The sequence below is a fragment of the Festucalex cinctus genome, chromosome 6 (assembly GCF_051991245.1).
Source record: "Festucalex cinctus isolate MCC-2025b chromosome 6, RoL_Fcin_1.0, whole genome shotgun sequence".
Classification (NCBI taxonomy): Eukaryota; Metazoa; Chordata; class Actinopteri; order Syngnathiformes; family Syngnathidae; genus Festucalex; species Festucalex cinctus.
This window is the reverse complement of record NC_135416.1, coordinates 16,041,032-16,315,000: the sequence shown is the minus strand read 5'-3', so window position 1 is coordinate 16,315,000 and position 273,969 is coordinate 16,041,032. Positions and strand designations below refer to the sequence as shown.

The 273,969-nt window shown below is 39.2% G+C and overlaps 16 protein-coding genes across 27 annotated transcripts in view; 7 read left to right on the top strand and 9 right to left on the bottom strand.

The window, feature by feature from the left end:
* The window catches only part of colgalt1b (collagen beta(1-O)galactosyltransferase 1b), a 15,745-nt gene extending 7,652 nt beyond the window's left edge, over positions 1-8,093 (bottom strand). Inside the window, exons 1-4 of the mRNA XM_077524048.1 lie at positions 7,656-8,093; positions 2,099-2,209; positions 1,901-2,018; positions 1,249-1,383 (exon numbers count right to left, since the gene is read on the bottom strand). Coding sequence (XP_077380174.1) covers positions 1,249-1,383; positions 1,901-2,018; positions 2,099-2,209; positions 7,656-7,873 — 582 coding nt within the window. The 5' untranslated portion in view covers positions 7,874-8,093. The remainder of the gene's footprint in view (positions 1-1,248; positions 1,384-1,900; positions 2,019-2,098; positions 2,210-7,655) is intronic.
* Positions 8,094-14,006: 5,913 nt separating this feature from the next.
* LOC144020338 (long-chain fatty acid transport protein 1-like) lies at positions 14,007-17,103 on the bottom strand. Its single transcript, XM_077523713.1, has 4 exons — positions 17,094-17,103; positions 15,769-15,963; positions 14,256-14,402; positions 14,007-14,164 (listed from the first exon to the last, which is right to left on the bottom strand). The coding sequence occupies exons 1-4, from the start codon at positions 17,101-17,103 to the stop codon at positions 14,007-14,009; spliced, it is 510 nt and encodes a 169-aa protein (XP_077379839.1).
* On the bottom strand, positions 16,804-34,877 carry LOC144021214 (adhesion G protein-coupled receptor E5-like). Its single transcript, XM_077525319.1, has 17 exons — positions 34,427-34,877; positions 30,908-30,982; positions 29,989-30,135; positions 29,776-29,904; positions 28,049-28,192; positions 27,913-27,956; positions 27,227-27,337; positions 26,994-27,147; positions 26,800-26,919; positions 24,792-24,991; positions 24,463-24,621; positions 22,397-22,591; positions 20,687-20,904; positions 20,439-20,597; positions 18,400-18,568; positions 18,228-18,326; positions 16,804-18,129 (listed from the first exon to the last, which is right to left on the bottom strand). Exons 1-17 carry the CDS (start codon positions 34,458-34,460, stop codon positions 18,088-18,090), a joined length of 2,199 nt encoding a protein of 732 aa, XP_077381445.1. The 5' UTR covers positions 34,461-34,877; the 3' UTR covers positions 16,804-18,087.
* A 10,819-nt stretch (positions 34,878-45,696) lies between these two features.
* Positions 45,697-51,487, bottom strand: sid4 (secreted immunoglobulin domain 4). The gene is made up of 8 exons (XM_077525631.1): positions 51,353-51,487; positions 50,766-50,912; positions 50,541-50,675; positions 48,843-49,015; positions 48,583-48,769; positions 48,010-48,189; positions 46,587-46,853; positions 45,697-46,368 (listed from the first exon to the last, which is right to left on the bottom strand). Exons 1-8 carry the CDS (start codon positions 51,399-51,401, stop codon positions 46,364-46,366), a joined length of 1,143 nt encoding a protein of 380 aa, XP_077381757.1. The 5' UTR covers positions 51,402-51,487; the 3' UTR covers positions 45,697-46,363.
* A 1,060-nt stretch (positions 51,488-52,547) lies between these two features.
* On the top strand, positions 52,548-58,599 carry mvb12a (multivesicular body subunit 12A). Its single transcript, XM_077524255.1, has 10 exons — positions 52,548-52,693; positions 54,016-54,105; positions 54,867-54,950; positions 55,027-55,126; positions 55,572-55,701; positions 55,777-55,917; positions 57,262-57,365; positions 57,447-57,505; positions 57,616-57,681; positions 57,771-58,599. The coding sequence occupies exons 2-10, from the start codon at positions 54,016-54,018 to the stop codon at positions 57,849-57,851; spliced, it is 855 nt and encodes a 284-aa protein (XP_077380381.1). The 5' UTR covers positions 52,548-52,693; the 3' UTR covers positions 57,852-58,599.
* A 432-nt stretch (positions 58,600-59,031) lies between these two features.
* LOC144020598 (transcription factor AP-4-like) lies at positions 59,032-66,482 on the top strand. Of its 3 annotated transcripts, none has more exons than XM_077524227.1 (7): positions 59,032-59,518; positions 61,852-62,017; positions 62,202-62,300; positions 62,442-62,612; positions 62,784-62,918; positions 63,078-63,248; positions 64,313-66,482. In XM_077524227.1, the coding sequence occupies exons 1-7, from the start codon at positions 59,430-59,432 to the stop codon at positions 64,466-64,468; spliced, it is 987 nt and encodes a 328-aa protein (XP_077380353.1). In that variant the 5' UTR covers positions 59,032-59,429; the 3' UTR covers positions 64,469-66,482. The 3 variants fall into 3 exon arrangements, with proteins under 3 accessions (XP_077380353.1, XP_077380354.1, XP_077380355.1); XM_077524228.1 differs by lacking the exon at positions 59,032-59,518 and adding an exon at positions 60,072-60,328; XM_077524229.1 differs by lacking the exon at positions 59,032-59,518 and adding an exon at positions 61,426-61,500.
* wdr19 (WD repeat domain 19) lies at positions 62,272-81,367 on the bottom strand. 3 transcript variants are annotated; one of them, XR_013283925.1, is made up of 39 exons: positions 81,100-81,367; positions 80,608-80,699; positions 80,460-80,525; positions 80,248-80,373; positions 79,994-80,109; positions 79,791-79,906; positions 79,549-79,629; positions 78,272-78,384; positions 77,975-78,148; positions 77,835-77,905; positions 77,578-77,744; positions 77,359-77,479; positions 77,174-77,280; positions 76,966-77,082; positions 76,709-76,864; positions 74,800-74,947; positions 74,129-74,342; positions 73,618-73,777; positions 73,394-73,504; positions 73,201-73,310; positions 72,943-73,000; positions 72,010-72,156; positions 71,857-71,939; positions 71,704-71,787; positions 71,459-71,605; positions 71,168-71,292; positions 70,948-71,057; positions 70,666-70,734; positions 70,510-70,587; positions 69,231-69,327; positions 68,988-69,112; positions 68,551-68,632; positions 67,979-68,129; positions 67,475-67,598; positions 67,297-67,373; positions 67,010-67,126; positions 64,272-64,416; positions 62,769-62,889; positions 62,272-62,665 (listed from the first exon to the last, which is right to left on the bottom strand). XR_013283925.1 is itself a non-coding variant. In XM_077524226.1 (37 exons), exons 1-36 carry the CDS (start codon positions 81,103-81,105, stop codon positions 67,012-67,014), a joined length of 4,044 nt encoding a protein of 1,347 aa, XP_077380352.1. In that variant the 5' UTR covers positions 81,106-81,367; the 3' UTR covers positions 62,972-64,416; positions 67,010-67,011. The 3 variants fall into 3 exon arrangements, 1 of the variants encoding a protein (XP_077380352.1); XR_013283926.1 differs by having other exon boundaries at positions 64,277-64,416; XM_077524226.1 differs by lacking the exons at positions 62,272-62,665; positions 62,769-62,889 and having other exon boundaries at positions 62,972-64,416.
* A 1,516-nt stretch (positions 81,368-82,883) lies between these two features.
* Positions 82,884-93,520, top strand: LOC144020728 (uncharacterized). The gene is made up of 8 exons (XM_077524475.1): positions 82,884-82,941; positions 85,404-86,783; positions 88,522-88,614; positions 88,720-88,815; positions 89,034-89,150; positions 90,156-90,389; positions 91,303-91,652; positions 92,342-93,520. The coding sequence occupies exons 1-8, from the start codon at positions 82,884-82,886 to the stop codon at positions 92,834-92,836; spliced, it is 2,823 nt and encodes a 940-aa protein (XP_077380601.1). The 3' UTR covers positions 92,837-93,520.
* A 4,022-nt stretch (positions 93,521-97,542) lies between these two features.
* Positions 97,543-134,723, top strand: adcy9a (adenylate cyclase 9a). Of its 4 annotated transcripts, none has more exons than XM_077524215.1 (12): positions 97,543-98,651; positions 99,005-101,211; positions 119,777-119,967; positions 121,774-121,881; positions 122,002-122,276; positions 122,613-122,715; positions 123,645-123,862; positions 125,576-125,735; positions 126,214-126,356; positions 126,719-126,748; positions 127,422-127,704; positions 128,747-134,723. In XM_077524215.1, exons 2-12 carry the CDS (start codon positions 99,318-99,320, stop codon positions 129,713-129,715), a joined length of 4,374 nt encoding a protein of 1,457 aa, XP_077380341.1. In that variant the 5' UTR covers positions 97,543-98,651; positions 99,005-99,317; the 3' UTR covers positions 129,716-134,723. The 4 variants fall into 4 exon arrangements, with proteins under 4 accessions (XP_077380341.1, XP_077380340.1, XP_077380342.1 ...); XM_077524214.1 differs by having other exon boundaries at positions 97,543-99,090; positions 99,209-101,211; XM_077524216.1 differs by having other exon boundaries at positions 97,543-100,845; positions 100,924-101,211.
* Positions 134,724-135,738: 1,015 nt separating this feature from the next.
* On the top strand, positions 135,739-167,343 carry crebbpa (CREB binding lysine acetyltransferase a). Of its 3 annotated transcripts, none has more exons than XM_077523539.1 (31): positions 135,739-136,663; positions 144,715-145,403; positions 147,516-147,695; positions 149,039-149,294; positions 150,327-150,440; positions 150,941-151,210; positions 151,364-151,463; positions 151,613-151,750; positions 152,278-152,395; positions 152,512-152,677; positions 153,347-153,409; positions 153,573-153,694; positions 154,456-154,668; positions 155,875-156,192; positions 156,474-156,653; positions 156,783-156,948; positions 157,324-157,442; positions 157,621-157,860; positions 158,016-158,104; positions 158,653-158,733; positions 159,091-159,147; positions 160,738-160,815; positions 160,912-160,979; positions 161,188-161,338; positions 161,780-161,926; positions 162,026-162,139; positions 162,229-162,394; positions 162,505-162,672; positions 163,190-163,351; positions 163,490-163,771; positions 163,881-167,343. In XM_077523539.1, the coding sequence occupies exons 1-31, from the start codon at positions 136,576-136,578 to the stop codon at positions 166,161-166,163; spliced, it is 7,386 nt and encodes a 2,461-aa protein (XP_077379665.1). In that variant the 5' UTR covers positions 135,739-136,575; the 3' UTR covers positions 166,164-167,343. The 3 variants fall into 3 exon arrangements, with proteins under 3 accessions (XP_077379665.1, XP_077379664.1, XP_077379666.1); XM_077523538.1 differs by having other exon boundaries at positions 155,872-156,192; XM_077523540.1 differs by lacking the exon at positions 155,875-156,192.
* Positions 167,344-168,208: 865 nt separating this feature from the next.
* slx4 (SLX4 structure-specific endonuclease subunit homolog (S. cerevisiae)) lies at positions 168,209-179,742 on the top strand. 2 transcript variants are annotated; one of them, XM_077523542.1, is made up of 13 exons: positions 168,215-169,071; positions 169,196-169,403; positions 169,489-169,698; positions 170,804-171,030; positions 171,919-172,214; positions 172,369-172,564; positions 172,729-172,889; positions 172,977-173,123; positions 174,122-174,291; positions 174,366-176,218; positions 176,908-177,007; positions 178,230-178,562; positions 178,695-179,742. In XM_077523542.1, exons 1-13 carry the CDS (start codon positions 168,678-168,680, stop codon positions 179,032-179,034), a joined length of 4,635 nt encoding a protein of 1,544 aa, XP_077379668.1. In that variant the 5' UTR covers positions 168,215-168,677; the 3' UTR covers positions 179,035-179,742. The 2 variants fall into 2 exon arrangements, with proteins under 2 accessions (XP_077379669.1, XP_077379668.1); XM_077523543.1 differs by lacking the exon at positions 178,695-179,742 and having other exon boundaries at positions 168,209-169,071; positions 176,908-177,033; positions 178,230-178,413.
* mcrip2 (MAPK regulated corepressor interacting protein 2) lies at positions 179,467-183,810 on the bottom strand. Its single transcript, XM_077523572.1, has 5 exons — positions 183,272-183,810; positions 183,113-183,182; positions 182,390-182,523; positions 181,132-181,239; positions 179,467-179,898 (listed from the first exon to the last, which is right to left on the bottom strand). The coding sequence occupies exons 1-5, from the start codon at positions 183,327-183,329 to the stop codon at positions 179,828-179,830; spliced, it is 441 nt and encodes a 146-aa protein (XP_077379698.1). The 5' UTR covers positions 183,330-183,810; the 3' UTR covers positions 179,467-179,827.
* A 925-nt stretch (positions 183,811-184,735) lies between these two features.
* Positions 184,736-188,903, bottom strand: gde1 (glycerophosphodiester phosphodiesterase 1). Of its 2 annotated transcripts, none has more exons than XM_077523564.1 (6): positions 188,501-188,903; positions 186,834-187,009; positions 186,608-186,713; positions 186,191-186,286; positions 185,780-185,991; positions 184,736-185,704 (listed from the first exon to the last, which is right to left on the bottom strand). In XM_077523564.1, the coding sequence occupies exons 1-6, from the start codon at positions 188,756-188,758 to the stop codon at positions 185,557-185,559; spliced, it is 996 nt and encodes a 331-aa protein (XP_077379690.1). In that variant the 5' UTR covers positions 188,759-188,903; the 3' UTR covers positions 184,736-185,556. The 2 variants fall into 2 exon arrangements, with proteins under 2 accessions (XP_077379690.1, XP_077379691.1); XM_077523565.1 differs by having other exon boundaries at positions 186,191-186,283; positions 188,501-188,902.
* On the top strand, positions 188,511-191,241 carry tmem186 (transmembrane protein 186). Its single transcript, XM_077523570.1, has 2 exons — positions 188,511-189,151; positions 189,393-191,241. Exons 1-2 carry the CDS (start codon positions 189,140-189,142, stop codon positions 190,059-190,061), a joined length of 681 nt encoding a protein of 226 aa, XP_077379696.1. The 5' UTR covers positions 188,511-189,139; the 3' UTR covers positions 190,062-191,241.
* hmox2a (heme oxygenase 2a) lies at positions 190,409-192,814 on the bottom strand. The gene is given in 8 exon segments (XM_077523566.1): positions 190,409-190,714; positions 190,792-190,924; positions 190,987-191,310; positions 191,394-191,561; positions 191,739-191,821; positions 191,824-191,855; positions 191,962-192,052; positions 192,732-192,814. Coding segments are annotated over 7 exon segments (936 nt in total). The 5' UTR covers positions 192,030-192,052; positions 192,732-192,814; the 3' UTR covers positions 190,409-190,586.
* Positions 192,815-222,681: 29,867 nt separating this feature from the next.
* On the bottom strand, positions 222,682-235,747 carry cxcl12b (chemokine (C-X-C motif) ligand 12b (stromal cell-derived factor 1)). The gene is made up of 4 exons (XM_077523573.1): positions 235,600-235,747; positions 233,880-233,997; positions 227,352-227,435; positions 222,682-224,768 (listed from the first exon to the last, which is right to left on the bottom strand). The coding sequence occupies exons 1-4, from the start codon at positions 235,664-235,666 to the stop codon at positions 224,729-224,731; spliced, it is 309 nt and encodes a 102-aa protein (XP_077379699.1). The 5' UTR covers positions 235,667-235,747; the 3' UTR covers positions 222,682-224,728.
* Positions 235,748-273,969: the final 38,222 nt, after the last annotated feature.

Genomic DNA, 273,969 nt, shown 5'->3' with positions numbered 1-273,969 from the left:
GGCCGTTTGTGTAAAAACTTCCATTTCTTCAACCGTTCTTTTCAGTTGAGAAGCTGTATCAAAGCCTTCTATATGCTCTAGCATTTAAAAAAAAAATAATAAAAAAAAAACAAACAAACATGTGAATAAGTCTTTGGGACACTTAAACATTTAAAATAGAACGTATTTATACGTTATTGGGAGCAACTGAGTTAAAAAAGATTTTCCACCATTAACCTGTTCAACTCAACTTTTTTGTTTAATCCTTTAAAGAGAAGGAAAAAATAATTGAGATAATTAGGTTGCAAAAGTGTGCACATCCTCTTATAACTGACATGTGGGTTTGTTCAGAATTAAGTTTTGTTTTTTTTAAACTCGTGTGAAATGGAGTCACCCATACCAGCCACAATTTAAAGTGCCTCAGATAAAACAAATTTCAGATGCTCTAATAGGCTTTTCCTGACATTTTTGGCTTACTATAGCAGAAGCCTGAATGTTTTCTGCAGCCCTAAAGCAGGATGCTGCCATTACCATGCTTCGGTGTAGTTATGGTGTTTGTTTGCTTGTTTGTTTGTTTGTCTGGGTGATGAGCAATGTTGCGTTTGTGCCAAACAAACCTTCTGGAATTATGGCCAAAATATTTTATCTCGGTTTCACTAGACCACAGCAAAATCTCTCAAACACATATGGAAAAATGTGTTTTTATGTATCATATTTATATGACAAAAATCTGACATTTGAACAGGGGTGTGTAGACTTTTTATGTCTACTGTAAATACTACAGTTAATGTTGAATTTAAACAGACATAACACTAGTAATTTTGTTATATCAAATCCACCCCCCTCCCCCCTAAAAAAAAAAGACAGATAATATCCCAACATAGCATTTTAGTTTAAACTGCATGAAATCAATGGCAATTTTCTATTCATCTAATTGCTCATTTTCATCCTTGATTGTAAAACGGCCACAAGAGGGTAGCCTATACTTGCGTCGGACGCCGTCCCAAGTATCAATACCTTGACATAAGGCAAGATATGAGTCCGATACCGATACCTGGTATCGGTACTTCCCCATCCAATTTTTAAGTACCTGATACAAACCTAGATTACAAAGCATACAAAATTAAATCCAATGTAAGCTTGTTGATTATAAAATGAGAAAAATGATTGCTGATAGCCACCAACGTCATAACTCCCAATACTTTATACATTATTGAATACATAATTGAATCATGTCTAAAATGTACCCAGTGAATATTAATGTATTACCTGTGAAGTCATGCCGCACCAGAAGTTGGAGTATGCCGCTCTGGATTCCAACATTGGGGCAACAATGGTCTTGTTTTCTCTCATCAATTTCCACAACACATCTGGGTTGGTGAGCAGGTTGTCACAATCGGCCACCTGTCAGCAAAGAAAAGAGCTTTGATGAAAAGATCCTGGATCTTCTGTGACTTCTTACACAACAACTGAACTGCCAGCAAACGTGTCTGGCTGGGAACCATGTCAAATATGCAAGGAGCCCAGAAAAATAATGTGCATTTCAATACAGGTAACCATAGCAACAGGATGTAAGCTCTATCAGCCTCTGCCACACACCTCTACTACCTCCACCATTAAAATGTCCCAAAACAAAGCGGGTGAATAAAATATGTCTAAATACACTGTGGCTCATGTTTCACAGGGACAACCCGTGGGTGTCTGACTATTTCCATCAATTTTGCAAATAACAGAAAGCAACACATTTAGTAACTACATTAAAATTTAAACCGCTTCAGTTAGACTGAGTATTTTTCATACAATTTCATATCATCACTTCATCTAAATTGCCTCGTGATGATGTCAGTCCAACTGTTTATCCATAATGCAGATAACAAAATCAGCTCAATCAAAACGGTGATTGATTTGACTGACAACATACCAGGAGGTAGTCAGCCCAGACCTCACGGGCTGTGTCCAACGCTCCCTGACGAAGCTTCATCACGTGTTCGTAACGAAGATTATTCCAGTGTTTGGGCCCCACCTCGTCCTCAAAAGCACTTAGGTGAGCACAGATGACAACGGTGTTTAGAACCTTCAACACACTGCTTGGGTCACACACACATATGCACAAAATTACCTGGATCTATCATCTGGTCTCCACTCCACATAGTGATAGTCATTCTGCACCTTGATGAGCCACTCTCGCAGGACGGCGGTGGTGTTATCGATGTTGTGATCTGTCGCCACCCTGTGGCCAATGGAGGGATGGACACCCTTTTTCAGTGAAGGGCACACAAAACGCTCCAAAGGGATGGATGCACTGATTAAATATATTGGAACAGCAGAGGTGCTGATGCCTAATTAAAATGTCTCCTTATAAAATATGGTCTTCATAAAAAGGATTCTACGGTGATATAATTTGGCTGCACCGGTTCAATGACTGAATCTGGAGCACCGTATCAATCACAGGAGTGTAATATAATCACCTCATTAGTCTGGAAAGCAAAAGCCCGGAGCGCCACTATTGTTTTCTGTCCTGCTCCATCTATTCTAGTGTATATCTCTGCATATTATTTTGATAGCGGAATCCAGGCTTTTAGAAAGACAAAATGGCTCAATAATAAAACAATGCCACCAATTTTAAGGGAATTATTGATTTGTATCGTAATAAGAGGGGCTCTGAAGCTTTTTTTTTTGTTTTTTTACTACAGCATAAGTATGTACCATCAACGTGAGCTGTAGACAAAGACTGAGTGTCGACGAGGCTTGCACGGTGTCTGCGTTATCAAAGCAAATCTTTTGAGCTTGATGGGCAGGGGCAAAGGGTGACACATGGAATGTGTAGGTATGAGGGAAAACGGTTTCACACCCTCCGCCATCATGTAGCCGTTGACGGACGACGTGCCGCAGGTGGTTACTTTGCCATCTGTGTGTGGTGTTCTCACATTCAAGTGCTGTCTCGGCACTTACGTGCGACCGCATCACAGCACAGCCATTCGTGTTCTCATGCTCTCTCTAATGTCTACATACTGTTCCTTGAACCATCCGAACAGCAATGGAACAGATCAAGTATCTGTGCAGTCTAATGAGACCCAATACAAGGGATGTAAAATATTTTTCTTTTTGTTACACGAGATTTGGCACTCAGTTGAGCAAAGGCAAATGTCAGCCTGATTTTTGACTTACAAAAATGCACTACTTTAATTATGTCCAGTGAAAATAAATTTAAAAAAAAAAAAAAAAACTTCTCCTATGTGTCTACTGGATGCTAGGCTAATGTTCATGTTTTCTATTAACTTTGATGGGAAAGTTGGCCTTGCCATGTAGGCACATATGTGAGCGTGCATTATTTTACATATATGTGAAACAACAGCTGTGCAATAAGTATCCACCCACCAAGTTAATTCATTGCTAAAAAACAACAATCTTCTTTTTATTTGTTAAATTTTTATTTTATTTGATCATACTAGTTATTACAATGTTAAGAAATGCTAGTGTCAAGCTATTTATCACTCAGATCTTATAAATGTAAACAAACAATAGCCTGATTTTTATTTTTTTTCCATTGATGGGAATCTAATCTGCAACACTCTATCCCACCACAAAGTAGGTTTGGAGTATGCTTGTGAGTTGGCAATGCCCCTGCTCTGTTTCTCCCTCAAACTGCACCCGCTATAACCATATATATTCATATTTTCTGCAGGGCTGAACGATTTATCGTTATTGTATCAGCTATTTATGGATATTTTTGTGCAGAATTCTTGTAACCCCCCCCCCCCCAAATCATCACTTTTCAGGGGACCCCAAAAACTGCATGTTTGTTCAACCATAAACATCGTATGTTCAATGTAATCCACTGCAACACTCTATAGGTAAATTGGTCAACAAGTTGTCAAAATAACACCCACACGTGTGGACTGACCAATAGAAATAGTTTTGTGAAAAAGTATTAAATATACCAGCGATATAAACATTCACGATACTGATATATGCTTTCCTTGCTCGAAACTACAAAAACCAACACCAAATGTAATGCTTAGGCCAGCCAATCACAAAGCTCATATGTTGGCCGTGTTTCGTCAACCGAAGCCCGCCATTGACAAACAGCCAAGCTTGACTGCTTTACGATCAGCACGAAGTGAGACACACACAGGGAAATTAGGCAGAAGGAACGTAGAGGACTCAATTCAACGGATTCAGTGTCAAAAAATAAATCATTCGTCATTATTTGGAGTCTCACTCACTACTCGTGCTCAGAAGCTAGCCAGCACAATGTAACACCACCTTAAACAAACAGTGTTTTTAGTGCACTGAGCAACATGGTAACTTGTGAGAGATCATTTCAGACACATGATTAGTAATCCCAGTGTCTCTCTCATAGAATCTGTTGATGTTGCACCGTTGCAGGATTTCTCTAGAAAACCTGCTAAAATCATATTCGTCGTTTGTTAATGGGGGAAAGGAGTTGGACAAGCGGCAATTGTTATTATGCACACAAAAATGTGAGTCACAAAACATCAGTGCCTTAAGTGCCCCACTTTAACATTCTTAAATCATTCACTGCCATTGACGTCAAACATTGGTTTTAACTGGACTGGTAGTGAATAAGTTCATTGTCACAAAAATGCTGTAGAATGTGAATATCCCGACTTTCTTTTGGAAAAAGTGTGAACAAAGAAGCTACAAAAAGTGCAAGAAAGTATAAAATTAAAGTAACATTTTTAAAAATGTTTAGAAAAAGCTTTTTCCCCAAAAAATGTAGGATGAATTCAGAATTTGTACTTCTTTAGGGACATTCAAATCTTTGGAAATGAGTAATGTATTGCATCTCAAAATGAAGTTTGTCGCTAGTGTATGTGGCACTGTTTAAATAGCAACAAAAACAGACCTAAACAATTGGAAAAACCTGAGGTGGGTGAAAGCGTAAGCGTTCTGGAAGGTTATTCTCTATCCTGCAAGTCCATACAGAACACACTTCCACCATAAAAATCAACATGCATGTGTTTATGTGAAGCTGCGTGCCAGGGTGCTTCATCTTACATTGTCAGGTTGTGCTGCAGGTATCGACAGGTGGCCAGGGCCACTGAGTTTATGTTTTGAAACTTTCTAGGTATTTTAACGGAGGACACAGAAAAAGAGCTGCCACATGGATATACTAATCCCAAATTTTTGGCCAGAAACCAAGGAAACAGATGAACACATGCCAGTTTTATACTAAATTCAACATTCAAAGGAGACAACCCTCCCACGAGATTGAAAAATATGTTTGCTTATGTCTATATTTAGTTCAAAAGCTCTCAATTATTCTCACCACACTTGAGTCTGCTTGACGCTGTTGACGCACCATTGCTTTACTAAACCACTTGGGTGCCAAAATATAATCTTACCTGTCAAATATGAATGCAGATGCAAAGATTAGTTTAATCTCCAAAATGCAGGTCTACTGGCACATGATCAAAACAAGAGGAAGTAAGCTGCAGGGATAATACAAGTCTGGAAGGCTGGGACTGGATAAAATTGGGGGCAAAAAAAATCATACTGGGATCAGTGGTGAGAAGTAACCAAGTACGGAGGAAGTATTATCTGTACTTTCTAGTCGTTACGTTGCCAAAAAAGGCTCCATAATTTTTTTCAAAATCTGTGGATAACGACATAAGGTAAAAAAGTAAATATGGAGAAGTAAAGTTAACATGGGTGGGATCTTGAGGTTTTATAGACCCCTTTCCTGTTTATAAACAAAAATGACATAATAACGATGTGTGCGCATTGCTGGAGCCGAAAGGACAGCAACGTTCGTAAACATGTACACAAACCGACTATAAACGATCCTGAAATTACTTTCAAAAACTAAAGTTGGATGGAAAGCAACTTTCTGAGAGGACGATGTTATACAAAGTGGCCTGATATTTATCTTTATTTAGTAGAGAAACCCAGTGTTTACACTTGAGAGAAACTGCGAGCCAACATGTGTTCAGATGCTTACAAATATGTGGTGTGTGTGGTCACTGGCCATGTAGAGACCATACAGCATCGAAACAAAAATGCATGATGCTTGGGCCATTTCAACAGAAAGGAGAACTACAGCAAAACATCTTCATGGCTAACTGTACTTTCATGGCAGGATGAGTAAGGTAGCCAACGTGTGTGGTGAATGGGAATTGTATCTTGGGACACAATGTGACAGCCTAAAAGCCACCAGCTTCTGGCATTCAAAAAAAAATCTCTAATCCAAAAAAACACAAGTGAAGTAAAAAAAAAATAAAAATAAAAATTCAATTGACATTATCAGCTAATTTTGCATCTTTTGTTAGCAGTTTATATTGTCAGCAAAGCTAATGATAATTCTGATCTTATGCCTCAAGTAAAAATTGCGGGCTAATGCTGGGAATTCTGACTTTTCGACTTCAAACCAGGAAGTGTGCACAGGAACACTGCATTGAATTTGGAGAGCCGGGGTGCAAACTCATGAAAACAAGGACCCCGACATCACCGACAAGCTTCAATCTGACATAGACAGTTAATGACATAGACAGTTAATGACAAAACCTAATTTACATAATTATAAACATATTTATCTCTTTATCTAGGATGGCATTAATTTTGTATTTCAACGTAAGTAACTTCATATAACAAGACATGATTTGGACTGACTACATTAACCAGAAGTCCAGAACAACCATCTTTGTTGTTAACATTTGCCTCGAATGCTTTGAGGTCATTAGTGGGACAATCCAAGTGGGATAATCTGATTTCCCACCTTCCACAAATGCAGCATTAACTCAGTGAAAGGAAGCTCTCCCCTGATTGAAAAGCATAGGACTTTGGATGGTTGTAATGATTTTTGGGTTTGTTTGTTTGTTTGTTTGTTTTTTCAAAATGTGATGAAATTTTTGACTACTATAGCAATCTACTTGCTGTGTATGCTAGTCACAAGCAGAAAAGCAGAAAGGTCAGATTTTCAAAATTGTCAATAGGAACTTGTATTATATTTTTGTAGAGGTTATCAAAACGAGTTTTGTAGATAATTGGCGGTTAAAAAAAATAAAATAAAAAATAAAGCTTTTTTAAAAAAACAACAACTTTGTTTTAATTACATTTGAGAGTACTGTAGTTCAGTTTTCTACTTTTTTTTAAACTTGCATACAGAAGTGCAACCAATACTACTTTTGCCAAGGACGTTAAACAAGTATCTGTACTTTCACTTGAGTACAGAGTGTGAGAATTCTACCACCTCTGACTGGGATACAAGGAAATCAATCGTGTCATGCTTTTGTGCTAGTGGAGTGCAGAAGAGTGAGGCGGTGTTTCCAGTCGAGTCTAAAGATGTGGCAGGAAAAGAGGGGCAGGGACACGTACGGGGGTGGGTTGACAGAGAATCCCAAACTGAATGGAACTTTTCACAGACAAGACTCGATTAGTGTAACGGGCCCTGACTACTCCTTTCCCATGCATGATGATTCTCTCTTCTTTTTAGCAAATACGTGCGTAATTTAGAGCACCCAAACGATTAACAGGTGCGATATACAGGAAAGATTTAGACTAAAAGAAGGATGTCTACTAACAGAACGTTGGTTAAACACTGCCGGGTTGATAAACTCTTCATCACATTTCACTTTCAACGCCTATAAGATAAGTTTGCTATTCTGCGTAAATGTTATAATAATTGTGACCTTAGTTTCAGCAGCGACACTCACCACAAAGCAATGCGGTCCTTCGGATAGCGGATGCGCTCCAAGGCTCCAAGGAAGAGCGGCAAAGAGTGCGCAGAGTTGCGGCAGATAAGAGCGACAACCACCCGTGGGGCGAGGAGCGGGGACTCGGGGCTCCAGCGCTCTTCGGGGAAGTAGCCCCGGCTCAGGCCCGAAAAGTGGACGAACAGCAGGGCGGATAGCAGCGAGGCGATGCGGGGCATGGCAGGGAAAGGCGCGTTTTGGTGTTGCGGCCGACAGATGAGGAGACACACGTATGGCTCGAGCCTAGAGGTTAGGTGGTGCGTCCTGCTGTTGTGTTATGCCGATAGTAGCGACATGGCGGAGGGGTGGGCTGAGTTAAAGGGGAAGGTTCAAGTTGTCCCACTGGTGCTCCGCCTTCTGAAGAAGTTGTCTTTTTGCATTTGGTAACACAACAGAACCCACATGATACTTTCATTGTTATATTGATAACAATATTTTAGCAAACATTTCCGTCTGTGACGTAGATGGCCATGGCTCATTCTTCAATGTGCCTTCCCCTTTAAGCCTAGCCAACGGGTGTCTGGCAGGAAGTATCGGGACCGTAGTGGGCGTGCCCTGACATAGGGCTCATCCACAGATAGGTTGCTACTGTGGCTTTCTGCTCTTTTTTTTAAATGTTTTTATTTAGCGTATTTGTTTTTGTTTTGTTTTGTTTTTTTGTATCTCAAGTTCTTTGTATAACTTGTTTAAAATTATACAATAAATAAATAAAAAAAAAGGGTTGGTACTTGCTAGTATTACCCTTTTCTTTACAATACTTAAGAAAAAAATAAACAAATCTGTTTTTGCCCCCATTTTCTTTTCTTTACATTACTGGAGCCCAGGGACTGCTGCTAGTTGCATCATCTTAAGTGGCAAATTCACACTGTGGGCTAGGAGTAGCTTTGAAGCCAAATGCTAAAAACTGTTAGCTTTTTTTAATGGCTGATTGGCACGGGGAGGGTTCTAATTGTCGTATAAGCTGTTCTTTAAAAAAAAAAAAGTGCTACAGTGTTTTGTGGATATTTTGTTACTCCCCAGACAATGAAAATTTCTGCATTATGTGCTTCATGGACTTTGCTAACTCATGGCCAAGGGAAGTGTGAATGAAATGTCAGAATTGTACATTTTGGGCCCAAGAAGCCTGCAGGAAAGCTATATTTACCAACGATACCAGGTATCGATGCAGATGCCAGCCTTATGTTGTGGTATCAGTACCCGTGACGGTGGCCAATACCAGTATTGGCCGCCCCCTCGTGGCTGCTTTATGATCAGGAAATAGAAATTAGAGGACTAGAAAATTGCCATTCATTTTAATTATTTTATAGGAAAATTACTACATTGGGATATGGATATATAGGTCTTTCTTTTGGGTGGAATTTTATGTAGTAGTGGTATTGTCATTTGGTATCAGTATCGGTAACTACTCAAGAGCTGAATATCGGTATCGGTCTGGAAAAAAAAAAAAAAAAAAGTGGTATCCGAATCATCTCTAAATTCAACATATGTATTCTGCCTGACTCAGGGAAGTGGACGCTGCTGCCTTGCATAGTCCATTCATGGAGGAGGTGCGTCAGGCTTGGTAGCCCAGCAGGATTACCAGCATTTCTTGTAACAATAACATACCTTATGCCGTTTGTTACTAAGTGATTTTACACCTTAAAAGCAGTATGTTCAAAAGTGTTTTATTATTGTTTAACAGTTCAACTGCATGTTTCAATGCCGTTATAGGGAAAATCCAGCTAGGATGGCACATTTTTCACTCAATGTATTTTTTATCAGGGTCCCATTTTTATAGTCTTTTGGTACAACCAGGAGCGAGGAGCCTGGGATTGAACCCATGATCACCCAGTCACAGGACGGACACTCTACCACAAGGCCAATGAGCTGCTTTGGTTTGTTTGACTAAACAAAACAAAAAAAAACAAAAAAAAAACGTGTGTGTGTGTGTGTGTGTGGGGGGGGGGGGGGGGGGTTGTATATGTGTATGTGTATATATATATATATATATATATATATATATATATATATATATATATATATATATATATATATATATATATATATATATATATATATATATATAATTGTTTATGTCTTGGTCATTCCTGACAATGATGGCACAATGCTGCTGCAGCTCATGTTGTCCTCTCCAGGGATATTTCCTCTGCAGGAAATCTGGGTGGGACTGAGGGGGTCTTCTGAAGTGACTCAACACCCGTAGTAAGTGTATCATTTACAGCAGTCTCAATAAAGTTGCCATGTGACAACATTTCCCACTAACGTTAGTTTAGTTTCTAACAGATGGTTCCATCTCCCGTTTTAAAGATGAACTGATGAACATGAGAGACCCGGGCAATAACACACGATTGCAGTAGCATTCCCTGTGAATAAATTGGAAGAAAGTTGTGATTCTTTCAAAGCAGTGAAAATGTTGGGTAGCCGGGTCAAAGTTAGGTAACTTTCTTCATTTTGTTCCAATTTTCAAAAGTACCACTGCAAAGCATGCCAAACGCAGCAACAGAACTCCAAACCACAATAATGATCAATTCAGAGCACCCAATTAACCTGCTATGCATGTCTTTGGAATGTGGGAGGAGACCTGAGTAGACCCACACAGGCACAGGGAGAACATGCAAACCACCCAGGAAGGCCGGAGCCTGGACTCGAACCCAAGTCCTCAGAACTAGGAGGCAGACATGCTAACCGCTCATCCGCCATCAAGTAAAAACAGAATACAGTATATTAAAACAAAATAAATTATAATCATGCACTCAAACATAGGCTATTGTATGTAAATGCTACTGGCAGTGAGTATAATAAAAATGAACTGCAATTCGAGTTTACACAAACCTTATTCACTTTATGCATGTCCCTACACAATCAGTCGAGTGTCAAGAGAGAGTCACACATCTTGACACCAGCCTGAAGAACAAATCAGCTCAAATGTCAGCCTTCTGACAGAAGAGTGGGAAGACATGATGGACAGATAGGAACATTTTTAAGAAACATCCAAGTAGGCCCAAGGGTGGGAGAGTGTCATCGGATGAGTTGTCATTGGAAATCATTCAATCATCCTTGAATTTCATGTACTGAGACCACTCAGCATGTCTCTCATGCATATAAGAGTTGGGAACAATGCATCTATTAATTTGAATGTAGAAATTGTATGATATATTAAAAATGAGTGCAGCTGTAAGGCATGCATTTAACCTCACACATTCCATGAGATTATTTCTGTCAGTCAAATAATGTTGCCTGAGGCACACTTAAAATAAAGCAACACTTTTTTTTTGGCAGTGAGTTAATAAAAATCCCCTTCCATGAATCTGATGTGCCTCTGGTTGATATGGGCCGAGTGTTATTTATTTCTCAAAATCTTAAAATTTAAGTAAAAGTTTGTGGTTCTGTTGGCAGATGATTTTGTTTTATTTGAAGTAATAATTTTCTTATTTTACTATATTTTTTCTAAAAAAAAATTATTATTTTTTTGCAGTGGAATTGTCACTTATGTTAATACACTAGTAGGGTTTTCATATACATAATGCATCCCAAAGTAAAAATAAATAGTTTAAAGGCTATGTAAATGGTAAATGGTAAATGGACGCAAATTAATATAGAAAACTCTACATGGTTTGACTGACTGATTATCTCGAACATCTATCCATACATCCATCCATTTTCTTAACCGCTTATTCCTCACAAGGGTTGCGGGGGTGCTGGAGTCTATCCCAGCCGGCTTCGGGCAGTAGGCGGGGTACACCCTGAACTGGTTGCCAGCCAACCGTAGCCTATCTTGAACATGTAAACAAAAAAAATATTAAGACTGAAAAACAAGCATAAGTTTAAAATATGTCAATGGCAAAGTAGACACTTGCACATGCTTGAACGGTTATATCAGTCTATTATTCAACCTGTCATATTGTACTGCTCCAACCGCAAAACACATTTGTAGCCATTTGCACACATTACACATTTAATAATCAGCATATTAGTTGAGAATAATGTAATTGATCTCTTTTTTTTTTTTTTTTTTTTATGTTTTTGTCAAGTTATTAGATATTAGATAAATACTGGCCTACTCTTCGACAGTATTGCTGATTCAGCACAATGTGGTCCAAGTCAAGAAGGAGCAGTTTTTGTTTTTTGTTTGCTTTGTTTAACAATTTATTTGAATCTGATTATAGAAGTGGATGCAATACTGCTTGCCAATGTAGAAAGGCAAGTAAGGTTGTAAAACTGACACAGACATCAAATTAGCCTCAGCACAGCCTCATAAATCCGAGGTCATAAAAGTCAACCCACCACTGCAGGGTGAATTGCACTGTGCACACAAAAATTGTTTGAACATCAAACTTTTCGACTTGACATTCGTGACGACCACGCAACTTTCAGTTGGTCTCCTATTAAGATTAATAGTCTACATGTACAGCAGTCCCACCAAATACACACCCCACTGTTCCCTGCTTTCATTTGGTACGTTCCAGCTGAACCAAACCAAAGTGGCTCCATATGTGTATCGCCCACCACCTGCTCCTCCAAAGGTCCCTGTGCAATTTCCTGATGATGAGTCACAGCCTGCATGGTCCCCTGAGCATCAAAGCCAAGTGAAAAGCCTTCATGTAAACAATATGGAGAGACGCGGGACATAGTTTACTTCTGTGGCCGCAGCTGACTGCAACAAGAAATCAGTTATCCTTGTGTGATGTTTGGCCTGTTATGTCTTCGTATATTCTCTGGCATCCAGGTCACGGTAATGCGAGTTTGATAACCTCGGACAATATCCGCAGGAGTTGAACTGAGATAACTGGATTCTTCATGGTCGACGAGGAGAACCAAGAAAAGTTACCTCAAATAAACTTGTGCGGATATTGTTTGCAACGAAAACACATTGTTGTCAAAGAGGAAATGACTTACAAGCAGCATTGAACATGTCCACATCATAAAAAGAGAATTATTTCAGGGGAGGAAAAAAAAAAAGACAAAACAATTGCCCCATTAATAGTAGTGTGCAAAGCCACTCTCAGAAAACGAGTGTACACAATGTGCCTGCCTGTAGCTGTTTCTTTGGGTTCCAAAATTGTCACGAATTAAGTCATACAGTTGTGCAAAGTCATCAAGTGAGAACCGACATCTCAGAGGAGCACACAAAAGGAGCCCTCCCATGGCTTTTGCATGCCATTGCATCAAGAAGCTTTCCACATGACCACATAGCGTGGCCATTTTCTTACCCTGTGCATAACTGTATTGCAAACAGATGCCTTTGCATAAATCAATTCAAACAGTCTTAAGGAGGGGCGAACACACAACACACACATTGTATGAGTACTCCTCTTCAAGAATGTGAACCATTATTGGACTGGATCCTTTGTGCTATTTGGGAGCAGATTGGGGGGGCACTTTTTTTTTTTATTTCAGCATAAGTGTGACCGGCGTACGAAACAAAGTCCTTTGGCATGATTTTTTGAGTTTGTGAGGAAGCGAACCCTAAACCTAATAAACCGCCACATTTAACACCTCGCAAGGTGCTCATTTTAATTTTCTAGGGAAGTTTATTTATTATTATTATTATTTTTTACATTATTAGCATTGTGTACTGTTACTGTACAATACAGATGACCCAAGAACTAAATTGTATACATACATACATACACACATACATACATACATACATACATACATACATGCATACACGCATACGAGGTTTTGATTCTTTCATTTTTAATAATATAATAATATAATACAGTGCCATTGCTGTTTGTAATGGCATTCATCTAACGTCTGCTCATATCGCACTTTTGCCTCTGCAGGCAGATGGTTATAGTAGTCAAATAACATTTCATCACATTTTGAAATCAAAATAATCCTCACAAATCAAATTATAACGTTTCAAATTCCAGTGCTTTTCAATGAGTGTAGATCTTGTTTTCACCGAGTAAGAGCGCTATTTTGACTTGTGACGTAATTGCAACGTGAACAGTCCATGCTTTTGTCCATTATGTCATTCATTGCATCATTTTGCAGTGCTTCTCCTTCTGCCCGCTAGATGGTGCTAAATAGGCAGGATAAAACAATGAATCAGGCACTGCACAGTACATAGCTACAAATAAAATAAAATAAAATAAACGGGTTTTAATGTATGTTTTACCTTTTATTCCCAATTTCACCTTAAAATGTGTAAGCATAGTTCAATATCTTATATAAGGACTGAATTTTGGTAGGTAAATAAAGTTCCTTTCTGCAGTACCACTCATGCAAAATCCCATTTTATTTCCATTTTTATTGCTCTCGTATGAGGACTTGACATGGTTAACAATGTCTGCCTCTTTAGTCTCATAGACGCACACGCCCCTCCGTGATGGATTCATATAGTTCATCAGTGACAGCCTCATAACACTGAGCAGCGCTGTTAAGAAAATAGATCTTTTCTCTGCAGTTTTGTGACTTGTAACCTTCCTTCTGCAGCCGCATCTTCTGAATCTTAAAGGTGCCTAACGGTGAAGCAGAAAAACAATATTGTGAGGTTTTTCCTTCCCGTGTGAGTGTGTGGTTCTACCGTTTAAGTATCCACTGGTGTCTCACCTGTAGTGTCGACAGCCGGCATGAGTCGCAGGAAAACGGGACGAGCATTAGGGGCAAGGGCTTCTTGGACAGAGGACAAGAAGGCATCAAGATCAAAGTGGCCTCCTGCATGTGCGATTGCTGCCATACAGGCTCTTCCCTCCACACCTGTAAACAGTGCTTAATTTATTACTTTAAAGTGAAAGCCAACCCAAAAAAATGTTTTTTTTAAAGTAAGCTTCAGAAAACTGGTGAACCATAATTGGTTGTTACCTGAGGCCTGACCAAATGTGCAACAGTATTAGTCAACAATAAGTGACAAAATGGCTGCCGTGTGAGAAGGAGAAAAACGTCTGGATTTTGCTGTTGAACTTATTCCACAAATGCAATATTAATCACAACACCATATACGAGTGGTAGGCTTTGGGTTGATTCCCCTTTAAAAGTACAATTGGTAAAATAGTGTATACGTTTGGTCAAAAATAACCCAATTTAGGTCTAAAAAAAAAATCATCAAAAACAATAATAAGATAAAATAAATGGAGCATTCCACTAGACCCAACTTGCTGTGGTGTTTTGCACAACACAAAGCATAAATTAGGGTCGTTTTGTACAAAACAATTAAAAAATAAAAAAAAATAAAAAAAATAAAAAAGGATTAAAATTTATGTTAGCATACTATGCTATTGCTAACATTTGGCCACCTAGCATCGTAAAAGTGAGAACGTACTGTATGTGAACAAAACGTGAAATCTCCCGAAGCATTTAGTGCGCCGTTTAACAAGTATTGACACCTGGAAGTTCACTAGTTCATTAAAATGTATGTTAGCATACTAATGCTATTGATAACATTTAGCCACCTAGCATCGTAAAAGTGAGAACGTACTGTATGTGAACCAAACGTGAAATCTCTCTAAGCATTTAGTGCTCCGTTTAACAAGTATTAATTGACACCTGGAAGTTCACTAGTTCATTAAAATGTATGTTAGCATACTAATGCTATTGATAACATTTAGCCACCTAGCATCGTAAAAGTGAGAACGTACTGTATGTGAACAAACGTGAAATCTCCCTAAGCATTTAGTGCTCCGTTTAACAAGTATTGACACCTGGAAGTTCACCATAGCTTCATGTGAATTCAATCTTCCAAAGACCTCAATGGGGTATATGCCACGGAAGAGGCGGGACTGTTTTTGCACATCAGTTTGTTTCATGTTCGGTTTGCGACGTGTGGGCTACGTCAAAAATACTTGTGCTTCCGACTTTGTGCCCCCCGGTTGCGCGTTCGCAAACCGGACCAGAAACAAACTGATGTGCAAAATCACGTCCCGCCTCTTCTGTGGCATATACCCCATAGGGACATAAATTGGCACAAATAAATGGTTTTACAGTAAAGCAGGGACAGCAGTTAGCCTGTATGTTCAATTATTCTTTTTTCAGTTGCATAAATGTTTCGACGTATATATCATTTGGTGGATTTCTTCTAATATATCATCGCACATTGCATTGTGATCATAAAGCCGCGCCACTCGACCTGGCACACAAACTCCATAGACGGCGACGTCAGTGTGTCCCAGCAGGCCACTGAGGACTCCCTCCACCTCTGTAGTGGAAACATTCTCCCCTCGCCAGCGGAAGGTGTCGCCGCAGCGGTCCCTGAGGTACATGTAGCCGTAATCGTCCATCACCAGTACGTCACCTGGGAGAAAACAAGACGACACTTTTTTCCCTACAAATAGTTAATCTAAAAATAGAAAGATTTTCTTTCAGACACAAAAATAAAAGCAAGTATGAGCTTTTTTATGGCCTCATTGCTACATATATTGAAGTGCCAAGTAATTAGTTGTTAGCATGTCATGGCAGGTTGAATCCTCCAGTTGCCATCCACTCATAAACACAGACAGCCTTGTGGCCATGTCTTGATGATGCACACTATAAAATCTAAAGCACTGTAACAAACCACTTCACTAATTCAATAACGTTGTAGGGCTTGGCTCACTGAAAAAAGTGTTTTGTTGGAATAAACTGGTTGGTTGAAAGCATCATTTTCAATTGAATGCAAATCAAACACATTTATTTTTCCCAAGCCAAAAAAACAAATTTACTTTGGAATAAACTAATTAAAGTCACTGCGATTGGCCGGCCACCAGTCCAGGGTGTCCCCCACCTACTGCCCAAAGCCAACTGAGATAGGCTCCAGCATCCCCCGCGACCCTTGTGAGGAATAAGTGGTTAAGAAAATTGATGGATGGATGGATCTGTTATTGTTTTTTTTTGGGGGGGGGGGGAATTTCATGAATCAAAAGTGCCAGTGGTATCAATACTTGGTATCTGTATTGATGACTCAAGAGTTGATGAATACTCAAACTGGTATCGCTCTGGAAAAAAAATGATATCGAACATGCCAAAAAAAAAAAAAATCAATGGTGATGAAGTAAAAAAAACAATCCTCTAACTTGTTTTATTATTATTATTATTATTATTATTATTATTATTATTTTAAAATTAATTATGATTTGGACTTGGGAACCAGAAGGTTACATGTCACAAGAGAGAAAAAAACAACAACTAATTGTTGGAGAAATGATTACTCCAGAAATTTTAATAAAATATCTGGTGTGTATTCTTTTTTTTTAGATAACAGTACCAAACCAACAAAGTAGAAAAATAAGTTTATATACATCATAGTCAATCGCCAAAATCTTACATTCAACAGGTGCCAGAAAACACAAAGCGATACATGAATAAAAAGTGGTCACACAAAAAATGCAGCCAGACATCGAACTCAAGAGTTGTTAAGTTGTCAAAGACCTTGTGAAAGGCGGTCACATGACAACATGTGAATGTAAACAAACATACAGGCCAACATCAGTTACAGGAGAAGATTGTCCAACTCTTATTTGAACTGACATAGTAGGATTCATTTCTATAAATTACAAATAACTTCACATCAAGTAAACTGTTGTAGAAGAAAGAAAGGTTTTCAAGTCATAAAGCATGTTCAATGAAGAAAAAGTGCAATGAAATTATTTACGGTGTACTACTCCCTAGCTTGAATCTTTACAGTAACCGTGAAGCAAAGCAGAGAGCAGCCATAATGACATGACTGTGGAATTTCATTCCACAAACACAATTTCAATAACAGGAAGTTGCACAGTCAGCGTTCTGTAGCTCTCAAGAAATCCTTTTGGAAAAAAAAAAAATGTCCCATCGACCAGTGTCTACAGGCAAATGCAAACCTAAACAGTGTACAAAATAGCCATAAACGATTACGTAGCAAATACCTATTTTGTTTCATAATTGTATCTTTAGACTCTCGTTTTTGTTCTGTATTTTATCACACTGAAGGCCCACATGAAGTTTGTATGAATATGACTGGAGGCACTTCATAAGTTATGTTCGATATTCGCCATTTGTTTTTTCTCGCCAAAAAAAAAAAAAAAGCAAACCCCATACGGTGAATACAGTGGATGGAAACAATTCTTGATAAATGGCCAAAATATCTTGCTTGGAAAATTCTCATCAAACACATCCAAAACTCCATAATGTCTTTTCTAAACATAAATAAATCAAAAAGGGGAATATAGCTTATATCATAATAAAGATTTGTTCAACTTTCTGAGTTGTTCTTCATAACTCCACGGCTCTTCAGGCCATAGTGAAATTATTTAAAAGCACTATCATCTTTTCTTTTCACATGAAACACTCGCTTTGTCAGAAGCACCTGAAAGCAACATCTGGATGCTTTTGGCTCATTCATTGGTTTTAAACAAAGTAATGGTTAATTTTGAGGATTTAAAATCTAATATTAGCTACACGTCTTTCGTGAGGACTACTACAAACAGAGAGCGCTTCATATGTGGGATTCTCCAGTGTTCTGCCCACTCCGAGAACCCTAAAAAAAATGAGAGACAAAATATTTTTACAAACAGATGGTGATGAGTTAGTTGTTAAGAGTGTGTACTTGTACGTGTATGTCGGTATGATCCTTACTTGTGACTGACTATTGGATGGATTTGTACTGCTGAGGTCTGAGTATCTCTTCTTGGGTGCACAGATGCAGGAGAAAAGGTTGTAGTACTCCTCTCTAACCTGCAGAGGGCAGCAGAAAACAATGAGGACTCATCACCGCGATATTTTATGTATTTAACAATCTGAAGCCTACCTGTTTAGATAAGAGGCAGTGCATGATGAAGACCAGTGCTCCCTGCAGGCTGTTTAAGATGGTGAATATGTACTCGACCACTACGCTGCCCTTCTGAAACAGGAAGGCTCCAAACACCCACATAAGTCCAAGAATGCACATCTGGGCAATGGCTGTCACTGTGAAAGCTCTGCAGAGGAAATCAAATCGTTGGTATGGAGGCTTGTTAGTAATTTGCATACAAAAAAAAGAGACCAAATGAAAATAAAAATATATATAAACAAACGCCTTCTTCCAATTAACCATTCAGCAGGACCTTGTTTGAAAAGAAAAACTCTTACATTTATGTTTTCAAAGCTTAATCTCAACACATGCAGAGAGAATGTATGTACAGTGCTATGAAAAAGTATTTGCCCCGTTCATGATTTGTGATTTTTAACACATTATTAAAAGGGAGAGTTTGCAATTTTCTAAAAGAAGGCTTCAAGGGCTTTTTTGAAAGGTGGGAACACCAAAAATGCCCATCCCTCATTTGCCTACAATTGAGTGTAAGACTAGCAAAGAGAAGCAGGGCGAAGGGACCTCAGCCAAGTGAGAGAGAAGACTGAGAAGCAACGTGGAAATAGCGACGTTACTGCTCGATAGGTTAGGTCAAACTGGGTAACATGCACCCTTGAATATGGCATCCATAATTCCCATTCTGACCACTAGATGGAACTAATTTTAATCTCAGAAGTCTTCCCGGACCAAAGCAGTACTTGTTGAACTTTGTTTAGAAATATTTATAGGCTATTGGTCGGCCAGAATCCAAAGAGGTAAGATGATGTCATATTTTTACACTACAAGTCTATGCTTTTTTTTTTTGTTCTTGTTGTTGTAAGGATATGCATAATAAAACTTGGGGAAAAAAATAAATAATAAATACATACATACATAAAATGAGGGTCTTGTAGAGGGTGATCAATCTGGTTTTTTTTTGGGGGGGGGGCTTATTTATTTTTCAATATGTAAAAGTGTAAAGTATGACTTTGTGTGGAAGACACCCCCCCATTCTAAATGATTTAGTTCTATAATGGGGCAAATTCCAAAACTATCTGCACTACAAAAGAAAGCGTAATTGCCCCCTGAACAGCAATAATTCACGCATTTGCGATAAACCGTGATGAGCAGTTCGCATCGTTGTGGAGGAATTTTGGCCCACTCTGATTTGCAAAATTGTTTTAGCACAGTCATATTGAAGGGCTCCAGAGCATGAACTGCATTTATGGTCAAACCACAGCATCCAATGGGATTTTAAAAGGGTGTTTTCAGTTTTGAAATCTCTAGCAAGATTTGAATGTAGCCTCACTTCACTAATCTTTCTCAGCCTCGAGTCTGACCAAAGCCACGCACTGACGTGAACGCGCCTGATTCTTTAATGTGGCCGTTCATAATGGCATACAATTATGAAAGTTGATAGTTATGATAAGCTTCAAAAAAGTTGCTGCGTTAGCAGTACTAAGATAGAATTAGCATTGTGGACCTTGTGAGAGCAAAATTGTTTTGATAATTCAAAATGTTTAAAGTGGAAGTCAACCTTAAACCTTTATATGAGACCTCACTTGATTAAACATGACATTCTGATGAATATTACATTTGTGGAATGTGAGTTATGAAGCGAAATCCAGACGTTTTTAATCCATCTCAGGGGGCGGCCATTTTTCCACTTGCTGTCGACTGAAGGTGACATCACAGTTGCTCAGGGCTCAAGCAATGACGAATCACAGCTCACCTGTTATATGAAGCTGCACTGTGATTGGTTGTTACTGTGATGTCATCTTCAGTCGACAGCATGTGGCCAGATGGATAAAAATGGCTGGATTTTGCCGCTTAACTCATATTCCACTAATACAATATTAAACAGAATAACATATTTAGACTAAAGGGGCTGCATAGAACATATTATTGTCCCAAAAAAAAATCAGAAATCAAGAAGGGTCAACTACTTTTCACTGCACTATGTGGAATACAACACACAAAGGGAAGCATGAAAAAAAAAAGAAGAAGTTGCGCTCACTGACTTTAATTTATTGAGCTTGGACAGATCCGGGTTGAGGCTGCTGAACTTCTGGGCCAGCTTCCAGACGGTGATGATGAAGAAGAAGACGTTGAGGAAGATGATGACGCACACGGGGCCGTAGAAGCTCCAGATGAGGCCGTCTTTGAGGGATAGCCAACAGCTGCAGAGCAGACGTGAGAATCACAGTTTCAAGTAAAAGCAGATCTTCGGTGCTCACTTAACTTCTGATCCTTTCGTAAACACACTTACTGATCCTCAGTTCCGTATCCTTTGGGTCTGATGATGGCAGTTACAATGACGACAACCAAGGGTGCCCCGTAGCCGAAGAGGAATAAGTAGAGGGGCCGAATGGTGGCGTTAAAAACCAGGACCACCATCCGATACAGCTGCACCCCCTCAAGCAGCATCCACGCAAACACTCCCATGAAGAAAAGATGGAGCATGGCAGCAATAAACCTGCAGCCGCCCTGTAATGCAATATAAACACATGAGGAGCGGAAGCAGCATGGAGAGCGGCGGAATGAAATGACTCCTGCTGTGTTTATACGAGCTGCCCTAACCTTATAAAGACACTCCTTTCAATGAGACTTTTTGGTCTGTTGTTTGAAATTTGGTTAAAAGATAACCACGACAGCACAAGACTGAGAGCTTTGAGGATTAAAGCGGTTATAGCAAGTAACTATAGGCTGTGTTTACACTGCACGTTTTTTTCTTTGTGTTCTTAAGAGGTTTCACATACACATTTTCCAAATAAATCACGTCCACATGGACCTTAAAAAAACACTGAAAAGAATGTCATATAAAATTCATGCAACACTACCCCATAACTACACAAACACTTTTCTTCTTTTCATTTAGATTTATTTATTTATTTACTTAGTTTTAAAGTACTGTAAGTGCAGTGTAATTAGCATTTAACTAGTAAGGCAAGCTTCCAATTTAAAAAACAAAAACATTTTTTTTGTCATATATATTTAAATTGTCATTATGATTTTGCAGTAGGACGTTGTTAAATATCATCATCTGTGGAAATATCAGCCCTCTCTGGCCCCATCTTGTGGCTCTAATTTGATATACAACAAACAAATGAGAGACGAAAGGCATGATTTGCATAATTTGTCACCACAGAAAAATATCTTTTATCATAATGGAGTGTTACTATAATAATAGGCTGCCTCATAAGTTATGCTTTCTGTATCTGAATTGTTGTTTTTCCTCGGGCACTGTAGTTTTTTTTGTCTTTTTTTTTGGGGGGGGGGGTACAGTATTCAATTAGAGGCATAAGTTAGGGCTGTTAAAGGCTGATTTTTTTTTTGTCTTTTTTTTAAATACATAATATTTGCCATGTACTACTATCAAGTCATGGCTGCTTTATCATAATGAGATAAAATGTCTTTTTCTTTTCTTTTTTTTTTAGGGGGGCGGGGGGGACAACATAACCAACCCATCCTTTGGAACATTTTTTTAACATTTAAGAATAAATTTAATTTAACTTTTGTGCATTACTTTATGGAATAATAGAATATCACACAATATTACAGTAACCTAGCAATATTCCAGCTCTTTATTAACATGTAACATCTTATGTTACTGAAATGTTGGTCATTATGGTGGTACTTTGAGAGCTGAGTTCTTTTTAAGGTGGTACTTGCTGTCAAAATTAAGGGAATCGTTGCATCATAGCAGCTGCTTTTTTCTTTTTTTCAAAAGAATACCAAAGTTATCCTTCCCTCAATGTTCAAGAATGCAATATTTCTAACATAAGATTTTTTTTGTTTGGAGATCTCTTTTTTAATGTCATGATATCGTGATGAGTTGCCTGTAACGTTAATAATAGCTGAGTTTTGAACTGTTCAGCTATGCAGTACATAAACGATGAGAGCAGCCGCTCAACAAATTCATCAAGCTAAGACCGGCATCACATGCAAACAATGTCACCGTCCACTTGAGCGAACATACCTCAGGCTTTGTTTGTGAAACGCCGGCCAGGAAGATGAGGTCGGCAATGAAGAGGCAGATGCAGAGGTGCAGGTGGATGGTCGTGCGTGTGCCTTGTATGGAGCGGCAGAACTTGAATGTCAGGATGCAAAGACTCAGACACAGCAGGGAGAGGATCAGTCCGATCTTTGTTATCAACCGGATCGCAAAGGATTGCTGGAAGGGAAAAATAAATATTTCAAACCATAATACATATGTGTTTAGTATTTTTAGCAACCGTGACTAATGTAACCTTGTTTTGAAAATAAAGGCAAATGAGACTAAAAAATTGACTGTGAATTTACTAGGGGTGTGAATTGCCTAGTACCAGACGATTCGATGCGTATCACGATTCATAGGTCACGATTCGATTCGATACCGATTAATCCCAATATGAATTTACAAGTCGATTGTTACGATTTCTTTTACTCAATTTAGAAAATACCATTCAGTAAACTTGTACATGTACACTGTAAGATTTGTATGAAAAATTATTATGCATTGATCTCAATGGTAATCTTCAGTGTTATAACTGTGAGCCACTGTATTTAACAAACAGGTTGTAACCTTTTTCATGTTAGAACAGTATTGAAATAAAATATTAAGCCTTAATGTTCCATTAATATAACATTCTTCCATGCTTAAGGTCTGAAAGTTAGACGTTTTGTTGAATATTTTTTAATCAAAAATGGATGTTAAAAAATCGATTCGGTTGCCTATTGAATCGATTCAAGAATTGTGTGCTGTAGTATCGCGATATATTGCCGAATCGATTTTTTTTAACACCCCTAGAATTTACAATTAAGGACTGGCAAAAAAAAAAAAAAAAGTTGCCAGTTAATTATTGTAAAATCGCAATTACTGTAAAAATTATTGCAGCATATTAATGTATTTTTACAGTATATAAATTACAGTCACTTATAGTATTATTTTATACACAGTAAATTAAATAGTAATGTTACTCTTAAAAAAAAAAAAAAAAAAAAAAAAAAAAACTATATTAGGTCCCAGACTAAACAGAGCAAACTTTACACTTGGAAGAGATTAAAATATATATTATAAAAAAAAGAAAAAAAATATCAACAATCACAGAACCTTCAGTTTGGGATACAGCCAATCTACCCACTGAGCCATGCCACTCCTACTGTATTTCAGTATAACGCTGGTGTCAGTTGGAATCTTCGCCTCCAAGACCATTTTTGGTGTCAATTAATTAACCATTATAGGCATGGCATGACTAAAGTGGTAGAGTGACTGTCTCCCATGCTGAAGGTTGTGGGTTTGTTACTCGAACAAGTGATTTTGTGTTTTAATAGTTTACTCTGTTTAGACGGCGACCGAATATAGACTTTTTGAGTGAAATTTACTCTGTGTATAAAAAATACAGTAACTAACATTTATATACAGCAAAACAAAAAACATTTAAAAAAAAATACAGTAATGTGCTGTAATATTTTTTTACAGTAATTAACTGAGTTGAGACAATAATTAGCTGGCAACATTTTCATCAATTATTTACTGTAAATTCTACTACTCCAGCTTTGGAAGCAAACAAAGAGGAGTGATGTATTTTGTTCATTGTTGACATACATCAGCATGATGGCCTTATTTTATTTCCTTAAAAATTAGAGTTTAAAGCAGGGGTGTCCAAACTTTTTTTTTTTTTTTTTTTTAACAGTGTCCTGAACAGCTTTCTATAACCAACAGATTTTGCAAGCTATTGAGATGGCCGATGTAACTCACCAGAAAATTTTTATGTTCATAATTTGGACCTTGATACAGAGCAGAAAGTGGAAGAAACCATTGTTGCATGTAAAAAATAATTATCCTTATTCACTACAGTGTTATGAAGAGAAATACTGTTACTTGTTTGATTGTAAATAGTTAATTTACATCATAGCAAAGTTTTACAGTATAAAAAACAAATGTATGCTACTTAAAAGTGGATGGCGGGCCACAAATAGCCCCCAGGCAATAGTTTGGACACCTCTAGTTTAAAGTACATCGATATGTCTGTATGTATTTGTAGGGTGTTTCTTGTTTCTTACATCTACGTGATAGTGAGCCATCAGAATGGCGAAACTGCTGAGATGTTCACATCGACACACTGTATGCGTGAGGTTGGATTTCTGTTGATGGCAACCATCTGTAGCCCAGGCACCTCTGTCGTTCCAATAAGCGCAGATGTAGCTTGCTTCCGATTTGTTCTAAACCACACAAGCAAAACCACAACATCTCACTTTTCCGCATTGCATAGCTCGTGATTGCAATGATTAAAGCAAGGCGAGTGTGAACTATGATTTGCCAATTTCTGCCACACACTCAGGAGGGTCTGAGTTTGAAGCTCAGTTCAAGTATTGGTGTAAGTAGGACAAACCTGGAGATGTTTGAGTGTGAGGATGACGGGGTGGCTCAGGTTCTGAGTGGATGGGTTGGACACCACGACGGACACAACCCGGGAGAAGATTTTGAAAGTCGGTTCAATGCCGTCTTTTTCAAATCCTTGGAGATTGTCAAAGGAGTGGTTGACAGATCTCTCCAGGTTATGGTAACTCAACAAGGCAGCCATAGCAAAGCCTAGAAGAGGACACCGTGGATATGTTTGTTAATAAGAACAATTACATCCACCAATCACGGACTGTGTAAAAGCCAAAGATACAGTAGCCTACATGATTTTGATTATCATTGTTAGGAAGCATTTTGCAAAAACCACCGTCATGGTCAGTGGTTTTGGAAGTGCCTGAATTTTGTATTTCATTAAATTTTGTAAACTATTAAATAAATTAAAAAATCAATATGAAATGTCTAAAATAGCCGTTTAGGATTTAGTGACTTCATTTATTTTGTAAAATGTTTTTTTCCCATTAAAAAAAATAAAAAATAAAAAATAAAAATGTTTTAATTGGCAAAGTTGTTTTATAAAATAAATGAAGACAAAGTTTTATATATATATATTAGGGGTGTGAATTGCCTAGTACCTGACGATTCGATTCGTATCACGATTCACAGGTCACGATTCGATTCGATACCGATTAATCCCGATACGAATTTATAAGTCGATTGTTGCGATTTTTTTTCATTCAAATTTAGAAAATACTAATCAGTAAGCTTGTAGAGTGTAAGATTTATATGAAAATGTATTATTTATTTATCTGAAATTTCAGTCTTATAGAGGTTGTAATCTGTTTCATGTTTGAACAGCATTAAAATAAAATATTAAGGCTTAATGTTCCGTTCATATAACATTCTTCCATGCTCAAGGTGTGAATCCTAAAAAAAAAAAAAAAAAAAAAAAAAAATCGATTCTGCCGATTATTGAATCGATTCGAGAATCGCGCGATGTAGTATCGCGATATATCGCCGAATCGATTTTTTAACACCCCTAATATATATATATATATATATATATATATATATATATATATATATATATATATATATATATATATATAGATTAATCATGAAAAGACCTCAAAATGCAATTTAAGGCACATTCCCTTCCTTTTGACATGGAGAGTGAATTACAAAGTAGCCTTTGTCCAGAATATTGAAAAAGAATTAAAGTAAGCCCAGGTACCAGCTGTCAAACTCATTTACAGCGACCAGTAACAATTAAGGCACTCGTTGGTAATGCTAACAGCTAGCCGCTAGCCACTTACATCGGAGACGTCTGCAGTATCATACAATGACGGCATAATTAATTAGCAGTTGAACATGAGTTTGGGATAGAGTGTTGATGCTGGTCGCAACTTTCATGTCAATCAAAACTACGAACGTCATAAGGGAAGTCATGCTAACCATCCCGACACGACGTGGGCCACTTTCAAAGTATAAGTCTACTAAGTCTATTTACATTGCTGTCAGTGTATTATTTGGCAAACTTTATTTTGAAGTTACCCTGAGCGTAAGCTGTGTGTTGCATTGAGTATGTTTCAGCTTCCTTGACATGTCTGAATGGTGTCTACTGTGAATGCGCACTTTGTTGTTTTGATAGTACGCGATCCGAACCGTGGGGCCTGATCCGAACTGACCATGGATCAACGCTGATCCGTTGCACCACGACTGTAAACACATCATTTTAGAATCTAAAGGCCCCATATTCATGCCAAGTGCAAGTCTAGTGCAGTGTAACACCAACTGCACCACAACTTAGACCTGGTTTCACCTACCAGTAGTCTAAAGTCTAGTTGACTTTCTGTCACCAAATTGTCAGGTGCACCAGGGCATGTAACACAAAAAGTAATCCGCACAGTGCAATCTGCCAAATTCCCAAAAACTACACTTGCTCGAAAAGGAAGATGCACCCGTTTTTACACCGAGCACACGTGTGATGGCCCTAATTATTATTTGTTTTTGCAGGAAATACTAGGAAAACAGAAGGTTACCAGGATATGCTCCCGTTCCAGTTGCCGTTGTCCAGTCGGTGTCCAGTGCTGAGTTTTCATTCCCTAGATGAATTGGCCCAGTGGGTGGAGACCTTCCCCTCCGTACTGCAATCTCCACAGCTGCTCAAACAAACAAATCAACTTAAAGCGGGCAGCCCTCATATTGTATCATACTGAATAACGGTGAGTGTTACCTGTCTCATTAGAGCCCATCAAGGTGCGGTTGCCTCTGAGCTGTGGGCCAATGAGCCTGATGGAGTTTTCCATTGTGCTTAGCAGCCCATACATGTCTTCACTCGTGTCCATATGGACGGACGATAAGACGGTCTCTGATGCGGTCAAAAATCTCTGTGTGTGTTTAAGCGCAAAGGATGAGCAACTGAGACAGCGATGTTGTCTACATGTGTTTTGTGTTTGCTTTCCTGACCTCCAGTAGTGCGTCGCCATCAGCCTTGCTTCCATTGCTCGTATTTGGGTTAGACAGAGCCATGCAGCTGTTTCTCATCATGGTCTGCAGATCTGCCAAGCCACTGTAATACTGAAAGAGGATATAGGAATAACACTATTCAGCTTTCAAAATACGCACTTGATTTTTGGGGTCCAGTGTGAAAATAAAGAAAGTCCGCCTCCCCCTGAAATATTCCATTTAACTGATTTGTGCTCATAGTGGTAACATGCTACGAAAGATTGTCTTTATATGTAAAGACAAAGTCAGTTGTTGATCAATATTTTCTTCACACGTTATCAAAAATGAATTATACAGTGAATAACATTTTAACCATTCATCAAAAATTTGTGATAACTAAACAAAAGTGTGAATATAGTTAAAGTTGAAGTGAAGTAAAAAAAAAAAAAAAATTTACAATAAAATGTTCCATTGCATTCATGGAATAAGAATTAAGCAGCCAAATCCACCCGTTTTTATCCATCTCAGGGGGCGGCCATTTTGCCACTTGCCGTCAACTGAATATGACATCACAAGGCAGGGGTCACCAATGTGGTGCCCGTGACCAGCAGTCCCCAAGGCATTGTTTAACATTCTTTCCATCAGAAATGGTACAGTACATACCAAAAACTTAACTGAACTGTAATGAAAATGAGCCAAGATTTTACCTGCGAAGGTACACTGCTGCCCTCAAATGTTTCACAATCCAGTTCTAGAGGAAAAATGTCAAATGTTTCAGTGGGAGGATGCAGATTTTAAATAAATAAATAAATAAATAAATAAATAAATAAAGCAAACACTCACTAGTGCATGCAGTGCCTCCATTGCCATAATTGGTGTATCCTTTTGCGCACTTGCACCAATAACTTCCGTTTACATTTTTACAACTTCCTTTACTTCCACAAATGTCTTCTTTTCGATTCTCAGCTTCCTCGCATTCATTGACGTCTGAAGGAACATAAAAACAGACGTGGAGTTGCTTACATGACTTGGCACAGTTGCACAATCAGTAGTGGGTTAGGTTAGCTAAGCTTAGGTACAGTTGAAGCTAAAGTAGATTTTATAAAAGTATTTATTTTTCTTATGACTTTTAATTTTTACTCACGACATTTGAAAACAGGCATTTCCATCTTTCTACTCTTTACTTTCTCAAAATATGCTTGATACTTTTTTTTAATCTCTACAGATGACAACAGGGTGTTAAGGACAAACTGGAGAGAGGGAAAGTCTACGGCTAATTAGCATTAGCTAATGTAGCGTATTTTAAACAGTGAGTTATCCATGTTAGCAAAGCTATGGGAACACATTGCTGTTATAGCCTGATCCAACATTAGCTTGCGCTTGGGCAGACACTGTAATGTTGCTTTTCAGGACTGTCAAAATTAGCTTGTAGTACAGCTGTGTCCGGTGTTTGTTTGTTTTGTTTTTTTCTTCTCAAGTATGAGCACTGGCACTGCAAGTAAATGAGGGAAACTTCTTTGCTAGCTATTGTATATCTTCAACCGTAAACATTTAATTTACTTTTGTGCAATATTTTTTTTTCTTTTTCTTTTTTTAAAGTTTTCACAGATTAAATCAGCATCTCTGCTTTTACCAGAATATTTTCCTCAAGTACGTATCTGTACTGCTACATAGGTATAGATTATAAGTACTTTTGCCACCTATGTGCACAATCAAATAGAAGAATATCAAATGTATCAAACATTCTGCCTTCATAAAGATTGTAGCGTTTTGATCGGCACTCTCAATTAAACATTGACGTGTGCGCAGTGGGATACCACCCACTCTGCTGACCAATCCGTCATGTGCTTCTGTTTGTTTTTCTACTGTTTGAAGGAGATTAAAAAGGTAGTTGGCATAGCTCAGCTAAAAAGCCTCAGCTCCTTCCATCTAGGATTAAAAAAACAAACAAAAAAAAAAACAAAAAAAAAAACATGTTTTTTGTATTTTAAATCATCGTGTGTAATTGAGTAAATTGTGTATTTAACTCTTTCACTCCCAACCATTTTCACTTAAGTGTTTTCCTGGATTTTGACTGATTTTTCAAGGCCCGCGAAATATTATGTTCTATTTGCTGTAAAAATATGGAACATACCAAAAGAGAGATTAGAGTCTCTTCTTTTATCAGGGAAAAAAAAGTACATTCCTATCTGTTTCCGCTGTGCAGCAATTAGCAATATAACATAGCTAAGTTTCATCGTTTTTCACAATTCTGCTTAGAACTGTGGGAAAACTGTGGGAGTTTTAACATGGCCTGGTTGATCTCTTATACTCTGCTGCCACTCAACCATTTTCTGCAGTAGAGAGACTGCATCAAAGCCTTCTCTATGCTCTGGCATAAAAAAATAATAATAATTAAATAAATAAAAAAAGGTATAAATATGTCTTTGGGACACTTAAAACATTTAAAATATGACGTATTTATACGTTTTTGGGAGCTAATGAGTTAAAGCTCTAGAGTCAAAACTGTGTGATCATGAAACCTGATCTAACGCAAAAGGTCAACACTTAAAACGCAACATGGTAATCACCTATGCAGTCTCTGTTTTTGCTGGTATTGGTATACCCATCTGGGCAGCTGCAACTGAAGCTTCCAATCCGGTTGATACACTTAGCCATGTGACCACAGACCTGTACGCCGGTGTCACACTCGTTTTTGTCTAATGGAGGAAAACACAAAAGGACACGTGAGAGAGGTGAGACCGAGAAACGCACAACTGCTCAGCCCAAACGTGTTCGCTCACCTTGACACTGTCCGTCAACCCCAGTGAAGTTAACGCTTCCGTAAATGTTCCTGAAGCCATCCTCGCATTGGCAGTAGTAGCTGCCGTTTGTGTTGATGCACTTTGTGTTTTTGCCACATAGTCCTGCATCGTTACACTCATCCACATCTGGACAATTGGAGGAAAGTTGGAATAGAGTCAATTATGACCATGTGGTGTTGGCATGATCCAATACAGTACTGCAAAAAGCGGCCTGTGGCGTTCTTATTTAATGACCTTTAATAATCTCAAATTTAAAGAGGAAGTCAAACCCCAAAAAAATCTTGAAAATATGTTCTATGTAGCCCCACTAATCTAAATAGGTATTTTTGGTTAATATTGCACGAGTGGAATATGAGTTAAGCAGCAAAATCTAGCTGTTTTTTTTCATCAAGATCAGTAGACGGCCATTTTGCCCCTTGCTGTGGAGTGAAAATAAAATCACAGTTGCTCAGTTCTTATGTAACATCCAATCACAGCTCAACTTCAGAAAACAGGTGAGCTGTGATTGATCGTTGCCTGAGCTCTGAGCAACTGTGATGTCCTCTTCAGTCGACAGCAAGTGGCAAAATGGCCGACCCCTGAGATAAAAACGTCTGGATTTTGCTGCATAACCCATATTCCACAAATGTAATATTAATCAGAATGTCATGTTTAGACTAGTGAGGTCACATATAACATATTATTGTCAAGAAATGTTAAAGGATGACCAGCTTTAATTATGAGCTGGAAATTCACATTTTTACATTTAAAGTGGTTGTATGAGTTAAAGTTGAAAAGTCACTTCAAACATTTTTTTTAAGTAAAGCAGAAGAGCTTTTCCACACCACTCCAATTAGCAACCTTATTAAGTAAAGAGATATGAAGGAATGTTCAAGTTAAGCAGAGTAAGGTTCATTACCGACACATTTGCTTCCTTCCTTTGTCATGCCACTGTAACACTGAGGCATGCATCTCTTCATCATGCACATTAAACCTGCAAGGGGGGGGAAAAAAACATGAGAACCGTTAGATTCTAACTAGAAAACACCCATCCATCAATTTCTACCACCTGACTTTGGGTGAGAGGCATGTGCCAGAAAAAAAAATACAAACACTTTTGACAGTGAGGCAGACATGCAAACCACTATACCCCCATCACCACCACACAACCCCATACCTACCAACGAGGGAAAAAATAAGGAAATAATTCATGTTCACTACAAAGTGGACATTAGTGTCTGAATTCTATTGCTGTTCCTTCCTTTGTTGTCTTAAGTCACTTCAGCTGTGCTGTTTATTTCATTCTGTCATTTTAATTGTTTACTGGTTGTTATGGTGAGCACTGCTTCCATGTGTGAGAGAAGTGCTTTTATTCGTGCTACAAACACAAGAAGTCATGAAGTACCTCACATTACCAGTATTCAGTATTATTGTGTATATTTAAATGCCGGCATACAATAGAAATTGGACTCTATAGAAATTTGAAAAGCTATGTAAACAATAAACTCAATGTAAACAAAACCCCAAAAAAAAAGAAAAGAAAAAAAAGGTATAAAACAGTTGCAACATTTGCTCAGGCCCGATTGCACCAGTTCTTCCACAAGAGATTGTCATGCCACAATATGTGATTTTTGAGGCTGCGGGGTTTTCTTGTTAGTGGAAGTGGCGACATGTTATCTTTCATTGGCATGCACGTGACTGACAGTTACCATGTGTCTTCACCAGTGCGTGGGCGTTTCTTGTGAAAGTATTTGCATACATTATGTAATGTCCTGTTCCTCATACACACTAACAGTTGTGTTAAAGGGGAATTCAAGGAATGAATATTGTGATATGCAATATGAATGATGCAGCAAAATCCACAGCTCAGGGGGGTGGCCATTTTGCCACTTACTGTTAACTAAAATGTCATCACAGCTGCTCAGGGCTCAGGTAACGACCAATCACGGCTCAGCTTGTGAATGTCACATGACCAAATTCAGAAAATAAGTGAGCCATGATTGGTCGTGTTCCCTGAGCATTTGTGATGTCATTTTCAGTCCACGGCAAGTGGCAAAATGGCCTCCCCCTTAGATGTATAAAAACAGGTAGATTTTGCTGCTTCATTCTTATTCCACAAACACAATATCAATCAGATAATTAGATTAGACTAGTGGTGGCGCATATATTGTGTTTAAAAAAAAAAAAGTGTTGACTTCCTCTTTCCAGTTAGTTTCACAATGACATACAATCCGTTTCACAAACAAACTATTTAATAAGGAGAGACCTAATGATGTAATGGTTAAGTTGAGAATTGTAATTATGGTGCATGTTTTTGTGTTATTTAGTATGTTTGCAACCATGACAACTTCCCCCCACCCTCATGCACTCGATTAGCCACACAACAGGCATGTAACACAGAATATGTTTGTTGCACAGCTCCTTGTCCTGTGTCGCCCTCCCCTCATCCACAATGGGCCCCCTGTTTGTGGTGGGGTTGGCGCTCTCAGTGCCCCAGTGAAGATAAAACCAGACAGAATTTGAAAGTAAGTGTGCCAAACTGCCTCCAAGTGTATGACTAAAAAACACAAGATCTGAAAACAAAGTGTGACTTTGTTTAATGTTTGTAGCTGACGTCCATTCAGCAGTCAGAACAGAGGATGGTTTAATATGAACTAGATAGTCCGGACAATTATTATTTACCGGATTTCAGTTCTGTTTCTCTTGCTGCCGCATGCAGTGCCAATAGTTCACGACCTGTCGCCTACTACTCAGCATATGACTGTGACTCATAGACCTAATCCCAAAACTAATTTTCACTTTGATAAGCAGTCTTGTGATAAATCAGTTGCATGCTGACCAAACCGCACCTGTTGTTCCTCCTACACACAAATGAATACTTTTTTTTTTTTTTTTGTCCATAACTTGAATTTGACAAAGTATGATCAATTTAAAACATGAGCAAACTTATGCGTACAGAAATTTGTATGCCTTGCGTCTGGTCCATATAAAAGTATGTGTCTATTCAACTTCTGCTTTTAATAGCAGCTTCTTAAAATGAGAGACAGAGTGAAAGACAATCGCCAAAAGGAAGTGCCACTCATTACCTCATATCTTATAAATAAAAGTAGCTGGGTATGAATAATTTTGCCCTTCACTTTATATACTTGCACATCACATGGAGTTAGTGAGAGACAGAATAGAGAGGCTATTTTTAATATTATAAAAATAAAGCGCCCAAAACGCCACTTGGAAATTATTATAGTGTTTTTGTGGTGGAAATATATATTGAGCAATCAGCAATATGGCTATATGTATGGGTACTTTATCTTTTAATTTTCTGTGCCTTTTACAGTTTTTTTTTTTTTTTTTAATCGGTTTATTATTTATATTGTTGCCTCTTGTGTGCCTTTTAGTTGATTTGCGTCGGTTTTAATTTGTGTACAGCACTTTGGTTGAGTTGTTTTTAAATCGCTTTTTAAATTGGATTAGAGTAGATTGGTTTGAATTTAGACAACATAATACAGGATCGTGCTTGACTGTAGAATATCTTGAATATCTTGCTCTTGAGAAGTGCAGTACATAAATAAGATACAATATTGTATATTAATTTAATCCAATACAAAAAAGTAGATTAGTCTATATGGCAAAATTAAATACTGTAGTAGCATATTTTGTTTTTACAACCACACAAAATAAAAGCTATGTGTTTGTGCATTAATTTAACTGTGTTTAATAAATTATGGTTGACGTTTGCGTTGGAGTTTCTAACATTTGAGGTCATATTAGTTAACACATAATGTAGTTTTGTTTGTTTTGTTTTATTAACTTTTCCCTTTCGGACACATTATTACAGGTTACATCATTATATTTGCAACATTGACATCCAAAAGAAGAGCTGAGGGGTAGAAGCCATGGCTTATTAATAACCCGTTCACATCGATTCTTACTAAACGCATCAGTCATATACGTTGATTAGAAGTAGTGCCAAATAGTAGTTTAGATTGAGTAGTGCTTCCTGCGTCAGCCAAACCACAACAAAATGCTATCTTTATCACGAGTGTTTATAAAGATAACAATTACTTTATAAACTTATAAGCTTTAACAACAAGCAGGGTTTAGAAACAACTCTTGTATTGAATTTCACTGTATTTCGTGGTTGTACTTCAGGTGGTGACAACAATAGCACACAGTCAACATCTACCGTATTGAGGTCGGATTCCATGACCACATCTTCTATAGCCTCAGTCTAACAAGGTGTGACCAGTGTGACACTTTGTCACAGCAGTGAGCGCATGAACATGTGATAAGTCTGGCAATAAATGAACCAACTGCTGATTAGATTAAATGGAAATTCAATCATGAAAATATTGAATAAGCCTGTTTTCATCCTTTTCATTTCTTCACACTGTCAAACAGTCACACACAAACCCAACAGTTAAGCTTATGAATGACTTACCAAGAAAAAGAAAAAGCTCTTTTCCGCCGCCCATGTCCAAACAATCAAGCTGCAAGCTTTGTGATAAGAAATAACTGAAGTCCTCGGAGAAGGTTCACTGGAATTTAGAGTGCTTAGACTCCACAAAGGAGGCAACACAAAGAGAAACTCCGGAGACTAGTGTGTGTGCGGGTTTGTATGTGTGTGTATGAAAACCACCACCAGCTTTTTTTTCCCTCTCAATCTGAGCACGCCTCCTCCGGGCCTCCCGCTTTTCTCCCTCCTTCTCTCTCCTTTCACACACAGTGCTTCCCTCGTCACTCTTTCCTTTTCTCTCCACCTTTTCCACACGAGAGTTTCTCACACTGGCATCGTATCACGTTGCCTACATAAGCCGCCTCTGTGTCTTCCCCGGCCTGCATACAAGTGTGCGTGCTCTATTTCAGGACCTACTGGCCTCTCCCTCAGGAGGCGCATGCAGAGGAGGAGTTGAGTCTGAAGAGGATGATGACTCACGCTCATTCTCAACAGCTGCTTTTTGACTTCCCGTAAGCAATCTTATGTCCCTTTCCAAACTCCTCCATCCTACATCCCCCCCACCCCCCCGCCTCCTTGCCCCTAAACATTTGAGATTTGACCCAGTTCCAATGAAGATCTTGTGTTTTTCCAACCCCCCCACACACAAGCTCGCCAATAAAGCAGACACAAAGACCTCTGATAAAGTCAAACCCCTTGAAAAGGTCACACAAAAACAAGTGTTGGTTTAAATGAAATGGGGTGGAAGTTCTCTTATGAAGCCACTTTAAAATCATAGTGGCGGCTCACCAGTAGTGATTGCTTGGCCGTCGCCCCAACAGCCATGGTGGTCATCACATTACTTTACTTATAAGCCAGAAATTAAATTGAAGTATTGATAAATTTAAACAAATGTTTTGAAATATACTGTCTAAAAACAGGGCAGCGCGGTGGTTGACTGGTAAGCACGTCCGCCTCCCAGTACTGAGGACTCGGGTTCGAGTCCAGGCTCCGGCCTTCCTGGGTGGAGTTTGCATGTTCTCCCCGTGCCCGCGTGGGTCTTCTCCAGGTACTCCGGTCTCCTCCCACATCCAAAGACATGCATGGCAGGTTAATTGAGCGTTCCGAATTGTCCCTAAGTGTGCTTGTGACTGTGGATGGTTGTTTGTCTCTGTGTGCCCTGCGATTGGCTGGCAACCAGTTCAGGGTGTACCCCTGCCTACTGCCCATTAGCCAGCTGGGATAGGCTCCAGCACCCCCCGCGACCCTTGTGAGGAAAAAGCGGTCAAGAAAATGTATGGATGGATGGATGGATGTCTAAAAACAGTTGGGTAAAAAAATACAAAATAAATACAAAATTGGATCAAGAATGGACCGACCCAACTTTGCAATGCTGAAGCATTCCCACATATGGTATTGTGATTTTGATTCTCCACACTTTTTTTGCCGCCTAACAACTCCCACATAATACATCCAATTTACACTGGTCAAATTTCAACTAGCTTAAAAGAATTCACGCCTCCCGGCGTATATATCGTCTGATTCCACATTTCTTACAGTATTTGCACAATTTAACTTGTAATAAATAACACAATTGAATTGGGTCAAAAATGGACTGAACCAACTTTTGATTTACTGAAGCTAAAAAAAATAAAAAGTTGGGTCACATGAAAATAATAACCAACAAAACAACCCAAATTTTAAGGTTGTTTTGTGGGTTATTCATTTGACTCAACTTTACGCTACTTTACAACACTTACGCTCTGGAGCAGGCAAATCTTTGCCCAGTGACTCGGTAAATGTTTGACTCTTCATTGGAATACATAAAAGCAAGGTGGGGGCCCTACATTACAAAAGATGATGTCACCACTGTCACAGCTCAATGTCTAGACACACACCACTTGCGTGTTCCATGCTGGCATGTCAACTTGCGGTTGCCTCAGGCTCATCATCATTGGTTTTTATTTATTTCAACTTTTACATCTCATTGTACCTCTGTAATTTGAAGGTGGGTTGCACGCATTGGTTACTTGCTTGCTATCAAGCAGTTATGCTCTCTTAATACCATTGATGTGCGGTGAGGTTCATGAATGGTGAGGCAGACTCTTCTGGCGTCAGCGGCACGGTACTTTCTGCTCTCCACCATGCACTTTGAGTCACTTTTCTGATCAACAAAAGGATTAAATATTTCACACATATCCATTAAATACATTAGACAGACAGGTACATGTGTGATCAAACATATCCTGGCGATATAAAGGCAAGCAAGCAAGCAATGGTTCTTGTGTGAGGGCTCACAATTGCTGGCGTTGACAATTCATGTGTGTGTAACTTCTGATGGCACATGTGCATGCTTATTTCCCCTTCTCGCCCATGTATTTGAAAAGGAAATGCGCAAATTCAGCTCTTCTATTCATTTTAATGAGGAAGTCATTGACATGTAGCATTGTGTACGAAAGACAAAATCATATTTTGTTGAAAACTTTGGTTAAAATGTGCAATGTTTATGTCTCTTTCATTGTATGTGTCAGATTTACAGTAAACTTCAACTGCAAGTGACTAAAATATGAATGAATGAATGAATGAATGAATGAATGAATGAATGAATGAATGAATGGTAAGAGGAAAGTGCAAACAGGTTCTTGTAATACTTTAAAAAGTCTGCTTTAATACATTTTAATCAGTTTATTTAATGTTTGTTTATTTATGTATTCATTTATTGTCAATATTGTTTATCAATATCATGGATTTTCAAATGTGCACTCTGCCTCGCTCCTGTTTTAAACGGTTCCACGTGCACTACCTCCTGCTTGTTATACTCGCTTGCGTAATTTCTTTGTTGATTTTTCTTTGTTTTGGCGTCTTCCTGGCTTCCCTCCTCGCTCTACTCTTCTCTTGCTTATAAGACAAACATTTTTTTCTAGCCTTCTATTTTTGCTTTCTGTCAATGCTTCTGTTTCATGTTTCCGCCCTTGTACTTAGAATTGTTTACAAATTCCTTACTCATCAGTCAACAAGGGAGGAAGGTGAGAAAGTGTGAGTGAGTTTGGTGGAGAAGTACCGGCAGTCTGGGTGTAATCTGTGTAATAGTGTAGTTTTGTCATTCACTGAAAATATTACTGATAGAGAGAGTGGCATTAACAAGAAGAAGGTTAAGACGGAAAATTTGAAATGCATCATGGGTACCTTAATCTTCTTCATTTTGGTTGGATAGTAACCCAAAATACCTTCACAGTAACATCACATTGTGCACTATTTCCATGTTTTTTGTTTTTTAAGTGTAAACAAATCCAGTTATTGTAAGTTTTAAATTCCTCTCAGTGGTTCGAGCCTGTCATGGTCCTTCACTAAGCCAAAAGAGTCGCATGTATGCTTATAGCTTTGTGTTGCTTCCTGTGTGAAATTCCCTTTTGTCATCTCGTGTTAGTGCTGATTTAGTTTTTCGATGTTCATTCTTGACTGTATATACTTTTGCTTTCATTAACATGTGAAATATTTTCATTCCTGGGTCCAAGTCATGATCCAAAACACTCACACAGAGAGAAATATTTTGGTTTGAATGGACTTAGGGTGACTTTGTGTCACTTTGAACTTTATAGCTTTCCTAGGATAGTTTGCATTTCTGGAGCTTACTGTAGCATTTTTGGAAGTTGTCCACCAGATCTACATTTTACATTCTAAGTCCATACGACCATTCTTCCCACTAACTTAAGACCAAGACTGGATTTCCTTAACATGGTTTAAGTGACACAATGGCGATTCCCAACCTATCCTTGGCTGTTCACAATTCTAGCCAATAGTCTCGTCTGCTTAATTTTACTCTCCATTGTTTAGTCCATCAGATTTTATGTTCACTGTAGTGCTAAGTCTTGCGACTTTACTTGGGCGCTCGACTTCCCTTTATAAATGTTCTTGCGATGTTACTAAAGTATACGCAGTTCCTCTACATGTGATGCAAGACAAATGCATTAACACAAAGATCTGCCAGGGAGAGAACTGAAACCGGAATGTCAGACAAAAAGTGAGGAGAAATGAAGGAGTTGAATTCTTTTGTCGTCCAGTAGCAGTGTCAGCATGTACGTAGAATGATAATAATGAAACAATTTGGATTCTAAGCAATGTGAATCGCTGGTACCTTATCTGTCTTCACTCTCATATTTTGGCTGATAAGACACAAGCATAAATGTGACCAATTTTCATATAAAGCAATTTGAGTGTTCTGAACCTTTCTCTCCATCCGGTGAGAGGAAACAAGCTACGATAACCCATTTTACATCTGTCCATCTCTGCACATGTCCTCATATTAGTTAGCATCATCTAAATCATATTGCTGACAATTGAAGGCCAGACGTGCGGCGACCGGTGGACGGACGAATGAGACAAATAACTCCCTTCAAGTCTGCAGGAAGAGGAGATGATGCCAGATGCGCACAAATACGTGAGCGGGTTTCAGCTTTCTTTTCATCTGTTACATTTGTGCTGATATGAAAACGCACTTTTGTTGCAGACTGAAGTCAGAGGAAAAAAAACATTGTTGAACATTAAAACATTTTAGCGGGACGTCTGCAGCTGACAGCGGATGATTAATTTCTACTTACAAACGATCCCCTGGAGACTTATTCAAACATTCCCGTGACCCTTGCACAGGCTAACGGCCTTTTAGCTTCAGTGAATAAACATTGACTGCAAGCACATTTTTGCTTTGATCATTCCTTTTCGTGTGTTATAATAGCTGAAGGCCCGGGTAGAAGGAGCACGGTTTTGTTTGGACAACGGCCAAAGTTCATTGAATTAGCAAGAAGTGGGGGAGATTGATCTGTTTTCCATGTGGAAGTTTACATTTTGTGACAAGTCACATTGGCGCCCCTAGTGGTCAGGTGGCTGCATAACATAACAACACTGAGAGCACAGCCTGACGGCTCAGATCATGACAAATTTTAAGTCTTGTTACTAACAAGAATATGCTAACAAGTATGCTAACAAGTTGTTAGCATATGTTCTGTTTGTGGCACACAAAATGGTACTATAAGGAATTGAAAATGTTCTAGAAATATACACTTCAAAAGTCTAGCAACCCTAAACCATCAGACTGAGCCCCTAACGAATTACAGTAACTTCACAAGTGTGATTTTGCTTTTTCTTTGTCCCCCACTCCCCCCACTAGTCAGTTATTTGTCTTTTTTAAAACTGTCGTCTGTTATTTGTGGAAAAGGTCGCCTTTAATCACCTTATTGTTTAAGTTATTTTGTTTTGGTAAGTTGTTTTGAACCATCTATGGGGTCGGCCATTTTGCTACTTGCTGTCAACTGAAAATGACATCACACTTGCTCCAGGCTCATGTAACGACCAATCACGGCTGAACTTGTGGATGTCACATGACCAAACACCGAAAGCAGGTGAGTCGTGATTGGCCGTTGCCTGAGTCCTGAGCAACTGTGGTGTCATTTTCAGTTGATAGCCAGTGGAAAAATGGCCGCCCCATGAGTGAAACGGGTGGATTTTGCTGCTTAATTCATATTCCACAAATGCAATATTAATCACAATGCCGTGTTTAGACTAGAGGGGGGCATAGTCAACATATTATTGTAAAGAAAAAAATTGGGTTGACTTCTTCATTAAGTATCGTGGCTGGTATTTGCAGCCTCCACAAGTACCGACTGGTTCCCTCAAAATAAGGCTAGTATCAACCCGATACTGATTGCTGGTATCAGTACTCACACATTATATGTATTTATAAACATGTTCTGGTCCTATTGTTGGTTGACCCAAATGTAGGCAAGCAGGGCGAGGAGGCAAAGAATGAGGTCAAAAAAATGTTTAATAAACAAAAACAAGGAGGCAAAAATGAGCTACAACCTAAGAAACCAAAACAACTAACAAAGTCTAAAGGGGTAAAATGAGATAATGCATGGAACAAAACCGGCAGCATGGCAGGAGGAAAATGACAATGAATCGACACAGACAGAGAGGAGACAAGAGACTAAATACACACACACTAATTGACACAACGAGACACAGCTGGGCAAGACACAAGTGGCAAAGGGTTCTGATAGGTTACACACGAGGAAGTGGGCAGGTGGGCAGGACAATGCTTGACCAGACAATGGGAGGCGCACAAGGAAAGCAGAACATAACAGATCATAAAAGAAACGTAAAGGAACATGTTGACAAACGCAAACAAAACCCACTCAAAACTAGAACTACTTTTTTTTTTTATTGTGTTATAGTGTTTTGCATGGTCAGCCCTCTTATCTGTTCAGTCTGTGTTTTAATGTCTGCCTAACACACATTTGAATGGACGTGTTTAACTTTGTCAATCAGCACTGAAATGAAGAGAAGGAGGTGGTCTCCCGCTCTCTTCCTGCAGTTTCCCCTTTTCATATGACTGATGGTCACACTGGTTTGACGTGCATGTGGGACTGATTTTCACTGGCTCCCGCGGGACCACAAACTCAAATACACATTCACACTAATGCACACAGACACACAGGATATTGCCATATGGAAACAGTGAATGGCTGCTAATCATACAGTTGCAGTTGCTGTTTATATCCTGTCAGTTTTGCAGACAGAGAAACAGATATGAGCAGAGAAAGGAAAAACTAACTTTCCGCTGTTTTTAAACAAAAACAAAAATCTGGAATCTGGTCTTTACATTTTGCCATCTAACAAATACAGTGAGACAGACTACTAAAGGGTGCAGAGTCTGCATTTGGTCAGTTTTTCATCATTAAGATAATTTTTGAGTTATTATTGCATGATATGTAACATCAAAAATGCTCTGAATATTTTATCTCAAGCAAAAATACATTCAAATGTAATTATTTCACAATATAAAGCAGCTGTAATGTGTCTTGATAAACAATCTCTTATTTCTCATGTCAAAAGTCACAAAGGAAAAAACATTACAGTGCACGTAGCTTTCATGCAAGATTTATGATAACCTACTTTTTTTTTTTTTTTAATAGGTTTCATTCATATGGGAGAAAGCAACTTTTAACTGTCAGCTGTAGTGTGACCGCTGTCCCTGAAAGGGTTAATATCTTGTTGCACTCTGGTCTTGGTGGGAGCGGCTCTGTCTCATGCAAATACTGCTTCCGTAGCTATGACAACAAGGGGTGGAGCTACGACATGCATCAAAGGAGGGATACTAAGTGATTTAGTAACTTTGCCGCTACGTTGATTGAAGATTTTGACTATTCTTCTAAAAAGTGAAAACAAAATATAGATATATAAGTACAAGCCTCACACAAGATGGCTGCCCTATTTCTACATAAATGTGCTGTATTATAATGTATTATATACAATACGAATTCTCACACCAATTAAGGGATATACTTCACTTATTTAGCCCATTGTAGCAATAAAAAGTTAATATTTTGTCTCCTGCGATCAGCTGGCAACCAGTCCAGGGTGTACCCTGCCTACTGCCCAAAGCCAGCTGGGATAGGCTCCAGTACCCCCCTGCGATCCTTGTGAGGAATAAGAGGCCAAGAAAATGGATGGATATTTTGTCTATAATTAATTTGATACTTCCATTATTTTTCACGTACAAATAGTACCTTTAAAAACACATTTTGCAACTTGCTGTCGACTGAAAAGGACATCACAAGGGCTCAAGTAACCAATCACAGTTCACCTGTTTTCTAGGTTTGGTCATGTGACATTCACAAGCTGAGCTGTGATTGGTTACCTGAAACCTGATGTCATTTTCAATCGACAGGAAGTTGCAAAATGTGTTTTTAAAGTTACTAATTGTACATGAAAAATATGAATATTTAAAATTTATAATAGGCAAAATAGTAATGTTTGACAGCCAAAAATGGCTAAATAAGTAAAGTATCTCTTTAAGCAAAAGTGGATAGTTTAGTGCAACCCATCAGTTGAACCCTAATTCTTAGGACTCCTTAGAAAATGAGACGTTGCAACTTAAAGAGCAACCCGAAATGAAAATGAATGAATTATTGTGTCACAATGCACAATGACTGTAAATCGCCAGTCCATCATGTGAAGTTGTACTTTGATTTGTGGGCCACGGCCCAAGAACAATTTGCAATGGAGACTTCCAGAGTGATTGAGCTGACTGTGCCTTCATAGCAACCGCAGCTGGGTGAAGACGTGTTATTATGCCATGTCCCCACCTACGACCGCACTACCATTACGTACATCCGTCAAACAAATATAAACAGTAAAGGGAAGAAGAATGTTAAAGTACATTTTCAGCTGCTCGAGTGAATTTCCATATTCACAGTCAGAAGGCTCATATCTATTTTTTTGAACAGCTTTTTGCATTTTTATGTTGTTGTTTTTTGACATCAATTTAAAATGTTATCATAAAAATCTTTTTATGATGGGTCTGTCTAAAGTGCTAATGTTTTATACACCATAGAATTTGATATACCAGTGATGTTTTGTGTAATATTTTTGGGAACAACACAAAGTTTAGCCACCATTTGGCATGACCAATATGGATAAATCATAAAATATTTATTTTAAATAGCTAAGATGAGATAGGAAAATATTGTTGGTTGTTCTTACTGTATTATAAGATTGGTTGAATCTTAATATTTATCCTGTTCAAGCACATTGTCCTGCATGTGGTATAAATGGATTGAAAATTAAGTTCATTATTTAGCCATGATGTAAGTAGGGAGGTAACAATAACGGCAATATTGTGATTTTGCGATAATAAAACTTCCACAATATATCGTTGTTGTCATGTCACGATATTAAAAGCAGCACATCAGTTAAAAAAAAAGTCGGGTTGATTTCCACTTGTGCAGTTCTATTCGAGCACTCTCTGGTGGCTAGTATTTTATGGCAGTTAAATTTTCATAAGGCATGTTTTGGCCCTTCTATGTTTAAAATCCATGCAAATGGTCAGATGAAGGGTAACACAATATGCTTGTGAACAGAGTCAATATATGGAGGAACTCAATTTATTGTATATATTAATTTCTTATTTAATTTAATTATTAATTAATTTATGTTATTAATAATAAAAAGTATCAGTGCCTTAATATATATAAAATATTTATAGTATTTTTATATTTTTCATTGCTGTAATGTACAAAAACAATTATTATTATTATTTATTTATTTTTTACAATATTGCGACCTTTTGTATCGCCAACCTCCCCACAATATCGTGATAATTAGCGTATCGTGACCTTCCTATCGTAATAATATTGTGTTGTGATATTTGGATATCGATACATCCCTAGTTGTAAGTGCACAGTGTACAAACACAGCACACAAGGAATAATAACATTAACATGATACAAAAAAAAAAAAAAAAACTCAGACACAAGCTACATGTTAGTGCTAGTCACCTAATTAGATGCTAGTCACCTGATTACAAACTATGTAATGGGATTATTTGTATTATTTTCTAGGTAAAACCTTTTACACATTAGAACTTTTCAACTTGTCCTCCTCTAGTGTAGTTCAAAATATTTCTGGGAGTGAACCCCAAAAAACACTTCACAGAATGTAGTGGTATGTCACTTATTTATGGTTTATTTATTTTAGCATTTATGACTTATTGCAAGATTTAAAGTCATCTTCTGACGTCAACATAATGTGTCAGATGAGTTCGAGTACATTTGCAGGGCGATGTGAAAGTATGTATTTCATACCAAAGTAGCTCAGTCTGTGCAGTAAATTCTCAATAGTTTGCTGCCAGCACCTTCATAGTGTTTGTAACACTAATCTAGATAGAGAATAATAAACACATGAATGGATTACTATGTTGGCAGATTGTACCCCCCTGATGATGCATTTAGCTCATGTACATTCCCTTTGTCTGATGGAAATTCTATTTTTGCTTTCTGACCTTCTGCAGCATGGTAACGTTGCAGTGAATTGATGTCAAACAAATGGAAAATGAACATGAGACCAAAACAATTGTCTCACGTCTTCTGACCACACGCTAACCTAGTTCATCAGGTGGAAACCACGGCAACAGACTTGACGGACACCCCCCCACCGCTCTCCGCCTATCACTTCCTGTTTGAGGAAGCGCTCGCATAATTTGTTCCTTCCTGAATGATGCTTTTCCCATAAAAATGATTGCACAGTGATTGTTTCACTTTAATGCTTTGATTATTATCAGGAATACTATAAAACATTGTTATACGGCAAAAAGATCAAATCATTTCCTCTCTGCTCACCTATCAGGACTAATGTAAACAGAGCTGTCCTAAATGAATAGTGTAGATTTTTGTCATTGTAATTCATCTGAAGGAATGTGTCTGGTATTGTAAGATTGTTTGGACTGCTAGAACTTTTTTTTTTTTTTTTTTTAAATCAAACTCTATGAGAAAGATTATCTGCATATATTCATGCCATCACTTTGGTAGAGGTTAAAGGTCAGAGTACGGAGAAAGAAAGAATCTGCATATGACCCAAAACACACAAGCTCACCTGTGAAGCATGGTGGAGGTCATGTCATGACTTGGGTTTGCATGGTCACGTCTGGAACGGACTCACTAGTCTTTCGTGATGATGCAACTCATGATGATAGAATTAATTCTGAAGTTTACAAAACTATTTTGTCTGTCAATTTGTTATTGAAAGGTGGGTGGCTTCCTGAGTTTAACACATCTAGATGTAAATACCATAAAATAAAAGCTGGAATTCTCAACTTTTCTCTCATATTCATCTTTTGACCTGTAATCCAAACTGTTGTGTTATTTGATTTTTCAAAAGTTAAATGTTTATCCCACTGGCCTTTTTTGGTGGGCGTCTATAAAGTGAGGGGCCGGTGTTTCTCCCTCAAGCTTTAAATATGCTTGTAAAGATGGAAGGAGGAGAATGGGAAGGACTCCCTCTTTAGCAGACGGAGGTTTTTTTACGAGAGAGGCCCGCTAGAGGCAGGACTCTGGCTGGAGTATTGGAAATGTCAACTTTCTTTCCACTTTACTAGCGCACCCACAAGCCCTAAATGGCAGGCTAACACTTCATTAAGAGCTGATTTGAATCTTATGTAACAGCGCAACTCTCTCGAAGTTCCACAACAATGTGCTCAATCAGAACCTTGGTAGCTAAATGTGTTTAATTGTTCATATTGACACATTGAGTGAAACGATTTGCTGCCCTCATTGCAGCGGATGAAAATCACTTCAATCTCTACTGGTGTCCTCATTGTGGTTGAGCACATGAACGCCTAACATCAAGTGTACATGTCGCCCCTTTGTGGTTGAAAAGCAACATGAAGCATGTGCAGATGATTAAGCGTAACAGTTCAGAATGAAAGTTGACAAAATAAGACACAATTTTATCTATTAGACCACTTTATTGATACTTGTCAATGCATGTGTATGTTTTTAACACAAATCTATGAGCACCAAATAAAAAAAATTGAAAAAAAAAAGTCACCCATCTTTGAAAACCAATTATGAAGCACATTCAAAACTGTCAAAAATTATTGTCATTATTGTAAGTAAATTTACTTATGTGATTTTAAATAAGATATTTAAATTCAATATCTTACAGTACTAACTCGTAACGAGGGATGCACTTTAAACATTTTTTTGAGTTGACCAAATGTGGTTCCTTGCATAATAAATGCTTACTAATAGCAGAAAACAGAAATGAAACAAGGCTTATTCCCAAATTGTCTTACAGTATTTATGGTTGGAAAATTACATGAAGCTGATGGAGTACCCAATTAACTAAATTATACTTGGATATACAAGCAACATTTTCCATTTGTGTTTTGGCATTGCGACTCAAATCTGGAATAAGAAAAACATTCAAATAGAAGTTTGTCATCTCCTCTGCCCGAAAAGTGAAACAAATTTTTCCATAGATCCTCTTAATCCTAATACGCCCACTAATTGAAAGGTTCGAGTTTAGCTCCATACGCACAACAACAACTTGATACTTTCCATTTGATGTCAGAATTCAGGCTTGTGGGAACTCTGCAGACATTTCAGTGGCCTAGGCTGGAAAAGACACAAAGAGAAGAAATTGTTACCAGCCACTCGCAGGCTCAAGGCACATACTTTCAAACAACCAGTCACTGTTTTATAATCCTTCATTACAAAATTTAACTTAAACTAAAAAATTGTGTCACTTGCCACACCACACCACTCCAATTATTAACCACCAGTGATGATCTACCGCCCCTTATTGATATAATATCGCACATTAGTCTTCATACCTTTAACAATAACTTTAGTCAGTGCTTCACTGGAGCCAATGTGGTTGGTTGCCACGCACTTGTACGTTCCACCGTCACTCATTTTAACGTGGGCTACGGCAAGCTGTCCGTCGTTGGTGGCCTGACTCCCAGCTGGCAGGTTGCCTCGGCCCACACGGCTCCAATGGAACTGAATGGGATGGGAGCCATGGGCCAAACAGCGCAGAGTAAGAGCATCACCCGGTTGGAGTCGCACCTGCTCGGGCAAAGTGGTGGCGTAAGGAGGGCCTGAGGCATGAAGAAAAAAATAAGCAGTGATAAGAGAGGAGAATCATCATAAACACTAAACTCTGATCAATATTGAATTTGTGGAATATGAGTTAAGCAGCAAAATACACCCCATTTTCCTCCATATCAGGGGGCGGCCATTTTGCCACTTGCTGCTGACTAAAAATGACATCACAGTTGCTCAGGTAATGACCAATGACGGCTCACCTGTTTTATGAAACTAAGCCGTGATTGGTCACCGGTTTTCTGGAGCTGATGGTTAATGGTTGAACAAACGTACCATTGTTTGGGTCAATTTAAAAGTAAATTTTGGAAGTACAAGATTTTGGCCCAGCTATATACAAATATATGCCTTTGGAAACCAAGCCCATGATCATCGACTATTTTTAACATTTGTTTTTTCTTAATGCACTAGAGACACTAGTATGTAATGCAATTGTTGTGGGTATATTTTCAAAATTGTACTTTGTTACTGTATTGTATGAATAATGAAATTTATTCTCCTAATTTTCTACTCTTTGCTTGCTTCCCTGCCACAGGGATCACAGAGGGAAATTTGCTACACAATAATCTGACCCTGCAGCGCATCTCTACTCTTGTGTAAGTTTAACTCATTCACTCCCAAAAATGTATAAATACGTTATATGTTAAATGTTTGAAGTGTCCCAAAGACGTATTTATACGGTTTTAATGTGTGTGTTTTGTTTTGGTTTTTAAATGCTAAGCATACAGAAGGCTATGATGCAGCCTCTCAACTGCAGCGAACGGATGAAAAATTTGTAGTAATTACAAAAACGGCCAGCAGGTGGCAGCAGAGTATAAGAGATCAACCGGGGCCGTAATGAAAACAAGCTGTTTTCGTTTTAAACAGATGTGTGAATAATGATAAAACTTGGACCTATTCTAACGTTAATTAGTGCAAAACAGAAACAGATAGATGAAAGAAGAGACTCTAATCTTTCTTTTGGTAGGTTCCATGTTTTTATGGCAAAAGGACACAATATTCTGTGGGCCTTGTAAAATCAGTCAAATTCCCCTAAAGGGGTTGCGTCAGTGAAAATGGCTGGGAGTCAGTGTTAATATTTCCTGTACATAACTCTCTGGCAAATAATCATAAATATGTTGTGATATGTTTTGGCATGCTTGGCGCACTCACTCTCCACCTCCATCTGCGTGTATGCCTCGCTGAAGCCGTGTATGTTGGTAGCATTACAGATGTATTGGCCGGAGTCCTGGCGCCCCACACTGTTCAATGTCAGGACACCACCAGCTACTGTGTGTTTCCATGGCAACGGAGCTCTCAGCTTGGACCATGTGATGAGAGGAGCTGGAGAACCTAAGAGAAGTTGAGAAACACAACATGTTATTTACTCTACTTCGGCAAATTAAGATGATTTCACATTAATAATGATTTTTTTTTTCTCTTCATTGCCAGAATGATGTTCTATAATAATTTAAATCAGTATGCGTCTTCCAAGCGGTTTACTTTTATATTTACTTGTATATTAAAGCTAGCAAGATGAAACCAAAATATTAATCTGAATTTAGAATTTAGCCTCTTTCCACACTTAATGCTAGTTAGCTTAAAGCTAGCACGAAGCCAAAAATGCTAACCTGAATTTAGCCTCCCTCCACATATTTTTTTTTCAGTTCGCTTTCATTATTTTTTTGAAGGAGGGTCATTAACATTGCTATGACAAAACAACTAAGTATGTCATCATCGTCTTACCAGTAGCCTGACACACGATAGTGACAGTATGACCCTCCACAACTGTCATTTCCTTATGACTCACTGATGCCACGGGTGCACCAGGTCCCCCTCCCATGACGACCTCCACTTTGGCCTCTGTCACACCCACGTTGTTCTCAGCTTGGCAAATATACACACCTGCGTCCTCTGGACGCACGACAATCCACTAAGAAGGAGGACAAAGTGGTGTTATTTCAAAATGAGCTTAAATAGAAGTATTGTTTTGATGAAGGTATTACTTGTATGGTGTTAACGCCATCTATCTCCTCGGAAAGCAGCTGCAAAGAGGAACCTTGGCGTCTCCAGCTCAGCTTGGGCCGTGGCCTGCCTGTAGCCCGACACTGCACTGATACCCGGTCACCAATTCTCACCTTCAGGGGTCCAGTTGGTGACAAGCGCACTTTGGGAGGGTCTGAAGGAGAGGACACATATATGAGGTCATCCATCCATTTTCTTGACCGCTTACTCTTCACAAGGGTCGCGGGGGGTGGTGGAGCCTATCCCAGCTGGCTTCAGGCAGTAGGCGGGGTACATCCTAAACTGCATGGTTTCCAGCCAATCGCAGGGCACACGGAGACGTACAACCATCCACGCATACAAGCACACCTAGGGACAATTTGGAGCGCCCAATTAACCTGCCATGCATGTCTTTGTAATGTGGGAGGAGACCGGAGTACCTGGAAAAGACCCACGCAGGCACGGGGAGAACATGCAAACTCCACCGAGGAAGGCCGGAGCCTGGACTAGAACCGGAGTCCTCAGTACTGGGAGGCGGACGTGCTAACCATTCCCCTATGAGGTCATCATGAAAGTAACATGCTGGACAGTGTAATCTCCAACATTAAACATCCTACAGGTACAATTTAGAAATTCACATTTAAAAAAAGCTTATTTTTTTAGGAATAAATCAATAAATTAATTAATTAATTAATAAAAATTTATTTATATATATATATATATATATATATATATATATATATATATATATATATATAAATAATAATAGGTATCTAAATCCCTAGCCATATAGCTGGACCCAACCTCAGAAAAATAAATAAATAAATAGATAAATAAATAAATAAATAAATAAATAAATAAATAAATAAATAAATAAATAACAATAAAAAAAATAAATAAAACTTATTAAGAAAGGTAGCGCGATGCCGTCAGTTGTATGACAAACATCTGTCCAGGTTGTTCAGTTCAGTACAATATGGCTGATGAAACAATATCGTGACCTTAATAAATTGAAAACTTTTATAAAACAATTCTTATCACCATATTCCTTATGCATCGGGAGACAAAAAGTCCACACATCCCTTTTCACATGTTTTTTTTTTTTTTTTTTTTTTTTACATGTTTTCATGACCCAAAAAAAATAGAAGAGGCTGAATAATTTTGAAACTATTTTCACAATTAATATAAGTAAAAGTCAATTATAAGCTGTAGTATGTTTGGCGCAAAAACACTGATCATCACCAAAAGAAGACCAAAGAAGACCATGGTGGTGGCAACATCACGCTCAGGGGCCTCAGCTGCAACTGGGGCCTTAGCTAAGTTGCAAACAATTAAGAACAGTTGGGGAGATTTAAAAAAAAAAGACAGGAAAAGCCTACTAGAACAGCTGAACTTGAACTGGGGTCAATCAGAGACACTTTAAATGTCAGCTGGTGTGCGCTGACTTGCATTTAACACGAGTTTGTACGTGAGCGGTTAATTCAGAGATTAGCCATATCCCACTTATGAGGGTGTGTACACTTTTGCAACCTGATCATTTACTGCCCCTCTTGAAATCAGGATATTTCCGGTTGTGATGTTCAGTTTAAAAATTGAAATGCTTTCTGATCGCAAAAATCTGTCCTCTGAACAAGGGTGATCCTTTTGAATGTTTGAAATCATGATTAAAATCTGTTGGTGTACGCAGTAGAGCAGCTCACATTTGATGTTGATCTGTGCTGAAGCTGTGCTGGAACCTGCAGAGCTGGTCGCCACACATTGGTACTCGCCCTGGTTAGTAGGTCGAGCATTAGCAACTGTCAGCACCGCACCATTGGGGCCAATCTTAACATTATCTAATGGAGGGGAAAGTATCATTATGTATTTTAGCACATAGTGAGATTTGATTGATTACAATAACAATCACATGAGCTGACACCCCAGACCTGCTAAGGGTTGATTATTGGCTCTCCTCCACTGCAGCTGGGTGGGATGTGCACCGCTCCCCACTTGGCACCTGAGGCTGACCGACTCCCCTTCGCGCACAGTTGTCGACTGGGGCTCCACTAAGACCACAAGACCTTGACCAGAGGCTGCAGGGGGACACGCACAACACATATATGTGCCATATGCACCTCTGTGAACCTTTCAACAGGCCGGAGCAAAACACAGTGTAAACTAACAGCAGCCCAAAGCAAACAGTCTGAGTAAATACACAGATTCAACACACGTTTTTCTGATGACTAAGCAAAAACAAGAACATTTTAATATGTTATCTAATTAGGCACAGTTGACTAAAATGTTGTTGATTGTCTCTTTATGGCGCTTAATGAAGTATTAAGTGACATAACATAAACTCAGTTTTTTCATTTTAATTATTTCAAATCTACATAATATTTTAAATGTTAGAGCAACCGCTTTCTATTAAAACACACAACTCGAGGTAAAAAACAACAACAACAACAACAAAAAAAACATGTCAACATCTTCTCCTGTGTTACAGATATTGATGAAAAGAAATGATCCCAATTACCTGAACAAAGCAGAGAGAAGAGAAGCACAGCACAGGGGAATGAGTCCATGATGAGTCCAGAAGAGAGTTCAATCACTTTCTGTGCTGCCTGACTGTCTCTTTCTGATACAGTCACGCTCGACCTTTCACCCCTCGCTTGGCATTCACCTCCTCCCTACTCAAATGTGATTAAAAGAGGATTTTAAAGTCTCTCAAAGTGCTCTTTAGATGGAAACAAATAAGAAATGTCTTTGCACATCTTTACTACTTTGTGTTTTAGTTTTGTGTGTGTGCATATTTTACCCGTTAATGTCAAAAATTTTTACACAGCAATGATTTTCATGATCGAGAAGGATTTGGTCTTTTCTCAAATTCTTCTTTTTTGAAGTTTCTTAAAAGGAAAAAACCTTTACAATATGTCCTGTGTCCCCACTATTCCAAACTTTCATTCTGATTAATATTATTTTTTTTCATCTGAGGGGGAAGCCATTTTGTCACTTGCTGTCAATCACGGCTCACCTGTTTTCTGAAGCTGAGCCTTGATCGGTTGTTACTTCAGCACTGAGCAACAGTGATGTAATTTTCAGTCGACAGCAAGTGACAAAATGGCCGCCACATAAGATGGATAAAAAATGGGTAGATTCTGCTCCCAATTCACTGCCACACTCACTTTTTTTGCAGACTACAATAAAGTGTAACTGCACATCCACTACAGTAGGTGGCAATCACTGTAAGCGAATGCACAACCATTATAGCGTTATTCAGCGACCAACTCAAACACCTAAAGTTACTAAGCATTGTACATATTATATATGCTCTATGCATTTGTGTTGTTCTTAGAGGGTGAATTGTGAGCTTTTATAATTCAAAAGTGTGTTGTGTTGACAATTTTATTCTAAGATCGATTACAATGTAATCATTACTTATTAAATGACTATGATGAAGTAACCATGATGAACTTGAATTGCAATGTGACTTCAGTGGCGCTGTTGTTTAATTATTGAGTAAAAGAGAAATCCGACCTCTTGAGAAAAAAAGCCCTATAGCTATTCCAGTCATTGTTACAAACAATGATGATTAATGTTAAGTTTTAAGGCAAGTTTCTGGAAACAATTCTCAAAGAATGAGTTGACTGTCCTGTAAGGGGTTTGAAATGCTGCCATCTAGCGTCAAGAGTCAGCAACTAAACACCGACGTTTTGGCGTGAGGTGTTCTGGGAGTTGTAGTTCAACTAGGACGATGAGGACTTCCTGCTTTTAACAGGAAAATCACCTAAGAACGTAGAAGACGTTTCACTCCAGAGCAGTTTCCTCGCTGGACAGCTGACCTTTAAACTTGAGAAAAGTGAAGACTTCCATCCAGGTAAGTCAGTGTCGGTGAGGTAATGTGTTTAAATTTGTTGAAGAGGAGCCATTGAACTTTTGAGCAAACAAGTTTTGATGAATAATCGCAGCTGCTGTTACTCTTGAGTTGAGACCGGCTAGTCGTGTTTGCATGGAAAACGACACCCAATACATTTTACAGCTTGCCTACTTGTTTGTTTTTAATAACTCGGCCTTGATACAAACCAAACTGTGCCGGAAAACGACTTAAGTGAATGTTTATAGAAGAGATTGTTGATATTTGTTGAACTAGCTGAAAAGCAAATGTACAGTGCTGTAACTGCTGTCTGTTTTATACAAGGTACACGTGTCGATGTCAAACAAATGCCTCTTTCATTGTGATAGTAAACACCGAAAACGTGTTTTAATTAATCTATAATTACTTTAGTTTTACTTGGATTTGCAATCAAATTAGTTTTACTTGGATTATTAGGTCTACCAGTAACAATCAAAGTAACACTAACCAAATAAAGGATACATTTAAAGCACATTTCCTGTCTTTACTGCCACAATGAAAAAGGCTTCTGTTTAACATTCATTATTTACTGTTTTACTACTGTACACACATTGTGAGTTATTTAATACAAATATTAAACCACAACCTAGCAATATATTCCCATACACTGCTGTGGAATTATAAACGTGACTTCATTATAACTGGTCCCGAGTCTGGCTTCATAGAGTCATAACACACCTATTCAGAGTGAATAGGAGCAGTGTCTTGAACAACAGGCTATGTGGCTCGTGAATAACATGCTTTGTCAGCCTTTAAACACACCGGATTTTGCTGCTGATTTTGCACATGGTCAACAACAATATGTTGTCTCAATGCACCACAATACCTTCACTGTCAATGATGATAGAATCCTTCTACGATTTAAAAAATAAAAATAAAAATCTGCTGAGTAATGTGGAATCTTTTGCACTCACTGGCCCCCAATATTATGTACACCTCCATGTGTAATGACATAAATAAATCATCACTAAAATAAAAAAGCATTTTTGGGTGGTAGTTTTCAGTGTAGACCTGTTGTACATCATACTGAGAGTGGTTTCTATATTTTGCTTGCTAAGTCATCAACAATAAAAAGGAGGTAGTTTTGTTTTGTTTTTTAACACAACATTAATCAGAAATAAATACAGTTTAATGTGGTTTAAAAAAATATGCAACAGTACTTTTCTTAAAAAAAAAAAAAAAAGGTAATTTCAAAGAGGTGACCCCAAACTTTTGAGGGTATATGTGGCATCGGCATAATGACATATACCTCCCTCTCTTTTGTTTGTCACACTCCTTTTCCTCAGATGGCCACTGTGGATCATGGGCCAGTCCGGCCACTGACAGCAGTGGCGTGGACATCCAACACTTCTACCTGCCCAAAAGACTACACTATGGTACAGACAGACATGGAAATTACACATTTTTACAGCATGCGGTTGTGTTTTTATTCCTCCGTAGACCCTTAAAATCAAATAGCTTTTAGACTAGACTAATTGCAATTTTTGGAGAAATTGTGTGGGAATGCTGAAAACTGAATGCTAAGATTTGAATGCATGTGGAATGCTTATAAAGTAAATTGAGAGATAAATTATGAAATTATAACCTCCTGGTTATTGGGCAATTCACTTTACCAACTGTGCCACCGACCAGTATCAGACACGATGATTATAAGTTATATGTATTGAAGTGGCCGTGGAAAGTGATACTGAAAATTAAATGTCTGTCCCAATGAAAATGAATGGGGGAAAGTTGATATTAAATGTTAAATTGTGCAAATTCTGTAAGTAATGGGAATCAGACAATATATACCCCGGGAGGCATGAATTTTTTTAAACTAGTTGAAATTTGAACAATATAAATTGGAAGTATTATGTGGGAGTTGTTACACGGCAAAAAAGTGTGGAGAATAAAAATCACAATAACATGCTTCAGCATTCCCACAATTATCAGCTACTTTTTCATTCATTTTCAACACTGAGGTACTACTCTACCATGGTGAAAAAAAATACTCTTCAAATAATGTCTTGGAAAATCTAGCCTTGCACCTAAATAAATATTAAACACTAATATGCACTTTTAGTTGGATTTGAAAATGATGGGTTGTTTTTGTTCTCATGTTCACGGAATGTTATTAATATTCCGTATCTATCTGCAGATCAACATCACTGAAGATGGAGCAAACGCAAACTTCTCACGCAGCTTCCCAATGAGGTTCAGTTATTACCTTTGTTACAGTAAGGTAACTGAGAGACACGTCCACAAATTCAGCAATCATCTTTGCGTCGCCACAATACAACAAGCATGTCTCTCTGTAGGCCACTTCAGGTGGGATGGTCGTGTCGGACATTCAACTCATTTCTGAAAAGGACGCCATTCCTCACGGCTACTGCTTCATTGCGGAGCACTTGGAACCAAGTGAGTGCGCACACATTTATTCATATAATTTGATGTGGAAAGCAATAAAAGAAGCCAGATTTCAAAAGGTTTTCTGTGTTGGGCTTTTTGAGAATGTGATATTCAGTTAGTTGTTGTTGTTGTGTGAAATATTTACCAAATAAGTTCAAAGCACTCCAGAGTGCTACCACTGATGCCCACAAGGTGCTGTCATAGAGTCACTATAGTATATTGTGGTCCACTGACTATCAAACGCTGCAGATTTACATACATTTAAAAGCACAAGAAAGCAATAAACTAAAAGATCATAGAGTAAAGTTGATTTTAAAAAGGGACAGTCCTAAAAAGTAACTGATAGCATCTGGATTTTGCAGCTACAAGTCGCTTTTGCTTACACATCCTTCAAAACCATTTTTTCCCCTAATTTATCCCTCTTTGCTAATCTTTAGTGTGTTTGTGTGTCCAGAGGCCACCGTTTCAAAGAAGAAACGCGTATGTGTGCGTGTCGTCCCAGTCGGTAGTGTGGACACAGCTGTCTTGGATATCAAACTGACGGCCAAAAGCAAAATGATGTTACAGCACTACACATATGTTGGGTAGGCGTTACATTCATCTGCGCTATGACTTCATCCAGCTCCTCATCTTTTAAATGCTGTCCGCGTTGTTCACAGAGACATCCACGGCTATGTGTTGTGGTATAGGAAGGGCCATTTTACCAGCACCACGCCCCAAACCAAACCCCGCAGTGTTAGTCTGGGCCTCCGCAGGCTATCACTGGAGCTCCCATCTACTCCACAGCCTCTAAGACCCAGGTAACAGCTCGTTTGTTGTTGTTTGTGCACACAGAGAGGAATTCACAAGTTCCTGTACTGGACAGACAAACGTTTGTGGACATCTATTTTGGGTTAACAAGATCATTTTTACATCTGTGGTTTAGTTTTTGGATTATTTCCATTATCAATTTTGAAAATAGAACTGTTTTTTTTTTTGGGATAGAAGCTAGTTGGCCTTCTGAGTGTTATCTTTTGAGTTTGGCTTTTAGGTGGAATGCATGCTCATACTGTACAGTATATACAGTGTACTCGTTTGTCAATTAATAGTATGCTCTACTCACACTCTGAAAACAGCCAGGTCAAAAATAACCCAAATGGGGTCAAACAGGGACTGACCCAACTTTTTGGGTTATTCATTTGAATTAATTCAATTAACCCAATTTATTGGGTTATTTAACTAACCCAAAAAGTTTGGTCAAATGAATAACCCAGAAAACATCTCCTCCACAAATTGGGTTGCTTTGTGCGTTATTAATTTAATTTGACCCATCATTTGGGGTTAAAAATAAATAAATCATTGTTGACCCAGTTAAATTAACTCAATTAGATGGGTCAAAGGAATAACCCCAAAAAACAACCCAAATAATTGGGTTTCTTCGTGGGTTATTAATTTAATTTGACCCAATGTTTTGGGTTAAATAACTCGAAAAAAGTTGTTGGTTCATTTTTGACCCAATTTAATTGGGTTATTCAATTGGTTGGGTCTAATGTATACAGTGTTCCCTCGTTTTCTGCCGGGGTTAGGTTCCAAAAAATACTGCAATAAATGAAATCCGCAAAGTGTTTATGTTTTGCATTTATTATAAATGTTTTAAGGCTCTAAAACCACTCACCACACAGTTTATCCACTTTTCTTATTGAGGCATTTACATTTTCTCACATTTCTCTCTGGTTTAAACATCCACAATGTTCAAACTTTTATAGATTTTATCAAATGTGCACATTACTGTAAAAAAAAAAAAAAAAAAAAAAAAAAAGAATGCAAAATTGCACCAAAAAATAATCCACGACACAGAGAGACCACGATAAGTAAACCGGGTTATAGCAAGGGAACACTGTAACCAACAGAACATCCCAAAAATGGGCTGCTTTATGGATTATTAATTCAATTTAACCCACTTTCTTGGATTGAATAACTCAAAGCGTTGGGTCAGTAGATTCTTGACCCAATTTAGGTTATTTCTGACCCAACTGTTTTCCGAGTGCACATTGGTGATAATTGGATAATTTGTTCAGCCTTAGTTTCATCGCAGCCCAGCAGGTTTTCTCACATGCGTCATGGAGATTTCAAGTTGTATTCTTGATGCGTAAATGTTTCTGCAGCAACCTTCAAGTGCCTCAAGGTAAAATCAGCCACAGGCGCCACTCCCTCCATGCCACGGAGTCCCTGGACAAACCAGCTGAGGGCAGCATCCAGGGAATCACAGGTAACCACGTGATTACTGCTAACTTGCAGAAAGTAGCTGCTTTTTGGTTTAATATATGTTCTGTTTTTCAATTATCTGCAGCGCTAGATGGTGTGCCCTTCAGTCTTCACCCAAAATTTGATATCCAACCAAATGCTAAGGTTTTTATTTTATTTATTCTGAAATGATCAAATCTGCACCCAGCAAAATCTTTTTATAGCACACATCTCAGACTACAAAATGTTAAGTTATCCTCTTTGTCTTCTCTCAGACGCCTCAGCTGAACTACCAGCTAAACAACATTCGTATCAAAACCATCCAAGACATAGAAAATGAGGTAAGACCACTTAACTGCCCCACTCTCTTTACGACTTGGTACATTTCCCCTCTACATATAAATGTAATGACTTTGTTTTCATTTTTCAGTATAACTACACATTTGCAGTGGAGGAGATTGTTTCCAAGAGGACCAGACCGCTTGTGGTGACATCCTCATCAGCTCAGTGATTTTTGTTCTTTTCCAAAGCAACATCTGACCATCTCCTTTCGAATGTGATCATGCTACAAATGAAGGAACGTCACATCTTTGTACAGCTTTACAATTTGAAACATCTGAAGGAAAGATGTTTTTAAAAGTTACACATATCTCTTTAAAATGTTACTCATACCATCTTCAAACATTCCAGTTAATGCTTCCATTTGATGAAATATATTATTTGCGGGAATAACAGGGTGAACAATGTAATGAACATGAATATTTAGCTGATCTGCTGTTTGGGATAAATCATCTACAGTGATAATCAATCATGAATGCTTTTACATGCTTCATTTACAATGCAAGGTTCAAGGATGTGCCAATGCTGTTTGCTATCTTACCGTCTAGAATGCTAATGTGCTCCATAACCGTCAAAAATGTCAGATTACAGCAGCAGCAACAACAAAAACAGTGGACACATTTTGATTTTCTTGGTAAATATATGTCAGCATGACAGTACATATCAGATGTCTTATTTTTAGATTAGCAATATGCATTTCATCCGCCACAGAAAAAGGAAGTACTGTACATGTTTTTGGGCCAGTCGTGTTTTTAAAAAATTACATGTATGATATATTGTATATCTTTTGGTGGCAAGGGATCCAACTATTTATCTACACTTGGAAGTGAATGTACAATGTATAAATGATCTTTTTATGCCCTCAAAAGCAACTGTATAATGCTTGAGGAAACACTAATAAATAAATAATAAAAAAAAGAAAAGAATGAAGACTACTGAAGAATTGTTAATTTGCATTATATCGGCCGGCTCGCTCAGGCGATATTGGCAGATGCTTATAGGGTTCTATGGACTCTAGGGGGTGCCAAATTGTCTCAAAATTCACCTTAAAAATAATTACAGTAAATAACTTAAAATTTCGAGGAGTCAATTTAAATCAATATTAGCAAATAAGTAAACGAACTAGGTGGATGTCTTGAATTTATTTAAAACGCATTTAGCCATTTTTAATGGAATCTGAATTAATACCATGAAATAATTGACTTGCATTTCGTTTTAAACGAGAAAGAATTACACATTCACTTTTGTTTTTACGTCATCGATTGATGAACGTTTGCCTCCGCCCCTTGAGTGCTCCAAGGTTAAATCCAGGAGCGGCTCTTGTCCACGTTCCACAAGCACTCGCTGCTCGTCTGCTCTCCTTTACTGGCTTGTTTGTCTTACCGGAAGGAGGCTGATTCCAACCAGCTGTTTCCCGCCTCACGCAGATCAGCTGCGTGCACGCACACAATCACACAGTAGGCGGGGGCAGCAGACATACACACAAACACGTAGTAGGCGGAGGCAAGATACAACACGCGCGCGCGCGCACGCACACACGCATTGGAGGGAACCCCATCAGCTGTGGACAGCTACAACTTTTGTTTTTCGAACCCGTTTCTTCTCATCACCGCGCGTCTTGCGTGTGAGTGACTGCTAGAATATACTACAGCAACTGTGCATTTCGTGGCACATTTTTTTCCCCCCAAAAGAGAGAAGTGGGAGGGAGAGAGAGGGCAAAACACGCGTTTCAGGGGGTGGCTTTGAAAGCATGGAATATTTCATGATGCCGACAGAGAAGATACCGAACCTCCAGCAGTTCAAGAAGACTGAGAAGGATGTTATCGGGGGACTGTGCAGGTACGTTCCGAAGCACGTTGTGGATGTGGCGGTACGCTGCGGTCTCGACTTCACGCAACGCGCTAGCCATTAGCTGCTAGCATGCGATAGTTTGGCAGCAAGGTTGTACAAAGTGGCGGATGACTACCCGAGTTGCAGCCCTTCCGTGCGCGCGGAAGCTACATGGAGTCGCCCGTGTCATGTCATTCGTCAGCGGGAGGGTCAAGCTTTGCCCCGCGGGAGACGTTAAGGGGGCATTCACTCCCAAAATATGTAAATCGACGACATGAAATCGATACAGCGCATTTCCAGTCGAGCACGTGGTGGTTAACGTGTTCGCCACAGTCTCGCTGTTTGGAACTAAATTCGGCTCATCAAACATATTTTGGAACGCGTTTATTATTTCTAATATTTTGCGTTGGAGCTATATGTGTAGACGTAAGAACCATTAAAGCTCGCGCTGCGACTTTCACGTTGACGTCCCCGCGGTTGTGCGGCTAACTGCCAAGCTAACACAGCGTGACAATTTTCCAACCGCGTTCGGTTTTGGTTTAAAAGCCCGAACTGGGGTTTGGGGGGTTCAACGAGCACACACGTCGGGCCACCCGCGCGGCCTTTAATTGTGGTGTTTTGGGGGGTGCAGTGAACGTTGGGAGTTAGCTCGGCGCTAACGATCGAAAGCATTGTTCTCCTCGGTGCCCGGGGGCCTTCAGCTGCATGCCTACCGCCGCTGCTTCTGTGCTCAGCGTGGACTGGAGGAAAAGGAGAGGAGTCACATTTCACTGTGCTGCTACCAGCTGGCCGACGCGCCCTCCGGCGGCCATGTTGTAGGTGCGCAGCTCCTGGCGGCCAAAACAGAAGCCGAAAACAGCCGAGCTCGTTTCTTAGAAATAAATAACTTAGCCACGCCGAAACCCTACAACAGTCATTAAATAAAAGATTTTAAGTAACGGGCAGGTTATGAATAACTGCGTATTCGTAGCAATAGTTTTACTAGTCAACATATAATTTGGAACAACTTGATGCTAGCTGAAGAGCGAGTCGGGACACCTCATTAGGCACACCTGGGCCGGCTGCAGGGGACGGTCTACAGCAAAAATAAAAATAACAAAATAAATACAAACCAGACGAATATCTATGGGCAGTTAAATGTAGCATGACATACCGACACTAAGAAGTACAATATTTTGGAACATTTAAGTTAACCAGATATTTCCCAACACACTTTTTCATATTAACCAAATGAAGAAGCAAAAGTAGAACGAGGAAGGAAAAATGGAGGAAAGAACTAAAGGAAAACAAAACAAACGAAAAAAAACAAAACAGATTGCCCTCACTTGAAACCACGGTTGAAAACCTAACTCCAACCTGTCGTGTTAACCCAGGCTAGAAATCTGAGACTTGAACCCTAAAGTGTCATTCTTTTGTAATGTTTACACTTCTCAGGGTATTATTTTTTTTTTTTTTAGGAACATTCATTTTAAAAATCAATGATTCAGGACTATAATAAACAAAATGCATGTAACCATGTTATATTATCCCCGTCATCACCATTAAAACCTAAGCAATATCATTTTTGTAGATGTCTGTTTTTTTTCTCATGATGGCTTGGAAATCCAGTGAAATAAATTAAGTTCAGAATCGTTTTAGACAGTTTTGTTTTTCCTGCCAGTTAATGGCTTTGTAACAACGTTGAAAATTCCCTTTCACTATCTGTTGGTGTGATTTTCCCACCCACAACAATTGTATCCTATTTAAAACCACACAAGCATTTTGCTGTCTGACCATGAGTGTTTTATAAACATCTCGGATCAAGTTCTACTGGTTTGTTTCCTCGCGTTAGTTGTCCTCTCTGTGCCTTAATCTCGTTTTAATGGTTAACATGTTCAGTGACAACCTTGCAGTTGAGTGTGGGTTATAACTCAGAGTTCATTTCAACTCTGTGACCCAGAAGTGGTTCAAGCTAAGGAATGTGAAGAGGTCAAGATTAAGTCTTAAGTAAAGTTAGGTCAAGTCTACTCCTATTTTTAGTGTCTGTCTGATCCAGTATTATGTTTTATTGTGGTTGTATTTTTGTCCAGCATGGATGCTTTGTGTGAAAGTAATGAGTAAATGGCACATCTAGTCAACTGAAGTATCGCTTCTCACACTTTTGAGCATTTACATTTCCTGTGATGTTACAGGAATCTTTTACTAGACTCATATCTGCACTTTAAAAAAAAAAAAAAAGTTTTTAATTTAGTTTATGTTATACTATGTTCCTTTTAAATTGTGCTCAAAGCTGCTGGAACAAAATCGTGTTTATGCTTCTTGATAAAAACACAATTACCTATGTCTTGTGACTTTTCTTTTAGTCTGGCCAACATCCCCTTCAGTCCAGAGACAGCCCAGGACCAAGAGAGGCGAATCCGACGCGAAATTGCCAACAGCAACGAGCGGCGACGCATGCAGAGCATCAACGCGGGCTTCCAGTCTCTTAAAACTCTCCTGCCTCACACAGATGGAGAGAAACTCAGCAAGGTACATAATCATAGAATTGAACGCCATACCCGGAATAGGTGAAAATTCACAATATAGAGACACCATAAATTTACTATTATTATTATAATTATTATTATTATTTATTATTTTTATTATTATTATACAAATTATGTGTTCTACTTGGTGTAAACGGAGCTTTATTCACTTTTGTGTCTCACTTCAGGCGGCCATCTTGCAACAGACAGCAGACTACATCTTCACCTTGGAGCAGGAAAAGACGCAGCTCCTGTCACAGAACAACCAGCTCAAACGCTTCATACAGGTATGACCAAGTGCTGTTATACTGCCCCAACAGCTTCTCTCAAACCTTTTTGGACCTTTTGTGTTCTTGTTTGAAGCATAATGTTGGTTTATGTCAGTGTAAGGTGTGTGACTCTTTCCTGTTCCCGCAATCTGACGGCAGGAGTTCAGTGGTTCTTCGCCCAAGAGGAGGCGAGCCGAGGAGAAGGATGAAGGCATTGGGTCACCTGACACTCTCGATGAGGAGAAAGTGGAGGAGCTGAGGAGGGAAATGCTGGAGTTGCGTCAGCAACTGGACCGAGAACGCTCTGCACGCATGCAGCTGGAGGAGCAGGTGATCATGCCATTGAAATAAGTCGCCGGATATCTCGGGTCCGGTTAGAAACTCTGAGAAATGTATTGTCTGTTTTTAATAACTGATGTCTTTCACATGTAAAACAAGTTCATGTGAAGTTGATCTGGAACAGTTGGTGGACTAGGGGTTGCTTACGTGTTTTGGATGCAGGTGCGTTCTCTGGACACCCAAGAACTCCCGGATCATCTCAAGTTGGTGGAGGAGGAGCACGCGCAGCTCCAGAGCCAGACGCTGTTACGGCTGCAGCAAATCCAAGCTGCAGACAGACCACCTCATAGTCCCAAGGTTTGGCACAAACATTCATACATGTCAAGTCTACCTGTATAAAAGACTCATGCTGAAAAATACAAATGATTTTATTACGTACCACAAATTACAATTAATACATTGTAGCATATTTACATTGCACATTGAAGTGTTTTTTGTTTGTTTATGTGCCTTCAGGTGGTAGCCCCTCTCACTCCCATGGCCTCAACCCACCACCCAACAGTCATCGTACCAGCACCGACACTAACCCAGCAACCCCATCACCACGTCACCGTGGTAACCATGAGCTCATCTCTCCACAACAGCACCGTGTCCACGTCGAGACAAAACTTGGACACCATTGTGCAAGTATGTTCTTTGCATGTTTTAGATCATACATAACATGCACAATCGAATGGCGTCCAATATGTGAGCTGTATCAAAGTGTCAAAAACCTATATTTATGTAAACGTGGCGGTGTATAACTATACTGCATCATTTTTTTATCAAATCCCCCTTTAGAATAAACAGAATAGTTGAACAAGCTTGTTTCAAAATGGTATGTATATGTAATATGATGTAATTGTACATTATATATAGGGCCCAGGGGGCAATTGGTATTCATCTTGAAGCTTAGCCTGGTAGAGGGAAAGAAAATATTGGTGGACCGCCAGGCCTATAAAGCACTGGTGGAAACCATGGGTTTTGATATTCTTGGTGTACACTATCATACTTCCCCCCAATTCAAAACTTTTATTTCATTCTTTTAAAAAAAAGAAATGAAATGGGACAGAAAGAAGTGAAACATGTCTACCGTTGATAAAAAAAAAAAAGGGGGGGGGGGATAATAATAATTATAATAATCATCATCATCACAAAAAAATGACAAGCAGTCAAGATGCTTTCAAGGTAAACAAAATGATTCAACAGCATGACCTTGTGCTATATATATTTCCAGTAATCGAGCTTTTATATATTTTTTTAAAATATAAATGAATGGACTGAGATGATTGAGTTTTAAAATCTAGATTGTTCCACACACTAACACCTTGAGTTGAAATACATTGTTTTTGTTTTCATGATGGGTTTATACATTATTTTAAGGCAGTTAAACTCCATCAATTCATTGAATTTTAAAGTTTTTAGTTGTATAACTATTGGATTAGTGTGGTCTCTGTATCCACATCCAAACTCGACACAAATAGCACATTTCTGTAAAAGAAAAAATGGGTTCAGTGTAGGTACACCCCCACACTTCAATGCAATACTGCAATCAAAATATTAGAAACAGTATAATGAACTACAAACACAAAAATAAACATGTTTTAAAAAAAAAAAATAAAGGTTTTGACGCAGCTCTCATATCGGATTCATTACATTGTGGAAGTGTACCTCACATTGTGTCTAATTGAATATTTGCTGCATCATCCCAGGCGATCCATCACATCGAGCGCACTCAGGAGAGGAGAGCGAGCGCAGAAGAGGAGCAGAGACGAGCCGTCATAGTAAGCCCCGCCCACGTCGCCATGGACACTGCCTGCTCAGACACAGACACGGACACAGAGGGAGAGGACTGCTCAATGAACTGATCATGCTGTAAACTCTCCAACACTTAACACCATCTCACTGTAAGATTCCATCCAGAAGCTTGACTACTTAAAAGAAAAAAAAAAATCTCCGAGCTCCGGCTTCCTGTAGTGAAGCGCTTTTCTTTGTCGCTCTCGCATTGTAAATTGTCCGACTGAAAACGAGGAGTGGTCAGCGTGCAGAGGAGGCCAAGTGGGTCTTCTTGGGGCTGCTACTCATCGGTCCGTCCTCCCAGTTGTTTTCCATTGCCAGGCGCTGACGATATTATTTGTGCTGCAAATTGACATTTGTACTACAATAGAAAACTGAATGTAATACGGTAGGCAGCAGCTCCTGACTTTTTGATTCAGAACAGGGGACTTTTTTCTAAATTAGAAAAGTCGTAAATTACAGGATCGATACTAAAGGAAAATATTTTTACTTGAATAAATATAATTATCAGCTTAAGCCCTTAAAATAGATTTTGAAGAATATAAGCTATTGAACAATTGACAGTTTTTTAAGTGTTTTTGGAAATACTGTACACCCCATCTTGGTTACTGAACTGCGTTCTCTTGTGAGATTAACTTAAAAATTGGATGTTTATTTGTGTTGATAAGGAGCAGGTTGCCTTGACACCCGAAATTTGAGCCACCCAAAGCGCACCTGCTGACTTAAGGCACGAAGTCAATGTTGGTTCACCAGTGTTCTGGTAACAGCTGGCGAGGTTTCTCAATCAGTCTCAGACAGCTTGACTGATTGAAACAGTCTCTCTTTTTTTTTTTTTTTTTTTTTAAGTTAATAAAAGATGAAAATGTGATGTGCTCTTCAAATACATTAGTCTGCATGACGATTTAATGTTTTCCACCAAAGACTCCCAGTCGCAACTCCTGATCATGGTTTGTTGTTTTCAGTGACTATGCACTTGAAGTGTTTGCTATTTATGCAATTGCATCTTCAGCCCATTTATACACGAGGTGAATATTTCTATGCACCGCTAACAGGTGTGCATGTCACACCAACAGTATAGTTGTGATGCGCTTGTATCAAAGAATATGATTATCGTTCTTACGTGGTGCTGTTTTCCAACATGGTGCTCTGCTGACTAGCACTGAGCGGAATATTTTGAAACGTGGCAAAATTAGTTTTGTGTGGTTGTGCTGGAAAATTACTTAAGTGATCAGTGGTGTTAATTTAAATACACCGTGATCGATCGGTCACTGTTAAATTGAAATACCACAATAGTCCAAAATGAGCACTGGCCAAATGTCATCTCCGAATCGCTTCATGTTGTGATGTTGATCTTGAACGTATTCTTTTTTCTTTTTTTTTAAACTGGAACTCTGTTTTTACTTCCAAACACAACTTGATGCTGTAAACATTCCATTTGTTTGAAGTTGTCTTTTAATCTCGTCATTTCTGTTGCAGACTGAATGCATGTTACTAATGTGTTGTGTATTGTAACAGGCATTTTCTTTTTGTTTTGATACACATGTTGAACGTGAAAAGGGTTTAGTATGTACGTGAACGCTGCAGCTCATAATCTGACATCAGTGTTCCATCTGGTTAGACTAGTTTGTTCCATGCAATATGGGAAGTTAAGGGGTTTGGGGATGGGTAGGAATTATGTCAAACGGGAGGCCGCAACCTAAAGTCAAACTGGACTTTTGGTGGGTAAAACTAAGAAGAACGTTTTTCAACAATAAGATCTGTACAGTACACATTGTATTTCAGCACTCATGCCTTTCAGTGAATTTTGAAATATTTGGTTTAAAGCACTTGCTCTACTCTACTGCCTGAAACAATGATGAGAAAGTTCCATTATTATTTTTTAAGTATGCTCTTTACTGACAATTTTTGTTCAATGTGATCTGTTTTTCTGCCTTTCCATCATTTTACATTTGTTGGTGTTTATTTTTTTGTGTTTTTTTTTTTCAGTCTGCGTCAATGAGAAGCTGTTATATTTTTGTTTAAAAAAAAACTTGGGTAAACAGTCCTTTGTATAAAGAATAAAAAAATAAACTTTGTACTTTTCTATGACAACGAGCTTGATCATTAATTGTACCTGGATTTTTTGTTTTTTTTTGTTTTTGTTTTGTCTAACAGCAAAAGGACGAGACTTAAATGGCAATTTTGTTTTGTCTAACAGCAAAAGGACAACGAGACTTAAATGGCAATCTCATCAAATTTTGTACCCAAGGTGTGGTGTATTATGAACCACCATTACCCCCCCCCCCCCCCCCCCAATACGTACTACATGGAAGATGTTCTGTACTTCATGTCAGTTAGCAAACGTTTAAGTATCGTCATTGATTGTCGGGGTTAGTTACTACAAACTTTAAAATTCATCTCAATTTTGCCCATTCATATAAAATAAATACTACTTTAACAACTCAGCAAAATAAAGTCCCCTAAAGATTGAAGAATGTCAACAGTAGTGACACTTTACATCCAAGTTAAGTGAGCAGAAGATTTAAATTTTACAGTATAGAAGTTAATTAGAATTTTATAAAATTCTGCAGGCTGACCAAAAGCCATTTTACATATGCAACTTTCACAGTCACCTTCACTGATCCACTTGATCTGTCTGCAAGTGATTTGAACAATCCTTGATCCTCTTCACTTGCTGGGCACTCAGAGTCTCTGAGCACATAGGACACACTGTCTCCGTCTCCAGTAACCTGAAATCATTCAAGGACAGATGAGTCACCATTTGAGAAATTCAAAGCACTATTTTTCAGTCAATACTGTAAAACCTGGCATCATTATAAACAATGGATTAATTTTGTCTCACCAAACTGGCTTTTTCAAATTATTTATAGCATCAATGATCGTCCATTGTGTCACTCACAGGATGAACTGCGAGTAGAGTGCAGGAAATTCACAATGCGGACACACAGACCAGTCTTCTTTCAGCATATGACGACCCTATTGTGGCGATAAAGCAAAACAAAATACACATTAAGTTGTGATTTTCGGGGATGGACTTAAGTGTTTCGTCAGCCCAATGAATGATAGCGCACACTCACTGTGGCGATGCAATAGGGCAGGTTGTTCTTGCACGAGATGCACAGCAGTTCGTTCTGAGGAAGCTGGAAGCCACAGTACGGACACGGGGTAGTTTCCTCTTCCAACTCTGATGTATCTGGACGCCTAACCAAATTAAAGTCATGTAGGAATTGAAAGTTAATGATAGGTGACCACATGATGTATGTATGTTAATAAATAAAATATACATAAATTCCTGCATTTTAATCAACCAATTTTAGAAAGAAAAAAGTTAATGAAACAAATAATACAGGCCTCTTGATATGTCAAAAGTATATGGGTCTCTATGGGCCCACTTTTGAGTTACTTGGTAGCTCCGACCTCTAGTGGTGAAGTTAGTAACCTACAGTTTCAACACCCAAAGTAGAGTTGAAATTTTGGCTACCTTGTAATAAAACAGTCACCTTTGTTTTGAGCAGCATGTGCTTGTGTGTGCTATGTGAAGTTAGTTGACATCAGGAGAGTTAGTCATGTTGGTCGCTCACCGGACCATAGCCTCGATCTTCTTCCTGTAGTTCTGGTGTATCTCGTTTCTGTACTCGGGGCGCATGAGCATGGCGGCAAAGCCAAAAGCCGAGTTCTTCAACCCGGCTCGGTGACATTCAATGACCGCTGAAGTCAGAATGGGCACAACATCTGCGGAAACACAACACACAAGTGATAATATTTTTTTTTTGGGGGGGGGGGACAAAAATAAACAAATTACAAATAATTTTATATTAGTAATAATTTCATTTCAGGAGTAGAATTGAATGATCTGTTTAATTAAGGATGTAGCGAGTTTTACCAGAGGTGGCAAGTACCCTGAGGAGATGTTTCAGGCATTTAAAAAAAAAAAAAAAAAGTCAAAATATGACTTGGGCCATTATCTTAGAGGGTGATAATATTAGGTTCACTTAGGTTCACTTTGTGACTGTGAATGGTTGTTTGTATATGTGCCCATTGATTGGCGAGCAATCAAGCCAGGGTGTTCCCTGCCTCTCGCCCCAAGTCAGCTGGGATAGGCTCCAGCCCACCTGAACAGGATAAAACGTTGAAATAGTGTGTCATGACTCACGTGCAGGAAACTTGCTGATATTTTTGCTGACACGAATGAGCATACGTGCCCCTTTAAGGTGGTCTCTTCTCTTGATGTGGATCTGTATGGAAACAACATTTTGTATTTGTATCTATTATATCACAAAAAACATGTATTTGAACAGGGTTGTGTTGACTTCCTATAACCACAAACAAAACAACCGTGTATAACTATTAAGAGGCATATGTGTTCGGAAATTAAAACAAAAGCTATGAATTTAACTACCTTTCTATGAATACCGAATGCTCGCCAGAGGCGATGTTGAAATCACTGTGAAGACTTTTTGCATTTACTGTATACATACATACAATTTGATAACATTCTATTTATTATTTTAATATTCTGATTTCCGCCCCACCCTTCATTACAAAGACAGAACTGTGAGCTGAAAGGAGTCACCAAAGGTATTTGCTCACTTTTCCCACCAGGTAGGAGTGCAGGATCATCAGGTTAGTAGCCATTTCTGCAGGAATCTTTATCTTGTGGGCCTGCAGTTGTGTGTACATGCTGAACAGCACGTTATGAGAGCTACGATAGTTACCTGACAGAGACAAACAAGAAATGTAGCACCAAGTTAATTAGAAGCATAGTTGTGTCACATCATCGTGTATTATGATGCAATGGTAGAGAAAAAGCTTTTGGGGTAGAGGGGATCATACCTGCATTCTGCTCCTCCCGAGCGATGATGATGGCAGTGCGAGCAGCCTCCCTGTACTGCTGCAGTGCCATGTAGAGCCGGAACAGGTACTTGGCATCCTTAAAATGAAAGGGGAAGTCAACATTAAACATTTCTTGACAATAATATGTCAAATGTGACCTCACTAGTCTAAACATAACGTTGTGATTCTAATATTACATTTGTGGAATATGAGTTAAGAAGCAAAATACAGTCGTTTTTATCCATCTCAGGGGGCGGCCATTTTGCCACTTGCTGTCGACTGAAGATGACATCCCAGTTGCTCAGGGCTCAGTTAAGACCAATCACAGCTCAGCTATTTTCTGAAGTTGAGTTGTGATTGGTTGAGCAACTGTGATGTAATTTTCACTAGACAGCAAGTAGCAAAATGGCCGCCTTCTGATATAGATAAAAACTCCTGGATTTTGATGCTTAATTCATAACACCTCTTTAACAACTCTTAAAACTTTCATTATAATCCTACATTCAGACATTGCTGAGGTAGAAAGTATTCTCTAATAGTTGTTTCTAGATGAAAGAGCAGACAACTATACGAGTAGTTTTTGTAATTTTACTATAGTTACCTTTTAATTGGAGTAATTAACTTATTCACTCCAAGCGATTTTAACTGAAGCAAACCCTTCACTCTTGGGTGTTAAACTGGATTTTGACTGATTTTGCAAGGCCCACAGAATATTATGTTCTTTTGCTATAAAAACATGGAACCTAACAAAAGAAAGATTAGTCTCTTCTTTCATCAGGAAAAAAAAAGTATATTACTATCCATTTTGCAGCAATTAACATTAGAATATAGCTAAGTTTCATCACGATTCACAAATCTGTTTAAAATGCAAAATCCAACATGGCCCTGGTTGATCTTTTATACTCTGCTGCCACCTTATGGACGTTTTTGTAATAACTACCATTGTCATTACCATGCTCTTAAATTCAGAGGCTGCATCAAAGCCTTCTGTATGCTCTAGCATTAAAATTTTTTTAAGAAAAACAAATAAACAAACAAAAACAAACAAACGTATAATAAATATGTCTTTGGGAGCATGGTAATATTTAGCATAGTATAGTATAACGTATTTATCCGTTTTTGGGAGCAAACGAGTTAAAACAAAAGCATAATTATCTAGAGCATTTTTGAATCAACCCTTGTGTTGTATCTCACTCAACTCAGGGAGCGTACGTATATAAACAGTTTAGGCTGGAATTGTTACGATAAAATATGAAATAATACGTCATGTAATCATCACCTTCGGGATGCCATCGCTCTCCCCCATGAGGTATTCTATGAGCAAATTAGTCAGGGAGGTGTCTTTGGCTTGGCCCACCTGTTAGTAAACACACATAATGTACATGAATGTTGAATGTTGATGACAGTGATTTTGCACTGCATGGTGATATCTCACCGTTTCAATGGCCATGTCCAGAGCCAGACTGTCTTCCGTATTAGGACACTTTAGGAAGTGTTTCAAAGCCTGGGGGAGAAAACATGAGAGATTGATGCTTTAGCCAAGTGATTACTGTGAGAAATTATCTGGTAATTAACTGTTCAGAAATGATTTTCAAGGTTTATGACAAATGTTCTGTTGGTTTAGTGACACTAAGAACAATTAAACACTCATCCACTAGGTGGCAGAAGGTACACTCAACCAGTCCATTCATGTACAATGATGAACGAGAGCTCTTACTCTGCTGTATTGTCCACACTTTTGAAAGAACTTCCCAGCTTGCAGGTGGTTCTTCTCTGCCTCAAAGTAGAGAGCGATGCTCTGATAATCCTCCAGTGTTGCATCAGAACCTGGTGAACACAGCAGCGGACGTGTGCATGTGTTATTTTGTATTAGTCAACACAAAAAAACGGTGCAAAGCGATGAACAACACGACTTGCAAAAGTTGATAGTCACAGACCGATGATGTCCGCGTAGACCTCCATCTGTCTGTGCTGCTGTGCTAGCTGGAAAGCATCATCGTTGCACTGAGACAGCACCAGGAAGTGGATGGCTGAGCTGTAGTCATTCAACGACAAGAAGAATCTGCAAAGACACAAACCAAAAAATCAGATCTGTGTTTTTTCTATTTTTTTTTTTTAACAAGCTATAAACCTATTGTCTTGGCAGAAATTTTGATCCAACTTTTTTTTATTGAATCTCAGTAGATTATGCAGGTGTGTACTTAACCTACACCCTTTTTTGTTCCCACCTGGCCACCATCTTTGCTCCTTCAATACTCTGCGTCTCTCTGACAATGCGAACGGCACCTTCTGGGTTTTTCAGGTGATCCAGCAGCACGCGAGTCATATTGTCCCAGTCTTTAGCGCTCCCATAGGCTTGTGCTGCCTCCTTATAACTGATGAACACAGAATCATTTACGTTGGTTTTGAGGATTTTTTTTTTTTTTTCCCCCTACAAGTCCTAATTTCAGTCGAGATGTCAAGAAGAACCTACTTGCCATCCGCCTCTTTGGTTTTAGCATACTGCAGGTGGATCTTGGAAGAGGTGACATTAGGCAGCAATTCTCCCACCTTTGCCCTGAAAGCGGAGTTGTTTCGAGGTTGAGAAATGGAGACCACATTTAGGGTCTGAGTGCTGTTGTCTCACCAGTTTTTGCAGCGAATATAAACCGATGCCGCCTTGTCATAGCACTGTCCTTTTTCATAGAGCTGAGCCGCTTCAGAGAATTGCTATGAAATAAAAACAACAATATAATACAGGTGTTTAGACACACAACAGAGACTAAAATCCAACTCTTACCTTCATACTTTCCAGTATGGCTGCACATTCTTTCTTAAGGACTCTACTTTGGTGCTGAATAGCGAATGCTACTCCTCTCCTGATGTCACCCATCCGAATGGCCATCCTGGCTATGCCTGCCTGGCACACCTCGTCATGTTCCTGGAACTGCAACACGAGCGAAAGGATGGTAAGAAAACAGTAGACAAGAAAGTACACAACATTCATTAATAATAATAATTACTACAGTGTCACTGTTTTATCCAAACCAGACAATGTTTCTGCCTCACCAAATTATACTACTGACTTCAGAAATGTAAAACGTTTCCATGTGAGCATATGTCAGTAATGTTCCAAAGAAAATGTGAAGTTTTTGATATACATGTTATAAAGTTATTAATTTCACAATATGTGCATTATTGTGCTTAAACTGTTAAACAATACTGCAACCTGAAAGCTGTACCTCATATTTTTGACTTTCATGGAAAGGCATTCACTTCACACTTCATTGTGACACCAAGCTGCAAACCTCAACCAATAAATTATATTATCTGACAAATTATTCATTTTAAATACTGCTTCAGTGTCACGGGGTGTTGAAGCCAATCCCGGCTCACTTCCTTCAAAAGGCAGACTAAACCCTGAGCACCAGTCAGTCACAGGGCATATATAGACAAACAACACATTCACATTCACATCGAAGGACAATTCATTGTAGTTTATCTTCAGTTTGTGAAAGGTGAGAGGAAATCGGAGTATCCAAAAAATAATTATAATAAATAAACCACACACAGGCATGGGGAGAACATGCTCACTCCACATAGAAAGGCCAGAGCCCGGATTTGAACCCACAACCTCAGTATGTTATGTATGTACATACGGAAAAAAAATGGCAAAAAGTAAAATGTTCTTATCTGATTATTTTGTCATAGAGATTGAATCTAATGCACTTACTTTATTATTCTGAGTCATGCCTTTCTCATAGTGTGCCAGAGCATTCATGTAGTCTCCACTAGAGAGAGAGAGAAGAGAGAGAGAGAGAGAGAGAGAGAAGAGAGAGAGAGAGAGAGAGAGAGAGAGAGAGAGAGAGAGAGAGAGAGAGAGAGAGAGAGAGAGAGAGAGAGAGAGAGAGAGAGAGAGAGAGGCAGATGATGCATCAGACATTTGAGATGAAAACAGGAATAGGATTGGTCTGGGTGTGTGTATATGTACATAAACTCCAGATGAACAGCATATTCTTTGGAAAGGAATGGAATCTGGTCTTCTGCTAACCCCTTGGCTAACTTCAGAGCACTGTCCCAATGCAGCAGGTCTCTCCTCATCTAACAAAATAAAAACAATGGAACTTATAACTTAGCTTAGAATGCTTAACCTCAAAAACAAAAACTGTGTGTCTATATCTGACCTCTAAGGCAGCGATGGGGCAGCTTGAGGCCAGATAGAGGTCCTGAGCAAGACAAAAGTCCTCCAGGAACATGGCCAAATGACCTGCAAGTAAGTTATTATCCTCAATGCCCTATAAAAAAAAAAAAAATTCAATGTTTCTTCATGATTTCACAAATTTCATACTACAGTTGTTCGAAACACCCAAGCTACTCCTCAAGCAACGCCCAAACCTCCACCACTCACCTGGATGGCCTGAAGTGACATCACCATGGCCACATTACCACTCATGCGGTAGAAGTGAATGGCCAGCTCGAGCTCCATGTGAACCAGACAGGCTTTGCCAATCTCTGCCTTGTTGGCCTCATTGCCCCCAGTCAAACACAGATCCCAAGCTTCATAAAACCTTCGGAGAGACGCAAGCGCACAAAAAAGAAGAAAAACTGTAAGAAGAAAAAACTAAAAACACTTGATGACTACACACAAGTTAAATAGAAAAGTTAATCAAGTCCCCATGTAGGATGGTTTGGTTTTAGATATTTAAAATTCATAAGGAACAATTAGGGACCAGTGTCAACAGTAACACTAACTAGAAAATGTATATATAAAAAAAAAAATCAAAAAAAAATCTGGTGAGCAGAGTTGACCGAGAGGTCTTGCTCTGACATGAAACAATGAACATTTGAAAGAAAACGATGAAAACCAGTAGTGCCAAGAAATCAAGACTCTCCAATCAAAAGCAGCGGGCCTAACCAACCTCTTGAGCTGGAGGGCCTGAGTAAGCTGCTTGCCAAGATCTGGCTGCGACCCAGACGGTGTGTTTGTTGAGTGTTCAAGGAAGGAGTGTGTGCTCAGAGCCACTTCACTGATCTTGCCGCTCGCTGTCTGGCACGTCAGCACGCCGTTGTAGAGCAGCAAAGGCTTGTGGGAGGAGAGAAGTGGAGTGCTTCCCACAGACACCACTCGTGGGCCTAGGTGACCAGGAGGAGATATGAAATATGAATTAAAAGGACAGTTCTGTTGATCTGGTGACATGATCACTCTGAATGACATTGACCACTCCATTACACATGCCTACACCTACAACAAAAAACAATACTATGTTATCCGTGACCTCAGTAGTCTAAATATGACATCCTGATTAATATTACATTTGTGGAATATGAGTTATGCAGCAAAATCCAGCCCTATTTATCTATCTCAGGGGGCGTCCATTTTGCCACTTGCTGGCAACTGAAGATGACATAATCAGGCAATGACCAATCACAGCTCACCTGGTTTCTGAAGCTGAGTTGTGATTGGTTGTTACCTGAGCAACTGTGATGTCATTTTCACTCGAAAGCAAATGGCAAAAATGGCTGCCTCTGATATTGATAAAAACTGCTGGATTCTGACTCATATTAAAACTTGTGTTTGACATCACCTTACCATATATAGTGGTTTTATGCACAGCGTAGGTATAGACTTTGTCATCGTCAAAAGCTACAAACACTACTCTGTCAGCGTGCCAGTTGTCCCACAGCACTCCTGTGATGGTCGGTGAGAAGTTTGGAAGCTCAAGGTACACCTCGACCGCCTGGAACGACACATGAATGCTCAATTTTGAGGAGGGCAGAGAGCCTTAACAAACAATTCTACTGATCATCAGAATTTCAAGAAAAGTTACTTTGAAAACCCTCATGCCAAACAACTTGTCTTGAGCTAGCAAAAATGACTTAAATGCACGTCTTTGGAAAGCTTCTGTGGAAAGGCGAAGGACCAAATGACACAGAAGGAAAAGTGCCCGCAAATTCCAAACAAAGAAAGCTACATTTTAGAGACAATATCAGAAGTTGTAGGCCTATTTAAGATATGGGTTTAATAGCTACAGGTGATTCTCATGGACCAAGCCCATTCTGTTTAATATGTGCTTGCAAATGCAGCAATGGCGTCTTGAAAATTGCTCAAAAAGAATACCTTGCTTCCATTTCCAACGCTAAACCTTTGCGAAACAGGATTCTCTGTGAACTCTGAATCTCAGAACTGTGAGACAGACATCCTAACCACTAGACCCACCATGCGGCCAAAACTATAGCTATTCAATGATTTTTATGGGGAAAACAAAACAAAACAAAACAAAACAAAAACTATAGGTAAAAATTGTCATAGTTTTCAAGTCATATTAAAATGGTTCATTATTGGACCACTTTTGGCACCAATGTCTTGATGTACCAACTAGGGCTTAGTATCGATTCTAATTTCCTCAATCGATTCACAACAGTTCAGTTAGATTTTTCCCCCGATTTAATTCACTTCAATTACATTCAATATCAATTAATTGTGGAACATGACATTATATTCCAAATTAAATTTTGTGTAGGCAGTAACTGGTTAAATTATTTAGTTTATCAATAAAAGTAATGTGCCCTGTGATTGGCTGGCAACCAGTCCAGGGTGTACCCCGCCTACTGCCCAAAAGCCAGCTGAGATAGGCTCCAGCACCCCCCGTGACCCTTGTGAGGAATAAGCGGTCAAGAAAATGGATGGATGGATGGATAAAAGTAATATGTTATAATCACGTAAGTATTACACAAACATTGATAACACCAAAGATGAGATGAAAATATTTTCATAATTCTAATTCAATACCTGTGAATATAAATTGAAAAGATTCTGAACTGTCTTAAAGTGATATAAATCAGTTCTTTTATAAATGTAACAAAATACTTTTAAATTCATTTGAACAGAAATTTTCAAGAAAACTAAGATACACACATAAAAAAAATCCATCCTTTAAAATTCAATTTTCTTATGCATTTATGGGGGAAAGATATTAAAATAATCAATTTATGGTTTTATGAATTGATATCAGATTCGAAAAGGAAAATCGATTAAATATCAATTATTGATTTAAAAAAAAAAAAAAAAAAAACAGACCTAGTACCAACAAAGTGTTTGTGGGACAGGACCTAAAAGGTCGGTTGACATCAAACTATTAGTTGTGACAATGGAAATAGAAAAGGAAGAACACGTTTCTAAAATAGACTTTGTCTTCTACTTGTAATCAAGAAAGACTTTCCATAGTTTAATATTTCATCTTACCGACTTTAATTGAATATATTAGTAGTGGGCTTCATTGTGTTGTGATGCAGTTATGTTACACTATTATTTACCGTATACTCACAGAGACAGGCAAAATCGGGGTTTACGGTTCCTGACTCTAAAGTGGCAAATTGAATAGAACTTCATAGTGTACTGGAAATGTGGTTACAGTACAGTATTCATAAACATGTCTTGAATTGGTTGTATTTTCAGCTGGTCATAAGGGTGTCAATCATTGTGTACATTATGTACTCACACTTGAAAGGGTGAGTAGGAAGCCGCCCTTCTTGTCATCAATAAATATCAACCGTGTACCATTTACATCGGGGAAAACTTTACTCACTGCCACAGTGTGGCTATAAGTGTTCACAGTTTCCCAGTCCTCCACCAGGACACACACAACGTTACCTAACTGGAAAAGCAGCAGAAGAATACAGGAATAATACAAATTGTCTTTTCAAAATGCAGATAAATGAAACATGAATGAATGAGCGAGTGCTTTGGCAGTCTTACATCAGTGCCATAGTAAAGGAAGTCAGCGGTGAGAGCGTGGCAAAGGATACGACCTTTTCTGTCATCGTCTGGGAACAACTTCATCTGTTTCCTCTCCTCCTGCTCACTGCCGTCAATCTACAAGACAAAAAAGGTCACATGCATGGATATGATATTTGTAACTGGCTAATGAGCTCATAGTCACAGGATACAAATAGATGTGACTTACCATGTGCAGTTGCACTTTCCCATCAAACAATGCTGCAGCATATTTTGCATTAAGACACATGTTGGTAACCGTCCCAAAGTACTCGATCTCCTTCAGTTTGGTAAAAGCTAAACATAAATAGTCCAGTAAAATGAATTGCATGCAGCGATTTGACTTAATGAACGACTGTTAAATATGACACACACCAGATTCTTGTTCAAGTGGTGCATAGAACCAGGCTTTGTTGTTCATTCCAACAGCAACATGGAAAGGTCCAACAGCAATGAAAGTTGGTTCAACTTCCACTTGAATAGCCACAGGGGGGATCTGCAAAACAACAGAGTTACTAAGGCGCACACTGAGTCTAGTGAGGAGTCTCGTCTCTCGCCCAAAGTCAACTTGAATTGGCTCATGCAAGTCCGTACCCCATAGTTTGACACAGTGACCTCCAGCAGAGATGTAAGGTAAGCCAGTCTGGTTCCGTAGCTGTCCCCCAGAATCGGAAGCTTTGTGAGGAAGACGTGAAGAGTGCCTTTCTGTGTGGATACTGCCAGCAGTTGGCCATCATCCGTCCAACTCAGCTGGTCCAGACCTGAGCAGACAGAGTGGGATGCAAGTAAAAGAGACGTGGTTGGTACAGGTGGTAAATTTCAGTCAACTGTATGTAAGGAAACTTCCTCACCTTTCGTCTCATCCTCCAGCTGAATCACATCGCTAATGTATTTGAAGTCAGACAGATCATGGATCTTTATACTGCAATGTATACAGAGATTAATCTTTCGGCACTTAAGTGTTACCTCTATTATAGCCTACTGTACATACCTGTTGTCCCCACAAGACGCTGCCTTGTTTAATATTGATGAGATAGCTACACTGTTAAGAGTGTCTTTGTGATTCCGGGCCTGGCATAGCTCATGCCCAATCTCTCTGATGTGAGTCGAAATGACCACAAAGTATCCATGCGAGAAGCCAATCAGTATATACCCATCACCAAACCTGATAAAAGAGGAAGAAAATCCCACAGAATATTCATCATGTGTATTTTGCAATAATAATAATAATAATAATAATAATAATAATAATACACTGTGTAAGGTTGTGTGTGTGTCTGTGCTGTACCAGCGATAAGAGACGATGCGCCCGTAACTCGCTTCAAATGCCAGCTCATACCAGTCGTCTGCATTGGTAACACTGAAAAGGACCAGGATTTTCTTTTCCACACAGACACTCACCTAGACAGTAAAAATATCAGTAAATATAATATACAATGCAATTCTATATTAATATATATGGGCCTGGCCGATTATCGACACTGATATTGGGCATTTTGACTAATACCGGTATTGGCCTTTTTTTTTTATATATGTAAAACTGACAGACGATAAAAGGTAAATTTAAAACCATTCTAATCTCAGGGAGCTATTTATTAAAATTTTTAGTTAACTTGATAAGAGATGCTGCTGACACTGGGAACTTTCTGAACCTTTTGATTTTTGTTTGACATTAAAACAAAGAAAAGTGGAAGTTGAAGATTTCAGGTATTTTTTAATTTTTGAGGAAAATATATTGACTGTAGAAAACTATAGAAAGCTATAGTATTTGCTTGTTTAAAGTAGGGGTCACACAAGAAGCTTGTGTGAGTGAGTGAGCGAGTAAAAAAAAAAAGAGAAGCTTGTGTGAGTGAGTGAGTGAGTGAGTGAGTGAGTGAGTGAGTGAGTGAGTGAGTGAGTGAGTGAGTGAGTGAGTGAGTGAGTGAGTGAGTGAGTGAGTGAGTGAGTAAAAAAAAATTGATGTTAGCATAGCACGACTTAAGTCTTGTAAAACCCGTAGGCAGGTAAATCCCCTCAAAATAAAGGTGGAACGTGCATGCAGCCGACAAATTCGCCTGGCCCCGTCTGCAGACAGTGAGTGACACGCCACCCCACACCCCGCTTTGCGAAAGACCCCGTCTTTAAGTTTCCATTTAACTTTTTAAGATGTACTGATAACCTTTGGGAGTTCTCTGAACATTTTGCTAAAAATTAAAATAATAATAATAATAATAATAATAATAATAATAATAATAATAATAATAATAATGAGAAGAAGAAGAAGAAGAAGAAAAATTGTCTCCAATTAAAAAAAAGTCTATATTTTGAAATGTCTGAAAAATTGTTCAATAAACATGCTTTAAGACATTACAAGAAAGTCAAGACTGCCATTTGTAATTTAAAACATTTTGACACCAATATTTTTTCCCCCTTTTTACTGAAAATGATTATCGGCTCCAAATATCAGTTATCGGCATCGATATCAGCCCTGAAAAAAAACACACTACTATAAAACACACAATAAACACTGATGACAACAATGCAAGTAGTGTAAGAAGGTGTGCCTAAATACACACTGAAACTCACAGTGTTCTCTCCTTGGGAAGTCCTTTCACTTGTCTTCATCATAGAAAAGTAAATGTCTGCAGGTGCACCACGCAGTTTTATCTACAACAAAAACATGTCATCTTAGTACAGTGTTTCTACATGTGGTTACTATGATGGTACTTGTTTATAGGTACTTATATTTACCCATACACAGGTAGAGCACCTGTAAATCATGACTATACGTGTATTGCGCGCTTTGTTTTTGTGTTCCATGTGACTACCTCTCGGATGGTGTCCCCTTCTTGGTTGCTGATGCTCAGATTGTTGTCATCGCAGCCAAGGGCCAATAGATTCTGAGCATTCCAGCAGCCACAGGTGATTTTCTTGGTATGTTTGCCTACCATGCATTGAAATAGTATTGAAAGAATATTACAAAAAGTGAGTTGAAAAGCTAAAAAAGGATCATGCTTGTTATGTCATTTACCTAATATTGGGATCTTGTGTGAGGTCTGCTGATTGTAGATTAACAGGTTTCCTTTGGCGGTCCCAGCTGCCAGCAGGGGACCCGTTTTTGACCACACAATAAGAGAAATATGATCTCTGTCAGGGAAAATGTTTTATTTTTATTCATTCCACTGAAATTGGTCTGTTTGTCTGAGCAACTTGGGCAATACTGTTAGTAAATCTTTAATATTAAATATACAGTTTAAAAAAAAATGAATGCAAATATAGTCCGACCTCATTCCACTGTCTATCTTGGATGTTTTATTGACACTGGCATCCCAAAGGTATATGGAGCTGGATTTTGCTGCTATCACTGCCAAAATGTCCCCATCTTTGTCCCAGTCCATCCCCACACAGCGTCTGGGTTAGTAAGAAAAAGAAAATGAACATAATTGTTTCAACAACAACAACATTTTTGCTCTCAATTGTTTATGCCTGACACATACCCAGGAAGGCTGATTTCAGTCAACTTGTATCCATGGCGATCAAATATTTTCACTGAGCTGTCTTGTCTGTTGGGTTGCATACAACGCATTGTGCATGGGGTTAGTCAGGTCACATGTTGGATTTAAAGAAGGCTCAATTTTCACTCACCCTGCAACAGCTATATAATTTCCGAGGGATTTCTGCCACTTGTACAATAACTTCGAGCCCATCCAAGCATTGTCTACGAGGGTGAAAATGCTCTGTGGACACAAAAAGGACATATGACTCCAACAAATTCAATACATTTCAACAAACACAAATCACAAAACATATCAAATGTATTTTCACTCGCTCAAGAAATTGTACGGTAGGCAAACAATAATAAATCATTTTTACATCTTGCTGAGCACAAGCAAATTATATAATTACAAGAAATGTAATAATCCAGTAGCTTTATAATGTAATATACACTTGATTCATTTAACAAGAAGCTGATATGAAAAAGCAGTTTTACATATCAAAATGTTTTATAAAAAGTTTCGTTAGCTAATTAGCACTACCATTAGCAAGTTTCTAGCTAAGTGAAGAAATTCATTCATTTAACTTAATGATGTTTAGCAATTGGAAAATAAAACAAATATATATTTGCGTAATACCAACCTTCATCTTGATGAAATTAGATACTTGAACGATCTGTTCTGTTCGATGCGAGTAGCGAGTAGCGATTTGATGCCACAATGTTTTCACCTCGTTTAAAAATTTCAGTATACGTTTGAAAACAGGTTAATTACAGTACTAGGCAGACACGTGATGAAAGAATAGGTTTGTGGAAGACGTGTATGTGAGAATTCGCAGACGCCAAAGCGTCTGGAACAGAAGTCATAGCAACAGTCCTTAGCCAATCATATCTTCCAAAGATGGCTTCCGGTTTAGTAAACCGGATTTGAGGGAGTTCGCCTGCCTCATGTTCCGACTAGGAACATGAATGGAGGAAAAAAATATATTTAAAGTTGAAGTCAGCTGGGATAGGCTCCAGCACCCCCGCGACCTTTGTGAGGAGTGAGCGGTTAAGAAAATTGATGGATGGATGGACTATTTTACGAGGAGAATTTTTAGTTACAATTTCGCACAAAAGAGCCATTATGTCCTACAGGACTTTTTTATGTATGTCAGGAGGGCATAACGCTACATTTACAGCATAGTGATGATGTGTTCGTTCGTTTAGTTCATAACATATTATTTATAACATATTACTTCATTTGTATGAAGGATGTAAAAATAAAACTTTACTTGAATGTAAGACTAGATTAGCCACCTTACATTCAAAACAATGAAATATGAGAAGTGTCAATAATGAATATACAACTAAATATATTAAATACATATGAATTTGGATAAATAGAAATTAATTTAACCCCAAAATGACATTTTATTTGGAGAAATTAACCGTACAGTTGGTGACCAGGATATTTCATCCAAACAAATGTCAGCTGACAGAAAAAGCAAATACATAATACTTCAATTATAAACAATTATGCATTAAACTGTTAAAAAAAAAAAAAAATAAAAAATAAATAAACTTGAGCTCAACATGCATTTCGGAATACACTCTAAGCATCAATACTTTATGAGCATAAACAGAGGGGAGACAGGCCACGCACAGCACAGAAAAACAAAGAAAGTCTCAACTGGTGATTGTGGTGTCAGGAAACAAAGAATCCTTGAAAAAGGAGGGGCCAACGACACACAGTTTAGAAATGAAACATTAATATTCCAATTTGCTCAATTCTGAGGCTGTTGCGGTAACTGATAGATCAGCATGTGCCAGTCTTTAATGAGCTAAGTCACATTTTACATTTGAAAACTACCTAACAACGATGTCACAAGAAGTATGAATAAGTACTAGTATGATAATGTCACAATTTACTCAATGTGACATACTGTCAGGAAGCCATGACTTCTGTTGTATGAACGACAACAGGTGGATACAAAAGTAGAAAGACGTACATTATTTATAGTAAAACTAAGTGAAACTGGATGATTTCACATAACATCCCTGTTGATCTCTCATGGCACACTCGTGTGCTAGAGGGTCCTGGTTGGGAAACACCAAACTGGGTTACCATGCTGTTGAAACAGTCATGATTGATTACATTTGGGGAAAAAATAATATACAATATTCATGAAAGTACAATGGCTAAAAAGATGACCCTTCCTGTGTATGTTTAAAATAAAATGTTACTTTGAAGTCAACAACTTTTTATAGTACAGTACAGTACAGTACATTATAGTACAGTACAGTATAGTATAGTACTTGCTGAAATAACCCATCGGGGTTAGAAAACAGTTGCTGTGCCCCACCTCTACTGGGCACATGACCCCTAACTCTGCCTGTGGGGTATATATATCTTGGGAAGAGGAGGGGTGGCCCCCTTGCAGCCAAAATGAAGTCTCTGGTCCATGTGTGCTGCGTTCTGGCTCTGCTGGCTCTGTCTGCTGCAGGTATGGCTGGGAGGCTTTGGTGTTTGTGCAGTAACCTGTCAGTGCAGCTGTGCTTGGAGCATGTGAAGTATTATTTGTAGTGTAGATTTTATGAGGATTGGGTGAGGGAAATTGAGAGAGTGCTTATACTGTACATTGTAGCAGAATGACTACACAATAAGTGTATGGTTTTAATGTGGACACAAAATAATTCCTCAGGAAGCATAGTGAACCAGCATTCTGGACCTTTTGAACTATTTACTCCAGTGGCCAAAAGATAATGTGAAAAATATATAGATATGAATCATAGGAATTAATCAATTAACAATATTGTCAGTTCTACAGAAAATGATTGGTGATAGCCTATTGATGATGTTCAGTTAGAATCTTTGAGGATATAAAATGGAAGTGTCAATCTGAGGTGGGACACCAGCTGATGGAAAATGTTCTGCCTGCTGCTCATTCTCATTGCTCTGGAGCGACACCGCTGACAGATTGATTTAAGATCACTACATACACACAACCACCACTCACTTGAAATATCAATTAATCACTATGAAATGAGCTATTTTGCATCTGCTTTCTTCTGTTTTTCATTTATTCTCTTCAGATCTTACAATATGATAATGACATTAATTCTATTATGTACATCAGAACTAGCTACGAAGAGATTTATGTGCAATTAGTTTGTGTTTTCAACTTCATTAGGATATCCTTGTGTGCCCTTCAATAGGTTCATTTTGGACCCAGCAAACAGCTGTAGCCACACGCCAGACATTTGTCAGGCTGAATCGTCACCAGATACTCGGCTCGCTGATCTCTTTGTGGCTTTCCACAATCCATAAATGTCTTTATTAAACGGATATGCACATCGATACATTCACTTTGAGGTTATGTGTCAATTAATAGTATTTGATTCATGTGAAGTTTAGATGAAGCTCAGAGTCTCTATTAATCTGTCATTCCAGCTTCACCATGCCTACAACAGACACACTAAAGCACTTACAGGATGAGAATACACTGTATAGATTTGCTTGCAATAATATGTGTATGAAGTTCCAAGCAAGGATATTGTGTTGAGGTTAGAAATAATCACAAAATTCTAACCGGAATATATGGTTACGTACATCAATTGGAAAAAACAGGGAAACAGGGGGGAAAAACCTTTTGCTGTATACAGTCTATTTATTTTGTAACAAACAAACCAAATATTACTAAGAAAAATAGAACATTTTAAAATACTGTTGGCATCAATTTGCAGGCAACATGGTGGCCTATAGCGGTTTGCCTCGTATTATGGAGAGGTTGTGGGTCCAAATCTCAGCTGTGTGGATTTTGCCTAATCTTTCAGTGCATCGGTGGGGTTTTTCCAGGTACAAAAACATGCATGGTAGACTTCAAATTGTGGAGCAGTGTGAACGGCAGTTTGTCTATGTTTATGTTTGTCACCTGGCACCCTAAAGAGGAAAAACAACATCTAAAATAAAGAAAATAACATCGCATGCACGTCTACTTTTGGCAAAATAAAATGCTGACAATATTCAAATATTTTACATTTTGTAAGTATTACCTAATTTTTCAAGTTATTCCCTTTAACAATCCTATTGATTCACTTGGAAACTGTCTAATGTATTTCCAAAATATTAAACATGGACATTTCGACCATTTTGTAAGTCTATGCATGTAATTAGGTTTATTTAATCATGACTCATCCACGCCCGTATTTTGCTCCTAAGCAGACATCACAACACCTCCCTAAAAAAAAAATAGAAGCACAAACATCACTCCTTTTTACCACATGAGTCATTGTGGGCCTATTTCTGCAACAGAAAGGTGACTTTCAGCACCAAGGCATGTTACCACACTTCATATTCTACCCAGGTTTCCAAACACAACGTAGTGCAGGGGATGACCAAGAAACCCTTAAACAGACTTGCTGACATTTGTGGAACACCGGAGACACACCTCCATGTATCCCGTGCAATAATAAAGACACACAGTGGCAGTACACACTGAACATGCGACATTTGACGCATGAACTTGAATGATGACAATCTCAAAAGAGCGTGATAAGCTCGTAAAGCACATCATCTGCAATAAATAGCTTAATATGTGATTCGGTTTCTGAAAATAGAGGGAGAGAATGGGGGGTTATTGCAAGAGTGAGGATGCTGCTTGCATCATAATACAGATAAACCCAATCTCAAAAACCAAACCCATGCTCTCAAATTAGCATATTCTATAGGTAGCTGTTTTTGTTTTTGCTGTTTTTTTCATCAATTATCTTGGATAGAATATCATGTAAATAAATGAATAGCCAACATTCATCCTATCCAATCTATACATTATTTTGTTGTACGACAATGAGTATGGAAAGCAGCATGTGTTATGTGTTGTTTGCGAAAACTTACACTTCAACATGGTGTAAGCACATACAGATAACATTATCTAATTTCTTCTTTATTTATGTGGTTTGGTGCCAGGGTCATCCATCTCTGATGAAGACCCACTGGTACCTCTACGGCTCCAAGAGCCAGAGAGAAACCTCTTCTCCTGTGGATGTGGCACCGCGGAGGAGAATACCAGCCAAAGTTCGTCCAACGACACCCCGGCCCCAGAGAGGCCCGTGTGTCCACCTTGTACTCCAAAACCGGCTGCGACTGAGGAAGAGTCGGCCTCACTCTCACAGCGAGAAGAAGAACCAGCTGAGATAGCGGAACCGGAACCTTCCACTGTAGAGGAACCAAGAAACGGAGAAGAACAAGAGGAAGCTGTTCTCCCAAACCTAGTAGAGGAGGAGAACCAAGAGGAGGTGGCATCTGTTGAACATGAGGTCTCCATTGTGGAGGAAGTGAACGAGAATGAAGCAGTTGGCGATGTTGTATCTTCTGCAGGAGAGTTTATGGATGAGGATGACAAAAGTGAAGACACAGTAGAAGTGGCAAAAGATGAAGCAGTTATCCCTCACGGTGATGATTTAGAAGAGGAGGAACTTCTCCAGGAAACAGAGGAGGAGATACAAGAGGGAAACGTAGCTGAGGAGAAAATTGAAGGTGCTGAATCAAAGCCAGAAGACATTCTTGAAATGAATGCTGAACCCGCAGAGCCAAAAGTGACATCTGAACCTGAAGCACATTATGTCACTGAAACCGAGGTTATATCAGAATCTGAAACAGATTATAACGGTGAACGAGAAGTTTTGTCAGAAGCTGAAGAAGAACATGACGCTGACCCAGAAATGACATCAGAACCTGATGCAGAATATGAAGCTGAACCAGAAGTTACATCAGAGGATGAAGAAGAATACGAAGCAGAACCAGAGACATTATCAGAATCTGAAATAGAATATGAGGTTGAACTTGAAGTTGTATCAGAACCTGACGAAAAACATGTTACTGAACCAGGAGTGATTTCAGAGCCTGAATCAGAATTTGAAGCTGAACCGGAAGTGATATTAGCACCTGAAACAGAATATGACGTTGAAGCAAAATTGATATCAAAACCCGAAGCTGAACATGAAGCTGAAGCAAAAGTGGTCTCGGAACCTGAATCCCAATTTGAAGCTGAACTGGAAGCACTGTCAGCACCTGAAGCAGAATATGAAATTGAGCCAGAAGTGTTGTCAGAATCCGAGAAAGAAACACCAAATGATGCCCCAGAACTTACACCTGTTTCTGAGCTGGAAGCATTTTCAAAGCCTGAAGCCGAGCCAGAAGTCATTCCTGAAGTACAGGTCGTTGAAGAAGTCACACCAGAGTCTGTTGAGGAAGCAACAGGAGAAGATCTTGGAGAAGAAACAATTGAAATGGCTCATGAGGTGGAGGACACCCTGGCGGAGGTCAACGAGTCTGCACAGACCGAAGGTACTACAAAAAAATCAAAGGGTGTCATATGCTCTTACAACATACTAGTAAACATAACATATATCTTAAAGTCATACAGAAATTGCAAACCTAAATAGACTCAAACTTAAACTGCACTACATTATCTAGAAACCAAGAATAAATGATTATACAAATAAAAATCCAATCAACGCACATCTGTAGTTCCAGCCATACACAATATTTTGTATAGTCACAAACCTATAAATGAGCAACTGAGTTTAGATTTACTCACATTCAAGCACAATGTTCAAGGGGGCTGATGGTGCTATAGCACCCCCCTAGACCCGGTGTGGCGCCATCCCTGCTCTACCCCGCCTCTTGCCCTAAGTCAGCGAGAATAGACCCCAACAAATCTAATGAAAGCTATAGAAAATTGGCTGATTTTCAGTTTCCATGCACAGAACACATCAGACATTTCGAAAACGCTTATTTGCAACTGCAATTAATGAAATGTAAAAGGTCATGACACTTAAAAGATCTTTCTCAGCTTCCCGTCTTTCTTTTCCAACTGAATATGACACTGTCACTGTGGCTAAAGAGGAATTAGCGACAACCTCTGGTACAGAAATAAACAGACCAAAATAGCAAAGGAAGCGAATAGACTGATAGATGTGCTACAGCGTGATATAATAGTCAAGCCTGTTCTGAGCACAGGTGGTCCACTCACTTGGGGATCACATTCATGAAATGAATGTTTTAAGAAAAAAAGGTTTAAAACAGGGATTGGCTGGCAACCAGTCCAGGGTGTCCCCCGCCTACTGCTCAAAGCCAGCTGGGATAGGCTCCAGCACCCCCAGCGACCCTTGTGAGGAATAAGAGGTCAAGAAAATGGATGGATGCATGGATGGATGGATGGATGGAAATTTAAAACCTAACCATTCAAAACATGAATACCCATAATTCATTATAATGTCCAGGTTTTTTTTTTCCTGGCTCAAATTGAGGCAGAGTCCAGAAAGTGAAAATCCTGCCACAGTTTGGCTTTCGCTACAGATGCTTGTACTCAACCGGCAGGAAAACGAGGTCATTACGAAAACCACCTATGGCTAAGGGTCAAATTCTGGCAGGGTTTTTACTTTCTTGACCTCGTTTTCCCATCTCTTTCTGATAGAATTATGGGTCTCCCTCCTGCAGCCATTTTACGATCAGGGACGAGAAATTAGAGATTATATGAATACTGTACAAAGTTGCCATTCATTTTTGCCATTTTTTTTTTAACTACAATCATTAAAAAAAATCATCCACTAGTACCTATTAATTTGTAAATAGTTCAGCATTGTTGTAAAACACGATTATGTGTATTGTATATACTGTGTTTTTATGACTTTGGCAATAGCTGGAGCACGCCGCCTCTGGGTCACAACCAGAAAATGGGCATGCGCAACGGTTGTGTTATGATCTGTTTCTTCTTTGGTACATTAAAGCATAAAAAAATAAAAAAATAAAAAATAAAAGAAGAAAAAAAGAAAGCTGTTTCTTCTTCGGTTGTTGCTTCAGGTCTTTCCAGTGCAACTGCTGTTGATATAGCGCCTCCATAATGGCGCAACACTGCAACTGCAGTTAAAATGTGTTCCTGCCACGCTCAATGAACACAGTTGGAGGTGGCTGCCTCTTGATTTTGTACGCAGGAGAAACCCTGATGTCATAAATTAATGAACAACTTTTCATAATATCGGTGCATCAAGCATTCTGACTGACAGTCTGCTCTGCCAATCAGGAAAATCAAATGAGGCTCCAGCACTGAGGGACCGCGCCCATATTGAGGACACACTGAGATTGGCTGCTGCTGAACCATCAGCCCAGGTGACAGGTAAGGAAGTGAATCAATTTTTCAACCTAATATCAACAGCCCATTCCCCAATCCTTCCCACTTTTGACCTATCATTTTCTCAATCTCAAATCCGTTTCTCTCTAGCTGCAATGAAGAAGCTACTGAACATCTACCACACAGCCATCAAACCAGTGGAGCAAGCCTTCAAGTACAATGAACTCAGGCAGCATGAAGTCACAGGTTAAATCACACAGACTGTGTCATATGACTACTGCGTATCAATTAATATGAGCCAAGCTAGGTAGCGCCTACATCTTGCGTTTGAATGATCAAAGATTGTGGCCACCAGATGGCACAAGAAATCAGGGCAGGGAAGTCCTGAAAACGCGGGACTTAATGAGCCACGTGCTGTCAGTCAATCAAAATTGGGTCTTGTTGTCTTTCCTTCACAAATGTAGATGGGGAAATCGCTTCTAAGCCCATGATTTTGTTCCTTGGACCCTGGAGTGTGGGCAAGTCCTCCATGATCAACTACCTGCTGGGTCTTCAAAACACCTCCCAAGAACTATACACAGGTAAGAGTATTTGGTTCACACTCTTCTTACTTGTGCGCTAGTTTGTGAGAAAGAGCAATTAACTTCCTGGGTCAATTTGACCTGTTATATAATCTGTCTGACTGGAAAAAAAATGAAATCTAAATATGAACTTCATTACTCACCATTTTAAGAATAATTATAGTTGGTTAGACACTACTGAGTTCATAAAAAATGTAATGGGTCAATTTGACCTGCTACAATAACAGGATTAAATGTATTTTCCAAAATGTATAAATAAATACTCATATGTTACTCAAGGAGTTGTTATTTTATGTTGACTATATTGCAGTTAACACATATAACTTATAAGCATTATCTTAGAGGGGAAAATACTCTGCTATGAAAGATATTTACAATAAATAATGAATTTTAACAAAGTAAGTCATATATTAATAGAATATTTTGTAACCTTACTGTTACATTTTACCAAATTATTATGGATGGACAAGTATTGGTATCGAGCCTATACCTGGCCGTATTTCAAGGTATCAATACTTGCGAAGGCGACCTATCTTGTGGCCATTTTATGATCAGGAATTAGAAATTTGAAATGAGAAAAATCGAAAATCACCATTAATTTCTTGCAATTTTAAGGAAAAATGCTATATTGGGATCTATAGATCTTTGTTTGAAATTATCTGTCTTTTTTGTAGCCTACTGGTATTGGTCTGAAAAAAAAAAGTGGTATCGAACATCCCTAAAGTATTAGTTGATAATTTTTTCATTCTTTTTACAGGAAACTAATTCAAAATCACAGTGGTAACAAAGAGGAAGTGAGGGTTAACTGCCTTGCTCATGGGAAGGGAACTATGCTTTCATAAGAAAGCAGTCCCATCATACATTACTTTGGTCCGCAATTGTTTTATTTGTTTACATGTGTTACTTGGAACCCTACAACTGCTACATTTTCATATTGCAAGTAAAATTGTAGAGTTGATATGCCAAAACCCAGAGACATTTATATTCAGTTTACCTTTCCATCAGGTGCTGAACCCACAACCTCTGAGTATACCGTAATAATGCATGGCGAGAAGTATCGCACCATAGAGGGCATCGTCATGGCAGCCGACAGCTCACGTTCCTTCTCGCCCTTGGAGAAGTTTGGCCAGGGCTTCCTCGAAAGGCTGGTGGGCTACGAGATGCCCCACAAGCTTCTGGAGAGGGTCACAATTGTTGATACTCCTGGCATCATTGAGAACCGCAAGCAGCAAGAGAGAGGTAAGTTACTTTAGCGGTTCTCTACTGGTGGCTCACGTACACATTTTGGGTGGAAAGCTTGTAAAAATTTCCAGAAGTTCCTCATTTTTTGGTGCTGAATGGTGCGAACTAGCTTGCGCAGAGCTATACAAAAATATATTGTCATACGGCACAAAAAGGCCAACTGTTATGGCCTACACGTTTCTGTACAATGATTTGCTGAAATCTGCGATTGGCTGGCAACCAGTCCAGGGTGTACCCCACCTACTGCCCAGAGCCAGTTGAGATAGGCTCCAGCACCTCCCGCGACCCTTGTAAGGAATGAGCGGTCAAGAAAATGGATGGATGGATGGATGGATGGACATTTACTGCAATCGAAATCATTATAGGGGAATTCAGTTAAACAATTGAATATTTACAATGATCGTCCCACTTTTGCCATTTTGCCACTTGCGACGGCAAAAATTAGCCGTCATGCTTCTCAACGAGGGGTGCGTGCGGCCAGCGAGCACTTCCGTGTTCATTGCGTGCGGTGAAGCCATCTCCCTGCGCCCTCTCGCAAACACGCTAAAAGAGGCGTTTTCCATACTATATGCAAGCCTGTAGATGAGCGGTGTTCGCCCTTACAGCTTTTGAGAATCAAAAAATGCATTGTCAAGCGTAACGGAACGCTGATAGTACGTTCTTTGCACGTCGAGAAGTACCTGAACGCTCAAGGGTGATCTTTAGAAGTGCCGGAGCTCCGTACCGGTGCGTTCCGGCCCACTTAAAACACTGCACAGACACACACGCAAACCACAATGTGGCGGGGCACAGAAGAATCCTGTGAGGAAAGGCACCCAGGAGGAGTTCATCCACACTGAGAGGGATGACGGTGATGTCATCAAAATACATCTGAGAACTTACAGCATTCGTTTGTCTTCACCCCCTACAGGGTACCCTTACAACGAGGTGTGCCAGTGGTTCATTGACCGAGCTGATCTCATCTTCCTGGTTTTTGACCCCACCAAACTTGATGTGGGAGGCGAGCTGGAAATGCTCTTCCGGCAGATGAAGGGCCGCGAGTCCCAAATCCGCATCATCCTCAACAAGGCCGACAGCGTCACCACCCAGGACCTGATGAGGGTCTACGGAGCCCTGTTCTGGAGCATGGCGCCCCTCATCAATGCCACAGAACCTCCTCGGGTGTACGTGAGCTCTTTCTGGACTCAGGAATACGCAGTAGATACCAGCCGGGAGCTCTTTATGAAGGAAGAGACGTCTCTGTTGGAAGACTTGAACCAGGTATGACGTAATGGTTCGCAACAGTTCAACCTTGTGTTATTCTTGTCATGTTTTGGTTCCATGGGGTTAGGTTTTGTTTGGTTTTAGGTGTTTGTAGTGTTTGTCCTGAGTTCTCCCCATGTCTCGTTATTGTTAACCTTGTCCACCTACGTGTCTCTTCCCTTCCCAGTATGTGTGATGTAATTAGTGCCCTCTGCCTGCTGTGTTTCCCAGGTGTGTCTTGTTATTGTATTGTTAGTGTTGTATTTAGTCAGTGGGGTTTTTCACGCATCGTGGTAGCATTGTTTACGTCTAGTCAAGTTTTTTCACATCTAGTCAAGTTGCAAGTTTTTTTCACGTCTAGTCAAGTTTGTCCACGTCAACTCAAGTTTGTCCACGTCTAGCCAAGTCTGTCCATGTTCTGCCAAGTTCATCCTATCATGCCCAGTCTGTCCTGCCAAGTCTGTTCATGCCATGCCAAGTCTATCCATATCATGCCAAGTCTGTCCACATCATGCCCAGTTTGTCCTTGTTCAGTCTGCTCACGTCCCATGTGGTCTTCTACTTGGTTTCAGTTAATAGTTATTCTCATTCCCGTTTGTCTCCCGGCCTTGCTTTTCCACCATTGGGACCATCTCTCCACATCCACCCAACATGACAATTCTAGTTTAAAAAGCCGGGTTGTTCTTACTCTCGCGCTCTTCTTGCAGGTGATCGAGAACCAGATTGAAAACAAGATTGCCTTCATCCGGCAGCATGGCATCCGAGTGCGCATTCACGCCCTCCTTGTTGACCGTTACCTCCAGACCTACCACGAAAAGCTGGGCTGGTTTAGTGATCCCTATGAGGTGTTTCAAGACATCGTCACTGACCCGGACAAGTACTACATCTTCAAATCCATTCTGGCCAAAACCAATGTCAGCAAGTTTGACCTGCCCAGTAAGGAGACCTATCAAGACTTCTTTGGCGTGAATCCAGTGTCCAACTTTCAGCAGCTGTGCTACCACTGCAGCTGGACGGGCGACTGCTTGCTGGACCGTTTAGAGAAGGCCATTTCGTACGAGCTCCCGGCTTTGCTCATGAGCGTCGGGAAGGAGACCCCCGTTCCGGCAAAGCCTGCCCCGGCACCCGCCAACCTACTTTCTGGCACCTGCGAGGGCCCTGATTGTGAGGAGAAACCCAAAAACCGTTGGAGGAGGCAGTGAGACGGATGATGAATCGCAGCAGCAGATGGCGGGAGCCTTGAGGCTATTCTTCAAGAATCCTCACTAGCTGTGATTCTCAAAACTGAACGTTGGGAGGGAAACGGAATGATAAAGAACATTTGTAAGGATCTACAAATGTCCACTTGGGTCATATAACTCCCCAAAACATAACTTACACTTTATTTATTCTGACTGAAATGACAAGTAAAAGGGATTTTCCCCAATCAAAATACATTAGTCTTAGAATAATGCTACATCATGCTGATAAAGTAGAACTAAAAAGGTGACCACCAACTTCAACAATATTGTCTTGAGATGGAAGAAACGAAATATTAATTTCTAAACATTCACTTATTAAATATGAAGTAAATGAAATGAGTTTGTTGTTCTTGTTTTCTTTTTGCACATCATTTATTCGCATCCTCAGATAATCGCACTGTGATGTGCTGTTTTAATCTAGTATAATAGGGATGCTAGTCTAAACACGCTGACGTGGGTCTGTGAAATATGAATTAAGCAGAAAACGCTATCCAATTTTATCCATCTCAGAGGGGCAGCCATTTTGCCAATGACATGGCAATGACATCACAGTGAGTGCAGCAAGGCTGTCAAACTCATTTTTAGTGTGGGCCTTGTGCAACTTTTTAGTTACGGTTTCTCTCAGTGCGCCATGCTGACATTGATTAATCATCTCATTGTATTATTACAACACACATGTACACAACAAATTGGTGGATAACTAGTTTTGAAATCAGAAGTCACGGCTATTAGCTTGGTCAATTATTGTTTAACTTTATTGTAAGGAAGGGTAATGAAAAAAAATCCTACAAAATCTCAACAATATTATTTATCGCACATGACCATTGACATGTATTATATATATCACTGACTGCATGTCTTTGTTATTAAGAGTGTCACCGAGTTACAATAATTTAATATCAAAAGTAGTAAAACTCTAATCCACAAATAGAAACAATAAACAATATAACAATATATTAAACCTTGTCTGTATAATAACACATAAAGAAGCAAAACACAATCACGTGTTACTAGTAACAGCATCAAACCATGGTGGGAAAGCCTCCTACGATTACGGTAGCGGCAGTCAGCTCCGTGGTGTGCACCAGAAGTGGTGAGAACACATTTTCAAAATAAGTGTACTCACAGAAACTAATCTTGCTGTTTTAATTTCATTTGGTAAGTGTGTCTTGTGAAGTGTAAAATGTCTTATCCCATTTAATGTACACTTGCTTAATGGTTTCTTTTTTCTTTTGCACATTTTATATTCACATAGTTGTTCAAATAAAGACTCTGCTCTTGTAAAAGCATTCAATTGTTAATTACATTTTTGATCAAATGCAATATGAATATTGTTGGAGGGAATGCTCATCTATTTTATTTTATTGATATACAAACTGTAAAATTGTGCTTGTTCATTGAACTAAACTGGGCCGGCCTGAGCCCTGAAACTCAAGGGCTGAAAATGAGATCCCAGTCCGGCGCTGGGTGGGTCAGATCTGAGCCCCGGGCCTTGAGTTTGACACCTGTGGCCTAAGGGCTCGAGTCACGGCCAAAAATCATTTATGTACCATCTTTGCATCCACTGGGAATATTGCTCATTATTGAAAAAGCAAGTCATTTTCTTCACTTGTGAAATTCATCCATATATATTCTATGGTGCTTGTCCGCGCATTAGATTTCGTCAATGTATTCATTTTTGTTTTCTGTGATTTCTTTAAAGTAAAAACTATTAAATCTTCTGCGCCGATTCCTCTATGAGCCAACAAAGACACCACTAAAATCCCCATCGTTGAATAAACATTTTCATATCCAAAACCTTGCATAGTGCATTATTGTTCTGTTTGAATGAGAAATGTTAAGTTCATTAGTAGATGAATACCAGAACACATGCTGATAAATATAAAAACACGTTCGCAAAACAACCATTAGAAGACGCCTTGAATCAATTTGTTAAACTTTAATCTTACAGTCATACAGTGTAAAGTTCAATCGAGACACATCCGCAAAACTTCCAATGATTGCCAGAGGATGGTTTGCATTCATATTTCAAGTAAACCTTTAATAATATTCAATCTTGCATTTCTATCCAAAAAGTTTTAAAATGTAGTACTTTCTGTTCACTCGTTTATGTTATATAATAACCAGAAAAACACACCAACATGTACATATGTGGTCTTGTGTCATTTGCATGTTTCTGTGAATGTGAACTGTATTCGCCAAGCCTTTTGGCCAAAGTGCTAACACAGACTTTATCAGCGTAGCTTTATCAGCTCTATGAAAAGGCCTCTTGTGGAAGCTCTCAAACACAAGCACACACACGCGCGCACACGCCGCCCACATGTCACTGGTAAACACACTTGAACAAGGCACACAGGGTTATGGTTTATTGGAATCATATTTCATTGTTATCACCAGTAAAGGACAAGCTCACACACACAAACACACCCGCAATGAATCAGTGAATTAGCATGTTTATTGTCAAGCTGTGCAAACCTGCTGTTCACAATCTGATCATTTTACCGTCTCCTGGAAGTAAACGCCTTGCTAGACTGAATGAAATGTCTTGGAGATAAATAATATGTTTCTGTTGATGACCATAAACGTGTCACATTCTTATTCTCTTAAACACATAGAAATGTACAGATTTGTACCTGGAAAAGTTTCTAGAAGAAATTAAATCGAATAAAACAACTGTTTTTTGTTTTTGTTTTTTTTAAACGCATTAACTAAAAACTTTTAAATGTTGTGTTTCAGAAATAGTAAAACGTAATAAATGAGCAACGAGTAACGATATATGAACATGAGAAATGTATATTATGCTGTAGGTTCTACAGTATGAACATGCTCTCATACCACATACCACCTCTGGCTAATTCTGAAAAACAAAGTCAGAGAGGAAAAAAAAGTGGACTGGTGGTTGCTCCTTCTTTAAACTCGTTAAGACGATCAGTACATGTGACCCGAACGGACACCTATTGTGGAAACCCACCCATCTCCAGTTGTGTCAATACACGTGTAAGCCAATGGGAACAAAACGGAAACTCGGAGCTTGATTTCCAAAATAAAAGCATCAAGTTTCTTTTCAGTATTGTAGTGAACACTTCCTGCCATGGATGTCTTAATATAAAAATCATCATCATCATTATTATTATTATTATTATTATTATTATTATTATTATTATTATTATTATTATTATTATTATTATTATAGGAAAATAATAGTAGGCTACAGTGAACCCTGTCTATACTTAAGTTAGGGAACAAGCCCTGATGTGATCAGCAAAAATCTGCCAGTCATTCATGCCACCAAAATTTTGTCAAAAGGAAATCGCGGACCATAATGCTAGCTAAATATTATCACTAATTTATCCATCCATCCATTTTCTGAACCACTTATTCCTCACAAGGGTCACAGGGGTGCTGGAGCCTATCCCAGCTGTCTTCAGGCAGTAGGCGGGGTACACCCTCAACTGCCAATCCAGGGCACACACAGAGGAACAACCTTTCACACACACAATCACACATAGGAACAATTTAGAGTGTTCCATTACCAGTAACCTGCCATGCATATCTTTGGAATGTGGGAGGAGACCGGAGTACCCGGAGAAAACCCATGCAGGCACGGGGAGAACATGCAAACCCCATCCAGGAAGGCTGAAGACTGGACTCGATCTCACGTCCTCTGCATTGGGAGGCGGACGTGCTACCAAGTCATCCAACATGTCGGCGTCGCCACTTTAATTAATCAAGCTCACCAAAATCAGTCAATCAAACAAATCCACGTATGTATTACAGTGTTTTTGAATAGCTTTCTATAAGGCCAAGAGTTTAGGATTTTACACGTTTTTTGGGTGGTCTAGGTGTAGCTAAAAAAAATAATATCTGCTCTGTACTGAAAATTAGCGTAATCCCATCTCTGCATTCAGAATCAAAACAGTAACTATTTGGTTGAACTAGTAATTTAGAACCATAACAGGAGTAATCTGTCAGAAGCTGTATCATTTTTAAAGCATTTATACTTGGGAATCAATCATGTGATTTGTTCACAGTTTGGACCTTTGTACAGAGCAGAAAGTGGAGCAAACAATTTTGGTGGTAAAAATTGTCTTTATTCACCAGTGTTGTGAAAAGAAATGTTACTATTTTTTTTTTAAACATTTCATTTGCATCTTTGCATATTTAGAAAACCGCTACAATACACAAAACAAATGTACAGTATTTAGCAGATGTCATTTTAGTATATACTGCGGGCCTCTAAAAGTGGATTGTGGGCCACAAATGGCCCCCCAGCCATAAACTGGATATTTTGATATATTTTAAATGTAAAGGTTTGTGGGTGACATCATTTAAATTTGTAAGGAGTAGGTTAAAGATTGTGACAAAAGCACCTTTATAAAGCATTTTTAGAATAAAGACAAGTTGCAATAGTTGATTAAAATAAAATGCATTATCGTCACAACTGAAGGATGTAATCAGGTTCTCTGTAACAGCGAACACTCAAATGTAAGCAGTTGTACTACAGTTGTAGCAGTACTGTATCACTTAACAGTGATGGAATTTTCAGTGATTACAAGCATTTTAGGTGCCTTGTTTTTACCGGAAGTGGTATTGTTTAGTCATGGCATCCAGCTTGACAGGCTGGTCCCACCATCCCACACCGCCACAACAGCTGGGGGAGGATTTCCGAACCCGTCACAGCGAAGATGGTGGGCAGCTCCAGGCGTGTGGATGTTCAGTTCGCCCGGATAACACGCAAAGCAGCCACGAGAGGATTTTGCCCTCAGTCCGCGAAGCCGCGTTGAGCACCAGCAGCGAGAGGGTTGTAAAAAAAAAAAAAAGAAAAAGAAAAAAAAAGGGAGGCGACAAGCGGTGGACTGAGAGGACACACACAAACACGCACGCTTGAGCGTGCACTCTTGTGTGTGTGTCACACACACGACACACCAACTAGTACCATCCAGACCCTGAGGAGTTGGTTCCGATAAGAGGTCTGCTCTCGCTTGTTGGCTGCCTTTGGATCGTTTTAACACGGATACGCGCGAGGGTTTCCTCTTGTTTGCTCTGGGGATTTTTCACTTCTTCTTCGCCCAGGGGGATGTGAAGGGAGGAAATCGAGCTCCAAATAACCACAGTCCTCACTGGGTCTCCTCTCTAAACGCAGGAAATACGGCCTGGGGAAAAAACTTTTTTTTTTCTTTCACAGACGCGCTCTGAGGCTGACGTTTTGCACGACTTGAATTTAAAGTAGTAGATTTTTTGCCCCAACCACACCTCTCTGGAATCTAACGCCGCTGGATATACGCAGAAAAGTGTTCAAATGTTAAATCCCGCGTTGTGTTCTTACTATTGCAAAGAGCTTTGATCATCACTATTTATAGAGCAGCCTCGACCCAGGCTGTTCCTCGTATCTTGTATGTTTTGCCAACTGCGCGCAACAAGTTGCAGTCACTCCCAGCTGAGGCAAAGCGACGCTAATTTGGGCCAGTGGTTGGTATTTTCTGTGCTTCTCTTTTCGGATTACGCTCTCGGAATAGCACATACCTCTCCCAACCCTCTTTGGAAGGTAGAGGGGGTGGTGATACACGGAGGAGATCCGGAGCGGGAGTTCAGGAAAGGACGGGGCTGGATCTGTGGGAATAGGCCTGTCTGCCAGGCCTCGTATACGAGCTGGATTCTAGTCATGGATTGGGCTCGGAAATCTCGCTGTCAGGAAGATTTATAAGACTAAAGATGGAAGGAATGAATGCACGGAAATCCAATTGTTCAGTATGCTGCTTGAGAAGGAATGCAGAAGGTAAAGTTGCCTGATTCAGAATAAACCATTTTTGCCTGTTAACATTTTGAAGGTTGGACGAAATGTTCTTGAATATATTTTTAAATCTCTGCAACACGTCACATTTTTTGTAACTTTTGTAAAGCTGCAGCAGTGGTGGAATTTTTAAGAGGCTGATGGACAGAGTGAAGGTGCCATTCGTTACAGAGCTACCAGGGACTGTTTAAGTTTTGTACACATCATCAACTGTTGACAGCCCACATCTGGATGTGCTTTTGCAACGCAGCCATGGATGATCAATGTTGGATACGGATTGACTAAGTGACTTGTTTTTGCTGAGGAAACTCATCTTGAAATCCAAATGCTTTTTGCAGAGTGATGCTTATAATGTGAGTAGTGACGTAAATCCAGGGTCTCATCATGAGCAGCTCAATACGCTGGAACAGTGTATCTGGTGAGAGTAAGTATTTTAACTTCTGTGTGAGGAGCAAAGATGTCTGCGCCTCATGCACGGCATTATAAGTGTGATTATTTCAGCGACAACACCTTTGTGCCCCCTTTTCCTTCCCTCCCCGCAGTGCCACATGTGAACGCGCAGCGCCCCCGCAACACATCTAATTGCCTGAGCACCATCCAAAGCTATTAATATTTAACTCCACTCCCACACCCCTCCTTTCCCACATCAACATGGCCACGCTGCAACAACACCGGCAGCTTCTCATGCACGCCACAGAAGTGAGCTGCAACTCCAACAGGGACGGTGATGTGACCGTACGGATTACCAACAGTACGCTGGCGCCACACATGCAACAACAGCATGAGCCGGTTAGGCCTGCCACCAGTGTCGGGGGAGGAGTGCGAGGCCGTGAGGATCGAAGTAAAATGAACCCTAACATCCACAAATACAGCATTTCCTCCAGCTGCAGCTCAGCAGACTCCAGGCTGGCAACGACCTCCACAAGAAGGACGCTTCGGAAGGCACCACCGCTGTTTGAGCGCTCCGCTGCCCAATGCTGGGACCCCAAATTTGACTCCCCCATCTTGGAGGAGGCATGCCAAGAGAGGTGCTTTCCTCAGACTCAGCGGCGTTTTCGATATGTCCTGTTCTACCTGGCGGTGGCAGCCGTGCTCTGGGCTATTTACTTTAGCGCCAATAGTGACCGCTGCAACCCGGTGACCTTCCTAGCCCCCACAGCATCCTTTTTAGTTCTCTTAGCACTCCTCTTCTTGTTCACCTTAACTCATTACTACACGCAACTGTACAACCAAACGTCGTTGCTCCTGATTGCAGTCACCTTCGCCATCACTTTGGCCCCACAGATACAGACTGCGAGCTACACCGAGCTGGAGTGGGCTCACCAAGCAAATGCTACATACCATTTTCCAGACTTAAAGCCTTGTATCTCCCCAGTGGCGACCTTTTCTTTGTGTATAGAGGTCCTCTTATTGTTATACAGTGTTCTCCATGTTCGCCTGTATGCCTCAGTGATGCTGGGTCTCTTATACTCCATTTTATTTGAGGCATTAGGGTGGCTGCCGTTGCTTCACAGAAGCTACGATTCTACTGAATGGGGGACACGTTTGGAGACTTTCAGCTCCGATTGGGAAACGGGCACTCTCCACTGGCTAGGTCCAGCCAAAGCGCTGCTTCACTTGTGCGTCCACGTCATCGGTATCCACTTGTTCATTATGTCAGAGGTGCGCTCTCGCAGTACCTTTCTCAAAGTGGGCCAGGCCATCATGCACGGCAAGGACCTCGGGGTGGAGAAGGCCTTGAAGGAGCGTATGATCCACTCGGTCATGCCGCGACGTGTCGCAGACGAGCTGATGAAGCAGGGCGACGACGAGGGCGGCGGGAGTGAGAACTGTGGCAAGCGTTATTCCTCAGGTACCTGCTCTGCCTCAGCTGTCTCAGTGGGCACCGGAGGAGGCGTTGGTGGAGCTTCACCATCACAAAATTCCACAAGCTCCAAGAACTACCCACATAACAACCACAAGCGCAAGAAGACCTCCATCCCACGGGGACAGATAATATTCCGACCTTTCAACATGAAACGGATGGAACCTGTTAGCATCCTTTTTGCGGACATTGTGGGCTTCACTAAAATGTCTGCCAATAAGTCTGCACCAGCCTTGGTTGGTCTTCTGAATGATCTCTTTGGACGTTTCGACCGTCTCTGTGAACTAACCTGTTGCGAGAAGATCAGCACGCTAGGTGATTGTTATTACTGCGTCGCAGGTTGCCCTGAACCTAGACCTGACCATGCCTACTGTTGTGTGGAGATGGGTCTAGGTATGATCCAGGCCATCGAACAATTTTGCCAGGAGACATGTGAGACTGTCAGCATGCGTGTCGGTGTCCACACCGGCACTGTTCTGTGCGGGATTCTAGGAATGAAGCGCTTCAAGTTTGACGTATGGTCAAATGACGTCAATCTGGCCAACTTGATGGAGCAGCTTGGTGTGGCAGGCAAGGTCCATCTGTCTGAAGCCACCGCTCAGTTCCTGGATGACCGTTACCAGCGGGACGACGGTCGAGTGGTGGAGCGAGCCGGAGATAGTGTGGCGGAGAAGCTGAAGGGTGAGTAAATGTTTACCTCTTATTGAGGATGTGCTTTCAAAGGATGTGGGTTTAAAGTCCAATTGTCTGAGTAATGTGAACCTTAGCCCTTGGTCACCAAGGGTTGAGTCGGGTCACTGCATGCCTCAACAGCATTGAAGTATGTTATCTGACTAGTTTGTCTTGTTGAAACAGTCCACCAGAACAGCAAGAGATCATGGTGATGAGCTCAAGAGATTAGAGCACCCATAACAAGCACATTTTGCATTACGCTGGTGGAATGTGTTTAGGGGATAAAACAGTCAAGATGTTTTTGTACAGTGAGGACAGGACTATATTTGAATGACAAATGCATTTACATTTACAATATTGATTTGTAAATATAAAGACTGGTGATGTTTATATTTGGCAAATACAGATACGCTAGATACTTTTGGCAACACTGCCTTTTTTAAAAAAAAAAATAGTTTCGAAAGTCAAATTTTTTTCTGTGTGTAACCTTTGCCTTAAAGTTATTATAGCTTGGTATTTTAAGCCCTTCCACAGTTAACTATAGGCATATAATGATTAAATATTACCTAAAAGGGGGGAAAAAAAAACCTTAGTGGGGACCTGCTGCTTACAGGGCGAGCACGCTAACCACCACTCCATTCATTCAGTTAGGTTAAATGGCACAAAAGTTTTACTTGTAGTTTACATACGTAACAGCCAGAACACTTTTGTGATTTTAAGACAGCCAATTGTCATTGCACTTTGGCATTACAAATGGAAGGATAATTGACTGCTTTACTGTTTACTGATAAAGGCTACTTTTATCACTGTCCTGCGAACATGGAGGGCTCAGAGAATGTGGGCGTGTGTTTAGTTGGCATAGGCGTTGCAGGGGTGGGTCCGCACCTAATGATGTCATTAAGTGAGCACCGCTCGTTTTCTCAGGTTGGAAGGGGCTGGTGCTTGGAGAGCAGAATGACCTAGAATTTCTCATAGAGGGGAGAATGGAGGAAAACACCTCTTCGGTGAGGTTTTTGGTGAGGAATTAGCATTATAACATGGCTAAAAGTTCTAAAAAGTCGATTTTTCGTGTTACTGTTCCTTTAATTGTATTTGATTGTTGTAATTTAATCAAGGATTACAGGCTATTGTTTCTTCTGCAATGACATCTTACCATAATACTTTGAAGATGAAAAAAGAGTGGTATAAGGCACGAGGCTTGTCAACAGATGAATAATACTGGATAGAAATGAACTTTGGAAAGAAAGTTACATAAGTTTTGGTTTGTTGTCTGCTTGTTAGCGCTTTATGAAGTTTAATTCCTTTCTGAGCTTCTTAAGTTGTCAGCTTGTTGGCCCATGCAAGACCCCAGTTACTTGGACAAAAATATGTTCTAAGAGGCTTGCTGTACCTTAGGGCATGCTGTAGGTCTTTTTTTGTCTAGTCTCCTCTGGGAGAAATTGATTGTTTCCATTTCTGACTATGGTAGTTTTACAATGATACCCTGTTGTTAGTGAATAGTCGTAGCTTTGACTTTTATATATCTTATTATTGAACTATCTCCATAATCTATGTAAAACAGTGTTTGGGCAGCAGAACGGAGAAGTCCAGAGCTGTGAGCTGTCTGATCCTTGGGTCTTGTGTGAACAAAGACCGTGTATCAGTCAGTCAGTATTCACACTTGACTCTAAACTGTGTGATCACTCTGTATTTCGAGAGTGAATAACAGCAACAGACCGATACTGACATGCAGCTTTTGTTGCGGGAGAAGTGTTGAACACCAGCTAATTTCGTTTAGAGACAGAGGCATACTGTTTGCGTAGGGAAAGTGTCTGACTTCTTTCCATTTGTGAGAGGTCAAACTATCTCACTAGCTCTCCGCGGGCCAGAACCAGCCTGCCATGGGGTCGAATCCGGCCCGTGAAGATAGATCACATTATCTGAAATTTTTTAATAAGAGTAACTGTTGTTGCTAATTTTCTCCATCGGCGGGTAAATTGACAGCCATTAAATTACACTGTCAAATTTATTCTTACTCAAGATTTGACGCATTATATTGATGGATGTGTGAGAGCAAAGACCAAAGTAAGCCTGCTTTAATCTAAAATATAAATGCCACCTTTGCCACATTTATTTAATTTTACTTCATTTCAAAAGGGCTCCTTGCTGAAAAATTCTCACTTAAATTTGTATGGCATTAGTTGAGGTGTCAAGCTTTTCAGATGGATGTGTAAATTTAAGTCAATTTAATATGATTTCTATATCATAAGTTGTTTTAGAAAAGTACAGTATCACTGCCCCGTATTGTATTTGCACTAATTTTTGCCAATAATTTTCAAATTACACATAATTTCATGGTCATAATAAAAGTGAATATTTTCCAAATGTATGTGCAAAAAAAGTGGGCAATTTTTGGAATGATTTATGACTTAGCAAAAACATGAATACAGTGGTGTGGCTCCCTTCAGATCAAACTGGGGAGATGTGGCCACTATACTCAAATGAGTTTGAGTTAATGGCACGCATCTGGTTGCGTTCATGAGATGTCACGTTGTCATGCTTTCTTTTTTCACTTCTGTTACAGTTCGATGCAATAGATATGGGCTTTACAAAAAACAAATGTATACTATTCCAAAAATAGCATGTTTGAGAGGTGTGTCGACATATCATGATGAGACAAGAGCGCGCGCTCCATTTAACAGCAGCCATAGATATGAATAGGGAGATAGGACGCGCACCTTTTGAGCTGCATGAACTAAACTAAACTAAACTAATGTCCATTAGGGCTGGGTATTGCCGCCAACCTCGCGATACGTATCACGATACAGGGGCCACGATACGATACGTATCGCGATACATATGTATCCCAAATAAGAAACATTTTATTGAATTTTATTTTTTTTAAACAAAATATAGGAAAATACACTGAGACACGTGCCATGTTAAGTTTATCAATAAATAAATGTTGACATTCTTCCTCTGCTTTCATTTTTCTTAGCAAGACAAAGTGTCCAATCACCGGTGAGCTATTTTTGCATTAATTGAAGGCAATTAACTTCAAAGACGCTGCTGGTTTTTATTTTTTAGGTACAATGCAAGCCGCATAGGCAAATGTGAACTACCGATTTAAAGTTAACGAGCAATATCGATTCTGACGCCTGCGTATCGATACGTGTATTGTGATGAGGCCCGCAACGATATATTGCCGTATCGATTTTTTGAGCACACCCCTAATGTCCATGCTTTCCATCGGCACTGTCTACATCACAGCTACGTATCCAGACATTGCCTTTGATGGAGAAATTCGCCCCTGCCAAAATAGCCCCACATCCGTTGTGGACAATAACACTTGCTTTCAACAAAAGGGTGAGAGAAATGGGTGTCGGGTGTCTACACGTCCGTCCAGGCATTATTACACACAGGTGGAAGGCCACAGGCCACTTTTGATATTATCTTCAGTAGCGTCCAATTGTGGGTGCTTTTACAGGTGCGTCACAAGGGACTTCTGTTTGCTGAATCTTCAACTATTAAAGTATACACAGACTGCATTTTGCATCTATTTCCTTGTGTAAACAGATACATGATGCCTGCATGTGCTTTTGTGTCTCTTTGCCTATACAGGCCCATTCGTCAGTACAATGTGTTACAGTCGGAAGTCCATGCCCTCCGGCTGGTTTATCTGTGCTAAATCAAACGTGTCACCTAAATATGCGAGCGCAAGTGACAAAATGAATTGATTGATGGATGGATAGGGCCTTAACTGTAATCAGGCCAGTTCCCCTCGGCTTTGCTTAGCTTCCAAATCATCTCTTAAAGATGTTAGCTAAAAATTGGGCTAGTGTATTATTAGGATCCAATGTTTTACAAGTCCCTACAGTCACAGAAATTTGACAACAAAAATGGCTTGTAAGAGTTTACTTTAAGTGCTGATGTAGTGATTTTCTATGGATTTTCTTGATAATAACCAAAATCAATTTAGTTATGCATTTATAGCCGTATACTGCCAAAACATTGCGTCTTGGCATTGCATGTTTTCGTTTCTGTTAGTCTTGGGTAAGGCGGGTTACACCTTTAGTGGTACCAGGCATTAAAATGAACAAGTAATTGAAGAAAACAATGTGGTTTAATAATTTTTTCCATGACTATGACTCCGTTTTTAACTTGAAACACATCCATGACACAAAAACCCTCAAGAACCAGATTCTTAGTGGAGTTGTTCCTGTACAGTTTTTCCTCATAACCTAAATTGAAATTATAGCATTTTATGAATTATTCAGTTCGAGGAGCATGGTTATAAACACCGTTTTACAGGAGAAAAAAAAAAAAAAAAAAGCCGCTTCATGTTTCACAAGTAGACAGGCAGTAGCATTCTGGCTAACTGTTAGCTATATAAAAAAATGGAGCCATTGCTGATATTATTACGGTAGTTACACAGTGTAGTGAAAAAGCATTTTTTCATACACGGAGTGTTGAAACTAGCTAAAGTATATGACCGGCTGGAGGTATTCTTGGGGTAATCTTTGTTGCTTTCAAAAACTCCAAAGGCTCCAAATTTTGGGTGCTTGTGCTCCATGTGCAGAAGCAGTTCTGATGGCTTTGCAGAGCATGTTTAATGCACATGTGTGAACTAGCAATATACCTTAAGTAGGAATGCCAATATTGTCTCTGAAAGCTTTCTTTTCCTTCAAGTTTTATGTATAATTGTTCAGCCTATTCCGCTTTTTCGAGAAGTAAATTTTTGCGAGTTTGTTGGCTTCCCCCCCCAGTATCGCATAACTAAGATGGACGTTTTGAACGAGGCACAGACGGATGCGCTTGATTTTCGAATAAAACTTCTTTTAGACTCTGATGATACATAAAATATTTCTTTGCTCACTCTCCATGTGCAGCTTTGTACCAAATGGTCTGTGGCCGGGTACTGGTCCACGTGGTTGGGGACCGGACTTATTTGCGCTTTCTGTGACGTTTTAATGGAGCTCTCATTTTCTCTCCTCTGCATTTGCATAATGTAGAGTTTTCATATATCTGCTCTACACATTTAGCTTGGTTCATCATTCCTCCTGCTCAGGAATGTGTTAAAAGTGTGTGTGTGTGTGTTTGTGTGTGTTGAGTGCTGATAAGCATGCCCATCCCTGTCCCAGCCTGATTATGTCATACACACACATTGGAATTGTAATACTGTGAAACAATGAGTTTTAATATTAAGAAATGTACCTCTCGTCTATGTTTTTCCCCTTGTAACTGTTATGGAATATCGTTATATTAAAAAAAAAAAAAAAAAAAAAGTGATTATATAAGACTGTTATATGCATTCCTTTACTTAAAGTCTTAGCCTGGCTATCACATAGCGTCACTGAGTCAGCATGGACGCCATTTATTTATTAGGAATGGCTGGTATATGCTGCAGACTGAATGCACAAACTACGTTATACTTCAATGGTGACATCTTAAATGTTCATTCTAAATAATATATATGGAGATTCACTAGAGGTTTGCTTATTAATTCCACTGGTTTCTACAGCAGAGGTCCTTTTAAGGTAATATATTTTTTTGTTTTATGTATTAACATCACTCTTTTTTTTTTTTTTCTGCTTTCAATACCACCAAAACTGGTAAAACACAGGATTGATGAGTTTGTGCTCTAAAATAGGCATGCACAACTACAGTCAAATGAAGTTGTACAACCCACTATTTATACATTTCTTTTGGTTTAAATCTCCATGTGACCTTTCACTGAATCCAGACAAGTTGTTGCGCCTCTTGGATGTGATCACAGATGTAAACAGTAGGGCCCGACCGATTAATCGGCCGATTATTGGCCTTCAAATATTGGCCAATAACAATCAGCCATTTGGCCAAATGGCTGATTATTTTCCCCTTAAACCACTGTTATCGAAGAAGACCGACGTTTCCAACGCTGTGAAAGTACCCTGAATGCACCGTTTTGCTTGCGTAGCATCAGTCAGTAGTAGCAACTAGCTGTGAAAGTGCCCTGAATGCACAATTTTGCTTGCTAGCAGTAGCAACTAACAAGTGTGCATGTAGCGTATGTTGTTGTTGTTGTTGTTCTGGTTATTCTTGTGACACTCACAAGACACTGAGGAACAGTTAACACTTTTATTATTGTAAGCCGATAATCTCACTTTCCCACTTTCAAATCGCAGAATGCAGGCAGGTCATTCTTCCTCATCATATACAATCATGGTGTCGCCGCAAAATTAAATCACCACTTAGTAACAAACAAGAAAGCACCACCAATAACCAATACAACAATGGAACCACTAACTAACAGAATAATTAACACAGAACATGCATTTCAAACACCCTTTCAATTCCCAGTGCCACAAAGCATACTGGGAGCGCCTTCAAGCTCCAGCGACGCTACATTCTGTTATCCTTAAGCGTCCTTTAAGCTGTTTAATGACACCGCAGTTGCAGTTAACTGTAAAACTAAATACACAACATTAAGAATTACATTCACTGATTGCTAGCGTAGCGCTAACAGGAAGTTAGCAAATGCTAACAGGAAGTTAGCATGGACTTCGGGAGTGTTTTTCCTTCAAATAACGAATATCCACACGCAAATCTTGTGGGAAAACATATCCACAGATGAGATAACACTACACAAAGGCACAAATTCTTCCCAATGTGTGAAAAACTAGTTATTTTAATAGAATTCAATTGCAACTTTCTTCTGTCCTCATTTTAAGTTTGTAGCCCAATGGATGCATGGCACCACACTGCCCCCAAAAGGGTAAAACGCACCGGAACAGTCAGTATTTTCTCCAGTTGTTCTGCTGGTTTTTCAGTTGCTATTTATCTTAGTTTATTCTATTCTTCTTTCACTTTCTTATTGTTTTTATTTTGTCAATGTCCTTTCAAGCTATATTATATAATAAAGTTGATATTTCAAAGATTCAAAGACTTTGCTTTCTGAAAATTCAAGGATGCAAACATCAACATTTTTTTTTTTTTTGGTCATAACACACATTTCCACATGGCATGGCACGAAATACAATCCCCGAGATCTCAGGTTAGCCCAGTAAGTCCCAAGACTTGTCAAAATAACACAAGATAAAATATATAAAAGAAAATGTCAATGCTTTATAGTAGTTGTAAACACGTAAGAATTGTTTTCTTATTGACAGAAATCTATACAATAACCTTGTCTACTTCATTATTATTTTATTTTTTAAATGGACTTGTCATTCAAAGCAGAGAATCTTAATAGCTAAAGTTTGTGCAGAAGTGGACCCACTGAAAAAGGAATTGGGGAAGGGGTTAATTTTGTGCATTATATATATTTTTAAGTAATCGACAGATTAATTGGTAATTGGTATTTTTCTCTGCCAATAATCGGTATCGGCATCGGCCTAAAAAAATGCATATCGGTTAACTGTGACAGCAGTTAACAATACTTCACATTTGTGAGCTATGGTGCGTTTTATCGGTTATAGATGAGTATGATGGCACAAATCAACTTTATACTCACCCCCACATTGACGGGCAATTTAATGTTTTGAGTGAGTTTTATGAGGTCCTACAGTCGGTAGGGTTTGTCTAAATGCATCTCAAGCTGCCTTGCAATGGCTCAACAGCACTTCTGTCACGGATAGCTTTGGCAGAGATTTTGATTTATTGCGCTTCTAATTTCAATCACTGCCGACTGCCTTGAAACATAGACAAACTTGACTTGACTTGACAAAAGTGAATTGTACTTCACAAAGTGCTTAAATCAGTTTAGAAGTGATTTACCTTTTGAAATAACAGCTTAAATGGTATGTGATGTTGGTGTAAAAAGGAAACACTTGTTTCTTAGTGACCCGATCACCTACTTTAGTGGTCCTTAAAATTGGTCGACCAAAAGATGGCAGTGAACAGATTCTGAAGCGTATTAGACAAAGAGGTGTGCTAGTAAATTGCTGCGGTCTGTAGAAAGACAGACTACTGAGTCATTAGAAAGAAGACGAGAGAGGAAGAAGGGAGAACAAGTCGCACATCTTCTGGTCATGACCTTTTCCCATGGAGTTCCCACAGTCTATCTTAGGGGAGCTCAGGGAGTTGTTTTCATCCTTGTGTTTTAAGAGGACGCTTTATGTCTCATCCGAGACAGTGCATTAAAAGTTCACAAGCAGTTGTCATATTTTCAGAGATTTCTCATGCATATTTGTCGGATTACTAGACGTTTCCTGCAAAGTGCAGAAATACCTCAGGGTTCCTTTTATAGTTGAGGCCAGGTTGGTCATTTCCCGCTCAAGCACTGTCCTTCTATCGCAGAACACGAGAGGCACTTAGTGTGAAGTGCATCACTAACGTGCATTGAACAGCTGTGTGTACGTGTGTGTTTATGAGCCTGACGTAGATGGTACGTGTCAGCACATCTCTGAAGACACTGCACTACGTCCTACTGTTGCTATTCTTTTGACATTTTGATGTATGTTATGAATATCAATAAGTGAGACTGTGACAAATTCTTGTTCTAGGCATTGTGTTGCAATACTCTGTACAAGTTACTGAAGGTACCTTGACAAAGGCCAACCAACATCAGTACTTGTGTTGGGGTGCCAACTTTTTAACACCAATATTTAAGGGATAGCCTATGACACTCAAACAAAAAGTAAACAGTAGGAGGGGCATAGCTCAGGTGGTAGTGTAGCAGTTTCCCAAACTGTAGGTCATGAGTTCATTCCTCAACCCTTGAGTGACTTTTATTATTTTTTTTCCCCCAATTCTTTATTTTACTGTCTTCCAAGTGTAAATATTGGCCTACTCTAAAATTATTATTGGCATTACTCCGCTGGTGTACCTATTTTATTGACTTACTTAATGGTCTAACAAGTGAGACTGTGATGAGTTTTGTAGAATTCTGGTTCTAGGGATTGTTTGCAATACTCTGTACAAGTTACTGAAAGTACCTTGACAAATGCCAAACAACATCAGTACTTGGGGTGCCATTGCAACTTTTTAACAACAATATTTAAGGGATAGCGTATGACACTTCTTAAACAAAAAGCAAACAGTAGGAGGGGCATAGCTCAGGCTCCCTGACGGTCATGAGTTCATTCCTTAACCCTTGAGTGACTTTTATTTTTTTTATTTTCCCCCCCCAATTCTTTAATTTACTCTCTTCCAAGTGTAAATTTTACCCTACTACAAAATTCTTATTGGCATTACTCTGCTGGTGGACATCTGTAATTAATTTATTTACTTACTTAATGGTTTATATACATTTCTTATGATGGCCAAAGCTTTTGCTATTGTTTAGATTTACAACAGATGTGCTTTGAAAAATGGAATCTGTGTATCGTCTGCGCAGGCATGTACACGTAATCCATAAGTGAATTTAGAGCTGTCAAAATTTATTGAATAATAGACAAGTAATCGATTATCAAATAAATCGACAACTATTTTAATAAGAGGTGTTTTTTTTTCACTTAAATAAAAATAAAATACATTTAATACAAAAATAAATACAATTTGAATTTTGTCAATAATATTGGTCATACCTGGTGCTGTCACTATCGAATATATATTTTTTAAATCGATTAATCTATCGATTATTCAATTGATTAATCAGCTAGTCGGATTCATTTTAATTTTGCATTGAAGTGGATTAGAAAAGCGCACCCCCCCCCCCCCCCACACACACACACACGGATTACGGTTTATTAACCTGTGATTGTTGTTTATTTCGTACTTCGTATTCATATAGTGATTTAAAAAAAGAAAGAGGGGGATTGATGTTGTCGGTTCGGTCATTGTTTTCCAAAGTAAAAACAGTTGTTTGCAAATGTTTTATTTGATTTAAATGTCTCATTAAAATTTAAACAGAAGACAATCTGTCTTCTTTCATAAAGAATTACAGAAATTTGTGAACATCTATTGTTGATATGCTGAAATCAGAGGTTTTGGACCATTTAAAAAAAAAAAAATGGCTCTAAACAATTACTCGATTGCTAAAATAGTTGTTGATTAATTTGATAATCGATTACTTGTCGATTAATCAATTTTTACAGCTCTAGTCTAGTCACATCTTACCCAGTCATACCTCAAAGTGCATAAAAACACAAATAACATTTGGTTCTGGTCATATCTGACCTTCTAACGTTACAAAGTGCATTTAAGTGTGTTTAAGCTCCCGTTAATTTTCGCACACAACTTCGTTTGATGCACGCTAACAGTGTAAGGACGTGATCAGGGGTGCAACAGCAGAGCAACGTGCTGCCAGTCCACTTACTTTACCTGCTATGGATGGAATCCCATCTGTCACAAGCATGCACGTACACACTCCATAACCAAACAGAGGAATGTTGATATGTTCTCAAAGACCACTTGCCAGTTGTGTGTCCTTCTAATGGCAGCCAAGCAGATCCTCTCGGAAACATGCCGTCAAGAAAACGGACAAATAAGCACAATTGTGCAGTATCAGTTCTCTCCGTGGCCTACATCTACTACAGCATTTCACTTTCAAACATGTGTAGATAGAATTTCAACCCTGCGAATTTTTGAGGGTTAAATCAATGGTTTTCATCGTCAATTTTACATTTCAAAGTTGAAAGGGACGTGTCCCTCCCAGTTATATCGGCGCTACTCCTGTTAGCATTGCTAGCCACGCTTCAAAACAGCGCGCTGTAATGTAGGTAGACTGTTGCTAGGCTATGATGAGTGTTGCATTCGCTGTGTGAAAAACTGTAGGAATTTCTGAAATCTTGAGAACCGAGATGCCCTCTGCATCTTTTGAATGCAATTCAATTCAGGCGAGCTGGACCATAGACTGGGCCACTTCGGGGTTGGTTCTGGGCCACGTGTGGTGTAGTCCGTTCAACTATTTTTTTGTTTGTTTGTTTTTTTAAGTTGAGAATCCACAACAGAGGCCATACATGTGGAACTGGTAAACACATATAAAATAATGGTCTGCACAACTGATATATTTTTATTTTCTCCCAACTGACTCTTCGTAAATGTGCACATACACATGGTGAACAGGAGGTCCGAAAGAAAGGGAGATCTCATTGAACCATCTGCACTAATAGAAATTCAAAAAGAGGAAAGGGAAGAGGAATGGGAGGGTACTTGAAGGAGTATCATGTGAAAGTCTCATCCCACGGTTCCATCGGCGTGTCCAAATATGGATCTGCTATTGCACAAGAGCCTGTTCTCAAGACCTGCCACCGACTGGGCAGAAAACTGGAGGGTAGGGAGGGGAAGGGAGTAGGAAAAAAAAAAGACCTAAGGGAGAAGGGTTAAGTTTAAAGAAGACATGAAAAATGAGAGTGTAGCTCAGGCACAAATATAAAGATAAGCAGTGTGAGATGGTGACGGATGTAGGCTTGGCAAGACAACAGAGAGGTTTGTGGAGATGAAGGCTGAAGCGATATACAGTAGTGAAGTAAAGTTGGACGATTGTAAGGCCGAGTCCGTGAAGGAATAAAGTGAGTTGAAATCTATTTTTAGTCTTGGAGCTGTTTATTCTCGGTTCCAGGCAGCAAGATGAAAGTGAAGAATGGCAAAAAAAGTTTGGTGAATCGAGTAAGAGTGTTTAGCCATAAATTGTGTGCTGTTAAACGTGCAACAACAGTTGATTTTTAGAACAATTAACGTTTTTTTTTAAATCAGGCTAAACATTGAGAATGAACTGAAGTAAATTATTTTTTAATCCCATATGAGAAAACTGGTCAGTAGGCTACAGGTCAAAGTCCTTTTATTGGACAATGACGTGTTTGTATTATGTTGTATGTAGATGGGCAAAGAGATGTTTTTGCTGTGTAAGTAACCAAACACACACAGATGCTAGGTGGGACAAACACATAATGCACTAGTTGTGCCAGTCCACAGAATAAACGTTACATTGGTTGTTTTTCCATATGTTCACAATTTTTCAGCCACTTTATACTTTTACACACTGGCCATCTCAAACGACCACAAGCGAGAAGCATGGTGGCCTAAAATGATCAAACAAAAGGGGCCTTTTTGACCTTGAACATGTGGCGAGTCACTGACTAGGTTACCGAAGTTGTTGTATCCACTTTCCCATACCCTATGGATTGCAATTGGAGTTTTGACCAAGCTGTGTCTTCCTCAGATACTCAAGCAACGATGCTCCATTTAGCTTGTTGCTACTTGCTAACTCATACAAGCTTATTGGCAGGATTTGGGAATCTAGGTCCGGAAAGTAAAAACCATGAAAAAGTTTGGCATTAGCCACAGGTGCTTCTACTTAACAGGTGGAGACGAGCTCGTCTACATACCAGTTGGGTGTGGCTAAAGCTAATCTGTGGCAGGGTTTTTACTTTTTGGACCAGGATTCCCCAACCAAAGGAGTAACTTTATAGCTCTGTACAACTTGTACTCATGTGGGAACATTTTAATTGTTGCACAAAAGAAATCTGCCTTAACTCTTCTTGTCTTGTGGTTATTTTGGCACACAAAAGCAGAGAGAGAGAGAGAGAGAGAAAAAGCAGCAAATGCTTGTGGTATTTGTTAGCTTTTGACCCTACCACAAAGGTACTCGAAATTAATAGATGCTGGATACGACATGTAGCAAAAATACAGACGATTTGAATGGGAGAAAAAAACTGTTTTGACTTTAAAATATGTTTGACATACAGTATGAGTTTACCCAAATTAGCTGAGTCATGTCAGAGGTGAAAATGGATGTTCTAGTGTGTTGTACGGGTACCCTATTTTAAACAAGTACTTGTTGAATCTAATGTAGCATATTATACTTCTAGATCCAACACCACCCACCATCATATTCTGTTGAGAACAATAGGTTGACCATTTTTCTATTTTGTTTGTCTATGTGAATGAAAATGCACTGACTGAATTCCCAGTAATGGGTTCTGTGTCTGTGTCATTTATATGGTCATTCGAGTCAATCATGAGTAACTTCCTATGTACCACCTATGAAGCTAGCAATAGAGATTTCAGGAATGTAGTGACCAAAATGATCACAGTTATCACAATTACCACAATTTTGGTGATATGAGTGAAAAGTCACTTGTTCTATAAAAGGTTAGGTGGATTGTGTGGGTTGTATAGGACTCAAGAAGATTTGGTAATCCTTTGTAAAAATGATTGATAAATAAAACGTTTTTCATTTCCAGTCTGTTTCAGTGCAAGTGCGATATGTGCCTGCGTGGTAAGTCAGAAGTTAGAGAGTGTGCGATAGAATAGTGTTTTTCTGAGGTGCGTGTCCATGGTGTTTATGATCTTCTGGTGTGCATGTGGAATTTCACGGCACAGTTAAGCTTCCTCTCCATTCATTCTTTTCGTCATTCATTCATTTCATCATTCATTCAAGTAATAGCATTTTATAAACGTCAGTGTGACTTGACGTGTGTGAATGAAAGATCACCATTGGCTTGTTTTCTAATAAGATACGTGAGGCAAATGTAATGGTGCAACGTTGCACTACTGGAGTTTAAATGAGTCATAAAAGGAAATGTCAATTTTGTGTGTGTATGTGCGCGTGCGTGCATGTGGGTTAGCACATGCCATTCATTCAGTGAGACAGGCAGATGATGCATATTTCCTGTAGATGGGTGTCTTTTGCCAAGAGTCGTGTCATCTTGCTGTGTGTGAGATTGCCCAATTTGCATACCACACAACAAAGCATCTTAAGTAATGCTTTTTACAAATACTGCTGTTTTTATGCTTACTACAGAGGATTTTTGCAATAATGTAAGCGATTTGGAAAATGGATGGTTAAATGTTTACAATGTTTTTGAATGCAATTAACATGTAAGCATCTCATTTGATTCAAAATTGCTTTGAAAGAGATCAGATTTGAACTCATTCGTTGCCAGCCATTTTCAGAAAAGGCAACTGCGAAATTGCCAGCTATTTTAGAGTATTTTGACAGATTTTTCAAGACGCGCACAATATTGTGTTGTATTGTTATTCATACATTGAATCTACCAAATGAAAGAATAGACTACTCTTTCTACCTTTTTCAGTACTTTAGTAATTAGCAGTAGAATATAGCTAAGTTATATGAAATTCACTCAATTCTCACATACCCTGAGAAAAATAGCTCTTGTGTAAACAAAAGGAGAACAGTGACTATGTTTACATGTAGTCAATAACCCTAAAAAAAAAAGAGAGACTCAATAAACTTCACAAGGCAACATAAATGCCTGCAAAACCCCAAATGTGCTCATATTCCATTTTTACCCCCCCACCCCCCCCCCACCCCCACTAAGACCGCTTTTCTAACCCGAACGTATGGTCATTTAAACTCATATCGGAATACCTCAATTGAAAGAGAGATTGATTTGTATTCTGCATGTGCTCTATTCACCAATGATGTCTTATTTGCATCATGGCGTTGTCCATGTGTTGCGGTTAAGATGGAGATATTTCAATGTTTCAGAGTTATCATGTGTACGAGAGTATCAGTGAAGGCAAGCAACTTTCGAAAAATTCCAAATTTCCTGCATATTGTTAAAAGCCTATACAAGAATAATCTCTTAAAAAGGCACAATATAGTGGGGGGGGGGGAAGAGACAATTAAATGTGGTATAGAGGAGAAACAAGCATAATATGCAGTATGGTAATATTCATGCCAGGCCAGTAATTGCAAATGCTCATTTGTAAAGAAACACTGTGTGCGCGCACCAACTGCTTGTCCAATCTGTATTTTTCCCTCCCAAACTGTCTTTTGCTAGTGGTGTTGCCCAACAGAAACAAATTTAAAGTCCTTTTTGCAACTATAAACTCTGTTGATATTTAAACCCAAACTAAAATCAAGAAATTTCTAGTCAGTTTTCAGTTATGCAGTGTAAGCTTTTAAATTTTCAGAACCATTCTACCTTAAAATTAGTAAATGTCAAGCATAAAAACAGGTACATAGTATACCAATAGTTATCCATGACTCACAAACCGGACCACAAGTTTCTTTTCATAGTACCTGACCCAGACATCAAGTATGTGTGTACTGAAGTAGTAGTAGTGGTAGTAGTAGTAGTAGTAGTAGTAGTAGTAGCAAAACCCACAACTGTAACAAAACAAACATAAACAACATGGTGTCAAACTGTCACAATTTTCAAGGCCTGTTTCAGAGTTTTCGAGGAGGCTGTTGATTAAGTTTGAAAGCTGAAATGGAAGTGTATGGAATGTAAAGTATGCTCAACTGAGTGACCTTCAGAGTGCTCTTCCTCTCTGTTGCTATCCCTACATTTACTCTTGCAAATACCTATACTTGTTGTCAGCATAAGTCCATCTACAATATTACATAGTCTTCAGATCATTTTTAATTCACATTTCTACTCGAGATTTTTTTAAACATTAATTTGTAACCTAATAAAGTTCTTGAGTAACTAGCTAAACTTGATAAGGTTTATAAGCAAGTCTGTAACTTAAAAGGAAATGTGCACAATTTGCATACTGTATGCCCAGCTGCGTTGGAGAATCATTTAGTAACACTGACCTTACCGTACTGTACATAATGTTGAGGTTAATATGAACATGTAGAACCTCAAACAGCCTCCCTGCCCCATTTAATACTTAAGTCTTTTTCCAAACCGATATCTTTGTCTTAGCTTTGGAGGTTGACACAATTGCTGAAGATTAATTTGTGTTTCTTGCAAGCCTTTCTGCCCCTGGCTTGCAATAAATATCTTGCGCTTTAAGTTAAAGCCTAGACGTTTCGAATTGGTTTGTTTGAATCATTCACGAGTGTGCCTGATCTCTAACTGGTTTTAAGATTGTTGTTTTGATTTAAAATTCTGTACCCCGATTTGAACCACGAAGCTGAGAACTGTGTCCACCAGGGTACTGCGCTGCCCAGTGGGAGTCAGTGAGATTTCCTCAGAGTAGTGAAGATGAAAGACCAAAAGTTGCAGGCTTTTCCCTTTAGTGCACTGTGAATATCTTGGTAGAGGAGCCAAACAATTGTACTCAAGTAAGATTACTGTTACTTTAGAATAATGGGACTTGAGTAAAAGTAAAAAGTAGTCCTCCGAATAAGGACTTGTAAAGTGTTCAGTGAAAAGACTACTTGGCTACAGAGTAACTGATGAGTAACATCTGATGTTTATCTTTTTCATCAGAGCAGAAACATTATTTGAAAAAATGTGCAAATTGTCCAACAATAACTGTAATTAAAACAATAATAAAAAGTATTTTATTATTATATAAAATTATTATTATATAAAAACAAAAGCAAAATAAGAAAGGAATTTTACATTCTAAATTGGAGGTTCATCAGAGGAGTACACTTGCTTTCAGTGGATTTCGCTTAAGTCACTATACGTTTCAGGTTGTTGGGGTGGATCCTCTGTTGACAGAAAAAATATCAGTGGGGCTATTTATTCCTGCATGTTTTCGATGTTTCCCTCCTCCAAATTCCAACACACTTGATTCAATAATCAGTATCGTTTTCAGGCGCAGGGTGGCATCGAAAACAGGCAGGATAATGGCTCTCGAAGACCGGAGTTCAAGTTAGATGTCAAGCTTCTGTTGGCTGAAATTTCCACATTTGAGCACAGATGAGAGCTCATTATGAAACCGATTTTTCGTACACTTACCAGTAAATGTAAACATGGGCTTAATGTGAGGCCAGGGATGTTCGTGAAACAGAGTCGAAAGCTGTACTGTATCTTCCTTTTTTTTTTTTTTTTTTTTTTCCGCCGTTCTTCATGGAAAAAAAAAAGTCATTTTTTTCATGTAGTCATGTAACTGCCAGGCTCTGTTTCATTGGTGAAATGGAGTCAAACATTACTAATGATTACATTTGATTGGTGAACAGCGCCGTAACAGGAAGTCTTGAAGACACACAGAAAAATAGATAAAAAAAGATACTTGAGTAAATAACAAAGTTACTACACACCTCTAAGCATCTGATAACGATCACAACACTTTCATTAATTTATGTGCGTGCCTGTCTTAGGAATGGCCACATTTCAATTGTGAAAAAAGGCCTGTAAGCTAAAGGCCTGCTGGCTAGCATCAAAGACGAGAATGACTGCCAACTCAACTCTATTTGCAGACTAAGATAAATTGATTTCAGTTACGAGTCGTGACTAATTTTATTTCGGGGGGCAAACAAGCAGGACAAAGAACTGTGATAAAAGTCAGTCATGGTCATTGGTTCCGCAATCTACAATTTTGTTGTTTGCGTATTTTGGCAAAATAGCACCAATTACCACACTGTCAATGAGACAATCACACATTGACTCAGTGTAAGATTTGTGTGGTTGAATTGGGTAGCTGAGTGTGTAAACTTGATTTGAAAAGCAGCACGACAAATGACTTTAATGATTTTCTAAAGGGCATTGATGCTATCTAGAAAATGTAGTAGTGGCTGACCACACGCACAAGCACACATTTGCGAACACATTTTGATTCACTTTGTTTGTTTTAGTAAAAATGTAGCAAATATACTCTAGTACACAAACCATTTCAACAGCACACCCACTCAGCATCAGACTGACGCACATGTTACCACATGTGGCTCCACAGAATGTTTCTCACATATAAAACAGGCCGACCCTTAAGCAAATATATTTCATGCGACTAAATTTATTGCATTTACAATGGGGGAATGACTTCATTGTTTTTTGGTAAATTAATTAAGCGAGTGCACTCTACATTGGATATTTTGCAGAAAATACTCAAATGTTTCCCCCTTAGATCTTTATTGCAAGAATTGAAATAATTCATATTCTTTTTTTTAAAACGATAATTTTCTTAACACTACCACATTTTAATGTTTTGTGTTTAGTTAAAATCAGCAATTATCAAGGTAACTTAGCTAGCTTAGCTATGTAGTTCAAACAGCTAGCATATCTGCATCTGACAGACAGGAATACTTTGCCACTTTGTTACTGAAAATTAGGACTGTCCAGCTTAAATCAGGACGCCTGGCCACCCTATAGAAGTACCTAAGTTGATGTGTTAAATCTCCTGTTCTCATTCACTAGCATTTACTTAAAGTTTGCTAGCTGGTTAGTATAGTCAGTTGATAAGGTGCCAGGAAGTGTTGTTGCTGTGTCTGCCGTGTGTGACGAGTAAACACAGTTGTTCCAAAAGAAATCCGTCTCCATCCTGCATTCTCATCTTATAAAGTGTGTTCCATTAACCACCAACGAACTCTCATGTTATATTACCTTAAAATTTTCATAAAATAAAGAAAATCCATTATTTTTCAGCCCATGCCAATGGGCTAAAATTACATGACTCCACACATGCCAACATGTAGCACCTTTAGGTGACGTTTTTGAGCACAAAGGCCATCTCACAGTATTTGGGTTAGCAGTGTGTATTTAGACAGACTGATAGCAGCTGGCTATGGGGCACCGCTCTAATCCAATGTTTGCGCATTTCCTTGTTGGCCCTACAGTGGTGTGAACATGCATGAGCTCTAGCATGATGTGTAAACAGAGTTGAGGAAACAAGCAGTGTTGCATTACCACCTGCTTGCCACGGTTGGTTTGAGTGTTTAAATATACAGTAGTGCCACAAATGTTACATCAAAGGACTCCAATACAGTACCTGTAGTCACATCTGTGTGTTGCTTGTTTTGCTTCTATTTGCATGTCAAATTGCGAAAATCAAAGTTGTGATATTTTTTTTTCTTACTGCATCTCCGCAGGGTTGAAAACCTACCTGATCTCAGGAAGGAAGTTAGGAAATGATGTGCAGTGCGGTCGTTCTCAGCTGGGAAGTGATTTTGTTGGGATGAGCCTGGTCGCCAGTACACAGTACCACACTCCTGAAATCACCCACAGCGGTGTCCAAGCTGCTGAACCTTTGTTGCCCAACCAATCATCAGACAAGACTGGGGTAAGTCACAGAGAAGAAGAACGAGGTTACGATGCAGGACGATGTTGAATAAGTGTAACAATTATGGACCTGTTACTTTGTGCTCACCTTATTTCCCTACTGTTAGGTTGAATTTTTCTCTATGGTATTTGTATGTGAAATTTGGGGGGTAATATGTGAATTTTTTTTTTATTGTAATCAATGAATGAATGTTTTTTTTAATTTTTTTTTTATTGGTGTGCTCAATCGGCCTAATTTTACTGTACCTGTTTCCTGAACTTAAAATACCGCAACATTTTCCTTATGGAAGTAGTTGGTAGGTGGGGGGAGGGCAGGAGGAACCATACTCAAAAATGATTGGACGAGAGGTGCAGCTTGAATGGATGTTCCATGATTCCTCCTGCCCTCCGCCCACCGACCAACTACTTCCGTTAGGAAAAATGTTGCGGTATTTCGTTTTGTGTATCTTCTGTGTTGTTTGTTTTTGTGTGTGTGTTTTTTTTCTTTCTTTCTTTTTTTTATTCAGTTATGTTTTTTGATTTGCTGACGTGTTCACTTTTTGTTGTTTTTGTGCTTTGGACTTCAGGGCCACCATAAATTTTATATGGAAAACAGCAAAGAAACGCGACAGTTTATCAAGAATTGCAAAAGCAAACTCATAAAACGTCATCACACGGCGCAGTCGCTTCCTGTTCTTCTTTTTTTAAATTACTGGTGGGGATCACATGGCGGAGTCCCCTCTCAATATTCGCAAAAGAAGAATAGATGGAAATGGGCATCAGTCACATGTCCGTTTTGCGCATTTTCAGTAAATTCGCTTAAAAAATTTGAAACAATTGGATGGAAACCTGACTAGTATCACAGACAGCTATGTCTGCAACAAGACGAGTCTTATAACCCGCACTGTCCAAAAGTAAATAAATTTCCGAAGTCAATCATTCATGTGTGAAGTTAAAGGGACAGCAACATGAAAAATCAACTTTTTAGAGCTTTTAGCCATGTTAAAATGCTAATTCCTCACCAAAAACATGACGGAAGTGGTGTTTTCCTCCATTCGTCCCTCTCTGAGAAATTCTAGGTTATTCTGTTCTCCAAGCACCCGCCTCTCCCAACCGGAGAAAACGAGCGAGTGCTCACTTTATGACATCATAAAGTGCTGACCCACCCCCGCCCTGCCTCTGCGAACTAAACACACGCCCACTTTCTCTGAGACCTCCATGGGATAGTGACAAAAGTAACCTTTATCAGTAAACTTTCCATCCAAATAAATTCAAAGCAATCAATTATCCTTCACATTTGCAATGCCAAAGTGCAATGACAATTGGCTATCTTAAAATCCCACGCTGGCTGACACTTGTGTAATCTACAAGTAATGGTAATGGTAATGGTTATTGTGCTTGCTTTGTAAGCAGCAAGTCACTGGTTCAAAACCAGCCAAGGCCTTTCCTTTCTCATCTTCTCTCTCCTCTCCTCCTCCTCCACAATTTCTTACGGAAAGCAGCCGTTTTGTTTCAACTGTTTATTGAAGAATTGACTTGCATCAAGTTGTGTATTGTACTCAGAGGAGTGCTCAAACGCAGAGCTACAACAGTAGACTGCAGTCTTCTCGCTGGGGGCACGTCAATCACACGGTGAGAGATGGGATTTTACTGAACTGGGCGTTTTACTTCCGCGTTACAAATCTAACCAGCAAAACAACTATTTCATAAAAAAAATTACATTGCCATGGTGTCAAAGGTAAGATTTAATCATTATATGCCCATAGTTAACTTTTGGAAGGGCTTAAAATACAGTGGTGTAATCCCTTGAACTGCTTCTGTTCTCCAGCATCCGTGTGCTTCCCGCCTTGAGGTCATGTCTTCAGTGGCAGAACAGGGCGATGAAGTGGCTGTACTAAACGGCTGCCAGGAGGAGAGCAAGATCAACAGTGCTAAGGTGCCGCACACGCACAAACGCGCAATATCAGCAACAGTGAAAGTGTCTGTTACTTCTTCAAGGCTTCATCCATCACACCCATCTCCTTGTATCTTCAATTCCTTTGTCGTCTGTCTCCAGTTTCTTCCTGGTAGCAGCCTCAGGACAGCCAACGGCCTCCTTAGCCCCCCTCTGGATGATCCAGTGAGAGCAAGCCAGAGCTCGTTGTGCGACATGCTCCAGGAGAAAGAGAAGAAAACGAGCACAAGCACAATGACCGGCACCAGCGTTGCCATGGCAGTTGGCGCTGGACCACCGGGCACAGGCATGGAGCATTCTGCTCTTATTCAGCTGCGTGCCAAGAACTTTCGAGAAAAGAGCGACGCCCACTTTGTGGATGTTATCAGAGAGGACAGGTGAGCAAGTGGAATTTCTCAACCGGTGATGCTAGTGAGGCATGACATTATTTGCATAGCATTGGTGAAATGTTCTAAATTAATGTCATATTTCTTTGCTTTTAATGTTGTAACTTAGGAAAAATAAGGTCAGGCTTCTTAGGAGTCATCTTTTTCTCAAAGAAGACTGCAAACATACTCCCACTGATTTTAACCTTATACACTATAAGTTACATTGTGATAATTTCCAAAGTTGTCCTAGATTTTAAGTTTTATGTTTTAAATATTGGTGGTGTTTTATTTTCTCTTGGATATACAGTATATATTACATAGTTGGTATTTCTCTCCCTTTTCCAGTCTGATGAAGGATTATTTTTTCAAACCACCCATCAACAAGATCAGCCTCAACTTTTTAGACCGACCCCTGGAGACAGCCTATCGCACCAGTTATAAGGACGAGGTGGAAACACATCACATCACCACATGACTTGCGTATACACACATTCATTTAAAATATATGGAGAAAGGCTGTGCCATAGACTTTTGCAGTTGTTTTCACTTATTTCATAGTAAAATGCTCCTCACACCCTTAAAAAGAGGCCATTATTTTTCAAGTAGCTTGTAAGATGTCACAAGCTTGTGGACCCCTGCCTGTTACACCCAGTGTTACAAAATAATACGCAGTCATTTTCCATGTGCCTTATTGCAAGGAGGAGAGCTGGGAAGTCAAAAATTGTACTCCTTTAATTCAGAAAAAGTACAATGTTGCCATTGTTCTGTGAGTTTCAAATTTAGAACTCAGGGCAATTTTAGTCTGCCTTAACTTCAGAGATGCAGTAGTAGTCTGGCATTGGGCCATTTGACCAAAAAAAAAAAAAAAGAATATATATATATATATATATATATATATATATATATATATATATATATATATATATATATATATATATATATATATATATATATATATATATATATATATATTATTGTTTATACTGATATCTATATACAGTTGATATCTCCACTTACTGTGACACGTAATCCTGTTTAGCATGGTTTGATTGACAGTCAGATTTTCTCTTTATAAACAAAGCAAATGCAAGCATATCATCACAGTTGCCATTTTTTTTTTTTTTTTTTTTTTGCTTGGAACATTTAGAGGTTTGACCTCTTTAGGTGTCCTACTTCCAAGCAGACTCCAAGTAACGTGTACATAATGTACTGTACATGTAATATTCCTGTGAGTGTTTTTCAGTCATTTTGGAAGACCGATTTTATATATTTAATTATTCATAAATGTAATTGATATACAGCAAGGAAGCAAGTTTGATTCAGTGAAATTTTCAGGGAGAGTCAATCCGTTCAACTTCTGTCGTTCTTCTCCTTCAGGTGAAAAATCAAGTCCAAGAACAGACCTTTGCGAGTTGCACATTCAGCTCTTTCCTGGCCGTTCTTCTGAGCTGTTTTGTCTTCTTGGCCCTCACCCTGGCATGTTTCCTCCCCTCACTGGTGAGCTCAGCCACTGTAGGCCCCCCATCTTCTGCATCACTTGCTGTGGCGCCCCTGGCTGGCTTGTTGGAGCTGGCCTCCTTGGTGCTCTCAATACGGTGAGTCTACTTAGATACTGTACATTACTGTATATGTTCTTTCACTTTCTGTTTGATTGTTTTGGCGTCTAGCATTCATATTTAAGGGACTTTGTAAGGTCAGGTTTTGTACATTTATAAGCAGTAATGGAACGTTGAAATAACGAAAATAGTGGATTGCGGGTTCTGAAGTGTGAATGATCACAGTATGTTAAGTCAGCAAAACAAAACATTGAGCAAAATCTTTGCCAGTCTTTACCAAAGTTTGCATTCACACACAAAAAAAAAGTTTTTGTTGTTTTTATAACAAAAGAATGTGATACCTTTTCTGTGAATGAAACTGACTCACTCAACTCAACTTTATTTATAAAGCGCTTTAACTCATTCACTGCCTTTGACAAGTATACTTGTCAATTGTATTTTTTAGAGCGGTGCTAAATGGGGGCGAATCTGAGCATGCTCCACTGGAAATATCAAACTTGGAAACAACTTTACTGATGCCCAACCACCGGTAGATGACATCATTGCCCCATTTTATAGGAAATAAACACAGTTTCAGAGTCCATGGGAGAAATGGCTGTATTTTGGCAAACCTACATTTTTCTGCTGTCAATTATAAAAGAACGGGACGGGACAAAAAGTAGGGAGTCTATTCTGTTATTTGGTAGATTCGGTTTATATATAATTATTGAATGTAATATCACGTGAGTATTGGAAATGTAAAAATTTTCCATAATGACTGGCAGTGAATGAGATAGAACAGGCGTTGCTGTATACAAAGTGCTGTATATAAACATCAGTTTTGAAGTAAACAAGAAAAAAGCAAACATTTTGAAGTGTGAATACAGTTTTTTTAATTTATTTATTATTTTTTTTACAAGTAGATACATTTTACATCAGTGAACAAATAAGAAGTAGTGAATAAAGAGATAAATAAATACATAAATAAGTAGACTAAACATCAAATTCACATTTCCTTTCCCACACAGCAAAAAAAGTCCAGTGATGAATTGGCTCAACACTTTTTCAGAGTTTAGTTCCACACTTTCCTGAGTAAAATCAACACTTGTAAAATAGTGAAAATATTTAACACTGGGAGAGAGTGCATTTTTAACTCGCTAAGCAGAGTTACAGTAATTAACACTACAGGAGTAGACATTTAACTCTTCTCAGACACTCATAAAAGTTGACTTCTGAAAGATCTACCTGTTTTGATTTGATTTTTTATTTTTTTTATAGCGAAGCCTCGAAACAGGTGAAAGCTTCCGTGTTTTTTTTAATTTATTTTTTTTAAGTGAAGCCTCGGAAAAAGTACATGGACAGATTTTTTTTGTTGTTGAGTAAAGTACTTGTCGAAAATAAGAGCGCGCACTTGCCAAAAGGTTGGTTGTCTGTCAATGATGGCCGATGTAGCAATGGTTTTCAACTTTAACCCAACACCTCTTTTGAAGAGAGCATTTGAAGAAGGCTACGTTAATGTTGACCACAGTCAGACTGAAAATAAATTCATGACCCTAAACTCCCAGTGACAAGCAAGGAGGAAAGGTGGCGCTGACTTGAGTCTCTCAAACTGGAGATGAGCAGGTGAAAGGCGGAGCCAATCTAACACCGTAGAGGTGGTCCTGTTAAATAACCCCTTTCTGTACACGCCATTTAACTCTGAAAACATTAAAATTACACTAAAGGAGTTAAAAGGAAAGTTAAATTTAACTCTCTAATTCTTGCTGTGTGTAGCATGGCCTTCTATCTGGAGGAAGTGATGAACTGTACCCGCTCCCTGCTACTGGTGGTATCTGGCTGGGCTGCTCGTCACATGATTGGGGCTGTGCTCGTCTCCCTACCTGCCATCTTGGTCTTGTCCCACCTGACCTGTGGTGTTCAGCTACCTCTTCAGGTAAACCAGGGTACACTGAAGTCCCACCTGTTCAGATCAAGCCCTGAACAGGTGGAACTACAGTGTGTAGTTGAATGGATATATCTTGCTTTTCATGGACGGTACCGTTGTAAAATAATTTTTTTGCGGTTAGATATATATAGATAATTATTTTCTCTACAATTCACATTTATGAGCATATTTAGCTTCAAGTGTCAATATACTTTCCATTATAATGTCAGTTTTTAATGCAGTGCTGCATGACGGATCAAACATCACGGGCCTTTAATATTGGTTTTTGGCCTTGCCACTCGCATGCAGAGATTTCTCCAGATTCTCTGAATCTTTTGATGATATGGACCGTATATGATGAAATCTCTATAGTGCATGCAATTGTACATTGAGCAAGATATTTTCTGAAACTGTTGGGACTATTATTTACAGGGTTTTGAAGTGGTTACGAATAGTTTTAATTCCTTTATCCCCCTCTTTCCTCTAGCTGACAATGTTCTTGTGCTGTGCCACTATCATCGCCATCATCCAGTACTGCAACTTCTGTCAACTCAGTTTTTGGATGCGTTCGGTCTTGGCCACTGTTACTGGTATCGCCATGTTGCTGTTGCTTTATAGCCCTTTGCACAGGTACTGGTGCCTATATCCCACCTACTGTAAAATATAAATTCTGAGAAGTTTAAAGGGGCATTGCACTGACATTCATCCCTAGAAATCAACTTTCCTCCTGTGAATGTAAACTGTAATTACAAAAGTAGTCCCGTTATTTTTTTGTGTGTAAAGCTAGCACTACTGCACAGCTAAAAAAGTGTGAGTTTTGTATGTAAAAGCATGTAATTTTTCTTTCTCAGTCACACCAGTTTTTATCAAAGTCAAAATATTTTTTATTTGCAAAATTGATAATACTGTATAGTCCTACTTTGTTTGGACAAAGTTGTGTATGCATGCGTTACGTGACTGCAGTTCTGATTGACAATACTTTCTTCTTTCAGCTCCAGTAATAACAACTTACCAGTTCATGGGTGAGTGTCTCCATGGGAACAGAAGTGCATGATGGACGAGTGACATTTCCAGGGTCAACAGGCTCAGTCGCTTGCTTTTTATAGTTTTCATAACTACAGCTTTCAGCTGGCTTTTACTCGGTCTTATTATTCCACCCAACCCGTTTGTTCTTATCACATTTTCTGTGCACCTGCAGTAATGGCTGCTAAGTGTCACTTTTGTTGGTAATGACACATACAGCCTGCACTGTTGATCTACCCGACTCATCCTGAATGGTATAATGTGGCACACTTGAGAACAGCTGATGTTCCTGGCCATTCTCAACGATTTTTGTGTTTTTGTGAAACATTTTTCACAATGATGTGACAATCATCTATGATATAAGCTTGTTGTTAAAAATGCACATCAAAATATTTGTCCATAAAATGTATTACAGTTTGCTACAGTATGATTTGGAACAGTAAACCCAGATCTGGGTCTAGCAGGTTGCACGTGTACCATTGTGATAGATGTGTCAATGTGTAAACAAATGGTATGGATTCTTTGTTGTCTGACCAATTTGGGTTTAGCTCCACTGTTGGTACCGCCACGAATGTTCCAAAAAGTTTATTTTTTCAGGGATGTTCAATACCGCTTTTTTCCAGGCAATCATTTATGACTTGATTATGATTCCCGTGTATTTTTGCCCCTCAGATTGAACGTCTCCACATTACAAAATGTTGGGTCAACTTCACAATCAGACCATTCCCCTTCTCTAAGACCTCATGACCTTCTGGTGCCAGAAGCGGTTCTTGCCTTCTTTCTGCTTCTTCTCCTCGTTTGGTTCCTAAACCGTGAGTTTGAGGTCAGCTACCGATTGCATTACCATGGCAACGTGGAGGCTGACAAGCACCGCTTCAACATTCAGACGATGCGGGACCAGGCAGAGTGGTTACTTGGCAACATAATCCCCATCCATGTCGCCGACCAACTCAAGGTTTTTGTCAAAAATGTTACACAAAAATGTTTACACATCAGCTGATAGTCTTTAAAGTATGAAACATTTGAAAGAGATACTTGACTCATTGAGCCACTTTCAGCAGTAAAAAGTCAATATTTTATCCAGAATTCATTTGATAACTTACTTTTCATGTACAATGTACAATTAATACCTTTAAAAAAGAAAAATCCACTTGTTGTCGACTAAAGATGACATCACCTGTGCTGAGGAAGTAGATAACGACCAATCACGGCTCACCTGTTTTCTGGGTTTGGTCAGCAAACTGATCCATGATTGGTTGTTACCCGTTTCCTCAGCACAGGTGATGTCATCTTCAGTTGACAGTAAGTACGAAAAAAAAGTTTTTAAAGGTATTATTTGTACATGAAAATTAATGAAGTTATCAAATTCATTCTGGATCAAATATTGCTTTTTTACTCCGGAAAATGACACATTTTAGATTACAAATTGCTCTTTGCAATGGTTATTAGTTGTACCGGTATTTTAAAATGGAAGTCGAATCCCCCCCCCCCAAAAAAAAATATGTTCTATGCAGCCCCACTGGTCTAATTATGGTGTTGTGGTTAATATTGTGTTCATGGAATATGAATTAAGCAGAAAATCCAGCAGTTTATTTATTTATTTTTTAATCAATATCAGAATGCGGCCATTTTGCCACTTGCTGTTGACTGAAAATGACATCACAGTTGCTCAGGTCTCAGGTAACAACCAATCACAGCTCAGCTTCAGAATACTGATGAGCTGTGATTGGTCGTTTCCTGAGCCATGACCAAACTGTGATGTCATCTTCAGTCGACAGCAAGTGGAAAAATGGCGTCCCCCTGAGATTGATAAAAACGGCTGGATGTTGCTTCATAACTCATATTCTACATATGTAGTATTAATAAGAATGTCATGTTTAGACTAGGTAGGTCACATATAACACATTATTGTCAAGAAATGTTTAAGGTTGACTTCCCCTTTAAGAAATGAAATTTTGATACACTTTTAAATACAAACGTCTGATATTTTGTTCCAGGTAACACAGAGCTACTCCAAAAACCATGACAGCGTGGGCGTGATCTTTGCCAGTATTGTAAACTTCAGTGAGTTCTATGAGGAGAGCTACGAGGGTGGCAAAGAGTGCTACCGCGTCCTCAATGAGCTAATCGGAGATTTCGATGAGCTCCTTCGGAAACCCGAATTCAAGAGTGTGGAAAAAATCAAGACAATCGGCGCCACCTACATGGCGGCATCCGGACTGAATGTCCAGCAAGTGGCGGAGAATGAAGTGGATTCTCCACACGCTCACCTGAGGGCGCTCTTCAACTTTGCCCTGGAAATGATGGGAGTCCTGGATGACTTCAACAAGAACATGCTGGGCTTCGGTTTCAAGCTCCGCATCGGATTCAACCATGGGCCGCTGACGGCGGGGGTGATCGGCACCACTAAGCTGCTGTACGACATCTGGGGAGACACGGTCAACATTGCCAGCCGCATGGACTCCACCGGCGTGGAGTGCCGGGTGCAGGTGAGCGAAGAAAGCCACGCTGTGCTCAGCGCCATGGGCTTGGAGTTTGATTATAGAGGTACTGTGAATGTGAAGGGAAAAGGCCAAATGAGGACCTTTCTGTTCCCTAAAAATGGGGAGTGCATGTGCCAAGACCAGCAGGAGCTCAGTGCCAGGGTAGGACCCTCGCCAGCCGCATCATTGACAAACACTACATCAGCAGTCACCCAGGCTCCTCCCTCTCCGTCCACATTTGCACCAAGACCCAAGACCATCTTGGTTTCGTCCGGAGAAGCGGGGAAGGAAGGATATAGGGACCCTTCGCACCAAGCTGGGGAATCCTCCACCAAAGACAGTCATTTCCTTCGCACCACCCCTGACCCCGTCACCTCAAAAGGTGCACAAGTGCCCTCTCAGGTGCAGGCAAGCGGTGAATATATTGGCGAGGAGGCAGATGAGCTAACAAGACTCAATGAGGAGTTTTATGCCCGCCTCTGACCCTCCTAAACCCCCATCCCGTTTTTTTTTTTTTTTTTGTCCCGCTGCTGCCCCAAGCTGCTATCTATCACTCCAGGGCGAGGATGTCCCTCTTGGCAAGGCATGAAGAAGAGGAAAATGGTTGAGGTAAAAGAGGAAAAAAATCGCTACGTACATTGTTCAATGGAATTTAATGTTTCAGTAGACTGAACCTGTGTTGAGCACAGTAGAGAAGAAGGATGACTGGCAAAAGGGGGAAAACCATATTTTGTTGGTATTTTTTTAAATTCACTTTGTGCCTTCAGGACTACAATAGAACAAATATGAATACCGAACAAAGTTTTAGCAATCTTTACGTGTTTTTTTTTTTGTTTCTTTTTTTAGCCCATAACATGTAGACTGCCAAATACTCTGTGGTTTCTTAAGACTTTTATTTTCAGTGCAAAAAAAATACCAATCGTTGTGCCATATCATTCTAACTTGATCTTACTTAAGGGAAAATCATTTTAGATTCATAATAATAGGTGCCAATGCAGCATTACAGGCTGAGCAGGGAACTTATGGGAAGAATGAGGGAATCACATGAAGCAGTGTTAACTTTTTCTATGTATTCTACTTTGACATGAGGGCTATATACAGTATTCACTTGTGCTCACGTTTTAAGAGAATATGCTACAAAGCAGGCTGCATAGATTTGATTTTGTTGGAAATGCACATTTAAGCACAGGTCTTGCACAATGTTTTTTTCCCCCCTCGACCACTTGTTTTTAGAAGTGAAATAGCTCAAACAAAAATGTTTATTTTCTCACAAAGTAAAACCAAAAGCACAAAATAAAATCTTCTAACATTTAAATTAGGGCAAAAATGGAGATCATCACAAATGGCAGGAAAGCACTTTAACTAGACTTTGATACTGTGACCCAAGATCTTACATATGGGCATGAAACACTTCACTTTTTTGGGCCTGTGAAATGGTTGATTGAAACTTTTAACTCGTTCAAAGGTAACGGTCACACAACAAACGTCAGAATTATAACAAATGACATCAACACATGCGGTTGAACAACTTTAAACCGTCATCTCCACATTCACAGTATATGTTTTTGAAAAGATTTTGAGTGGAGTAGTAATCACATCAAGTGGGACTGTGAGGGACAATCACTATGTAGAACAAAGATTGTTCACATTGGAGAATCAAAGCACAGGAAATTGATTGCCTTAGAAGGGTAAAATAAAACATTGGTCAGTTCGCCTGTTATATTTATTCAATATTTCAATGTTTTCTCCATTATAGTCTGTGTGATTGTTGTTAAACGTGTGGGACACAGCCTCTTAATTGAGGGGGGCCTCTACTGTATCAATCGACTTAATATTGTGCCACTTTAATTGTGTGACCTTTAGATGCGTCGTAGCCTAAATTAGTTGTTTTGTGGTGCCTAAAGGTATGAGTGTATTTGTGAGGAGATTTCTTTTCTGAATGTATTGTAGAATGCTGAGAATAGATGGTTGGATGTTCAGTCGGGAAACCTGCTTTTGTTGCAAATGTATCTACATTTCTTTTTATAAGTGACAGTTTTACAATTTTTCAACCCTGCATTAACTGCCTGCCTCGGTTTTTGTGGTGTCAAATGAAGCACTTGCTTTCTTTTATGTGTGAGAAAGAGTCAATAATGAATGCAGATATAATCGCAGCGACGAAGCACAAAAGGAAATCAGTGTGCCACAGGGCCACTGTTGAATTTATTGCAGCGTATTGGGCAATAGCATGCATTGAGAGGGTAATTACATCCATGGAGACACACTCAAATGTGTTCACTTTTAATTCCACACAATTAAAAACAATACAGAAATTAAGTTTGTATTAAATTTACATAATACGATTGTGCGGAATCAGTTAATCCAAATATATTTATTTAAAGAGAAAGTCAACCCCCAGATTTCCCCCCCCCCAAAAGTATGTTGTATGTAGTGTGTGCCCCCACTACACAACATCGCAATCTGATTAATATTGTGTTTGTGGAATTTGAGTTAAGCAACAAAATCCACCATTCTTTTTTTTTTTTTTTTTTTCCCCCAATCCACTCACTCACACAAGCTTACTTCATGTAAGCCTCCATTCTCATCTTGCCACTTACTGCGTTCTGAAAATTACATCACAGTTGCTCTGGTAACGACCACGGCTCCGCTTCAGAAAACAGGTGAGCCATGATTGGTCATTACCTGAGCAACTGCTATGTCATTTTCAGGACCTGTTTACACGGAAGCAAACAAAACTTGTACAGACAGAACTGTTTCAAGACATGTGAGTGTCCAAAAGAAGACGCCTAGGACGTTTAACGGCTGTAATATAGATGCCAAGTCTAGAGTGGCGCTGTAGCGCTGCCACAGGTAGCTAACGAAAAGCGTAGAAGAAGAATCAGCGAAGACGAACCACTGAAGCCGCCATATAATTAGAGAAAATTTGAGACAGTACTAAGTAGAAATAACAGGGGTCTAGCAACTGAGCGATTAAAAGAAAAGGGGGTCTTCAAAGTAGTTTAAACATCAGTCTGCTCACGAGATGGGAGGACTAAGATGGCTGCCCAGTCATTTTACCGGCTTGCATGGGCCTGTATGGGCTATCGGCTATCTAGTAATATATGCATCCATCCATTTTCTTAACTGTTTGCTCCTCACACGGGAGGCTGGGTAATTCAAGTCAAGTCATCTTTATTTATATAGCGCTTTCAAACAGCCTTAGCTGTCACAAAGCACTTTACAGAAAGACAAAAAAACAAACATAAAACATTAACAGCAATACAATACAATCACAACAATTCAACATTTTGTCACACTACATACGCTTTGATGTTTGAAGCAGTTATAGATGTACAACATCATACAAAACATTTTACTGTCAAAGCATAAACAAGCAAAGGAGGTTGCGCAAAACGAGGAAGACATGGCTAGCCTGGCGGTTCGTGCGCAGTCACGGGAGAAGTAGCTATCCTGCTGTGGTGTCTACTTTGGAGCATATGGGGCGCGTTTTGAAATCTTTCCACTCTGGCGCCTGGTTTCAAAAGTGGTCGGTTTCAAGCTCCGAAACCGAGCTGCCGTGTGGATGAACTGCCCAAACGGTAAGAAACTTGTGCGAATACAATGAAACGGGCTCTGGTGTGAACAGTCGACAGCGAGTAGCAAAATGGCCGCCCATTGATGTGGATAAAAACAGGTGGATTTTGCTGCTCCACTCATATTCCACAACCAGTTTTCATCAGAATACCCTGTTTAGACGAGCGGGACGCATAGAACATGTAAATAATAATGCATCAGATTTATATCAATAAAAGATGCTTCACAATGGATACTTTATTCATGCATTCATACTCTAGTGTCGGTAAACTACATACGTAACTGCCCTCGGAGAGCTTGACGGAAACATGGCTGCCAGTGTGCACCTACTGCCCTTCCGACCACCAAAAATTTGTAGCAGTGTGAGTGGCCTAAAGACACGACAACACGACTTGGGAATTGAACAACAGACCTTACGGTTACTGGACGACTGGCTCTACTTTTTGAGCCATGGCTGCCACAGAAAATAAAGAACATGTTTGGGTTGGCTTCCTCTTTAAGTTAGTGTTAGTATATTTAAAAATGTAAAAGAAACTGTCACATTTTATCATACTAGTGCCTTACTGCCTTCTGAACAAAATACTCTGTAGGCTACAGCAGTATGTAGCAACATATTACACATTACAATGCAAGTACATTTCTCTGCAGTATAAAAACTTTGGAGACGCAATAGTCGGAGTCACACAAAGTGCTTTATGGGTTGGAAGCCTTGTTTACTTTGCTTACTTTCACTTTTTGTCATCTTTTAGCCTCTCAATACAATTGCGACCAAGCAGAATGAGAATATCAGGTTACTGGGTCATCCTGTGTCAGTTTAATTAAAGCTGCAGTGTTGTAGCAAATCTCTTGAATGAACAAATTCCACAGCTAATGTAAAAAAAAAATAAAAAAAAATGTTTTCATCTATTTGCTAAATTTGGTATTACTGCCAGGCTTCTAAAGCAGTGGGTGAAACCATGTAGTATATGAAAAAATATATAATGAACATCACAAAACTTTGCAAAAACAAATATGTTTTTTTTTTTTTATTATTATTATTGTGTCCGCAAAAGTGTGACCTTTAGGTAATGAGCTAATATCGGACTGGGACAAATTGAAATTTTGAACATGGTATGGTGGGTGTTATGCAGACATGACAGCATCTTTCTCGACACCTTCTTAGATACACAATATATTAAATTAGATATTTTTTGCACCACACTATTCATTTCAGCGTCACTCGTTTAACAAATGTATGGAATGAGAAAATGTATTGGATAACTCGGTAACCAAAATTGCAACACAGGATTCTCCAAGTCAATCAATTTTACTCATCTAAAGGACACTATTGATTGATAGTGTGTATTGCAAAAGCTGTTTTGCAGAAGAAGGGAAGTGGCCATTGTTTATTAAGGAAAAAAAACACACTTGTATTGAACACAAAAACTTGTCATCACATTTTGTTGGGCCAGCAAAATAAGGTACAAGCAAAATCAGCATTTTGCCAGTACTTGTTAAATCAACACAACTTAATGCCAATCTGTCAAATGATTCTGGACAGGTTATCAATAATTCTCCCTTAATGTCAGCGTATTTGTATTTGAAGCCCAACTGGGGCAAGAATGAGAGCTGTTTGACAACAATGCTTTTTCCTTCATGCGTTGGTTTGATGCTCATGAGATGTATTACGTATGTTTTGTGCACATTATCCTATATCAACACATGATCATTATCTGTACACATTTTGCACAAAGCACTCAATGTTTGTACATATGCAATCAGTTTGTCACGTAATTGTTTTTATATATGAGCATGTGTTCGATTTTGCCATAAAACTATGAAAACCGATGCAATGCGTGCCTATTTGAGTGGGAATGTTAGAATTGTAATTACTCCTTATTTTTCAGTATGATTGAAATAAACCTGCAAGCAGACTAAATTGTTGTGAACACTATAAAGTTGGTTTCATTTCAATTATGAGCTTTGCTGCATTGTTTTACAAGTGTTTTCATTCAGTATTTTCTGTAATTATGACTTTACTACAGTGCTAGTGTAGGTTTAATAATAAACTGTGGACAACTTAGAAACTGAAGATCTGCATCCCAATCAGAAAGGCCATTTATTTGAAAAATAACATTTTGTTAAGCATGCACCAGAAATATCATTATGATAAATGTATCCAAATTCAGTATGCATATGCCATAGAGTTCCCATGCAGAACATATTGGGCAAAGGACTTTCCTAAAAAGAAGAAAATGTACCAAGATACATAATCCTGAAAGTGAAAATTTGCAGATGTATTTTCTGCAGCTGTAGATACTTAATAGATTTATTTATTTATTTATTTATTTATTTTTTGTACATGGAGTTCTCTGGTTCATAACCAGAAAGGAAATTTAAATATGCAAGCAGCATAAAATAATTCTATCCAAAAATCTGAAATACACAACTCACAAAAAAGTGAAATATATTAATTTTTTGCGTGAAATTTTGGGATGAACCTAAAATTTATTTAATTCTGTACAGGTGAACTTAATTTGACCTCATCTACATCAGTTTAATGTTTCAGTACCTTTTGCACAATTTCCTCATTTCTTAACATTGAGTTGAAAGGCAAAATTCACAACAGTGAAAAGTTGTGATATGCAATGTGCGTTCAAAAGTTTAGAGAAGGTCAAACTAAGTCCTCAAGTAAACGTTATGGTGCAATTTCACCAACATTTGTTTTTTTTAACAATACTTTAACTGAAGCCTAGCTAAAATAGGAAATGGGGGGAACACAGTGGCAAGATTCGAGCACCCGTGTTTTAAATTGCTTTCCAGGTAATGACTTGCATGTAATTTTTTTGATGGACCTGCAGCGCCGCCCGTGTCTAAGCAAGGTAGTGTTTCCACGTAGGGCGTGATTGCACGGCCCCTCCCCCTTCACAGCCGATCTGGAAAAGAAAAAAAAAACTTTTTTGTATCGAAGGAATCAACAGCCGCCATCTTGTTGTGGCTCGGAATAGGGATTTCGGTCCAACACTGGGTTTAACGTTGAAATCGAGCATGCTTTCCGCGCTATGACAGCGTCCTCCCCCCGAAAATGAAATCTTAACATCGACTCGGAGACATTTTGTGCGAAAAAAAAGGAAATTGGATCAGTGGTCGTCGGACAGAAACGCTCGGTATATCCGATTTCCCCTTCAGAGTGCGGCGATTCAGCCCTGTCGCCGTTCGGGAGCAGTATTGTTTACCGTTCGCAAGCTGGGATCGGACCGTGGCTTTGGAAGTGAATTGCAAAATTTCCCCATTTTAGTGCAGTCGTGCATTTTTTGTGGAGCTTCTGCCTTTTTTGCATGAAGAAATTTGACGTCACACAAAATGGGTACTTTGAACATCTAGAATTTACGACCTTTTCATCGGAATGCAGCAGTTCACTTGATTTCGTTGGATCGACGCCTTCAAGTTCGATCTTTTAATGGGGAATATTTTAATTTGGGGTATTTAATGCTAATAATGTGGGTGTTGGGTGTTGGATTATCATGGGGTGAATGGCGGTGGCGGAGCGGGGCGCTATTGCATCTCTTTTGAAGACACCGACTCGCACAGCACGGAGTAGGTAACTAACGCTAGCATTTAACTTAGCTGATAGCTGGCGTCCAAGCTAGCTGTTAGTCGGTTAGCTAACGTTAGCAGGCTGTCGACTCGCTAATGTGCTAGCAGGAAAGCTTCGGGCTTGAGCGACCAACTTGCCTGTCACGTTATAATTGCGGTTCTCGTCGAAACTGACCAGTTGGGAGAAGATAACCATGGCTGAAAACCTGCTGGACGTCGGACCTCCGAGCTCGAAGCGGCCGAAATTGAATTCACCTGCCCTGTCAGCGTCTGATGGACCAGGTAAAAAAGAAAAAGAAAAGAAAAAGGCCTCACGAACGTTACCGTTTGATTGCCATGACCGTTATTAAGTGTTTGGAAGGACTTGTCTTTCCATCACATTGTCAACACGCTTGCGGGTTGGGTTCATGTTGACAGGCCATGCATGTGTACTGGAATGCTTGATAGTAACGATCACGCCTGGCGTTTACGGCATTAACGAATGAATAATACCTGGCGACACTTTAATTGCATGTTTAGTATGGGTGTTGTCCGTGCATAACAACCTGCAGTTTACACAGTGTAACGTCTTGTAGTTGTGAGCATTTTTACTCTGAACAACAAATATAAACGCAACACGTGTTTTTGTTACCAATTTTTTATGAACTGAACTCACAGATGAAACACTTAAAATGTTCATAAATGGCGTGTTTCTCTCAAGTAATGTTCACAAATCTGTCAGGCGCTTCTCCCTTGCTGAGATAAGTTGTATGTATTGTGGAGATCCGGGGGCATTAAAAAAAAATGCCAGCACCTTGAGTGACCATGATTTGCCTCACACAGTGCAACACATTTATTGCACAGGTGTGCCTCACGCTGCCCGTTATAAAAAGCCACGCTAAAAATGCGGGGTGGTTTTGTTTGAGGGAAATAAGCATTTAAGAAGCTCGCAAAATTGTTAGCAAAACAAAAGGTGCAGGTTTATACTGTATCATGGTTTAAAAAAAATAATAAAATAAAGAAGTAGAACCAAGAGTATATTTACCAACTCGCCTCAAAGTCCTAGTTTGTCGCATCAGCACTACAAGTATAAATTCTATGCCAGTGAATGGGTACTAGCTTGTGGAATCATGGTTAAGGCAGTCTCCCCGTTACTGAGAGGTCACTGGTTTGAATCCTGCGCTATGTATGTATTTTTTTTTTTTTTTTTTTTTTTTAAACTACAATTTCTTGACAACAGCCTATATCGGTGGTGTCCAAATTATGGCCCGGGGGCCATTTGTGGCAGTCATTCATTTTTAAGCGGCCCGCGACATATAATAAAAAAATGACAAATGCTACTAATAAATTTGTTTGATGTAGAGCCTTTCAAAAATATGCAAAGGAACTGTTTGTGAAAATGTGAAAAGACACAGGTGTGAATTTAGGCAGGAAACACATCCAGTCTGGTGAGGTTGGGGGAAAAGAAAAAAGAAAAACCTGCCGGTCAATGGCAGAATATCCACTGCCTTGGAAAAAAAAAACAGCCAGTCTCTTGTGTGATCGCCATTTGCCTCACGCAGTGAAACACATTTATTGCACAGGTATGCCTTAGGCTGCCCATTATAAAAGGCCACTATAAAATGTGGCCAGTTTTTGTTTATTTGAGAGAATTAAGCCTTTTGTAACCTAGTGAAAATTGAAGCAAAACAAAGGCTGTGTTGTTTTTTTTTTTTTTTTTAAGTTTTTGGTAAAAAAAAAAAAGGCAGATATTTAGCTGTGACCGGCAACTGTTAGCACTATATTGAACGTGCGCTCGAGTGGTTCCTACCTCGTTTCACCACGTTCTCGTTTCACAGAGTTTTCATTTTGTTTTTCCACTGAAGATAGACTACTATCGACATTAACAGCCTAACCCTAACCCTAATCATAACTGTCAGAGAATAGGCTGTTATTGGCATTATGTTGTCAAGAAAATTGTAGTTTAAAAAAAAAAAAAAAACGTGACGTGGGATTCAAACCCGTGACCCCGATGCTTACAGGGTGACTGTCTAAACCATTTTTCTACAAACTACCATAGTAGTCATTCATTGTTGCAGAATTTGTGCTTGAGGCGAGTTGCTGTTAAAGGTAGTGCTGGGCGATATGGCTCAAAATTCATATCAGAATATCAATTGCATCCCTTCACAATAATGGTATAGAATAGATCACAATATAAAATTAAGGGTAGCAATATTTTTAATTCATTAATGGTCATAAATGAATAATTTCTGAATAGGTTTATACACCATTACAGAAGCTAAATTGATCAGATAAAAAGTGATGAAACACAAACAGTAATTAGGATAAGATATATTGTCAAGTCAGAATAAATTTTTAAGCTCTCCCTTGTGCAAAATAGTGCAAACAAAAATATTACTGCTGAATGCTAATATTTAAATGAAATCAGTGCAACTGGCTTTCATATTAGTTTGCTATAATTCAATCAAATGACTGTTTAAATTAGATTGATCAGATCTCTAATGTCAAATTTAACAATCAGCAATAAAAAATAACTATTTACAAATAGTCAACAGTAGTGATGGGTTCCAAGCCCCCATTACTAAACCCGCCCCGGGGTAGAATTATTACAGACCAGAGTACCAGCTCCACTTTTAACGGTTCTGTTAATGGCCTTGGAAAAATTACTAATTTAATTTTGATTTATTTAGGCTTTAAGAATATTTTGCACATTGTACCTCTCTAATCTCATGTCTAATTTGAAATTAGGGGTGCGGTGCACTGATTATAATTTGTAAGCCGATCACCGATCCTCGATCTTTCAAAAAGTCTAACCTGTCAATCTTGTGTTGTTGTTGTTATTATTATTATTATTATTATTATTATTATTATTTAGTTTTATTATTTTAATAACATGCAGCACAAGGAATGGAATTAAAAATATTTGATTTCCTGATTTATCAGTTAGTTGACAAAATAATGACAGAATAATTCATTATTCTTTTCAACTGGGCCAAGTGGGGAGAATCTGATTATGCTCCACTGTAAATGTCAAACTTGGAAACAACTTTACTGATGCACAACCACCAGTAGATGACATCATTGCCCCATTTAATATGAAATGAACACAGTTTGAGAGTCCATGAGAGTAATGGCTGTATTTTGGAAAACCTACATTTTTCTACTGTTGATCATAAAAGAATGGGAGAAGGCAGAAAGGAGAGAGTCTATTCTGTCATTTGGCAGATTTGGTTTATATATAATTATTGAACATAATATCGTGTGGGTATTAAAATTTTTTTAAATTTTCTACAATGGCTGACAGTGAATGAGTGAAAGCGATCAAGACTTATAACTCATTTTCCAGTATTGGATTAGGCATTGTGTATAAAGAATAAAAATTCAAATATCTCTGGCATCTTATTCCCTGAATTTTCTTTTAAACCACTAAGTATCAAAATAAAAGAATACCGTGGTGAACGCCATTATCCTGGTCACATGATTGTGAGGATGTATCCTGTGCGTAAACGGCAGCTGTCATTATTCACTTGAATGGGAGTTTGCTGACGTACTGGGCAAGAAAAAGACCACCTTCGATACCAAATACTACACCAATTCTGTTCAGAGTAAAATCCTCAGCATGTCTGGTTTCATGTCATTCTGTGTGGGGGTGGGGCAGTGTAGGGTGTCCTCTCTGATGTGGGCTAAAGCGTGCTTAGCACACGGCATGTAGCTGGTCGAGCAGAGTAGAAGTCACCCGGATGTTTACCGTCCAGGTTGGGGACCGTCCATTTCCAGAGTGAACAATGTCAATGGTGACTTGACTGGTAATTTGAGCCTCTGTAACACGCAACTTGTAGACGTTCCCCAACTTCGACTTACCTGCCGGCTCGCTGAATGAGTCCTTCTTATCGGCTAGTTTCATCTCCGCTTTTGGCTGGACACAAATCTTTGGCGAGTCCTCTGTGGCTGTACTGCTTTTGAAGAAGTGCTTAAGGTGTAATTCCATCGCGATAATTCCTCATGAGTCTGTGTTGTCACTGGCGGCCATGTCATTTAATGTCTATTTTACCCACGCGTTACGTCACGATGATCACGTGACTGTCCAAAATGGATGATACTGTACAATGCAAAAATATTAAAAAGTGCTATAAAATCATTATTGCTCAACATAAATTGTCAATTTTTTTTTTAGGAAAGAGTTGAAATTAACCATTTAACACAATAGCTGGTTAGTTTTTCATAAGTCTTGTATTCCTTTAAAATCCGTACATTCACATATTCACCAATGTTTAAAAATACATTTCTTCGCACAAACCTCTGTTTCGGGAATGGACTGCAAAGTGAAGCACAGCGTCCTGTAGGCACCTGGAGATGGTGGTGTTTACTTTTTTCCACAACTGTTGGAAGGTAATATTAGTCAAAGTATTTAGCACGGCCACCGGAATGCCAATGAAAAAGTGGAAGCGCTTGAGGGGCTCAAATCAAAGAAATAAAGGAAGGCACTGCACTGACTGCAGGTGAAAGAATGGCTGACCTGTAGTGCAGTATTCGGCGATGCTCTCTTTTTGTTTATTTATTTATTTATTTATTTTTTATTTTATTTTATTTTATTTTCTCTACCCACTGAAATGTTGTACAGTAGTTTACCAAGCGACGCACTTCTCCTCCGGTGTGCGCAATGAAGCTGCTGTGACCAGTACAGACTCACACGATGAAACGTCAGCAAATAGCAAGGCGGACAGTGGGACACCCACACCCTCGTTTGGTGTTTAATTTGGTGTTTAAACCTCTTGCTTTCAGCGGTTTTTCTTTTTTTTTTTTTTTCTTCGTTTGCTTGCATCACCACAGCATCCAATTTCGGCCATATTCTTTCGGCTTTAACTTTATTTCGGCCGAATGCAGAAAATGCCTATTTTTGCTATTTTTTTGAGCCGAAAGGTGCATCCCTAGTTTATATCGTATATAACATTACAAAAATGTTTTTTTTCCCAAAAGTATTTCTTCCTAGGTAAATCCTTGTTTTTTTTTATTTATTGTACAAAAATGTTTTTGCTGTTGCAAGTCAAGTTTAAAAAAAATATAGCAGTTGTACAGTTATACTGTTTTTTTTTTTCATTTTTTTGTTGTTTTTTGTTGTTTTTTGTTGTTGTTTTTTTTTCATTTTTTTTTTCATTTTTTTTTTCATTTTTTTTTTCATTTTTTTTTTTTTAACTAAAGAATACCAATAAGAAAACTGTTTAAAATACTGGATTGATAAGCACTGTCGCTGCGTCGTCGTATCTGTTGCGTCTTTGCGTCTACCTCTGAATTCCAGTTGACAACATTGTACGACGCTGGCACTGAAAGAGTTTAGAACCCACTTACCTACAGTTTATGAACTGACTAGCATTAACGCAGCTTCTGTAATTCAACTAGGCAATGTGCAGTTGTGTAATATGAAATATTTTGGCCGAAGTAGATCAACACCCTCCTACATCAAGGTGTGCATAAATATTAAGCAGTTTCTTTTCCTCAGGCAAAATGGACAAATAAAGAGATTTAACTGACTTAGAAAAGTCAAAAATGTTAAAAAGTCTCTCAGAGGAATGCAGCATTCTGGAAATTTCTAAGATATTCGGGCATGACCAAAAAAAACATCAAACGTTTTGTTGCACGTAGTAGGTCGCAAGAAACGCGTTGAGATTTAATGATGCATATTAACTGGGAAAGATTTGATAAGAATCAAACGTGACGCTGCCATGAGCCTATTATCCTGTAGTTCTGTTGTATTCCAGAACCGCAACCTGCTGGGCGTGCTGAGAAATATTAAGTGTTCAGTGTAGTTTTTATTCAGTCAAGCCTTTGTTCTGAAAAGAGCAAACATGCAACCCCTGCCCCTCTATTCATGCCATCTGTTGCAATGTCGGTTCTTTCAGACCTTCAGTCCTTTTACTGTTTTCCCAAAATGTCCATTGGGCTGATACACAGGTTTACCAGATGCTCTGTCATTGCATGGACATTATTTAGAAATTTGAATACTCTAGTGGGAAATCAAGCTGACAGGTTGTAAAATTTAATTGATGGCTATAAATAAAATTTGAGGGAAAAGAATTTCAATTCTAAGGAGAGAGGTTAGAGAGGAACAGTATGGCATTATAGAGCTGTTTGCAGCTTAGTCCACTCCTGAGGTCAGGACTCCCTTTTTGAAAGCCATGGTGTCTCTCAGTCTACTGATAGGGCTGGATAATAAGTGAAATTGAACAAAAATAGCAATTTCCTAGAGGATCCTAGTGAGACTGCTGTCCCCTTCTCCTGGACCTACATGTGGTACTACCCAACCAAAACATTGCTTTGCATTTTTGGTTGACAGCCAGAGAGCCTGCAGGCAAGCTTTCAGAGAGCGTGTATCTCTGTTCAGAAATGAATGCTGTGCCAGGCATCCATGTGTCTGCTGGTTTGAAAGGAGAGGCTGAGACGAGTGAGTGAGCAAAAAGATTGATAGTCCCTTAAGCCATAAACAAGCTTCCTCCACAATCAGGAAGACTATTTATTTAGTGAAGTTAGTAGGGTAAGCGTCCTCATTAAATTTTGGACTCTTTTTGAATATCAATGAACACAGGCGGATGTGCCAGATGGGAGGGTCATTTCATCACATAGGTCACTTATGTATGTTAGAAATGATTACATTGAAAAATAACATTTACATTGCCCATATAGTCAGGGGTGAACATAAGTGGTGAGCATGCGCACTGCAAATGCAAAATTGCAATCCAGTTGAAGTCTGTCACTGCACGTTTGCACTCTGACCGTTAAGCATTTTCTTTTAGAGGGGCGGTTGCTTCGAGGTGCTCCTCCTCTGATGACGAAAAAAAAATATATCGCAAGTCAATCTGGTGGCTGGTGGTTGTTACTTTGGCTGCTAAATGCTAATCTCTCAGTTCAGTATCTATAAACACCAGACACTAGGGTGTATTCAGACCAGAAAAGTCCTTTAGTCCGCTTGTTTGGTCGGGAGCAAAAGCGGATTTTTTTTTTTTTTTTTTCTCCCTTTGGTGCAGATCAGCCGTGGTTTCAGACTGCGAAGAGAACCGCACCGAGTGTGTTTGGAAGCGGACCGAGACCACCTCAAAAAGTGGGTCTCGGTCCGCTTGTTTGGTCCTCACCAGGATTCGTTTGTGTGTATTCAGACCTGCATGAAAGATCCGGACCAGCGTGGGAAACGAACTTTGGTCCGTTTAAAGCGGACCAAATAGTGCAGGTCTGAATACACCCTTACTGTCTCGCTCCCCATACTCCAACCCCTTTTTTGCTTGCTCGTGGACTATAGTGGAAACCAGCTATGTTGTGTACCTTTTGGTGCCCATAGACTGAGCGCGATATTGTCCTAGATTGTTTATTTCACCATGCTGTGTGTGTGCTCTGTGTGCGTTGTAACGTAGTAAAGTACATTCTCAACGTCCATTGGTTGTCGATGTGGTGAAAGTTCACATTTTAAACCTTTTTGTTTTTATATACAGTACACAGCAGTCAAAATTACTTGATTAATCAACAAGTAATCGATTATCAATTTAATCGACAAGTATTTTAATAATCGAGACAGTTTTTTAAAATTCAAACTTGTCCAAATTCTCTGATTTCAGCATGTCAACAGTAATTGTTCACTAATTTTCTCTAGTCATGAAAAAAGATGGATTAACTTCCATGTTTAATCAAAATAAGACATTTGGAAACATCTGTTTTTACTTTGGAAAACAATGGCCGAACTGGTAACATCAATCCCCCTTTTTTAGACACGATAGAAATACGAAGTAAAAAGATAAACACCAATGACTAGTGAAATTAATAAACAGTAATCAGGGAATAAATGCTTTTGTCATCCATCCATTTTCTTGACCGCTTATTCCTCACAAGGGTTGTGGGGGGGGTGCTGGAGCCTATCTCAGCTGGCTTTTGGGCAGGAGGCGGGGTACACCCTGGACTGGTTGGCAGTCTGATTAATCGATTGAATTATTGATGAATCGATTCAAAAAATATTCGATAGTGATAGCACCAATACATATCGGTGCTAGAAAATATTGATCCTGAAAGGAAATTTCCAACTTTTGTGTGCTCTCTTATGCTGAGCACTTTAAATGCACCACCTTTTTTTCAGGTCTATTTGATATGTGGTGATTATGAATTGTATTGAAAAATTACTGGTTATCCCTGGTCCTATGTGGGTGGGATTGGCGTTCTCCTAGTCTATGAAATTATTTTAAAACTGCAAAGTTCAAACTATACACAGATTTAGAAGAATGTTGTATTGATTGGTTGGCATGTGTGTTTCTTTTTCAATTGTACAACAAAAATAACACATAATTATAATAAAGTTCTCTCTTTCCATTTCCTTCAAGATCTTGGATCACTGTCTTGGGATGATTTAGAAAATGACCTTCCAGATGAGTTAATTCCCAATGGAGACCTGAGCCTAATGGGCGGGATGCCTACAAACGGAGGAACCGCACCTGGATCTGGTGGGCCTGCTGGTACCACTGTGCTCCCAGATGCCGCCGCAAAACACAAGCAGCTCTCAGAGCTCCTACGTGCTGGTAGCACCTCCACGCTCACGGGTGTAGGGCTGAACTCTGGTAGCCCTCAACCAAACATGGGGCCTCAGCTTGGCACACCTTTGGGTAAGAGCCCCCTGGGCCAAGGCTCCCCCAACAATCATCCATCTCCTCAAGCCCAAAAAGCAGGAACACCAACAGGAGTCACAGGACAGAACAACAACAATGCTTCAACAATGAGTATGAACAACCCAGGCTTCAATCAGGCCATGATGAATAATAGCCAGGGTCATTCTGGGCTGTTGGCGCAGAGTGGGCAGCCCCAACCTGGGCAAGTCGTGAACGGGGGACTTGGGCCCGGTGCTGGAAGAGGACGAGGAGCAGGGGTGGTCGGCATGCAGTACCAGGGACAATCGATGCAAGGAGCTGCATCAGGAGCAAGCAGTGCGTTGGCAGACACTCTAACCCAGGGAGGACAGCAGATGGGTGCACATGCTACGCTCAGTGCCGCACAGCAAGCAAGCAACATTAACAAGGTAAGGTGCACCACTGTCTACTTTACAAGCATCTGAATGGTTTTCTCTGTGTGTTAATGCATTTGCTGCAGAGTTCATCCAGGGTTGCCATTGACTTTGCATTTATTTTACACAGAAACCTTTCATGGCCAACAACATATTGTGGAGCATGCTTTGCAAGGCTCAAAATAACTTTATCAATAACTTCATAAGAGCAGACACTTCCTAATATCTAGGTGCAGTTTTTTTTTTTTTTTTTGCAGGTTAAGGCCAGGACATGAAGTAAGAGCATTATTAAACACTAAAAATATGGCAGTGCAAGGAGGATTTCAATGTTGGACACTTGGACTGCAGCTAATGTTGCACCAAGTACCGGTACCAGTCCCGTATCATAAATTTTAGGTGGCAGCAAACACAATACCATAATTTCCAAATATAATTACTTTCCCATAGTGAAGCACAGCATTAGAACATTGAAATTAGTGTTTCAACTGTGCATAATGTTACAATGTCTTACCATAATAAATAAAGGTATATTTTAAGAATTAAACCTCTTAACTGGCCATCTTGTCTTGTTACATCTTCTGGGCGGCCATGTGACTGTCACGTGACTAATAGAAGCCTACTATTCAATGCTAATTGTTATAGTATTACTCATTTGAAAACACAATTACTAATGTTTTAAGATTATGCTTAATATATTTTTATTTATTTAAATGGAATTATTGATAGTGACACCATTGCTATTTTTAGAGACCCCGGGATACCGTATCACCGTAAAATCGCCCAACCCTAATGTAGGCAGTACCTCCTTTAAAAAGTTTGAGTATCACTGTCTTAGTTAAATATTAATTACATTTGTGCCATTATTTTGTGATAGTTCGATGACTGTATAAGGCTCTCCTTTTTCTTTTAATTTTTTATTTTTCTGCTACTTGTTTATATGTTCAGTAAAAATCAATCAATTAATAAAGATGACATGTGTCACTTGTAAATAAATAAAGTAAATAAATAAATACATAGTAAAACCTCTGTATACAGTTCAGGTAGTTATAAGCTATTATTTGCCACATCAAATTTAATATTATAGATAAAATATAGAACAATGACAGATTATGATTACTGCATTATTACATACTACTGCAGAATACTATACTGCTACCACAAAGACATCAATCACTGTGCGTTGTGGTTTACAGTATGTAGTATGTACATCAGGGCTGAGATTTTCACGGGTTAATATGAGCAGATGAGACATTATTCAAATTAATTTGGGTAGAAATTTTACACATACTTGTCTGTGGTCTTCAGTATTTTCGCGTTTTGGAACATTTTCCCTGTGAGTCCCTGGCCGACTTCTCCCTTGTGGAAGCGTTTGATTATCCTTCTTTTTCATGTGCTTACAATAAAGCAAGCACACTGTTCTCCTCCTTGTTTTGAAGCCAGGGGAAGTTACCAAACCTTTCAGACTTGATATGATGATGTGTCTGGATTATATGGTGGTTTCGCCATGCCACGCTCACTCATCCTGTCTCCCCCCTGCCCCCAGCATGGGAAAGCGGGAATTCAACGATGTTTTGCGCAACTTGGGGTCAATGGAGCTGCGTTTTGGTGCAGAAATCGCAGCAATATTGTTGAGTTATAGGTTTGCAGCAAAGGGGCTATCTTGCTCAACCCTTGTTGCCATGTTGTTACCAGCATATGTAAACAATGCATCATTGGGTTGTCAAGCGCTGTTTTTTGTTTGTATGTTTGTTTGAAACGTTGTTTGACAAGCAATGTTGTGTTTGTACGGTAACCAATCATGCGTCACTGGCCGTGTGGCAATTTGTGCTATTGTTCACATTATTTGCAAATGGTCATTTGGGCTTCATAGCCAAGGATTTTTGAGAAGGGTCAATTTTGAAAGACACATTGGCCCTTCGCCGCAGTAGCCAATATGGGAAATATTTAGGACGCCACTCAACGTTTCAATTCGTTATTAACGAAGTGGAGAACAGGGTAATACGCACCCTGAGTGTATCTATGGTACTTTAAGTAGAGTAATATAGTTTGTAAGGGTTAATCACATTCTTGGTGTTTTCTTGTTGCAGATTTATTTTGTGTTTAATGTCTTGGATTTTGCCTTTTCAGATGGGTCTGGGTAGCAATGGGGGTCCATTTGTGACTCAGTCCTATGGACAGAGCGCTGCAGGCCCTGGCCAGCAGCTCAACCCTCAGCAGCAGCTCCAGAACAAGTCTGCCCTCGCCAACAGTTTACCACCTTTCCCGAATGAGCTCAAGGGGGCAGCTGTCAACAGTGTGCCAAACATGGTTTGTGCCTGTCTCATATTGTGCCATAACTATACTATAATACGTAGTGAGAGAAATAGTTGATTGTTAGCTGCGTTGTGATGTAGAAGTAAACCATTCTGAATCGATTAATGTATTTAATTTAATGTCGTGAGATGGATTATGTTGGAAGTGACCAGTACATATATTCAAATGTGTTTTTTTGTTTTTGTTTTGTTTTTTTTAAACACAGTGTTCCAAATTATGAAGCACATGGCTGGTGTGGGGCCAAAACCTCTTGTAACAATTTGCTAAATTTGATATTTTTCCACAAATATATTCTATTGGTTAATTCACAGAACACACATGTGGGCGCATCTAACGATGGCAGCACATCGGTGTGTGTCACAAATTCTTTGTTTCTGTACAGTTGTGCTTGAAAGTTTAGGGGTATTGATTGTAAACCTATGAGCACACTGAGAAAAAGGATTAATATCCATAAAATCCAAAATACTGCGGCAATTGTTTTGATGTTTTCAGAGGTTGAAATTGACATGAGTAGAGATGCACATGTGAATGTTGGTGACGATACATAATGCGCTGATGCTATTTTCTATAACACGTTAAGATTTTAGGTTACATTTATAACTTAACTTTATTTAAATATAATTATTTATAGTTATATTTAGAAACAAAGTACAGTACATGTAAGGTTTGTACCGTAGCTCTCCTACCAGTATTAACAGTTAAATGCCAGGTCAAAAAAAGACAAATATTTTATAAAAAGAAAATTATGTTAATTGAATGCTAGATTGACCTTTTTTTCTCACAAAAACAAGAACATGTAGCCTATTTATGTTAACTCAAATCAAGAAAGACTGCTTTTAAAATAAATAAATGAAAACTTGTATTTGAGTTAGTCTTTATGTTTCATAAAATCCTTATCAAGCATTACTGTTCAAAATGTACTTCGCATTGGCCAAACCTGTTTTCATTTTTATGTTGTGGCAGTGTTGTCGCCAGCTGCTGAATGTAACTAAAAAAAAGTAACGTAGTTTAACTTAGTTACTGATTAAATTAAGTAATCAGTAAAGTAAATTAATTTAAAAATCTAATTATCAGTAAAGTCGCAGATAAGTTTTCAAAGTAACTGTGGCAGCACTGCTGTTTAAATCCATCAACAGCATCATGATGTGACACAAAACCCAAAGTAGCTGAACTGGAAAGTAGGAGTGTGTTTATCTCAAATTAGGACTTTTTTTATTTTTTTATTTTATTTTTTTATTTTTTTATTTTTTTTTACACTACATGAAGATATCAGAAAATTGATTTTACTCGTCATTCACAGCACTGAAATGTCTATCTTGTCCTTTTAACCCATGCAGCAGCAACAGCAGCAGGCGGCCATGTTGCCACTGGCCGGCAGTGGAGGCGTGGCAGTGCCTTCAGCAGGCCCGACTGCCGATCCAGAGAAGCGCAAGCTGATCCAGCAGCAGCTGGTCCTGCTGCTGCATGCGCACAAGTGCCAGCGAAGGGAGCAGGCCAATGGGGAGGTGCGGGCCTGTGCCCTACCTCACTGTCGCACCATGAAGAACGTCCTCAACCACATGACCCACTGCCAAGCTGGGAAGTCATGCCAGGGTACGGTTGGAGTATTTAGGACTGGCGATCGATTTTAAGCAGTTTTTGTTAAATTTGTGCATAGTTTAGAAAACCAGTTCTTCAGGAGTGAAAGCCCAAATGAAAACATGTTTTGAGTGTTGTGTACTTATTTGTTGCAAGTGAGAAGTTCATTCCAGTAAAAAAAATTCGTCTTAAATGCATTGCACTGCACAGAAAATGAAAGTTGTACATGTTTTGGATAAAATATTTGGAATGAACTCAGACAGGTTCACTCGAAATAACAGAAAAGAGGGAGGGAACAAGCTGAAAGAGACACTGCAAACACTGATGAGTTTTTGCTCTGATTAGTGTGCATTGTCCTAAAAAATGTTTAATGGTGCCAGTGTACTAGTTAGCCCCAAGGACAACATGAGTATTTTAACCCAATGGTCTGTTTTAAAATATAGCTCACCACAGAGGGGGACACTGTGACTTACTAAGAAGAATTTAAACAGAAGAAGGATACAAACATGTATTTATTGAATGAAAACATGCAGTACATGATCTTTTGTACCAAGTATTCTATATTTTGTTTAAAAAAAAGAAGAAAAAAAAAGAAAAAGAAGAAGCTTGTATTCAGGTGTGAAATGTTTTATTCACCAAAGTATTATTTTTAAAAAGGTCATTTTAAGCTGTCATTTTAATACTGTGATACCGTATAATTTTTGCTCACGGTTATCACGTTTTGCTCCATTTCACAATTGGTCAATGCCGGCCGGAGAACCAATCGTAACACGACATAGAACGTCATACTAAGCAGCAAGAAGAAACAAAAAATCTGGCAATTTTTACTTGACACATTTAGTTTGTCCCATCGCTTTCTCTTAATTTTGGTCCTGCTGACTGCATTTGATTATACTTTCAGGCCTAATGGACACTTGCTTATGCTCATTGTATCTCATTACTGAGGAGAACAAAAAAAAAAAAGAAAGGAATTTCTAACAGTTTGAATATATACCCTGGTTTCATCGTTGAGTATGAACCCTGCTCCCTTGTAATGTTTCTTTGCAGTGGCTCACTGTGCATCATCCAGACAGATAATATCCCACTGGAAAAATTGCACACGACATGACTGTCCGGTCTGCCTGCCGCTGAAGAACGCCAGTGACAAGCGAACACAGCAGCGTAAGTATAAGCAAGAGTCTTCTTGAATGTTAAGAATTTTCAGATTGTGAAATGTATTGTATTAGAAGAGACACCATTGATTTGTATGATTGGTCTCAATCTAGTACTTAAAAACAAAAAAAACAAACCTTGAGGCTTTTGCTTGAAACCACAAAAAAAAAAAAAAAAGTTAGGAAAAGCCTACTAGAATTACTGAAATTTGAGTGAATCTGAGATATTTTAAATTGTGAAAGTTCTGAACCTGTGCGTCCACATTACCGTCTTTTTTATTTATTTTGACTTCTCTTGAAAGATTTTTCTCCCAATTGAGTTATAGGTTAATTATGGAAAACTTTGGAAATAATTTGTCTCATTTTTTATGTTTTTTACTTCACAAAAAGTTGACATTTAATGGATTATAGACTTTTTATATTCATTGTCTTTCAAAATAGCCACCATGCACACCGCTTACTACATATGCTGTATTCTTAACTGTTTGCTACTTTGACCTTTCTCTCTAGCCATGCTGAGTTCCCCCAATACCAGTCTCCAGAATCCCATGTCTACGGGTGGTGTGGGCCAGTCCAGTGCACCTACCATCAATACCTCAACCCCCATAGACCCCAGCTCCATGCAGAGAGCATACGCAGCACTTGGGCTGCCTTATGGCAGCCAAGCCACTGGGCAGGCCCAATCCCAGCAGGCCTCAGGTCCTGGGCAGCCGACAGGTGCACCGAATGTTCAGGCCCAGCAACAGCTTTCCCAGCAGATGAGATCCATCAATGCACTTGGTAAAGTCAAGACAGTGTTGTGATTTGTTGCTGGCAGTCTTTCTCACTTGTGTTGAGTTGATAATTTAGCACTAAAATGTGTAGGTACCTAGGTTCAATTTGGATTATGAAATGAACGCACAGACTTGTACTCAAAACATTGCGTCGTTACAGGTAACCAGATGGCCCTAACAGGTGCTGCTATGGGTGTGACCACTTCAGAACAGACCAGCCTACATACGGACTCTCTTCCCAACACACTCAACACTAACAAGTCAGTAGTTTTGCCAGCTGTCTGCAGCGACTTGACATATTTTTGACTTTGCACAATTGTTTAAAAAAAATAAATAAATAAAAAATGTAGCGCTACAATATTACGTACATGTAGTTTCTCACCTGTTTCAACCCCCCCCTAAAATTTAGTCAGCTGTTGTCAGATGGGTCAGCTGTAGGCTCATTGGGCAACCTACCAACAGCAGCACCCATCTCCGCCACGGGCACCAGGAAAGCCTGGCATGAGCATGTCACCCAGGACTTGCGCAATCACCTCGTACACAAACTGTAAGTCAACAGGATACATAAAAATGTTGTTGTTGGCTGCTATGTTGTATGTACAAACCCGAGCTCCAATGAAGTTGTGATGTTGTGTAGAAGATATTTAGTGTTCAAACTGCTGAACATTATTTTTGTAAATATTCTCTCATTTTCAAGAAAGTTGAGACTGTGGCAACAAAAGGCTGGGAAAGTTCAAGAATGCTGAAAAACAAACAACCCCCCCCCCCCCCCCCCCAAAAAGATTTCAAAAAATGTTGATAAACATTCCAGGATACATATTCCGTGAATATTCAAATACGGGCTCCATTGTATTTGATTATTTTTATTAAAACAGTACCTGAGGTTTCACCTTGGATTAAAGTGGTATCTTCATTTTGATGAATTTATCATATAGAGTACTGTAATTGTGTTACCAGCATAGCATGTCATGTCCGGTGGGAAATGGCACAGTTTGCTGTAACCATGCATTTCTTGATTGCTTGCTCAGATGCATTTTGCATTCATTGCTCTCAATTCCCTATGTTCCACTACAGAGTGCAAGCTATATTTCCTACCCCTGACCCGGCAGCATTGAAGGACAGACGGATGGAGAACCTGGTTGCTTATGCTAGAAAGGTGGAGGGGGACATGTATGAGTCAGCGAACAGCCGGGTAGGTGCCTAAATTAACCACCACCTGCCCAAAACCACTTATTGATGTGTTCAAAAAGAACTGCCTCACAATCACCAAAGTTAGGCTAATATATCAATTTATTACCTTCTGTGTAGGATGAATACTATCATTTCCTCGCGGAAAAAATCTATAAGATCCAAAAGGAACTGGAAGAGAAGAGGCGCTCACGGCTCCAGAAGCAGATCATCAATCAGGCACCCCTGGCTGCCCAGGGCGCTCAGCAACCTGGTCTCCCACAGCCCTTGGGCCCCAGGCCACAGAGTGAGTATAAAATTAAAAAACAGGATTCATGTCCAGATGTCATGTGTTCCGATTTGACGGTATTTTGTTACAGAATGTAGCCAATCAAAAAAACAAGAAGGTGGTGGTAAATAAAAATGAAAGTTTTTTTTTTTTTTTTTTTTTTTTTTTTTTTTTCTTTAACAGCATTTTGCCTAGATAGGACATATTGAACTTGTGTGTGAAATTTACAAGTGGTGCTTTCCATGTCGGATACATACAGATGAATAGGAGTGACCCCGTAGTTAAATATATCTGCATTTTTCTCTTAATTTTGCCCATATCCTCTTTCTGTAGCAAACTTGCATCTTGCCCACATTCTTTGACATTCTTGCCCAGTTCACATTGCAGGGCGTCCATAGATTTGTCCATGTTTAAGCTATCAATTTTTTGCCCTCATCTGGTCTTGTCCCAGTCTGGTTCGGATGCATTGCTTGGTGTGTGATGGGTAATATTAAATTACACTTTGGTCTCAAGCCTGTATTATGATGGTACTTGGATCGCGAAGTATTTATTTTTTTTGGTTGTTACTGGTGTAAAAAAATCACAACCATTGCTTGACAAAATTCTGTATCACGTACTATTCTGTGTCACTTGTGTAGTCAGCGATTTAAAAGCACATTCTGATTATGTGATTTTGGTTGTGTTTAGATGGACCTAATCCTCTGCCCAACATGCCAAATCAACTCATGAACCGCATGCAGGTTTCACAAGGTAAGTCTTGCATTTTGGATAAGCACCTGGTGTTGTAACTGCATTTAATTCAAAAGTCTATTAAACTGTTGCCATTTAGAACGATGAACTGTTTCTTAAAGTCAGTGTTTTACACTGCTTCAGGATGCCGATTGCTGAGTATTGTTTGTTCTGTTTCCTACAGGAATCAACCAATTCAATCATATGGCTCTGCCCAACGCTCAGATGTCTCAGCCGACGATGGGAGCTCGTGCTGCCTCTCCAATGAACCACCCACAGCAAATGAACATGAGCTCTGTTCCAGCGGTAAGACCGATGATCAATTAAACCAGTGGCACTTTAAAACAATGTTCTTGTTTGCACTGTCAATATACAAACCATCACCAACAAAAAAAAGATTTAAAGGAATTTCTATTTTCAGTTTTTCTCATTTCAAATGATATATCAAACCAGCCTCCTGTATTTCACACTCTCTTAATTTCATTAGGGCTAATTCAGCAAAACGCTGTGATTTCTTTGCAACCAAACTTTTTAGTGAATCTTGAGCATCATTGTTGCTTTCTGCCTATCATCAGCAACTGACTTGCTTGTTTTTAATTAAAGATGCCACAGTACATACTACTGTCTCATGAGCAAATAAAAAAACAGAACAGGATGTGGAGAAGAGTATGGGGGATTTTATTATCAAAAGTACGAGTGGTATTGGTACTTGGTATCGGAGTATTCGTATTGGTATCGGTCTGAAAAAAGTGGTATAGATCCCTAATTATTACAATCAGCGTTTTAAATATATTTATATTTTCACTTATTTTCATTAAAATAAATAAATAAATAAATGCCGCAGTAACATCATACTAATGACGTTTTGGAAAAGCTAACGCATTTTTCTTGTCAGCAATCACAAAAATAGACTGAATTTGTGAAGGGACTGGGAAACGGTATTCCGTTTTGCATTCCACCTTTATCACTACGTGTTTATTGTTATGCAACTAGTATGTTTGTGATGCAAATGATTGTTCCCTAAAAAAAGAAAATAATTCTTATTGGTGTCTGCTTTTGTGGTCCAGGTGGGAATGTCACCCTCCCGGATGCCTCAAGCCCAGGGTATGATAGCCAGCCACAACAGCGGCAACATGGTGGGCCAGACAGCCAGCCAGGGTCAGTTTATGGCTCAGACTCAGTTTCCTCCAGGATCTACTACTGTCTCTGCGACAGGGGCAATGAATGTCACGTTGGCAGCTGGAATGGGTCAGCCACCAGCGCAAGCTCCTGTTACTCAGGTGAGGCCAAAACAAGAGTTGCACAAATTACGTTCCAATTCCAACAACTTCTCTTCAAAAAGTTGGAATGTCATTTAGCTATTTGATATTGAATGCGATGTTCATGGTTATTGTTCACACGATATCCCCAAAATAGTTGACACAGTTGAGATAGAGCCACTGACCACTTATTACCTCATGAATGTTCCAAGTAGGGCTGAACGATTAATCAAAAGCAAACCGTAGTAGAATGCAGTTTTCGAAATGGCAAAACATGAGATTTGTGGGGGGAGAAAAAAAAAAAAAAGACCATAAGCTTAAAGCACCTAATGTCGCTCACTCAGTCTCTCTCTGTCTAAAAAAATACAGGACAGCTAAAGAAAACAGTAATTTTTTACTGTCACAGTATTAAGGGCACTCAACTCAAGCATTTCTAAAGGTGAACAAGTCCAATGTTTTTGTTCCATCTTGAAGCTGAAAATTAGAGTTGGCCTTCAAATCGTTGCATTTATTTTAGAGTTGGGCATCAGGATTTAGTCTTTAACTCATTCACTCCCAGCCATTTTCACTGAAGCAACCTCCTTCGCTCCCAGCTGTTTTACTGGATTTTGACTGATTTTGCAAGGCCACAGAATATTGTTTTTTTCCTATAAAAACATGGAACCTACCAAAAGAAAGATTAGTCTCTTCTTTCATCAGGAAAAAAAAAGTATATTTCTATCTGTTTCAGTTTTGCAACAATTAGCATTAGAATATAGCTAAGGTTCATCTCATTAGTCACAAATCTGTTTAGAATTGTGGAGAAACGGCTTATTTTCAACATGGCCCTGGTTGATCGCTTATACTCTGCTGCCACCTGCTGACCGTTTTTGTAATTATTAGTTTTTTTTTTATTTCACCTGTTCACTTCAATTGAAAGGCTGCATAAAGCCTTCTGTATGCTCTAGCATAAAAAACAAACATGTATAAATACATCTTTGGGATGCTTAAAACATTTAAAATAAAGAGTATTTATACGTTTTTGGGAGCAAATGAGTTAACCAATCACACTACTCACTAATTCATTAATTAGATTTGATTTGTTCCCATTCCAAGGTGTCCTCTAATCCAACAGCTGGTGCTGGTGTGTGATGTGGCGATTGTCTGATCTGCTAACTTTGTTTGTCTGCTTATGGTGTGTGTGCCTGTCCGCCGTACTTTTGTGCGCGTGTGTGTGTTCTACAGCAGCAACAGCAGCAGCAGAGCGCTAACCTCCCCATGAATGCACTTGGTCCCTCGCTGGGCCCTCAGCTAGCCTCTTCCCAAACCCCCTTGCACTCAACTCCTCCGCCTGCTGCCTCCTCCGCCTCCACGGCTGGGGCGGGCACTCACCTGCCCCTCCCACAGTCCTCCAGCCGTAGTGCCACTCCCACCCTGTCTGGCCTTGCGTCTGCCCAAGGGGCCACCCCACCCTGCCCAACTCAGCCCCAAACACAAGTGGAGATCCCCTCATCCGCACAGACGCAGCCCCCGCCTCCGCCCTTGCCTCAGCCCCCTACCACACCGGTGAGCCTGAGCTCCTCCGCATGCCCTCCACTGACCCCTGCAAACTCGCTGTCATGTGCCAACCGGGCCCATCATCTTCACCTCGTTGTCTGATAATTGCATCTCACCAGTCTCTGTAGCATCCATGACACCTGGATTGTTGCATTTTTAGGGGAACCGTGAAATTCATATGGGAGGCGTTTACCTGTGCCGTACATTCAGCTACGCATGCAGCTACTCACTTGGTCTACTTTACAGTATGTGCATCACAGCTTGAGTTTTTTTCTTTCTTTGCCCTGCAGCTGTCTCAACCAGGGCCTAGTCTGGATAACCGGGTGCCCACGCCGGCCTCAGCTGCTAGTGCTGACCTGCACTCACAGCATGTTGCAGCTGACCTGCCTGTCAAGGAGGTCAAAACGGAGCCACACCATGACAAACTTGAGTTTGAGGCCGCTGGCGGCAAAATTGAACCTAAAATGGAGGTGGGTTTAAGCTATATTTCTGCAAGTGACTTTTAACTTTTCTTTTACTTATGTGTATTTTTCATTAAAGGTTGCGTATAAAAAAAATATATATATTACTTGGATTTTTGACTTTGTTGTCCTATATAGACTGATGATGACTCGAGTTCCACATTGGTGAAGAAGGAGGATCCAGAGGAAAAGCAGGAGCCAATGGAGGTAGAGGAGAAAAAGATGGAACTGAAGACAGATCCCAAAGAAGAGGAAGTTGAAGGAACCAACAGAACAAGCTCCTCGTCGCCCTCTCGGAAGAAAGGTTGGTCAGAGAGGCCAAGCAAGCAAAGACTAGGATGAAGATTGTCACTTCAGAGCAAAAGTTTTTATATAAAAAAAAAAAAAAAAAAACTGAATTGAATGCGACATTGAATCATTTTGTGTAAATCCAGAGAGGGGAACTATAGTACAGTACTGTACCGTAATGTATGATGTGGTGCGCACTTACAAATATTAACTTGCAAGCAAAATACAGAATTTATGGACATCTGCGAGATGTGAATGTTCGGATGTTCGTAAATAGAGGACTACTTGTACTTGAGTATATAGTATTCACTTTTTATGTTAGGATATTCTTTTTCTTGCGCTTGCAAGTACCTGTACTATTCTTTTCCTTTGAAATTTCTCTTCCTTTCAGTCTTCAAGCCTGAGGAGCTGCGCCAGGCCCTGATGCCGACTTTGGAATCCCTCTACAGACAGGATTCAGAATCATTGCCCTTCAGACAGCCAGTAGACCCAATGCTTCTGTGTATTCCAGTAGGTCGCACATGAAACACATGTAACAGTTTATTACAATGTACTTACTATGTTGCGGTGCTAAAAGATCCATTCTACAAATCTTTAAGGACCAACCTTGAACACAAACTGATTAAAAGTGAATGCCTTGCTCTGAGCTGCATTGTAACCCAAGACGTGTCCTTTTTCCTCTCTGTAGGACTACTTTGACATAGTTAAGAACCCAATAGATCTGTCCACAATAAAACGCAAACTGGACACAGGCCAATATCAGGATCCATGGCAATACGTTGACGATGTCTGGCTGATGTTCAACAACGCGTGGCTATACAACCGCAAGACATCCCGTGTGTACAAGTGTTGCTCCAAACTGGCCGAGGTTTTCGAGGCCGAGATTGACCCCGTCATGCAAAGCCTGGGCTACTGCTGCGGGAGGAAGGTATGATATAATTCTGAGACATACTGTGAATGAGACATATACATTACATGTCAGATTAGCATTATTGTATGTTAGTTAAATAAATATTAAATCACAAACTTTTTTTTTTTTCCTTTTGAGATCATTTGACTTTTTCTTTCCAATTTTTTGTGCAGTTTGAGTTTTCCCCCCAAACTCTCTGTTGTTATGGGAAACAGCTTTGCACCATCCCAACTGGAGGCACATACTACAGTTACCAGAACAGGTACTCATCAGACCATTTCTGTGTTGTTATACACTTAAAATAAAAATTAAAAAAACACATTTGAATCACACCTTAAAACCCCTGCAGTCTGTGACCCATTCATTATTTCAAACAAGACAACCACAGTGATCAGAGCATCCTGAAAGGTTGGACATATTTTTCAACTGTCCTCATTGCACAATTGAGAACAACTCTCAGAATGCTGCAACTTCAGTGGCAAATATACCCTTTTGTCTTAGCCACCTCATCCATCCACTGTTTGGTGGTTTGAACCATGCTCCACTGCACCCCCTGCAGTATGAAACCTGTAATGACAGTCATTTTCTCCAATGAGTCCACGTTGATCAGAGAGCAGTAGGAATAAAATGCTGCATTCCAGCAAATGTTCACTCCCATTACATATTAAACAATTTTACATACCCACAAATATTTGTGGGCACGATCTTAAATGATCTTCTTGTTTCTTTAAGAGCTTGTGGCGTTTAGATTATATTTATATAACTATGCTTAAAACAATGCGTTCAATTGTGAAATGTTCATTCATCCAGGTACCATTTTTGTGAAAAGTGCTTCAATGAGATTCAGGGAGAGAGTGTGACATTAGGAGATGATCCTGCACAGCCACAGACGTAAGTAAACTGCAAATAACAAACGTACAGGTGATTGCCCAGTTATGTTCATTATTAAAATACATGTAATACACAGACCTAATTTATTACTCTGGATGTTGACACTATTATGTCCTTCATATTGAGCCTTGTGTTGGCCTTAGAATTGTGTTTTTCTCAAGTGTAAATGCTTCTAATCATGGTACTTGTACTTTTATCGTGCTCCGTCAAAGTTTTCAGAGAGCCTGCAGTGAGGTGAACATGGTGGATGAAGAGCCTAGCTTCACTGTTTCTGAAACAAGAATGTCTATTTCTGTCTGTTATATTCTCATCTCTTTTCATTTCTCTGTTTTCTCTGATTCCTCTGTTTGCCATCAGGATGATCTCAAAAGACCAGTTTGAAAAAAAGAAAAATGATGTACTGGAACCTGAGCCGTAAGTACATACACATCAGCGACGGAACCCTTTTTGTGCTAAAATTGCTGTTTTTACTTTCAGTTTCTTTACCATAGTTGCCTCAGCTCTGTTGCAATACCTTCTAATGGATCTCTCAAAACTGGTCCCCCTTTTTTCATTGAAAAAAAATAAATAAATAAATCAGACTTTTATCGTTTGAAAGTAGGGCTGTGTAATTAATTGAAATTCAATTGCAATTTCAATTATTACACTCCACGATTACAAAATCAGCATAATTGTAAAAAAGAAAAAGAAAAAAAAAAAGAACATTAATACTCATTTTTGAGTTATTTAAATTTATACATTTGAACTCTTTTTATTTTTTTTATTTTAAAATAACTAATTTAATGCATTTTGTTTCATCCAAAAGGAAGTTGCAGAGTTTCAAATATTTTTTTGTCCCAATATTTTATTTTATTATTTTATTTTATTTTTACATTTAAACATTTTCATGTTTTGTAGCAAAAAAATCATCCTACTGCACAGTGCACAAGCTCCACTCCGTCAAGTTTTTTTTTTTTTTTTTTTACAACATTACAACATACAACAACTTTATATATATATATATATATATATATATATATATATATTAGGGGTGTTAAAAATAATCGATTCGGCGATATATCGCGATACTACATCGCGCGATTCTCGAATCGATTCAATAATCGTCAGAATCGATTTTTTTTTTTTTTTTTTTTTTTTTTTTTTAGGATTCACACCTTGGGCATGGAAGAATGTTATATGAACGGCACATTAAGCCTTAATATTTTTATTTTAATGCTGTTCAAATGTGAAACAGATTGCAAACTGTTTGTGTACAGTGGCTCACGGTTATAAGCCTCAAGTTTTAGATAAATATATTCATACAAATCTTACAGTGTACATGTACAAATTTACTGATAGTATTTTCTAAATTTGAATGGAAAAAAATCGCAACAATCGACTTATAAATTCGTATCGGGATTAATCGGTATCGAATCGTGACCATTCGTATCGGGATTAATCGGTATCGAATCGAATCGTGACCTGTGAATCGTGATACGAATCGAATCGTCAGGTACTAGGCAATTCACACCCCTAATATATATATATATATATATATATATATATATATATATATATATATATATATATATATATATATATATATATATATATATATATATAAAATGTATAAATACTATAAGAAATTTTGTTTGGTCCAAAAGGAAGTTCCATAATTATGGTGTTTCTATTTTTTTATTAATTGGTTATTTGTTATTGTATTTTTAAATGCTTAAACATCTTCTTGTTTTGCACCAAAAAAAAATAATCGATTGAATAATCATGATTTCAATTATTTCCAAAAAAAATCATGATTATTATGCTTTCCATAATCAAGCAGCCCTATGTGAAAGGACTTGAGACCTTCTTAAGTTGCATTTGTCTTCTTACAAGTATTTAACGGTGGTGGTGGGGCGGGGATTATTATAATAGTTACCTTAGCAGTTATCATTCGCAAGCCTTGATGGCATGTTGTTGTTGTTGTTGTTGTCGTCGTAAATCTGTCATGTGTTTGCTTGTTTTTAGGTTTGTTGAATGTAAAGATTGTGGACGAAAGATGCACCAGATATGTGTCTTGCACTATGAGGTTATTTGGCCATCTGGGTGAGTAATTAAACATGTCCAAAATTGACATGCAGTAATTGTAAATGTTTTTTCTTCCAAGCAATTTATATTGTATCTAACACTCACAATCAACAGTTTCATCTGTGACAACTGTTTGAAGAAGAGTGGAAAAACACGGAAGGACAACAAGTTCTCAGCAAAAAGTTGGTACCGTTTTCTCATAATCAGCTGTCTTGATGCATTATAGTTTTTAGCAAGGCATGATGGGAACCACTTTCATCGGTATATCTTTGGTCTGAATGAGTTGTGTGCAGAATCCTTTCAACAAATTGTAGAAAACATCAGTTTTCCTTTCACATTTGAAAAATGTTTTGTTTTTTTGTTTTTTTTCCTTGTGCGTTTATACTGTAGGGCTACAGTCAACACGACTGGGAATGTATATAGAGGATCGTGTGAATAAATTCTTGAAGAGACAAAACCACCCGGAAGCCGGAGAAGTATTTGTGAGGGTGGTTGCAAGCTCTGACAAAACGGTGGAGGTTAAACAAGGCATGAAAACGAGGTGAGAACACAACTGACCATGGTACAAATTAGCAATTTGTTGTGGTACAATTTCGACAACCCCTGGCAAAAATTAGAATCACGGCTCCTGGTGGATTATCATTTAAATTTTGAATTCTGAAGAAAAACGGTAAATCACAGATGTTCTACAAAACCTATATATAACCTTTATTTAACCAGATAAAGACATGCTGAGATCAAGATCTCATTAAGGCAACTTCATGCCAAAAAAAATGACATTATCTAAATTTATGAAAACTTATGAAATAAATTATCATGCATTAAAGATTAAAGATTAAAGATTGTGGCAGGGGTTAGTCGTAATCTATTAATACGGCACATGTAAAACATATTACAAAAAAAATGTACATACAGTACACAATACACATTTCCCCACTTTTAATTTAATCTCATACGTATTCCAATAATTGTACGATTTCAGGTTTGTGGATCCAGGTGAGATGTCAGAGACCTTTCCCTACAGAACCAAAGCACTTTTCGCCTTTGAAGAGATTGATGGCGTTGATGTGTGCTTCTTTGGCATGCATGTTCAGGAATACGGCTCCGAATGCCCATTCCCCAACACTAGGTCTGTACATGTAATTGTTCAGTATACATAGTCCATGACGTCTGCAGTGGCAGGGGTGTAGGTTAAATGATTTAAATCTTCATTTCCCTACCTTCACAGACGAGTCTACATATCTTACCTTGACAGTATTCACTTCTTCAAACCTCGAGTTCTAAGAACAGCAGTGTACCATGAGATCCTCATCGGCTATCTAGAATATGCCAAGAAACTTGGGTAATTTATACACAACATGCGTTGCATATATTTAGTTCACATCGCAAACAGTTTTCATATCTAACCTTTTGGTCTGTGCTTGTGTGAAGCTATGCTCAAGGCCACATTTGGGCGTGTCCACCAAGTGAGGGGGATGACTACATCTTCCACTGTCATCCTCCCGAGCAGAAGATCCCCAAACCTAAGAGGCTTCAGGACTGGTATCGGAAGATGCTGGACAAGGCCTTCGGAGAAAGGATCTTGCACGACTACAAGGTGAGAATAACTTCATTCACGTATGAACATTTGCCTTTTTTCTTGTTGCCAGAGTACGTACATTCGAACACAGCATACATAATCAATCATTCCTTTTGTTTTCGGCTCAGGATATTTTCAAACAGGCAACTGAGGACCGCCTAACCAGTGCCAATGAGCTGCCCTACTTTGAAGGAGACTTCTGGCCCAATGTTCTGGAAGAAAGCATCAAGGAGCTGGAGCAGGAGGAGGAGGAGAGAAAGAAGGAGGAGAACACAGCTGCATCTGAAACTCCAGAGGTGTGTCAACACAGTATTGAACTTGTATTATTTTATGATGTAGTAGATGTGATTGTTTTGTAGATTCTCAAATTACATCGCTGGGATTTTGTCTTAAATGTCCAAGTTTTCCACAGCTTTATAAACAAGGATGCACTGAAAATTCAGCCACAAAATTTTTTTGGAAAAGTGGCTTTAAAGTCAAAATTGTCTTTTGGCTGAAAACGTGTGGATTAGTCTTCTAAATTCCTATTCCCCAACTCGCAGTATTAATCAGAATACTGTGTTGACCTTTCTTTTCTTTTCTTTTTTTAAGATTGAGAAGGTACAATATTATAATATGCTTATAATATGCTTTTTTTTTTTTTTTTTTTTTTTTTTCGGCCAATTTTCATTTTGGTGCATCCCTAATTATAAACATCCCTTGTCCTCTCATGCTGTCTATTATAATAACATTTTATGGTAATAATTGAATCTGCTACTGATATGTTATCCTGAGGTAGTAGATATTCATACCCTTGCTGTGTATTACTCTCAGGGTACCCCAAGTGACAGCAAAAATGCTAAGAAGAAAAACAACAAGAAGACCAATAAAAACAAAAGCAGCGTGAGTCGAGCTAACAAGAAGAAGCCTGGAATGCCGAATGTAGCCAACGATTTGTCGCAGAAGCTTTATGCCACCATGGAGAAGCACAAAGAGGTAAGACACATTTCACAGCTAATGTACAAAACCGTTTTTGATCAAGACCTAAGCAGCAATTGATGACCTTATGTGTGTGTGCGTGTGTTTTAACAGAGAAATATATATATTTTTCTTCTGTTTCTTTATCTGCTGTAGGTGTTCTTTGTAATCCATCTCCACTCCGGCCCCATGGTCAACACTTTGCCCCCTATCATCGACCCTGACCCCTTGCTCTCCTGTGACCTGATGGATGGCCGTGACGCTTTCCTGACTTTGGCCAGGGACAAACATTGGGAGTTCAGCTCTCTCAGGAGGTGCAAGTGGAGCACCATGTGCATGCTGGTCGAGCTGCACAACCAGGGACAGGACCGCTTTGTGTACACTTGCAATGAGTGCAAGCATCATGTCGAGACACGGTGGCACTGCACAGTGTGCGAGGTTTGTACTGTTGGTACTATTTTTCCCCCTTTGATTTATCGAAAGTGGATGTCATGTAGGTTTGGGGTAGCTCATGTTATTTACCTTGTCCCGGTTTTCCGTCTTGCAGGACTTTGACCTTTGCATTAATTGTTATAACGCAAAGGGTCATGAGCACCAGATGGTGAAATGGGGTCTCGGCCTGGATGACGACAACAACAGCCAGAGCGGCGAGGCCTCCAAGAGCCCGCAGGAAAGCCGGCGCCTGAGCATCCAGCGCTGCATCCAGTCCCTCGTCCACGCGTGTCAGTGCCGCAACGCCAACTGCTCTCTGCCGTCCTGCCAGAAGATGAAGAGAGTCGTGCAGCACACCAAGTGTTGCAAGCGGAAGACAAACGGCGGCTGTCCCGTGTGCAAGCAGCTTATTGCGTTGTGCTGTTACCACGCAAAGAACTGTCAGGAGAATAAGTGTCCGGTGCCGTTCTGCCTGAATATAAAGCACAAACTCCGCCAGCAGCAGCTGCAACACAGGCTCCAGCAGGCGCACTTGATGAGGAGAAGAATGGCGACCATGCAAGGCAGGACCATGCCGCTACCGTCCCCGCCGGCGTCAGCCACGCCCACAACGCCCACTTCCCACACCCAGCCCAACACGCCCCAGACGCCGCAGCAGCCGCTGCCCAGTCAGCCTCAGACGCCCACCTCTGCAGGTGTCATGTCGCCCTCGTTCCCCGCCGCGCCTCGCAATGGCCAACCTCAAGTAGCTGTGCCCCAAGGTAAGCCCGGGCCCCAAGTCTCACCTCTGCATCAGCAACCGTCCCCTGTTCCGCAGCCACCTCAGCCTCAACCCATGCAGCAGCAGCAGCAGCAGCAGCAGCAGCCGCCTCCCCTCGCCGCTGTGAAGATCGCGCGCCACATTGAGTTGATGGCGCAGGCCCAACAGAACCAGCAGAACTATCTGGTCAACATGAACGGCTTGCCCATGAACCCCCAACAGCCACAGCAGCGTATGACGGGACCAATGCAGCCACCCATGCAGATGGTACCCGGGCCTCGGGGACCCCAGGTCATGCAACCAAACATGGCCCCGGGTCAGTGGCCTGGACCTGCAGGGCCCATGCAGGCTGCACAACCTCAACAGCAAGGCCTTGCCCCAGGCCAGAGCCCCCCACAGGCCATGACCATGCAGCGAGCCATGATGCCGCCGGGCCAACAACCCCCGGGCCAGAGGATGCTCATCCCGCAGCAGCCTGGCACTGCAAGGCCACAGGCACCGCAAAGACCCGGTGCTATAGCCCCCAATGCCCTGCAGGATCTCCTCCGTACCCTCAAGTCTCCCAGCTCACCCCAACAGCAACAGCAAGTCCTCAACATCCTCAAATCCAACCCGCAGCTGATGGCCGCTTTCATCAAACAGCGAACGGCCAAGTACAACGCCAACCACCCGCAGCAGCAGGCGGGCCAGCAACCCGGCTTGCCCACAATGCAGACAATGGCCATGCCAGGAGGTGCTGTGCAGAGGCCAGGGATGCCGTCTCAGCAGCCTTCTGCTCAGGGGATGGCAGCGTTGGGGGCGCAAGGGCAACTGATGAACGCAGCACATAACGCCAATCCGCAAATTCAAGAGTATCGTCGGCAACTCTTAAGACAACAACAGCAGCAGCAGCAACAGGGACTGATGCCTCAGGGACACCCCGGCCAGTTCCCAGCCCAGGCCCAGGCCACAGCAGCAACGTACTCCCAGCTCCGCATGCAGCAACAGCAGATGCAAGCCATGCAAGCAGGCGCAGCAGCTGCTGGGGCGCCAATGGGCCAGCTACCACCCATGGCTCAGATGGCGCAGCCGGGCATCGGAATGGACCCGGCTCAGAAAATAATGCATCAACGGATGCTTCAGCAGCAGCAGCAGCAACAACAACAGCAGCAACAACAGCAGCAGCAGCAGCAACAACAACAACAACAGCAGCAGCAACATCATCCTCAGCAGCAGGCCGTCCTCAAGCAGCAGATGACTTCTCCCGCCCAGCCCAGCCCCATGAGCCCCCAGACCCACCTGCTTGGCGGCCAGCCCACACTCGCCAACAGTCTCAGCAACCAAGTCCGCTCCCCTGCACCCGTTCAGTCCCCATGCCCACCCTCGCAGCCGCCACCACATTCCAGTCCGTCGCCGCAGATCCAGAACCAGCCCCAGCCCTCGCCACAGCACCCGCCTCCACCCCACTCCAGTTCTCCCCACCATGGACTTGGGGGCCCGCTGTCGGGGCCCATGGAACAGGGACACCTGGGGACACCAGAACAAAGCGTCATGCTACCCCAGCTTAACCCTCCGAACAGAGGTGTATTAAATAGCAACTTGAGCATGGAGGGAGATGCTGCAGGAGACAGTCTAGAGAAGTTTGTGGAGGGATTGTAGCATTTCTGCTGGGAAATGAAGAAACACAGTGTCTCAGTACCTGGGACCCCTCCTAAATTCTTCCTAACTTCCCTCAGACTCTTTATCAAAGGGGGCTTTGTTTGTTCTTTCTACTATTGAGATCTTTTTTGTACCTGTATAAAAAAAAGAACTGTTGTTAAAAACAAAAAAGAGAATTTGGTAGAGGAAAAAATAAAAGTCCAGCACCCCGTGGGAATGAAAAATTCCTTAGTTAAGGTTTTTTTTTTCTTCCTGAAAAAACAACGGGGTTTGCAATTCGCTTCTTAAAATGCAATTTAAGTCACAAAGAATATATTTTTTTGGTTGAGACCAAATGTGTTCAATATTCAGTTTATTTTTGCTTGGTTCTTGGTGTGATTTCATACCATCCTCATTTCTTTATTTTGTTTTGTTTTTTTAAGAAAATGTACAATTGCATTATATTATTCATATCTTTTTGTACCATTAGGGAAAAAAAGCAACCTTTTGTGTTTAAGTTTGGGCACTGTGCCAGGTTTTTGTTTTGTTCTCAAGCTGTCGGTCCTGGCATTTGTGGTCGTGTCATACTGAGACCTATCTCTTCTCTGTGTGTATGAAGAGCACTCAGTTGTATTAAAATAGGAAATGGACTGTGGCAGATTGTTTACACAGCCATGTTACAGGTGCACAGGAAGACACCAACGCAAACCTCATGCTCACTAAAAGAATCACAGATCACACTGGTGACACAAACCCCCTAAAAGTAAGATATACATGCTCCATCTCAGATGCCTGGAAGTTGGAATCTCTTGTTTTGCAGGTGTAGAAAATTACTTTAATATTAAAAAAAATGTCATGCATTTTTCCCCCCCATACAAATATTGTAAACTGTAAAGAGAGTGGGATAAAGAGACCAGTGACCCAAGCTGAGGTGCAACGATCATCCACCCTTTAAATTATACACTAAGGTGCGTTTGAAGAATGGAGGCACCATCAACATTCTCTTGGAGTCATCAAGGCGCATTCCTCTTACGCAAAAACTTGAACGGGGGTGGAAAGAGTTTGCTTTTTCTCCTATTGTAAATCCACGTATTAAGCAAAATACTATAAATATAAGAGAGAACGAAAACACTGTACAAACTGGTAAAAGGTTCATTTCTTACTTCTATACCATATTGTTAAATAAACTGCAACAGATGAACTACAGAACTGTTGAGTAAATCACGAAGGATCACTCCTGTTGCTTTTGTAATGGACTCACACGTGGTTAAAGGATGGCACAAGCTTTACTTTGACGAGTAGTAACAGAAGTGAACAAGAGCTGCACATGCACACTGTCGCATGTTCTCGCTCAATGATTTCCCCCCCCCCCCCCTTTACAGCCATTTGAATAAAAGATGGATTAGAAATGTTGAGCGCAATTAGGCTAGCAGTCAGGGCGAGGGACAAGTGGCTCATTTCGTCCCTACAAATCTGATTAACCTTCAAATCTTATAACTTACAGCTCACAAAGATGTTAAATTTGTGTCCATATTCTCATACGCAAAAATGAGAGCCAGATGTAAAAATTACAAGTAAGAGACCAAGATTAACGCAAAGATCAAAGACGAATTGTGTGATATTACCACCAAGATCGAGAATAAGTCACAATAATGTTTTGTTTTCTATCATTACTAATAATTTGTATTATTTTAGCTCACGTAGTCAAAGTGGCGGTCAATTCGATTTAAAAAAATCAGCTCATTGAAAAACATTGGACTTTGGGTCGTTGTAATTTAATTTGTAGGAATATTTTGATTTCAAAATGTGATTAGATGTCGTTGGACTACTATAACAATCTGTGTGGTTTTGGATGATGGTCACAGACAAAAACAATCCGCCGTTTGTTTTCACCGTTTGAAGGAAGCTTTTGCATCGACTTGCATTGGGGAAGAATCAGAAATGTCAAGAGGATGTTGGGAATTGTCAATAAGGGGCGCTGTATTTTATAGCTGCACGAAAGTTAAGGCAGCGTCAAATCAGACGTAAGTTGTTCAAAATCACCAAATTACTACAAACAAATATTTCGTGTATTTGTGTACCGTTGCAAATCTGGTAAATGGGTGGCGTCGTGGTCTTGAAACTATGGTTTTAACGTCAGCAATACGAGTCACCCGGAAGTAAATCATGGCTTTCTTCCCGTCACATGACCAGTTGCTGGGGGGAAAAAAGCGGTATGGTGTTCGCGCTCGGAATGACGAAGTAACTCGGGGTGTTACGTCGTTGTAAACGATTCATAAATAGAAATGATAAACGCGGTCACCAGAGAGACTGTTTATAATTAGTAATAATGAGGCAATTCGTTTACACGACTAGCTAGCACCAAACTAAAAGCTTGGAATGCATACATGTATGTAATATTTTCTTTTCTGCAGCGATCCTTGAATCAAACTGCAAGGTTCTAACACTGGTTATCAGTTATGGATATTTGCCAACCCCAATGACATGCTGGTATAATCTTTTTAAGGTGACCAGCCCAAAAAATGGGTTATAGTCATGAACGACTCGGACCAGGACTTTGTTGACCTGAGCGCAAAGCTATTGAAACGTTCCCGCAAGAAAGGAGTCGAGCCAAAACGTAGGCGAGCAGACCAACAGGCATCTTCTCAGACCAGCGATGGAGACCAGAGAAAAAACAAGGACAGCTCCGCGTCTCAGCTTGTCGGAGCTGAATCACAGTATGCTCGTAGCGAAACACAGGTCATGGGAAACACGGGAAAGGTTGTGCATGATTTAGGAGATGCAGCGTTAGCTTCAGCACGAATAGCTGAACCGGGCTTGGGGGCAAAGGACAAATTGCTTAGCAGGATGCAACAGTTCAAGAGAGCCAATCTGCCGAAGATGGCGCACAATGTGGAGCTTGGCAGGGAGCCTGTTCCTCTACAGCCAGGTGAGCAGACATAATGTTCTTCAAGTATTTTTTTCTTTCCCTCCTTCCACCATGCATAATAGCATATTAGTGTATGATGCTGGCTTTTGAAGTTTTAAATTGATGCACACTGATATGTCCCTAGAAATACTACAAACCTCCACGTCAGAGCACCATCTGAGGCCTCAGGACAGTGATGAGGTTCTGGCCATGCAGCTACAGCAGCAACTTGACCATGAGGCAGCAGAGGTCCACACACTGGACTTGGCGACTGAGGATCTCTTCTTCTGTCACATCTGTCACAGAAGCTTATCTCATATGACACCTGAGGGGCGCACACAGCACATCAACAGGTCGGTCTTCTTTTTTTCTTTTCAGCAACAAGAAGTTACCATTTGGCCCTCATTTGGCTATTCAGGATGATCTTCATGTTGATAGGTGTTTGGATGAGAGTGAGCATCAAATGGCAGCTGTTCCTCCTCCTCCTCCCCCTGGTGTTCCTGACTGTCCAATCTGCGGCAAGAAGTTTAAGTCACACAATAGTCGCGCCACCCACTTGAAGCGTTGCTCGGCGGACATGGGTGTCAATCCTGCCGACCTCCTGCAGGCGCTCCAGAGGCAGGCAGAAGAGACCGCTACCAATACGATGTAGGTCTGCCGCATCCTCACCTCACATCAGCCAAGTATACATACTGTACATTTGTACCTCTGTGGTTAAATGTCATCTATTTCCTTGTCAAGGTCTGACTTTTGAGGATTTTTTAAGAAATCGTATAGAAATAGAAATTCATTCTAAGGTCAAAGTGTTGCCATTGTGCAAACTTTATTCACTGGACATGAAAGGATGGTGCAATGTTTTTCACAATTTCAAACACAATTCTTGGTTAGTGTTCCTAACTTAGTGATTTTTTATTTTTTTTGCTAAATGTAGCAATTTTTTTCTGCCCTCTTCCCCCCCCAAAGAATTGATAAGCAATGAATCACTTACTGGTATGTGTGCCCTCTGAATGAAAAAACAAAAAAAACAAAAACAGACTTAAATGAAGCCACCAATGGCTAATTTAATCATATACTCTACACCCAAATTCCGAATTGTACAACCTCCGACTTCAGAGGTTCTGTTGTCTGTAGATGAAAAGCTTACATTAATTTTCTAATCGACATAATCTAATTATTGTACTGTATTACTTTCAGTGAATGCTTAAATTGCTGTTTGCAGTTGTACAGAAAAAAAAAAATATATATATACCTCAATTGGCTAACAAACCCCTATAGGTTAAAAAAATCCTATAAATAAATACATAAATAAATAAACAAAACTGCATTACTAACTAAAAATTGTTGGCGCCAAATATCCAGTCTTGTCTATCAGCATAACACACCCTGATTTATAATTTTCAACATCTCCTATGACAGATTCTAACAGTGCACAACACTGTTTTAGGCACCCAACATATTTTCAATTGGATTTAGATCTGTACTCTGACTTGTCCACTCATGGGGAAGCCATTCTTTTGCTGCTAGGGGTTGTTTAAATGCAAAATTCCTCTTCAGCTTCAGCTTTCTGGCACACGTTTTGAGATATTAGACCATAATTTACTGGCATTTAACACAGTTTTATACCCTTTCCATTCTTAACTAGTCACAGTTTCCGTTAATGGAAAGAAAAAGCCCCAAATATTCAATGTTTATGTCTTTTAAAATGTCTTCTGAACCCTAATCTGTTTAGCCCCAATGTTTTTATAATGTCCAGCACACAGACTGGAGGCGCCAAAAGAAAAGGTGTCTCTAAGGCAGGCCCAGCAGCAAGAAAGAAGCCCAGGAAAAAGGCGGAACTGCTGGATGAAGACACCATGGTGGCCCTGGCCATGTCGTCTTCCCTGTTGGAACAGGAGAGGAAGCAGCTGAGTGCGGAAAGAGAAGCCATTACCCCTGATTACGCCGTGGCTCCTCTTGTGTTGAAGTGGAGGGCAGATGCCGGTACAGTATCACTTTGTTGACATTGTTACTTTCAGAGATGTTATCTGCGGAGCATTTTGTCTTTGTGGTCGTGGATCCATGTTTTCATACAGTTTTTGCACATTATTTTTAATTAATGTAATTTTATTCAGTTGCTCGGCATCTTGCTAACATGTCTGACACAATTTATCAAAATACCCTTAGTATCATGAATTATTGCTTGCCTGAATGACTCTGTTTGAAAGGGCTGCAAGTGAGGCAGCCTTAATTTCATACTGCTGTTCGAATGGCGAGGATGATAGTTGTTACCATGACGACGAGGGCAGAGGTTGGGATGCCTGCATTTAGTAGTTTAAATGCATACTTGACTCATTGAGCCATAACTTCATTATTTTTCGTGTACAATTAATATCTTTAAAAACAAATTTTTCCACTTGCTGTCAACTGAAGATGACATTACATGTGCTGAGAAAGTATGTAACGACCAATCATGGCTCAGTTTGCTAGCCAAACTCAGAAAACGGGTGAGCCATGATTAGTCGTTAACTACTTCCTCAGCACAGGTGAGGTCATCTTGAGTCGACAGCAAGTGTAAAAATTACTTCTTAATGGTAGGTATTCATTGTAAACGAAAAATAATGTCGTTATCAAGTTAATTCTGGACAAAATATTAACTTTGGTACTGCTGAAAATGGCTCAATGAGTCAAGTATCCCTTTAATTTCATACTTGACTATTTGTTTATTTATAGACTGTTTCCCAAAATGTTCTTTAAGTCAAATGGCATCAGGTTCAGACAAGTCATCATGAACTATTACTTATAAAGCTAAAATGATTAAATGGAAGAGGAATGGAAGCGCTATCGTTGTTTAGTGTTTCTAATTAAACTTTCCAATTGCTTGTGTTGTAGGTAAGGGGCATGGTAAGAGGAAAAAGGTCACCGTCCCTCGACCTCTTCCAATCCTCCTCATCCAGGATGCCGATGCGGCCCTGACGAGGCTGCAGGAACGCGTGTCTGCCCTCCTCCTACGCAGTCGAGCTCCATCTCCACCTACTCCCACCCGCTGCACTAGCACATTGTCAGCCTTGAAAGACGCTGCCCCCCTCTGGCGAAAGAGTGCACTGCTGAATGGAAGTGCTCCTAGTGTATTCGACTTCTTTGTCCCAGAGCTCAAAGACTTCATCACGCCATGGGAATCAGCACAAGTAAGATGATGAATGAATAGGAGATGTTTAATGATCATAGGTATGGTATGTTAACATTGAATCAGATCATATTATTATTGATTAGCTTGTTGGAAATTTAGCTTGTTGGAAAAAAGTTTTCCAATTCTCTCCACTTTTTAACTTCTGTCCACAGACTCTCTGTGCTTCCTCCCAAACAAACGACAAGGCTTCCATCTTGTCCTCCTCCCAGACGGCCACCTGCTCCTCAGCTACCTCCACTCCGACCTCGGTGCATCTCCCAGCAAACAGTCAGGCCCTGCAGGACCTAGTGGAGATGCCCGACGATGAATTTGCACACGGTGACCACACTGCTCTTGTCCCTGGCAAAGGTAAAACATATTTGTTATAAAGCTCTGTATATTATACACTGTATATGAGCATGTTGGTTCATCCAGTCACCTTTTATTATTGTGACTTTTGCTCCCTCTTAAGTTTTCTTATTTTCTATACATTTATTTATTGTTTATATTTGCCATACATTGTTTGTCAACAGACCTTCGATTGAGTGGCTTCTTTATAGAGGAGACAGCTGACCTCTGTGGGAGTGACGCCCCGCCGGCAATGACACACACCGATGCAGTTGACGTCCACAGTCAAGCAGGAAGGTCCTTAAGTCAGCCAGGAGCAACTGAAGAGCACAGCAGCCATTCATCAGTAAGTTCACTCTCCATAGTTTCCACACCAAAATGATGCATGTGCTCATCCTGATAAGAGACATGTACTCCCCTGTTTCTTCTGCAGGTGGCGCTATCCACCTTGACATCAAACCTAAGCAGCATGGTGAACAACCCTCATCTTAGTGACTGGCAACTCCAGGTGGACAGTGGCCAAGTCTTCTTTGCTCACTCCTTCATGATATATGCACGCTGCCCCCTCCTGGCAGAAATGGTAAATGCAGTACAGTGGTAAAAAGCGAAATATGTACCTTTTTTACAATATAAAACAGTTGCCTGAATGTTTATACAAGCAATTAACAAGTAATATTCCATGTTGAGTTACCATAAAAATACTGTAAATTGTCATGTGTTTTTCTAGCAGATAGTGTTCATTTTATCCACCAGTTTTAAATCTAGTTTGTTTTAGTCACGCTTGTTAGTTTTTCTAATAGTTAGTCAACCGCATACTGTTTTTATTTAGTCAACTTTTAGTCGACTATAAATCTAGCATTTTCGTCTTTATTTTAGTCCAAGAAAACATTTTATTCCTCTAATTTTAATCAAAAACTGTCAACGTTTTAGTCTAAAATTTAGTCAGGACAATCATTTTATCCCCATTATATTTGATTTTTTCAGCACATAATGTTGAACATTTTTTTTTTTTTTTTTATCTAAAACTATTATCACATAAAAATGTAATCTTTTTGATGAAAAACAACTAGATACACAATTACAGTATATCAACAAGTGGCTACTATGGCTCCATGCTACTAGCTAGTATGTTAGCAAGTATTAGTTAGTGGTCGGATTAACATTATTGTTGAAACATTATAGACGTCGGATTAATGTTATGGTATAACTATAACTTACTTTTTTTTTTTTTTTTTTTTTTTAATCTTTTACAGTGAATCCACCTATCTGTCCCGTGTGTTGGTGCATGTTGCACTAGCTAGCTGCAGATTTGAAAGGGGGCGTGTCACATGACGTCACGGTGACAGATTAACAGAGACAAATCAGATAATTTTTGTCTCTTCTAAAATGTCCATAGATTTTACTCCAGTTTTTACAAAATGCAGTACATTTTCGTCATTTAGTCGACGAAAATGCATACTGATTTACTCCTAGTTATTGTTTATAATGAGGGTTTTAGTCTAGTCTTCGCCCGATGAAAATGTGTGTTGATGAAAATATTTGTTTAGTTTTCGTTAATGAAACGAACATTACTTCCAGATGCATGAAAGTGGATTTGGGGTGCATGAGGAGGGACTGCCCGCAGCTCAAAGGGTGTTGATCAGTGATGTTTCAGGTCAGGCCGTGTTGGCTCTGCTGCAGTTTCTCTACGCTGCTCACTTTTCTCTCCCAGCATCGTTGCATCATCATGTACTGGAGTTGGCGTCTAGGTAAGTCAGCAGAAGTCGCACTTTTTGATCTGTAGTAGTACCAAACCAACGATTTATCTCCTATTTTTTTTAAGGTTCGATCTAAAGGAGCTGCGGCATCTATGTGAGCTTCACACCGGAGAAACTTCAGCTCGGAATGATGATGAAACCGCCGCAAGCCACGCGGAGGGTCTCAGTCACGGCACAGACACGGACTTAACTGCGCTCTTCAACTCCATGTGGAGCCACGAAGACGACCGACACGATGAGGTCGGCGTCGAAAAAGCCGCTGACGTCACATCAGGCGACAGGGAGCTGCACGAGGAGCAGGTGAACGAGGAAGAGCTGGATGAGATCTACGAGTTTGCCGCCACGCAGAGAAAGAAGGATGAGGAGGACGTGGGGGGAAGTGAGGGAAATGATGGAGAGATGGCAACCGAACCAAGAGAGGGGAACAAAAGCCCTCAGCGTGAATCTGACCCTCAGCCAAGCCACAGCCTGGATAGCAGCTACGATCGCCTCTTCTCAGACTCTGAGGGGCTCGACAAAGAAGATGATCAACCCTCCTTCAGTCCTCCTTCCTCTACTGCACCAAGAGTACACATACATCACACTCCTGCATTTCAGTTATTTGGTAAAGCACCAGACCAGGATGGTAACTGCAGCACTTGTACAGTCAAGGAGGAAATAGCGCCTTTTGGACAGGAAGTTCCAAAACAAGATACGCCTCAAAGCCTTCATGCCCCGCGACCTTCCAATTCAACCCAGAAAAAGGAGCCTGATGTGATAGTTTTGTCAGACTCAAGTGAAGACATGGAGACACCTCTTTCTCAAAGTCCAGTCTTGTCACAGTCCCACACCAAGCAGAGCTTCACTCACTTAAAACCCAGCGAGACCTCCGTGGAGAAGAAAACGTCCATAAATTTAAGTCCGTCTCCCAACCAACTTGATCAAGTAGATTGTTCTCCGGAGCTCTCCTGGCTCATCCCATCCACGCCGGTCAGCACCAGTCCCAGAAGAACAAGCTTGGAGGGTTGCGCTCAACTCATGCGTAGGACAGAGCTGTTCCCAAAAGAGCACAGCTGCTCTCCGTTTAGTAACACATCCAAGACCTCCACATGTATTTCGCCCGGTGTTGGCCCAGTGGAGGGAACTGATACTCGGCTGAATCCGGAAAGAGCAGAAGTGGACTCGCCAGTGTCGGCGCCGCCGAAGTTGTCGTACCGCTCAGCTGTTTACAATCATCTCCATGATTCTTCAAAGCAAGAGCCTTATAGCAGCACTCCTCTGCACTTAGATGTCCGCCAGCGCCACATCCTACTCGACACCTCACCTGACAAACAAAAGTCATTTAATCAAGAACACGAAAGCGCAGAGAAGATGCACTTGGAGAGCTTTCACCTTTCCCCCTTTTCTGACCCTTCCGAGCCACATTCTTCTACCGCTCACAGAAGTCTTGAGAATTCAGAGAGGCTCAGTAAGTGTTCCAGCAGTCACAACAGCAAGCCAACCACAAACGAAGATGATGATGACATGGAAGAAGAAGCAAGTTTTGAACACAGCTTGCCGATCATGGACGAGCCACCGATCGCTTTCAACGATTCGTGGGGCCTCAACGCCTGCGATGACGTCGCGACAAACCCGGGATGCTTTAGTCTCAGACTAGAGGACAGCGGAGGATGCAGCCGACCAGCCTCGCCTCCCACCTCACCATCGCCACCATCTCGTCAAGATGGCTTCCAAAATGCCAAAAACATGACTTCGCGGCCCTCAACTAGCAAAGAGGGTCAGATCTTCATGCCTTCAACACCTGATCTCGTGGCTGATATTCCACCAGAGATAAGTGACAGCCTTCTGGTCGCGCACACGTGGGAAAGCTCCGAGGAGGAAGAGGAGATGCTTCCTCTTTCTCAAAGGCTGAAAGCTTCTGCCAAACTAAAAACTCCATGTAAGTACTCTTCAACAAGAGCATTTCAAAGCCAACTCAGTCATCATGCACTGTATCCATATATATTAACTCATTTGCTCCCAAAAACGTATATGCGTTCTATTTTAAATATTTCCATGCCCCCAAAAACATATTCATACTTTCTTTTATTTTTTTAATTTTTTTTTATTTTTTTATTTAATGCTTAGGCATACAGAAAGCTTTGATTCAGCTTCTGACCTGAAGCGGTTGCTTAAAGCAATGGTAGTTATGACAAAAACGGCCAGCAGGTGGCAGCAGAATATAAGAGATCAGCCAGAGCCATGTTGCAACATGTTTTTAACAGATTTGTGAATAATGATGAAACTTAGCTATATTCTAATGCTAATTACTGCAAAATGGAAAATATGCAAACATACTTTTTTTCATGATGAAAGAAGAGACTCTTAATCTTTCTTTTGGTCGTTCCATGTTTTTATAGCAATAGAACACAACATTCTGTGGGCCTCCCAAAATCCGTCAAATTACAGTAAAACAGCCGGGAGCGATGGGGGTTGGTTGTTTCAGTGAAAATGAATGAGTTAGTCATTTAAATCACAGTGAGTAAATTCAACTAGTGGATAAATCAGTTTAATTTTCGGCAAAAGCCATCTAAAAGATCGAAAGACAAAACATAAAAGCTAAACCAATGCATGTTTTTATGTCTATAGCTCCTCCTCGAAATAAAAAGCATCACACTCTGGTTCCCATCACGCCAATGCCTCACTACTCTGATATGGATACGCCAAAACTCAAAAACAAACTGAACAGGTCAGTCAATCTCCATGGAAAAACAGGTAAGTAAAGGGACTGTTGTTTTTCATCATTCCTATTAACTGGCGGGAATACTATCCACTTAGCATTACTATTGGCCATGTTTAAACTAAGTGGCACTGTTGAATACAAATGTGGTGGAGGACACCAAACAAAAAAGTATTTGAACTGTAGAGGTATGGTACCTAAGGGGTGGAGCTTGAAATATAGCAATATGTTGAACAATAGGATGGGAATGGAATGTTGTTTTTTTTAAAGATCTGGTCACCAGTATTTTTGACTTGTTTGGATAACTGACGATTCTGCTTATTGAAGCACTCTAAAGTTTGGCTATTATCCACGTGAAAAGATGTCACCGGGGCTACTTGCAGTACTTGCAAAGTTATGCAGATGTAAAGTTGTGCATAACCCTCTGTCGTTTACATCGTTATTCTGATGTGTGGTGTATTGTTAGCTTTGGCTAAACCAGTCGCTCTCAAATAGGGGGACACGTTGCAATGCCTTCTCAAGGAACATTTGTTTGTGGGGTTTTTTTTTTTCGTACTTGAATAAATTGTAATTGCACATCCATAAAGTAGGGGGCAGTGGCACTCATTGTCAGCGTATGCAAGAAGTATTAGCTCCTCTACTGAGGTGTACTAGATTTTATCGACAAATTATACTTCTAGTCGCAGTGTAGAGTTGGGGTAGGGGCGGCGATATAGTTTCTCAACAGTCCTTTTTAATTATGTCCACGCTCACTTGTGGTCACTTGTTTTCTATTTATTTTAAATTTTTTAACATACAAAAGTTTTTATTTATCTTGTGTCAATTTCATTGTTTTCCATATAAAACGTGTTTTATAAATAAATGGAGAAAAGATCTGAGAACATCAGGATATACAGTATATCAATCAGACGTAAAATTACCTAAAGTGGTAGTTTAAATGTCCAAATTGCACAGCACTACCTTTTGTATTATCATATGATTAATGATACATCAAAATCACATTTGTATTTTTTCATTCCCTCACCCAGTGAGAAGAAATAAGGAATTGTCTTGCTAAGCATTATCGATAACATTACCAAAAATCTCTTCATTCTTATCAATTTCCATCGTTTCTGTTGATCGGCACTAGAAAGAATGCCCCCCCCCCAAAAAAAAAACAAAAACAAAAAAAAACGGCTTGTATCAAACAGCTCAATGATTATCAAGATAAAGAAATTGAGTTTCCTCACAGCTTTGGTGTTCGGGCATTACCGAAGCGCCAGATGATCCTCAAGTTGAAAGAGATCCACCAATACACCCACCAGCTGGTCAACTCTGACTGTGAAGATGAGGCACCCTGCGCCGGGCCCGCAGCCCAGACAAAGGTCGCCCCCTCCAAGGCTTCGGCTGCTGGCGGCAGGCCCGTCTCCTCGGAACAGAAAGCCCATTTTCATTTTAAAGAGCCCAGAGTGCCTGCTTCCATCTCTCCAGCCAAACACAACCAGGAGGAGGAAGACACGGAGCCGCTGTCCAACTCGCAGGACTCCAACGCCTCTTCAGCTACTTCAAGTGAAGAATCTGAAAGGTACTCAGCGTCTCACCGATGCAAATTCAAACTTTGTAATGGCACGTTTCAGCCATAGGTGGCAGTAGCGAGTCAAAATTCAATTTTAAATTTTGATGATGATCAAGATAAAGATGTGAATCTATTCCGCAGGCACAACCCAGAGCTGTGTCTTTCCTCTGACGGCGACTCGGACAGTGACATCTCAGCCTCCCAAGCGGCCACCCGCCTCCAAGATCGCCTGCAGGCCGTGCGCTCGTTCATCCTGTCCGACTCGGGCCTGTACACTCAGATCTTGCAGTACCAGCCTCTGGTCCTGTCTCAACTGCAGGAGCGGCTGAAAGCGGCTGGCATCCGCCTCGGTGCCGCCAAGCTGGTCAACTTTCTGGACTCCCAGTGCATCACCTTCACCACGGCTAAACCGGGACAGGCCCCACCCACTCGCAGGCGCGTCAGGAAAGCGGGCAAGAAGGCAAAAGCAGCAGGGAAATGAATGAATGAGTGACTCAAGCAGAACCTCCAAAAGCACCGATTGCGGCATCAAGGCAGAAAAATAGGTCAACTAAATTTACAGTTTTCCTTGATGGAAACTCCTTTTAAGACGTATTTCTTCAGAATAGGTTTTGTATTTTAAGTAACATATTTTCCCTCAAAATACATTTAAAAATGTTTATGTACAATGGACCCGTATGTTTATTTCCATTCAGATTTCAACATTAATATTCAGTCTGGAAAATAATCTAATGTGCACCTTTTGTGAGGAATTTGCTTTGGAATGAATGTAAAAAAATACTTTTAATTTTTATATGTTTTTGTGCAATGGGCTCGGACAAATGAATTTTTTTAAACATTTTTGCGCTGATTGAAATGTGCCAAAACATGTTTCCACATCTCTGCATGAAAAAAAGTACACAAATAAAAATGGTTGAATGTTTTGAAAATGATTTTACTTGTGCTCTTCGGTCGATTCAGATCCAAAGATGAGCCAGTGGGTTTATACAGCACCGCACACTTGAGGAACGAGGGAAGCTTTATGAACAAGAAAAGCTTCTATCAAAATGTGTCATTCAAGTATCGAGGGCAGCCTTTATCGCAGCAACACAACATTATATCTCAGCTGTTTGGTGCATGAAGCTTCAGATTTCACATCGAGCTTCAAATGACGAACAATGCTTGACACGGAGCATCCTGAAGCCCGAGCTGACTCTCCTATCGACCTTTGTAGACCCTTCGCTGGTGGATCATCGGCACACCGCATCCCGTCGCGTTTGAAATCCTCCAAGCAATCATGAGAGGTCTGCAATATTTGCAAGGAAGCGCTGAGCCCACCACTCCTCCAGGTCGATGGGTACAAAATCTGTGGAGAAACAAAAGCAAAGATGACTTTTTTTCTTTTTGGACATGATAGTAAAAAAAAAAAATCAGCTAGCATTAGGAGATTATTGATCAGAATGTGAAGTCCCAAATAATAGCTATATTTTTTTATTTTTTTTATTTTTTCCCAATGCCTGTTTTCTGCACCAATGCAAATTGGGGCCTTACATAAACATTGCCTGGTCAGCTGTTAATAAGTAAACAGAACATTCTAAATTGAGCTAGTTCATTGCATGAATGTCAGTATAATGTAAATATTTTAATACTTTTATGACCCTTTAAAGCATTAATATTAATGTATGGGTTCAATTTATTTTAGTGTGAATCATAGCCATTTTATAGTATAAAAATGCTTCTCAGTTGCTCCCAATGACTTATAAATAAGTTTGTTTTAAAAAAAAATACCTTTTACGTTTTAAGTGTCCCAAAGACGTATTTATACGTTTGTTTTTTAAATGCTATAGCATACAGAAGGCTTTGATTCAACGGTTGCAGTAGTTAAAAAAAAAAATAGTAGTTAAAAAAAACAGTTGACGTCATTTAACATTTATGGCGGCATACATCGTGATTTTACTAAACGCTATTAAACGTTTTTGCCGGTCAAAGACTTAAGTACTCTATTTTCCGCACTATAAGGCGCACGGCATTATAAGGCGCACCTTCAATGAATGACACATTTTCAAACTTTTTCCCTATATAAGGCGCTACAGTAGAGGCTGGGGTTACGTTATGCATCCATTAGATGGTGCTGCGCTAAAGGGAATGTCAACAAAACAGTCAGATAGGTCAGTCAAACTTTATGAATAGATTACAAACCAGCTTTCTGACAACCCCATTCACTCCCAAAATGAATAAACAGCTGTTTTATTATTTTCTCTTAGGTAAAGTATCAGTATTAGCTAGCGATCCAAGATGGTGGGATCTTCTGCACATGTGCGTCACCGATCGTGCAAGGTCACCGATAGCGTCTTGACAGCGGACCTGTTGCGGCTCAATATTGATCCATATATAAGGCGCACTGATTATAAGGCACATGGTCAGCTTTTGAAAATATTGAAGGCTTTTAGGTGCGCCTTATAGTGCGGAAAATACGGTACTAAAAAATGTCAAGTTAATGTTTAGACCATAAGTGCAAGTATTATCAGAAAAATTCAGCCTATATGTGTCTGACTCTTGACCTCTGTCGAACCCAGGTAAAGACTTCATGGATGCTTACTCTTCATGACAACGTTGGGGGTCTTCTCTGCGTACTGAACGGGCCCTCGGCTCCCCGTCGATTCCCTGTCGTCGCCGTCTCCCAGCTTCTGCTCCACCTCCCGCCATGCTGGTGGAAACAGAGCACATCATTATGAAAATACACATACTGGTTGGACGGGAAAATTACAATGATGCACTCCTGAATGTGGTCCGTTTCCCAGGTGACGAAAGTGGATTGCTGTCAGCTGCCAGTGAAAGTTTTCGCATGTAGATAAGCTTCAAGGTTTTTGGCTGCATGGGAGCGTTCAACCTTCAGTCAAAGACTAACAACAGCAAGCAGGATGTCTGCCAAGTGCTTTTCATACACTGAGTGGAACGGACATTTTTTTTTAATGAAGACAACAGTCTATTTGATCACACTTGGGACTGTAAAATATTGCTCACCTTTTGACAGTTATTAGTTTGAGAATGTTGCAGTTTACATTAGTGCTGAGATAAACTTTGATTGTGTTCGTGATGAGTTCATGATGGGTCAACTTAAAAAAAAAAATATCAGTAATATATCAGCCTGGTTCTTGGTATCGACTCCATATAGCAGATCATGAAGTATCACACATCCCTTAGCGAGCAACCCAAGTTAGCCAATGGTGGTCTAGTGTTACTCAGTTACTCATTTCTACAAGGCTGTGAAGTATTGGCCCATGCTTGCACACACTGGCTTAGCTTAAATAATAAACTTTTATTTTCTGCCGTCTCTGTTGGCTGACTGCAGAGATTCGCATTCCTTTAATATGTGGCTTCAGATTAATCTGAAATCCAAACCAGTTGTATCGTCTCTCCTTCCTGTTTCTAGTGTCACTTTCACAGTTTGCATAATCTAATAAATTACCGACTCGGTAGTAGGCAGGCTTCCGGCTAGCAGATTGAACTCTTTCCCAGTGAGTATTAGTGATGAGCTGCTTTAGATCAATTGCACCTTGTTTGCCCATGTCGTGTTAACATGCACTGAATGCTATCTCTGCTGTCTTAAGACGTGCAGGAATGTACATACCTTTACTGGAGAGCAAGCCATTTTGAACACTTTAAATTGGTCAAAAATTTGAAATATGACACCACAAGTGAGTGTGGACTTGACCAAAAAAATAAAAAATAAAAAATTTGCCAAATTGTGACTTAATGAGGTTTTGGCCAGATGCCTGTAATATATCAAAAATAAGTTAAAATGTCTAAATCTTTTGTACGTTTGTTGATTTGACCAACAATTCACAGTCTCTCACCTTGATATACAAATTTGACATTCTCCTCATGTGCAGGAGTGAATCCCTCTGCCGGGCTGCCGACCTTGTGCGCGGGCGCAACGTGGAAACGCTTCCCATTGAGGCGGTTGAACACGATCTTTGGAGGCGGAGCGCTGAGGGTTGAGTCGAAACAGGGGACACAGATTTACTAGTACAGCAAAACACGAGTAAATCTGTCACTAGACAGTTATGGTGTCACATCCTGCATGTTGTAGTGCAATTCATTCACTTGGGGATAAAGTTAGAAAGGGTTCACTACACAAACAAAATTGACTATTTTTTCATTGTTAGATTTGAGATCTCAAAAGTGTATCTTCACTTAGTTGATCTTCGGAATATATAGCCGATTTGGGACACATAATGTGATGTCATTTTCAGTCGACAGCAAGTAGCAAAATGGCCGCCCCCCTGAGATCAATTGTGGATTTTACTGCTTAAGTAGAATATGGTTTTATTGTAAAGAAATGTTTTGACTTGACTTCCTGTTTAAACAGATTTTCACGTATATGTTAGCAGGAAAATTGTACACTAGGGTAAGTCATGCAAGTAATAAATAGTAGCCTCCTGACGTAAACATCGTGCTGGCCAGGTACTGGACGTCTCGGGTGACAGACCCTGAACGCACCATCACAACGGCTGCTAACTGCACAATTACAAACAAGTGGCGCAGTTTCTCTCTCACACTTACGACGAAGAACTTACTTTGACGTGAGCCACGTCGTCGGCTTGAGTTTCAGCTCGGCGAATTTACTCTCAATCTGTTGCGCGGGGCCTTCAGTAAATTGGACGAAAGAAGAAGCACAAGTTGCATTGCCGAAGTAACGTGACGCCACATTGCATCACACTTTAGGTAACGCTCACCTGTCGTCCTCCGTTGTGTAACGAGTTTGCTGGGCCCTCTGGTGATGGTGTACATCATGGGACGACACTCGGGTCGAGTGTCCTCTTGGAAAGGTGTCCACTCGGAACTCCACCCGCCACCCCCTGCCCCCCTCCTCTCTGCTCTGATCGCGGTTGAGACGTAACCGGGGTCAGCCGCTCCGCAAGTCTGCGCGAAGTGCGTGGAACTGTGAACAAGGACCCTGCCGCTCCTCCGAACCCGCGGCAAGGTGTTTTGCCCGCGGCGTGTAGGTCATCCAAGGAGAAAGCGGCTCCACGTGCGCTCACACGCAGTCAGACAAACACACACACATATGGGGCACAACGCGCTTCTCGGTGTACGAGGACAGTGACTCACGAAGCGGACACTCGGCTTCCCGTGTTCCGATACAACAGCCGGCTGCGGTACCGCCGCTCGGTCTACTGGACACAAGGACACAACTCAATTTATTTTCCACCACTGCACGACAGAATACGATCGTGTTTCCCCTCGTGTCAAGTCGGTTGGTGTGATATCAATCACTTCCGGTTGGTGATTTCCAAAATAGTTCGACAACGATCCAATTATTAGTCCAAATCATTATTACTGGTTGAAGAGTTGATTTCGTTATATTCTCTTTGTGTGTAGTATGCCTATGTATTTTATTTATTAAATACACATTTAAAAAAAAAAAAAGTCTTATTGGGGGCTGTAAAGAGTAAACTGAGGAGCAAGCTTGGTTATGGAACAAATGAATAAACTAACGCGGTATCACACTAAATATTCTTTATAAAATATAGTTCCATCCCACATACTTTAAAAAAAACATCTATTACATTAAAAAGAACCTCAGCATATTGAAAATATATTTGAACACACAAGCGAAGTATAAGTGTATGCAAAATATTTTAAATATTGTGTTAGCTATGTAGCTGATTTTAATGATGCTATAAATTACAAGCAGTATTTAATATCGATCAATATGTAACTGAACATATAGCCTATCATCCGTGTTGTGAAACTAGCGGTCCATAAATTTAAATCCATTATGTTAATGCTTTAGTCAGTAAGATGTTTTGCTTCATTATTTATTAGTTTACATATGACAAATTATGTATATGCTCTTTTTTTTTTTTTTTTTTTTTAAACTCCAAATGCAAATTAAGCCCTCGTTTGGTGGTAATTTGGGCTTTATTTTGTTAGGTTTTAGGTTAGCTCATTTCCGGCGCAGCGACTCGGCTGGGCAATCCCTCCGTGACGTCACGTCACACCCTCTACTTTGGGGTGTGTGTGTGTGTGTGTGTGGGGTGGAATTTACCTTTCACCCATTAATGCATTGCGCAGAAGACGACTAGATCAGATTGAGTTAAGATGCTCAATCGGAAACAGTTAAATGTACAGTATACAATTTACATCTAAACTATATTTTCATGACCACTGGTCTCATTTAAATGACATCACACGGATGGATATTATACCATTTATTTATATACATGCAATCATTGGTCTCCCACCATGGCATTAATTAAAGTACATTTAATTTCCCTTTGGAAGATTAACTGGAGGAAACAAGGGTCATCTGTGGGTTGATGCTCAAGAGCACCGTGATCAAGAAGCGGCTCAGACAGGCTTATCTGACTGATACCACCACTACGTCTGCTCATCTCTTACTATATGGGTCGCTCACCTGAGTTCACAGACCAAAAGCGAGAGTCCCGGCGTTGCTTAATACTGTGTCAGTTTATCATCGGAGATCATAGAACAATCAACAAATAAACTGTGTAGCTGCGTGATTGATTTGAAAATAACATCCTGAGGTGACGTCCATATTAAACTGACATGTAAACAATGGAAAATGTATTCTCACACATTCAACAATTTTTGTCCTGTGGGTATCAAGAGTAAAAAAAAACAAAAAAACATTGTAGTCATTTTAATAAAACTGGTATGTGTCATGTGATCTGACCAGTTGTGTCGTCGTGTACATTTAGCCACCTTTATTGCTGCTGATGGGAGGTACTGTTGTCTTCAGGAGGGAGAGTTGACATGACAGACCTTCACTCTCATGACACATGATGTCACCCAATTTGGTTGGATAGCCTGCCTATGGTCATAATGCTACATACAAGAAGTTACGGTTATTCGGCTTTCGAGTGAAATTTCAGAATGAAGCATACCGTATCTGTAACTTTTTGTGAGTAGCGCACAAACTACACATTTACACGTGTTCATCGAAAAGAATGGCACCAGAGGAGTTTTGATTTTCTGTCAGTGCATGTTGGGAGTGTCAGTAGTGAGGCTCACAGTCCTCCACAAGACTATCTGTGATGTAACCGACTTTCAGAAGTTCCTGGTAGTGTTGCTTCTCCCCGCCGTTGTTTACCGTCCAGGCAACCACCTCCACCCCCCTCTCGCTCCAGTACCGCACATAGTCACTGAGAAAAAACAATAATTTGTACACTGGAATTACATATATGACTTATGGGTGCGTCTCTGCCAAACAAACTCACTGCGAGACAAAATTCTTTTGCATCAAGAAGGCGGAAATGCCGCAGAGCTTCCACAACAAGTGATGGTGGGCCCAATCCAACACGATGTCCATTAATGTCAGCCAGTGGTGTTTCCACGGCGACGGGTAACGTGGGGAGCCATCGCCAAAGCGGCTCAAGCTCCACGGCCTGTGGGCGAACGCCGTGACCACGTGTGGGTCAGTCTGCCTCATCTGTGCAAAGAGAAATGTAACAAACGTCAAGATAAATCGCATAAAATTGTTATGTATTGTATAACAACATAAAAGAGAATGTAAACTGCTTTTTGACGCACTTTGATGAGAAATAGGATTGAAAATGGAGAGAGGTTTAAAAAAAAATCTAGTCACTAAAACTTGGAGTACCTCAAGGTACGTTTTCATGCCCTCTGACCTTGTAGATGACTTTGGGCTCAAAGGAGCACACAATGCTGCTGTTGTACAGGACTGGATGCTTTTTGTAGAGAGTTGAGAGCGCCACAGCTGCCTGCTAGAGAAGGACGCCACATAGTTACAATACGGCCCATATTTGCAGCGTGCGTGTGTGAATTTGTGATTTTTTTTTTTTTTTTTAAATCTGCCAGTCTAAACTATTGACAATTGATGGTCCTTTTCTTTCTTTCAATTCTTTGTTTTTCTTTTTTTGTGATGTTTATATGTTCAATCAATCTTGCCGTCTACAAAAACAACCACTGCTACTTCACATTCTTACTGATATGGAGGGAAAAAAAGCTGAGTCAAGAAGGACCTTGTGAACGTGCGAAAACGTGTAAACATGACTCAGCAATTGTTCATCATTTTGGGACATCACCTCATCTGGATGCCCTTTCACATCAAAGTATATGGTGAGCTGCAGTTTGATGCATTCCTCCACTGCCTGCTCAAGTGTTGGGATCTTCTCGCCAGCAAACTTGTCCCTGCAAATGGAAGACATTAGCAATGAGAGTGTACTTATTATTTGTGACTTAAGTTTGTTATAGTTGCATATTTAAGGCATTCAGCAAGCACATATTGTTGACTTCATTTCTCAATTTTACCTGAGTCGATGTTTCGCGGCTGCGTCTAGTTTAGCCAAGTCAGCAAATTTTAATTGACTGAGGAGGCCTGATCCGTTTGTTGTCCGATCCACGCTCTCGTCATGCATCAGGATCGGGACCCCGTCTGCAGAGAACTCCAGGTCCAGTTCCACTCCGGAGGCGCCGTTCTTGCTGGCCTGGTGGGTCACAGGATTCATTAAAAAAATAAAAAATAAAAATCAATTCTGCAAAATTTACAACATTACCTGTTATCACAGATTATATAAATTTATTTCAACTAACTGTACTTAATGTTGTGCATATTCTTCGAAACGGGTCCCCAAAATGTGTCCTACATAGGGCCTGACATTAGTTGTGTTTTTAAAGGTATCATTTCCTATTTCATATATTTTGTTATTGTGAAAAGTGTGCTGTGACACCTCACAAAGACAGAAGAAATATTATTATTATTATTATTATTATTATTATTATTATTATGACAATATTACATATTTTCTGCAATATTTCCATGCATTAGTAAAAAAAAAAGCCATAAAAAAAACAATACAAAATGTCCTTTTTTTTTTAAACACACTAAGCTATGGTGGAAAATGTTAGCAAAATATATTTCTTTATACTTTAAAACATACTGTATACTAGGGGTGTTAAAAAAAATCGATTCGGTGATATATCGCGATACTACATCGCGCGATTCTCGAATCGATTCAATAAAAAAAAAAAATCGTTTTTTTTTTTTTTTTTTTTTTTTTTAAAGAGCTCAGAATTGTTCATTCGGGAGTCTTACCGATTCAACGTCTTATCATCATTGCCTTTTTTTTTTTTTTGTGTGTGTGTGAATCGATTTTTAAACTTCCATTTTTAATGGAAAAATATTCAACAAAACGTCTGACTTCGGGTAGGATTCACACCTTGAGCATGGAAGAATGTTATATGAACGGAACATTAAGCCTTAATATTTTATTTTAATGCTGTTCAAACATGAAACAGATTACAACCTCTATAAGACTGGAATTTCAGATAAATAAATAATACATTTTCATATAAATCTTACACTCTACAAGCTTACTGATTAGTATTTTCTAAATTTGAATGAAAAAAAATCGCAACAATCGACTTATAAATTCGTATCGGGATTAATCGGTATTGAATCGAATCGTGACCTGTGAATCGTGATACGAATCGAATCGTCAGGTACTAGGCAATTCACACCCCTACTGTATACTGAATGTAAATGAATTTTGTGTGTATGTTAGTTATAATATCACCTAATACTCTGTGCAAGAAAAATAAAGTAGACCTTGTTCTTCTGTCTCCGATACCTTTTATATGACTCTAAAGTTGCTAGTTGCTCAAGGTAGATGATAAACTCCCTGATCGTGTATGACGAAATCAACACTTGTTAGCAGCCATCCTGGTTGGATGCCATTATTTTCTAAATATCTGATCTATCACTTGCCACCTCAATTTATACCCTTTTTGTTGTTGTCATCAAGTGGATTCGTAAGCATTTAATTATTTAGGACTGGATTGATTGTAAATAAATAAATAAATAAAAAATAAATATTAGAACGTCAGACGATAACAACCTGAACAGTGTCAGTGTTTATAACGCGTACATCAAGGTGACATGTTCCCCATCCGAACCGTATCCCCCTCTCCGCTCTTACCAGTCGGATGGCCGCTATCGTGTTTTCCGGTGCGTCGTGTCCGCCTCCCCGATGAGCCACCACGGACACCTTCTCGGATCCGGACGGATGAAGCACTTGTCGGGCCCGGCCGGGTGGCAGCTGCGGGAAGCGGAACGCGGCCAAGAAGAGGTAAAGGCAACCGGTGAGGACGCCGGACCAAACCGGGCTGCGAGTGGCCAGAAGGACCACCACGAATACGACCGAGTAGAGCGACACGTCATCGCCCAGCTGTAGCATGTCGTCCGCCGGGTCAGCTGGATCGAGAGAAGGCAGCCGAGACGGGTGACGACGGCCCTGATCCGCGGCTCAGCGAATGACTCCGACTCCCGCCCAACTTGCGACCGCAGTATCTGGGCTGCGTCACTTCCGCAACTGGATAGCTGACGTCACACGTCGGTTTTTGTTTTGCCTCCAGGCGGCTGTTCATTTCGGGGGTACACACTAGATGGCGGTAGTTTTGAATTTCTTTGTGAGCTGCTTTCAAGTAAGAAGTACTTCCGGTTCCGGGTGTCTTCTCGTGTCCTGTACCACAAGTTAGCTTGACATCTCAAATAATGACAGTAATGTACTTCTAGTATTCCTTGACAATATTTGTTTATTCTGTTACTGTGGGTCCTGATGTCTGGCTTGGTGAGGAACTTTCTTATTTGCAAAACAAAAAACAAAACAAAAAACTATTTTATCGTAGCATAAGTCTGGAATTATGTAGAACTTAGTGTCTCTTGTATTCAGCTGCTGGCTGATGTCTATAATTTTATTAACATTATTATTTTAGATTACAATGGTTTTTATGTATTACACTACTTGATTATAAAGAGAATAAGTTAATGCATCTAATATTGTGTTGCTAACTTGCTATGTTTCCCACCAGATCTGTTCAGCATTAGCAGGCAGGTTTAGGACCCACCTCCTGTCCTGTGTAAGAGGATCATGCCGGCAGCTCACAGTTCCTTTGTCTTTTGGGGTGAGGCCTTCTGCATCCAAGCATTTAAACCTCCATCAAGCCTGTCGTGGACCCTTTACTCCCCAAATCACAGCCTGCGTCAAGTTCTCAGATTTGTCCACACAGAAATACGACATGGTTTATAAATTCCCACACATGAAGCTCTTCAGAGCCGTGTCCAGGCTAAAATTACTTCAAACTGGAGTCACTGTGATTATCCTCCCGCCCGTGTATATTTTGTACTTTATGGGAGATGCCCCCCTCTTTCTTGTCACCTACTCGACAGGAATGGCTCTATTTGCTGGTGTGATGTTATACACAGCTAGCCACTTTTTCAGAAGGGTTGTGGGAATGATGTACCTGGATTCGTCTCACAACACGCTCAAAGTGTCCCACCTGACGTTCTGGGGTCAGCGCCATGACATTTACATGCCTGTGTCAGATGTTATGACTGTTGCGGACACCGGGGACTCTGCAAATGAGACCATACTGAAACTGAAGCGGTACAGCACTCCTCAGACTTTGTATTTCTCCACACGGTTTGGACAGGTGGTGGACAAACAACGTTTTGAGAAGGTTTTTGGAAGTTTAAAGTAAAGCACTTCAATAACGTCTCTGGTGGACGTTGTAGCTACATATGTTCAAGCTCAGATGTTTCACTGTGCACGTCACACAACAGATGTGTGCACTTTTGTTTTTTTTACATGGAATTTGACCGAAAAACCCGCTCGGCAAGTAACTGAGCAGTGAGAAATGTATTCGAAAGCAACTGAACTGGAGTAGACAACAAGGCTATTAAAAAAATGCAATGCACATGCTGCAGTGGAAAAACTGCGACCCCTGGTGTTCTTATTGGGAAACATTTTGAGACGCGACATTACAGTCGTCCCCCCCCCCCCTTAATTAAATCACAAACAAAATATCACCTTGTCAAGGTAGAGGAGGTTCGCCCCTGCCGGTTGTAGCAATAACACAAATAGAAGAAATGGGTGAGAAATTTGTTCCATTCATTTGATTAACTGTACATATGCATTTATTGTTGTAAAACATCATATTGTATAGAGTGTATTGTTAAGGGTATGGCGGCTGACTGGATGCCCAAAAACCACAGTGTGTCCATATTCACAGAAGATACCAGGCTGTGAAGCCAGCAAGGAGGGCGATCCACGTGGCCAGCGCCACCTGACAGCGGGAGTGTTGTAGGAGCGCCTTGGCTAACTGGCAAGCATATGTGGGATTTCCACTGACGGCTGTAAACAAGACAGGTAGGAATGAGGAGGATTAAGAAAAAGAGCAAGGCTTGCATATGGGCTGTGCGTCACCTTACCCATTTTTGCCGCATAGTATGGGCACTTAGTGATATCACCTCCTTGCATGATTTCAGCATGACTATGCCCAAAAGCTGCCGGTTGTGCTGCATCTGGGATGCTCTTTCCAATCTCTTCAAGCTCTGTGAACACCTGTTTTCACATCAGTGTTAGGACTTTCTCTTCTGAATGGCGTCATCTCATCGCTCCCTCACCATCAAGTTGAAACCAAAAGCCCTGTTGGACTCTGCCACGATCTTCCGCTTGGTGTCCGCGTCCAGCTCGATCTGGTTCATCCTGCTCCTGTAAAGCTGCTTGAAGCCCCTGTGACTGTGGATGCCCTCAAACTGGTAGAAGTTGACCCCCTCGCCAGTTGAGGGGAGCTTAAGTGCCCTCTGGGCCACTTTTTTGAGGATCTGTCCACCCGAAAGATCCCCCATATAGCGGGTGTACAAGTGGGCCACCAACAACACGGGGTCCCGTGCCCCCACCTGGTGGATGCGGTCCACGTATGGTTTGGTACCTGAAGAGAGGCTGATCTATGCCAGATGGACATATTCAGGCAGATTAAGCTCAAATAACGGCGTCAAGTAGCAAAGCTTTGACGGACTTTTCAGCTGACCTGAGTCCGCCAGTCGGCTCCATAGAAATACTGGAGATCCCGCGCCAGGGCCTCGCATCTGTGCAGCTCTGCAGGGAAGTAGATTGGAGCAACCTGAGGATGCTCTTTGTTCTTCTCAATCTCCTCCTCCATGGCCAAATAGACAAAGTACAGAGCTGCAGTGCCTCTCTGAAGAACAACATTTGAGTTGAGTTTACAGTATTGATACTAGTAATAATTTGTGACACTTTGTCAGAGTGATTCAACTGTAATTTGCAAATTCTCCACTCGGTAGCACAACTACACTCCTAATTATGCATTTGTGTATTGTGCAGGTGTGGATAATGTAATATTATCAGCACTGACCTTAAACAGCTCTCTTTGAATGCGTCCTCTGAGGAAGTCTTTGACAAAGTGGCAGTTCTCCGCTCGGTCGTGGGCCTCTTTGGTCCATCAGCCAGCATCTCAGACAGGTCGCTTGGACTAGAAGCAAGAGAAATCAATCAATACGCCATGAAACAAGCACACATACGCCATGGAATGAAATAGACAGTTCATTAATTAGTCTACCACTGATTTCCTATCCTACCTTAGAAGTTCATCCTCGCAGTCACCATCATCAACAATCACTCCATTTATTTTTTGTTGTGTGTTCATCTTTTGCCTCACAATAGGTTCACCTTCATAGGAGATTAAGTTAGACATATGTCATCATATATTTACAATTCATTCCTTTAACATTATTATGGACTACAGCTCATCTCGAAATGTTTTTGGAGATAAAGATTTTCTATATTACAGTAATTTAATTTATCACATGCAAAACTGTACAGGTAGATCTCTATACATTAGAATATTGTGGAGAAATGATAAATTTCAGTAGTTCAGAAGTGAAATATTTCCTGATTTTGCTGATCGTATTTTACAGGTAAAGAAAATCCCAAAATTTACAATCATTAAATTAGAACATTAGCATACAATCAAGTGTGTTCATTTGGGTTATTTTCAGGTCCAGACTTTTGCCCCAAAATCCCTTGCAAGATAACCCCTCCGAATTTTTGTTAACTATTGGAAGGGCAGTCTGTAATAAAATAGCGTGCTATAACACAGATCATATTATTGAAAAACGTTCGTGTTTTATTTGACTGCTGTGAAACCAACCAGTAGAACAGTCACGATGACATTAGTGGACAGTTACAAAAGTGACACACGTCAGGTCGCACCTTGAAACTAGCCAGTAGCCATATTGCGAAGACCTTAAACCACAAAATTCACGGATCACTGTAGTCACACTAGGAGGCTGTGTTTTATTATAACGAACGGGAAAAAAAAGAAATTCAGTGACTGTGACCAGTTTACCTTATGAAACGCTACTTTTGGATTCCACGCTTGCCAAGGGTACAAGTTAACACACAGGAAACCCGCCTCCTGTTTCAAATAGCCAATCAGAATACAGCTTGAGACAAGCGACAAGATTGACTTAGGACCTAAGCCAATCGTGTCAGAAAAGGGTTTCACACTTCTTTGAAACGTGGTTGTTACTTTAATTGTGTGGCCCTTTGGCGAAATTATTATTTTTATTTTGCAATTGTGGCCAAAATAAAATTGGTGTTGTACAGTACGTCAAACATTGCAATACATCAGATAACCCACTAGATGTCACTAGAAGCCTTGTCATGTATTTTACACCGACTGCAAGGTCATCAAGCACCAGAGTGGAAAGTAACGCATATAATTCAGATCTGCCTGCTTTTTACTTATTTCATGTTGCACTTAGGATTACTCTCTAGCCATACATTTCACTGTATAACGACCATTATTGTCATTCTAATATTGTCATTCTTGTAAAGTCCTTTTTGAGTGACTGATTGTTTTATTTGAACATAAAGAAGAAGAAGAAGAAGAAAAATGATACATGTAGGTCTACGTCAGAAAAAGAAAAACAAATTATAACTAAATTACGCCATTCAGCACAGTTTATATGTTCAAAAGGAGTAGAAAAAACTTATCCAGTCATACCCCTTAGGTTGTCACATTAATTATTCATAAAACAATACACTGTGTAGATGTATCCAAATAATTTTCTCTTTTTTTAAATGCATCAAATGCAAAAACAAAAGTGCAAATCAGTACATGATGTATCATTGCAGAGGAACAGACCTCTTGTGACTTGCTATTTATGGTTTTGTTAATTATAAATCCACTCAAACATCCTGGACAAAGCATAAACATTCAGTTATTGTGCATTTGCAATCCCACTCAAAAGTTGTTGACCAGCGTCAGCTCGTCTATGGGCTCCCAGAGCACTTGAAAATAAAAACAAAGAATGATCCTAGGCTCATGTTGTTTTTTCCCCCTCCTGACCAAACCTCCGTGTTTTGAAGTACACTCTGGCATCGCTTTCTCGAAGGACCCAGGAGAGCAGTGTTCCAATGTAGGAAAGCCCCACAGCTCCTTGTTGCAGCCTTGCTCGGAATAAACACTGCGACTGCAGACCCACCTCTGTTTGTTTGCTCATTGTTAATAACTGAGACGAGCTTCCTCCGATCAACAATATTGCATTGAACTTGACTCGATAGCTGCACAGGTGATTTAGCTTTTTATGTTCAGTCCCATTTCCTGTGTTTATGAACAGCATAGCGGCTTTTCTTTGACTCATTAGTCATTAACAATACACTAGGTATATAGGAAGGCACATGAAGAGCTGGTGTGTTTGGCAGCTGCTGGTGTTTTCCCCAAGAAAAACCATCCGAGATGCCATCGTGTTTAGATCACCTCTCAGACAGTAAATGCTTCAGTCAGGCTATGATGGAGTGTACAGTCATGCCAGATCATACAGATCACACATCTGTCAGGAGAATATGTTGTTCCTTTTCATTGTTATAAGGTGCATTCCATATTGTTCTTGTCATTACTTTTTCAGTTTTTACTACACAAAAGCGAAACTTTCCTGTATGCAGAGCATTTCCTCTTGTTTTTATGTTGTCTGTCTTATCCTGTAATAATCCACATTCACTGTGTCATGATTTTAATGTATGACCAAGAGATACGTCTGGATGTCTGTCAGGTGGGCAGCAATAATTGTTGGAATTGTAAAAAATGTCACGAGACTGTGCTGTTAAATGCTGTACATCTGAAAAGGCTGCAAAAGAAGAAAGAACTCCATAAAGAAAAAGAAAAATTATGACTTCTTAATGGTCATGGTTCTGATTATTTGTTGTCAAGTTCTGTACAGTTGTAGCCAAATATTTTGGGTTTCACGCACTGTGATCCAAATGAAAAAAAGTTTTGTGTTTTCCATTACAACTGTATTTTTAGCATGGTTTCATGAGAAGTTATTTGTATAAATTCCAAAACAGTGACATTGCAGAAATTGTAAAAATAAATAAATGAATGAATGAATGAATAAATAAATAAATAAATAAATAAATAAATAAATAAATAAATAAATACAAGGAAAACTGTCAACATTGTAACTATCTTTCTTATTTGCACAACTTTTATTTATCTAGATAAATCTTATCTAGAAAATGTACATTTTTGTTTTCTCATATTTGAATTATTAAAGCTGAAGCAGCAAAGTTTTAGAAGGAAACTGCCACTGTCTTAGAACAACTGAAGTATTCAAACTTCATATGTCCTGTTGGCCATGAAGGCCTGTTTTGAAATCCTATAGGAAGTCATATTTTTTTATTCTTCAGCTCAGCTTATTATCTTTACCAAAGGAGGTTAGGTTTACGCTGGCATAACTTTGTTCATGTGTTTGTTTATAGATGCTTCCTGGATAGATGATTTAAAAAAAAAAAAAAAAAAAAAAAGCTTTACTCCTTTTTTTTTTTAGGCTTGGTAAAATTAGGAAAATCTACCTATGGAATATATATATATATATATATATATATATATATATATATATATATATATATATATATATATATATATATATATATATATATATATGTATTAGGGGTGTGAATTGCCTAGTACCTGACGATTCGATTCGTATTACGATTCACAGGTCACGATTCGATTCGATACCGATTAATCCCGATACGAATTTATAAGTTGATTGTTGCGATTTTTTTCATTCAAATTTAGAAAATACTAATCAGTAAGCTTGTAGAGTGTAAGATTTATATGAAAATGTATTATTTATTTATCTGAAATTTCAGTCATATAGAGGTTGTAATCTGTTTCATGTTTGAACAGCATTAAAATAAAATATTAAGGCTTAATGTTCCGTTCATATAACATTCTTCCATGCTCAAGGTGTGAATCCTAACCCGAAGTCAGACGTTTTGTTGAATATTTTTCCATTAAAAATGGAAGTTTAAAAATCGATTCACACACAAAAAAAAAACAAAAAAGGCAATGATGATAAGACGTTGAATCGGTAAGACTACCGAATGAACAATTCAGAGCTCCTTAAAAAAAAAAAAAAAAAAAATCGATTTTTTTATTGAATCGATTCGAGAATCGCGCGATGTAGTATCGCGATATATCGCCGAATCGATTTTTTTAACACCCCTAATATATATATATATATATATATATATATATATATATATATATATATATATATATATTCTTTGTAACCTATTAATTTGAAATTTGAATATCAGAAACCAGACACCTAATGTTCAGACACATTTGATCAACTAGCCACAGCATTATTACCACTTGTACGGTATATAGGATATAATAATAATAATAATAATAATAATAATAATAATAATAATAATAATAATAATAATAATAATAATAATAATAATGCTATGAGATCATTACAGCTCTGTATCTTTTTCCCTTGTTTTTATTTGACAGTGATTTGGAGATGACAAAATATTTAGGATAAAATTAAAGCATGTGAATTACTCTTACTTTTTTCTTTTTTTAATTTATACTCATAATGAATATGTTATTGAAGTGTCACACCTAAGTTTGAAGAAGGCTCACCTCTTTGTATTGTTTCATGGAAAAGTTGTAGGGGCAGTATGACTAATTGATTTGACATCAATAAAGCTGATGTTTATTTAGATATTTTCTCACTCCTTGTAAGTTTGTACCCTTTCTTAGGTGCTTTTTTTTTTTTTTTTAAGGTCCTAGGATGAAACTTTTATATTGGAAAAAATAAAATGAATTACTGCGCATGAGTATGAATTTCAGGTGACTTGAAGAAGACACAGGAAAATGTCGATTTTCTTTTCCACTCTCATACAGGATCCATCTGAGTGTGAAACAGAAGTGCAGCTACCAGTCATACTGTTTGATTTACGGCCAGTAAAAAGTGGGCAGCTTTGCGTCTCTGGTGGGAGTTTGGAACTTGGTACCATAAATCCTCGTGGCTATGGTGGCCTGCAGAGAGTGTGCTTAACCTCGGGCCCGGCTTATAATTAGAAACACACTTCTCTTCGGATCCATGGCAGGAAGTATGCCGGAGCTCCGTGTTTGAGGCTAACAAAGAGCGGGAAGTGTATACACATGAGCCAGGTATGCCATTTGATCACAGTTTTCTCACTGGGTGTGTTGTCGCAATCGCCTCATTATAAAGTGCAGGTGGATGGGAGGCTGGGATGGAGGAAGGCTAATGACAGTTTAACGTACTGTACGTTCACTCTCGCCTTGACATTAACTCTACTTGACATATTGCGTGGAAAAGAATGCCACAGGTTGAAACCTCATTGTTGCAACCAATTCATAATACTCATTGAAGATTTTTTTTCTCTCTTTCTTATTATCTGAGGTTATATTTTCAGTAGCCCAAAGGCTCTATGTGGAGTCTTTATTTATACTTCGTTATTTTAATTACCCCGCTGCTCACTTTCAAAATTCATCACTGAAAGTTAAAGCTCAACATTGTGACATATTTTTGCTGTTTTTCCACCCCCAACAATCGCCTACCCCTTTATACAGTATCTATGATCCAACTATGTCTCCAAGAAAATCCAAAACACATGCAGCAGAGATGAACCCTAAGCCCGATCACTACCCTAAATGTATTGTTGAGGGGAAATCCTATTTTGCAAGAGAAAATGATTACAAGTGGTGGGCAAGCCACAAAAGACAGGAAATTCTACTGATCTCATTTCATCATTCCAATCTTTCATTGTTTGCTTCAATAATCCCCCAACCACCCAAACTGCTTACAGTAGATTAACAGGGCAGAAATCGGACACATGTTTTTGTGACAACAGGATTGCTATTAAATACAGCAACAAAAATAGTTTAAATTAAACTTGAATGTAATCACACATAAGTGAACATTAAATGTATTATTTTTTTTGGTAGAAATGAAAAAGGAGATGAGGGGAAAAAAGAGGCCATGTTATTGGACATGTTTCACATTTTCAGCCTTCTCAACATGTTTCCTATCACCATAGAAATCTGGGCTTAAGCCAGACAAAGTACTCACCATTGAGATGTATTTGAAAACAAAAGGAGCTCAGGATTCACTTGTCCAATCAATGTTTTTTTTTTTCCAGTAATAGTCAAGGGGACATGTTGTGGGTAACACAGGGTGAGGCAAGGAGGTTCTGACAATGGACAATGAACTGTATGCATCACAACATCCATTGTGTTCTTGGGTGAAATGTCTCTGAGTTTGCTTGACAGAGTCCAAGTAGCCTCACCTTTGAACCCCTTCCAAATGTTTCTTTTTCTTTTTTCATTTCCCCAAGCAGACACATGCACATACTCAACGCTTTGAGTCTCAGCGAAAGCCGGTCAAGTTATTTATTTCTAAAGGGAGAGAGTTGAAGCCGTCTCCTCATTTATATTCCCAAAAATTAAATTCTAAATTGGCTACAGTAGTCTAATACACTTGTCAGGTGCGTGTATGTACTTGTGACATATCAGTGGACACTTCACCAAACACAAATAATAAACCATCCCCACTACATCAACAAATGTGGACTCAAATATGAGGCACTTATCAGAGGCTAACACTGTCAGCTAATGCTCATGCACAGATTAGCATTAGCTGACAGTGTTTACTAATACATTTCAGCTCTGGTTGTGTTTTAGACTTTCATATTGTGATTCAGATCTTGTGGCTTGAAGGTGCTTCGGCGATCTTAGCTGCCATGTCACGGGTAGAGAAAGTTGGTGTGGGTGTGGTTAATACGTAGACTAAATTAGCCCCACTGTTAGCTAACAGTAGTGTATTTTTTCAAGGCTTTGGGTTTGCCGCAAATGTGGCGGGGCCGACGGAGATACGTTAGTGCCCACCTCTAACATATTGCATAATAGCAGAAATTAAGACGTGTTGTATCCAAACAATAAGAAAAATACTCTTTTCATGTCACCTTTTAGCAGGCTTATTAGGCTATTAGATCTGTACACAATATTGTACATATGATTGGTAAGCAAACTTCATGCATTCATATGTAAAACATCTGAAGCGGTTTCAAGTCAACCACTAGCAGTGGTTGCCCTCTCAGTACACTAAATATTTATTACACAAAGAAGCAACAATGAATACAGGTTCTCTCACTGGACCTGCAGAAAAAAAGCCGAATGGCCCTACTTCAAATGTGGATTCTTTGAAAGTGAAGCCTCCCTCACTGGGGGGTTCCTACAGAAAAAAACAGCCTGTGTGGGACCAATACCGGACACAGGGAGGAGAACGTCTTTGCTCCCAACATTCTGTGGCCTGTGTTCTAATGGTGTATGTAGTCGTAAAACTCCACTAACTGTGTGTGTCATGTACATCCGAGCGTGATTTATTGGCCGATTCGTCGTGTTTACTTTGGCAACTCCCGTCAAGACAGACTGACAGGCGCTACGGAGGATTTCCTCAAGGTCAAGCTCATCAATACCGAACAATGCTACAACAGGCAGCAGGAGCTTTATGTGGGTGGTGTGAGGTGCTCGGTGCCCATTGGGTGCCGAGCGATGTAATCTGCTAACTTATTGTAAGTGCTGCAGGCTTTCAGTACTTGGCATTAGTACACAACAATGAACAAGGTGGAAGTCACCGGTTTGTTTTTGCTTTGCTGATTTGCAGGTTTATTGCTCTATTATCAGTGAGTCCATTGTGGAAAATATAATTAATGAGCTGCTACAAAACATGCAGTTAGAATAGAATGAGAGCTGTTGGTCATTGTGGAACTATGGTGACAACAAGCTACTAAAGTTTGAACGGCACTGTTATTTTAAACAGCTAACTCATATCCTAACATTCACTACTCTCCCACCAACTAAGCAAATAAAAGCAGTGATTAATTTTCCTAACTGATACTTAATTAGAATTATTAATAATTTTAAACCAGTGGGGCTGACTTGAGTTTTTGTCTGTCAGCAGTAGTGTCATTGGATCACTAAACACAAACCAGGACACTTTTAAATTGGGTTAGTCTACAGTATTATGTTTGCAAAATGCCTCCCTACACTGATGAGTCAAGTGACATGACGTGTCTGTTTATAGACCACCTGATATCTTCTTAGGGAATCTGGTATGATTTTGCTATTTCTGTCTGTCAAAATTGTGGCCCGGAAGTTTTGTCCAGATGCTACTCACTCCTTGAACTTTTAACTCTGAATTAAAAATAATAAAATAAAATAAAATAAAATAAAATAAAATAAAATAAAATAAAATAAAATAAAATAAAATAAAATAAAATAAAATAAAATAATGGTTGCTGGATGCATTATGGGTAGGGTGGCCAGGCGTCCTGATTTAGGCAGGACAGTCCTAATTTTCAGTGTTGTCCTACGTCCTACGCAACCCTAAGCAGGATGTTGGTTTGTCCTCCGTTTTAAAAGCAAATGAGCCGCAGTTGAATTTATGTGACTCAACATCAGCCCCACCCCACGTTTGTCACAACTGTGATTGGCCAAGAGTAGCCTCAGTTAACAATCTTTTATATCATTGGTTAAATAAATTTAAACAAAGCTCCACGTGTGGTTATCTGACTACGCCATTTCCTCACTGTCTTCTTTGACAGCAGCATGAGCAAGCAAGCAAAAAAAAATAAAGAAAAAACAAAAAGAAAAAGGCAGCGCGAGCAAAAATGCCAAAACGCCGGACACCTTTTTAACTTATTCACTCCCAGCCATTTTCAGTGAAGCAAGCTCCTTCACTCCCCGCTGTTTTACTGGATTTGGACTGATTTTGCAAGGCCCACAGACCATTGTATTGTATTCTATTGCTAACATGGCCCTGGTTGTTCTCTGATATTCTACTGCCACCTTCTTGCCATTTGTGTAATAACTACCATTTATTCAACAGTTCTTTGCAGTTGAGAGGCTGCATCAACGCCTTCTGTATGCTCGAGCATAAAAAACAAACAAACACATAAATAAAGTATAAATACGTCTTTGGGACACTTAAAACATTTAAAACAGGACGTATTTATACGTTTCTGGGAGCAAATGAGTTAAAATTGAATGGACGAAAGAGCACAATTTCCTGGCCAAAAGCAGTCGAGACTCATTTCAGTTTCAGCACACTTTGCCGGTGTGATGTGGACATGAGCAGTCAGGGAAAAGCAGCCATAGAACATCGCGCGGGGACGGAGAGGCATAAAATCAAGAAGCGAGCAGTAGGTGTGTCATCATTGAAGACATTTTTCCTTGTTTGCTTTTCAAAATAAGTTATGTTTTGTGGCAGGTTGCACTTTTACAGAAGCATGTCACTTCTTTGTGGTTTACTTTAAACACATGATATTGTAAACTAAATAAATTGTCAAAAAGAAGTTTGACTTTTTAGTGATATTTTTTTTTTACAATTTAGTTATACAAACATGATCTATAAACCATGCAAAACTTTATTGTTGATGTATTATTTTTTTAAAAATATGTCCTCCTTTTTTACCTTATGGAAATGGCCAACCTAATTATGGGATACCCACGGAAAGTGTTAGTTTAGGCAATGTTAATGCTAGCTAGTGTTACAATTACAATTACTTTATTATTATTATTATTATTATTTACTAGTTCTGCCACCCAGAAGTAGCCTACAGGTGACAACTCAAAAATGATAGAACAGGTGGGCCACAGCTGAGATTTAAATGCGTGACCTTTCACCTGGAGCAGCCGTGCTGAACCCATTTATTATTATTATTATTATTATTATTATTATTATTATTATTATTATTATTATTATCATTTATTAGAATTTGGTAAAATCTAGCTATGCTGATTTCTTGGCTCCAAGCAACCATACATTGTGTCCAAAAATACCTCGGTCCCATTCCCTAAGACTGCATGGCGCTCCGAGCCGCTCCCATAGGGATCCGTTGGCTAATAACAGCACACAATCAGCAAGTGTGTCATTTTTCTCATATTAGGGCATATAAGAGAGAGGGAAAAAGAGAGAGAGAGAGAGAGAGTCCCGCCTCCAGATTCTCAGGGTGGCCTGCCCTCGTGGCAGAATGGCCTGTTCCTGTGTTTGTGCATGTTCCTGTCCCCTGCTGTCACCCCGAGGCACGTCGCCATTGTTTCCGTCACGAGCTCACGGCTGCTCCCTCGATCGCTCGCTCCCCCGACTTGGGAAGGATGAGGAGTGGAGGCTCTGTGGAGGGCGGGTCACACCTACAGTACGTGAGTGGGAGATACGGGGAGACATCGGAGAGGACGTGGCGTCCGCACACTTAAGTGGACACAAATAGACGCGTTCCACTTGCACATGCACGTCCACCTTTTGTTGTTGAGAAGGGGGATTCCATGGTTTTCTGGTAAACAGCCGACAGGTAGACTCCCTGTCTGTGTAAGGAGACTTTTGGACTGAAGTGACTCTGGGAACATAGTAAACAACAAAATAGCTACAAACATCATTGTGACTATAATGTCGCTAAAGCTCCAGAGGGGAGGGTATTTTGTTGTATTTTTGGAAGTCACCGTGGGAAATTTTCTTGGGGAATCTTGGAAAGATTCACTTTCCTCTATTAATGGCGATAAATCTTTAAGGTGATATTTTGGACTTTTGTTTTTTGGACAATGCACAATGATGAACCCTGGTACAATACATGGAGAAGTGGAGAAGTTAGCATACAGCCAATTTACATTCATAGTCGCTTGGCGTAATTTACACCAGAGGTGTCAAATTGAGGCCTGGGGGCTGAATCTGGTCCACCACAGCATTTTATGTGACCCGTGGAAGCAAATCTTGTGCATCAACTTTTATGATTCTTGCTAAAATATACAAACATTTCACATTTTCATATGTCGGTCCGTCCGTCCGTCCGTCCATCCATCCATCCATCCATTATATGAACTGCTTATCCTCACAAGGGTTATAATATATCCAAATCTTCAGATATTGCAGCATTTATTTGCAACCCCTTTTTACATTAACTTGAACCACTATTATCTTTGATTTCTGTTTGTAAAACGAGTTATCCATCAATTTGTTGGTAATTCAACAATTACATGGTTCCACAGTCATAATGGCCCTCAGAGGCAAACTGTAACTACGATGTGACCTGTGACAAAAATGAGTTTGACACCCTGAACTGGTCTCCATTCAATCATATGTCATATACAAAAAAAGACGACCAGTACTGTCACATTTAATGCATCACTGAGTGGGAACTGCACCCAACCTGCCTGCACATAAGTCAGACAAATGAACAATTACATCATCATTTAGCAATTTAGCAAATTCCCAGTTCGTTGGTAATTTCCATACACTTCTGCTTATCCGAATGGAGCTTTTACAAAATAATTGTTCTGCTTGTTAAAAATGACCAACTGATACTGTCCAAGGTACCACTCCTTTTTTTCATTTGACTTAAAATGTAATTTTTCCCTGCAGCACTATGGAAATATAATTATGGTTCCCCGAATGAGGTCAAGTGGTAAATAAAATGGATAGATCATGATTTCCTTATCTTACATCAATCTTTTTGTAATTGTAAATGCATGCAATGACAAGTTTTGATGTCACAGAGCAATGAGCAGCTTATAAGGTTTCAGATGGTGTATTTGCACAGTCTTGTTACCTTACAGAGCAAAATAGGGCAGTAATTTAAGCGTCAGGCTGGTATTTGTATTGGCCTATGCATGCATACCAGTTCCTGCATCCCCCTAAAATAAATCCAGTGGGGTAGCCAATGGGCCACGAGTTCGTCTTTTACAAAGAGATCATCATGACAACTGCGTTAATTGAGCGTTAAGTGCTCTTTGTGATTGGAACACTCATCTCTGTTGTAGATCAACTAGACAGCAGGAAGGCTCACCACTCTTGTCCAATTTCAACCAGCTTGTGATTAATTCATCCTTTTGTTTGTTTAAGGAAGGTCTGCTCACCATGCACACTTTGATGTGAAGGTTCAATCTGGAAACGCTTTTGGTAGTAGCAAAAGAATGTTTATTTTTACCATATTCATTTGCCGCATTTAAACAACTGTTAAAGTATGTATTTATATTTCAAATAAGCAGCCATTCAAAGAAAGTTGAATTGCTATAAACGGGATTTGAAGGAAATACATCACAGAGTGTGGATATTTCTGATTCCAATTCAGGTGGAGAACGTCCCAGTAGACAAATGTATACCATACAATAGATATTCGTTATCTGCGTTAGATCTCCTTTCTTGATTTTGCTATTTTCTCAGTTGGCAAACACCATAAACTTCCACTGGCCTCACACGTTTTGGTGATTGACATCCGAGAAGCTGTTTTTTCTCCTCCACCTCGGCATGTTTGACTATTCATTTTGAACTTTCAACACACTTTAGGCCCATGTCACCTCACCCGATAGAAGACAGTTTGATGTACCTTTGAAAAGTGTCAAGGTTAAGCGCTTCTACTTGTATAAAAGTACCACAAGGTTGATTAAAACCATGACAATAAACACCGTAGGGTATGCCGATTTCCCCTCATGCGGCTACGAGACGTGGATAAAAGAGCATGTGTGATGCATTGACATCAAGTGTAGGTAGCTGAGCCACATACGGAAACAACATTGGCTGTGAAATCCAACATTTTCCAGTGAAGATCAAGTTCTTAACTAATAGCTGATCCCATCTGGACCTGATGAGCAAAGGAAACACTTCTCATGTGTTACGTTATTTCACTGTGCACAGACTTTAAATTGTCCAAACAGAACATGTTAGTAAGAGATTCCAGTCTTGATCAGGTGTGCTTTTTTTCTTGACTCTGATATTGCATATATGTCCTTATTGTTTGAACAGCAGTTGTAAGCTCAAGCATGTTATCCACTGGGAGGAAGGATGAGCTCATCATCAGACTTTTAGAATGTCAGCCCTCTTCTTTTAAGGTCGTGAACTAAAAGCACATTTTGATAATAATCATGTATGGTTTCTTGTCATTGTCACACTGAAAAGTTAATCAAACTGAATCAAGCTTTTACAATTGTCTTCAGCCAATGTGAGGATAAGAATGAAGAAGGCTATTCAAATAAATTTGGAGATGTCACCACCTGATGTGATCAAAATTTCATAGTACGGTAAATGTCTATGATTGTGGTCATCTAACTTTATTTGTCTAATCATATTGGTGGACTGACTATATTATATTGTGCATCATAACAAGCTCTTTCCCTAATTTTTTTTTTTTTTTTTTACTTATGTAACCAATTCAAATAATCAAATTATTTGACAACTGTCATTTTGACGTTCAATTCTACACCAAACTAAACCACAAAAAAACAACAACTGTTAACTGTTAAAATAAACTCTGAAAACCTATTAAATCAGTAACACTATCAATCATAATTGAGCTGACTCACGTTTGCAAAGGCGGAATATTTGACTGAGTTCTTACTTGTATTTATGCAATTCAGTAGTTCTCACTTATTTTATCTTACGACCCTTTCTGACAACAAGAGCGTCACTGCCATCTATGGTAGTGGATGCGCAACTGCGCTTTATTTTAAAAAGACAAAAAAAAAAAAGACCAAAAAAAAAAAACACATACAAAAAAAACATGTTCCCTGGAGTCACATGTGACATGACCCCCTGGCATCGCACCTACGAGGGCGGAAGCCCCCCCCCCCCCCATTTGACTATTTGAGAAGGACTGATTTCATTTCATCACTTGATTAAATGTAAAAAAAAATACAACTTGTATTTTTTTTGGCTTAAAACTGTAATTGAAGGGGAAGTCCAGTATGGACTATGCACCCCAACTAGTCTAAAAACAGCATTCATAAGGCAGCCATTTTTTTTATTTTTATTTATTTTTTATACCCACTCACACAAACTTACGTGGTCTCCCAGGCGGGGAAGCCAACCCAGCACCGAAGGAAAGTGACGGCTCCACTCCTCCACCCAGAGCCCCTAAGGCAGCCATTTTGCCACTTGCTGTTGACTGAAAATTAGACAACATCACAGTTGCTCAGGGCTTAGGTCGCAGCTACTCACGCTCATCAGTTTTCTGGTTTTGGTCATGTGATGCTCGCAAGATAAGCCATGATTGGTTGTTACCTGAGCCCTGAACAACTATGACGTCATTTTCAGTCAACAGCAAGTGGCAAAATGACCGCCCCCTGCTTAATTCATATTCCATAAGTGCAATATTAATCAGCAAACCGTGTTTAGACTAGTGGAGGTGCATAGAACTTAATAGGGATGTCACGATAAGGGCAATATCGTGATATCGTGATATTAAAACTGCCACAATATCGTCGTCGTCATGTTCACAATATTTAAAAGGAACAGATCTGTTAAAAAAGTCAGGTTGATTTCCATTTGTGCAGATCTAGCACCTTCTAGTGGCTATTTTATTAGTGCAATTTAATTTTCATTAGGGATGTTTTGGCCTTCTATGTTTAAAATTTATGCTAATTGTCAGATGAAGGGGAACCAAATTTGCTTGTGAAGTGATCAATGTGTGCTTGCATTAGCAAGTAAGAGCCTCAATCTTTTTTTTCAGAGATTGTAGGTGGTATATATGCATTGCTGTTGTGTACAAACACATAATATATTGCTTTTTTTTTGTATTAGCTCTTTTTTTTTTTTTTTTACAATATTGTGATCTTTTTTAAATATCGGCAACACCCCCACAATATCGTGATAATTATCGTATCGTGATGTTTGGATATCATTACATCCCTAGAACTTAATATTGTAGGGAACATTTCTAATGTTTCCAATTTATTCAGCCCGTCCTATTATTTCCTTTCTCGGTGTGCAGCTCCACTTTCGTCTGTGGGTGTGTGTTTTATGGTTTGGAAGCACAATACGATGTGTGCCGTAGCGACGCCTTGAAGCACTTTGCTGTCTTCGCCCGAGCTGATATTGAACAGGACATTCTCGGGTGACCTTGTATCACCACTTTCAATCAAGAAAACTCACAAATACTGCTGACAGCGGCTTCAAATGATGATTAATGCTGTGTCAGCAAACACAAGAGAGAAGCAAGCGCATCACTTGGCGTTTGTGTGTGCTGGATCCACCTGTACAAATGCAATCATCTCATTTGAAAGACGATAACCTTCAAGTTGGAAATTGTGCCTGGCTGTGTGTGAATAAATGTGGTTATAAGATGGTTGTTAAAGGTTGGCTTTGTATCACTGAGGTTGGCTGTGTGGAACCTAAAGTACGGCTGCTTTTCAACGTTTAGGAGTAAGAACTCAGTAATTCAATAACTTTGCAAATATCTGTTTGCAGTGTGCATTAGGTTTGTTCAGAATTGTACCATTTAGATGGCCAAGTAGGTTCTGATGTTAAAAAAATAAAGTCCTAACCAAGATAAATGTCCTTTTAATGCAGCACCTCACAGTGGATGAATGGTCCTGGATTAGAGCTGCCAACGTTGACAGACACACAGACGCAGATGCACAATAGTGCTGTGACGGTCAACTTTGACCAACGAATTACTTATGCGTGTGATTCCCACAAAGTAGCGAAGAAATCCAAACAGAAATAACACTCTCATGACTGAATTGGATCTTTCAACAAACAAGAACAAGACTGACAGCAGTTTGTCTGTGTTTCTGCATTGTGAGAAAATATTTTTAACAAGGAATTCACATGCTTGTTTTAAAACTATTGCAGGTCAAGACACAATGATGGAAAAGAACAGTACAAGCTTTTCTCACAGAAAGTTGTGCTTTTAGGGAAAAAAAACACATTTATTGGCATCATATAACTGGATGATATTGACCTTGAGTACAATAGGGAATAGTTTTGTAATAATCAATGCAAAGAATCGCATGTAGATGTATCATGTAGATGGTTTTAATTTACATTGTTGAATAAATCATCCGAACAATTTTTGATAGTTTTGGTTCAATTTTCCAGAACATTCTTGCCCCTTGATAGTATCCAGCTTGGCAAACATGCTACCTTTTGATTCACAACTGATGCTTCCCAGATGCAAGCGTCAACGTCTGGCTAGACGATCATTGATGCCTGTGATATCACAGCACAGCAACACAACAGATGGAGGAGACGCATGCTTGTGCAATAGAAGACCGCTTCTTTGGAACGTCTCCATGGAAGTCAAATATTTGTAACCATTTTAACATTTACATTTGTTTGAACAATGTATAAGTGGAATGGCCCTCAGTCGATGGCAGACCTCAGCCAAGGCCAAACTTTGAAGTGATATTTTAGGTTGCAGCACAATGACAACACAATGATAAGTTTCAGTGATATCATCCGTGACACCAAATTTCACCCCAATTTGCTCCAGCCCACTCACACTCCTAATTCTTCTTTGTGTACATGCCTTACATTTGCTGTTTTTACCAGTTGGCTTCAAAATGACTATTGTGCAAAGTGTCGTTAAAAAACACAAACTGTTTATTTTAACAATAAAGAGGCGATTGATCAACTGCTGTCTGTCTTTTCACTGTTACAAAAGGGGTTATGATGAATTTACTGAAGTGAAGATTTAAAGCTGCTTGTCAACTAGTATTAGTGGGTGCTTTTTCAGATGAGCATGCATAGCACATGGGCTGGATAGACGACATACTGTACCTGGCAAGTGACCGTGTGAGTGATCTCATTTCTACCCGGTACGTGCAGTGAGCTCTGGCAGGCAGGCAGTTGCAAATTGAGACGCACACATCTATTACAAATTTGTGTGTCGCAGACGAGTGTACAACGTATCCTAGGGTGACCATATTTTCAAAGAAAAAAATAAAAAGAGGACACGGCCTGACCTTGAGGTATTTCAATGAAAGTCAGTTAACTGCCATATGCAATAATTCAAACTTTTTTAACATATGCCTCTGTATGGATAGAAAATAAAACAAAAAAACATTACTTTCTTTTGAAGTCTTACATTTTTTTGCTCAGCAATCTTTTTTTTTTTCACTTTGAGCAGGGTTCGTACCCATTGTCGCCAGTGCGGCAGGTCAACATTTGGCACTCAGCTATAGTTCTGGGTCACCGTCACAGCCAGTGCGCAGTTTGTCAGTCACGGTAAACACGGTGCAGTGCACACCACCTCCCATTTGCCGCACGACGACAAAACGGACAATTTCATTTAACTTATAAATCCCGCCCGGAAATGATGTAGTAAAGTGGACATCTCCCTAGTAAATATCAATGCCAAACATCATGTAAAGTTAAACAGCAATTTAATTGAAGCACATCCACAAAGCCAAGCTTTCCTTTTGTACCATTCTTTGTGAAAAGTACGAATAATTCTCTGTCCCTTACTTTGCTGAAGGCTAAGGCGTTGGTGTCCCATGAAGGTCACGATACGATAATTATCACAATATTGTGGGGGGATTGGTGATATTTAAAAAAAGAAAAAAAAAGAGCTCATACTAAAAAAAAAACACAACATTGTGCTTTTGTACATAACAACAATGCATATAAACCACCTACAATCTATAATAACAATATTGAGGCACTTACTTGCTAATGCAAGTACACATTGATCGCTTCACAGGCAGATTCGGTTCCCCTTCATCTGACAATTAGCATAGATTTTAAACATAGAAGGCCAAAACATCCCTAATGAAAATTAAGTTGAACTAGCTAGCCAATAGAGGGTGCTAGAACCGCACAAATGGAAATCAACCTGATTTTTTTTTAACAGATGTGTTCCTTTGAAATATTGTGAACATGACGACGACGATATTGTGGCAGTTTTAATATCACAATATCACGATATTGCCCTTAATGTTACATCCCTAGTAAAGGCTGCGTAGTGATCTGCAAATGGTTTCATTTCAGCCTTGGGCAGGCAGTGCCTACCTTGGCTGCCCTGACGGCATGTCACTGATGTCTACAAATATATTACCTCAAATTTAAGGCATTGCTGATAGTTTGCTGCACGAATCCACCACCTGTTGATATTAGTGAGGTGTTGCCAAAACTTGACACGTCAACTCGTCGGTTCAATGCCAAAGTATGGATTTCATCTGTTTATTTATTCTGCTTCCTGCTTTGACGACGAGGGTAAAAACTGTAAGTATGAAGATGTATTTGTATTGACATTTGAAGCGCATATGCTGTGACTCAAATAAAAGTACATGGACCTTGACAAAAAGATGTGATTATTGTTTTTGCCATTGATGTCATTGGTTGTATTTTTAGTGATACTGGTACAATGTTTTGCTTAAGGATATCCCTCTTTTTCTACTTGATGATTTCTTCTGATCATCTTTCTCTCATTTCTCGGGAGGGTTTGAATGCAACACACAGCTGTGCCAGGTGAAATTACTATAGTTACTCATCTGTATCATCTGTTCAGTCTGTCTGATATTTTGGATGAGATGGATATTTTTTATTGTCATGTACCGATTTCCTCACTAAAGCCATAAACCTCAGTTGTCATAAATCTTTGAGTGTCTTTTAATGGACGCCAGACTTACAGTACACGATCTTCATAATTGCACCCAGTGGTTGCAGAAATAACGCATTCAGGTCAGTTCACTGCTCCAAATGTGCACTCATGCTTATTGTAGTCCACAAAATGTTTTTGGATTCAAATACTGTACAAGTGGGCCAGCGTCCTCTGCTTTCCATTTTAAAATCATGTCTGACACAAGAAGTTCATTTCCAAGACTCCACCAGCCGCAATTAAGAAAAACAACCAATTTTTGGGGCGGCTGATGGAGAATTTTTCAACTTTCTGCCCATTAATTCTCAGGCCAATTGTTGATCGTTTATTCCTGATTAGCATGTACGCCTCATATTAAAGTGTTAGAATGTCCAATCATTATGCATGTTCTCCTCGTGCTGGCGTGGGTTTCCTCTGTCAAGATCTGATTGGTTGTTGTTCTATTTCATGACATCCCTACAGATTGTAACAATAACTGAACAAAGATGTGGCAGCGAACGTTGCTCGCGCCATGTTTCCTGTAAGCATTCTGCCAGGAGCATTTGACCTGTTCTGTTTCAAACCTTCTTTATAATATTTGCTTTTGGCAGCAGAAACGCCATTCAGATTTGCAATGTGGCTGCAACAGCTGAATACAGGTTGCCAGGAGCCCCTAGGCTAAAGTTTAGAGCCCCGCCCAAACTGCTTCAACCCCTCGAATGATGTAATGCAAGTGTTCATCAACCTTTATTGAGCCAAGGCACACATTTCACATGGGAAAAAAATCTCACGACATACCACTTAGCAAAACGATTCACAAAAAGTCGAAAAACGAGCTAATTCCGTATCTTCAGTCATCTACTGGAGAAGCATTAGATTGTTTTGTTGTTACTATACGTGGTTGGCATAGATAAACAAAAACGTGTTTTAATGAGAAAATAATGGTCCAAATCTGCCCAATTGACACTGGATAATTACGTCGAATGGTCTCTTAATGCACACTAATGTGCCACGGCACACTGATTAACATCACTAAGCTATCAGATGTTTTAAATGTATTTTTGTGAGCCACTGAGAAGGACGAGGAATGCACGTTTAAATCAAATTGTCTGTTTTTTTTTTTTTAGGGCCTTTTGGGAGGACTGCAGTATTCATGGGACCCTTAAGCTTCAGCCTCTATTTTTTTCCTGGCCTCTCAAATGGCAAGTTATTTCAGGTCAAGCATTAAATCAGTACCTGTTCTAACAATGTTTTCTTTCTGAGCTGGATGAGATAATGCTGCTGCTGAGCAAACTTTAAAAACATATTCAAATTTAGGAACAATTCTCAAGGTAAGAGCCCATATGAAAAAAGGGGGAAGATGCTACATTCATATTTCCATTTTCCATATGTACTGTTGTGACATCACATTACAAATGCAAATATCACCATGATCTGATAAAGATGATCTTATCTTCTGAGGCAACGCTCGTGGCCTTTCTGGCTGCCTCATAATTCTGTATCGGGGTCTCAAATTTATCAGGATAATAATGTACAGCCACCTACTTGAGATCAAAATGTAACTTTTTAGATCACTTATGGGCTACCAATGACGTTTACATGCAGTGAAGTTTAGGGGTAAGGTCAAATTCCGGTTCCTGAAATATTCAGGATAACCCGTATAAAGTGTTCCCTCCCTATATTATGGTTGTTTATCTTGGGTTGTACTTCACTATATGATGGATTTTTGGAGATTATTAACCGCTCCAAACCCCCTGCCTAACCACGCCGTATTTAGTGTATTCTTTATTTATGCTGCTATTTTTCTTCTTGTATTTACAAAGTTAACTAGTGTTTCGAAGGATGGTAAATGTGTGATGTTGGTGTTGTCATTAAGGCTCACTAGAAGTGTAACTCGCCCCCAAAAAACAAACAAAAAAATTAAAAATCAATAAATTTTTACATTATTATTATTATTATTATTATTTTTACATCCTGTAATTCGCAGAAATTCGCGGGTGTGTGTGGAATGTGGGTACAGTATATAGACACTGCGTTCCTATAGTTTGCATATTCTGCGGGTTTTCTCTGGATGCTTCAGCTTCATCCCACATTCCAAAAACAAGTACCGGTATGTATCTTCCATTTTGTTTGTTTATATATGCCATGTATGAACGACTGAAAATCAGTCCTGGATGTGCCTCGAATCTAGCAGGATATAAATTTCCTCTTTTTTATATATAAATTATTGTGTAGCGTTGTAAAGCCCCATTATATCATATAAATGAAACAATTTAAACATCAAAATTGTTCCAGTTAAACGGTGTTGCCACATCGTAAAAGTTTTCCCATTTATACGACTACACCAGAATGTTTATTTTCGTCACATCGGACTTTTGTTTTCACTGGCATCGATATCTGACAACATTTTCCTTTAATAACCCACCCAGGCTGCCATGTGCTTATTACACAATACATTCATCATCCAAATCTCTCCCCAGCTGGTTTGCAGTGCACATGATGTGTAACATGGGAATAGCGTGTCGATGTCAAGGCGCAGCGGGGCACTGAGAGAGCAACTCGTGTTTGTCCAAGTTTGTCCAAAGTCTCCTCGTGGCTCCCCGAGGGAGGATTTGGCAGGGGAAGCCAAACTATGCCACCCAAGGTAGTTGGACAACCTTTGACCCCGTGTGACATCCCTCATGTGACCTGTCTCGCTGTCGGAGGGAGTCGCGTCTCACTGCTTTTCACTCTTGCATTTTATTGTACTTTCCCACCCACGGTGAGCTCTTGCATCGTCCAGCTAAGAACGGAAACTGCGTCGTATTTCTGCATACTTGAAAATGTCCATGCTGTGGCTCAAGTATGACCAAAAGAGCACATTGTGGCTATATCTCATTGTGCTTGTCAGGTGAATGCATAACATTCAAAGTTGTCATGGCAAGCAAAACTCTTACATGAAGCGCCATGGATGTCATGTAAAGAGAACTTCATATAATTGTACCATCAACCCATCAATGGTTTGAGAAAAGCACAATTGAGATCAAGATGGAACAATATCGGTGTCGGTTATGAAGTTTTTGAGAATATTTCCAAGCAGCAGCATCTGTCACTTTGAAGAAGATGATAATTCCAAAAACTTAAGCTTCAAAGCTGTGCCTTGTGTTTTTATTATGTCTCAGAAGTTTTTTGTCATCTTTACTCCCACAGCTTTTATTTATTTTTTGCCTTTTGTCTTCAATAATGAGTCATTATTTTATTTATTTATTTATTTTTAAGTCCTGTAGATAAACTCCAGATCTGCTCCAGTAGCACTTGCCAGATCCCGAAGGCTGTTTTTTTTTTTCTTCCACAAGTCTGTACCGTACTATTAAAAATATGTGAGTCCAAATTGAGTTAGGTGACAGTTTAACATGTGGTTTATGTACATCCATGATCAGATTCAGTGGAACCGCCAAAAGTTAAAGCAATGCCTCAAAAGTCAAACAAAAACCGAGACTGCAATGTGAAATTTCAAAAAGTTTTTTGAGACTCCAGCTTAGTTGGTCCAATGGTTGTCAACCTTTTTTTCATTGATGTACCTCCTGTCAAATATTAGAACATGTCAGCATCTGCATGTGCCACTGCAAATTATACAATTTATTTTCAAATACTGTGATGATTGTTCTCTTTTAAAATGTACTAATTAGCCTTTATAAGTGATCACGTAAGATGCAACAGACTGCATATTATTGTATATTCATTTTGAGAGCCTTTTGCTAAATAGAGAAATGTTCCTGTGACCACTATGACACTATGATGGTGTCAAACTCAAGGCCCGGGGGTCACATCCGGCCCACCACACCTTTTATGTAGCCCACAAAACCAAATTTAGTGACCTTTTTTTGCAATAACTTGAACAATAAATCAACAAACAATTATCCTTGACTTGTGATTTAAAAAATAGCAAGCCATCAATTTATTGTGTGTACGTAGACAATAACGGAACATAACAATGAGACGACAAAACATTTATTGGGTTTTACCATCATAACATCTCAAAGTGGGCCTTGACAAAAATGAGTCTGACAACCCTGCACTATTATTATTTTGTCTGCTCACACGTGGACGTTTGCTTGTTCATACGTTGACCACCATCCAACTCTGCCATGATACAAACTGCTGTGTGATGATGAATGGAGACAGTCGATATTATCCTTAATAATTATTACTACAGCTACTAGAAGCTCACTAGAAACTATTACAATCCAATAGCTGTCATCAATATAACTAGATTTGTGTACTATTATTGGATGAAATGGTTTAGATGTTCATTCTTGGCAAACACAACACATGAAAAGCTTGAACAGGTTCTGTCCATTGTCAAAAAGGCCTGCAACATCCCAAAACTAATTGAAACGTACTTGCATGGCTTTGCTTTCGTCCTTTGGTGTTTTGCTCGTGCTTTGTGTTTAATATCACACCTACCGAATGAGGCCATTAGAGACATTAAGACTTATGAAACACATACCAGGAGTTCGCTTTAACCTTTTCCCAAGTAATGTAAGTTCATGAACTGGAGCATGTATGAGAAACATTTCACCTCTCCTGGGTCAGGGAGGAAAAGTTCCAGTCCAATATCAGCTTATAACCACACGGAAAGGTAAATGTTGGAAGCTTGTTTTGTGTTCTACCACTGACCAGAGACTTACAAATTGTCCAGAAAGCAAAAGTCTACTACTGCCTATTAAAATTAATGCTTTAATGTGAAATAATATATTATCACTCATTTACTTTGGCTTTAATCCAGAGACTTTTCCAGTATCGTTTTCACTGTAGCATAACCTGATTAAAGACATTCTGAGTGGACATTTTTTTTTTTTAACTTGCTTTTGTCGGCCTAGTCGTCAATCACATAAAATCTTCAAATGTAAAATAAAAATCATTTTTAATCCTTCATTCTGCGCTCACCTTCAGATGGTGACATGTTTTGCTTGGATGTTCTCCTTCTGCTCTCTCGGTAGTTAAACTTGAACTTTTCTTGTTGCGGTTCAGCTCACTTGAGAAATCTTTCCAGTTCTTTTAATACTCTGATGTGAACGTCCGCTACAAAACGTAGCTTTGAATCAAAATCTTAAACATGTCACACATTCAGGTTTCAATTCCTGAATCAGGAAGTTCTTATTTCATGGTATAGCACAAGCAGCCTTTTAAGCAATTGTTAGCATTTTGGATATTCCAGTATTTCATTTTCAGCAGTAAGAAGGTAATATTTTGTCTATAATTAATGTGACAACTGCATTATTTTTCATGAACACACCTTAAACATTTTGCCACTTGCTGTCGACTGAATATGACATCACAGGCGCTCTGGAAACTGGTAATGACCAATCAGTTTGCTAACGTCACATGACCAAACCCAGAAAACAGGTGAGCCAATTCCCTGTTTCCTGAGCAACTCTGATGTCATTTTCAGTTTCAGAAAAAATAATTTAGTCATCAAATTAATTCTAGACAAAATAACTTTTTTACTGCTGAAAATGGCTAAATGAGTCAAGTATCACTTTAAAATGAGGGATTCAAGTTCAACCAAAAGTATAGGAAAAATATAGCTTGAAAATTGTTTAAATTGGTAAGAATGGTGAAAAACAGATTCACACTTTAGCTCCACATTTCAGTTTTACATAGTTTTCAGTCCTTGCATGTTTTCATCAAATATTTTGTGTAATGTGTATAATATTATGAATTCAGCTTAAAGGGTCTTTAGCTACTTTCTAAACTTGTCAGGCTGTTAAAAAAGTGATATGCATAAGGTGCATTGGCAATGCCAAATCACATTCATATGCCTTCATCGAGTATTTTTATTTTTATAATAACCTATCTTGTTTTTACACCTGTACGGAAAAAAAAATAAATCTGTTTTTTAAGATAACTTTTTAATAACGATATCTGTATGATCATGGAATGTATTATTCTCTTTCTAGCTATTGTTTTCTATGTGAAATTAAAAACAAGTATGAACAATGGAAGTTGACCATTTGTGTGCAACTTTCTGCTGAGTTATTGTAGGGTGCAAACAATATCCTTGAATTTTTGTGTTACTTCCCCACTCCACTTTTGAAGACTGTTACAATTGCAAGATAATTTAGAGGTACAAAATCTGGATCGTTTTCAGGTTTCCTTGATGTTTTCCAAAGTAAACCAAAATGCCATAGCAGAGATTCAACCAAGCATTAAATTCTACACTTGTCTCGAATAAAATCCTAATTTGTACAGGTAGCGTCTGTGAGCATATGTGCTACTTGTCTAATATAAGTCCCTAATGTGAGGGTGACATTGCATTGCCTGGAATTGTGATGACTCTTTATGCTCATCAATGAAGACGCATTTTACAGTGAAATCGTGCGGCTTCAGTGGTAATTGCCTGCAGGCCTGCTTTGCTTTTGCGGAGGAAATAGCTGGGAAGTCAACGCTCTGTTTAGTTAATGATGCTTGTCAGTTAAATGGCAACAGAGGACTCTGATAAGCAGGCAACAAAGACAGTCGACTGATGCCGACATCACAGAGTAACGATTCATTGAATGGGGATCATAGCAAGCCTCCCCCGCAAGTGATGTCCTCTAAAATGAGCCGTGAATGATGATGTCGATTTTGTCTTCTTTTCACCAGCCTCATTCTTTCGACGTGTTTTCCCGAATATGCAAATAAACAAGGATGCATTGCATGTGGAGCTGGGACTCACCAATACATGATTTAGGATGATATTTATCTCATGTTCAACTTACTTTGTCCCCTTTCTCTCCCTTTTGTTGCTTGTTCAAACACAAGATATTTGGCGAGTATTGATCAACATGCTCCCAGCAGCCTGTGGAGATGGGGGGGACCCCTAAATACTCAGCCAAGATGGAGCAGAGGGCATTCTGAAGCCCCCTGGAGCTGTGTACGTGAATGTGTCTTTTTTTTTGGTTTGTTGTGGGAGATGTCAACTCTTTCATCCTCATTTCTCGCCCTCTCTGTCTTTCTTTCAGCCTTTTCACACGTCCATGGTCCTCGTCTGTCTCAGCGAGACACTGTTTGTTGACGGCCATTGTGGATAGTTTGTATGTTCAGGCCTGGTGATGGTTGACGGTGGGAGGTTACCATGGTTGGTGTGCATGTGGCGGGGTCACCACAAAGTCAGGGGGATGTGGAATGGAGGGATCAATGAGTGTTCGACCTACCCAGCTTGCCCTCTCAGATTGCCAAAGTCTGTCTGTCTGTCTGTCTGTCTATCTATCTATCTATCTATCTATCTATCTATCTATCTATCTATCTATCTATCTATCTATCTATCTATCTATCTATCTATCTATCTATCTATCTATCTATCTATCTATCTATCTATCTATCTATCTATCTGTCTGTCTGTCTGTCTGTCTGTCTGTCTGTCTGTCTGTCTGTCTGTCTGTCTGTCTGTCTGTCTGTCTATCTATCTATCTATCTATCTATCTATCTATCTATCTATCTATCTATCTATCTATCTATCTATCTAATCTATCTATCTATCTATCTATCTATCTATCTATCTATCTATCTATCTATCTATCTATCTATCTATCTATCTATCTATCTATCTATCTATCTATCTATCTATCCATCCATCCATCCATCTATCTATCCATCTATCATCCATCCACCATCCATCCATCCATCTATCTATCTATCTATCTATCTATCTATCTATCTATCTATCTATCTATCTATCTATCTATCTATCTATCTATCTATCTATCTATCTATCTATCTATCTATCTATCTATCTATCTATCTATCTATCTATCTATCTATCTATCTATCTATCTATCTATCATGCTCTGTCATCCTTATACTAAAGAGGTGCTACGCAGTTGAAGCCCAGCGTGTCGATCCAAATTGTTCTCCCAGGCAGACAACAGCTGATTGAACCATCAACCCTGCAACCACATGGAGGACATCCACTGACTCGGCAGCAAGAGCCACAAGCGGAAGAATGTGTGTTCATGATTACTTTATCTGTCAGCATCAGTTTCATGTCCATATGCATGAAATGCTCATGGTGGTACTGTCTCCTCATTTATATCCGTTTCTTAAAAGTCAAATGGAAAGCAGACTCTCAGCTACGCCTAACGACGTCAAATCACCCCAGGACAAATGTCAACACTCCATCTGACCCTTTACATGAAGCCAAATCTTCACAACCTGCAATGATTTCCATAAAGCCGACTTACGTGCTGTGCCTAAAAGGATGACGAGTGCTTGCAAATATAGATTTATGTCCCCACAACATGAGCAATAGCAAGTAAACACATTCCCATACACAGTCCAGTGCATTTCTGCAGCCAACATGTTTCCTATTAACTGGCATTCAGCCGGGTGGGTATTAAGTTGTTCAAAGATGTTCAGTCAAGAGCCTCAAATCATGCAGGAATACGCACAACCTCCAAGAGCAAATCGGACGGGCAATTTGCCGTCCACAATTGTTACGTTTACTGGCCCCGGTGATTCAACTTGAAGGCTGCTTTGTCTTTTTCACGTGAATGACGCTTGAGTCACAGAAAAACATCATCCAATATTTCATCATCCATCACCATCTTCTTCTCTGCAAAGGTTCAACTAGAACAGAGCAATTTCAAGTACATTTCTGATCGGTTGTTTTTTTTTATTCTAATCTTGAAGTCACAGAAACATTTTACTCAACATTTGAAAGAAGTAGCTACATATTTATATTGCTTATATTTAAAAATAAATAAATAAATAAATCATCTTTAGCCTGCGCGGTGGTATAAAAAGTTTCCATGTTTATTTTATTGACCTTGTGAAAAAGGTCAATTCTACATTAATAATGTACACCTAACTTTTAAAATATGTAACATGTTTCGTAAAAAATAAAAACACCAAACTGGCTAAAAACAAAACAAAACGAAACAAAAAAACCCACACACACAATAATAATAATAATAATAAGAAGAATAAAAACAGAAATATATTTTAGTCTATATTCCCTTGCGTGTGTGCGATCCCAGCTGTGTATGAAATTGCGCTTTTTGTTTGGCTGAAAAATGACGAGTTTGCTTCACCTGTTGTCTGTGCTTTATTGTTCTCAGTTGGACTGAGCATGCATGTGAAATCCAACTTGAATGAGCCCAACGGGACACATTTCTATGACTCACAACTGATTTGTCATGTTGTATCTAGCTTTAACAAGAACATTTCAGGCTGCTGACATTGTAAAAAAACTAAATAAAAAAAACAACTGAAAATAAAAAGCTAAAATGTCTCACTTAAATGGCGCATGTCTGGCTGTCTGCTAAAAGCCATATTAATAATTACATCCTGAACATGTGTCCACCACCTCCATCATAGCTGCGCCTCAGCTGAGTAAGCACAGTATAGAAATCCAATAATCATTTCTGAATGGGTCCTCAAGGCCCCAAACATGCAACCTTGACCTTGGAAAGCACTTGGTCCAGCTCCAAAAAGTGTCTCGTGTTGCTCATATGACTGGCCACAGGTCAGAGGAGAGAGCAGCACCATGAAATGAATCCGGCTCAGCGTGGCTCCACTTGATTAGGGCCGACACATTGGAGCTCTGCGGGATCCCTGGTGCTCTTCGTAAGTAATCAACCAGCACAAATGAACACACTATTAGGTGTTAAAATATCAGACAAAAGCATGCTAATGGGGACAATGTGCTTTTCAAGCTAAATTGTTCGTTAGTGTTTTGTGTGTAGTTTGGAAAGGAGGCTAGGAGAAAAATATTGAGTTACATTTTAATGCTGATTAAAACTAAAATAAGCATTGTTGTTGTTTTTTCCCCTCCAAAGTTTATACTCCATATAAACATAATTCTGATAAGCTGTAGTAAGACTGTAGTACAAAGAGCTGATTACGATTGGACTCATCTAAAGCTATGTGACAACTTATTTGTGGAATCAGTTACAGTTTTAAGTTCCATTTTGTTTTATGCTGATTTATGTGTTTTATTTGGATGCATACACTTTTTTTTTTTTTTTTTTTTTTAAGAAAATGGGGATCCTGCCGCACAAAAACGTGTGATAGAGAAAAAACTGAACTGAAGTTTTGGATTCCACACCCCCAAAAAAATGTTTAAATCAGCTGTCATCAGACCTAACTCATTAAAAATTTTGTTCCTCAGTGTTATCAGCATTAAAAAAAAAAAAAAAAAAAAAAGTTGGTTCATGGTACAATATTAACATATTCATGAAACTTACGTTATGACACAAAATATGGCTAAAACCACCCTCCCATAAGTTCACTTGTGTCTGTTAGATGGTCAATAAAATATCTCACAGCGTTTAATTTGACAGTCAGCAACCCAGTAAAAACTGACTTGGGAGCAGTGATGTGCAGTGAGGTTTCTGGCTTGCGAGGCACTGACTCATCGCTATATTTTGCCAAGGTATAAGACTGCATTTAGAGCATTTAATATGGGACAGAGAGCAACAAGAGCTGTAGCAGTGCAAGAATGTAGTGTGATTTTCATTTGATTTCACAATTCCATAGAATATTCTCCAATCAGTGATTTCAACATGAAATCTATTGGCCTGTCCGTCTGGATAAAAAATAAAATAAAAAATAAAAAATAAAAAATAAAAAATAAAAAATAAAAAATAAAAAATAAAAAATAAAAAATAAAAAATAAAAAATAAAAAATAAAAAATAAAAAATAAAAATAAATAAATAAAATAAATCTCTGTGACTTTATTGTGAAAAATTGTTTAAGTGTTATAGAGGACATATTATGGAATATATTGGGGCATCAATTTTTTTCCCACATTTGGATCTGAATGTGGATATTTTCTCTGTGAAAGTGTTTACATACATTTCACCATTTGTTTTACTACAATGTTTTTTTTTTTTCCCCTGACACCAAACCATTCATCGTGGTAATCCTGTTGGCGGATGGTGAGCATATTTTACCAACAATTGGAACAGTTTCCAAAACCACAACTAAATTAGAGCAAGAAAGATATAACTGATATAATTTCATGGGATTTTATTGAAAAGGGGCTTTGATATGCTTGCTGAAATATTGTCTCTTGGTTTACATAGAAAATACAAACTAATATATACAAATATGTTAGTAAAATGTGTCAAAAGCAGATTACAAAGATTTCAGTTATTTCACATTTTCTTGGTGTCAAAATGTAGAAACATGCCCTACCTATTTTTGCATATTAACAAGTAAATTAAAAACAGTGTTAAAAACATATACAGTAAGAAACATGCATTGTGATACATTGTATGCACAGCTATACTCATTTTTGTTTTTAAATGTAAGAGTATTTTTCTATTTAAAATAAGCAAGGGATTGATCCAGAAAAGGGGGCGAAGAATTATTATGGCATCAAATGATGGGCCATTCATACTAATAACTCTTGTAAGAATGCTTGTTGCATTATAGCCCGTTAGCAAGCAGCCTGCCAATTGTCAAACACAACAAATAAAGATACCAAAGACCACAAGCACCACTTCCATAGCATGCGTACGGTTGAGCAGAGGGGGAAAAAAAAAAAAAAAGTCTACGGCGTGCTGGGAGTGTCCTAATTGAAAGCACATGTTGATCGCTTGGATCGCAAGCCGCACTTTTTGTTCTGCTTTGCCTCACAAGCTGTGATGACACTACATATAAATAGTAAGGGCTTTAAAAGCTAATCAAGTGTTTGGTGTGGCTATACTGAAACATGTGTCCAATCCTTACACAATAATATTGACTTTAATTCTCAATTTGTTGGATGGATTAAGACAAGATGTAACAGTAAAATTCTTCCCTGCATGGGACACAACCGCTGGTGAACAAATGAAAGCAGAGACATTAACATTGTAAAAAAAAAAAAAAAAAAAAAGTATATCATTCCTGTGGTGCAAAAACGTTTCACACTGTTTTGTTAAAAAAATACAAATTGTATTAAAATAAACTCATGCATGTAATTAAAACATGTTTTTGTTTGACAGTCGAGCTTTCATTTACTTTACTGTATATTGCATTCAAAAAGGCATTCAGTGAGCATATACACAATATAAAAATAAAAACAGTAACATTAACAAAAAATATTTGATAATAAAGTGGCTCAAAAATATTTATTTGCATGTATAATAAAAGATCATCAAAACGTTCTCTTTGCCATCATCAACATTCCCTTTTTTGACAATTCATCTGTTTGATATACTTTCTCACAAACACGTACATAAGAATACTGCAGTCAACTTGCTTGAATGTCTCGAGTCAGTCACGAGTAAAAACTCCAACCAGATTTGGAATTCTGATCTTATTGCTGAGGTTTTGTCTTGTTGTCTGTTGTATTGAATACATATTTGGTCTCGACTGTACAGTATACTGATATGTTCAATCAGTAAAAGCTGCATTAACACACAATACAAAAACACCAAAACTCTTTTTTTTTTTTTTTTTCATCACCTTTCTCTGCACTGGATCCCCTTCTCATGAATTTATGTCATTTTCACATCAAACGCTCCCAAAAATAAAGATGTGCTGATTATGAACTAAATAGAACAAACGTTGTGAATAAAAATGTTTCTAACCTGAAAATGAGTACGTAGCACTAGCACCACATGATCAGTGCTTGTTGAGTAGTGGCATGTTTGTCATAAAAAAAAAAAAAAAAGTAAAAAAAAAAAAAAGTAAAAAAAAAAAAAGTATAAAAATAGTGCCACTTTCACATGCATAAAGCAGAAAAACAATATACTGGATCATTTACATTCTTACAGAAGCGCAGAATTGGCAGTATGGAGTAAACATTTTTCACTGACAAATACATTAGAAATTACAGTATTTGCAAATACATTTATGTATATTTTCTCTGAAAAATGACAGGATTTACACGTGCAAGTTAAAAAAAAATGCTTTTTTTTAAGCATTTGGCCTAATTTATAACTATACACTCAAAGATTAAGCATCTAAGACTTCATTCATTATTATTGTTTTGTGATTTACTATTATGTCTGCAGTACATGATTTGCATTCTTCATTTTATTTTCCCAGAATGCCACGGGGTACGTGCATACTAAAGACAATATCCCATCAATTTTTAAATGTATTGGTATAATGTATGCCAAATGCTAAAAATATAATTTCCTTTTTAATCCCTGTGGCAATATTGGAGAAATGCTAACTTTTAGCATTTAGCCTACAAGCACATTTGAATGTACTTGCAAATACATTTAAAGGGGAAGTCAAACTTAAACATTTCTTGACGATATGTCATATGTACGGAGCCCCTAAAGTGACATGGGAGAAAAAAAAAAAAAATTAAATGTTTCTCGTTCGGACGAGAAACTTTCTCGTCCGGACGAGAAACATCACCTGCGAGCGGGAACTAGGAGAGCTCGCTTGTGGCGGCGGACGGTAGACCACTGTTCAACTTGCTTTCAATTCGTTTTAAATGTCTCTCAGACACAACATAATGGTGCCGACTTGCAAGTAACGCAGCAATGTCCTTATAATAAAGTCCCAGGTGAAAATAGAACCTGACTAGGTCCTGTGCTATCATTTTCACACATGAACACAAACTGAAATATAGTTAGTATAAGGTCTCCCACGCGAGTATGCTGGTTTCTCGTCCGGACGAGAAAAGTTTCTCGTCCGGACGAGAAACTTTCTTGTCCGGACGAGAAAGTTTCTCGTCCGGACCAGAAACATTTAAATGTTTTTTTTTTCTCCCATGTCACTTTAGGGGCTCCGTACATATGTGACCTCACTAGTCTAAATATGACATTCTGATTAAAATTACATTTATGAATTAATAAGAAGCAAAATCTAGCCGTTTTTTTAATCCATCTCAAGGGGCGGCCATTTTATCACTTGCTGTCAACTGAAGATGGCATCACAGTTGCTCAGGGCTCAGGCAATGACCAATCACAGCTCACCTGTTTTCTGAAATTGAGCTGTGATTAACCTAAGCAATTGTGATGTCATTTTCAGTTGACAGCAAGTGGCAAAATGGCCGCCCTCTTTTTTTTGATAAAAACGGCTGGATTTTGCTGCTTATCCCATATACCACTAAAACAATATTACACTAGTGGCGCTGCATAGAACATACTATTGTCAATATATATATTGTTTTGGGTTGACTTCCCCTTTAAACGTATTTGCAAATACACTCAAACGTATTGCCCGTCAAAAATATCTCCTCCACATTGGCAGTTCCACGCTACCATACATTCTTGATCATAGCACACATCAAATAGTTCGAAAGACATGGAGAGAGTTGTGTTAGTGTGACCTGTGTATATCGAGATTCTAATTCCTTGGAGGATACTTAATCTTTAAAGGACACTTGACATGATTTCTGGGCACATTCATTAACCATAAATCTGTTCAGACAGAACGTTCAAACGGACTTTTTGTACTCTTTACACACACATTGCCATCACTTACTCCAACACACGTGACATTATCTTGCATCCTTTGTCCCAAAACAGGCTTTAATCGCACTTGGTGCTACCGTGGAGGGTTGATTGGGTGAGGGTGGGGGGCTCTATGGGTGACCAAAGGCCTGTGGCGGGTGGCACAAATTGGCGGTGAAGTGCTTCTTGTGCAAGCAGTCCAGAGATGTGGACAGGTACATACAGTACAGCGTGTTTACATACATCCATAGCAGTGGTAAGGAGGTACACAGGTTGGACCTGAGGGAGCTTGAAAACAAGCCCTCAGATTTAATTCTTCTTGTGGTTGCGTCTTCTCGACTTCTTCACCCTACACACACATTTAGAAACATGTTCACTGTCAAATAATGTCCCACATTTTTTTTTTTAAATAATAATTTGGTTTTAAACAAAAATGCATTATATGATTGTAAAATATATGGAAATATGAGGTGAAGATTTTTTTTTTTTTTTTTTTTTTTACAGTCAAAGATTGCTGATAAAGAGCAGCCATGCTCCCTACAAGGGCCTAACACCAATTATTAACTGTTTCACAAATGTGCAGTGTGTATGAATCACCATGTTACATATCACATTGCATGTTTTAGTTCATCTCTCATAGCAGTAACAACACTGATGCAATTTGATACATTGAGGCTACCAGGTGGGGTTAGAAATTGTAGTGTAGTGAATGAATAAAAATAAATAATGTACATCTGTTCCCATGTTGGAGGAAAATCTTCTTATCTGACACACTGAGAAATGTTACGTTTTGATCCTCGGTCGCAACATGCCAACATGTGATACTAAACATGTAGAGTCTCATGTCGAGACAGTAAAAGTCGGCAGCAGTAATTCCCTCAACAATTCGGTGCTGCAACTGAGCCAAAATATGGCTCACTGCTAAATTAACACCACATTTTCTTCTTTCAATTCAAATCACTTGAGAAGTGCTCATAAAGATTTAGACGACAAGCAACCAGATTTGGTTAAATTAAATTCATATCCTGGGAAGTGAATTCAGAGATTTGTTTCTAAATCCATTATACATGTTTGAAGATAATTGCTAAAAGCGTGAAAAGATTCAGAACTATGTAGTACTAAATTTTTGAGATTGCGTTAAACTGTTTCCCACCATTTCCAGATTTTGGGGCGTGGCTAAAACAGTGTCGAATGCATTTCAGCTCGTTGCATTAGTTTCCTCTCCCCCACTATATAATAATTTGAGCACATTAGTTTGCATCAATTGGTTGGTCTAATTTCAACATACAGTTAGCTAGCTAGCTAAAATGAATATTCATTCAGAAGCAGTGGCCGCTTTAGAGTGCCTCATTGTTGCCCGTGAGTGCATGCACATAAATGACGAGAAAGGTGGGAGTGAAGAAGAATACTTCATTGATGCCACAGTGGGGAAATTCACAAGTAAAATGAGCAAAAAAGAAGAGGCTTTGGGTGGCCGTGGTCGCTTTAGAGCGCCTCATTGTCACTGTATGGGAACTCAGTGACAAAATGGTGAGATATGGTTCGGCCACCGGAGAGTTTAACATATTTCTGCTCCTGACACGTTTGGTTATTTGTAGACAAAATGCTAGATGATGTAACCTAGTAGCAGTATCTATCTAATTGGTTTCAGCAGTTTCAGCTGACACACCCACATTGTTCGAGGGTGGAGAGAATAGCTTGTTGTTTTCACCACTTTGAAGCTTCATTTTCTATACTTGATTTGTTTTTAGCCATTCAAACTTGTTGACAACACTATTCTCTGTGGTGAGTCACATTCTTCAGTCAAAAATAAATACTGATTATTGATCACTGGAATGATAAAAATACCTGATTGAATAATTTTTTTAAGCTACATACATATAGCCTATATGTCATTATCATTATATTTTTTTTCATTTCAAGCAGCATATTTCCTAACAAAAACTCCTAAAATAATAGCACTGCATCTTCATCCCAATGAATATCATATCTGAAAATAAATATTGTCTGATTATTTTAGTGCGTTAGCAAAACAATGAACAATTAGGTTAGCATTTATGCTAATGCTAACACAGCAAGAGCTGTCCTGGCTGGTCCACCAATATGATAGACAGGTAAGCAGGTGATCATTATTCATCACCATGGTAATGTGAGTGACATTTTTCTCCTAATTACAAACAAGTGTGCCATTCAAACACATTTACAAGTATTATTTTATTGTATTGCTGCTTAAAAAAATAAAAATAAAATAAAATTCAAGGTGTATTTGCTTCACATCCTATCCTGACATGATTAGGACCACAGCATCATTTTAAGTATTCTATTATCAAGCAAGTCATGCACAAATAGTATTTAACATCCACATGAATGATTTTGTTGGTCTTCCCAGACATGCAGCCTGGCAATAATCACCAGCAGACACTTTGGGAGAGTTTTGTTTATGAGGAATATGTACAACATAGCTTGTTAAAATGTTAATATCCTGCCGCTGTTACTATTCCTCCTCCGGTGTTGCCCCCTGGCCAAGGCAACTCTGTCATTAATGTGCAGTTAGTGGTGATAATTGTGCGGCGAATCCATTTAAAAAAATCCGTTGGCCATTGTGTTTAAGTGTCTTAAGTGCGGCATGTGAGCTGATAATGATGAACACGCTGATGACGCCTGTGATGTTCAGACACAAGGTTATGAGAAAGTAGGAAGCGGGCACGCCACAGGCAGATTTATCACACATCTTAACTTCATGCACATCATTTCACACGTGATCATTCAAGCTGCTTACATCAAGCGAGTCACTGCTTTCACTGAGTAATTACCAGCAAGACAGTGAACCAGCAATTTGTAACTGTGGTTTATTTGTACTACATAGGTTTGAAGTTGTAATTATTCACGTCTGTCTTGTCAAGCCCACTCGGAGAAAAAGTTATTTTCTTACTTGTTGATGGCGTTCTTTAAGTACTGTTGCAGCCACCTGGTTTCCGGGTTGATGCAAACTTCCCTGTTGCTCTTCAGCTTGGCACTGTGGGATGAAGATGAGGAGGATTTGATTATTACTGTTGCTTTGTTTTAATCAGACAAGGATAAGGTTATATTTTCACTGCAGGTTATAGGTTAGTTTGTTATAAGTAGTCCTCCACGTCACGTTTACATGTACAGCAAGATATTTTTGATGTCCTATACCAGGGGTCTGAAGTCTGTGGCTCCGGAGCCACATGTGGCTCTTTAGCCCCTCCTGTGACTCCTTTTGGCTCTCTAAATAATTAGTAGAAAAATCTAAATATTTTTATGTATTTATTTACATTTTTTAGATAAAATATTCTTTGAATTAATTTAGATTTTTTTTTTTAAATGCATAATTAAACATTAAAAAAAAAATGTCAGTCGAAATTTGTAATTTGTCAAAAAGAGATGAAAAAGTACAAAAATTGTCCAAAAAGTGACCATAAAATGTACAAATAGATCCAAAAACAGCAGAAAATGATCATATGATGTACACAAAACTGCTCAAAAATGTATTTAAAAAAGGCTGAAAAGAAAAAAGTAAAAAAAAAAATAAAAAAAAATAAATATATATATATATATAAAATCTCTAAAAGCAAAAAGCAAAAAAAAATCCTCAAAATTGATATAAATGCCCACAAAATTGCCAAAAATCTTGATACCATAAAAGGCAGTAAATTATGTCAAAAATAGCCATAAAACGTAGGGAAAAAAAAAAGGAATGAGAGGAAAAAAATTACCATAATTTTTCCATACTGTTTCACCTACTACAACGTTCATAAGGTTTTGTGGCTCCAGAATTTTTTTTTTGCTATTTATTTGACCTAAAATGTCTCTTTTGACATTACAATGTAAATCAGGTTTATTGTTGGCATGAATTCAACACTGCATTGTGTATGGGACATCCTTTGACTATAAAGTTGCTGTGAAACCAAAAGAGAAACATTTTAAAAGCTTCTTTGGCAAGATCAACTCAAGTGATGTGAAGAAAAACATACGTAAATGCACAATACAATTTGTCTTAGTGGACAGTCAAAACTGCGTATTGTGTGTGCTCTTTTTCACTTGAACACACATTTATTATTCCCAATAGGAGAATAAATATCATATAGTGAGGTGATAAAAGGTAACGTTAAAGACCTACTGCTGTATAAACACTTAAAGTATTATGTGCTGGTTCTGGACATTTTAGCTTATCTAAAATTCATAAATCACAATAATATCTTTGAGTGCTTATGGAATAATAGCACCATTTCATCTTTGAAGAATTCATGTTTATAAACTGCTTCCAGCATTCTGTGACCTCAGTGTCTCGAAAGGGAAAAATCCCAAACAAGGATTCTTCATTTGATGACAATTAATGTGTTTTATTGGGGGGGACTCTTCACTACTGAGACACATTTAATGAAAATGGAGCTCAGGTCACTCAGAACCACCTGAGCTAAGCCCTAAAAAGCTCAGCACATCTTCCAACACATGTGAGCTGCAAAATGTGATGCTCATTGAGCATGACGGGTTGTCAACCCCTGGCCAGCTGTGGGAAATTAACACTCTTCTGTTTCCACTGGAGAGCAGCTGCGCACGAGAGAAATTTGTTCAACTTGCTTTGTTTTCATGACTGGCACAAACCTGGCGCGGTACGTGTTGTAAATCTCCATCGAGGCATGTTAGACTGGATGTTGGTTCATTTTGCAGACACGCGCAAGCCAGTGAGCGTGAACACAGCTGACGTCATTCGCCGCCAGTCAAAACGGCACCTCTCATCTATCTCGATCATATCTATTTTCTATGGCGCTTGCCCTCATTATAATCACGTGATTTGGAGCCTAGTCCAGATGATTTTGGGAGAGAGGCCTTTACTAGCCAATCACAGGGCACATGTAGACAAATAACCCACTCACATTCTCACCTATGGATGGTAACAGAATACTGTAATATACTGTAATATACTGTAATAATCCATTTGAATTAGAATATTAACATGTTGAAAATGCTGAAGATGTAACACAATCCATTACATATTGCTCCAATTTGTTGTGATTTGGAAATAAAACTCTCAAAAGACGTAAACAGTAATAATCTGCACTGTTAGCATACCATACACTAGCATACAGTACACAATTAACGCCAGTCTATAGTGTTTTAAACAAACATTCTTTTACCTTTATGACCTACAGCTTGTCACTTTTAAAGTAGTAATTTAGTTTATTAAAAATCAACTTAAGTTTTTCTCTCTATATACTCCATAATTTGTGTTGTATGCACTTTGCATTTGATTTGATTTGATTTTTTTTGGCATTTGAAAATGCACTTTGCATTTTCAGGTGCCACTGCTCGATTTCAATAAAGTTTTTACAGGATTTCAAAGACAAATACTTGAGATATGTGGAACATGTTTGTGTTTCAATGTTTTCAAATGTTTTACTTTTCAAAATTGTTGTACATAATATTACTACCTGAAGGAAAGTCTGTAGCTTGCCACTTCCCACCAGTTGTTCTCCGAACTGAAAGCTTGCAAGCAGACCAAAAACGTTTCATTTTTTCCAAGTCTTAATCTGCTGCCCGTTTGTGCGATATTGCACAGAGTCGAAAACATCTGTGCGCGTTGGTTTGATGTAAACTTTGAGTTAGGCGAGTCCTTTTGATCTGACCGGTGGTTCAATTTAACTGTGATTGAACCAAATGATTAGCGGATACAAATTAGGGTCCTTTTAGACAGTGTTGTCTGAGAATGCTCAACCACAGATTTGTCATGCTTCAAAAGAAGAAGAAGAAAAAAAAGAGACCCTTTTTCCCCCTACTAAAACATCCCAATGACCCATTTAAGATCTATATCATCAAAAATATACATTTTAAAGTTCTCCCACAAGGTGCAGCCTTTAGACAACTATTTCCCTTTAATTATTATAATTTTTAAAATATTATTTCATTTTTATTTTTGTCAAAATGTGTACTTTTATCGCTTATCAATCACCTTCAAAGTATGGTAATAGTGAGGACTCTTTATTCTCGAGGTACAACCATTATCGCTATTTTCTTGGGCTGTGCATGTTTTGGTGATAATTCGAACTGAGATGTGATTTGCTGTTCAAAACGAATGCTGGAATCAGAATTTTTGGATTCACATAGTCAATTGTATGTACTATGTATCTACTGATTGTACTGCAACACGTGACATATGAACGTAAGCTATGTGAAGAGTGAACAGCGTCATGTGTACAGCACTGTTTAGCCTGCTAATGGGAATTAAACTGTTAATCAATCACGAAATAAAGCACATCTATCACCACTTTTGTTGTTACTTCACTGTTGGCCTCTAACACGTGCCCTAGCAAGAAAGAGAGTTGGATGTTGGACCAGATCGAGAGCCGAACCAGGTTAGCTTAGTGCTACGAGCTAGCTAGCTAGCTAGTACGACAGACACAACATTGATGAACAACGCAGATGGAATTAAAAAAAATAATAATAAAAGTGGAAAAAGCACCCTGGGTTCTGCCGTTGGCCAGTGTACGGCGAGGGATCCTAGAAGTTAAAATAAGTTATTTTAAACAATAAAAGGAAAACTTTTCCGTAGGTTGATGCAGTTGTATTAGCGCCCAGTGTGATTCCTATTGTTGTAGTCAGAATGTTAGCATGTGTATGCGTGAGTGCATGTATGTGTGCTAATGAGTGATGGCAAAAGTTGCAAATATTTAGATGAAGATTCGTAGCAACACAAGCTGGGAGGCAGCCGGCTCTTAACATGTGTCACACCACTGTGGCAAAAGGTCATGTGTGAGAGTTAGCAAGTGTGAGGGGATTCTTTCTCCTGCTTCCGTATCTCCATCACACCGCTCCACAAATGAAACACCCCATCACGCTTTCTGTGCTCGTCACCTCACGCGAGCAAATGGCATCGCCACTTTAAGGTGACGAGGAGCATCCAGTCCCTCAAAGCAGCATGTCAGCAGCTCCACAACTTGATCGGTGTTTACTTTCTCTCCCTTCTTCCCCTCCTTCTTTTATTAGCTCATCCGCTGGGGTCCTCCATCCTGTTTTTGATGCGTCCCCCTCCGTCCTGTTTATCTGTCTGCTTGTCTGGCCCGGCAACTCGGAGCTTCACCTCTAATTGACTTGAATTTGAGGTCTGGAGTTCCGCAAGCAGCAGGTAGTAATTACTTCACAGCAAGTTAATACCAACAGCATGCTGGGATGAGTGGGCAAAGAGTTGTGGGGGTCATACTGGGGAGCACAGTGGGACAGTGCCTGGCAGGGGGCGGTCACGGAGGAGTATAATGTTACTTCGGCGTGCTTTCAAGTGCCTCAATGGTGATATCAGAGGAGCGAGCTGTATTTCCCCTCTCGCCTTGCCTAAGTGACTTCTTGACTCCTCTGGGCTGGTCGCATCTCTCCGTGTCCTCTGCGACCTTTTGCTATTCATTCCCACTGCAAACTGACACGTCACCCCCTCCTCATTTGGCAGCCTTTTCGGCTTTTGGCTGTGAGGCTTCTGCCACCTGATTTTCGATAGAAAACAAATGAATGAGGCTTTTGAGGTAATGTGTTCCAGACCAGTGACATTATACTCAGCCTTGCTGTGCGGTCAGAGGCGGAAGATAAAAAAAAAAAAGGGACACATGGGGTCAGCAGAAACACAAAGGTAATCACTTTGACCCTTAATTATTGTTTCCTTTGCAAAACATAAATAGTCCCTTCGAGCTTCGGCCGTCACTTTTTTCCTCAGTTCAACACTTTCAAGTGAGGCCGCTTTTTGGATGACATCATACAACAAATGAAGCTTCAATAAGTACTATTGTAATATTACACAATAGCAGTGTACACTACTTGCAATAGAACAAATACAGCATTGCCCATTAAAGTTCTATAGAATTGAGTAAATCTTAATATAAAAAAATTGAATTTGTTGGCTGGATGGAAGGTTGAGTTTGAATATCAGGGCCTGATGGATTAATCTGCCGATTATGGCCCTTCAAAACATTGGCCAAAATCATTGGATGAACGGCCAACGTTTGCTGATTATTTGACTGGATGTCACTATTTTACACACAACCTAAAATCATGATTTGATAATAAAAAAAAGAAAGGAAAAAGAAAAAAAAAAAGAAAAATAAATGTATGTAATATATATATATATATATATATATATATATATATATATATATATATTATATATTATATTATATTATATATAATATAATATAATATAATAATATATAATAAATAAAATTATCAGCCTATTAATTGATAATCAGTATTTATTACTGATGACCTTTTTTTTTTTTTTTTTTTTTTTTTTAAATCTTTATTGGTCGGACCCTAATGAATACATTGGAAAGGTTGAGCATGAAAACAATTTTTAGAGTGAGTTTATATTAAGAAAATAATATGCCCTTGATGGTGGAAATTAACAAGCAACTGTTAATTTTTTTACTATAATTGTGAATCTTGTAGTTTTGATTTGAAACATTCCTTTTGTGCTACACCTACATACACACATTTGCTTGCACACATTTGCTTGCCTTGGTGCAGACAGTGTGGGTTTAGTCATCATCAATCATGTTGGTGGTTTTGCGTCCCGTGTGCTCTGAGAATGGCTGGCAACCAGTCCAGGGTGAAGTCTGCCATTTAAGTCAGCTGGGATAGGCTCCAGCTACTCACAACCCTGAACAGGCTAAGCGCAACAGAAATTGGATGAAAGGATATTTACTACACCATCCTTCCAACCATTTTCTATAGCGCTTGTTTTGGTTGCTGTTTGAGCTGGAGCCTCTCCCAGTTGAAGTTGGGCGTGAAGTTGGGAACAACTCGCAATCATACATTTCCCCCCACATCTCTCATTACATTGCTTGGCAGGACTCAAGTTGAATTGATGCACCTCACACATTTTAGAAATCAAAATACAAACTCTTAAAGTTGCAATTAAACGTGTGGCTGTCGTACAACATGTAGTTCAACATTACGTCAGATCATGTAATACTGTTTGACAATTTTCTTGTCAAAACATTTCTGTTGCAGGAACATATTGTATATCTGTACATGACAATAATGTTACTGCATTTACATTGTTTGAAAAAAAAAAAGAACAACTGAACTTTTATTTGTGTACTAGTGTGTGGAAATATTTTGCAACCACTTGGCAACTTGTAATTTACTGCTCGCGTTTAACGTATTGGAATTTATATATTCCAGCTTGTTCTGCTGGATAGATAACACGTACTTTATGTCATCAGCACCCGGCCAACTATTTTACGTTCACGCATGAAAATCAAATCAAAGTAATGAATAAAACATGTTTCGTTTACGCTGTTGCCTAGCTGCTCAGATCAATGGGGAAGAGATTTAAAGTTTTAAACGTCACTAATATTTGGCAGAGGAAGTTATATGCCTGAAATACTCATAACAAACCAAGAATCAGCAGACTTTTATTTAAGGTGGCAATTAATCTTCTCGTTTTTGTACTCACATGACTTGGAAGGGGCAGTTGGGTGTGTGGAGGAACTTGAGCTCTTTGATGGCGCGCTGGGGAACCGTGTTGAGAGTCGAACGACACCAGCACCTCTCCACCAGACTGATGGGCTTTGCTGCAAGCACACCAAATACAACATTACTAAAATGTATTCAAACAAAAGACAGTACGCTAAGATCACTGTGGTAATGTCTTTTTTTTTTCCAAGAGCTACTTTGTATGGTATGTTGCTAATATTTTAATTCGTTTTATGACAAAAAAAAATAAACATGACACTACTCAGTTAAAGATAACATGCAATATTGAGTTATAAGGAATTATAAGGAATGAAGCTCTTTAAATGAGATGTGATTTCAACCCCGACTTCCCTCATTAGACGTGCTAAAAGCGTGTTTAATCTACTGTAACATCTTTCCAAAGCATGGGAACATACGATTTTACCTGCAATTGCTCTCAACAACATGTTCATTAAAAAGAGATTAGTCCCTTTTTGACCACTTTCTTCTTTCACAGAATTTTAGCTTTTCACTCAGACTGCATTCAGCCTGACCACTCTGGCACTAAAGGGTCCTCAACACACGATTTCTAATGTTGCCCTCGCTCATAAAAGAGCCATCTAAGTGGAAATCACCCTAAGAACATTCTTAAAATGATTACAAATCGCCCGTGTGCCACCAGCATGGAGGCTGGCGGGGCCCCTCGCGCTACTCCAGATGCAGGCTGATAACGCCAAACATCAAAGTATGATAAGCGCATTCCGGAACACAGGTTGCTCCAAAATGATGGTTGTAAAAGTGCCCCACAATGAAACTTTTAGTCATGTATTACATTTTGCTTGATTCCTAAAGAACATACAGAAAACGTAAACAACTTTAGTTAAATAAATAAGTAAAATAAACCTTCCACATATTCCTATTGACACAATTCAACAGCAAATGTCTCACGACAAATGGCAAAGACCCAATTAATATCACCCTAATGACGATATGCCCCATTCTCATGCAAACTGGAGGATCATTATGCAGCACGCAGCACCGGCGCCCGAGAAGCCAGCATCCGCCACTATCACCAGCGCCTTGTTTATCCCTAATTAGAAACTAATTAAAAGAAAGCACAGACAAAAGCCAAATGCACACAAGTCTTTAATATGCAATGCTAGCGGGGGCAGAAACAACAAGCTTAACATAAGCGCGGGCCAGGCGGCTCAACAGCCTGACTTGACACCTGGCAAGGAACATAAGGAGACACTAAAGAGAGGCCACAAAGTTGATAACGTGAAATGTTGCTCGATAACGTAACTTTTTGTTGTCGTTTTTGTGTTAAATAAATAAATAAATAAATAAATGAATAAATAAACAAACAAAAAAATATACACTGTATATACACAATAATAATAATAAGTCAGGTCAACTTTATTCAGGCAACTCTTTCAAACAGCAGAAACCCCAAAAAACAAACATAAAACATAAAATAAAATAAAATTAAAAATAAATAAATAAATAAATATAAATATATACATCAACATTTATTATTTATTTTGTGCATTTATTAACAAAAACATTTTGCATTTGAGGTTTTTAGATATATGTCAGCTAAATTTAAGGAAAAAAAAAAACACTGTCAAAGCCATCCCAACTAACAATGTTTTCTTCACATACAAAAGGTCTTAAAAGTTAATACGACGATAGCCATGTAAGTCTGAGTGATTGAAACTCACCAGTACTTGTAGGTCCATGTATGATCACGGCCAACAGAAGCATCAGCGGCAGCAATTTGACATCCATGTTGGTGCTGGCTCAAACTTGCTCCGTCCGCTACAGTCCAAGGCACAACTGAGGCCACCAGCTCCGTATTGTGTGAAAACCTCACATAAGAGAGTGAGAGAGAAAGTGAGGGGAAGGAGGGAGACCCACTTTCTCAGAAGGGGAAGGACAGAGGGGGTGTCCCAGCCCAGCGTGAGGAGGAGGAGGAGGAGGAGGGAGCAGTGGCGAGTCAGGAGAGACTTCCTCACTTGTCAAAGGTTGGCAGGGAGTCAAGGAGAAGTCTGCTGGAAAGTCTTTTTCTCCTTTTTTCCTTTCGTTCCATTTATCAAACCCGCCTGGTTGAATATCACTAGTCACACATGAAAATATTAAAGATATTTGGCTTTTTGGGTGAAATAAGAATGAGCATAAAATGCATTACAACCTTCATAGGTGACCTTTTAAACAACTGTTCAAATGTTCTGGGGGGAAAAAAAAAAAGTTTTTCCATGTAATCTTGATTTATGTTAATGTCTCCTTTTTATATTACACAACATCTTTGAGTGTCTTCACCATCTGCCGCACACACGTTTGGGTGACCTCCCTCCTGAGCTCACTGCTGTTGGACTAACATTGCCGCATTCTGCATATCAGCTGAGTGTGACAATTCTTCATCATTCTGTGGAAAGTTTGCATGTGTACTGCACTCAAAATGAAAATGTAGCAGCTCTGGCTTTTGTAAAAAGGATAATAATGCCCAAAGATTTAACTACTGTGCTTGTTGGGTGAAGAACAAATGGAAAATGGAAACCATTACACTTCGGTGCTCAAGATTTCTTTATACGAGACTACTGAGACGCATTGCATGAAAACACAATGGCCTTACTTTTGCATTTTTTCGTTTTCAGTGGAAACCTCGAAGGGCCCCATCATAAAACCTTTATGAACTGTGCAGGCAAAGTTTAAGTTTTATGGTGATGGGCTTAACAATAACACACAATTAACAAAAATAACACTCTTAACTTTAATGATAAATGGTGATGATGTAATGTAAAGGTGATTTGTGTGGCAGATATTACACAACTGTTTTTTTTTTTATTATAAACATGAATTCAAATGAAATGATGCTTAATCAAAACTGCAAGTGACTGAAACCAGTCTTCATGACCCTTCCTCACCCCCCACCAGCACCAGCTTGCTCAATAAAACCACACAAGCGCCTAAGAGCGGATTTCGATTCATACAGCAAACCACTTCACAGGCCCGTGATGGAATCGTGGCAGGTCTTGTTGTAAGCCATAAACATGAGAGGGTGTTTACAGTTAGCCAAAGAGGGGCGCACTAAAACTGCCACCAAGACGAGAGAGATCAAACTGAAACTGCCAGGAGGCAAAACTGTAAACGAGCTGGCTGGAATTCATTTCCCCTAATGACACAAACAACACGTTTTTAGTGTTTTATGGCTCAAGTAAACAAGCTGAGAAACAACACAACATTTAGTCATTAAGGCTGCAGGCCTCCATCACAATACAATAGTCCTTTATTACCTCTGCCAAGGAGGTGTGTAATTAAAAATAAATAAATACATAAATAAATAAAATTTAGTCAAAATCTCTCTTTGCAAAATTTACTTAAAAATTCTAAGTGAAAAACCTTTAATATTTTTTATTTTTTTTATTTTTTTTGTGAAACGGAAATTCTCTCGTGCACACTGAAAATACTTTGAGTAAAATTTACTCTGAATATTTTAACCTCTTCCAAGTGTAAATTGTACTCTATTTAGAGTTGGACCAAATAGACTCATCTTAGAGTAAAATTTACTTCACAAAATTTACTTTGTTACATGTCCCTGTGAGCAACACTTAGGAAGGAGAATAAGTGCAATACGTTAATTATGTTAAGTTCCTGGCTTCTTCATTGACTTGACTTGAATTGAGCTAACATCATTGTGGATTTTATCATCACCGCTCTCAGTCACATTTGTTTTCGCCTCCCCAGCATGCCACAGTGGCAAGCACATAGGCTGGGAATGTGTTTGGCACGTTTCCCACCGACCTGTGGGACAACGCCGCCACTTGTGTTGCGCGTGGGGTCAGAGTTCACTGTTTCATGTACCTGTGTAGGGTTACAGCCAATCGACCCGCCTGGTCTTTGTTGTGGACCCGTCCTGATTGACAAACTCGCACAAATGGCTGCCGTGATGAAGGACGTGATCGAGAGCAGACGAGTATTTGGGCAGGCTGAGTGTTGTATGTCACCTGGACGGCACTTACTGCACTATCTTACATAAATAAAATTGGGAAAGTCAGGTAAAGGCTTGACCTTAGACCATTACTAGACTTTTTGTGGATTTTTCACTGTCTCTGTGTGGTCATATCTGATATCTTGGCATTACTCTATGACCTACTACAAAGTTAGCAAGTTGTTCTTTGCCCATTAAAAGGCTAAAAATGATATCTGATCACGTCACAATGTGGTTACATCAAACCTTCTGAGGTTGTAGAAAAACATTATTTCTTTTTCCTTTTTGTTGAAGTATTCCAGCCATGGTAGAACTATTTTTGCCTTATAAATTAATCTTCTACGGTAAAAACTTTTCAGAATAAACTAAAGTCCACTAACATAACATATGCTGTGCTGAAAAATTCTGCCCTTTCAGCTAAAGATCATACGATACACAAGCTGCTGACTTTCACCACAACCCTCTTTCATCAGCGTGTATGATATAGCACTTAAAGCTGACTAGCATAAACACAATATTAATTCCCTTCCATGTAAAAATGAACCCAAATAAACACAGACTAATCTTTTTGGTAATCTCACACAACAGCAGATCTCAGTTGTAAATCTGTGTGAGGAGATTGCTCTGCAGTCTTTGGTTTATTGTGTTTGAGTCTGGTGCTGAGTTGTGTTTAATAGTAGCAGGGCACATGAAGGCGTTTCCTCCTCCGTGCTTAGATAAACAGTAGTTCACAATCACACTCGGGTCTGTATAGGGCAAACATCATGTGACGTATAAACATGCATTAATCAACGGGGTGATTCTCCTGAGGGTTATATCAGATTTTTGATCATATAAAGGCCAAGTGTTGATTAAGAGCTATGGTCAGTCTACTAGCCTACATTTAAATGATTTTCACATGGGAGAAATGAAAAACAAAAAATATTTGTATAAATCGTTTCTACTCATTTCTTTCAAGCTCAGGTCCTCTCCCAGAGGTTCTGTGCAGGATCTGAGCTGATCCCAGTATTACGCTCTTGTCACATGTGGTTCCTGGTATCTGCTGGAGTAATCCACCCAGTCAGATGACTGCCCCCAGTGCTCCGATCACTACAGGCAACAGTTTACCCTCCACATTTTCTTCCTTCAGTATTTTTCTAGCATTTCCTGTTCCTTTTCCTGGCTGTTGTCTTCCAATGTTTATCCACCACAATGTTTACCAGTCTGGATTTGGAAGTCCCACAGGATTTAGGCTGGTTGTTTTCAGCCAACCTTTGGAGGTGTCTACCATCTTGATACTGGGACCTATAGTCCATATTATGTTCAGTAATCCTACTTTTCGGTTATGGCCATGCTTTCCAGTAGTCTTTTCCAGCCACTGGTATGTTTTCCCAACGTCAGCCACTTTTTCAGTGGTACATGCCATGCAGAAACTTGTCTTTCCATGACTGTCCATCTGGCTCCTTCTCCTTACTGAGTTTTTGTTGCCTGAGGCAAGTTGTCGGTTATCATCATCTTGATTTATTCTTGGAGGATCCTGTATAGTGCCTATGATGCTCACTTGTCCACGGCCTCCTCATTTTGCTTTGTGTACAGCCTCAGGATTGTTGGATTTGTAGAGTCACCTGTCACTGTGGAGACCCTGGTTGAAGACCATCCACCCCCAACATTCCCTGGATACACGGGATGGTGTCCTTGAGCAAGACACCGGTAACCTGAAGTGCTTCATGAGTGACTCAGTAGCCCCCAGCTGCGGTGTGTGCCACTAACAGCGTGTGTTTGCTGTGTCCACTACTGTGATGCAGAGGTAAAATTTTGTGTATGTGTGTACATGAAAAAGATAATTGTATTCTACTTCATTCTTTATACGTCATACAGCAAGGGTTTTGTATAGAATGAACAAATTGACAGCCAATGTGTATTGGGGTGGGGATCGAAAAGGCGTTAGCTGTGTGATGTGTTTTGGGGGTTTGTGTCATTAGTTCACACTTTTCCTTCAATGACCTTCCACAGCTGGCTACTCAGGAGGATGATGCACATATGCAGTTTATAACATCTACGTAGTGTAAGGATGATCATAATACAGTTCATTTGTTCTAATACAATAACAGCTTCTAAAGGGCAAAGGGTATAAAAGTTTAGTTTTTGCACTGCAAATACAGTTAAAAAGCTCTGAAAGGCACCAGAGGGAATGATGAAGACATTTCCATCTGAATACGAATTTGGTCACATCCTAAATGTGTTTGAAGCCGTAGGCTCTCCTAGTTTGTAGCTTCTGCTCGAAAGGCTTCTCATTGACTAATCCAGTTTAGCTGGTGGCCACCTGTGGAGGAGAGAATCTGGCATCCCACCAAATGCAACTCAATGGATGCTTTTCCAAAGAAAAGCAAAAATGGCCGCCACTCCTCCTCTTCTTCTGTCCTTGTCCCCAGCTTGAAAAGCACATTGAGTCTCGTTCCTTTTTCATATATTTGTCAAGAGCGTGGTTTGCATTTGACCCTGTCGTCATGGTTTCAAGACCTGTATAGGGCATGACATGTGCTTACTGTATACGTTTAGGATTGCTGAGAAAGGAGAGGGCTGCCTGGAGCACTGGTCTTCTTTTTGGTGGCACATTTAAGCGTGCCAGGCGGGGTCTGTTAAAGTATGGAGCTCACGGTTCTTTTCTCACCACCCATTTGAATGGTAATTAAAACTTTGTGGTGATTGGTCATAATAAGCTATAAATGCAATGCATGGTCAAGCCCTTCAATAAAATCATTGGAAATATTTATCTACCAGTGACCTTTCAACCCCCCCCCCCCCCCCCTCTCTCTCTCTCTCTCTCTCTCTGTATATGTATATATATATTATATGTGCGTTATTATTTAATAATAATGTATATATTTGTGAAGATTGAGGTCAAGTTGTATTTTACAATTTTAAAAATGTGCTTATGTTAAATATTAGATAGCTCTTCATATGAAAAGAAAAATGATTTTTTTTTAGTTTAGTACATTTTTAAATTTTAACTCAAATGTTATGAATGATCATGAAATTATTATATCAATGACAAAAAGATGCAGATATATTTCTATTAGTTTAACATTGTTTCCACTTTTATGTTTAACAAGAGTATGAGAATAATATAAAAAAATATTAAACATTTCATTGTACATTTAGAACAAATGTAAATTTGTGATTAATTGTGAGTTAACTATTGAAGTCATGCAATTAATTACGATCAATCGCCAGACGCATCTAAAATAAATAAATACACCCCCCCCCCCACACACACACACACACACATATATATATATATATATATATATATATATATATATATATATATATTCCCAACTGAGATGGGAGTGAGGTGGATGTTTATTTACCTTATAGTTAAAAGATGGGTACTTTATTTAGATGCACATTGAATGGAATTTTAAATCGAATTATTAAATAAAGACTATTTTAGCTGATTACAAAAGAAAAAAAAAAAGACTTTTGCAGAAGTTTTCTTGGGTGTCACTTTTTTTTTTTCACCCCAAAATGTCCAATGCCCTATGCAAACATGATGTTCGGTCTCTACAGTGCCTATTACAAGTAATTTTAGTCCATCATTTGCGCTTTCCTGCTCCTACATCAGTTTATAACGATGATGGACAGCAACTGCTTGGCTGCAACATGACGCAATATGTTGAAATGTTTTCCAGCCTGGGAAAGATTGATACACGTTGCGAGAGAAAAGGATCTTATTGCAGGTAGATAATGAGCAGTAATAATGCTGCTCAAGCCGATTTTCTCACTGTAATGTTCTCTGCAAGTGTGAAAAGTAATCACATTACCAGCTTGGACGCACTTCAAAAGCACAACTTAATCTGCAAAGCATGCCAGATTGAAAACGTGAATAGATTGCATATCATCAAGTAGATCAAATAAGTGTGAATGTTTTCTAAATACATATTTAGATGATGCAAATGATGTCTTAAAAGCCAACAGTCATCTTTTCATGTTCATGCAACGTCCTGTTCTGCTCATTTTGGCTCTTCTGATTTTTCTTTTCCAGTTTACTTTTTATTTTTGGAATCTTAAATCTGTAACCTTCCGGTTCCTTGGCCAAGCGCTCACTGACTGAACCCACGCCATCCGAGCGGCCTCATCAATTCTGTGAAGATGGACGTTGAAATGGTCTTGTGAAAACCTCAAAAAAAGATCCCCTATAAAAACATCGGCATGATGTCTGTCACAGCCTGCTCGTGAAGTCTTCATCTGCCCGAGACAGTTTAATTCACCTTGGAGATTCTTGGTGGAAAGATACGAGAGAACCGCAGATGCTGTTTGCCCCTCCCTCTCTGACGGTCCCATGGCGACGAGCGATTGAGGGGCCGCTTTCAAATTGACAAGTTTAATTTCGCTGCCAAAAGCCAAAGTGAAGGAAGCCAAGAGAAAGAGAAAAAAAAAAGGTAAATTGAAAACATCAGGTTTACATGGCAGCCTTTTAAAGAACATCTCCCTCTGCTAAGCTTTTCAGCTCTGGCAAATTAAAGCTGAATTGGCTCTCACACGTCTTCCACATTTCACTCTTTGCTTCAGTGTGTTCAGGAATTCAAGTGCGGAAAACCTGCACAAGCCCATCAAAATGGTCGCTGTCTTTGGGATGTAAATTTCTTGCGGACTTTGAGGCCTTCATTGGACGGACGTCTGGCTCATCAGCTGCAAACCGGTTGGCTTTGATGCACTCGCACGTAAGTTTTCTTTAAGTAGCACACATGCAAGCAACATGCTGGCTTTTCTGGAGTAGTGAGGAAATCCTACTGGTATGAAGATGAGGTCATAACCCTGACACAGAGGTCTTGCTTGTCAGCCTTGCAGGTGCTTGCCTGCTACAACGTCTCTTAAAGCAACAACAGAGAGTGAAAGTTTCAAGTGACAATAAATAAATAAATAAATAAATAAACAGAAAAACGTATTCTTTAAACCTTTTGGGGTGGCTTGGTTTTAGTCAAACACAACACAACACAACACAACACAACACAACACAACACAACGTATCAACATCTGTTCTGCGTAATCTACACACGTGGACCCATATGACATAAACATGGAGATCTACATTCTCCACATCCACCTGTGGACTTAACCAGAAAGAAATAGAAATGGCAGCAGAGTCGCGGTTAGCACGTCTGTATCACATTCAAAAGGTTCCGGGTTCGAATCTTGGCTTCGGCCCTCCCGTTGTATTTGTAATCTCCCTGTACTTGCATAACCTTTCTCGGCGTATTCCACATTACAAAAACACTCATGTTAGATGACGACTTGAAAATATTCACGGAGGTCAATATGTGGCCTGTGATTGGCTGGCTACCAGTCCGGGGTGCACCCTTATAGTGTAATAGTTTCTTAAAAATGTAATAAAACTTGCTATTACCTCAATCAAAACGCTAATAAAATCCAATAATGTAATAAAAAAAATCAGACTGCTGTTGTAATAAAATTTTTGCCAATAATGTAGTGCCTTATTATTTATTTAAGAAAGGCCTTAAAACCTTCCTCTCAGAAACGCATATCACCTTTGATTTTTATGACTGTTTTATTTTATTTACTGTGTTTTTATTGTTTCTATTGTTTGCTGCATTTTAATGTGTTGGTTTTATTGTGTTTTATTCTGTACCAATTGTAGCACTTTGAGGTTTGATTTCAAATGTAAAATGCTTTATAAATGATATTTATTATTATTATTATTATTATTATTATTATTATTATTATTATTATTATTATTATTATGGATTGGTTACATTTTCAAGTGGGTCTTTTTTTTTTTTTTTTACTCAAAACTGATCATGTAAAACTTGACAGATAACGTAATATACATGTTCATGCTCAGTCCAAAGATCTATATTTTGTGATTTAAGAATCTAAGACAGTTAAATACATTCAAGGCAAAAATTGGAGTTTTACAATTTTGGTGTTAAATGCTTCAGAGTTGACTTCAACTCCCAAAGTATTTATAATGTTGTTTGATTTAAATGGAGGTCAGTATTGGAGTTGTTTGACAGTTGATTTATTAAGTATTAAACTAACCTTGTAGAGTGTTAACCGAAGTAAGCTCCGCCCACGTGATTAGAACTGCTCTGCTGCAAAGTCTTCTTGGATATGATTAAAATAATAATGTACTAATGTATAGAATTATCTGTAATAATATTACAATTTTAGCTAGGATTAAAAAAAAATACATTATTGGTCTAATTATTACAATATTGGGGTTAAGAGTAAATTGTATTACCTTTTCAGGAAATTATTACATTATAATAGGCTACAATCCAAACTCTTGCCCTGTTAGCCAGGACAGACTCCATATCAGCTTTGACCCTGAAAACAACACATGTATGGATAAATGAAAATATTGCATGGTGAGTTATTCTCCAAGATATGAAACCATCTGTCAGTGCTTTTTCTACTTGTGCACATTGCAGCTCTTATTAGCCATATTTTGGACAGAAGTCACTGAATGTAAATGACAAATGTACTTCCACAAAGAGCAGCAGGTAACCGGCGTAGTTCAGCAAATGTTGGCTTGCCGCTGTAGACAGAAGCGCTTCCAAATGTGAGCTGCCTCACTGGACTTGAATGAATACTTGATATTCTTCATCCAAATTGTGACATGTCGTGTTTTGTCTCCAAATGCAATTCTGCTGCCTCGACGAGCGGAATTGATTGCAAGCATTTATCAAAACAGGCGCCATCAGTTATAATAATGAGAATGATGAGTTATTCAACAAAACTACCGTGTGAACCACTTTTACATGCGTGTGAAACAGACAACTGAAAGATTTTCAACATTCATCTTTCCATTTCTTAGCATGCTGCTTAACTGTGTTTCCCCGCTTCTACTTCTCCATCTTTTTCAATGTTTTTCCACTTTTTTTTTTTTTGCCTGTTCTAGCATTACCAGCAATTTATTCTATTCAGCAGGTTTGTTTGCACATTATACCCAGGCTTTGTTATCATACTATTATCCTCATGTATATCCAGTTACAATATTTTGACAGATTTGAATACAAGCTGCCTTCTTTATTTAATATAAATCAGTGTATTCTTCCATCATCATATCTATTCAAGCCAGTGTTTTTTGTGCTCATATGGAACCTCGTGTCTGAAGTCAAACAACTGCTTTTCCCTCCCTCTAAAATCTTTGGTCCAATGTGTGTTTTTATTATTATTATTTTTTTTTTGCTACGCTTAATTTAAGTATCCAACATGCATCAAATGAATGCTCACAAATGTGCTAATCATCTAATGTGAAATCTCTATCAGTCTATCTTTGTACAATTGAGCTATCAAGTGATATTATCGCCCCCCCAAACACCCACTTTTTTTTTTCCAGCATTGCCAATTTATGAGCCATCTGTGAAAACATGACAGGGTTTCTCTTGCCTCTCCACGGCCTCCTCCTTGTCTGCCGTCTTCTCCTCCTCCCTGTCTCCACACAGTCAACACAAATCTGTGCGAGATGCTTCCCAGATGGACGGCAGTCATAAATGTTCACACTCAAGGAGATGGGACGCATCAAACTCAAATAAGTGGTCTTGACAACTGTGACGCAAGTTTTGTTTTGTTGCTCTTTATTCTTCTGATAGAAGATGAAAATATGAGATGAGCACTATTTTGCACCTGTCTTGGGGTAAGAACATAAAAAAAAGAAGAAAAAAAGATGATTTCATTGCATTTTCATAATATTGCTTAAAAGCCATTCATCCATCACCTTTTTATTCCACTTGTCCTCATTCAGGTTGCCTCAAGAAAGTTTGCAATTTTAATTCCACCTGCAAGATTTAAAAGCAGCCATACTTGAATCGTTGATCAAAGCTGTGGCTTTCACTGACGTGCATAAGCACAATTCTCACACGTGGCCGTTCATAATGACATGCAATTATGAAAGTGCGTAGCTGTGACTAATAGCTGCAGAAAATGCTGTCCGGCTTCTGCAAAATACTAAACTATAGCGTTATCACTGTACACGAGCCAAACTTAATCTTTGCTAGCGCGAATGATCTGAAATAGAATGTTACTATGATGCTAAATTTAATTGATTTGAGGCAAGGTGAATGTAGTTGAGTGAAACTAATAAAATAAAATTAAATTGAAAAAAAAAAACTTATTTTATGAAATAAGATTAAAATGAGTTCTTTAACCAATGAAAATTAACTACATTTTACATAAAAATGACTAAAATTCTTTTCTTTGTCTTTGTTAATTAATTTCATGCCTGAACTTTTGCACTCTGCATATATGACATATTTAAAAATAACTAAAGCGAATACTAAAGCTAATAAAAAACTAAACTAAAATGAAGAATTTTTTGAAAAATTAAAAACTAAAAAAACAACAACAAATCCTCTCTAAAACTAAAGAAATTAAAACAATTCAAAATGAAATACAGTGTTCCCTCGTTTCCCGCTGGGGTTAGGTTCCAAAAAATACCCGCAATAAATGAAATCCGCGAAGTAGTTAGCTTTATGTTTTACAATTCTTATAAATGTTTTAAGGCTCTAAAATCCCCGACCGCACAATTTATACACTTTTCTCATTGAGGCATTTACATGTTCTCACATTTCTCTCTTGTTCAAACTTTGACAATGTTCAAACCTTCATAAATTTTATAAAATGGGTATATTACTGTAAAATCCTGTAAAATATGCAAAATTGCACTTAAAAAAAAATCCGCGATACAGCGAGACCGCGAAAAGTGAACCGCGTTATAGCGAGGGAAGACTGTAGACTAAAACTAACTGTAATGAAAAATCCAAAATTATTATATAGTAACATTGGTTTACGTTTTTTTTTTAAAGTTTTGTTTAGTTTTTTTGTTGAATATACAATCAATTAAAAATCAAGAAGAGGTGAGAAACATATCTGTTGAGCAGAGATGTCTCTAATTCTATGTTGCTTCAGTTTACGTGCATTATTTGCTAATCTTATCGTTTGTGCTTCCTGTTTCTTGGGGCGGAAAAACAAACTCCTCTTTCAAAAAAAAAAAAAATCGTTTACAACTGGCAAAACAACAACAACAAAACGTTTTCAAATCTAATCCGACTTAAACAAAATGTGTCGTGTATACAAGGTCATAATCTGGATCAAACGTCATCAAGATTGGGCTTTTTACTGAGCCTTTAAATTGACAAGTATAACATATAATTTAACATATTAAGGTTTTTATATCTGTGAGATGGCATCCGATAACTTTATTATGTTTTATTGTTATATTCGGATCTTACTACATGCTGCTTCCTTGAATCATGAGTGAATTCTGCACGAGGTTTGTGCTATTTGTGAGATCTTATTCTTTTCAACTGGGGTAAAAAGCAAAACTAACTGTGCATGAAGGAGCTAAACAGTCATGCACAAGATGAACTTTGTTGATATGAATTGATAATCAGAACACAAACACACATCCACACACAAACAAATAAATTCCAGGCACTCAACTACCACACAACTTGAAAGATGCCGACGGCGTGCTCGCGGTGTTAGATCTCCGTGAATTGTGTTTGAAGTTGAGTGCGTGTTAGCGTCGGGAGGGGGTCGTCCGGTCGTGACATTATCTACCGCCACACAGATGCGCACACTGCCTGACCTCGGGTGGCAGGCCTCGGGGCCGCGGCGCTCGCTGAATAGAAGAGCAGATGGTGGCGAGGTGGCTTCAATGGAAAAGAAAAGTGAAGAAAAGCTTTAGTCAGGTGTGTGTTTGAAGTTTTTTTTTTAATTTTTTTTAATAGAGATTGCTAATGTGAGCATGTGTGTCATGTGATTTGCATGACATTTACATTTGAATAGAATTTTCTGTATTGTTGAAATGATATGAAATCTTCCTGTAAAGCCTCACAATTCAGTTGTGCAAACCCAAAAGAATTTCCAAGCTATCTGAATTGTCTGAAAGAAAAATATTGGACTTCCAAATAGACAAAAGTTCCCTTGTCATTTCTTTGTTCTCGTGGCCAGCAGAATCTATCAACGGGACCACCAAATCCAATTTACTGTACTTATTCTAATCCCATGGGTGCAGAGTTATTACTCAGAATCCTCAAATAGTGCAAGCCAGCGCTGGCCTTGGATCTGTCAATGTGTATCAGTTGCTAAGAGTTTAGCAATCGGGGTGCATTTACACAACACAAGTGTGGTAAACTGAATTAAGAGGTTAATTTAGTCCTTTTCAACAAAATTTGAAGGCTTTTTTGTTTTTTGTTTCCCACAAACCTCCAACCAGTCGATTCTGGCACTGCCAAAGCTCAGTTGAGCAGTTTTAAAGTAAGTTCAGTATTTGCCATGTTGGAAATTGGAGATGTTGGCAGTCAAGAAAAGGAGACGAGCACCTGCATGCTGCCCGTTCCAATATTTGGACCACCTCACACCCTCGTAAAAAAGTTTCTTTTGGGAACAACTAAACTGCTTCCATGTTGGCAGCGGCCTCACACAAAAAAGTGCCGGTGTTCTGCCCCAGTGGTGAGGACCCAAGAGGGGATTATTCAGGACTTGGCCCAAAAACATTGCCTTTCCAAAAACCCCCAGCATAAAAAAAAAAAAAGGCCCAGCCCACTCTACTTTGCCTTCCAATGGAGGACTCTCAAATTATAACCCCTTTTTTTTTTTTTTTACCATAAATTCTTCAGACATTTGAACACATCATAAAGTTCAAGTTCTACAACAAACACCATCTTCGTGTATGTAAGTACAGTATCTGCTTTAGTATTAATAAACAAACAAACAAACATACAATTATTTATTTATTTAAACAAATATTTTTAGAGTGCTTTTCTAGGTTCTTAAAGTCACTTTACATTTCAAGTAAAATGTAAAACTTCAATATTTACAAATTAATTTGGTGGGTTGTGGTACAAGAAAGGTGGACAGTTTTGAGTTGTCATTAAAGGATGTCTTTTGTATCGATTAAGTGATGTCTATTTTTCATTATTGAATCCCAACAAGGGGAAGAAAGGAGACACACTGTTCATGTTTAATTTGTACTTAAATGGATAACGATCAAAATTGTAGTAAATTATATAAATATACATTCTTTGAGTGTCATTTTTGAATGCTGTTATTTTAATTCAACCGTGGCATACTACACTCTTAAAATCCCCATGTCAAAAGAGAAAATATAATAAATTAATAAATAAATACAAAATAAAAAAATGGACTGCTACTTAAGTCAATTTGACCCAATTTTTTGTTTTTGTTTTTGGGGGTATCCCTATTTTTGGGCTTTCTTTTATAATGCTAAAAATGAGGTTGTTTCAAATCAACCCAGAAATTTGGGAAAAATTGACCCAAGTAGAAGGTTGGTCTAATTTATTTATTTATTTACTTATTTTACCAAATTTGGGTTATTTTTGACCCAGCAGTTTTAAGAGTACATTGGGTATTATTATACATTTGTTAAGCAGAGTATGAAAAATATATGGTGATACAATTAGATAGATAGAGATACAGTTAGTGATCTTCAATCTTACGTTTTTGAATGATATATTATTATTATTATTATTATTATTATTATTATTATTATTATTATTATTATTATTATTATTATTATTATTTCATCTTTAATTTACCTACGGCCTTAAAAATGCTGGGTAAATAAAAATAGCGAATTTTGGTAATAAAATTGAGTTGTTTTGATACAACATAACCAAAAGTTGGGTCAAATGAACTCAAGTAGCGATTCGGTCCAATTTTTGATCAAAAGTCAGCAGTTATAAGAGTGTATATTAAGTACACTTTGTTTTTGTTTTTGTTTTTTTTGTGTGTTTTTTTTCTAATTAATGATAAAATGTCATATTTAATACATGTATGTTTTCATTAAATACTATTTCTACAGTTTTAAAATGTGGCTGGAATGAAAAAGATACCTAGGCGGTGGGTTTGTGGTGGGTGGGTGTAGAAGAGAGGAAGAGGAGACAACTGGTTTGTTTTCCCAACTCGGACTAAATCAATACTCACAGTGTGGGCTCACCCATCTGTTGACAGCTCAAGTAACCATACAGGCAGCGTGTGGGGGTGTTCGCAGAGGTGAGGAGATTGGGGCACTTACTGGGGTGGGATGATAATACCTGCGGCGCACGTGTGAATGTAAACGCATGTTGTGGTCAAACACACATTTGTCATCAATCCGACAATCAAGCGTTTACTGTTGCGTAAGTGTTGTGCGTGGATTGTGTTGAAATGTGTGCCGACATGCGGCCGTGTGTGCGTGACGACGGCGACAGAATCTGGAAGACATTATCAGCGTTGAATTGTGTTTACAATCAGGAGGCACTTAAGAGGCGCGGAACAATGACCTCACCAGGGCTGGCAAAGGTCACTACATCAACCTTACAGCGGCAAACAAAAGGTGGACACAGGAGTTAGAAGCGCTGACTGAAGACACCATTTACAAACACGGCTCCTGAGTGGGGAGTTAATAAAAAAAACTGACGGGATTATGTGGTCCAGTTGAAGGGCGTTTGCATTGCGGCCATCTTCTACTCTCAGTTTACAAAATGCAACTGACAGGAGCAGGTAAAAATGTGGATGCATTAAATTAGTGGAATCACTACGTATGTACATAAATCCATGAAATTTTAACGTGAGTACCTTTATATTGTATCCGAAAAACATATATCAGACAAAAAAAAAACCAAGTGTGTTGTTTGACTATTGTTCAGCATGGTTAAATGGTTTTAGTGGTGTGTGAGCTGTTGATGGAATTTTGGCTCCATTGTTGGTCTCAGTGGTGAGATCATGTTGCACAAATCGAGCTGGAGCCAGACCACTTTCTCCCTGCAGTGCGTCTTTGCTGAGGTTCACTGGGATAAATCACATCATGCCATCTCATATTGTGCTTGTATTCAACAATAATCAAGGTATACGTTTTGTAATCCGTCATCTTAGCAAACATATCCGTAAAAAAAAAATGGAGGAATGCTACTGTGCTACTTTTTTTTTTTTTTTGTCTTACCTTGAGCCTGCAGGCTTTTGTAGGCCTGCGGAAAGTGTTCATCTTTAGGAGTATTAGATTTTAAATGTCTCATTTATTAGATTACATCCAATGTGAGCATTAAATCAAATCTTACTAAAACCATAAAGATATTTCTGCATCAGTCCATTATATTAAAAGGCTTTTCTCTACATTCCACACATAAATAAACTGTATACAGGACAGTCATTTGGCATTATCAAAACATTTCAAGTGAAGCAAAAATAACGACTTTATTATGCTTTACACGATAAGAATTTTTGGCCTATCAGCGATCAATTACTTTGGAAAAAAACAAAAAAACAGATAACCAATCAGAATATTGTAAATTATATCTATTTAAAACACTTATATTTACTCTACAGTCGACTTTGCAAGGGAAACGGACTGGCAGATTTTACTAATCGTTATTAAACGTTTTTGGCAGTCAAATAGTTAAAAGCAGCATGTCTGTGGAAAAAAAGTCAGTCTGATTTCCATTTGTGCACTTTTAGCATCCTCTGATGGTTAGTTTTTTTTTTAGTGCAGTTTAATTTTCACAAGGCATGTTTTGGCCCTTCTGAATTTAAAATCCAGACTAATGGCCAGATGAACGGGAACATGCTTGTGAACTGAGTCAATATGTGGAGGAATTGAATGTATGTATGCCTTAGCAAGTGAGTGTTAGAGATTGTAGGGGGTTTATATGCATTGCTGTTATGCACAAAAGCTTTTTTTTTTTTTTTTTTTTTAGTACTGTGACATTTTAAATCGCCAAACTCCCCACAATATCGTGTTAATTATCGTATGGTGACCTTCATATCGTGATAATATCGTATCTTTATGTTTAGATATCATTACATCCCTAATATATATTCTTCAAAAAATTAAATATAACATGTAATGTTTCACGGAGAAATTAGAGTTAATCATTGATGTTGCATAAAATGCAAAATATCGTCCAATCCCGACCCAGCCAATTAGATTGGTGCAAAGTCTATGTAATATTAAAATATATTATCCTCAATTAAGAGTTCATATATTTAATGTTTTAGTGCAGGGGTCCAAGGCCTGTTCCAAAAATAGTTCACCAATGATAAGGAATTGTGATTGCCGAGGAAATTTGAAAATTGAAACAATGGAAAATGTTTATAGAAAAACAAAAGTGTTGCATATTGGTATTTTTCTGTTCCCCCGATTACTGTGAGAAATCAACATGATCAGTGTCTTCACAGTAATGAAATTAAATTATATTTTTTGTCTGTTAATTTTTGTGGTTGATGTAGTCAAATCTCCCCCCAGCAAATTATGTTACACTGTTGTTGTTGTTGTTGTCAGTGGAAAAGATCAACAGTAGTATTAAATGACATGACTTTTTTTGTCCACATCGGGAAAGTCTCTACCAAGAAGAGATGAGCAACTGCCACCAGCTAAATCATTAGAAATGTTTGTCTTTACAATGCCGAACAAAATGATTCCGAGCAGATCAGTTTGCTGACTTCAAATTCACCAATGAAGCATGTGCAGTGTTGTTCTGATGACAACTACGGTATTTGTATAAAATATCAAAGCAAAGCAAGTACGCACTCTTTCCATCTGTTTGGCCTCCATAAAGATCATCCATGCAACATAAACTCTTAACTTCCTCTAAAGACAAACCCTATAAAAGGCGCCACCTCTGAGAATGCGATTGTTCCAAAAACAAGGCCAGCATTAGTCTCCAACGAGCTGTTACGCGAGTTTAAAGCAAGACAGCTTCCATCCGCCACAGCCAAGATGAACAGGTTAGCAAGTCAGGTGGAGAGGCGAGAATGTCTGCTGGCGGCGGGCGGGTTCTCAGACTGACTTATGGCGGGAGTGGGAAGCCCGACGGGGCTCCACGACTCGCTTTACTCTTTATTTACTCTCCCGTTTAACAAGCTTTATGATTCATATGTCAGCGTTAACTGCCTTTAGGGGACCAAATATTTATGTAAGTTAGACCTCTGCTTACTGGGGAGGAAACACACATGTACACACACAAACATACGCACACACATACAAAATGATCTGTTTTTCACATTATGATATGGCATATGACCCCAAAACACCTCAATGCAAAAAGCTAAGATTAGCGCAATGATGAATGCATGACTACACATGAGCTGGTGTGTGTTCTGAGGAAGCCTGAGTCAACCCTTCACCAAAGCTTGCATATGATGACAACATGATGCTCTGGTTCTCATTATTCCTTCCTCATATCCTGTCTGGTCATCACCTAACCTGGGGTGACTTTCGATCTTGATTTTGATCAGTTGGTAAAATCAATTTAAATGGGCGATTATTTCATTATTGCTGCTGTGGGCACCAAAGCAGAGTGTGATTTTGGACCATTGTCATTATATGAGGTCAAACAAATCGAGGTCAAGTGTAAAAATACCTCACGTGCTTTGCATTAATTTTACTCAAGCAGTTTACATAGTTGCACAGATCTCATATTTTCTTTTTACAGTGAACCTCTAAAGAGAATGAAGTTGCAGTCATGTAATTCGGAACGGATTGTGTCAAAGGAAACAGACACATCTTTGCCCTGGTGCTACAATATCAGAATCAGATTTATTGGCCAAGTGTGTAACAACATAAACGAAATGTGTTTTCACAATCACAACCCCTCCGACAAACACGAAAAATGGCAATGACCAACAGAATGAGACAGAACCGAAAGCCTGGCGGTTCGCTAGTTAGCGCCCCGAGTTTCTTAGATGGAAAAAAAGAGACATAAGGAAGGAGGGAGGGGGAAAAAAAACAAGGCTCAGTCTGCACACTATGAGCCTGGGGGGAAAAAAACTGCAGAGAGCATCACAATGAAAAATTTCAAAGACTTGCACATGGTTAGACAGTGACAATAAGTCGATACCAGTTAAGATGATGATGCATACATTTGACCCACTTCTTTATATCCCTAAATGCTGTCCATTCACCACCTAGTTTAAAAGCGTTTTAATTCATTTCAGTTTTGTTATGCATGTGCAACGGTAGACTTTTCTTACAAATCTTAAGATTAATAAGAATGTTCAACTATTAATTCAAGGCCTGCCACACACCCAGCAAAGTGGACCATTGTGGGGGAAAAAAATAATCAAGTTATCACTCTTTGCGATTGAACACCGTGCATCTACTGACATGCTGCTATGGAGAAAATACGACTGAACCGTGTTTTGAGGCGGCACATAGAATATAATGTATACCATTGAGTATTTTGATTATACCACAAACTATAAAGGAATTAGGAACACACATCGAGATTTTTTATTTAATTTTTTTTCCTCACGTGTGGTCTTTCACATTGTTAAAAATTGCTAAGTGTGCTATAGGATGGTGACAGTTTGACCCTGGAGCACAGTAATCTCCTGTCTGAAAAATGAATTGTACATTTAAAAAAATAAAAATAAAAATCAAAGGTTGACAAGCATCCCAGAATTAATAGTGTTTGAACAGATGGAAATCACAATCGTAAAAAGAAGGTCAGTTTATCATCACTGTTATTGCACATCCAGATTCGTCTTCTCAAAGATCTTGTTCATTTTTCTGTCAGCACACGCTAACATCTTTTTACACTTTCACCGTCACAACTTTCTGCTGCACAGGCTCGGCAACTTCCTGCTGGCTAAACTCAAGCGTGTGGAATGCGAAGCGGTGTTGACTTGAATGTCTATGTTAGCTAATCTGCAGAGCTGTTTTTTTAGATACCTTTACGGCCTTATATAATCCTCTAACCTGTGACCAGAGCCCTCTTTATGGCCTTAATCATGATGGCTGGGGTCAATCCACTTAACACAAATTTCTCCTCCATCACTTCCTCTTCACCTCCTTTCATCTGACCATCATCAGGGCATAAAAGTGAAAGCCCTGCTCGTTTCCCCCGGCAACATATGTGATTGTGACAGGGCTGTTTTTGTACGGCAACAAATTCGGCAGGATCACCACCACCATTGTTTTAAAATATCCAAACAAGGGTTACTACGTGTGATAATTTATGATAAACAAACAAAATGGAAACAGCCTTGTGCTGTGGTTCCATCAATAGATTCATCAGAAAATTAAGCTGTTACTTCATCCGAGCCATGTATGGTAATAAAGATTTCATGTTTGGCCAAAGCAGTCTGTGAAATCATCTTAGTTGGAATTATTTGTCTGCGATATAACTAAAACACGATGACGCCCACTTAGATGATTCAAAGAATGACACATGGTGACTGTTTTCACAACACTATCGTGATACAAAACACAACTGCAGGCAACAGACTTAATATCAAAGATACTGAGGTGAAAAAAAATACTATATCAAAGGTTTGGATATCAAAATTCTAATATTCAAAACATCCCCCAAAACTGAAATATCCGGTGTTTTGTAAATGAACTCAGAGTTGTCTGAGAAAACTCCCACAGACATACGAGTCACACTTAAACATAAAATTGACACTGCACACATCTTAAGGCAGCTGGACGGGATGAAAAAGGAGCGGCCAAACAAAAGCCTAATCTATACGTCTCAATCGGCGTGTCAAGCTGTTTGAGTTTAGACTCAAGACTGTTGGGAGTCTGGTCATGCCTCCGTGTCTGAGGATTAAGGGGTTTGTTGGCATACAGGCTCCGTACCCCTATAGTCCTCCCTTATTATTTACAGCCCAGTATACCAGGAACTAAGTTCGACCCGCAGGCAGCCTCTTAGATATCTCCAATGGACTCCGTGCTAGCTGCCATCATTTTCGCTAGCGACGGGCTAATAACTGTTTACCACATGCTGACTCTTATCACTGTGTTTGACATCCAAAAAATGAATATTAAAGCCATAATGAGAAGTATGTTACAGAAAAAAAACATGGTGAGACTTGTATAATGATTATAAATATACAACACTAAGAGCTAGCTTGCTAGCCAAACAGCCAGAAAGAAAGACAGACAGTGTAAATAAATATTAATCCCATTGAAAAAATTCAGGTAGTCTTAATTTTTACATTTATCTATTCTCATTTGATACTTAATAACAGGGTAGAGATTAGACAGATTCAGAAAATGTATACCAAAGTGTATATCAACCCCCCACCAACTACCCCTGCGTGGAGGCTTTGCAGCTGATGGTGTATTGTATCCCATTGTGTTCGTGTATTATAAGGTCTTCCGCCATACAAGTAAGGCCTTACGGGAAATGTTGTCATCATGCGAGTGAAACATGAGTGTGCGTTATCAGCAGTCACAGGAAATTTACCCTCTGAGGGGTATAATATGTCGTATGTCATATTTCCTTCATTAGTCATTAGCATTAGCACAATCTCCAAAGCAATCTCCAAACAAACATGGTCGACTACTACAGAAAAAAAAAATAGCATATAAATACATAAATGACAAATAGGTGAACTCTAACAATTTATCTTTAGTTAGTTAGTTAGTTAGTTAGTTAGTTAGTTAGTTAGTTAGTTAGTTAGTTAGTTAGTTAGTTATAGCTCATGTTTCCTTCTTTCTGGAAGAATATGTGTTGATTGATTGTTAAAATGTGTCCACAACAGGAAGAGAGAAGCGACACACTCGCACACATGCAGTCAACAAGGACCACTTCACTACACAGAGCCACCAATTGGAACCCAGGTTCCTTGAGGATCGCATTAACCCCGTGACTTTCGCACACACAAAAAAATGTTGGCGTCTATAGAAAGCGCTCTATAGGATGTTAGTTTTGTGAAGCTTCCAAGCAAATCGCAAACAAGAGTTCTCCTTTGCCCTCCTTTTCACTCCATGGTTTTATTTTGCTCAAACGGGCAGCCACCCACCTCGACCCAAGCGACGAGCCACAAAGGCTGCAAAGCTGCAATGAAAGAGAAAGACATTTTAGAAAAGGGAGCGTTTTCATCATTCCAGGTCTATGATCATTTTTGAGCACTGCGGTGTAAATAAACATTGGGGACGTTAGAGCTTTAGATGAACATCATTAAGAACGTCTTGAGTTGCAAAGAGCAAAGGCCGCATGCATTCACTCATAATGATAACGCTACACAGGCTGCTTCACTTTCTTTCTAGACTCGTTCTGTTTCAATCCTCACACATCCTAGTCAGACTAAATATAGCTAATCAACACTGCGTGGAACTGTTGCAGACGCCATTTTGTGGCAGCCTCTGCAATAAAGAGCCAACGCGAAAGATGGTGGCACGCTTTTCGTTGCAGTAAAAGCCCACAGAGTGTGGGCTGTGTAGAGGAAATGAGCTCTGTTGCACATTTGCTGTATCATTTTAGAAAACCATCTACCTCATCGCTTTGTAGTGGTTGAAGAATGAGGCAAAGAGGAGAACAGTAAAAAACTGAAATGGCCATGAATCCTGTTGGTTTTTTTTTGTAGAGCAACAATCATTATTCTTCCTTCTAGTCTTTAACTTACTTTTTTGTGCCAGGAAACTGGAGACAGTCACACTTTTGCGCATCCCTTACAGCACTACAAATCCTGAACAGTTTTGAGTCACGAATTACTCAGTTTTTAACTCGAAAGGGAGGTAAGGCTTGGTAGTGATTGTTTATGTATTAATAATACCTGAAACAATTCTTTGGGCCAATTTAGATCAAATTACAGGGAGTCCTCGAGTTAAGGCGCACTTGACTTTACAACGGTCACGCCCGGTCCACCATTTTGGCGCCATCCGCCATTTTGGCTTCTCGTCCGCCATATAGCCCGCAGTGTTTTCCCCTCGTCCGATATTTAGCCCTTAGCCAGTGCTAGCATTAATGCACTTGTGGGAGACTCTTTGGCTTTTTCGCCCTCTTTTTTCCACATCTTATTATTATTATTATTATTATTATTATTATTATTATTATTATTATTATTATTATTATTATTTTAATGTATTTTAGCTTTTTTTTTAAATGAAAATTGTTTTTTGTAAATATTTAATGGGGAAATTTGACTGAAGTCGAAATTCGGATTATATCGCTAGTGTAGGAACGGAACTCTTGCTGTCTATCTGATTTCCTGTTCCTGTCATTTCTTTGAGCACTGCACAGGCCAAGCCTGATAAATTCTTCTTAGCAAACAAACGTGAGACATGGCCAGGAAAATGATGCTGCTGAGCTATTTCTGTCTCTAATACAAAGCTAATTTTGTATTTACCGGTAATCTGATCCCTCAATCACAAATGAATGTGAAATTCAGAACTTTGTCAGTGGGTGAGATTATCATCATATCACAGTATGAGAGTGTATGCTAATTTCCATGGACTTCGCCATGCAGTGTTGTTCATTCATGCAATTGAAATCCACCTCAAGAAAGAGATTTATAGGCAGTTTAAACAAACCATCACCTAAAGTAGTAAATAGTCCTCCAACATGTCCAATTCTCCAATGTCTTCACTTGTTTATTTCTCTCTCTTTTTAAAACATCTTGTTAGTCTCACTCTCTTGAACCATATCAACACTCTCCATCAGCACTATACAGCGCACATGCGTCTCTCGGACTGGCAGCCGCCTCTTATCCTGTCGGTGAGTTCATCAGAAGGCTTTTTCATTCTGCTGAAAAGTCTGCGATGGCGGCAATCTCACACGGCCAGTCCGGGTCATCTTTCATGTTTAACTCTTTTTCCATTTCCATTGAATTACAGAGAATTAGCAGAACAGCCGAGTGAGGAATATTTCAAACCTTCACAGGATTCAAAATTGAGCGAGAAACTTTCAGACTGGACCTTGTGGGACAGTAATTGACGACTTAGATTCTTGACTTTCAGAATGCTCTCTCTTCCTTTCATTAATCAATCCTAGTTGTGTTGGAGTAGATTAGTGTAAGCAGACCTCCATCTTCTGAATCCCACCCAGCATGTTGTAAACCACACCACGTGAATTTTAAATGAGAGTTATGGTCCTCTAACTGGGAGCAAAGGGTCAGCCTTTATGACACAAGTACCGGATAAGGTTTAGCATGTGTTGATCATAGATCCACTAAATGGTTGAGTAGATTACTTTCGGAATACAGGGACAATCTGAACAGCTCTTTCTCAGAGAAAAAAAAGGGAATTTTATCACTAACGCTGCTGAAATCTTTCTTTTGTTTTTTGAAATTTTAAAAAACAAAAATTGCTCTGATAGTGTAGACAGAGATCCATTAAGATAGAGATGAGATAGCATACTTTGTTTCTGATTGGACAATCTCCCAAGTGTCCTCCTTGAGGGACTTGGAAATGGATTTTAACCGAGTCCCCCTAGGTGTTGGTGGAGAGGGATTTCTTCTGAAATTGTGTGGACATAGGACATGCTGTAATTATCTAGTCGCGGAACCGGACGGTGGTCAGACAAGGAAGTCAGAAAATCCCTACTTAGATTGCCGCTGGGATCCAGATAAGCGGACTAGATGGATGGATGTGGTGATGGATATAATGTTTTTTCCTCCGTGCTAAAGTTTAGACAAATTGTCATGAAGAATCACATGCAATTTTCATCGTCAAATGCTTCACCTGCAGGGGATGTAATATTAGAAATCTGAACGTCATCTTTAACTAAATGCTGTACACTTCCGGATTGTGATTTTTTTTGTCACATTCACACATGCTTGTCATCCACATGAGATACGAGTGGCTTCATCCAGACCTGATACCCCACTAGAGGAATAAAGATCTCTCAGCTCCCCAACATGAATCATGAAGACAAATGGACATTTAGCAGACCCACAGGAAGACGCAAGCTAATGCAGACAGTGTGCGACATGTCGTTTAACACTAAAATGCACTTTGAATATGTAGTGATTAATCTCAGCTCCAGGAGGGAAGTCAGATATAGATTTAGAAAAAATAAAACAAGTGTTCCCGTATTGCAAGCCTGTTCTTATTTTCACAGCTGTGCAGGCATGCGGTAGATGCTTGATAAAACGTTAAATCACAGCTCTGGTAAAGACGTTTAACTATCCACAATGCAACTCGCCTCCTGCTTCAGATCAAGCTGGGGGGACATTCATTCATCACGCAAATATAAGTTTTTAGTAATGTTTGGCCTTTTTTAAAGAAATATAATCAGTATTTATATTGTCCGCAAAAACATGACGCATTATGCTCATTTGATGGCTCATTGGCGTGTAGCTTTAAAGCTACTTTGGAACGCCGAAATTTGAACATCCATAAAGCTTGGTATACATTGTGAATATTTGTTTTAACAAAAGCAACAGTATGAAACTTACTAAGGACATTTTTTTTTTTAAATTGAACTTTGTCTTAATTTAGAAAGTGATCAATACTTGGGAGACAATAGCTGCTAAGATTAGCTGATATCTGCTAACATTAGCTATCTGCGCGCAGTCCGCTATTTGCACAAATAATAAAATTCAACTTTTTACAATTTCAATAACAACCAGTTGTGACACCTAATATCCCAAATGTGAGTTAAAATCAACATTAACGCATTGTATATCTTGTGAAGAAATTAATAATGAGGACAGCTTTTCAAAATTTCTCTCCACCCACATATTACCCTAACAAAAAAGAAGTATATACTCAAAATTAGGAGCATATTAGGAGAGTCGATTCATCGCTGGGGTTTTTGCTGTAAATTTAACTGTGGACATAAGTATACTATAAAGTATACTTTCAAGTATATTTAAGTATACTTCTTAATATACTTTAGCATACTTTTAAGTGTACTAAAAATTTAGTCCTAAGGAGCTTACTTAAAGTTTACTTTTAGTACAAGAATAAGTATGAAAAATAAACGTAGGAATACCCAAGTATACTCTATATTATGTACTTAAAGTATACTACTTTTTGGTAAGGTTTACTAAAGTTTAGTACATGTCTAAGTTTAAGGTTTTCATTAAAATCTGTAAAAAAATATGTACATATAAATATATATGCACAAAATCGTCTTCTGTTTTCATCACGCCTTTGTGGGACAAATACATCATTTTGTTTGCTTGTCTTGATAAATGATGAAGACATGTTGATATTGCTTCAACTCTACCATCTGTCATGTAAACCATAACTAGGAACATAAACCTGCGCCACTGACCCCAGCGCTGCTTTTATGGAGCGCTCTGACCACACTTGAAACTGTCACCTCCAATTTGTGGCAGCCTAGGTAAGAAAACAGGAGTGCCGATCTGCTTTGATGGACAATATGACCGAAGCAAGGTCAGCCTCCATAAACTTTGACCTCAAAACACCAAAAATAGTCCAAATGCGTAAAATACCATGTGGAAATATGCTTTCTGTGGCAACCTATGGGAGGAAATAGAGAAACAGAGGAAAACATGTTATAAAACGTTTTTCAAAATTAGCTAAGCAGGCTTCTTTCTGGTACATGGAAAATGTTAGTAGAATACGTGGACAAGATGCTACCATTACTTCCTTCCTGTAGCCACAAATTTATCTCGATCTTCACCCAACTTGAAAGTGTTCTCCCTTGGTACGATCTCCACTCCTACACAGACTCTTGTGGGAAATTTGCTGTGCAGTGTAGATAACTATCAATCAAAATCAAAACGCAATAAACGGCAACACTTGTCTTACATTTTTGCGTACTAGTTAAATATCTCATCCTCATGATGATTGTGTGATGAACGAGACCTTTTCTTCAGCAAATGAATATCATCTTGTTGTTTAATAGGGTAATAAGTCAAGTGAGAAATGGAGTCATTTTCTCATAGTGCGCTATACAAATGGGATGAAAACAGACCCGTGCATTAAGTTAAACTGCAATGACATCTTTGTAGTGAGACAAGCCAGAGATGAGCGCTGCACTGGAAGATTGGAGTCAAGCTGAAGAATGTAACTTGGCCCCAGATAACATGAGATATGAATGCATACATTGTATGGGGGAAACACCACTGGAAGGTTTATGGGGTCTCTTCTCAACTGTGAGTGAGGACAGGAAGAGTGAAAAGGGGGCTGTGAGGGGAGATGAGCTTGAATTCCCCTGAACCACAGCAGTGTATTTATGGGCCACCCCGTAAACCTCTGACGATCTTGGGCCTGACCGCTCCGCCTGTAAACCGCCGATTTAAGAGCATCCCGGAATGCTGTGAACCTTGACTGAAGCTGGTGAGGTAAGAGGACACCTTCGATCCGGTGGAACTGACTGGATTCTGAGTAAACCATCAACTAAAGACTTAAACAAAAAACAAAGACATCTCGTCTCACAGAAGCAGATTCCTTTTTTAGTTGCTCCAAACAGGGCATTCCAGCCACAAGTGATCCAGAACAAGTGGGATCAACGCCTCTCTACACGGACCCAATCTGCTCAAGGGAAGGTGAGTCAGGATGGAATCAGGAAGACAGACGGAAGAAGGTGTGATGTGTTTACCGCCACACATGGACGCACACCGCATTGTCAGATTGTCAACGAGCGGAGAGCAGACAGGACGTCCTGTCAATCACACAAAGTCACAGTTTTAACGTGAACACACATTCTTAAAGTCTCTGTAAAGTGGAAATCAATGCCTTCTTAAAAGAGCGTGGTTAACAAACCTACCAAATTTGAATATTACAACAAAAAGAAATCACCAAGTATATAAAATAAGGCTTTAAATTGTGAAAATTTAGGCGAAGTAAATGTGATGCGACATGGTGTTCCGTCATCGTGCCCTCATATACACAATGAATACGCTGTGTCCTCTTTTTTTTTTTTTTTTTTTTTCTTTAAAGAGCTCAGAATTGTTCATTCGGTAGTCTTACCGATTCAACGTCTTGTCATCATTGCTCTTTTTTTTTTTTTTTTTTTTTTTTGTGTGTATGTGTGCGTGCGTTTGCGTGCGTGCGTTTGCGTGCGTGCGTGTGTGCGTTTGCGTGCGTTTGCGTGCGTGCGCGTGCGTGCGTGTGCGTGCGTGCAAATACGTATAAATTTATACTCATTCATTCACCTAAAACCTTATAAGTATCCCATTACCCTTCGCCTTAACCAGGTACTTCAGAATCTTGCCAGAGTCGTGAGATTTAAATGGTCAGGAGACCAGAGAAAAGGTCAGAAAAAAAAAGAAATAAAGAAAAAAGAAAGGTAAATCAAAGTGAAATCCAGCACCGACCAAACACTTCCTGCCTTCCCCATGATTACAAAATCAAAGTCTTACGCCAACCCCGGAAGCCTCTAAATTCCAGCAAATTTAGCGAGATCTCAAGAGCCCAGAGGAAAAACTAAAGAGAGGAAGGAGGGAAGGATCGATAAGGCAGAGTGAGATCCATAGAAGCCAGTACATCCAATCCATCAAAGTGAAGTCCAGCACCAACAAGACCCCTCCTGCGTGGTTACAAAACCAGAGTCTTATGCCAACCCCAGAAACCTCATACTTCTAATAAATTAAGATCTCAAGTGACCAGAGGAAAAACTAAAGAGAGGAAGGAGGGAAGGATAGATAAAGAAAAGTGAGAACCACAGACACCAGCACCAACTGATTCAAGGGGCTGTGGGAGGGAGAGGGTACTTCTGTTGAGTTTCAGTAGATGCTGGTGCGACGGATCTGGCATGCATAAGGACCACCACCAAAGAAAGAAGCCGTCAACCGCGGTCCAGCAAAGCGAGCACCCCCCCCCCCCCCCCCCCCACCCGGAATCCCCAGGCCGCGGCAGCACCAAGGCCACCCCCAAGCCACCCGAGCGGACACCGGTCGGCGAGCCGACCCAGACACCCGGAACACCCCCGCCCCAGCCCCGGCCCACACCCCCGAGCCCAAGGCCGCAGAACGAGGCCCAGCGGGCCCCCACAGCGCCCCACCGGTCCCCAGCCCCCATCCCCCCACGACCCCCCCGCACCCCACCCAAACCCGCCATCCACCACGACCCAGGCCCCACCACCCCCGACCCCCAAACCCCCGAACACACCCCGACCCCCAGCACCCAACCCCCCACCCACCCATACCTCCACCCCCCCCCAAACAAGCCGCCCCCCCCCCGACGGCCGCCACCCCCCCCGCGAACCCGGCCCCCCGCGAGAACCCCCCCCCCCCCCCCCCCCCCGGAAACCGGCACCGGGCAGCAGCGCAGAGAGGGAAGATGTGCCCACCCCACCTCCAGCCGCGCGAGATTTGCACAGCGGCGGGAGGGGGGAAGCAGAGGAGGAAGCACCAGGGGAGAAGGCGGAACACCAGAACACCGAGCCCGGTGGGGAGAGGCCCCGGTCGTCACGCCAGAGTACTAGTGACACCTAACCCTGTTACTGAGTCCGCCAGCTCGCCGACTGGCGAGCTCTACCCTTACACCGTGAATGTGGCCCCACCCAGTGTATATACAAGTGTGTGCGTGTGGTGCATTAAAATTGGGAGCAGGTGAGTCGGAGCAGAGGGAAAAAATTTTCCCCTACTCCGACACACCCGTATCCCCCCCAAAAAAATGAATATGTATATGTGTGGTGCATTAAAAAAGGGAATGGAGGGACAAAGTGGAGGGGCAGGGACACAAATGGGGGGGACCACAGCGCTGCCAGGCACTGCAGTCCATCCCCTCTGATGGCTCCCCGCCCCAACTCACCCCTCCCCTTGGACGTGAGGTGCATTAAAATTGGAGGGGAGTTGAAGGGTGAAGACGGTGTTTCCACCCTTCCCCACCCCACCAAGAAATGTGTTGTGTGCCCTATGTGTATATTTACAAAGTGTATAGTGCAAGCTAGTGAAGTGAGTAAGAGGAGCGACCAGCGGGGCCTCACCCAACCCGGCGGGTGTAGGTGGCACGCCCGCCCCCCAGTCTCTGTAAAGTGGAAATCAATGCCTTCTTAAAAGAGCGTGGTTAACAAACCTACCAAATTTGAATATTACAACAAAAAGAAATCACCAAGTATATAAAATAAGGCTTTAAATTGTGAAAATTTAGGCGAAGTAAATGTGATGCGACATGGTGTTCCGTCATCGTGCCCTCATATACACAATGAATACGCTGTGTCCTCTTAAATGCTGTGTCATACGTCTTTACGCATGCACTCGTTGAGTGTCTTGACCTCCACCTAACACAAGAAACCATTTCATCAAACCATTGGGCCCAATGGTTGTTCAAATGTAATCTGAGTGGATTTGGACAAATGTATTTCTTTAAAATGGGATGTTGAAAACCAAAAATGGATTCTGAGTCAATTAGATTGGGGTTTTAATCTGAATTACGCCCTCAATTTGTGCCATTGAAAATTTTGCAGGATTGGGATTGGGATAACAAAAAAAATAAAAAAAAATCTATTATTCTGATACAGTTTAGGTGGATTCAGGATATAATTATATTTTATTAAGTGACTTTGAATGATAGACAACAGCTATTTTTTTCTAAAATCCATAACTGAAAAAGGATAAACCTCCAATAACATCAAAAACATATCTAAAATAAATGAACAAAAAATTAATCTGTGAATAATCAACAAAGTAGAAATAAACTAATTCCAATGCAGTCTTAATTTCGACACAAATTTTTCATTTAGTTTTAGTTATTCTTTTGAGTAAAATTAATTAAAGTTTTAGTCATAATTTAGTCATTTACCGGTAGTTTTAAATACAGTTTTAGTCAATGAAAATAAAAAGCTGTTTTAGTTGATGAAAAAAAAAAGACGAATTTTAGTCGACTAAATTGACAATTTAGTCGACATTTTCCTTCATCATACATTTCAACTTTTATACAGAAATGTGCAACACACCTATTAACTGTAGTTTAACGTGAAAGACACATTTAATGGAACGGTGTCTTTATTAATTGTGTTAGTGAAACATGTTGAACTGACAACAATATGCCATCTTATAACTTAGTTTTCACCTAATTTAAAAAAAAAGTGCATAATTACTTGAGATTAAAGAGATACTTGACTCATTGAACAATTTTCAGCAGTGAAAAGTTAATATTTTGTCCAGGATGAATTTGATAACTTCATTATTTTTCATATGCAATTGATATCTTTTAAAAGTAATTTTTCTACTTGCCGTCGACTGAAGATGACATCACCTGTGCTGAGGAAGTAGGTAACGGCCAATCAAGGCTCACCTGTTTTCTGGGTTTTGTCAGCAAACTGAGACATGATTGGTAGTTACCTACTTCCTCAGCACAGGTGATGTCATCATCAGTCGACGGCAAGTAGAAAAAATACTTTTTAAAGGTACTATTTGTACATGAAAAATAATTAAGTTACCACATTAATTATAGACAAAATATTAACTTTTTACTGGTGAAAATGGCTCAATGAGTCAAGTATCTCTTTAATTTTACAGCTGCAAAATGAATGTAAACATGTCTGAACATTAAATAAAGTGCAGTGAACACTTCATTTCACTTCGTTTCATTCCTCTGATTGGATTGTGTGAATTTCCGTCACTGTGTTGTTTTAATTTTGGTTTTCGTGACTCATGATATTGTCAGTCAATTTTAGTTCTCATTATATTCTCAATGATAATAGTATAGTAATGCATTCTAACAGTAATGCATTCAGTCTACTCTAATTGGTGGAAATTCACTATTTAGGCTAATACAAAAAAAAATAAAAAATCTCATTGCTCATTGTTCAAAAATAGTTTCTGACTTTTGCATCTCTAACTGCATGCCGAGTGACTCTCAGAGTCATTACTGTATGGCCTGATTGCCAACTGGCTCAGGTGCATCATTTGCCTCATCATAGATGGGCATGAATTCGTTCATTAATTTTTGTGCAGGGCAAATTAACCAAGTATTACAATATACTAAATATTCTTTGGGATTCTACTTGCAAGTACTGGTATTTGAGGTACACAAATCACATTTAAATGCTCCATAACACATATAAATATATTGAAAGTGGGGTATTTGTATTTCCTGTGCTTTTTTTTGTTGTTCGACTGAATACACTTTGACTGATCCCATTCTGGCTATTCTTCCAGTTAATTAGATTATTTTGGGATATTTAGTGCAATATCTAGATTTGGCATGAATTGTTTGTATCTGGATATAACTGACCCAATCCAACTTTGCTTTGAGCAACGGAGATAAATGAAAGACGGATTATGTGATACTGGATAGCAAAAACAGGGATTTCAAAATCAGGGTAAATTTGATAGAATACATTGTTTGATTAAACAACTCGGATCTGAGGTTCAATCAACCATTTGATGTTTTTCTTAGTTAGTGAAACAATTTGAACACTTTGATTGAATTATGCTTTTTCCAGGCAAAAACCTCATCAGCGATTTTGAGTGATGTCTCACACAAACTGGCCAAGTTTGCCGAGCTTGCATGTGAAATGTGTGCATGTTTTGATTTCAGTAATCAATCCGTCTCAGCTTTTCTTGAAGGAGGGATTATTGTCAAAACAAAAATGTTGTTGATTTTAAATAACATCTGATCCAACATTCTTCAAGCAGATAGTCATAAATGAGATTGGTCTGTTATTGATTTCCACCTGAAAAGTACAATTTGCTCCACAATTGTGAGAAGGCAAAGAAAAACAATTGCATGTTCGAAGAAATGTTTTTCATATTCTGATGGGTGTGCAAAACATTGGACCTTTTCTGGAATGGATTATGCTGCAATTAACATGTGATTGGTGTGAGGTGGGTGAATTTCATGCTATAATTTATTTATTCATGGGGTTTGACTTCTCTGGTCTTGGATTTAAACGTTATTGCCACATGCCACCTATTTCAGAAAGCTTCAGTCAACTCCCAAAACCTCAGGAAGGGTTGAACGCACCATAACAAATGATGGGACCTTTGCCATTTATGCATTGAAATATGAACTCGGTTTTTCTTCCAGGTAATAAAAACCACTGTAGCACTTCAGAACGCTGCGGGAGATCAACATGTCGAACTTCCTCTCAGGACCAGCAAAGTACATTTGGAAAAGATTCACATTCACGACCATGTTCTCATCTGGCACACTGTACAGCAGCTGTACAGGGTAAAGGAGCTTCCGTAATGTGTTGCAGTCAGTGACATTGTGAGATGTTTTATCACCTGTCCTGTGGTGTTGATGGGGGCTTCCCCCCTGGAAACGGAGCCAATGGCTGTTTATTGTCCTGTTAAATCCATATGAGCCTGTCAGCCGACAGCAGGTAGACCGCGGTGGACTAACTACTGCATCTTGGCGGGGGAAAAGACGTATATCACATATGTGTGTTTTTTCAGGGGGAGAAGTTATCCAATAACACCTGTTAGTGTGTTTCAATGATCAGTATGTGCTATCCTCTTCAGTACATGTGCATGACATAACACTGCCACCACTGTTTTACATAGATACCCTAGTTTAAAGTTACTTTTTTAGTCAACCATCTTTACTATTTTTCACAGCCGAGAGGTTCTGGGTTCCAAATTCGAGAAGTACCTACAGTATTTATCTAAAATGCAGAAACACTGGTAGATTGCTATTAGAAAGAAAAACACGGGGCCTAACTGTGCACTGCCCAATTTCTTTCCTCTGACCTTAGGTCATCTCAAGTATTCGCTGACTCGGACTCACTCATTCGTAGCCCCACGTACAGCAGAGGCCAGCAAGGATAATGGCGGTACCCTCAATGCTCGAGGTCAAATTTAATGGAAAGCTCACGTGCGAATTGCTTCAACTACATCTGCTCGAGCCAATCAGAATGTTCAGCATCTCCCACCGGAACTAAAAACCGAGTTCATGTGCAAGTGCTTTTGAGATGGACGCGTGTCGGGAAGATACTTTGGCTAGTGACGTAATGACGTAAAGTGCGATCACAACGGAAGGAAGGGAGCTCATTGGAATGTGAAAACATGTAAGATTGACCTATTTTGATGAAGTTCACAGCAGACAAAGTGCCTATACAGATTTTTATCTTTCACACTTCCTCATGCATGTTGTGACCAAGTCGACTTAGCCAACATGCTCTTTTTTTTAAATTTTTTTAAATTTTATGTTTTACATTATCTCATCACTGAATGTTTCGCTCCTGTGTTGAGGAAATAAACATCTTATTGAAAGCCGTCTTAGCGGAACCTTTAAGGGGGTCCTTTAAAAAGATTAGCTGGCTTCCACTGTGTATAAGCCTAAAGTATTACGTTTCAATATTGTCAGACTAAAATGCACAGCCCAAGCATACACGTTTTATCTAAGGGGATGCACATGTATTTGGTTTGTATTTGGTTTCATTTAAATCCATTCACAAAAAGTGAGGAGAGAGATAAGCGTTTGTTCAAACAAGTTATGTGCAGGGATACAATTTAGAATTTAATTGCATGTTTAATCACATTTACAAACCACAATAAGACATAGGTTTATAGTTGTCTTTTCTTTTCATTTCACATTTAATAACAGCATCTTAAAGGCTAGTTTCACAAATCTTTTCATAAAAAAACTAAGAATTATCCAGAAGTCAGGTGTCAGGAATGGATCAGCAGATCAGACGTTCCAGCATGCTTCGAGTTGGGGGGGGAAAAAAGACATGATGAATGGAGAGAAGAGAATATTCCATTCAAATGGACATGTTCAGTTTAATGATGCATGTTTGTCCCCAGTTGAATCATCCATCATCAGAAAAGGTCCACGTTCACACCAATCAACACTACTGCCTACCACGTGTGGCTTTTGTGTGTGTTCCTTATGTTTGCATGTGTGTGTGTGTCGAACTCAAATAGAACAATTCTCTTTCATTTCTCTTCAACAGCATCAGTTCCGTGTATCTTACTATGGTCAACTCATTTATGAAGTAACTACTTGTGTTGTATTTTGTCAAATGTGAACCATCAAATTGTATAATTCAGAGCTCTAAGATTAGCTAGATTATATAGCTAGCTAGCTAGCTAGCTCAATAGCTTGTTAGCTATCTAGCTTGATAGATAGATAGATAGATAGATAGATAGATAGATAGATAGATAGATAGATAGATAGATAGATAGATAGATAGATAGATAGATAGATAGATAGATAGATAGATAGATAGATAGATAGACAGACAGACAGACAGACAGACAGACAGACAGACAGACAGACAGACAGACAGACAGACAACTATTGTACATGTGAAACTATTTTGTGGCTGTGTATTGAATATAATAATATAGCTATAGGCCTATGGTGAGAGTGTATTATCTTTGGATTGAAATCAAGTGGCCCTAAAGAGCAAATGTCCTCCACTGGGTCCTTGCTGAGACCTTTCAAGTATTTATTGACTCAGTCAAATTAAACCCTGGGGACCATTGTGATTAACTGAATGTTTTATTTCACTACTGTGGTCACACAGGCTCGTCGAAGACATGCTTGTATTTGTATAGTGGTGTTGTGTGTGGTTTGTGCTCACATAAGTGACAGTTCAGCGTTTGTGTGTGTGTTTCCTGCAGAGTGCTGTAAGTATGAAAACAGTGCGTCTAGTTTATCTAGTGTAGTTAACACAGCAGGACGTGTATCCACAGCAATAAGAGAAGCCCAAAGGCTCAATTCCCACTGTCCCAACTAATTTAATATTTTTCATCACTTTATTTTCATAATGTGAAATAAAAAAACAACAATTTGATTTATTGCTAATTGCAGTTGCTTACAGTACACTGTCAGCTGAGTAAATGTTTTGCTCCATAATCTGCACACCTACTCGACCTACCCACAAACGCTCCTTACTCAGTACATTCGTCAATCAAATTTGTAATTCTTCACCTAAATAAGATTTCTTTCCTATTCTAGCATGACTGCTTCCTATAGTGCAAAACACAAAGTTCATAAAGCCATGCTTGGACGAATTTCATGTGGAAGAACTGACCTCAAAACCATGAAACGCCTTTGGGGATGAGCAAGCCAGCAGGAGCTTCCTCATGTCGACTGCTTTCAACAGAAAGACATACGATAACTCTTCCAATTCACCTTGAAGTTCTTCCAAAGTCTTTGGTTCGGTACAGTAGATTTTCTCCTTTAACCAACTCCAAAGAAAAAAGTCACTCTGGGCCCTGTTTTTGTGCCCAGCACGAGTTTAACGCAATACACAATCTGTTTTCTTTCTTTTGGTAATTTGCTTGACATTTACAGATAGAATAGGGCATTTGTTTCATTGTGCGCCATTGTGGGATGGAACACAACTAAATTGAAGTGACTCCCCTCTTTCCCATTCGTCAGAGTCCACAGTCCTTGACATTGCAGAAGAAGAAATTGCTGGGTGGAGAGATGAGATTCATACGTGCAAGATCTTCCCTTGTGGATGATTGATTAAATAAATATTTTTACTAAGGTGAGAGTTATAATAATTTGTTAAATGAATTGATTTCTACGATAATTCAGAGGGATTGTCCAAGGCTGTTACGGATGAAATATATGACACCCACCATACACGTCAACAGAGTGCTGAATCTGCCTGCCTGCACTTCAATCAAATCCACCAAAACCGCGCTACACCTCCACGTGCCACTTGTTAGACATGGTTTTACCCAGTCTAAAATCTTGTCTACTTTTTGTCAGTAAATTGCGAGATGCAGCAGTTCGATCTGCTGTAACGCCCAGGGAGGCGTAGTGCCTACCAAATTCCCAAACGTGCTAAACTAGACTTGCCCCAGCACGAAAATGAAGATGTGCTCGTTTTTAGCGCGAAATAGGGCATTTATGACACAATATGACACCAGTATTTTGTTTTGTGGTAATGATTTGGGGGAAAAAAATATTTGATGTGGCTGAAAAAGAGGTCACTTTGAAGGAATTATTTGATTCAAGCAAATTAACATTTTAAACAAAACTCAATATATTATCTTTGCAAATTGCTCAATCATTGTTGACAGGAAATTAATAACAAATGATATCGAAATAGACATGTGATTTTTTAATTTTTTTTAATCTTTATTCTTTTTAAGGCATGGTAGAAAATAATTGAAGTTGGAGAAAATCAGTTCATATATATATATATATATACAAATCTTTCACGAACGAACAGCTGCTGTAGTTTATTTTGTATTGCTCCTTGCTTGTCCCTTGTTTGACCAATGGATTAGAGGTGTGAGGAAATACATATCCAACTAATACTGATACATTATTTATTATAAATATTTATGAATAGACTAAACTGTACTTCTTTAGGTGAACACCCAGGTACATAAAATCTAGCTATTTAAAGAGCTAACAATAAACATTTGAGAAATTATTTATACATTCAAATTTGTGCGTGTGTGTGGTGTGCGGCAGTTAAAAAGAGAAGCATATAAATTAGACCATGTTTTTATTCAGAGCCTATAAAGTACCTTTCATGCGTGTAATATCAGCCCTCAGCTTTAGGAATGTTTTTTCTCCCTCTGTGGAGTTCTACATCACAGCTTCACCTCCACAATAAGCAACGCTGCTCAATTTATTAGCAGCACCAAAAGGTTTATGTCCGCTTGAAAGTGTCAACTGTGCAGTGAACTCAGCTGGTTTCCATTTTTCTGTCATTATTACGTATTTGTATGTAAAAGGCCACAGAGCCAAAAGAAATCAATACCTGGTGGACACATGCCATTGGAGCTCAAATTTGTGCAATGAGTTACGTAGCATTCAAGATTGATTCATCCTGGTTACAAATAGTGTGTATTATTATTTTAAATCTCCCAGCAAATTTAAGAACAATATTTTGCAACATTGTAGTTTGGTCATTCAGAGAATCAAGATGTAATTGTCCAGAGAAAATAAACTCAAGGCAGGTTTACCGCTGTCGCAGATTGAGAAGTGCAGTAAAACTAACAGAAGTCATGTTGACTAGCTGGTCACAACAGTCAGTGAAATGCTGAGAAAATATTTGGGCTAAGAGTTTGCCCTTCGGTGGTGCACCGTGACGAGCCCCAAAGAGAGTCCTTGTTTTGCCAGCGTGAGTGTGTGATGAGTGGGGTGATCCCACACCTCCGTCTGAAAGATGTAGTGGGAGTGGGGGGCCCTCACGGGCAAAGGGTCACTTCTGTTTTATGTTTGCCCAAACCTGCTTGTGTAGGCCTCTTTGTATTCAGGAGAGGTGAGGCTCCACGTGATCGCTCACAGGGCCACAATGAATCACGCAGCATCTTTTCTCCGACCATTTGTTTATGCCTGACACACATTCACACATGCGCTCGTCGTTATTTGAAATGTGGCCAAGTTCACGCTGGAGCTCGCGGAATTCACAAGGTCGTGTTTGACCTTTGCCTTTCAAAACAAATCCTCAAAAGTGAGGTTAGTCATGTATGTCTGCAGCAGTCTGCACTTATGTGAAGTGTGCAAGGAGAGATGCTGTAAACAAACTCATCACACCCACTCCTGTATGGTCTTATGAAAAGTGGATGAATAAAAAACAAACGACAAAAGATATGAGTGAATGCACATTTGATGTGGATTCATTCAAACTAGCATCCTTTTTAAATGCAGCACGTTGGTTAGATATTTTATATATATATATATATATATATATATATTAGATTTAAGGTGAATTACCCTTGAAGGATTATTATCAGTATGACAAGTTAATAAGTAAATACATAAATAAATAGTTTCTTCACATAGTACAATGAGCCCCTGAGGACTACGGTGGGCTAATTCCATTTTTTGTCATTTTGCAGGAGAGCGTTTTAGAGTGTGCTAAGTTTTATGACTGCAATAAAACCTGTGGGTTTTATATCCGCTAGATTTATATGGGAATGATTACTTCTTGTGGATTCTTGTTTTTACAGAAATCATACTTTTAACTCCTATTTTGTCATTTTATCAAATGTAAAGATTGTGTCTAGAGACTTTTTTTCCACAACAAAAGGCACTTTCGTCAGCTTCATAGGTTGGAGTCGTTTAGTTGAGGGCAATTCTCTTGTCATGCGTGTGACATTCTCACAACAACTCTTTTGTTCCTCCAGGTGTCAAGCCTAGGCAGTAATTGAGACCTTATGAATTATAGGATATTGTGTCGTTGGTTAGCTCTGTCAGAATATAGAAGCAGTTTCCCTTCTCAGAGACACTGAGGCAAATGGGCTACGTTGCATGTTTGTAGTCAGACACATCACACAGCACCTCATCATCTCTGTGAAGGAAAGTGAAAAAGCTAAACTACTTATATACACCATAAATATCCAATCTCAATTATTGCTTAAGCTTGAAGCCTGTAAGAACAACTGAAATGACACACGTGACGGGAGAATGGCCATTGAGTGTAATAGCAAAATAAATTTTGGCTGTCAAATATATCCATATTTCAAGAAAGATAATAAATACCATCCACTTATATGATACGTATGCTAAAACATTACTTCAGTTTATTCTTCTATCATTCTCTGAACATTACTTTCTGGGATGTTGGCCCACTATTGCACTAAT

What these genes read in the sequence shown, in the direction of transcription:
- mvb12a (XM_077524255.1), top strand. Translation starts at nt 54,016, where the DNA reads ATGGCCACTGTGGATCATGGGCCAGTCCGGCCACTGACAGCAGTGGCG. An exon ending in GCCCAAAAGACTACACTATG is followed by an intron (nt 54,106 to 54,866) that starts GTACAGACAGAC and finishes ATCTATCTGCAG; the next exon opens with ATCAACATCACTGAAGATGG. An exon ending in ATATCCAACCAAATGCTAAG is followed by an intron (nt 57,506 to 57,615) that starts GTTTTTATTTTA and finishes GTCTTCTCTCAG; the next exon opens with ACGCCTCAGCTGAACTACCA.
- slx4 (XM_077523542.1), top strand. Translation starts at nt 168,678, where the DNA reads ATGAACGACTCGGACCAGGACTTTGTTGACCTGAGCGCAAAGCTATTG. An exon ending in GTACTGGAGTTGGCGTCTAG is followed by an intron (nt 174,292 to 174,365) that starts GTAAGTCAGCAG and finishes ATTTTTTTTAAG; the next exon opens with GTTCGATCTAAAGGAGCTGC. An exon ending in TGCCAAACTAAAAACTCCAT is followed by an intron (nt 176,219 to 176,907) that starts GTAAGTACTCTT and finishes TTATGTCTATAG; the next exon opens with CTCCTCCTCGAAATAAAAAG.
- adcy9a (XM_077524215.1), top strand. Translation starts at nt 99,318, where the DNA reads ATGGCCACGCTGCAACAACACCGGCAGCTTCTCATGCACGCCACAGAA. An exon ending in GATGTTATCAGAGAGGACAG is followed by an intron (nt 122,277 to 122,612) that starts GTGAGCAAGTGG and finishes TCCCTTTTCCAG; the next exon opens with TCTGATGAAGGATTATTTTT. An exon ending in CTTTATAGCCCTTTGCACAG is followed by an intron (nt 126,357 to 126,718) that starts GTACTGGTGCCT and finishes TTCTTCTTTCAG; the next exon opens with CTCCAGTAATAACAACTTAC.
- sid4 (XM_077525631.1), bottom strand. Translation starts at nt 51,401, where the DNA reads ATGGACTCATTCCCCTGTGCTGTGCTTCTCTTCTCTCTGCTTTGTTCA. An exon ending in CTTCTCTCTGCTTTGTTCAG is followed by an intron (nt 50,913 to 51,352) that starts GTAATTGGGATC and finishes GTCCCCCTGCAG; the next exon opens with CCTCTGGTCAAGGTCTTGTG. An exon ending in CAATAATCAACCCTTAGCAG is followed by an intron (nt 50,676 to 50,765) that starts GTCTGGGGTGTC and finishes CCCCTCCATTAG; the next exon opens with ATAATGTTAAGATTGGCCCC.
- cxcl12b (XM_077523573.1), bottom strand. Translation starts at nt 235,666, where the DNA reads ATGGATGTCAAATTGCTGCCGCTGATGCTTCTGTTGGCCGTGATCATA. An exon ending in ACATGGACCTACAAGTACTG is followed by an intron (nt 233,998 to 235,599) that starts GTGAGTTTCAAT and finishes GTGTGCTTGCAG; the next exon opens with CAAAGCCCATCAGTCTGGTG. An exon ending in AACTGCCCCTTCCAAGTCAT is followed by an intron (nt 227,436 to 233,879) that starts GTGAGTACAAAA and finishes TTCATCCCACAG; the next exon opens with TGCCAAGCTGAAGAGCAACA.
- LOC144020728 (XM_077524475.1), top strand. Translation starts at nt 82,884, where the DNA reads ATGAAGTCTCTGGTCCATGTGTGCTGCGTTCTGGCTCTGCTGGCTCTG. An exon ending in GCTGGCTCTGTCTGCTGCAG is followed by an intron (nt 82,942 to 85,403) that starts GTATGGCTGGGA and finishes GTTTGGTGCCAG; the next exon opens with GGTCATCCATCTCTGATGAA. An exon ending in CAGGCAGCATGAAGTCACAG is followed by an intron (nt 88,816 to 89,033) that starts GTTAAATCACAC and finishes TCACAAATGTAG; the next exon opens with ATGGGGAAATCGCTTCTAAG.
- mcrip2 (XM_077523572.1), bottom strand. Translation starts at nt 183,329, where the DNA reads ATGATGTACACCATCACCAGAGGGCCCAGCAAACTCGTTACACAACGG. An exon ending in TACACAACGGAGGACGACAG is followed by an intron (nt 183,183 to 183,271) that starts GTGAGCGTTACC and finishes AATTTACTGAAG; the next exon opens with GCCCCGCGCAACAGATTGAG. An exon ending in ACGACGTGGCTCACGTCAAA is followed by an intron (nt 182,524 to 183,112) that starts GTAAGTTCTTCG and finishes CTCAACCCTCAG; the next exon opens with CGCTCCGCCTCCAAAGATCG.
- LOC144020598 (XM_077524227.1), top strand. Translation starts at nt 59,430, where the DNA reads ATGGAATATTTCATGATGCCGACAGAGAAGATACCGAACCTCCAGCAG. An exon ending in AGCTCAAACGCTTCATACAG is followed by an intron (nt 62,301 to 62,441) that starts GTATGACCAAGT and finishes ATCTGACGGCAG; the next exon opens with GAGTTCAGTGGTTCTTCGCC. An exon ending in ACTTGGACACCATTGTGCAA is followed by an intron (nt 63,249 to 64,312) that starts GTATGTTCTTTG and finishes GCATCATCCCAG; the next exon opens with GCGATCCATCACATCGAGCG.
- LOC144021214 (XM_077525319.1), bottom strand. Translation starts at nt 34,460, where the DNA reads ATGGGCGGCGGAAAAGAGCTTTTTCTTTTTCTTG. An exon ending in ATGGCGACGCACTACTGGAG is followed by an intron (nt 27,148 to 27,226) that starts GTCAGGAAAGCA and finishes AAACACACACAG; the next exon opens with AGATTTTTGACCGCATCAGA. An exon ending in TCACACTCAAACATCTCCAG is followed by an intron (nt 24,622 to 24,791) that starts GTTTGTCCTACT and finishes TGTGTGGTTTAG; the next exon opens with AACAAATCGGAAGCAAGCTA.
- gde1 (XM_077523564.1), bottom strand. Translation starts at nt 188,758, where the DNA reads ATGCTACAGCTGGGCGATGACGTGTCGCTCTACTCGGTCGTATTCGTG. An exon ending in GCCGCGAAACATCGACTCAG is followed by an intron (nt 186,714 to 186,833) that starts GTAAAATTGAGA and finishes TTCCATTTGCAG; the next exon opens with GGACAAGTTTGCTGGCGAGA. An exon ending in TGAAAGGGCATCCAGATGAG is followed by an intron (nt 186,287 to 186,607) that starts GTGATGTCCCAA and finishes GTCCTTCTCTAG; the next exon opens with CAGGCAGCTGTGGCGCTCTC.
- crebbpa (XM_077523538.1), top strand. Translation starts at nt 136,576, where the DNA reads ATGGCTGAAAACCTGCTGGACGTCGGACCTCCGAGCTCGAAGCGGCCG. An exon ending in AAATTGAACCTAAAATGGAG is followed by an intron (nt 156,654 to 156,782) that starts GTGGGTTTAAGC and finishes TGTCCTATATAG; the next exon opens with ACTGATGATGACTCGAGTTC. An exon ending in GATCCTGCACAGCCACAGAC is followed by an intron (nt 158,734 to 159,090) that starts GTAAGTAAACTG and finishes GTTTGCCATCAG; the next exon opens with GATGATCTCAAAAGACCAGT.
- LOC144020338 (XM_077523713.1), bottom strand. An exon ending in CTATGGAGTTTGTGTGCCAG is followed by an intron (nt 14,403 to 15,768) that starts GTCGAGTGGCGC and finishes CACTGTTTACAG; the next exon opens with GTGTGGAGGGAAGAGCCTGT. An exon ending in GCCGGCTGTCGACACTACAG is followed by an intron (nt 14,165 to 14,255) that starts GTGAGACACCAG and finishes CTTCACCGTTAG; the next exon opens with GCACCTTTAAGATTCAGAAG.
- wdr19 (XM_077524226.1), bottom strand. An exon ending in ACACAAGATCCCAATATTAG is followed by an intron (nt 79,907 to 79,993) that starts GTAAATGACATA and finishes AATGCATGGTAG; the next exon opens with GCAAACATACCAAGAAAATC. An exon ending in GCCCCATCGCTGCCTTAGAG is followed by an intron (nt 73,311 to 73,393) that starts GTCAGATATAGA and finishes TTATTTTGTTAG; the next exon opens with ATGAGGAGAGACCTGCTGCA.